Here is a 288,358-nt window from a genome sequence, read left to right as displayed (position 1 = left end):
CGCAGCACCTGACGACGGTGCTGGGAGTGATCTGCCCGCCCACCAGGTAAGAGCTCAGTACCTGACCCAGTGTTGGGAGGGGGCACGATCTGCTAGCCAACAGCCACTGGGAGCAGCACAGATGAGGGCGCCAACAGAGGGCCTCTGGAAACAGCAAGCTGAGTTCATGAAACAGGGCGAAGACACAAAGATCTCTCAATAAAATTAAGAGCACGCCATCTCCAGGAGAATTAGATAACTGATATCTAATTGATATCAGAGAGATAGGAGCAATATGAAGAAGCAGAGGAACCACCCCCAATTAAAAGATCAAGAGAAATCCCCTGAAAGGAAATAGACATTGAAGGCCTACTAGATCAAGATTTCAAAAAAGGAGTGATCAAAGTACTGAATGAACTAAAAGAAACAGTATTTAGAGATATAAAATATGTCAAAAATGAAATTGAAGCTATAAAGAAGAACCAAGTAGAATTAGTAAACTCATTTGCTGAGATGAGAGTTGACCTAAATGCTGAACAAAACTGTCTAGATAATGCAGAGAAACGAATAAGTGACCTAGAAGACAGGACAACAGAAAGCACCCAATCAGAACAGCTGAGAGAAAAACAAATGAAAAACAATGAAAACAATATAAGGGACCTATGGGATAATATAAATCATGCCAATCTACGCATAATAGGGGTTCCAGAAGGGGAAGAAAGATCAAAGGGGATTGAAAAGGTATTGGAAGAAATCATGACTGAAAACTTCCCATACCTAAAGGAATCAGATATTCAAGTACAGGAGGCTCAGAGGGTCCCAAAGAGGAAGAACCCAAACAGAACCACACTAAGACATATCATAATCATGATGGCCAGAATCAAGGATAAAAAAAGATCCTAAAGGCAGCAAGAGAAAAGCAAAGAGTGAGTTACAAGGGAACCCCCATAAGGCTCTCAGCTGATTTCTCTACACAAACACTACAGGCCAGAAGGGAATGGCAAGATATATTCAAAGTCTTGAATGAAAAAAAGATGCAGCCTAGGATACTCTATCCAGGAAGGCTATCCTTTAGAATAGAAGGAGAGATAAAGAACTTCACAGACAAGCAAAAACTAAAAGAGTTTAGCAACACTAAACCCATGCTGAAAGAAATATTGACAGGTCTAACCTAAATAGAAAAGAAGCAGGATGCTACAAAAATGAGAAACCCATAACTGGAAAGGAGATAACTGCCATGAATTAAAAAAGAAAAAAAAAAAACGAAATTGTAAAAGAAGACATTAGAATCATTAAGCCTGGGATAGGGAAGCAAGGAAAGCCACTGTGGAAAACAGTATGGAGATTCCCCCAAAAGACTAGGATTAGACTTACCATATGGCCCAGGAATCCTGCTCCTGGGCATATATCCAGAAGGAACCCTACTTCAAAGTGGCACCTGCACCCCAATGTTCATAGCAGCACTATTTACAACAGCGAAAACATAGAAACAGCTTAAATGTCCATCAACAGATGAGTGAATAAAGAAGCTGTGGTATATTTATACAATCAAATACTATTCAGCCATAAAAACCGACAACTTAACGCCTTTTTCATCAACATGGATGTTCCTGGAGAATGTCATTCTAAGTGAAGTAAGCCAGAAAGAGAGATAAAAATACCATATGAGATCGCTTATATGGGGAATATAAAAAACAAAACAAAACAAAACAAAACAAAACAAAACAATACAAAACATAAGTTCAAAACAGAAACAGATTCATAAACATAGAATACAAACTTGTGGTTGCCAAGGGGGCAGGGGGTTGGAAGGGACAGACTGGGATTTTAAAATGCAGAATAGATAAACAAGATTATACTGTATAGCACAGGGAAATATATACAAGATCTTGTGGTAGCTCATAGCAAAAAAAAAATGTGACAATGAAAATATATATGTTCATGTATAACTGAAAAATTGTACTCTACACTAGAATTCGACAGAATATTGTAAAGTGACTATTACTCAATAAAAAATGTTAAAAAAATTTATCTCTATGAAAGAATAATGCAATCTTGAGGTCTCCAGACTTCTCCAAGGAGACTGTATTCCATAATTGATTAAGTGAATGCATTGCTCCTCATTTTCCACACTACATAGTCTGACTCATAAGACAACTAGTCTATAAGACAGACATTTCATAATGGAACTTTTACTATGTTTGAGTTATAATTTGCCTCCTATTATATTACTAAGGTGAACTAAAATGTTAGATCATCCATGTATTTAATTTGGCTGAGGAGAAAATGCCTGTGGTAGTAAGAATAATACTTCCTGAAACATGTCCACATTTTAATTCCCAGAACCTGATCTCAGACTCCTACCCTGCTCTCTTGGTGAGTACTTCTGCATATTGGATGGGCCACATTTGTTCTTATAATTAAAGACAGTTATGATGAGCCACTGGGTTTGTGTGGTGGGATATGCAGCATCTGTGGTGAATGTAAAATGAATCTAGGGATCTGGACATGTTCCAATTAAAAAAAGGAACACTGCTCTGAGGGAAGTTGAGCGTGCAGTATGGAGTCACACCAATGCTCATACCTAGCCTGGCTCCCTCCTTGAGAAGCGCCCTGCATGAAGCTGGGCACAAGGTGAAAACATTTGCTTGTTCCATGTGTATGATATTTTGCTTGGAGAGTTCAAAGCAACTGGGACGATGAAGTCTAGTCTTTGAATCCACTAATCTCCATGCCTGATTTCAGTTTTAGGAAGCCAGTATCCAGGAATCTGTTCCAGAACTGCCTCTGGTCTGTCAGGTGCTGCTAGGGCTTATATTGGGCAAAAAATTTTACCCCAATATACTTTAGTATAACAATGTCCTTACCATGTACCTCTACTTTAATGTCTACCCAAATGCTTAAAATCAACTTTTGTCCTTATTCTCAGCTCATTTAGAATGTGCTTACTGTTAAAAATGTAGATCTGGAAGTAGAAGGCCCCACAAACTCATACAGTTATATCCCTTATCAACAAAAAATATCTAGGAGTATTGATCATTAGCTCATTGTACAAAAGGTTAAGTCTAAACCCAATGCAGTCACCCACTGACAGTGTACTCTGAAGAGAATTCAGGATGGGGAAAAAACTGGATGAAGCATTATTTGCTTTGAATACATAGGTCCTTAGCTAGTTAAGAAGCATGTGTAAGGAATAATTTAAATGACCCAAGATTTTTGAATACATAGAAAACACTAAAATCATTAACTTAAGATATCTGTTCTTTGTGATTTTCAGTAACCTTGTACCAAGATATACACTTGACTACATGTATTTCCTGGCTAAAAACTTCATATATATACTGGCTTCTCCTCTAATACTTTGGAGAACCCTCTTCAGAACTACTGAGAGGCTGTTTCCCAAGCTATGGTTTCAGTAAGTTCTCTGAACAATATTTAACTCACATCTTTCACATTGTGTGTTTTTCTTTGACTCCCTCAAACAACCACTAATTTAAAGATGTGGAAACTGAAATGGAGAGGAAGTTTATCTGCCCAGAATCACTTACTCTTAGGCCTTTGTCAATTGGAAAGCAGAGGGATACAGATGGGACTTTGGAAGGAGAGTCAAGGAGCCAGGAGAGAAGTAATAATTTTGACTATAGATTTGTACTGATGATCTTGGCCTGCATCCCCACCCACCACGTCCAGTGAGCTTTTATGGCACTCAGAATATGATTGAGTTGTGATATCATTTTAATTAAATTTAATTAACTCATTAACAAATTTATGATAATAGTGTAGCTAGAGGGCCAGAGGAGTAGCAGGTGATAATTGTTATGGCAATATCACAAATCTGGAAACATGAACTGAATTTCTCAACATTTCTAATCTCTAGCCACATTATATAGTACATTTTAGATCATGAAACAGTACTCACATTCACAAATATCAGAAACCAATGATTCAGTCTCATCCGAAGATGGGCAGAAGACCTAAACAAACATTTCTCCAATGAAGACATACAAATGGCCAATAAGCACATGAAAATATGCTCAGTATCACTAATTATCAGAGAAACGTAAATCAAAACTACAATGAGGTATCACTCCACACTGGTCAGACTGGCTATTATTAAAAACACCATGAATGACAAATGCTGGAGAGGGTGTGGAGATAAGGGAACTCTTCTACACTGTTGGTGGGAATATAGTTTGGCACAGCTATTATGGAAAACAGTATGGAGATTCCTCGAAACACTAAAAATAGACTTAGCCTATGATCCAGCAATCCAATTCCCATGCATATATATGGAGGAAACTCTAATTTGAAAAGGTATATGTATTCAAATGTCCATAGCAACATTATTTACAATAGCCAAGACATGGAAACAATCTAAATGTCCATCGACAGATGACTAAATAAACAAATTGTGGTATACACACACACACAAGCACACACACACACACAATGGAATGCTACTCAGCCATAAAAAAAGAATAAAATAATTCCACTTGCAGCAACGTGGACGGACATGAAGATCATTACACTAAGTAAGCCAGAAAGAGAAAAAAATACCATATGATAGCACTTATACATGGAATCTTAAAAAAAAAATAAGACACAAATGAACTTATTTACAAGATAGAGACAGACTCATAGACATAGAAAACAAACTATGGTTACCAAGGAGGAAAGGTGCAGGTGGGAAGGAATAAATTGGGAATAGATAGTAAGGACTATATATAAAATAGATAAACAACAAAGTCCTACTATATAGCACAGGGATCTGTATTCAATGTCTTGCAATGGCCTAATATAAAAAAGAACATGAAGAGAAATATATATGTGTACATATATATACATATACATATATATATATATATACAAATATATCACTATGTTTTACACCATAAAGTAACATATTGTAAGTCACCTATACTTCAGTTAAAAAAAATCAAAGATTCATTTTAAAAGACCTATTATCTCTATTTATCTTGTGCTCAGTACTGTTCTGAGTGTGTTAAATGCAATAACTCAATTCCTCAATACACACAATGAGCACTGTGCAATGGAAACTATAAAATTATATATATATATATATATATATATATATATATATATATATATATATATATATAAATTAAATTATAAATATAATATAAAGGGAATAGCAATTCCCTTTTGCAGCTGGGGAAACTGAATCACAGACAAGTCAAGTAATAAGTAATTGCCATGGCCTGAATTCACTACCAAGAAGTGAAGCTTCAGAGATCATGATACTGTGTTTTACTACCTTTCCTTACTTAGCCTCATTAGAAGTGAAGCAATCTGATATTCTATTGTGTTTCACATTTTCTTTTTTTTCAAGTCATTATTAGCTAAATTGATTTTTATTTATTTATTAAATTGATATACAGTTTGCCAACTGAAGATAAATGCACAACATAGAAGTTGCAAGTTAAGATCTCTTTGGGAGACTTACCGAGGACTGTAGCCCAGGAAACAGCCTCTCAGTTCTGAGGAGCTGGTCCAAAGGGCTAAGGGAGGAACCAGGATATATAGCACTTTCTGCTAAAAAATATTTAGTGGAACATCAAAAAATTACTGCTAACCACAGAAAGCCAACCTCTCAAGTTAATAATTTTAATGTTTTTCTATGTATGGGATGATGCCAGAGTCTGGGCTCATCGAAATTATTACTTTGATGTACATCTTCACTACCTTGGACCAGTATCCAGAGTGCAGAATATTTCATGTTTTTCTCCATCCTGAATCTCTCTCAGGGTGCACCAGTGCAAAGGATGGGGGTCAGTGGTTGCAGTGGTTAATGGCTTAATTGTGGGCAACATTTACTGTTTTGTTGTTTACTGAAATGGCAGACAACTTTTTTTTGTTTACTATAATGATAGGAAACATTCCTTTTCTACAGTTGACATGCAATTTTATGTTAGTTTCAGGTATGCTACATAATGATTTTACATTTGCATTTATTATTAAGTGATCATCACAATAGATGTTTCAGGTATTTTAGTACAGGTTTCCACCCAGTAAATTAATTGAGTAACCTACCAATGCATTCAACAAGCAGATCTACTCTCCAAGTGGAGGAAGGAAGCCTACAAAAGGCAAGGTCAGCCAAGAGATCCTACCCTAATTCACCTTTCACATACATCTTCCTTGATAATGTGGGCATGGACAATGCAGTTTAAATTGAAGAAATGCAGAGATTCAATAGTAACCACTAGGCAGGCCACTAAACTGTCTCTCTGTCTCTTCCGCAATTCCACAAAAGAAAAAAGTGTGACTTTGGGCTACTGATGGAAGTGTAAAGACAGGGTTAAATTGTACTTTACAGTGGAGCTAAGACTGTTGAATAGGGAGAAGAGGCTTGGTTGAGGAGGAGTGGTACCACTGACATCAGGGCCACTAACAATTTAGCTCTGTCTTGAATAGTGTCGTGTGATTTTTTTAACTTTTTTTTTAACATTTTTTATTGATTTATAATCATTTTACAATGTTGTGTCAAATTCCAGTGTTCAGCACAATTTTTCAGTCATTCATGGACATATACACACTCATTGTCACATTTTTTTCTCTGTCAGTTATCATAAAATTTTGTGTATATTTCCCTGTGCTATACAGTGTAGTCTATTCTACAATTTTGAAATACTAGTCTATCCCTTCCCACCCTCCACCCCACTGGTAACCACAAGTCTGTATTCTCTGTCTGTGAGTCTATATCTGTCCTTTATTTACGCTTTGTTTTTGTTTGTTTGTTTTTGTTTTTTAGATTCCACATATGAGCAATCTCATATGGTATTTTTCTTTCTCTTTCTCGCTTACTTCACTTAGAATGACATTCTCCAGGAACATCCATGTTGCTGGAAATGGCATTATGTTGTCGGTTTTTATGGCTGAGTAGTATTCCATTGTATAAATATACCACCACTTCTTTCTCCAGTCACCTGTTGATGGACATTTAGGCTGTTTCCACGTTTTGGCTATTGTAAATAGTGCTGCTATGAACATTGGGGTGCAGGTGTCATCCTGAAGTAGATTTCCTTCTGGATACAAGCCCAGGAGTGGGATTCCTGGGTCATATGGTAAGTCTATTCCTAGTCTTTGGAGGAATCTCCATACTGTTTTCCACAGTGGCTGCACCAAATTGTATTCCCACCAGCAGTGTAGGAGGGTTCCCCTTTCTCCACAGACTCTCCAGCATTTGTCATTTGTGGATTTTTGAATGACGGCCATTCTGACTGGTGTGAGGTGATACCTCATTGTAGTTTTGATTTGCATTTCTCTGATAATTAGTGATATTGAGCATTTTTTCATGTGCTTATTGATCATTTGTATGTATTCCTTGGAGAATTGCTTGTTTAGGTTTTCTGCCCATTTTTGGATTGGGTTGTTTATTTTTTTCTTATTAAGTCGTATGAGCTGCTTATATATTCTGGAGATCAAGCCTTTGTCGGTTTCACTTGCAAAAGTTTTCTCCCATTCCGTAGGTTTCCTTCTTGTTTTATTTCTGGTTTCCTTTGCTGTGCAGAAGCTTGTAAGTTTCATTAGGTCCCATTTGTTTATTCTTGCTTTTATTTTTTCTAGGAGAAAATTTTTGAAATGTATGTCAGATAATGTTTTGCCTATGTTTTCCTCTAGGAGGTTTATTGTATCTTGTCTTATGTTTAAGTCTTTAATCCATTTTGAGTTGATTTTTGTATATGGTGTAAGGGAGTGTTCTAGCTTCATTGTTTTACATGCTGCTGTCCAGTTTTCCCAACACCATTTGCTGAAGAGACTGTCTTTATTCCATTGTATATTCTTGCCTCCTTTGTCAAAGATGAGTTGACCAAAAGTTTGTGGGTTCATTTCTGGGCTCTCTATTCTGTTCCATTGGTCTATATGTCTGTTTTGGTACCAATACCATGCTGTCTTGATGATTGTAGCTCTATAGTATTGTCTGAAGAATGGGAGAGTAATTCCTCCAGCCTCTTTCTTTCTCTTCAGTAATGCTTTGGTAATTCTATGTCTTTGATGGTTCCATATGAATTTTATTATGATTTTTTCCTAGTTCTGTGAAATATGTCCTGGGTAATTGGATAGGGATTGCATTAAATCTGTAGATTGCCTTGGGCAGTGTGAACATTTTAACAATATTGATTCTTCCAATCCAAGAGCATGGAATATCTTTCCATTTTTTAAAGTCTTCTTTAATTTCCTTCATCAATGGTTTATAGTTTTCTGTGTATACTTCTTTCACCTCCTTGGTTAGATTTATTCCCTGGTATTTTATTAATTTGGGAGTATTTTAAAGGGGATTGTTTCTTTACTTTCTTCTTCTGTTGATTTATCGTTAGTGTAAAGAAATGCAACTGATTTTTGAACGTTAATTTTGTAACCTGTAACTTTGCTGAATTCTTTAATCAGCACTAGAAGATTTGTGTGGACCATTTAGGGCTTTCTATATATAGTAACTTGTCATCAGCATATAATGACACATTTACCTCTTCTTTTCCAATTTGGATACTTTTATTCTTTCTCTTCCCTGACTGCTGTGGCTAGGACTTCCAGGACTATGTTGAATAGGAGTGATGATAGTGGGCATCCTTGTCTTGTCCCAGATTTTAGTGGGAAGCTTTTGAGTTTTTCACCGTTCAGTACTATGCTGGCAGTAGGTTTGTCATATATAGCTTTTATTATGTTGAGATATGTTCCCTCTATACCCACTTAGGCGAGAGTTTTTATCATAAATGGGTGTTGAATTTTATCAAATGCTTTTTCTGCATTGATTGAGATGATCATGTGGTTTTTGTCCTTTCTCTTGTTGATGTGATGTATTACATTGATTGATTTGCATATGTTGAACCAGCCTTGTGTCCCTGGGATGAACCCCACTTGGTCATGATGTATAATCTTTTTTATGTGTTGTTGGATTCTATTTGCTAAAATTTTGGTGAGGATTTTGGCGTCTATGTTCATCAGTGATATGGGTCAAGAATTCTCTTTTTTTGTACTGTCTTTGCCTGATTTTGGTATCAGGGTGATGGTGGCATCATAGAATGAGTTTGGGAATATTCCCTCCTTTTCAATCATCTGGAAGAGTTTGAGAAGGACTGGTATGAGTTCTTCTTTGTATGTTTGGTAGAATTCCCCGGTGAAGCCGTCCGGTCCTGGACTTTTATTTGTAGGGAGGTTTTTAATTGCTATTTCTATTTCCTTTCTAGTGATCGGATTGTTCAAGTGTTCAGATTCTTCTTGATTCAGTTTTGGTGGACAGTATGTTTCCAGAAACTTGTCCGTCTCCTCTACGTTATCCAGTTTCATTCCATATAGTTTTTCATAATATTCTCGTATGATATTCTGTATTTCTATTTTGTTTGTTGTAATTTCTCCATTTTCCTTCCTTATTTTGCTAATTTGTGCTCTCTCTTTTTTCTTCTTTGTGAGTTTGGCCAGAGGTTTGTTGATTTTATTTACTTTTTCAAAAACCCAGCTTTTGGTTTGGTTGATTTTTTCTATTGTCTTGTTAATCTCTATTGTATTTAATTCCTCTCTGATCTTTATTATTTCCTTCCTTCTGCTGCTTTTTGGGGATTTTTGTTCTTCTTTTTCTAATTCCTTCAGTTGGTGGGTTAAATTGTTTATTTGAGATTGTTCTTCTTTTTTGAGGAAGGCCTGTATCGCTATAAACTTCCCTCTTTGCACTGCCTTTGCTGTGTCCCATAGGTTTTGAGTGGTTGTGCTTTCATTATCATTTGTCTCAAGGTATTTTTTAATTTCAGCTTTGATTTCCTCATTGATCCATTGTTTTTTCAATAACATATTGTTTAATCTCCATGCTTTCCTTTTGTGCTCCTTTGTTTCTCTGTTGTTGATTTCCAGTTCCATGGCATTGTGGTCAGTAAAGATGCTTGAGATAATTTCTAACTTCTTAAAATTGTTGAGGTTTCTTTTGTGCCCAAGTACATGATCGATCCTGGAAAATGTTCCATGTGCAGTTAAAAAGAATGTATATCCCATTTCCATTTTTTGGGGGTGAAATGCTCTGAAAATATCCATCAAATCTAGTTTTTCTAATGTAGTATTTAATTTCTCTGTTGCCTTGTTTTTTTTCTGTCTGGAAGATCTGTCTAGTGATGTTAATGCAGTGTTAAAATCTACAACTATGATTGTATTCCCATCAATATCCCCCTTTATCTCTGTTAGAAATTCTTCTATGTACTTAGGTGCTCCTATATTGGGTGCATATATATTAACGAGTGTAATATCCTCATCTTGTATCACTCCTTTAATCATTATAAAATGTCCTTCTTTATCTTTCCTTATGGCCTTTGTTTTAAAGTCTATTTTGTCTGAAATCAGTACTGCAACACCTGCTTTTTTGGCTTTTCCATTTGCATGGAATATCTTTTTCCATCCTTTCACTCTCAATCTATATGTGTCCTTCTCCCTAAAGTGGGTCTCTTGTACGCAGCATATTGAATTTCTTGCTTTATTATCCAGTCTGCCACTCTGTGTCTTTTGACTGGAGCATTTAGTCCATTAACATTTACAGTAATTAATGATAGATGTGTGTTTATTGCCATTTTGAACTTATCTTTGCAGTTGAATTGGTATATCCTCTTTGTTCCTTTCTCCTTCCTTTTGTGGTTTGGTAATTTTCCTTTGTATTTTCATGGATTTTATTTAATTTTTGTGACTCCATTGTAAATTTTTGGCTTGTGGTTATCCTTTTTTGTAAATCTATCAACCCATTACTATAACTGTATTTATTAAACTGATTGTAACATGAACTCAATCCCATCCTACTGTTAAAAAAATGTAAAAAAAAAGAAAAAAATATCCTATATTTCCCTGCCTCCCTCTCCCACTCTCAGTGATTTGTATGTCTTCTTTTATAATTTCGTGTTTACTTTATTTGTAATTCATGAGTTATCACCTTTCCAGTTGTGAGTTTCTCATTTCTGTAGCATCCTGATGCTTTTCTATTTAGAATATCCCTGTCAATATTTCTTTTAGCATGGGTTTAGTGTTGCTAACCTCCTGCAGTTTTTTTGTTTGTTTGGTTTTTTTGTTTGTTTGTTTTTTTGTCTGTGAATCTCTGTATTTCTCCTTCTATCCTTAAGGATAGCCTTGCTGGACAAAGGATCCTAGGCTGTATCTTTTTTTCATTCAGGGCTTTGAATATATCTTGTCACTCCCTTCTGGCCTGTAGTGTTTGTGTAGAGAAATCACCTGAGAGCCTTATGGCGGTTCCCTTGTAACTTACTCTTTGTTTTTCTCTTGCTGCCTTTAGAATCCTTTCTTTATCCTTGACTCTGGCCATCTTGATTATGATATGTCTTGGTGTGGGTCTATTTGGGTTCTTACTGTTTGGGACCCTCTGAGCTTCCTGTACTTGGATATCTGATTCCTTCTTTACGTTTGGGAAGTTTTCAGTCATTATTTCTTCAAAAACCTTTTCAATCCCCTTTGATGTTTCTTCTCCTTTTGGGAACCCTGTTATGTGAATATTGGGACGCTTTATATTATCCCATAGGTCCCTTATGCTATTTTCATTTGTATTTATTTGCTTATCTTGTTGTTCTTCTGAATGGGTGCTTTTATTGCCCTGTCTTCTAGATCACTATTTCGTTCCTCTGCATTATCTAGTCGGCTTTGCACAGGTATTAGATCATTCCTCATCTCTGTCAATGAGTTTACCCATTCTACTTGGCTCTTCTTTATAGCTTCAATTTCATTTTTGATATATTTTATATCTCTAAACACTATCTCTTTTAATTCCTTCAGCAATTCGATCAGTCCTTTTTTGAAATCTTGATCTAGTAGACTATCAATGTCTATTTTGTTGATCTTTCTTTCAGGGGATTTCTATTGTTCTTTTAATTGGGAAAGGTTTTTCTGCTTCTTCATCTTGCTCATACCTCTCTGGCACGGTGGTTTATGGCGTATCAGTTGTTTATTTTGGCCTTAAGGATTTTATCTATCTAATGCCTATTTAGGAATAGAACTTAGGAAAAAAAGAAAAAAAATAAGAGAGAGAGAGAAAGAATTTTAAAAGAAGGGAGAAAGAGGGTTTGAAAACAGTGTATAATGAATAATAGAAGAGTGAGTTGAAGCAGATTATTAATCGGGTTGAGACGTCCTTTTAAAACCTTTACAAAAAAAGGGGGGGAGATGAATAGATGTGTTTGAAACCTGTGTCTAATCAATAGCAGGACATCAAAACCCAAGAGAAATAGAAATGAATTAAGAAGTAAAAATTAAGAGAGCAATAGAAAATAGAACAGGTAAAAACAGATTTAAAAAATAAAAAGGGGGGGTTGTCGGTGTTCTCCTGGAGTCTGTGTGCTTTTACTGTGAAGTCTTTCTGTCTTCATCCTCTTTTGGAAGCGCAGCTTGCTGTTTTCAGAGGCCCTCCGTTGGCGCCCTCTTCTGTGCTGCTCCCCGCACCTGTCGGCAAGCAGATCGTGCCTCCTCCTAACACTGGGTCAGGTGCAGCTCTCCTCTGCTGTGCGTGGGCGGGTCGCTGCCCTCCGAATGCTGTAGTCAGATGTTGCAGACTGGCCAGGTAGGAGGGCGGGTCATGCCCTCTCCCAGCACCTCGGTCAGGGGCTGTGCTCCTGCCCAAAAGGCGGGGGGCTGCTCTCGCTCTACCTGCGCCACCGCCGGTAGCTCCGCTGCTCCGTGCGGCTGCGCACTCCGCCATTGTCGGCGCTCCGCAGGTGGGCTCGGGGAAGACCGAGGAACAGCCCTGTCCCTTCTCTGGGCCAGAACCCAGCTCCTTGTTTGTCTTTGTGGAGCAAGTTCTCTGAGGGACCAGGATGGAAGAATCCTATCTGCCCCGGGCTGCAGGCAAGTCTCAGTCTGGCATTTGAGGCTGCTAAGCCCTTCGGTGCGGATGCAGGTTTAGCCCCCGCCCCCGCCTGAGTGCTAAGCGCGGAGGATATGGGGGCTGTGCCTGAGCCCCGCCTCTCTTCCCCCGAAAACTTTCCGCGGGTTTTCAGAAATGGGGGTGTGCACCCTTCCCCCAAGAGCACATCAACCTTGCTGTTCTATGGAGGGCCCAGGTTGTTCTGCCCTGTGCACCCACAGCCACGGCGTGCAGCCCCTTGCGTTCCCCCGGCGCTGCCTCCATGCAGCCACTTCCGTCCTCTGCCCGGCTTGTGCAGGCTGGCCCTGCCCGCCGCTGCCGGCCCGCATCTCAGTCTGGGTGTCGGGGTACGTTCTGTGCCCATTTAACTTAGTTCTGTTATTCAAGGGCTGCTCTGTACAGATCCGAGCCTCGGAGGCTCCCCCTCCGTCCCGCTGGCCTCTCAGTTGGAGAGGGGAGACCCAGCGAGCGAGCCCCAGTCCTCCTTTGCCGCTCCCTCCCCGCGGGACCCGTCCTGCGCTGCTTTCCCTTTTGTTCTTTCTTTTTTCCTTTTCTCCTACCAGATTTTTGGCGTCTTTATCTTTTGGAGAGGGCGATGTTCTGTCGGAGTTCCACAGGTGCTCTGGTTGGCTGAGTGGGTCTGTAGATGTGGGTCTTGGTGTATTTGTGGGATAGGGTGACCTGCGAGCGTCCTTCTACTCCGCCATCTTCTCCGTCTATCTGTGTCATGTGATTTTGAGTCAAATTTTTCAAGTACATCTGCAAAGTTCAGCTCATCCCTCATAGGGCTTCTTGTATGAATAGGTTTGAGGATATTTTAAAACTTGTAGCCCTTCCAGAGGACCAAATTAGCATTGTTCCAAGGAAAACATACAGATGGTCAGTAAGCATATTAAAAGACATTCAGTGTCTCTAATTATCAGAGAAATTCCAATCAAAATCAAAATGCGATTTCACCTCACACTTGTTAGAATGGCTATTATCAGAAAAAAAAAAGAAGAAAAAGAAAAAAGAAAAATAAATAACAAGTGTTGAAGAGGATGCAAAGAAATGGGAACCTTCGTACAATGTTGGTGAGCATTTAATTTGTACAGTCACTATGGAAAAGAGTATGGAGTTTTCTAAAAAAATTAAAAATAGAACTGTCAGGCGCCTGGAGAACATGGTGGAGAAGAAGAATGCTAGTAGCTCACCCTCTCCACAAATGCACCAAGACTCACATCCACAGACCCACTCAGCCAACAAAAGCACCTGCAGTACACCAACAGAACATTGCCCTCTTAAAAGGTAGAGACACCAAAAATCTGGTAGGATAAAAGGAAAAAAGAAAGAAGAAAAGGCAAAGGAGAGTGGGACAGGTCCTGTGGGGATGGAGTGGCAAAAGAGGACTGGTGCTCGTTCACTGGGTCTCCCATCTCCAACTAAGAGGCCAGTAGGATGGAGGGGGAGCCTCCGAGGCTTGAATCTGTACAGACTAGCCCTTGACCGACAGAACTAAGTTAAAAGGGCACAGAGGGTACCCGCGACACCCAGTCCGAGATGTGGGCCAGCAGCTGGGGGCAGGGCCAGGCTGCTTGAGGCGGGCAGAGGATGGGGGTGGCTGCACTGAGGCAGCCCCGGGGGCCTGCAAGGGGCTGTATGCCATGGCTGTGGGTGCACAGGGCAGAACAAACTGGGCCCTGCAAAAAACAACATGGTTGATGTGCCCTGCGGGGAAGGGTGCATACTCCCATCTCTGAAAACCCACAAAAAGTTTTCGGGGGAAGAGAGGTGGGGCTCAGGCACAGCCGCCATATCCTCCAGTGCTTAGCATCCAGGCGGGGGTGGGGGAGAAACCTGCATCCACACCAAAGGGCTTAGCAGCCTCAAAGGCCAGACAGAGACTTGTCTACAGCCTGAGGCAGGTAGGATCCTTCCATCCTGGTCCCTCAGAGAACTTGCTCCGCCAAGAAAAACAAGGAGCTGGGTTCTGGCCCAGAGAAGGGACAGAGCTGTTCCTCGGTCTTCCCCGAGCCCACCTACAGAGTGCCAACCCGAGGCAGAGCATGCTGTGGCACAGAGCAGCTGAGCGACTGGCGTCAGCAGAGGGCGGGCAGCCCCCTGCCTTTCGGGCAGGAAAGCAACACCTGACCACAGTGTTGGCACGGGGTGTGACCTGCCCTCCTACCTGGCCAGTCTGCAACATTTGACTGTGGCATTGGGAGGGGCAGTGACCCACCCGCCCACAGCAAAGGAGAGATGCACCTGACCCAGTTTTGGGAGAAGGTGCGATCTGCTTGCAAACAGGCACTGGGAGGAGCTCAGACGAGGGCGCCAATGGAGGGACTCTGGAAAAAGAAGGCTGAGCTTCCAAAACAGGATGAAGGCAGAAAGACTTCACATTAAAACCACACAGTCTCCAGGAGAACACTGAGACCCCCCCCCTTTTTTAATCTGTTTTTACCTGTTCTATTTTCTATTACCCTGTTAATTTTTACTTCTTGATTCATTTCTATTTCCTATGGGTTTTGATGTCCTGTTATGGATTATACAGTTTTCAAATACATCTTTTCATTTTTTCTCCTTTTTTTAAAGGTTCTAAAAGGAGGTCTCAACCTGATTACTATTCTGCTTCAACTTGCTCTTGTATTATTCGTTATACACAGTTTTCAAACCTTTTTTCCTCCCTTCTTTTAAAATTCTTTCTCCCTCTTTTTGTTTTCTTATTTTCTATGTCTTATTCCTACATAGGCATTAGATAGATAAACTCCTTAAGGACCACAATAGATAACTGATACTCCATAAACCACAGTGCCAGAGCGGTATGAGCAAGATGAAGAAGCAAAGAAACCATTCCCAATTAAAAGAACAAGAGAAATCCCCTGAAAGAACAATCAATGAAATAGACATCGATAGTCTACTAGATCAAGATTTCAAAAAAGGAGTAATCAAAGTGCTGAAGGAACTAAGAGAGATAGTGTTTAGAGATATAAAATATGTCAAAAATGAAATTGAAGCTACAAAGAAGAGCCAAGCAGAATGGGTAAACTCATTGACTGAGACGAGGAATGATCTAAAAGCTGTGCAAAGCCAACTAGATAATGCAGAGGAACGAATTAGCGACCTAGAAGACAGGACAATAGAAAGCACCCAGTCAGAAGAGCTACAAGATAAACAAATAAAAACAAATGAAAATAGCATAAGGGACCTATGGGATAATATAAAGTGTGCCAATGTACGCACAATAGGGGTCCCAAAAGGGGAAGAAAGATCAAAGGGGATTGAAAAGGTTTTTGAAGAAATCATGGCTGAAAACTTCCCAAACTTAAAGAAGGAATCAGATATCCAACTACAGGAAGCTCAGAGGGTCCCAAACAGGAAGAACCCAAAGAGACCCACACCAAGACATATCATAATCAAGATGGCCAGAGACAGGGATAAAGAAATGATTCTAAAGGCAGCAAGAGAAAAGCAAAGAGTAAGTTCCAAGGAAACCCCCATAAGGCTCTCAGCTGATTTCTCTACACAAACACTATAGGCCAGAAGGGAGTGGCAAGATATATTCGAAGTCCTGAATGAAAACAAAAGTTGAATCCTAGGATACTTTATCCAGCAAGGCTATCCTTTAGGATAGAAGGAGAGATAAAGAATTTCACAGACAAGAAAAAGCTGCAAGAGATTAGCAACACTAAACCCATGCTAAAAGAAATATTGAAAGGGCTATTCTAAGTAGAAAAGCAGCAGGATGCTACAGAAATGAGAAACTCACAACTGGAAAGGTGATAACTCATGAATTACAAATAAAGTAAACACGAAATTATAAAAGAAGACATACAAATCACTGAGAGTGTGAGAGGGAGGCAGGGAAATATAGAATATATTTTATTCTTTCTTTTTAAAAATTTTTTAACAGTAGGATGCGTTTGAGATCATGTTACTATCAGTTAATAAAAACAGTTATAGTAATGGGCTAATAGATTTACAAAAAAGTGTAACCACAAGCCAAAAACTTACAAGGGAGTCACAAAAATTAAATAAAATCCATGAAAATACAAAGGAAAATTACCAAACCACAAAAGGAAAAAGAAAGGAACAAATAGGAAATACCAATTCAACTGCAAAGATAAGTTCAAAATGGCAATAAACACACATCTATCATTAATTACTGTAAATGTTAATGGACTAAATGCTCCAGTCAAAAGACATAGAGTGGCAGACTGGATAATAAAGCAAGAACCTTCAATATGCTGCATACAAGAGACCCACTTAAGGGAGAAGGACACATATAGATTGAGAGTGAATGGACGGAAAAGGATATTCCACGCAAATGGAAGAGCCAGACGAGCAGGTGTTGCAGTACTGATTTCAGACAAAATAGACTTTAAAACAAAGGCCATAAAGAAAGATAAAGAAGGACATTTTATAATGATTAAAGGAGTGATACAAGATGAGGATATTACACTCGTTAATATATATGCACCCAATTTAGGAGCACCTAAGTACATACAAGAATTACTAACAGAGATAAAGGGGGATATTGATAGGAATACAATCATAGTTGTAGATTTTAACACTGCATTAACATCACTAGACAGATCTTCCAGACAGGAAATAAACAAGGCAAAAGAGAATTTAAATAATACAATTGAAAAACTAGATTTGGTGGATATTTTCAGAGCATTACATCCCCCAAAAATAGGATATACATTCTTTTCAAGTGCACATGGAACATTTTCCAGGATTGATTATGTACTTGGGCACAAAAGAATCCTCAACAATTTTAAGAAGTTAGAAATTATCTCAAGCATCTTTACTGACCACAATGCCATGGAACTGGAAATCAACAACAGAGAAACAAAGGAGCACAAAAGGAAAGCATGGAGATTAAACAATATATTATTGAAAAAACAATGGATCAATGAGGAAATCAAAGCTGAAATTAAAAAATACCTTGAGACAAATGATAATGAAAGCACAACCACTCAAAACCTATGGGACACAGCAAAGGCAGTGCTAAGAGGGAAGTTTATAGCGATACAGGCCTTCCTCAAAAAAGAAGAACAGCCTCAAATAAACAATTTAACCCACCACCTGAATGAATTAGAAAAAGAATAACAAAAAGCCCCAAAAAGCAGCAGAAGGAAGGAAATAATAAAGATCAGAGAGGAATTAAATACAATAGAGATTAACAAGACCATAGAAAAAAATCAACCAAACCAAAAGCTGTTTTTTTGAAAAAGTAAATAAAATCAACAAACCTCTGGCCAAACTCACAAAGAAGAAAAAAGAGAGAGCACAAATTAGCAAAATAAGGAAGGAAAATGGAGAAATTACAACAAACAAAATAGAAATACAGAATATCATACGAGAATATTATGAAAAACTATATGGAATGAAACTGGATAACCTAGAGGAGACGGACAAGTTTCTGGAAACATACTGCCCACCAAAACTGAATCAAGAAGAATCTGAACACTTGAACAATCCGATCACTAGAAAGGAAATAGAAATAGCAATTAAAAACCTCCCTACAAATAAAAGTCCAGGACCGGACGGCTTCACCGGGGAATTCTACCAAACATACAAAGAAGAACTCATACCAGTCCTTCTCAAACTCTTCCAGAAGATTGAAAAGGAGGGAATACTCCCAAACTCATTCTATGAAGCCACCATCACCCTGATACCAAAACCAGGCAAAGACAGTACAAAGAAAGATAATTCTAGGCCAATATCACTGATGAACATAGACGCCAAAATCCTCACCAAAATTTTAGCAAATAGAATCCAACAACACATAGAAAAGATTATACATCATGACCAAGTGGGGTTCATCGCAGGGACACAAGGCTGGTTCAACATATGCAAATCAATCAATGTAATACATCACATCAACAAGAGAAAGGACAAAAACCACATGATCATCTCAATCGATGCAGAAAAAGCATTTGATAAAATTCAACACCCATTTATGATAAAAACTCTCGCCAAAGTGGGTATAGAGGGAACATATCTCAACATAATAAAAGCTATATATGTTGTTGTTGTTTCTTATTTTTGTTTTGTTTTGTTTTTAAATTGTGGTCAGGTTTTACTCTAGAACAATTAATCTAAAATCTCTAGGGATGAAATCTATGCATCAGTACTTCTAATACTCCCCAAGTGATTCCAGTATAAAGCCAAGTTTAAGAACAACTGCTACAGGAGTTTTTGACTAGAGTAGGAAGGTTCAATTAATGTTAGTAAGAAACACATCCCATACAAGACAGTGATAATGTGGAATCAAGAAGTGATTAAGTGATGGTCAACAACTAATTCTTCATGGAGATAGTCTGTAACCAGACTATCTGTCTTTTAATCTTTATCCATATGGGTTGTTCAGTATAATAAAATATTGTTCAATATTGTTACTGATGTACTATTTTAACCAAGAGATCTGGATTTACAGGTAGCATATTAATGAGAAGAAAAGTTCCCCATGATCTGTCTCTTTGTTGTTCTTACTTGTGGAAAACTTACTTTCTCAGATGCATCTGAAAGATCTGAAAATAATTCCTAGAGGCAAATTTAATTAATATTCAGTTAAAATGTTAGAGGACTTTAAAAAAGCTGATTCCAAAAAGGAATGGAAAACAGCAATAAAGCCCATAAGTTACAAAAATCAGACTTCTGTTATTTACTCAGTTGTCTTCCAGTCACCATTTCTGGTTATCTTGTCTGTCTTTCTTCTCCTTTGATATCGCCTGCTACTAAGGGTGATTCTATAGCAAAAGTCAGTCTTGTATGTTTATTGCACATCAGTGTGGGAAGGCTCTTAGAGATCACTGAATCCAATTTCCTTTGTGTGTCATGGGGGAAACTGAGGCCAAGAAAAGTACCCTTTTCTTACTCCAGCTAGGGGATGATGATGGTGAAATAAAAACTCAGATCTCCAGTGTGCTCTTTAAATGGCAACATTGTGGCCAAGGGGACAGCATTGTCAGTGTGGCCTTTCTGATTATATGGGAATGATTAATATACCATGAGCTGACATAACTATGTGATAGAGAATCCTAGGGAAACTCTCTGATGAAGCCTTCCAAGTGTGGAACTATGAGAGGTCCAGTGGGATAAATAGGATTCTCTTTCTTGGAATCTGTCTGAGGGAGGCAGCCGAGACATAGCGGGAAGTGTTTGTGCCTCAGAGTCAGACTGACTTAAGACTGGAATTCCAGCACATCATTTACTACCATATAACCACAGAAAATCTATTAAGCCTGTCTGACCTTCAGTTTCTTTTTTTTTCTTTTTTTTTTTTTTTTTTTTTTGTAAAATGAAGGTTATAAAGAGCTCCTGTCACCTGGAGACATCATGAAAATTGAATGAGACAAAATATGAAAGTGAGAAAGCACATGAGAGATAATCGCTAAACACTGCTTTCCCCTTCCCTTTCACTGAAATATTCCTCAGAAAGAGGATATTAAGGAGAGGATTTTGCTGGCACTAGAAACCACAAGGAAACAAAAGGCTTTAGGGATGACAGCCATGTGACTAGGCAGCTATTCTCACTGGGGATCCATTTTGCCCAAGAAAGCAGCATCTGAACCACTAACACACATTTTCTAACACACAATTTCTAAGGCCTTTAAAGACTAATTGCTCGGTGCACAGAAATTTGCCAATTATGTTGTGAACATAAAATGAAAGCACATCACACCAGCCCAGAAATATGCAAGTGTTCCTAGACCCTAACAAAAGGGTTATTAACAATCACCTAAGAATCCCCTATTTCACAGTTTGATGACTTGTTTGCTACTTTAATCCATCTGTTCACAAAGCTCTGATCTCCCCCCATGTCCTTCTTAGGTAAGGAGTAGAAGTTCACTGCCATATACTGGTACAAGCACACACTGATATCAACTCTGACAGACAAGTGCTAACCCTTCCTATGCTTTAATCACCATCCATAAATTAGAGAATTAAATTTCTCCCACTGTATCAACATTCAAAATTTTATTAAGAATGAGAGACTGGTTGGGCCAAATGGTCTTTTTTTTGACACAGCGGCAGGACAGATTCACCATAATTCATGGCTTCTTACCTGCCAGGTAACTCCCAGTTACTCCTCCCTCACTCTGTGTTGGCTCCCCTAAAAAACTCCTCTGTAGCCCATGATGGTATCTTCCAATACCTCTTTTCCTATACTCACTCCTGAAGCTATAGTGGTTTCCTTTGTTATTCCTCCTTTGGTTTTGAATTATACTTCCTGTTTTTGTCCTATAAGTTCCTTCTATATGCATCCTTTCTCTTTCCTTCAGACTATGCAGAGAGCTCAAAATGAAGAGGACTGAAGAGGACTCTCTGTTTCTGTCTCTTTCTTTTGTCCTAATTGAGTAACTGGCTCGTGTGTGTGTGTGTGTGTGTGTGTGTGTGTGTGTGTGAGAGAGAGAGAGAGAGAGAGAGAGAGAGAGAGAGAGAGACTGTCTGTCTTAGAGAGAGAGAGAGAGGTTGACTGAGATAGAGATTGTTTCTGGCAATGCAGGTGTTTGGAAAATAATTAAATTGTTAAATCAACACAAGTCTACTCAGATCAGTGATAATAAAATATTTTTAAAGATAGTTTTATTGAGGTATATTTTACGTATTATAAAATGCATCCATTTCAAGTGTACATTTCAACAATTTTTATACACTTTACTAAGTGTTGCAGCCATCATCATAACTCAATTTTAGAACATTTTCATCCCCTTCATGCCTATTTACATTTATAGATCTTCCTCAACTTACAGTCAGGTTATGTGCTGATAAATATATCATAAGTTGAAAATGCATTTAATACACCTAAGCTACCAACTATCATAGCATAGACTAGCCTACCTTAAATGTGCTCAGAACACTTAAACATTAACCTACAGTTGGGGAAAATCATCTAACACAAAGCTTATTTTATATTAAATTGTTGAATATCTCATGTAATTTATTGAATACTGTACTGAATGTGAAAAACAGAATGGTTGTATGGGTACAGAATGGCTGTGAGTATATCAGTGGTTACCTTCAGGATTTCATGGGTGACTGGGGGCTGTAGCTCACTGCTGCTGCCCAGAATCACAAGAGGGTATTATAGTGCATGTTGCTAGCCCAGGAAAAGATCATAATTCAAAACTTGAAGTATTGTTCCTACTGAATGGTTATTGTCTTCACCCCATCATAAAGTCAAGAAGTTCTAAGTTGAACCATCATAAAGTAGGGACCATCTATAATCCCTTTTCTCACCCCCAGCCCCAGGCAACCACAAATATACATTCTGTCTCTATTAGTTTGTCTATATGGATATTTTATATAAATGAAATCATGTAATATGTGATCTCCTGTGTCTGGCTTTTACACTTGGCTTGTTTTGAGGTTCATTTATGACATATTGTGTGTCAGCTCAATCCTTTTTATTACTAAATATTCCATTATATGTATATATGACAATTTGCTTATCCATTCATTAGTTGATAGACATCTAGGTTATTTCTACTTTTTTGATATTATAAATAATGTTTCTATGAATATTTGTGTAAAAGTTTTATGTGCACATATGTGTTTAATTATCTTGGGGTATATATATATGGTGGAATTATTGGATCATATGGTAATTCTAATTTTAACTTTTAGAGGAACAACCAGACTGTTTTCAAAAGTGGGTGCACCATTTTACAATCCCACTAGCAATGTATGAGCGTTCCCATTTATCCATATCTTTGTCAACATGTGTTGTTGTCAGGATCACAGAATATTAAAGATGAGAGGAACTTGATTTCTCTAGCTCTTAAATAAGATGATAGTAAAGCACAGCATTCAAAGCTAAGTAGTATCTCTTTAGGCAGTTCCTTGAATCCAATGAGATGGTAGACACAAACACAGACTCCGAAATGGCCAGTTAGTACTCTTAAAAGATAATCATCTAGATGGTCTAGACATAATATGCTTATTTTAAAAAAAATATGATTAAAATGAAAACACACACACAAACTCTTAGAGATTTTAAAGACCTCAAAGACATGCACAGTCCTCTTAGGGCCATGAAACCCTGTTTATGAAGTATTAATTTAGAACACAAGATTTTCTAGTAGATCTGTAGCCCAGACAAAAAGATAAATGTCATAAACAATTCAAAAAATATAGAGGGAGAGCTTGGACTATAACCCAGATCTCCTAGGTGACAAGTCAGTGGATTCCAATACCTCTGGTGCTGGATTAATTGATAAGAAACACATTTCCTTTCTGTACTCACTGAGCAAAGCCACATCAGCCAAATGAGATACTTTAGTTCTTTGAAAGTAGAGGAATAAACAAGGTATTGGGCTGTATTTGTCTTTATTGGCTAATATGACATATTTTCAGATCATCAGAAGTAACAATTCTGCCAGTAGCCATACATACATATGGCTCAAGATTTAACAAAATCTCTATAAATAACCAATTTAGGAAGGAATAGCAGTTAAAATTTATCTACATTAAATGCAAAACACCAGAGACCTTGGTAGTGAGGTGAGCAGGGGGTTGGGGCATGAGAGATTATTTTCCCAGTATAGTAGGGCTGTGTGTTGGGGAGAGGGTGCTGCAGTATTCACACTTTTAGCTAGCCTGGGTCTGAGAACCTTGGAGGAGAAAGCTGCTTTCTTAGACTCCTCTCTGTCAAAATCCAAATCCAGGTGTACAGAGAAGATACTGAATCAAAAAACCAATCACATCCCCAGCAAACACTTCCCCTCTGTTATAAATAATGACAACTTTCTTTTGCTAGTTCAAATATAGACAACTCAACTATTATCTAGTCTTCTGGGCATGTTGAAAACATTTCTATCAAGTGTCATTTGTGCTTCCACTGACCAATAACCCCTAAATAGAAAAGATACATGAAAGCAAGGCCCTCAAAGATGCTTGCTCTTTAAAAGCAATGAGAAGGAAATCTTTAAAAACATCTGCCATGGAACAAACACTTCAGTGTGATATTTGCCATGGCTAACCACAATTATAAAGAAGAAAAGCATGCTTCACCACACCTCTACCCAAGACCTTAAAAAGCAAAGTAAAACTTCATTTCCTTATTCTAATTGCTAACTACAATTTTTGAACTTCAGAATGAAAATTAGAACCAAGGTGATTCTGGGTATGACTTGGGATGGTCAGATAATGTTCTCACCATGAGGACCCTGCTCCTGGCTGGCACATCTGTGCACTGAGGTAGTCCCAGTAACCAAAGCTAGTGTCTTAATTGCTACAGAAAAGGTCAGTGCTAAGAAGTTATTCTGGGCTGTGTATTCTAGCCAGGAAGTTTGTTGCCTTGAGTGGGGCTTACAATGAGCTTTGTCATGATTATTTGTGGATATACTACTGGGGAATTTAGCTACATGGCTGCTGGTTTTTCTTCAGTGTTGCCCCCAGTGCCACTATGGTAACTGCACCATCTTAAAGCAGTTGTTAAAGAGAAGCCATGAAATGGGAGAGAAAGTGCTGGTCTGGGGATCAGGAGACTTGAACCAGACTGCTGGCCTGACAAGCCACGTATCTAATATGAGCTGGTTTTCTCATCTTTAAAGAGGATATAATAACACCCTATTCAGGAGCTTGTGAGGATTAAATGAGACTATAAAAGTAAAAGAGCTTTGTAAATTATAAGTCTAGAGCAGGCACAGTGAAGAGGGCTGGCTGTAACATTTTATCATTATATTATTGTTATTATAACTGTGATATATCACTATCTTTCCCATAGATGCAGTAGCATTAGACTTGGGCTTGAACCACTGCCAGGCACATGGTGACCTTTGAACACCTACAGCCTGCTCAAGCTGAATCACCTTTTGTTTGGGTAACTAGTTCTTGCCCTACCAGAAGCTGTAGATATGACTAATTAGAGCCAGTGAGATAAGAATAAACTGTCCCAGAAAGAAAAATACAAAGAACCTAAAAATCAAGGTCTAAACCCTTGGCTCACACATATTTATTAACACTTATGTGAGGCCAGGCTGCCTGGTGCAGGCTTGTAATTCAACTGCTTCTAATTCTCAGTCCAGTACAATGGGGCCTTTTTCCCAAGTGCTTTTAGCACCCTGACTTATGGGTTGCCTTAGGGGGGCCTTAATCAGTGTTCGTAGATAAACTATCCCCAAAGATGTATTTAATAAAATCCTGAAAGCAGAGGTCTTCTTGTAAGGAACATTCATTTGCCAGGGCTAGGACTTGGTGATGAAGTGTACATGTTACCTAATATACTTAATTAACTACAGAGTACTTGTGGGACAGGAACTAGCTGTGCAGGCCTCAGAAAGATAATCAGATAATAAAGAAGAATACAGCCTCCAAGGAGCTTGTTCCTCTCTAATCATGAGATTTCTAAGTAGGAATTAAAGCAAAAACACACTTCTGAAAGAATTGAATGGGAAGGGGTGGTGAGAAAACTGGGATCCAATAGACATGTCAATAGAAAGAGGCAGTGGGGCTCCTTTCCTCTTCCTACTCAGCTGCCCCTAAATATATTGGGAAATATCTTTGGGGGAATGATGGGAGGGAGTTTGGGGAAATCAGGCTCCAAACTAGGCTTAGAAATTTTCTGTAAGGTTCCAAGAGGGCAAATTCCAGCCCTGCTGCCTGCTGGAGGTGGAGATTTATAGCATTTCAAATAAATTGTGAGGCCCAGGAGATCCATGGGGATGCCCTGCCCTATGCTGCAACACAGAACTTTTGCTCTTCAAATATGTGTAAGAACTTTCAGCTGACCCAGGGAATGCAGTGAGTCTAGAGGGACCTGTAAGAAGGGGAAACTTTGTAGGCCATAGAAGGTAAGAGCTTCAGATAGAGTAAAGCCAAAAGAAAAATAAATAAATAAGTAAATAAATAAGTAAATAAATAAATAAATAAATAAATAAATAAATAAATAAATAAACCATCACCGTCCCGGGTGCAGATGAAGTCATGTGCTATTTTTCAATGTTAGATTATACTGCTGTCTCAGCAGCACTTAGACTATGGGACCAGTTGCTTTTTCTGGTGATGGAGATGAACTGCCTTAATCAATCTCCTAAGTCTCTTCCCTATGCTCCTTAATGATCTTTTAAGGGTTATTTGAGCAGTGTCTAGTGGAGAGAAATAACCAGTGCCCTCCAACAGCCCTGTCTATCCCTCTGACACAGCCAAGAGTAGTGTCTTCTCTATCTGCCCTTCCCTAGCCTCTATTCTCAGCCATGGGATCCACACCTGGGTCTGGGGGTGGGCATGTGGAGCAGGTTGTCTTTCCCAAGTACAAATTGCTTTGGGTAAGCTACTACTCCTGTCAAGGGCTCAGGTTCTTCATCTTTAAAATAGGCATAATGTAGGAATGAACTTTTTTAGACTATACAGCACTAAAGTGTTATAATTGACAGATTTGCTCAAATATCTGCAATCTACCTGCAGCAGGCTTTTAAATATGGAGTATTTGTCCCCCTCCCACTGCTAAATAGTCTCAAGTCATTGCCTAAACGAAGAACAGAGACTCTTAAATTGAACAGAGGAATGCAGCAGGGAGGGCAAGTAGAATGGATGCTCCTACTGGCTCCAGCCATTATCTCTTCCCTTTACACCGCAGGGGCAAAAGAGGTAAGATACAAAGACTCTTGTCTGATCTAGTAGCTATTCTCATTTTCTGACCTCTTGAGGGACAGGGCTGAATGGAAATCCTCTTAACTTTGCACTGGTGTGAGATCTGGCAGAGAGTATACATCCAGGATGTCTGAAGGGTAGGGGTAGGGGAGCTGGCAAGAAGGGGAGAGAATAGGCTTAGTATGGTGGGCAAGGACATTACCTCATTCACATTCAGACATAAGAGTCTTGTTTGTCTCTCCACTCTTTTTTCTTCCAAAAAGAGTTGTTTACCGCAACAGATATGCCAGAAAGCCAAAATCTTTTTGCTTTAAAACACTGTCTTCCAGAAAATGAAGATTTCAAGATAGGGAGTGGTCCTAGCCTTGATATTCACCCTTGCACCACTGAGTGTCCCTTCAAAGACCAAAGCTCTGAGATCTGAGTTTGGCTCTGGGGATCTAAAGAAAGCCTTGGGCTTAAAAAGACCAGGCACCAGGAAGGGACAAAAGAGGCAAAACAAAAGATAAATAAAAGGGACTTCAGGAAATATCATTTTAAATATTAAAAACACACTGATTTGGATCCCCACTAAAGAAAATAAGAAACCTTATGTAGGAAGGAAGACTCTAGGGGGCAAATGAACTAGCTCCATGGTTGTCACAGCCACAGCAGTCCAAGAGATATATGGGGGATAAAGGGGTCAGGCCTCCCCTAGGATGTGTGTAGGTGTGTGTGTGTGTATGTGTGTGTACTGGGGAGGCGTGTCTGTACAGAGGACTTAAAGTGGGAAGACTTTGATTTTGTCCCTAAAGTGCTAGATAGGTGTATCAACAGAGTACTGAGAGGCTCTTTCTTCAGGTTCATCTGTCCAAAGATGCAGGCAGTAAAACTCTGCCCCATTCACTGTTGTACTCCTCCCTCTTCTCTATAATCAAGCTGAGCTATGAACATGTCTAGTAGTCCCATGGCTGGGGAAGCTGGCTTTCCAGGCTAGCTAGAATAGGAAAGCAAGAAATGCTGCTGCTCAGTCTTCAGAAAATGGTGAAGAATCAGTCCTCTAGTAGTATGGGATAGGATGTGTCCCATCCGTAGATTATAGGCTGTTGTGGATACCACATCCCACACCCCTGCTGCTGTTGTGGTATTGGAACAAGGCAGGAGAGTCCGAGGAGAATGACTGGACTGCCAGGAGCCCAAGAGACCTAGGGAGGGAGCAGAGCGAGTTAGAAATCTATGACGTGATCTCACTAGTTCATTCCTCTCCCCATCCCTCAAAAAACAAACAAGCAAACAAACACGGTTTAAGCCAGCGGTTAGGGTGCAACAGCAGAAATGCATCATTTATCTAGGGCAATGACATGATGACAGTTCTACCCTACTCTATACTGGTGACATTATTTCCCAGAAAACTGGGTTCAGTTTTAAGACTCCATACTTTAAAGGAACCCAAAGTGGTACTTTCTAGAGAGGAGGTGGTAGCTTTAGACTTCTTCAGGGCTATCATGAAATGCAGAAGCAGATGAGGTCTGTGAGGCCCAAGGAAGAGAGCCCAAGGGCCCATGGGTGGTTACTACAGGGAGACAGAAAGTTTTCTTTACATTGAGCTCAATTCCACCAGTCATAGCTGCAATGCACATTGGGCAGTTGTGAGCTCTCTGACACTGAAAGCATGTGAGCAAAGATGACACAAATACTGTGTGGGGTTATTATAAAAGGGAATCAAACATGGATTGGAGGACTTGGACGGGAGGTTGGACTAGATGACCTTGAAGGTATCTAGCCTGAGGTTTAGTAGCAGTCTTGGCTTTTACCTACATATTTTTCATGTTTCCTTAGGTAAGAATTAGAGAGTGGGAGTCACTGGGGGACCTGGACAATATCATAGCTGGGGAAATATGGAAATGGGTGGTGAAAATAGCTGGTTAGTTGAAAAATAGGAATCTACCCTCATGCCTCATACTGCCCCATGCTACTTAAGCTTTTGAGAAAGTAACATTGGTTATGGAATAGTCACATTGATAGAATTGGACAAGCTCTGAATTGGGGCTCCAAAACCTGGGCTATAGCCCAGTTCAGCCACTAAAATGCTCTGTAACTTTGAGCAAGTCACTTTCCCCCTCTGTGTCTCAGTTCCTGCCTTTATAAAATGAGGCTAACAAACTCTGAACTGCTTACCACAAAGGGATGTTATGAAGACTAGATGAGTGTAGCATATATGAAGGCATGTATAAATTGTGACTGGGGGTGAGGGAAGGAAAGAAAAACTAACATGGTTTAAACAACTCTAATTCATTAAACACTGTAAAAAGCACTAGCATGTGCATTTCTCATTCAACCCTCACAACATAAGTTAAGTAGTATCTCCTACTTTTCACAAATTAAGGATCTGAGGCTCAGAGATGTGAAGGAATTTACACAAATTTCACATAGCATTAAGGAATGGATGTAGATTTGAAATATAGGGCTGCCAGATGCCAAGGCTTTTATATTTTCCACTGTGCCTTGGTGCTTGTACACATGATGGGAGATAACTGAATCTGACTATTAAACAGTGGGGCCCTGAGAGAGCTTGCACAAGGCCAGGATAAAGAAACTGATGTCATGTCAACCTGGCCAGTTCCTTGACAACTGTAGTCCCAGATACATGATGTCTGAGTGACTGGCTCAAAAGATTAGCGTTACCACTGTTGTCCCTCCATCAACCAATGTTCCTAATTTGCTGGCTCTTCACTCCTAGCCCCACTGAACAACAGTCCTCTAGAGGAGAATTCTGTGGGGATGGTCCCCAATTTCTGGTCTTCCTGCCCTAACTTTCCAGCTCACCTCAGTAGAGTTAAGGGCTGGGGACTTCAAAGGACACAGTGAGCTCCAGCCTGTCTCCAGAGTTTTCAGCTGTGTTCACCCCCAAGGTCTCAGCTCCAGTATAGGAAGCAGAGCTGGAAAACTTTTGCAGGTCCAGCTCTGTGCATTCGATGGGAGTATGGACCCAGTGGGAATGGCTCTCTGAGGCACAGGAGGCCAAGATAAAAGACTCCTGTGTGGGGAAGCCATGAGTCAAGCTGCAGTCATCTTCCAGGATGGGGTTAAGTGGCTTGGTCTCAAAGATGTTTTCACTCAGTGGGGACTCAGGACTGGTCTCCTGGCCAGGTAGCACGGGGAAGAGAGATTCCTCCTCTGCTGCTTCGTCAGCCTCATACTGCAGCGAACCTCCTGCAACTTGAAGCAGAAAGCCATGGGGTCATCCAAAGGCAGGGAGGGGCTCCTCTCAGCAGGGCATCTGGTCCTGAGCACAACATGGGGAGAGATCTAGGAACTAGTGCTCCTCTTTCCCTCCCTGGGGACCCAGGGACTGAAGTACCTAGCACCAGGCTGATGTGATACAGTTGAGAAACACATTTACATTGGGGTATCAGATTGAGGCTACCTGGTAGTGGATCAGAAAAAAAAAAGAATCAATTTCTTCAGAGAAAGAGCAACCCTTTGTGGGAAGCAGGATTTTTAAGACTGCCATCCCCTCCAACCCCACACCCTGGCCATGATCTTCATTCCTTGGTGTTATGCCTGTGTATATGCTGTGTTATATGACAAAAGGTACCTTACAGATGGAATTAAGATTATGGGCTTTAAAATCCAGGAGATTATCCTGGATTACCCAGGTGGGACCAATGTAATCACACGTGTCTTTAAAAGTAGAAGAGGGGGGCAGAAGAGTCAGAGAGAGTATCAGATATGTGAAATGAAAAGGACTTGATCACCACTGCTAGTTTTGAAAATGGAAAGGGGTCATGAGCCAAAGAATGTGTTTGGTCTCTAGAAACTGGGAATGGCTCTTAGATGACAGTCAGCAAGGAAATGAGACCTCTGCCCTATAACTGCAAGGAACTGAATTCTTCCATCTTTGTGAATGATCAAGGAAATGGATTCTCCCCTAGAGCTTTCAGAAGGGAATGCATTCATGTATAACTGAAAAATTGTGCTCTGCACTGGAATTTGTCACAACATTGTAAAACGACTATAACTCAATAAAAAATGTTTAAAAGAAAAGTACTAGGGATGTAATGCACAGCACAATAAATATAACTAACACTGCTATATTTCATATGTGAAAGTTGTTAAGAGAGTAAATTCTAAGAGTTCTCATCACAAGGAAAAAAATTCTACTTAATTTTGTATCTATGTGAGATGATGGATGTTCATTAAACTTGTGTTGTACAACTTGAAAAAAAAAAAAAAAAAGAAAGGAATGCAGCCCTGGCAAACATCCTGATTTCTGCCTAGTGAGATTCAAGGTAAAGATCCAGCCAAGCCTACAAAGCTTCTGATCTATGGAAATAGATAATAATTAGGTGTTGTTTTAAGTCATTAAATGTGTGGCAATTTGTTATTACAGTGATAGACATGCATAAGTCTGATTCACTATCAGGTTACAAACTGAGAGACTATGGAATGCATGTTGGTTTGATCCCCATATTGTGGTTGTGTTTTTTTAATTAAAACCCATTGTCAGAGCTCAATATTATTTCATACAAAAATCCAGATTTTTGGCCTCTCTTGAAAATTCAGAAGATCTTGAAACATTCAATATTCCCACATGGCAACAAAAAGCTGAAGCTTAGTAGTAGATTCCCCTTTTAGAGAGGATGAACTATTCAGTTTGCCACAGTCCCTATTCCTCTCTATTGGCCTTTATACTGGATCTAATTCACATATTAATCTCACCTGTACAACCACAGTATGCATGTAAGTCAGTGACTCCTGATAAACACCTTCCCTAAATGAAAAAATGTCTAATCCTATTTCTCCTACGGAGACCCTGAGGGAGCTGCCTGCCCTTGTATTCCCAGAGAAGGGTACTGCAATATTATCTTGAGGACAGAGGAGGAGCAGAGAAGGATTACCCATTTCTCCCCTCCTGAGGCAGGAGGAAGGAGATGGGCATCTCACAGATGTTGCCTCATCTTCTTCTTTCTGGGCCCTGGGGCCCAAATGGTTCATTTCCCATGTTTCATGCCCATGCCCAGGGAATGGGCAATAGCTCTTATCTGAGAAACTAGCCTCTAAAGTAAGAGACAGGATGGTCCACCCTGGGCCACAATATTCCAGGCCAAAGAGTAGAGGAGAGAGAAGTAGAGTTTGAGAAGGGTCATAAAGGGCAAAGAGTGTTCCCCTTGTGCTGTCCATTCCCTGAAATCCTAGATTCACCTCTACTTAAGCCAAACATATCTGCTAGGCTTTTTGAAGATCATCTGGCAGGCACTAGAGCCAAACTGGCCAAGGCAGGCCTACTTAATAAGGATTTTCCCACACAAACAGAGGTTGAAAAAAATTGTGTTGCTTTGGGTCAAGTATCCAGTGGGCTGAAGAGGAGTTCTAAGTACCTGCATATCCAGTAAAATGTATCCTCCTTCTTCCTTACTAGACCAACTCCACTTACTAGCCTTGGTTCTTATTTTGGTGTCTCTGCCTAGTTCTCAGTTCCTGTGATGGCAATGAAGCTGCACTGAGCCTCAGTATTCTGATTAGATATTTAGACTAAATATCTAAACCCTTGTCTGATCCTGGCCAGCCAGCATCCCACCTTCCCCATCTTTCCCCTCAGTGATCTGGAGTTTCTGTCCCACATTCTTGGCTAATGGCTACAGTTGGTGCTGAAAACAGATCCTGATATTACTCCGGACTTTAAATATATGACCTTCCATCTAAGATTTCACATGGCCATCTCCTATGGGCTGGCCCAGACCTCTCTGGGTATCATTATTGTCTGAGGATAAATGTCTAAGCTTGCCAACTCTTGTGGACACTGGACTCTCAGTTACCTACATTTCGGTTGTTACTATACTGATAACTGTTGCCTTAGACCTCATCCATATTTATTAGAGTCGTGTCTCATTTCAGCCAGCCTTCCTCCATTCCTGACATGCTCCAGAATCTATAGCTATTAGTAGAAATGAAGACTTGTAAAAGGACTCAGAAATCAACTTTCTCTCTCATTTTAAAGATTAAGGAGAAAGAGGCTTAAAGAAGCTAGATGATCTATCCAAAGTTACACAATGATTTAGAAGTGGATTCAGAATTTAGGTCTCCAGATTCCTTTCCCAAGGGTTTTCCCATAATGTTGTATTCCTTTATGAACCCCTACACCTTAATGAATCAGGTCCTATAAACTCACAGGGTCAGCCTCAATCATCTCTGAAGTCTCATGCTTTCTGTTGCCACCCCCTAAAGAGTCCATCCTTGGGGTTTCCCAGGCTTTCGGGAAGCCTCATTAACTCTCAGCCCCAGAAAATGTCTCTCTTCTGCTAGTCAGAGCCTTTATCCTGATTCAGGTAATACATGAAGCAGCTACCCTTACCACGCTGGCAATGTCTGTTGAAGAATTGCTTGCAGTAGAGGAAGAAGAGCCCCAGGAAGGCCAGGGTAAACACCATGAGCAGACTGCTCACCAGTGCAACAAGTGTGGCCTCCTGAGGGGACACTGTGGGTACATCTGCCTTCACTAAGCTCAACTGGAAGGCACCTGTGAGACAAGAAAGTGGGAGAGGTCAGTTATTGTAGGTAGTCAACAGTCACCCTGACACTGGACCTGTACTTCCTCAGACCAACATCCTCTCCCTAGTGTCTTCTTCAATTAGGACTGCTAAACTAGTTTTACTTCTTTGTGGCAAAAGTATAAATAATAAAGTAGAGAAACTTTCATATAATGCTAGTATGGTATAAATTAGTACAGTTATTTGAAGATGCACATATCCTATGATCTTTCCATGTCACATCTAGTTATATAACCTAGGAAAATAGAAACAAACTAAAATACTCATCAGTAGGGCACATGATAAATAAATCATGATATAATTCTGTAATGTAATATATAATAATATCATATAGATGATAATATGATTATATAGCATTTAAAATAAAAGACCTGTATGGATGAATATAACTGATCCAGAGGGGAAAAGCAAATTGGAGAAAGAAAGTATATAGCTTGATATTTGTATCAAGTACTTATATAAAACATAAAATATAAATAATAGCAGATATTGCCTATGGATATATACGTATATCACAAAAGAATACAAGTATCAAAACATAGGTAGAGAGTATGGCAGAGGCATAGTGCTCACCAATTATCCACATGCTTCCCTGCATTTCCCAAACGCCCTTGTAGTAAGGCCATCTGAGTACTTCTGGCCAATGGGCTATGAGTAGAAGTAATGTGTGCCACATACAGACTGCAGTAGTTAAGATGCAGTATGTCTCCTCCAACTTTTACCCTGTCCCATCAACCTGGAAGCCACATGGTCTGATGGTACAGTTAGAAGATGGAGTAAGAATTTTTCATAGTGAAAAATAAACTTTTATTGCCTTAAATTACTGAGATTTGGGGGTTTGTTACTGCAGCATAGCCTACCAACAAGAGACATACAGTTTCATGATAGTGGTTGCTTCTGGGGAGGTCAGGAGAGAATGGAACTCAGAAAGGATCAAAAAGGGAATGCCACTAAGCTTGTGGAATATCCATTTTTTTTAATCTGAAGAAAATATGCAAAATTTTAAGATTTATTAATTCTTGATGTCATGTAACTGGGCATTTTTATTTTTGTATTTTTCTGCATTTAAAATATTTCTACATATTTGAAATATTTCATGTTTTAAAAATATATCAATCATTTAAAAAATAAGTGGTTAGACATATACATGGTAGATAGACAAAAATGATAGACTTATAAATGGATAGTGATATGGGCATAGACTAGATCCTAGTACTTCATTCAGCCTTTTATTAGTCTTAAGCACTAGGGACTACTATAAACCTCATATAATAACAATAATAATAATCCACAAGTATATAAATGTTATAATTTATAAAGTTTTTTTAAATTTATAATTTCATTAGAACTAGATAACATCTCATAAGATATTAAGAAAAATGATTATCATGAGTTTTTTTTTCAGATGAGGGAAATGAAGTTCAATGAGTTTCAATGATTTGCACAGGGTTACACAGGTTGGAAACTAAGGTTCAAATCTAACCAATTCCCTTGCCAATCTACCCTACAGAAAGGAGTACAAGGGGGTCACCCAGCAGATTGAGGAGGAAAGGAGAGAAGAGAATCAGATACACACACTGAACCTCAGAGGTGGGGGTCTGCTTTGTGCACGGGATACACTCTTGATCCTGCAGGCCTCCAATACGTGTCTTTTGGTAGAATCTGTGGTCAGAGCAATAAAAAATGGCAAGGTGATCAAATAAGCAATATATTTGTACTAATTCTTCCTGAAACATAGGCAGCTTCTAAGAGTCTTGCCTTCCAGGTTAGAAGTTAGCACCCACCTCAGCCTTGCGTGACTTCTATGCCTCTATGTCTGACTCAAAGTCCCAGACACTCCACCTCTTCCCCCATTCACCAAACTCTATAGCCAAAAGAAGAACCAGTCTCACAAGAGAGGGGAGCACTGCTTTGACACCAAGTGCATCCTAATCTCTTTTAGGTCTACAGTGAGATTTACCTTGAAACTTGGACCTGTAAAACACTGTTTAGTAATCATCTGTGATGGACTGTATGCTAGGCACTCTATAGGGGGATCTTTGGAAGATATTGCTTCTCTCTCTCAGGGGAGCATAAACTCATCATGATATGGACAGTTAGAATACTTCAACTAGGCTCTGAGAAGCAAGGTTGAGAGAAACGTAAAAGGGCTAGAGAAGGCCTGAATAGATTGGGCTTATATAGCAGGCTCACCTGGGCAGACAGTTCCCACAGACAGCATTAGAGGTAGCCGTACAGTTGGCCTTCTGGATACGATTAATGACAGCACAGGTGATACAACTCTGACATCTATGGTGGCCCCAGCTGCTTTTGTATCTGCGGGGAGGGCAGACTGTGCAGTATGCATCTCCACCTTCTCCATAACCACAATCCTGCAGAGAAATGGGAGTCACAAACATTACTGTAAAAAAAAAAAAAAACCTGGAGAGAGGATTAGCTATGGGACAAGTGGACACTGTATATAGTAAGATTTTGCAAACTGTAAGTTGCAACCCATTACTGAGACATGAAATCAATTTAGTAGATTGCAACTATCATTGAAAACTGAAATAGGACAAAATAAAATGATACCAAATATCAGAATACAGATCATGTACTAAAACTAGGTATTTATATCAGTCAGCATTGGAGAGGTTATGCATGGTGAAAAGCAAACTGCAAATATCAGTGTCTTAAAAGGGCAAAAATTTATTTCTCACTCTCACTATTTGCCTATTAGAGAGTTCCTGGGGATTCTTCTTTACATTATACTCACTGTGCTGTCATGATTGAAGCATCAGGGAAAATAGAATATTGTGAACTGTGCATTGGCTTTTAAAGATTCCCCCCTGAAATGACCCATTTCATTTTGCTCACATGTCCTTGACCATATACATCACCTGATCATTAATAACTACGAAAGCAAAATAAAGTGTAATTCTACAATGTGCCAGAAGATGGGGAGCTGGAAATATTTGACATACAGCTCTAATCACTACCTATCTAGTATTGTTTTGTAAAACTTTTACAGGTGAAATATGTTAAGTATGTATTGGGTTGTGATGAAAAATTTATTTCTTACATTTTATTGAAGAATAATTGACTCATAACATTATATTACTTTTAGGTGTACAACAGTGATTCAATATTTTAATAGATTATACACCATACAAAGTTATAATCTTATTGACTATAATCCCTGTGACATACTTATTTTACAACCGGTAGTTTGTACCTCTTAATCCTCTTCACCTATTTTGCCCTTATCCCTACCCCTTTCCCACCTAGAAATCACTAGTTTGTTCTCTATATATGTGATTCTGTCTTTGTTTCATTATATTTATTTGTTTGTTTTGTATCTTTGGATTCTACATATAAGTGAAAACATATGGTATTTGTCTTTCTCTGTCTGACTTATTTCACTTAGCATAATACCATCTAGCTCCAACCATGTCATTGCAAATGACAAAGTTTCCTTCTTTTTTATGGCTGAGTATATTCCATTTTATATATATACACAATACATCTTCTTTATCTATTCATCTGTTGATGAACACTTAGGTTGCTTCCGTGTCTTGGCTATTATACATAACACTGCAATGAGCATTGGGTGCATATATCTTTTTGAATTAATATTTTCATTTTCTTCAGATAAATACCAAGGAGTAGAATTTGCAGATTCAAGGGGTAGTTTTATTTTCACTTTTTTGAGGAATATCCATACTGTTTTCCATAATGGTTTTAGCAATTTACATTCCTATCAACAGTGCACAAGGGTTCCCTTTTCTCCACATCCTCACCAACACTTGTTATTTCTTTTCTTTTTGATGATAACCATTCTGACAGGTGTGAGATAATATCTCATTGTGGTTTTTATTTGCATTTACCTGATAATTAGTGGTGTTGAACACCTTTTCATGTGCCTGTTATCCATCTACATGTCTTCTTTGGAAGAATATCTATTCAGGTGCTCTGCCCATTTTTTGATGGGGTTATTATTTTTTTTTTTTTGATGTTGAGTTGTAAGAGTTCTTTGAATATTTTGGATGTTTACCTATTATTAGGTATAGCATTTGCAAATGTATTCTCCCATTCAGTAGGTTGCCTTTTTGTTTAGTTAACATGCTTTGCTGTGTAAGTTACAGACAATATCATAGAAATACAAATAATCATAAGATTATACTGTGAACAATTATACGGTATCAATTGGACAACCTAGAAAAATGGATAAAGTCCTTGAAATATACAATCTTGCAAGACTGAATCTTACTCTTGGAAATTCTCAAAAATGTCTGCATGCAGATGGTATAGAGAATAGGTAAGTGGTCCAGCTGGCTCTTGTCTCAGGTCAGGTATTGACAGTGTGACTCTGGCCAGCCCTTCTCTACTTTGAGCATCAGAGCCCCCAACATCTGAGGATACTGAAATAGATGGTCTCTAAATATTCTTCCAGCTCTGACATTCTGACCTAGGACAAGGCTCCTACCTGATAAGTCACAGCTCTTTGTCACAGACAGAACTCTAGTTAAAAATATATGTTAGATATTTGCTAGTTGTAGCAGAAGTTGGCTGGTTGTTCACTAAACTCATTCTCCTTTCCTCCTGGGAATACCACTGGTCAATATTCCCTAACCCCACTGCAGTTTTATAAGACCATGTGTCTAATTTCTAGCCAATGGAATATGGATAAAATGATGTATGCCTCTCTCAGGCTTGGCCCAACAAAAAACTGCCTTTTTTTTTCTTTATACTTATTTTATAATTAAAATCTCTTCAATTTTATTTATGCTTTGATTTTCTGATGCACAGAGACACACAGGGAGATGCTGAAATCAATGTATTAAAAACAACAGATGATATGAGGAAAATGGAGAATGCAATATCCCCTAGCTTTCATTCCCTCACAGAAACATAGAAAAACAAATAGAAACCGTCAGGATCAATGTTGTCAGAAATTTGGGGAACAGTCAAACGCACATTTACAGCAATGAAGCAAATTCTGAATCAAGAAAAATCATCTTGAAAATGACAGGAAAGCTTTGTGCCATTTTCACTTACCTTACTGTACCCCTCTCCCCAGCAACAGGTCTAGTATGAGACTGTCATCCCTAGTTCCAGACTGAGCTAAGAAAAACTTATTCACCAATTACTGCATATGTCCATTCTAACCTGTTATCTGAAGGACAAATAGAAGGTAATTATCCCTGTTTCACTCAGTTCAGAATACAGGCTGGAAAATGAGTGGGCATTTATTAAAAATATTGCAAAGCAAACTGAGAAACTACAGGTGCCTGAGGCAAGAAACTATGGATGGAGACATACAATAGACTGCCTAAGTCTGGAAACAAAATTTGGGGAAGAATTTTTGGGAAATTAGGACATTCAAAAACATCCATACATATGGGGGAATTTAGAAAGGCACATGCATAACCAGGAAGAGACACATGCTTAGAAAAATATGGAGAAGACCCTAAGTTTACACACTAGGCTGATCCATAGGCTAAGTGCCAATTTGCCTAACTGTTGAAGGAGTGCTTCAGCACAGAGCCAAATTGCAAAGAATCAGAGATGTGTGGGGGTTTTTGGTTGTCATTGTTGCTGTTGTTGTTGTTGTTTTAACTCTTGGCACTTATGGAAATCCTTGTCAAAATAATAGCTAAATATTATCTAAATGAATACACACTTCAGTGATCACATATGACTAGGAATACAAAGGAATATAGCCTTTGCACAAGTATTTTAGCTTAAAAACCTAAACAACCTTGTGGTATATTTATACAACAGAATACTATTCAGCTGTAAACAATGACAAAATAATGCAACTTGCAGCAACATGGATGGCGCTGGAGAATGTCATTCTAAGTGAATTAAGCCAGAAAGAGAAAGCAAAATACCATATGATATCACTCATATGTGGAATCTGAAAAAAAAAAAAGAGAGAAAGAGAGAAGATGAACCTAAATATAAAACAGAAACAGACTCACAGACATAAAATACAAACTTGTGGCTGCCAGGGTGGAGGTGGGTGGGAAGGGACAGACTGGGAGTTTGAGATTGTAGATACTGACAGGTATATATAGAATAGATAAACAAGTTTATACTGTATAGCACACGAAATCTTGTGGTAGCTCATGGGGAAAAATGAAAATGAATATATGTATATTCATGTATGACTGAAAAATTGTGTTGTACACCAGAATTGACACAGAATTGTAAACTATTACTCAATAAAAAATAAATAAAAACCTAAACAATGGACTTCTATAGCCTGCATCAAATGAAGTAACAACAACAACAACAAAATCTTCATATGGAGAAGGAAGAGGATCTGATTTCCAGAACCATCACATTATAATGAAAACAATGACCAATTTTTAAAAACAACAACAAAAAAATCACAAGGCATAAAAATAAACAGAAATGTATGGCTCTTTTAAAGTAACAAATAAAATTGACTGAAACTGTTCCTGAGAAATCCAGACATCAGACTTACTAGACAAAGACAAAAATGTACTGTCTTAAATATGTCCAAAGAAAAACATGGACAAGGAACTAAAGGATATAAGGAAATAAATGTATGAACAAAATGGGAATATCAATTAAAAATTATAAAAATGTAACCAAGCAGAAACACTAGAACTGAAACTAAAATAACTGAAATGAAAACATTTGCTAGAAATGTTCAACAGCAGATTTGAGCAAGTAGAAAAAAGAATGACAAACTTGGAATATGACAGATGAAATAATCAAATCTAAGGAGGAGAAATTTAAAAAGAATGAAGAAAGCAAACAAAACCTAAGAGATATCATCAAGTGGACTAACATACACATAATGGGAGTCCCAGAAGTAAAAGAGAGAGAGAGATAAAGGAGCAGAAAGAACATTTGAATAAATAATGGCTGAAATTTCCCAAATTTGACAAAAAACATGAATAACACATCCACAGTGCTCAACAAATTTCAAGTAAGAAAAACTCAAAGAGAAACATACTGAGACATAAACAAAATATGGTTAGCCAAAAACAAAGTAAAACTCTTGAGGCAGCAGGAGAGAAAAAATTCTGTCAAGTGCAAGGGATTCTCAATGAGATTAAAACTTGATTTCTCTTCAGTAACTGTGGAAGCTGGAAGGCAATAAGATGGTATCTTTAAGAATCTAAAAAATAAACTATTAACCAATAATTCTATACCCAGTGAGAAAAAACCTTCAAAAATTAGGAAGAAATGAAAATATTCCTAGATTAAAAAAGCTAAGTAGATTTGATACTACTACACCTGTACTTCAATAAATGCTAATGGGAGTTCTTCAGGTTAAAATGAAAGGACACTGGATAGTAACTCAAATCCATAAAAAGAAATCAATATCTCTGGTAAAGGTAAACACATGGGCAAATGCAAAGGCAGAACTACTTAATTTTTGGTTTGGAACTCTGCCTTTTATTTCCTATACGATTTTAAACAAAAATTAACCATGATAAAAATAAATCTATGTTATTGGATACACAATGATTAAGATAAAAACTAGAATGAAAATGGTAACATAAAGGGAGGTGATACAAAGCTGTAAAAGAATAGAATTTTGTATGCTATTGAAGTTAAGTTATTATCAATTCAAACTGTTAAAATTTAGTATGTTAAAGGGAATCAACATAGTAAACACAAAGAAAATATACAAAACTAAACATTAAAGAAATAGTGGAATTAAAACTTCTCACTACAAAAAATCAACTAGCATAAAATAGACACTGAAGTAGAAAATGATAAACAAAAATGGTACAAGACATACATAAAACAAATAATAAAATTTCGTAAGAACTATCTTATCAGTATTAAACTTTCTATAAAATTTTAATTGAAGTATAGTTGATTTACAGTGTTGTGTTAGTTTGAGGTGTACAACAAAGTGATTTGATTATGTATATATATTTCCAATTTTTTTCTCATAGTATATTGAATACATTCCCTGTGTTATACACTAAATCTTTTTTGTTTATGTATTTTATTTATAGTAGTGTGTCTGTTAATACCATAATCCTAATTTATCTCTCCCCACTTTCCCTTGGATAACCATAAGTTTGTTTTCTATGTTTGTGAGTCTATTTGTTTTGCAAATAAGTTTATTTGCAATATTTTTTAGATTCTTCATATAAATAATATCATATAATATTAGTCTTTCTGTTTGACTTACTTCACTTAGCATGATAATCTATAGGTCCATCCACTTTTCTACAAATAGCATAATTTCATTCTTTTTATGGCTGAATAATAGTTCATTGTGTGTGTGTATATATATAAAATATCATCTTTAATCATCTTTGTCCGTTCATCCATAGATGGACACTTAGGTTCCACCTATGTCTTGGGTACTGTAAATAGTGTTGCTATAAATATTGGGGTGCATGTATCTTTTTGAATTAGAGTTTTCATCTTTTCTGGATATATGCTCAGGGGTGGAATTGCTGGATCATATGGTAACTCTATTTTTAGTTTTGTAAGAAACTTCCGTACTATTTTCCATAGTGGTTGCACCAATTTATATTCCCACCAACAGTGTAGGAGGATTACCTTTTCCCCACACTCTTTCCAGCATTTATAGACTTTTTGATGATGGCCAGCCTGTCTGGTGTGAGGTGATACCTCATTGTAATTTTGATTTGCATCTCTCTAATAATTAGCGACATTGAGCATCTTTTCATGTGCTTGTTGGCCATCTGTATGTCTTCTTTGGAGAAATGTTTATTTAGGTCTTCTGCCATTTTTTGATTGGATCACTTGTTTTTTTGATATTGAGTTGTATGAGATGTTTGTGTATTTTGAAAGTTAATCCCTTGTCAGTCACATCATTTGCAGATATTTTCTCCTAGTCTATAGGTTGTATTTTTGTTTATGATTTCCTTTGCTGTGCAAAAGTGTATAAGTTAGAGTAGGTCCCATGGTTTATTCTTGCTTTTATTTCTTTTGCCTTGGTAGGCTAATCTAAGAAAACCTTGCTATGATTTATATCATAGAATATCTTGCCTATGTTCTCTTCTCAAGTTTTATGGTGTCATGTCTTATATTTAAGTCTTTAAGCCATTTTGATTTTTTTATATATGATGTGAGGCAGTGCTATAACTTAATTGATCTATAGGTGTCTTTCCAGTTTTCCCAATGCCACTTCCTGAAGAGACTGTCTTTTCTCCAATGTATATTCTTGCCTCCTTTGTTGAAGATTGACTGTAAGTGTGTGTATATTTCTGGGCTCCCTATTCTGTTCCATTAATATACATGTCTGTTTTTGTGCCAATCCCATGCTATTTTGATTACTGTAGCTTTGTAGTATTATCTGAAGTTTGGAAGGATTTTGCTCCAACTTTGTCTTTTTTCCTCAGGATTGCTTTGGCAATTCTAAGTCTTCTGTTGTTCCACATAAATTTTAAGATGATTTGTTCTAATTCTGTGAAAAATACCATGGATAATTTGATAGGGATTACATTAAATCTATAGATCTATTTGGGTAGTATGGCCATAACTATATCAATTCTTCTAATCCAAGAGTATGAGATATCTTTCCATTTCCTTGAATCAGCTCTGATTTCCTTTATCAATGTTTTATAGTTCTTAGCATATAAGTCTTTCACTTCCTTGGTGAATCTATTGTATGTTTTTGATTTGTGGTTACTCTGGTTTTCAAGCATGTTAACCCATAACTATATCTACTTGCTTTAGACTGGTAGTCATATAAGCTCAAACACATTCTAAATTATCTACATTTTTGTACACTTGAAATTAACACAACATTATTAATCAACTATACTTCAATTAAAAATAATATTAAAATATCCCCATTTTATACTTCCCTCCCCTATACTTTGTAATTTTGATGTCCAATTCACATCTTCATGTTTATCCTTTTGCTGTTCATTGCAGCTCTAATCACTTTCACATTTTTTTTAATCTTTGTACTGACTTATTTAAGTGATCTTCAATCCTTTTGTATATTTATCTTTCCTACTGTGATTTTCACTTTTTTATAGATCCTTGATTCTTTCCTATTTAGAGAAGATATTTCAACATTACTTTTGGATAGGTTTAGTATTGCTGTATTCTTTTAGTTTTTGCTTGTCTGAGAAATTCCTTATCTCTCTTTCTGTTCTAAATTATAATCTTGCTGGTTAGAGTATCCTAGGTTATAGGTTTCTCCCTTTTAGGACTTGGAACATATTGTGCCTTCCCTTCTGGGCTGCAATGTCTCTAGAGAAATCAGCTGATAGCCTTAAGGGAATTCCTTTGTAACTGACTCTTTGTTTTCTCTTGCTAACTTTAGAATCCTCTCTTTATCTTTAACTTTTACCATTTTAATTGTGATACATCTTGGTGTAGCTCTGTTGGGGTTCATCTTGTTTGGGAACCTCTGTGCTTCCTGTACTTGGATATCTGTTTCACTCTTTAGATTTGGGAAGTTTTTAGCCATAATTTCTTCTAATATATTTTTGATCCCCTTTTCTTTTCCTTTCTCTTGTGAGATTTCTACTATGTGTAGATTGGCACACTTTAAGCTAGGTTTTCATCTAGGCAATGGAGTTGCCTAACTTCAATTGGCTCCTATTTATAGTTTCTAGTTCCTTTTTACAGTGATCTTCATTTGTATTGATAGTCTTTGTCAATTCCTATATATTTATATTAATAAAAATTAAAAGTTTTATTCCTTCCTTTTTCAACTCCAGCTCTGGTAGACTGGAGATGTTTATTTTATTGTTTGTCTTTCAAGTAATTTCTCTTGTTCTTTTAATTGGTGTTAATTCCTCTGCTTTTCAATTTTATTTATATTTCTCTGATTCTATGAATTTAGGAGAAACATTTATCTACTATGGTCTTGATGAGCTGTTTTTATGTGAGAACAACCTGGTGTGGACAGTATGAGTCCAATATCTTTGGTGTGAGGGATGTTTTTGGTATGGATGCTTGCCATTTCTTTCCACAGGGTGTGTTGGACCCTGTCTCCTTTACAGGAGGCATGTTTGGTGTTGTGGTGACCAAAGCCTACACTGGATGTTGGGTTGGGCTTCCTATTTGCTCTGTGGTTGTCACAACTCTGTCAGGGGTAGATTCTGTTCCTCAGTTGCTGGAGTAGAAGCTCACAGACTTGGTTCTAAGAAGTGGTATGAGGTAGGTGTGACTTGAGAGCTCTCTCTCAGAAAGGAGTTGCTGTTCTTCCCCAGGAGCTGTCTGCTGGGATGTGTGACTCAGTGACTCATCCTGCAACCAGATGTGCATGTCATGAAGATCACTGTTACTGGCACTGCCTTTGTAGGCCACTATGGGAGCACCAGTAATTGGCTTAGAGATCCCTTAAGTGTGTATGTGCTCACAAAGATGCAGTAAGAAGAATCTGGCAACACTGCAGTCCCTGCACCCACTTTGGGATAATTGATAATTGGCTTATATTCAGCCTCACTGTGGGAGCATTGTTAACTGGCTTGCTCCACCCTCAGGCATGTGTGCTCAGTCCTGGTCTCAAAATTCAGCAGTGTGAGAACCTGCTAGAGCTGCACCCATTTTTGGAGTACTGGTAATTGCTTCAGATTTCATCCCAACCTCCACATGCACATGCACATGCCCACAAATTTCACAAAACCCTCAGTGACTGAAGCTGTGCTTGACTGTGAGAATGTTGATAATAAGGGTACTATGGCAGACACATGCTCCTCTTTTCCAGTGTTGACAATGGGGTTCCAGTGACAGACCCGTGATCTGTCTTTTGTGCACCCCCAGTTGCAGCTTAGGCCACATTCCAGGCTCTTTGTGCTGTCTCCACACAGCCAAACCAAGTCCTCTCCCCAGGTCTATCCACTGAAGCCTGAGTTTCAGCACCCAGTCACTGCAAACACCAGCAGGTGTATGTCTTGGGCTGGGAAAAGTGATGCTGTGTCAAAGACTGTCTGTGATGGTGTATCTATCATGCAGGGCTGCAGGCCAGGTCCTGTACTCTCCTCTCCAGCCTCTAAAGCTCCCTATCTATCCTGGTAGACCTCTCAGCTGGTGAAGGAAGTTCCTAGGGTTAGGAAACCTTTCTTCTTTCACAGTTGCCAACCATGGGCACAGGCCCCATCCTGATTCTTCTTCATTTTCCTTCATCCTACCTGGAAATGTGGGGATCATTCTTTCACCTTTAGTTTATGAGATCTTCTGCAAGCTTTTATTAGGTATTCTGTGAGAAAAGTTCCACATGTAAATGTATTTTTATGTATTTGTGGGAGGAGCTGAGCTTCACATTCCTCTACTCTGCCATCTTGATCTGTTTCTCCTTCCTTATCAGTACCAATCTTAATGTATATGAATTAAACTCTCCAAAGGCACAGATTGGCAGATTAGATAAAAAGAACATGATCCACCAACATGCTGTCTACCAGAGATTCAGTTTAGATCCAAAGACAGAGATAGTTTGACAGGAAAAGAAAGATATTCCATGCAGATAGTACCAAAAAGAGAACTGAGATGTCTATACTGATATCAGACAAAATAGACTTTAAGTAAAAACTTCTACAAAAGAAAAGACATTATATATTAATAAAGGTTCAATACATCAAGAAGATATAATTATTGTGAACATATATACACTAAAAAACAAAGCTCCTGAAAAATCTATGAATCAAGCACTAAAGAAAATTTAAGTAAGAAATAGTGATTCCACAAAAATAGTTGCAAATTGCAATACTGTACTTTAATAATGGATTGAATATCTAGAAAGAAGATCAATATTGATATAGAGGGATTTCACAACACTATAAAACAACTACAGCAAACTGATATATATGGAAAACTATAACCAACATAAGAAAAGTATACATTTTTCTCAATGGCATATGGACCATTCTGTAAGTTAGACCATATGTTAGGTTACAAAACAAGTTTCAATGAATTTTAAAAGACTGCAATCATACACAGTGTCTTTTCTGACCACAAGAGTATGATGCTATAAATTAACAACAGAAAGAAAACTGCAAAATACACAAATATGTGGAAATTAAATATCACATTCTTAAACAACTAATGGGTCAAACAAAAAATCCTAAGGGTAACTATAAATTATTTAAAGATGAATACAAGTAAAAACACTACACAACAAAATCTATGGGATACAGAAAGGCAGTAGTACTCTGAGGGAAATTTATACTTGTAAATGCCTGCATTAAAAAAGAAATGAGGTCTCAAATCAATAACCAAACTTTAAACCATAAGGATCTAGAAAAAAAAAGAGGAAACTAAACTTGAAGTTAGCAAAAGGAATGAAGTAAGATTAGAGTAGAGGTAAATAAAATAGACTGTAGAAAATCAGAATAATCAATTAAATGAAAAATAGATTCTTTGAAAAGATCAACAAAATCATAATCCTTTAGCTACACTGACAAAGAAAAAAGAGAGATGATGCAAATGACAAAATCAGAAATAAAAGTGGGACTATTACTAACAATCTTACAGAAATAAAACAATTATTAAAATATTATGAACCCTTATACAGCAACAAATTATATAATCTAGATAAAGTAGACAAACTCTTAGAAATCCACAAATTACCTAAGCTGATTTAAGAAGAAATAGACAATATTAATGGATGTTTAACAAGGAAAGAGATTGAATCAGTAATAATAAATGTCTCAATGAAGAAAAATCCAGGACTAGATGTCTTCATTGGTGAATTCTAGCAAACATTAAAAGAATTACCCATAATCTTTCTCAAGGTTTTCCTAAAAATTAAATTAATTAAATTCCTAACTCATTTTATGAGGCCAGCATTACCTTAATAAAATACTGGATAAAAAACACATCACAAAAAAAAAACACATCACAAGAAAAAGAAATTACATATCAATATCCCTTACAAACAGTCATGTAAAAATCTTCAACACAATATTAGTACAGTGAATTCTATAGCATAGTAAAAGGATTGCACACCAAGTGTGGTCTATCATAGGAATGCAAGGAGGATTTAACATAAGAAAATGTATATTAATATAGGTCACTAATAGAATAAAGAAAAAAAAACACAATATCATCTCAATTGCCAAAGAAAATCAGTAATAACAGGAAACTTACTCAACATGATAAAAGACATATATGAAAAATCCATAGCTAACATCCTAGTCAATGATAAAAGACTGAGATCTTTACCCCTATTATCAGAAATAAGAAAAGCATGGCAATTTTTAACACTGCAACTCAACATCTTACTGGATGTCAACATCTTACTGGATGTCCTAGCCAGAACTATTACAGAAGGAAAATAAATACAATGGACCCAAATTAGATATAAAGAAGTAAAACCATATTTGTAGATCCTAAGCATAGAAAAATCTAATTACTCCATACAAAAGTTAGTAAAGATAATAAATTGTTATGGGCTGAATTGTGTCCCACCTCCCAAATCATATGTTGAAGTCATAAATCCTGGTACCTAAGAATGTGATTGTATTTTGGAGAAAGGACCTTTAAAGAGATAATTAAATTAAAATGGGGTGGTTAGGGTGGGCCCTAATTCAATATGACTAGTGTCCTTACAAGAAGAAGAGATTAAGACATAGAGAAAGGGACAGACCAGACTCACACATATACATGCACCAAAAGACAAACATGTGAATACACAGAAAGAAGGCAGATATCTTCAAGCCAAGGAGCAAGGACCTTAGAAGAAACAGAAACCAGTCTACAGCTTGATCGCAGTATTCTAATCTCAGAAACTCTGAAAAATAAAATTTCCCAATATATTATATATAATTTTTGTTATAGCAGCCCTAGCAAAGTAACATATAAATGAATTCAGTAAAGTTGCAAGATAAAAGGTAAACACACAAAAATATATGCATTTCAATACACCAGCAAGAAAGAATCTAAAAGGGAAATTAAAAGGCAATTACATTTTATAATATCTAAATGAATAAAAAAAATCTCAAAATAAATTTAACTGAAGAGGAAATTGGTTAAGATGGCAAAATAGGAAGAAACTGACCTCACCTCATTCCATGAGCACAACAATATTACAACTATTTACAGAGCAACTATTAATGAGAGAGCCTGGAAGGTTAGAATAAAAGATCTTCTACAACTAAAAATACAAAGAAGGAACTATAATAACCAGGTAGGAGGGGCAGAAATGCAGTATATTGAATACCTATACCTCCAGATGGGTAATCCACAAAAGGGAGGATGATTATAATTACAAAGTTTCTACCCAAGAAGTGAGGGGACTGAGCCCACATTGGGGTCCCCAGCTTGGAGGTCCGAAACCCCCAGAACTTTGCACTTTGAAGGCTAGTGGGAGTTACTTTCTGTTGAGCCGAGGACTGTGGGAAATAGACTCCACTCTTAAAGAGTGAACACAAAATCTCACATGCTCCAGGACCCAGGGCAGAAGCATTAATTTGAAAGGAGCCTGGGTCAGACCTACCTGCTGATCTTGAATAGCCTCTTGGATAGGCCAGAGGCAAATGGAGTTCACACTTGGGACACAGACACCACTGGCAGCAATCTTTGTGAGATGGTTTTACTACGAGGACATTGGTGCTGAAAAACACCATTTTCAAATCCTGCCTCTAGCTTAAGTGCAGGGATCAGGCCCTGCCTGCCAGTCTGTCAGCATGAGTACTGTGACAACTACAGCCAAGTAACTAGCTGTCAGGTAGAGATACAGCCCTATCAATGAGCAGGATGGCTACCTTAATACCTCTGAGACCATAGCAACCCTGGGACTAAGCTCAGTCCACCAGAGGGCCCAGGACCCCAGCCTACACATTAGTCAGCTCTAGACACAGGAACCAAGGGACTTGCAGCCAGAGATGCGGGGATCCAGCTATGTTTATCACTGGATCATCACTAGCTCTGAGACCAGCCTCACCAACCAGTTGGTAGGAATACCCAGGATCCCCTGGTCCTGGACCTGAACATCAGCAGTCCAACACATCAACTCTGGGGACCCCCAGGACACTGCAGCCAGAGAATCTGGGACCAACTCTATCCACCAGTGAGCTGGTAGTAGCCCTAAGAGCCCCTGGTCCTCAGTCTTGCATGCCAGTCAGCCAACATCAGCTTCGGGACAGCTAGGTCCTGCACCCAGAGGCCCCAGGAACTGGTTCTGCCCACAAGTGGGCCAGCACTAGCCCCGGACATGACTTCACCCACCAGAATGGGGTCAACAGTCAGGAAATACTTTGGACTCCTGAGCCAGCTGCCCTGTAATATAGATATACTCACTGGTGTGACAGCACCAACTTTGGGGTACCCCAGACCCAACACTCAGCCATGTCAGAAAAGAGCCCTGCCCACCAGCAGGCTGACACTAGATCTGGGAACTCCAGACCTGCAGTCACCCAACCCAGAACCTAGCTCTGCCTATCTGGTGGTCAGCACTAGCCCTGGGAAATGACAGCACTAGCCCTGGGAAATGATAGGACTCTGCAGCCTGCCACCTCATGACCTGGCTCTACCAATCAGCAGCACACAGCCTCCTCATAAGGAAAGGCTTAGCAACCAACCAGACTGGAGGAAAGACACACCTACCAGATAGCCCACAATAGTCATCCTGCAACTACAGAAGGACCCACACAGCCCACACAGGGGGCACCCCTATCTCTAGTGACCAGAAAGGAGTGCAATGATGGGGTTCATAGGACATATCCCACAAAATTTGTCTCCTCCAAGTCCAATCTATGTAACCAACTTACCAAATGTAACCAACCTACCAAATACATAGAAATGAAAGCGGCAAATTAGGCACAATGAGGCAAAATGACAATGATCCAAATGAAGGAATAAGATAAAGCTGCAGAAGAATAAAGTGAAGTGGAGATAGGCAATCTATCTGATAATGAGTTCAAGGTAATGATCATAAATGTATTCATAGAACTCAGGATCAGATTGGATACACAGAGTGAGAAGTTTAAAAGTTTTTAACAAAGAGTTAGAAAATACAGAAAACAAAAAAGGTGAAAATATAACCATGAAAATCACTGAAGTTGAACACAAAAAAGATAAAGTAATTTTGAAAAATAAGGACAGTTTAAGAGACCTCTGGGACAACAAGTGTGCTAACCTTCACATGACAGGGATCCTAGCAGGAGAAGAAAAGAAGTCAGAGAATATATCTAAAAATAAAATAACAGGAAACTTCCCTAACCTGAGAAAGGAAACAGAAAACTAGCTCCAGGAAGAACAGAGTCCCAAATAGGTTCAACACAAAGAGGACCACACCAAGGTATGCTATAATCAAAATGGCAAAAAATAAAGATACAGAGAGATTAAAAGCAGCAAGGGAAATCAACAGGTTGCATACAAGGCTGTCCCATAAGGTTGCCTCTTCACAGGAAACTCTGCAGGCCAGAAGGGAGTGGCATGATATATTTTAAATGATGAAAGGGAAAAACCTACAACCAAGAACGTTCTACCCAGCAAGGACTTAACTCACATTTGATGGGGATACCATAGTTTAACAGACAAGCAAAAGTTAAAAGTTAAGCCACACCAAACCAGCTTTATAATAAATGTTAAAGGGAATTTTCCACATGAAAAAAGGCCATAACTAGAAATATGAAAATTAGGAACAGAAAAATCTCATTGGCAAAGGCAAATATACTGTAGGTAGCAGTAAATTAACAATACATAAGTTAGCAGAAAGATTAAAAGACAACTAGTAAAATAAGTTAATTTCACAACAAGTAGTTAAGAGACATACTCACAGAAAAGATGTAAAGTATGATGTGAGAAACAGTAAATGTGTTGGTGGTAAGGAAGTATAATGTAATGCTGCTAAAAAGTGTTTGAAATTAAGAGATCAGCAAGTTAAAATAATCATGTATATATAGAGATTGTGTTCTATTAACCTCATGGCAACCACACACACAAAAATCTATAATACACACAAGTAAAAGAGAAAGGAATCCAAACATAACACTAGAGATGGTCATCGAATCACAAGAGAAGAGAACGAAAGAAGAAAGGGGTGAAGAAACACAAAAACATCAAATCGATTAACAAAATGGCAATAAGTACATACCTGTCAATAATTACTTAAGATGTAAGTAGAATAAATGCTCCAATCAAAAGACACAGAGTATCAAGATGGCAGAGTGGTAAGACCATGAACTTGCCTCTCCTTGCAACTACAACTAAACCACAACTGAATACTAAACAATCATTAAAAAAAGGACTGGAACCTAGCAAAAAAGATCTTCTGCAACTGTAAACTTAAAAAGGGAGCCACAGAAGGACAGTCGGAGGGGCGTGCTCGTGATATACTTCAGTCCCACATCCCCTGGGTAGGTGACCCACAAACTGAAGATTTGATAAGTTGCAGAGGCCCTCCCAAGGAGTGAGAGCTCTAAGCCCCAAGTCAGACTCCCCAGCTCAGGTTCTGACATTGGGAAGAGAAGGAGACTACAGGATATCTGGTTTTGAAGGCCAAGGGGGCTTGGCTCTGGGAGCCTCATGGGACTGGGGGAGACGGAGACTCTATTTGTTTCAGAGGTGTACACAGAAACTCACATGCACCAGGTACAAGGATAGAGGAAGTGATTTCATAGGGACCTGGGCCAGGTCTGCCTGCTGGATTTGGAGGGTCTCCTGGGGACATGGGGCTCACTCAGGGGACATAAAAGCTGATGGTGGACTTTCTGCGAGTGTTAATTTACATGAGCTTTCCTGGAGGCTGACATCTTGACTGGATCACTAGCATCAAGACCTAGACCCACCCAACAGCCTGTAGGGAAGCCTCAGGCCAAAGAACATACAGGGTGGGAACACAGCCACACCTATCAGCAGACTTCCTAAGCCACAACTGCCTCTAGACACAGCCCTTACCCACCAGAGGTCCAGGACCAAGCTTCACCCAGGAGTGAGCAGGCACTGGCTCCTCTCGCCAGGAAACCTGCATATGCCTCTACTCCAGCTTCATCCACCAGGGGCAGACACTAGAAATAAGAAAACAATAATCCCAAAACCTGTGGAAGGAATCCACAAACATAGAAAGATAGACAATGTGAGGCGGCAAAGGAATATCTCCCAGGCCAAGGCACAAAATAAAATTCCAGAAGAAATAAGTGATGAGGAGATAGGCAATTTATATGAGAAGGAGTTTAAAGTAATGATGGCCAAGATGTTCAGAGAATGCAAGAGGAGTATAGATGCACAGAGTGAAGTTTTTAGCAAAGAGTTGGAAAATATAAAGAATACCCAAACAGAGTTGAAGAATAAAGTCACTGAAGTGAACAATACACTAGAAGGAACCAAGAATATACTAAATGAGGCAAAATAATGGATCAGTGAGCTAGAAGACAGATCAATGGAAATCACTACTTCAGAACAGATAAAAGAAAAAAGAATAAAAAGAAATGAGAATAGTTTAAGAGAACTCTAGGACAACATGAAGTACTCTAATATTCACATTTCAGGGGTCCCAGAAATAGAAGAGAGAGAGAAAGGACCTGAGAAAATTTTGGGAGAGATAATAACTGAAAAATTCCCCAGCTTGGGAAAGGAAACAGTCACCCAAGTCCTGGAAGCTCAGAGAGTACCACACAGGATCAACCCAAAGAGGAACACATCAAGGCACATAGTTATCAAATTGACAAAAATTAAGGCTAAGGAGAAAATATTACAATTAGCAAGAGAAAAGCAACAAATAAAATATAAGAGAACTCCCATAAGGTTATCAGCTGATTTTTCAGCAGAAACTCTGCAGGCCAAAAGACAGTAGCATAATATATTTAAAGTGATGCAAGGGGCAAACTTACAACCAAGAATACTCTATCCAGCAAGGCTCTCGTTCAGATTTGATGGAGAAATCAAAAGCTTCACAAATAAATAAAAGCTAAAAGACTTCAGCACCACAAAACCAGCTTTACAACAAATGTTAAAGGACCTTCTCTAGTTATCAAACCATAAGAAAAGAGAACAAAAAAAAAGAGAAAATTAATAAAGACCTACAAAAGATTGCTTTGGCTGCTTGGGGTCCTTTGTGGTTCCTTATAAATTTTGCAATTGTTTGTTCTAGTTTTGTGAGGAATGTCATGAGTATTTTGATGGGAGTTGCTTTGGATCTGTGGACTGCTTTGGGTAGTGTGGCCATTTTGATAATGTTGATTCTTCCACTCCAAAAGCACAAGAAATCTTTTCATTTCTTTGTGTCATTTCGATTTTCAGAGTATAGGTAACTTCCTTGGTTAAGTTTATTCCTAGGTATTTTGTTGATTTTGATGTATTGGAAATACCTCTGCCAGTTATAAAATTCTGGTTTTTGAAGTGAAAACAAAAATAAGCAAATAAAAGGCCGCAAATGGCAAAATAGCCTTCTTTCTTATGGGTGAGCTGTATTCCATTATATATATATAATATATATATATTATATATATATAGCATTTCTATTATCATTTCACCTGCTGATATACACTTAGGAAGCTTCCATATCCTGGCAATTATAAATAACAATGCTGTTAATAGCAGGGTGTATGTATGTTTTTGAGTTAATTCTTATTTTGTGGTTGGCTTTATTCCTTTGATAACTATGTAAGTTTAAAAAGCTAAAGCTTTAAATGTTCTTTAAAAACAATGAATAGTACATCTATGTAAATTAAAAAATATATGTGCAGTAAAAAGATTAAAAAAATAAAATGCTGTTTCAGCTACAACCAGTGATCAATTTGTTGTACAACTAATGAAGATTCTGATTCTGGATATTTCATTTGCATTGGTCCTTTCCCCATGTTATTCAATTTTGGAGGGGCTGAAGGCTTTTCCAGGATATGACTGTAGGGATACTTTTTGTGCCACAGACCCCTTTGGTTGTTTGGTGAAGTCTATTGACCCATTTTAAAATAATAATTTTTAAATGCTTAGTGTAAAACACATAGGATTACAAATTAAACTAATTATATATTCATCATAGTATTGGAAGTCCTAGACACAGCAATCAGAAAAGAGAAAAAAAAAGAATCCAAACTGTAATAGGTGTAAAACTGTCACTGTATATGAATGGCATGATATTATATACACATAAAAAAATCTTAAAGATCCCACCAAAAAACTACTAGAGCTCATCAGTAAATTCAGTAAAGTTGCAGGACACAAAATTAATATACAGATATCTATTATATTTATATACACTGACAATAAACTATCAGAAAGAGAAATTAAGAAAACAATCCCATTTACAATCATATCAGAAAACGTCTAGGAATAAATCTAAATAAGGAAAGTAAATGATCTGTACTGGAAAACTGTAAGATACTCATAAAATAAATTGAAGACTATACAAACAGATGGAAAGATATACCATATTCATGGACTGGAAGGATTAATATTAAAATGATCATACTATCCAAAATAATCTCCAGATTCAATGCAACTCATATCAATGTATCAATGGCATTTTTCAAAGTACTAAAATAAATAAGCCTAAAATTTGTCCTGGGCAACAAGAGACCCTGAATAGCCCATGAAATCTTGGGAAAAGTATAGATCTCGAAATATCACACTCCCTAAATTAAGACTATAATACCAAGCTAGAGTAATCAAAACAGTATGTTACTGGCACAAAAACAGATACATAAATCAGTGGAAAAGAATATAGAGCCCAGAAATGTACTTACAGTTAAATGGGTAATTAATCTGTGACAAAGAAAACAAGAATATACTATGGAAAAATACAGCTACTTCAGTAAGTGATATTAGCAAAACTGGACAGCTACGTGCAAAAGAATCAAACTTGAGTACTCTCTCACACTATGCACAAAAATAAATTCAAAATGTATGAAAGACTTTAAATGTAAGACATTAAACCATAAAGCTTCCAGAAGAATACATAGGCATTATGATTTTTACACAAGTCTAAGTAATATATTTTTGGATCTGTGTCTCCAGGAAAGGAAAACAAAAGCAAAAATAAATAAATGGGACTATGTGAAACTAAAAAAACTTTTCACAAAAAAGGAAAATACCAATAAAACAAAAAGGTCACCTACTCAGTGGGAGAATATTTGCAAATGATATATTAGATAAAGGGGTAATATCCAAATAGACAACTCAAAAAAATAAATAAATAAACAGACAATTTGATTTAAAAATGGGCAGAGGAACTGAGTAAACATTTTTCCAAGGAAAGTATAAAGATGGTCAACAGTCACATGTAAAGATTTTCAGCATCACTAATCATCAGGAAAATGAAAATCAAAGTCAAAATGAGATATCACCTCACACATGCCAGAATGGGTATTAACAATAAGACAACAAATAACAAATGTTGGTGAAGAGGTAGTAAAAGGGAACCTGCATGTACTGTTTGTGGAAGTATAATTTGGTGCAACCACTATGGAAATCAGTACTGAAATCCTCAAAAAATGAAAAAAATAGAATCAACTTATTATCAAGCAATTCCACTCCAGAGTGTCCAAAGAAAATAAATACACTAATAGAAAAAAAAATCTGAACGCCTATGTTCACTGAAGTATTATTTACAGTAGCCAAGACAAAGAAGTAACCTAAGTGCTCATCAATAGCTGAGTGAATAAAGGAGATGTGGTATGTGTGTATGTGCGTGTATGTGTGTGTATATATATATATATAAATTTCCCCAAGGAGGTGTTTGAATGATTATACACTGAAAACTATAAAATTTCTCTGAAAGAAATTAAATATGACCCCAATAAATTGAAAGACATCCTGTGTTCATGTATAAAAAGAGTTAATATTGCTAAGATGCCATCACTACTGAAAGTGGTGTATAGACTTCACAAAATCCCTGTCAAAATTCCATCAGTTTTTTTCCTGCAAAAGTTGAAAATTGGATCATAAATTTGATATAGAATTGTAAGAAGTCAAAATGAGGCACAACAATCTTGAAAAATATGGAAAAAATGGAGGAGGCACACTTCCTTATTTCAAAGCTTACTACAAATTTACATTAATCAAAATTCAGGTATCAGTATATTGGACATATACAATAGAATTGAGAGTCTGAGAATAAACACATACATCTATGACTAATTATTTTTTGGTAAGGGTTCCAAGACCATTCAATGAGAAAAGAGCAGTATTTCTGACAAATGGTGCTAGGACAACTGGTTTACTACATGAAAAAGTATGAAGTCAAGATGAATAAATGTTCTAACTATAGGAGTTAAAAACATAAAATGCTTAGAATAAAACATAGGTGTAAATCTTCATGACCTCAGATTTGGCAATGGATTCTTAGAGATGACATCAAAAAAGAAAATACCAAGAAACAGTAGAAAAAATAGATATATTGGACTTCATCAAAAATGAAAACATTTGTGCTTCAAAGGACAACATCAAGATTGAAAAGAAAATCCACAGAATGGTATAAAATATTTGCAAATCATGTACCTTATAACAGTTTAATATCCACAATATATAAAGATCTCCCAAAACTCAAAACCAAAAGGACAAAAAATCCAATTGCAAAATGGACAGAGTTGAATAGACATTTCTCCAAAGAAGATATACAAATGGCAAAAAAACAGATGAAAATATGTTCAATATCATTAGTTATTAGGGAAATGCAAAACAAAAATACAGTGAGATACCAATTTGCACCAACTAGGATGGCTTATAGGATGGCTTTTAAGAACCAAAACAAAACATAAAATAGCAAGTGTTGACAAGAATGTGAGTAAATTGGAATCCTTACACATTGTTGCTAGGAATGTAAAATGGTGCACCTGTTAAGGGAAACAGTCTTGCCATTCCTCAAAAAGCTAAACATAGAATTATCATATAACCCAGCAATTTCACCCCCTACTTAAACACTCAAAATAACTTAAGGCAGCAATTCAAACAGGTACGTGTGCATCAATGTACACTGCAGCATTGTTCACAATAGCCAAAAGATGGAAACAATCTAAGTATCCACCAACAAATAAATGGATACACAAAATGTGGTATATACATTCAATGGAATATGATTCAACAATAAGAAGGAATAAAGTTCTGATACATGCTACAACATGAATAATCATTGAAAACATTATGGTAAGTGTAATAAACCAGGCATAAATATTATGTAATTTCACTTATATGAAATACCTAGATTAAGAAAATTCATAGACACAGAAAGCAGAGTAGAGATTAACAGAAGCTGGGGGTAGGAGTGATTGGGGAATTTATTGCTTTATGGGTAGAAACTTTCTATTTGGGGTAATAAAAATGTCTTGGAACTAGATAGTGGAGGTGACTGTACAACACTGAAAATATAATTAATGACACTGAATTGCACATTTAAAATATTGCAATTTTATATTTTCTATTTTACTACAATATTAAAAATTAATAGTTCAAGGTCCCAAAACCCATTGAATTGTATATTTTAAATGGGTGAATTATATGATATGTGAACTATAGTTGAATAAAACTGTTAAGAAAATAACAAACCCTCCATAAGTTGGTTCCCAGAATGATCAAGAAGAATCCTCCCACTCCACACCACATATTGTAGTTTACTAGAGTCAGAAATAAACCACTAATCTTTTATACCACTAAAATTTTAGTATTTATCTGTTACAGGAATTAACTGAAGCAATACCAGATAAGACAGACTTTACAAGGCACTGGAAAAAGAGCACCAACCAACTATTAAATACCCCTGACATTCTGTCCTTTTATTTGCCCATTTTGGCTTGTGAAAATTAAAAACATAAACTTCATTTCAAGTGGGATCAGGAAGCCAGAAGAAGGAGCTCTCAAACACTACCACTCAACATCGATTAGAGGCCTAACAGGAAGAAAGTTTCCTTTGCAACTCTAAAAGGAAGAAGGTTACTACTTTACTACCAAGCAGGAGGAAGAATTTCTCCTTGCCCAGCAAAAGCCCAGCAAATGAGAGACTGTCAAACTCAGCCAATAAAAAGCCTCTACACTTCAAATTCCCAGTTTCCTCCAAAGGACTGTTTATAACAGCTCCTCTGAACTGTGTGCCCTAAACTGCAATTATTTTTTGTTCCTAAATAAACCCATTTGGCTGGCAAAATAATCAGCTATTCCATTGTTTTAGGTTACATTACTTGGTGTCATAAATGGGATCCAGAGACGACCCAGCTCTCATGACCACACACATTAACTCCTAGGCTGATGAGAAAACAGATGCTGGTAGCCCATTTAGCTCACTGCTTTCTTGCCAACCCTGAGTCTGAGGGCAAGTTTTCACCTGTATTTGAGCTCTTCTCTTTCTGCATTAAAAAAGATATATTCAGTTTTGTAGTTCTCCATGTATCAGTCTTTCACCCATTTGGTTAGATTTATTCCTAGGTATTTTATCACTTTGGGTGCTATTTTATTTTTTTAACATTTTTTATTGATTTATAATCATTTTACAACGCTGTGTCAAATTCCAGTGTTCAGCACAATTTTTCAGTCATTCATGGACATATACACACTCATTGTCACATTTTTTTCTCTGTGAGTTATCATAACATTTTGTGTATATTTCCCTGTGCTATACAGTGTAATCTTGTTTATCTATTCTACAATTTTGAAATCCCAGTCTATCCCTTCCCACCCTCCACCCCCCTGGTAACCACAAGTCTGTATTCTCTGTCTGTGAGTCTATTTCTGTCCTTTATTTGCGCTTTGTTTTTGTTTGTTTGTTTTTGTTTTTGTTTTTTAGATTCCACATATGAGCGATCTCATATGGTATTTTTCTTTCTCCTTCTGGCTTACTTCACTTAGAATGACATTCTCGAGGAGCATCCATGTTGCTGCAAATGGCATTATGTTGTTGGTTTTTATGGCTGAGTAGTATTCCATTGTATAAATATACCACATCTTCTTTATCCAGTCACCTGTTGATGCTTAAAATGGACTGTTTCTTTAAATTCTTTTCCTCTTGATTCATCCATAGTGTAAAGAAATGCAGCTGATTTTTGCACATTAATCTTGTATCCTGCTACCTTGCTGAATTCTTTTACTAGTTCCAGTAGTTTTTGTGTGGAACTTTTAGTGTTCTCTATATATAGTATCATGTCATCTGCATATAGTGACAATTTTACCTCTTCTTACCAATTTGGATCCATTTCATTTATTTTTCTTGCTGATTGCTGTGGCTAGGACTTCCAAGACTATGTTGAATAGGAGTAGTGAGAGTGGACAACCTTCTCTTGTCCCAGATTTTAGTGGGAAGGTTTTCAGTTTTTCACCATTGAGTACTATGCTGGCTGTAGGTTTGTGATAAATAGTTTTTTATTATGTTGAGATATGTTCCCTCTATACCCACTTTGGTAAGACTTTCTATCACAAATGGATGTTGAATTTTATCAAATGCTTTTCCTCCATCTGTTGAGATGATCATGTGTGTGTGGTTTTTTTTCCCTTTCTCTTGTTGATGTGGTGTGTTACATTGATTTATTTGTGTATGTTGAAACATCATCGTGTTCCTGGGATGAACCCAATTTGATCATGGTGTATGATCATTTTTATGTGCTATTGGATTCTGTTTGCTAATATTTTGTTGAAGATTTTTGCATCTATGTTCACCAGTGATATTGGTCTGTAATTATCTTTTTTGGTAGTGTTTTTGTGTCTGGTTTTGGTATCAGGGTGATGGTAGCTTCATAGAATGAGTTTGAGAGTACTCCCCCTATTTCAATCTTCTGGAACAGTTTAAGAAGGACCAGTATGAGTTTTTCTTTGTATGTTTGGTAGAATTCACCAGTGAAGCCATCCAGTCCTGGATTTTTATTTGTAGGGAGGTGTTTAAATTGCTAATTCGATTTAATTTCTAGTGATTGGTTTATTCGAGTGGTCAATTTCTTCTTGATTCAGTCTTGGTGGACTATATGTTTCCAGAAACTTATCCATTTCTTCTACATTATCCATTTTGTTTCCATAGAGTTGTTCATAGTATTCTCATATGGTATTTTGTATTTCTGTGGAATTGGTTGTAATTTCTCCATTTTCCTTTCTTCTTTTTTTTATTTGTGTTCTCTCTTCTCTTTTCTTCATGAGTTTGGCCAGAGGCTTGTCAATTTTGTTTACTCTTTCAAAAAAATAGCTCCTGGTTTGACTGATTTTTTCTATTTTTAAAATTTCTGTCTTATTTATTTCCTCCCTGATCTTTATTATTTCTTTCCTTCTACTGACTTTTTTTTTCATCTTTTTCTAATACTTTTAGCTGGTAGGTTAAATTGTTTATTTGAGCTTGTTCTTTTTTGAGGAAGTCCTGTCTCACTATAAACTTCCCTCTTAGCACTGCCATTGCTACATCCAATAGATTATGTATGGTTGTGTTTTTATTGTCCTTTGTCTCAAAGTAATTTTTTTTTAATTTCCTCTTTGATTTCATCATTGACCCTTTAGTTTTTCAGTAGAATGTTGTTTAATCTCCATGCTGTCATTTTTCTGTAGTTGATTTCTAGTTTCATGGCATTGTGGTGAGAAAAGATGCTTGAAATAAGTTCTATCTTCTTAAGATTGTTGGGTCTTCTTTTGTGCCTGATTACATGATCTATCCTAGAAAAGGTTCCATGTGCACTTGAAAAAATGTATATTCTATTTTGGGGGAATGTAATGTTCTGAAATATCAATGAAGTCTAGATGCTCTATTTTACCATTTAATTTCTCTTTTGCCTTATTTATTTTCTGTCTGGAAGATCTATCCAGTGATGTTAATGGGGTGATAACGTCCCCTACATTGATTGTATTCTCATCAATTTCTCCCTTTATATCTGTTAGTATTTGCTTTTTGTATTCTGATTCTACTATATTGTGTGCATATATATTAATGAGTGTAATATCCTCACCTTGTATTACTCCTTTAATCATTATTAAATGCCCTTCTTTATCTTTATGGCCTTTGTTTTAAAGTCTTTCTTTTTTTTTTTTCTGAAATCACTATTGCTACTTCTACTACCTTGTCATTTCCATTAGTGTGGAATATCTTTTTCCATCCTCTCACCCTCAGTTTATTTGTGTCCTTCTCCCTAAAGTGGGTCTCTGGTATGCAGCATATTGAAGGTTCTTGTTTTATTATCCAGTCTGCCACTGTATGTGTTTTGATTGAAGAATTTAGCCCATTGACATTTACAGTAATTAATGATGTGTGTTTCTTGTCATTTTGAACTTAGTTTTGCAGTTGATTTTTATTTCCTCTTTGTTCCTTTCTTTTTCTTTTTGCGGTATGATAATATTCCTTTGTATTATCTTAGAATTTTTTTCTTTCTCTTTTTTTTTTTTTTAGTTTTTGTGACTCTATTGTAAGTTTTTGACTTGTGGTTACCTTGTTTTGTACATATATGAACTCATTACTATAACTGTTATTTTAAACAGATAGCAATACAAGGTCAAACCTATCCTACCGAGAACAAAATATTTACAAAAGAAAAATAAAACTATATTTTCTTGCTCTCTTCTCCCATCCTTAATGAATTTGATATCATCTTTTACAAGTTCATGTTTATTCTGTTGTAATTCATGGAAGTTTTGGTCTTTCCAATTACAGTTCTCTCCTCTCTGTGGCATCCTGCTTCTTTTCTATTTAGTGTAGACCTTTCATTATTTCTTTTAGCATAGGTTTACTGTTGCTAAATTCTTTTAGTTTTTGCTTGTCTGTGAAGTTCTTTATCTCTCCTTCTATTTAAAGGATAGCCTTGCTGGATAAAGTATCCTAGGTTGCATCTTTTTTGCGTTCAGGACTTTGAATATATCTTGCCACTTCCATCTAGCCTGTGTTGTTTGTGTAGAGAAATCAGCTGAAAACTTTATGGGGGTTCCCTTGTAACCTACTCTTTGTTTTTCTCTTGCTGCCTTTAGAATCATTTCTTTATCCTTAACATGACCATCCTGATTATAATATGCCTTTGTGTGGGTCTGTTTGGGTTCTTGTTTGGGATCCTGTGTGCTTCCTGTACTTGGATGTCTGATTCCTTCTTTAGGTTTGGGAAGTTTTCAGTCATGATATTTTCAAATACCTTTTCAATCCCTTTTGCTCTTTCTTCTCCTTCTAGGACCCCTATTATGTGTAGGTTGGCATGCATTATATTATCCCATAGGTCCCTTATATTGTTTTCATTGGTTATTTGTTTTTCTCTCAGCTATTCTGATTGGGTGATTTCTGTTATACTGTCTTCTAAGTCACTTATTTGTTCCTCTGCATTATCTAGCCTACTTTTAACAGCCTTTAGCTCAGCTCTCATCTCAGCAAATGAGCTTTCCAATTTTAATTGGCTCCTCTTTATTATTTCAATTTCCTTTTGACATAGTCTCTGTTTCTAAATGCAGTCTCTTTTGGTTCCTTCAATACTTTGATCACAGCTTTTTTGAAATCATGATCTAGTAGACTATCAATGTGCATTTCATTAATATTTCTTTCAGCAGATTTCTCTTGTTCTTTTAATTGGGAGTGGTTCCTCTGCTTCTTCATTTTGCTTATATCTCTCTGGCATTATGGATTATGGAGTATCAGTTATCTACTGTGATACTTAAAGTGTTTATTTATTTATTTATCTAAAGTGAATGCAGAAATAAAACTAAAACAAAAAGAAATATAAAAGAAGAGAAAAAGGTTTGAAAACAGCATATAATCAATAACATAAGAACAAATTAAAGAAAAATAAAAATCTAGTTGAGTTGAATTTTAAAAATCTTAGAACAACAAAAACTAAAAATTGAAAAGTGAGTAAAATCAATAAGAGAAGACCAAAACAAAGAGAATTGAAAATCAAATTGAGGCAAATTTAAATAAAAATAATAAAAAACATTTTAAAAGAAAATTTTAAAGGGATTAAAAATAAAAACAAAAAATTAAAGTATAAGTTAAAAAAGTAAAAGAAAATCAAATGGAAAATAAAAAAGTGGATGTGTTCCTATGGAGAGTGTTTGCTCTTAATAATACTGTTGAGAAGTCCTTCTTAAGTATGGGTGGTTGACAAGTCTTACTTCCATGCCTTTTGCCTGTTACCCTTCTGGTTAGGGATGTGGCTGTTAACTTGGTAGTCAGAGCCTGCCCTTGCTATTGAATGGGGCCTCCTTTTTGTTTTGTGGTTTCTGTCTCTCCTGCCCTTGCCCTACTGGAAGAACTCAGCTTGCTGGTTCCAGAGGCCCTCTCCTTGCACTCCGTGTCTGTGCTACTCCCAGTGTTGGTTGGCGGGTGGGTTGCTCCCCCTCCTGACACCACTGTTGGGTGCTGTGCTTGTGCACATTAGGTGGGTGGGTTGCACCTCTTCCCGATGTAAGGTCCAGGAGCCCTGCTCCTGCATGGTAGGTGGGTGGGTAGCACCTCCTCCCGAAGCTGCAGTCCAGTACCCTACTAGTGCATGGTAGGCTGGCAGTTCACTCCCCTGCTCTGTGCAGCTCCCTGCTCTGTTTTGGGTCCACACTCTGTAGGCAGGCTCCTAGAAAATGGCTGACAAGCCCTCGCCCCTGTTCTGTGCCAGAACGCCTCTCCTTGTTCATTTGTCTTAGAGGTGCAAGTTCACAGAGTCAGCAGGGCAGGACAATCCTATCTGCCTGGAGCTGTTAACAAGTCTCAGTCCCACCTATGAGGTTGCAGAGCCTCTATGTATGGATTCAGGTTTTGACCCTGCCTCTGCCTGGGCACTGTGCACCAGAGGATATGGTGGCTGTGGTTGACCCCCACCTCTCTTCTCCCAAGAAGACATCAGTAATGGTTCCACGGGTCTCTGGAGACAAAGGATTCAGCACCCCTTCCCCCAGGGCACACCAGGATTGTTGCTTTGTTCTTTTTTTCCCCATATTTTGTGGGGTTCCTAGGTTGTTCTGTTTTATATACCCTCCCAGCAACAGCACACAGCACACTGAAGTCATCCGAGTTTGCCTCCGTACAGCTGGCTGGAGTTCTATACCTGGCTTGGGCAGCCTGCTTAATCCCCTACCTGCCGGTTTGCCTCTAGAGCTGGGGGTTATGGGGACCCTTTGTACCCATTTATCTTAGTTCTGACAGTCAAGCACTATTCCATACAGATCTAAACTTTGGAGGTTCCCCTTCTGTCCTGCTGACCTCTGTTGGAGAGGGGGAGATCCAGTGAACAAGCACTATTCCTCCTTTGCCACTCCCTCCCTGCAGGACTGGTCCCACACTGTTTTGCTTTTTCTTCCTTCTTTTTTCCTTTTCTCCTACCAAATTTGTGGCATATTTTGTCTTTTGAAGAAGGTTATGTTCTGTCAAAGTTCAGCAGGTGTTCTGATTGGCTGGGTGGGTCCATGGATGTCAGTCTTGGTTTATCTGTGGAAGATGGTGAGCTACGAATGTCCTTCTACTCCGCCATCTTGACCCTTCCCCTCTTTCTGCATTTTGAAATTCTCCAGGCTTTATTCAGAAACTTCTTTTCTTTCTGTATTTTATTTGGAAAAGTTTCATTTTGTTCTATTAAAGGCTTTGGCCTTTCTGTTAGTACTTGTTTGGCACTTTGGCATCTTTTGAATTTATGCTGTCCCTACTGTAGCTTTGCTAGCCTTTGTTCTTATTCCTTTTGGAACCAGGCTGTATCTGTTAGAACTTTGCTGTTAAGCCTTTGGTCTCATTCCTTTGGAACTCAGATCTTCCTATTGGAACTGTGGTATTTAGGATTTTTTTTCCTTTGCTCTAGAGAAAACTCTTTAAGAAATGTAATCTCAGTCATCTAAATGCTTTGAGAATTCCCCTACTTTAGGGATCCTGGCCAGTTTTATGTTTACAAATTCTAGTTCCTCTTTATGTGCATTTCTCACTAAATGGACCAACTTAATTTACAACACTGATAGACATTACTGAGAATTTTTGAACTCCCAAACATACTTTTCTTAAGACTGAATTGAGCATTCATGGCTCTAAAATTGTCAAAACTGAATAGCACACCTATTTTAATTGGTATTTTGAAGCTTCCAAGTGTTATCACAGGAGTCTAAAATTGCCTCGTTGTAAAATACAATGTTTAAAATAACCGAGGCAAACAATTGAAGAAAGACAAAAATGGCTTCTGATGCCTCTCTGTACCCTCTCCCATCTTCTTTGTCCCTGGACATACAGTAGCCACCTTGTGTCCAGTCCCCACCTCTGGTGTCATCTTCCTCCTTCCCTTATAGACCACCTCCACCTCCTCTGCACCCTCAGATTCCCCTTTATAATTCTCTTGCCAAACTTCCCCTTTTCCTTAAATCTCTCCCTGCTCCTTCCTCCTCTGAACCTATTAGAAACTGCCCCTTTAAAGTTAAGTCTCCTGAAGATCCAAACAAACTCCAAGTTTCTTTTGTTTCCTAGACCAAAGCTGAATTGAAAGCCATAGTTGAAGAGTTTTCTAAAGTCATTGAGGACCCCCTAGGTTGCTGATGAATTTAACATAGCCATTCCAACTTATTAACCTGCTTTTCTGGATCTATATCAGTTAGTTCACATGCTTGTGAGGATCAAGACAAACATTGAATAAAACTTGCCTGATGGGAAAATCCTGAAAGGGATTTATAAAAACAATCCCATAACTTTTGAAAGAGGCTACAGCACTTGCTGGAGAACTTCCTGAGCAATTACAGTAGCTTTCCCTAAGCCTACTGATTGAAACAAAATTCAGGCTTGCACACAAAAATCTGGTGAACCTGTTGATGACTATTATAATTGACTTAAGTTTATTTTCTAAGTAGACTCTGGCCAACCTTCAGATGTTAAATCCAAAATTAAGTAGCCTTCAACCCTATGTTTATTAATGGGATGAAACAGGAACTTTCTCTTTTAGTTAAAAAGACCAAGGTGGAATGTGAAACTATGTCCACACTAGATTTATTTAATGTGGCAAATCAGCTTACTTGCACCTCAAATGAGTCACCTAATAGAAAAAAAAATGCTAAAATTCTTAATTTTCAACTCTGATAAATGAAGGCCCCTACATGAAACAGAAAACCTCTTAGTTTTTGCTATTATTGCAAAGAGCCAGGACATTGGCAAAACGATTGTCACAAACATAAGCACTTTAGGTACCTTCAGGATTCTAAGACTTTCCAATGTCCTCCCATTTCTCAACAATGGTGCTCCAAGGAATAATAGGGGATCTTCCCAATCCTCCCTTTTAATCAGCTTGAAGAAACAACTGTCCAGATTGGGAGTGAATTTCTTTCTGTCCTTATTGACACCAGAGTCATACTGTCAGAGTTCAATCCCACTGCTGTAAAGTAGCTCCTGTCTTTTAATACTAAAACAGTTCAAATAGTGAGAGTTTCCAATGATCCTCAGCAGGCTCCTGTCTCTGAACCTATTACTTCTTGTTTAGGCCCTTTGAGAGATACCCAAATTTTTCCCCTTAGTTCTTCTACCCCTGGCCATTTATTAGGCTGAGACTTCTTAGAAAAGTATTGTGCTGGAATTTCTTTCTTCGAGAAGGGGGAAATAATTTTAGAATTTGACAGTAACAGTTAAAATAGCCAACCAGATGAACTAAATGACCCTTCAACATTTCTTTTCTGTCTCTGATGGTACTGAAGGTGATTCTGGAGACACATCATTTTTACTTATTGAATCAGCTCCCATCCTTCTTATAGGACAAAAATCTCCAACTGATATTGCTAAAATCCACAGAGTATCTTCCATCAAGATTCAAATAGATCTCTCAAAACCTCTCTCCAGAATTAATCAATACCCTATAAGTAAAGAAGCCCTTCAAGTTGTAAAACTCATAATAGAAGATTGCAAAGCTGAGGGCCTCATTATCTCTTGCATTAGTACCTATAGTACTCATATTTTACTTTTGAGAAAACCCAAGGGCTGAGGACGAAAGTTTGCCCAGGACCTATGAGCAATAAACAACATTGTTAGCTCTCAATACCTTGTTGTTCCTAACACCTACACACTGCTAACATCCATTCCCACAGAAAGAAAACTTCTCGCCATAATTTATCTATACAGTGCATTCATCAGTTTTCCAGTTGATAAGGCTAGCCAATATCTTCCTGCCTTCACCTGGAAAGGATGACAAATACATCTGGAAGGTAATGCCCCAGAGTTTCCCAGAAAGTCCCCCTTAATTTTCACAAATCTTGAGAGTTGATTTGGATGATATAAAGTTTTCCACAGGTTCAACTTTTTACAATATTTAGATTATTTGCTTCTGCACTCTCCTGTCCAAACCTCTTCATATGAAGATAGCACCATCTATTAGAAGTTATGGCCCTAAGGAGACATAAAGACTCCAAATAAAAACAGCAGTTTGCTCGAACTCAGATTGGATATTTAGGCTGTGTGATCTCCAAAGGACTACATTTGGATCCAGGTAGGCTTCATGGAATCCTGAACTTCCCTAAACCTAAACTAAGTGTCAATTATAAAGTTTTATTTGCCTACTTGGCTACTGTAAAAATTGGGTTCAAAATTTCTTTCCTATCATTGAGCCCTTACATGCTTAAAAAAAAAAAAAAAAAAGAAACCTGTCCACATTATCTAGGGAGATCAAGATGACACAGAGTTTTTGGAGCCTTAAAGAAAATCTAATTGAGTAATTTGATAGGGATTGCATTAAATCTGTAGTTTGCTTTGGGTAGTGTGGCCATTTTAACAATAGTAATTCTTCCAATCCAAGAAAATGGGCTATCTTTCTATTTCTATAAGTCCTCTTTAATTTCCTTAGTCAGCATTTTGTAGTTCTACATCTATAAATCTTTAACTTCCTTGATCGGATTTATTACTAAGTACTTTATTTTTGGATGCAATTTTAAAAGGATTATTTCTTTACTTTCCTATTCTTATATTTCATTGTTAGTGTAAAGAAATGCAACTGATTTCTGTATGTTGATCTTGTATCCTGATACTTTGACAAATTCTTTTATCAGCTCTAGTAGTTTTTGTGTGGAACCTTTAGGGTTTTCAATATACAGTATTATGTCATCCACACATAATGACAATTTTACCTCTTCTCTTCCAATGTGGATCCCTTTTATTTCTTTTTCTTGTCTAATTGTCATGGCTAGGACTTCCAATACTATGTTGAATAGCAGTGGTGAGAGTGGACATCCTTGTCTTGTTCCAGATTTTAGGGGGAAGCTTTTGAGTTTTTCACTGTTGAGTACTATGCTGGCTGTAGGTTTGGCATATATAGCTTTTACTATGTTGAGATATATTCCCTCTATATCCACTTTGGTGAGAATTTTTTATCATAAATGGGTGTTGAATTGCATCAAATGCTTTTCCTGCATCTATTGAGGTGATCCTGCGATTTTTGTTGTTTCTCTTGTTAATGGGGTGTATCACATTGATTGATTTGTGTATATTGAACCATCTTTGTATAACTGAGATGAACTCAACTTGATCATGGTGTATGATCTTTTTTATGTGTTGTTGGATTCTGTTTGCTAATATTTTTGTGAGAAATTTTGCATCTATGTTAATCACTGATATTAGCCTATACCTTTCTTATTTGGTAGTGGCTTTGATTTTGCTATCAGGGTGATTGTGGCTTCATAGAGTGAGTTTGGGAGTATTCCCTCATCTTTAATCTTTTGGAAGAGTTTGAGAAGGATTGGTATTAGCTATTCTTAGTATGTTTGATATAATTCCACGGTGAAAAGTCTGGTCCTGGAATTTTGTTTGCAGGGAGGTTTTTTATTGCTGATTTTGTTTCACTTCTAGTGATTGGTTTGTTCAAGTGATCTATGTCTTCTTGATTCAGTTTTGATGGACTTTATGTTTCTAGAAACAAGTACATTTCTTCAAAGTTGTCAAATTTATTGCTATGTAGTTGTTCACAGTATTCTCTTATGTATTTTTTGATTTCTGTGCTGTTAGTTGTAATCTCTCCATTTTCATTTCTTATTTTGTTTATTTGTGCTCTCTCTCTTTTCTTCTTGGTGAGCCTGGCCAGAGGTTTGTCAACTTTGTTTACTGTTTCTACAAAACAGATCTTGCTTTGACTGATTTTTTCCTACTATTTTTTAATCTCTATTTTATTTATTTCCCCCCTGATTTTTATTATTTTTTTCCTTCTGCTGACTTTGGGTTTTATTTGATCTTCTTTTTCTAATTATTCTAGGTGGTAAGTTAGGTATTTATTTTTAATTTTTATTTTTTGAGGAAGGCCTATATTGCTATGAACTTCCCTCTTAAGACTGATTTTGCTACAACTCATAGGTTTTGTTTGGTTGTGTTTTCATTGTCATTGGTCTCAAAGTATTTTTTAACTTCTCCTTTGATTTCATTATTGACCCATTGGCTTACTAATAGTGTGTTGCTGGGGGAGGAGGCCAAGATGGTAGAGTAGTAGGATGCTCATAGCTCACCCTCTAACAAATACACCAAGACTCACATCCATGGACCCACTCAGCCAACCAGAGAACCTGTGGAACTCTGACAGAACATCATCCTCTTCAAAAGACAAAGATGCCAAAAATCTGGTAGGAGAAAAGGAAAACAGAAAGAAGAAAAGGCAAAACAGTACAGGACTGGTCCTGCAGGGAGGAAGTGGCAAAGGAGGACTAGTGCTCATTTGCTGTGTCTCCCCCTCTCCAATGGAGAGACCAGTGGGAAAGACGGGTAGCCTCCGAGGCTTGGATCTGTATGAGCAGCCCTTGACTGACAGAACTAACATAAATGGACACAGAGGGTCCCTGTGACACCCAGCCCGAGATGCGAGCCAGCAGCTGGGGGCTGGGACAGGCTGCCAGAGCTGGGTGGAGGACTGGGGCACCTACACTGAGGCAGCCCCGGGGGACTGCAGGGTGCTGTGTGCTGTGGCTGAGTGGGTGCACAGGGCAGAAAAAACTGGGCCCTCCATCAAACAATGCAGCTGTTGTGCCCTGGGGAAAAGGTGCATACCCCCATCTCTGAAAACCCGCAGAAGGTTTTCGGATGAAGAGAGGCGGGGCTCAGGCACTGCCACCATATCCTCCGGTGCTGAGCACCCAAGCAGGGGTGGAGTTGAAATCTGAATCCACACCTAAGGGCATAGCTGGCTCAAAGGCCAGACAGTGACTTGTTTACAGCCCGAGGCAGATAGGATCCTTCCTCTCTAGTACCTCAGAGAACTCACAATGCCAAGACAAACAAGGAGCTGAGTTTGGGCATGGAGCAGGGGTGGGGCTTTTCCCCTGTCTTCCCAAAGCCCACCTATGGAGAGCTGATCCGAGGCAGAGAAGGCAGCAGCACAAAGCGGTGGAGTGACAGTCGCCAAGAGACAGTGGGTGACCCCCCCACCTTTATGGCAGGAGCACAGCACCTGACTGTGGTGATGGGAGGGGTCATGATCTGCCCACCTACTTGGCTAGTCTGCAACATCTGACCATGGCATTGGGAGGGGCAGTGACCCACCTGCCCACAGGGAAGGAGAGCTGCACCTAACCCAATGTTGGGAGGGGGTGTGATCTGCTTGCCAACAGGCACTGGGAGCAGCACAGGTGAGGGCACCAGTGGACGGCCTCTGGAAACAGCAAGCTGAGTTTGTGAAACAGGGTGAAGACTGAAAGACTTCTCATTAAGAGCACAGTTTCCAGAACAACCCATTTTTTTAAAATCTGTTTTTACCTGTTCTATTTACTATTACCTTTTAAATTTTTACTTTATAAACAATTACATATGCTCTTAGTTTTCATTCCTTTTCAATTTTTCTTTTAAAATATTTTTATTAGTATTATTTTTAAAAAATCCACGTCATTTCATTTTTATTTCTCTTGGTTTGGAGCTCCTGTTATTGATTATACACAGGTTTCAAATGTATATTTTTTCCCTCATTTCTCCTTTTTTAAAGGTTTTTTAAAGACGTCTCAACCCAAATGCTATTCTGCTTAAACTTACTCTTCTATTACTCATTATACACTGTTTTCAAACCCTTTTTCCCTCCCTTTTTTTAATTATCTCTTTATCTTTTTTATCTGTTCTATTTTCTATTACCTTTTCAATTTTTATTTTCTAAACATTTGCATATGCTTCTAGTTTTAATTATTTTTAATTTTTTTCTTTTAAAGTACTTATATTAGTTTTATTTTTAAAAATCCATGTGATTTCATTTTCATTTCTTTTGGTTTTGATCTGTTATTGATTAAACAGAGGTTTAAAATAGTTTTTGTTTAATCTTTTTTCCTTCTTGTTAAGGGTTTTTAAAAAGACGTCTCAACTCTATTGCTAGTCTGATTCAACTTGCTCTTCTATTATTGATTATACACAGTTTTCAAAACTTTATTTCTACCTTCTTTTAAAGTTCCCTCTCTCTCTCTTTTTAAAGTTTTATTCCTACATAGGCATCAGATAGACAAAGAAATAAACATCTTAAGGACCACAATAGATAACTAACACTCCAAAAGCCACAGTGCCAGAGAGATATGAGCAAGACGCAGGAGAGGAACCACTCGCAATTAAAAGAATAAGAGAAATTCCCTGAAAGAATGATCAATGAAATAGACTTTGATAGCCTACTAGATCAAGATTTGAAAAAAGAAGTGATCTAAGTACTGAAAGAACTAAAAGAGATAATGTTTAGAGATACAAAATATGCCAAAAATTAAATTGAAGCTATAAAAAACAGCCAAGTAGAATTGGTAAACTCATTGGCTGAGATGAGAACTGATCTAAAGGCTGTGTAAAGCAGACTAGATGATGTAGAGGAATGAATTAGTGACTTAAAACACAGGACAACAGAAAGCACCCAGTCAGAAGAACTGAGAGATAAACAAATAAAAACAAATGAAAACAACATAAGGGACCTATAGGATAATAAAAAGTATGCTGATTTTCACATAATAAGGATACTAGAAGGAGAAGAAAGATCAAAGTGGATTCAAAAGGTATTGGAAGAAATCATGACTGAAAACTTCCAAAACTTAAAGATGGAATCAGATATCTAAGTACAGGAAGCTCAGAGGGTCCCAAACAGGAAGAACACAAAAAGACCCACACCAAGACATATTATAATCAAGATGGCCACAGTCAAGGATAAAGAAATGACCCTAAAGACAGCAAGAGAAAAGCAAAGAGTGAGTTATAAGGGAATCCCGATAAGGCTCTCAGCTGATTTCTCTACACAAACACTACAGGCCAGAAGGGAGTGGCAAGATATATTCGAAGACCTGAGTGAAAAAAAGATGCAGCCTAGGAGACTTTATCCAGTAAGGCTATAATTTAGAATAGAAGGAGCAGTAAAGAATTTTACAGAAAAGAAAAGAAACTAAAAGAGTTTATCAACACTAGACGCATGCTAAAAGAAATATTGAAAGGTCTACTCTAAATAGAAAAGCAGCAGGATGCTATGGAAATGAGAAACTCATAACTGGAAAGGTGATAACTCATAAATTACAAATAAAATAAACACAAAATTGTAAAGGAAGACATCTAAAACATTAAGAGCGGGAGGGGGAAACAAAAAAATGGAGTATTTTTTCTTTCTTTTTTAAATTTTTTGTTCTTTGTAGGATGGGTTTGAGATTATGTTACTATCAGTTATAGTAATGGGCTAATAGATTTATGAAAAAGGGTAACCACAAGCCAAAAACTTACAAGGGAGTCACAAAAACTAAATAAAATCCATGATAACACAAAGGAAAATTACCAAACCACAAAAGGAAGAAGAAAGGAACAAAGAGGAAATACCAATTCAACTGCAAAGGTAAGTTCAAAATGGCAATAAACACACATCTATCATTAATAACTTTAAATCTTAATGGACTAAATGCTCCAGTCAAAAGACATAGAGTGGCCCCCTGGATAATAAAGCAAGAACATTCAATACGCTGCATACAAAAGACACACTTTAGGGAGAAGGACACATATTGGTTGAGAGTGAAAGGATAGAAAAGGATATTCCATGCAAATGTAAAAGCAAAAAAGCAGGTGTAGCAGTATTGATTTCAGACAAAATAGACTTTAAAACAAAGGCCATCAGGAAAGATAAATAAGAACATTTTATAATGATTAAAGGAGTAATACAAGATCAGGATATTAAACTTGTTAATATATATGCACCCAAAATAGGAGCACTAAGTACATAAAACAATTACTAACAGAGGTAAAGGGGGATATTGATGGGAATACAACCATAGTTGGAGATTCACCACCACATTAACATCCCTAGACAGATCTTCCACACAGAAACTAAATGAGGCAACAGAGAAATTAAATAATTCAATAGAAAAATTAGGCTTGGTGGGTATTTTCAGAACATCACAACCCCCCCAAAATAGGATACACATTATTTTCAAGTGCACATGGAACATTTACTAGGACTGATCATGTACTTGGGCACAATAGAAGCCTCAACAATTTTAAGAAGATAGAAATTATCTAAAGCATTTTACTGACCACAATGCCAAAAAACAAGAAAAAAATTACAGAGAAACAAAGAAGAAAAAAGGAAAGCATGAAGAGTAAACAACATGGTATTAAAAAAACAATGCTTCAATGATGAACTCAAAGTTGAAATTTAAAAAAATACCTTGAGACAAATGATAATGAAAACACAACCACACAAAATTTAGACACAGCAAAGGCAGTGCTAAGAGGGAAGTTTATAGTGATACAGGCCTTCCTCAAAAAAGAAGAACAATCTCAAACAATCTAACCCACCAGATAAAGGAATTAGAAAAATAAGAGGAAAAAAACCCAAAAGGCAGCAGAAAGAAGGAAATAATAAAGATCAGGGAGGAGATACATAAAATGGAGATTTTAAAAAAATAGAAAAAATCCATGAAACCAAAAGCTGTTTTTTTTTTCTGAAAAAGTAAATAAAATCGACAAACCACTCACCAAACTCACACAGAGGAAAAAAGATAGAGGACAAATTAACAAAATAAGAAAAGATAATGGAGAAATTACAACAAATAAAATAGAAAAACAGAATATTATACAAGAACATTATGAAAAACTTTATGGAACCAAAATGGATAACCTAGAGGAGACAGACAAATTTCTGGAAACTTACAATCCATAAGACTAAACCAAGAAGAAACTGACCACTTGAACAAACCAATCATTACAAGTGAAATCGAATTAGCAATAAAAAACCACTCTACAAATAAAAGTCCAGGACCGGATTGCTTCACCAGGGAATTTTACCAAATATAAAAAGAAGAACTCATACCAGTACTTCTCAAACTTTTCCAGAAGATTGAAAAGGAGAGAATACTTCCAAATTCATTCTATGAAGCCACTGTCACCCTCATATCAAAACCAGGCAAAGACACTACCAAAAAATAGAATTATACCTCAAAAACATTTATGAACATAGATGCCAAGATCCCTACCAAAATATTAGCAAATACAATCCAACAACACATAAAAAAGATTATACATTATGACCAAGTGGGGTTCATCCCAGTGACACAAGGGTGGTTTAACATACACAAATCAGTCAATGTAATACATCATCAACAAGAGAAAGGACAAAAAACCACATGATCATCTCAATCAATGCAGAAAAAGCATTTGATAAAATTCAACACCCATTTATGATAAAAACTCTCACCAACGTGGGTATAGAGGGAACATATTTCAACATCATAAAAGCTATATATGACAAACCTACAGTCAGCATAGTACTCAACGGTGAAAAACTCAAAAGCTTCCCACTAAAATCTGGGACAAGTCAAGGATGCCCACCATCACCACTGCTATTCAACATAGTCTTGGAAGTCCTAGCCAAAGCAATCAGGTGAGAAAGAGAAATAAAAAGGATCCAAATTGGAAAAGAAGAGTTAAAAGTGTCGCTATATGCTGATGATAGGTTACTATATATAGAAAAGTCTAAAAGGTTTACACAAAAACTACCAGAACTGATTGAAGAATTCAGGAAGGTAGCAGGTTACAAGATTAATGTTAAAAAATCAGTGGCATTTCTTTACAGTAATGATGACTCAACAGAAAAAGAAAGTAAAGAAACAATCCCCTTTAAAATAGCGCCCAAAGTACTAAAATACCTTGGAATAAATCTAACCAAGGAGGTGAAAGAATTATACACAGAAAACTATAAACCATTGATGAAGGAAATTAAAGAAGACTTTAAAAAATGGAAGATATCCCATGCTCTTGGATTGGAAGAATCAATATTGTTAAAATGGTCACACTGCCCAAGGCAATCTACAGGTTTAATGCAATCCCTATCAAATTACCCAGGACATATTTCACAGAACTACAACAAATCAGAATAAAATTTATATGGAACCATCAAACACCTAGAATTGCCAAAGTATTACTGAAAAGAAAGAATGAGGCCGGAGGAATATCACCCCCAGACTTCAGACAATACTATAGAGCTACAGTCATCAAGACAGCATGGTATTGATACAATAACAGACATATAGACCAATGGAACAGAATAGAGAGCCCAGAAATGAACCCACAAACTTTTGGTCAACTAATCTTCGACGAAGGAGGCAAAAATATACAATGGAATAAAGACAGTCTCTTCAGCAAATGATGTTGGAAAAACTGGACAGCCACATGTAAAGCAATGAAGCTAGAACACTCCCTGACACCGTATACAACAATCAACTCAAGATGGATCAAAGACTTAAATATAAGACAAGATACAATAAACCTCCTAGAGGAAAACATAGGCAAAACATTATCTGATATACATCTCAAAAAATTATCTCTTGGAAGACATAAAAGCAAGAATAAACAAATGGCACAGCACAACATTGTAAAATGATTATAAATCAATAAAAAATGTTTTAAAAAATAAACAAATGGGACCTAATGAAACTCAGAAGCTTCTGCACAGCAAAGGAAACCATAATTAAAAGATAAAGACAACCTACAGAACGGGAAAAATTTTTGCAAATGAAACCGATAAAGGCTTGATCTCCAGAATATATAAGCAGCTCATACGACTCAATAAGAAGAAAATAAACAACCCAATCCAAAAATGGGCAGGCTAAACAAGCAATTCTCCAAGGAAAACATAGAAATGATCAATTGGCACATGAAAAAATGCTCAATATCACTAATTATCAGAGAAATGCACATCAAAACTACAATGAGGTATCACCTCACACCAGTCAGAATGGTCATCAATCAAAAGTCCACAAATGACAAATACTGGAGAGGCTGTGGAAAAAAGGGAACCCTCCTACACTGCTGGTGAGAGTGTAGTTTGGTTTAACCACCACGGAAAACTGTATGGAGATTCCTCAAAAGACTAGGAATACACTTACCATATGACCCTGGAATCCCACTCCTGGGCATATATCCAGAAGGAAACCTACTTCAGGATGACACCTGTACCCCAATGTTCATAGCAGCACTATTTACAATAACCAAGACATGGAAACAGCCTAAATGTCCATCAACAGATGAATGGATAAAGAAGATATGATATATTTATACAATGGAATACTATTCAGCCATAAATTATGACAACATAACATATTTGCAGCAACACGGCTGCTGCTGGAAAATGTTATTCTAAGTGAAGTAAGTCAGAAAGAAGAAGAAAAATACCATATGATATTGCTCATATGTGGAATCTAAAAAAAAAAATGAATAGAAAACAGAAACAGACTGTTGGACATAGAATACAAACTCGTGGTTGCCCAGGGGGTGGGGAGTTGAAAGGGATAGAGTGGGATTTCAAAATGTAGACTAGATAAAGAGTATTATACTGTATAGCACAGGGAAATATATACAAGATCTTATGGTAGCTTACAGAGAATAAAATGTGACAATGAATATATATATATGTTCATGTATAACTGAAAAAATTGTGTTCTACACTGCAATTTGAAACAACATTGTAAAATGATTATAAATCAGTAAAAAATGCTTAAAAGAAGTGTGTTTTTTATTCTCCATGTTGTCATTTTTTCTCATTTGTTTTTCTGTGGTTGATTTCTAGTTTCATGCTACTGTGGTCAGAGAAGATCCTTGGAATAATTTCTATCCTATTAAATTTGTTGGGGCTTGTTTTGTGTCTTAGTATGTGGTCTATACTAGATAGTGTTCCATGAGCACTTTAAAATAATGTATATTCTGAAAATATCAACCAGTTCACATGTTCTATCATGTCATTTAGTATCTCTATTGCCTTATTTATTTTCCATCTGGAAGACCTGTCCAATGATATTAATGGGGTGTTAAAGTTTCCAGGACATTTTTTACAGAAATAGAACAAATTATAACAAAATTTATATGGAATCACAAAAGACCCAGAATTGCCAAGGCATTAATGTAGGAAAAGAATGAAGCTGGAGGAATAGCACTCCAAGACTTCAAACAATACTAGAGAGCAACTATAATCAAAACAGCATAGTATTGGTACAAAAAAAGACATGTGGATCAGTGGAACACAATAGAGAGCCCAGAAATGAACTCACAAACTTTTGGCCAATTAATCTTTGACAAAGAAGGCAAGAACATACAATGAAATAAAGACAATCTCTTTGGCCAGTGGTGTTGGGAAAACTGGACAGTAGCATGTAAATCAATGAAGCTAGAACACCACCTTATACCATATACAAAAATAAACTCAAAATGGATTAAAGACTTAAACATGAGACAAGACACAATAAATCTCCAAGAATAAAACATAGGCAAAACATTATCTCACAGACATCTCATCAATGTTCTCCTAGGGCAGTCTACCCAAGCAATAGAAATAAAAGCAAAAATAAACAAATGGGACCTAATTAGACTTACAAGCTTTTGCACATGAAAGGAATCCATAAGCAAAACAAAATGACAACCTAGAGAATGAGAGAAAATTTTTGCAAAAGATGAAACTGTCACGGGCTGAATCTCCAGAATATATAAAGAGCTCATACAATGTAATAAGAAAGTACCAAACAACCCAATCCAAAAATAGGAAGAAGAACTAAGCAAGCAATTCTCCAATGAACACAAATGGCCAATAGGCACATGCAAAAATGCTCAATATCACTAATTATCAGAGAAATGCAAATCAAAACTACAATGAGGTATCATCTCACACCAGTAAGAAAGGCTATCATTCCAAAGTCCACAAACAATAAATGTTGGTGAGGCTTTGGAGAAAAGGGAACCCTCCTGCACTGCTGGTGGAAATGCAGTTTGGTGCAGCCATTGTGGAAAACAGTACGGAAATTCCTCAAAAGGCTAAGAATAGACTTACCGTATGACCCAGGAATCCTTCTCCTGGGCATATATCCTGAAGGAACTGTACTTCACAATGACATCTGCACCCCAATGTTCATAGCAGCACTATTTACAGTAGCCAAGACATGGAAACAGCCTCAATATCCATCAACAGATGACTGGATAAAGAAGCAGTGGTATATTTATACAATAGAATACTATTCAGCCATAAAAATGACAACATAACTCCATTTTCAGCAAGATGGGTGTTCCTGGAGAATGTCATTCTAAGTGAAGTAAGCCAGAAGAGAAAGAAAAATACCATATGATATTGCTCATATGTGGAATCTATAAAAAAAAAAACATAAATAGAAAACAGAAACAGACTCATAGACATAGAATACAAACTTGTATTTGCCAGGGGGGATAGGGTGGGAAGGGACAGACTGAGAATTCGAAATTTCTAGAAACTGACAGGCATATGTACAATAGTTAAACAAGATTATACTGTATAGCACAGGAAATATATATAAGATCTTGTGGTAGCTCACAGCAAAAAAGAGTGTGACAATGAATATATATGTATGTTCATGTTGAACTGAAAAAGTATGCTCTATGTTGGAAATTGATACAACATTGTAAACTAACTATAAGTCAATAAAACATAGTAAGAAGAATAATGAAAAGAAAAACTAAAAATAAATTTACCATATGATCCAGCAATCTCACTCCTGGGTATATATCCAGAAGGAACCTAAATTCAAAAAGATACATGCACCCCAATGTTCATAGCAACACTATTTATAAAAGCCAAGATATGGCAAGAACCTAACTATCCACTGAGAGTTGACCAGATAAAAATGTTGTGGTATATTTATACAATGGAATACTACTCAGTCATATATAGTAATATAATGGCATTTTTAGCAACATGAATGAACCTGGAGACTATCATTCTAAGGGAAGTAATCCAGAAAGAGAAAGAAAAATACCATATAATATCACTCATATGTGGATTCTAAAAAAAAAAAAAAAAGACTAATGAACTTATTTACAAAACAGAAACAGACTCACAGACATGGAAATCAAAGTTATGGTTACCAGGGGTGAAGGAGGTGGGGAGGGATATATTGGGAGTTTGAGATTTGCAGATACTGACTGGTATATATATATATAATAGATTAAAAAGTTTATAATGTATAGCACAGGGAACTATATTTGATATCATAGTAGCTTATGGTGAAAAATATTATGAAAATGAATATACATATATTCATGTATGACTGAAGCATTATGCTGTACAGCAGAAATTGACACAACATTGTAAGCTGGCTATACTTCAATAAAAAAAAGAAAAAGAATAAAAAACAGAAAAGCTAATTGAGACTACCTTTACTTAACCTAATTATCAGCTTCCCTTTTCTTTTCTTTTCTTTTCTTTTTTTGTATTTAAGAAGGAAGGGAATGCCCTAGTGGTACTCATTCAAAAACATAGGAACTGTCATCAACCCATTAGGCTATTATAGCCAACAGCTGGACCTGTGGCACAGGGATATCCCCTTTGCCTCAGAGCCTTTCCTTCCACTGCCCTTCTGGTTAATGCTATGGAATAAATAGCCATGGTACCCTATGCAGTAGACGCCTTCCTGAATTTTCATCACATTCATCACTTTTTAGTCAATCACCTTACCTCTTTGAAATTGCTAAGTGCAAAAGAATTTTGCAGTTAGCTCATTGCACAACTCTTTCACATTATAATAACCTTAACCCTGCTATTCTTCTTCCCTCCTTCAATGACAAAACCCCTTAGGATTGCTTAACACTGACAGATTACTATTTGACTCCCAGTAATAATTTATAGGAGATTCCTCTACCCAATGTAGATTTTTCATGGTTTACTATTTAAAAGATGAAAATGGTAGACATCATGTTGTGTATGTTATTACAACTCCTCTTGAAACTGTTGAGGCAGCATTTTTACCTGTGGCTACTTAGGCCCAGCAGGCTGAATTATACACTCTTACTTGGGCTCATGCTTTAGCCAAGGGTAAAACATGCATTTGGGGTAACCCATGACTTTGGGATGGTGTGGAACCAGTGATATTTCCTTATCTCTACTGTGTGAAAGATTAAAAATGGCTCATATCCAAAATCTATTATTTTAATGCCATACTCTTGCCAGCTGCTTTAGGTATTACTAAGATCCCTGGGCATTCCAAGCTTGACTCCCTAGAGGCTAGAAGAAAGTGTCTCACTGATATTTCACCAAAGATACTGCTGTCAAAGGAACTAATGGCCAAGCCTCTGTCATGGTTTAAAAGGATGCTCCCCAAGACAACAATCTAGAAAAAAAATGAGTAGAATTTCCCTATGACCCAGAAAAGGAAAAAAAAAATCTATATTGGAAATCTAGGAAATGTTGGTTCAATAGACAGAATTCTGGTTTCAGCTAAATAACAAATCAGTCCTATCAGAAATTCTAAGATTCTCACTCCTTACCACTGTACATTCTTTAAACCATTGGTCCACTGATAAACGATAGCTTTCATGAACCAACACTGGTGGGGAAACATTAATAAGGCCACAAAAAGTGCCTACCTCATTTGACCCACCTATCCAAAATACAAGCCTGGGAAACCTGTTCACAATGTTCCTGGACATTCTGAATTGCTTAATGGGCCATTTGAGGTTTGATAAATGAATTTCACACAGCTGCTCCCATCTCATATATATAAATATGTTTTAATCATGGTCTGTATCTTTTCTCACTGGACTGAAACTTTCCTTTCTAGACAGGCTACTGCTTCTTCTGTGGCTAGAATTTTGTTGGTCAAAATTATTTCTACCTAGGGAACCCCTCTTAAACTTCATAGTGATCAAGGAATCTATCTTACTGGTCAGATACTTCAACAAGTCTGTGCTGTTTGGCAATTTTTACAACACTTTCACTGTGCTTACCATCCTTAATTCTCAGGGTTAGTCAAACATACAATGGCACCATTAATACTTAGTAGGCAAGATTTGTAGAGGTCCTCCAAATGTCTTGGCCTAAAGCACAAAGCATTGCTATTGGTCCTTCCAAATCTAAGATCTACTCTACTTGGAACTCATAAATTCTTACCCTTTGAGATAGAGGATGCTCAAAGCACCTGCCCCCTGCAGCTTTTGTCTGTAGCTCATAAAAGGAGATATGTTTCAATATTATAAAGGCCTAATTGTTTCTGTTAAAAATAATCATGCTCTTGTAAAGCAATCTTTGCACAATGTTCTCCTTAAGCATCACACCTTGCAACCTGGAGATTTTGTCTATTGCAAAACGCACCTCCAGAAGAACTATCTTCAATTTCACTGGAAATCCTCTAACAGGTACTGCCAATAAACCCTTATGCTGCCAAATTCCAGGGAATTCACATGCTACAGCTAAAGAAAGCACCAAATCATGACTGGAGCTGAACACCATGTGGTGACCTGAAGGTGAAAAATTTCCCAGAATTGGAGATGACAACATCTGATGAGACAGTTTTCCCTAGGTGCTTGGATGAGGCCTATTAGAAGATTTAGAATTCACAGAAGTCTCTCTCTTTCACCTGGACTATTAACTGAGTCTGGATTCTTATGCAAATTTGTGATATCTAAATTTGCAAACTATAGGCTGTGTTATTGATAAAACACTTGGTTACAAATAGTTATTTTGAGATAACAATACTGAAAACACTGGGTTTTTTTGAAACAAAGTCTTTGAAGTTTTGCTGTTTTTGCAAATGTTCATCAGCTATTGCTTCATGTTTATTCCTCGACAGTCTTCCCAAAGTGCCTGTTTAATTCTTTCAGTGTTGAGTATGCTCTTGCTGTCTTCATTATTCTAAGATATAGACTTTAGATGAAAAATGTCTGAGAAATACTTCTCCTAGTTACTTGAATGTGACCTCAACAGGTTTCCAATCTGTGTACTTTCCCTTTGATATGGGATGTGACACTCAGGAAAGGTCCTTTCTGGTACCAAGGGACAAAAGGTCACTGAATCCAGGAAAAAACCTGATTCCTAGTCAGTGATGCTTTCAGAGAAAGATCTTAATCAAAAGGAGAAAATAAAAATTAATAAACAGAAATCTCATTTTAAATAGAGTTGGGAGGCCAGAAAGGGGAGATCTTAAACCTTAGCATTCAATATCAATTGCAGACCTAACAGGAAGACTATATATATATATATATATACACACACACACACACACACACACACATATTTACATCTCCAACAGGAAGAAGGTTAATACTTTACTATCTAGAAATAGGAAGGAAGTATTTCTCCAGGTCTGGCAACAGACTAGTCAGTGAAAGACTGACACAACTCGGCCAATGAAAAGCCACTACACTTCAAACTTCCTCCAATGGACATATTGTTTATAACAGCCCATCCCAACTACCCCTTCTTCTCTATGAAAGAACATTTCTTTCTTTTTTCTCCAGACTTCCCTGTGGTTCACCATAGCTTTTATATACTGAATTGTATTTATTTTGCTGTTCCTGAATATAAAACAATTTTGCTTATAAAATAATTGTTTGTTTTATTGTTTCAGGTCAAAAGACCTTAGCTAATACCTTATAGCCTAACTTGCAAAAACCTCTTCCACTAAAACTCAGCTCTCTGCTGGATACCAGGGATTTGACAGACCACATGGAGCATTAATCCTGGCCATTCTGTTTAAAATTTGGGTTTATGGGGAAGGCAAAGGGCTTCTTAGAGCCTCTGCTACCTTAGATGAAGCACTGGAATAGTGATGGATGCCATATCTGTTCTAGAGGGTGAACTTAGGATCAAAGTAATAGAAAATACAGTGTAGTGAAATACTGCTGTTTCCAGGGTGAAGGAGGCTTAGCTTTAAATCTCATCTCTACCACTGACCAAATCATGTGACCTCAGGCAAGTCACTGGGCCTGAATTTCTTGTCAATTAAATCAGAGATAATGTTACCTAACTCATAGGTTTTTTATGATTAAATGAGCTGAGCAAATAAACAAAAGGAGCAGCTTGAATCAATGGGGAAAAGCTGGCCTTCTTAATATGTCATTTTGAATAAGCATATAGCTATGTGATAAACAGTAAAATTTGATCCATATCTCACAATACATACCGGAATTAATTCCAAATGGATCAAAGATTTTAAATATAAAAAATGAAGACCTGCAAGTATTGAAAGAAAGCATAAGTGAAACACTCTTTAATCTAGGAATTCAGAAATATTTTTAACTGTAATTCAAAGTCCAGAAGCAATAATGGAAAGATATATGAATTTAATTTACTCACATAAAATTTTTTAAAAAGTGTTTCAGGGTAAAAGATTCATAAGTAAAATCAAAAGACAAGTGACAAACTAGGGAAAAATATACATCTTATATAACAAACTAAAGATTAATATCCTTAATATATAGAACTGGTAAAAATAAGAAAACCACAATCCTGCAGAAAACTAAACATACACTTCACAAAAAAAGAAATAAATGGTTCTTACCCAGATGAAAAATGTTCCACCTCACTTACAGGAATGAGGGAAGTGAAAAATAAAACTATGTTGAAATACCATTTTTTTACCTATTAGATTGAAAAAAAATCCAACAATTTGACAACATGGCCTGTTGGTAGGCTGTTGGGAAATAAGCATATTAATGGTGGTGATGCAAATGGCACAGCCCATATGGAGGAGAATTAGGCATTCCAACATCTGTTTCATCTAAGCTAGAATTTGTTGAGAATCAACCATGTGTCAGGCATGACTCTTTATTTTATTCATCACTTCAGAAAAAATATATTTATTGAGCAACTACTATGTGTCAGGATGTTATCTTGGATGTTGTGATTAAACTGAATCAATCAGACAAAAAGTCTTGCCCTCATGGCCTTATTTTTTGTTTATTCTCCACAAAATTCTGTAAGGTGTGCATTATTCATCTATGTTTCACAAATAAGCAGACTTGGAATCATAATGGTGTGTCACAGCAAGTGACTCATCCTGGGAAGCCTCTTCACTGTGGCCCTGAAACTCCACATCTACAACCAAAGGCACCAGGCTGTAGTGGGTACAAGGGGGATCCCAAAACAACAAGTATCCAGTCCAAGAAGCCTCTTTATTCTGTGGGTTGGAGACTCTTCTCCCCCATCTAAAGACAGGTTGCCACAGTGCACTGCAATGATATCCTACCACAAGCAGTGGTCTTGCCTGGGAAGTGCTCTTTCTCCCCACAGTTCGGAAACTTCCTTCCTCCAATCTAGATGTACCAGTGACCTGACCCAGGGAAATTTCTTTCACCCCTCAAGCAGCACCAGGACCGAGTAGTGAGACCCACAGCAGCACCAGATAAATACAGACAAAAATTACAACCACAAAGACCCTGAAAATTAAATTGTCATTAGATTCACACTAACAAAAGTAGGCTAGGACCTATGAGATAAACCTACACAGGTGACTGCCTGCTAAAATAAAATATTTAAATAAGACCCTGAGCCTCCTAATATAATTTACAAATTGTTCAAAATATGAAAAAAAAATCTCCTGCCATAGCAAGAACCAGGAAAATACAACATGAATAAGAAAAAGCAATCAATTGAGACCAATGCTTAGATGAAACAGATGTTGGAATGATCTGACAAGAATTTTAAGGCAGATATCACAAATTATCTTGAAACAAAAGAAAAAAATTAGAAAATCTCAACAAATAAATAGGAATTATAAAAATTTGTAATTTTAGACAAATTATAAGAATAAAAATAGAAATAAAAATCTCACTGTATAAGCTCAATAGTAGAGAAGAGATGACAAACGACATAACTTGAGAACAGAAAAATAGAATGTATGAAATCTGAACAACAGGGAGAAAATAGACTGAAAATAAAGTGAAAAAGCCTCATGGACCTGTAGGACAGTAATGAAGGATCAGACAATTGTGTCAACAGAGTTTCATGAAAACAAAAGGAAATATGTGTCTGAAAATATTTTCAAAGAGATAAAAATTAAATATGTCAGAAATTTGGCAAAAGACCTACAGATTCAAGAGAATGAGTGATTACTAAATAGAATAAATTCAAAGAAAAGTACAGAAATACAGATTATAATGAAATTTATGAAAACTAAATACAAAGAGAAATAGCTATATCTTGTAAGTAGCTATAAATAAATGAGTTACCTAAAGACAATACCAATAGGAATGATAATGGGTTTATATCTGAAAGCCATGGAGACCTGGAGGAAGTGGTCAATATTTTTCAAGTGCTGAAAGAAAAGAATTGTCACAATTGCAAATTCTATATCTAGTGAAACATTTTTTCAGGAATTAAGGGAAAATAAAGACATTCTAAGGCAAAGGAAAACTAAAAGAATTTGTTACTAGTAGGTCTACCCTTAAAGAATGGCTAAAGGGGAATCTTCAAACAGACAGTAAATTTCAAACAGGAAATTATAAAATGATAGAGGAAGGAATTTTGAAGTATTAGGAAGGAAAAAGAAGAACATTGGAAGAACAAAAATATGGGTATATACAATAAACTGTCCTCATGAGATTTATAAATCATGTTTAATGATTAAAGGAAAAAAATCACAAAATTATCTGATACTCAAAGCAATGATATTTGAAAGTGGGGAAAATAATCTAAGTAGAAATAATGCTTTCATACTGTACTCAAAATGGAAAGATGTTGATGCCAGTGGAGAATGTTAAGCTACATCTGCATACTGTAACACCCAGAATGACTTCGAGGAAAACTATACAAAAATACTACAAATAAATCAAGATGTAATCCTAAAAAAAAGTCCAACTGACCCACAGGAAAGCAAGAAAAGACAAACGGAAGAACAAGAAACAGAAAAAAATAAAATAAAATGACAGACTTTATGTCTAACATATCAATAATTACCTTAAATATAAATGGTCTAAAGACACCAATTAAAAGCAGAGATTGTCATAACATTATCCAATTTTCCATGATAATAATTTCTTGACTATAAATGGATGATACTTTTCTTAAGAAGTTAAAAAGGAAGAAATTATCATGAAAAAATTATATTGAAAAGTTTCTTTCCTAATGATGAAGCAGAGAAACTTCTTTCAAATGATCAAAATATTTTGCTACTAATCAGTTTTATAACCAGAAAAACACTGATCTTCTTAATTAATTTTACTAAGCTAGCACTGCTCTGATATAAATTTTGATGCTGATAATGCTATGAGTATTTATTTATTATAAATAAAATGTTAATTTATAAAACAGAAGAAGGCATTTAACCCCAAATCACAATAAAAATGGCTTATCATGAGGATGCAAGATATTTTAATTTTTGGTACTTATTAATATATGTCATCCAATTAATATCAGAGAGAAAATATATGAAATAGTCAAGGGATGAAGATGAAATAAAATTCAAAATCATTTCTGATTTTTTAAAATATTACACACTATATAAAACAGTTAAAAAATACTCCATATTCTACTATGTTTGTCTACTCAGGTGCCTTACATGAGTAAAGAATAAACAATAAACAATGAATAGAACAGGAAAACAAGCAATCAGAAACAGTTCACAAAATTGGAAATAGACAAAACATAAAAAAGGTGATATCTTCCCCTATCAAATAGGAAAAAAAAAGTAAATAAATTATCATAAAGTCCTCACAAAATTGTAATTTAATGTTATAAACAAAGACATAAAATAATAGATAATAGAAACATGAATTATTTATGGGTGGTAAGGCTTCTGAGATATAAGAATCCCATGCACTGTTAAAAGTGAATGTAATTGTAATAAAAATTAGTAAAAAAAAGTTCACAAATGCTAATATATTACAGGAATATTAAAATTGTATACTTTTTTAGCTTGATAATTATACTTATAAAAATATGTCCCAAGGATATAGTGCTGATTTTCTCTAAAGATTTACAGTGGTGTTTACAATTCACATGAGTGAACTTTGAAACTAAATTAAAAAAAACTTATAAAAACAAGACTGTTTCAGATGTTGTTAGCTGCTTATCCAAAAATCATTGTCCATTTTCTTTCTTACTAACATAATACTGATTTTATCCTGGGTGGCAAGGTGACCAGCCTCAAAACTTGATTCTTGATTGATCTTAGTCAGTTATGACAATCCCATTCTTGTTTGACAGGTACTCATATCCTAGCATTCCTTGGCAGTTTAGAGATACTTATAATACCCAGTTCGGCCCCTAAGATATAAAGGGAAATCTGCAGGGGAGCTTCTAGGTAAAAGAACTTCTTCCCTGATAAAAATTAAGCTACTTTGTCCCTGCCCCTTCTTCCTGACTATGATGTGAAGATGTAATGCTTTGAGTTATGGCATGCAAGAGGCCATAAGCATGAGGACAAAATAGCAAGATGCCCAAGATGTAGGATAAAAAAAGCCTAGGGTCCTTAACAACATTGCTGATCTGCGCAATCAACCACAAGTCTCTCTGCCTCCAGACTTCATTACATAAATAAATGTGTTTATGGTTCAAGTCATTGTTAAGTCTTATGTTACTTTTAACTTAGTACACCCTAATTGAGTCAGAGATTAACTACTTTGCCCACAGCAAAGCTGGGAGTCAAACCCATGTGTATTTGGCTCATGTTTATTTTTACCAAACCATTGTGACTTTGAACAAGTCACATATCCTCTTTGAGTCTTAGTTTCATCATATAAAATGGGGCTTACAATATTTTCTTGGTGGAACTGAAAGCCGAATGAGATAATGCACATGAAAGCTCTTTACAAAGTACAGAATGCTATACAAGTACAGGCTGTTTATATATAAAGCTGTTGCAGGAGCACAATATTGTAATTCATTCATTTTCTCTGAGCTTTCTAGTGGTGCCAAAATAAACAGCAACTAGAGCGGTGTTTAGACAAATGTACATTTCATCATGGGCCACTTTTTGAGAGTTTGGTTAACAGTAGTTTGACAGAAAGACCTATTTTTCTCCCTTGGAGAAGCTCAGGTTTGTAAATATGGATTATTTTAAAGGTAAAGGCCATGTACATGGCAGGAACATTTCTAAGATATTGTTCTTATGGGAGTGCAGAGACTTGATCATGAAAATCAATGTGATATTTAAAATAGATATTTTTCCCAAGCCAAGCAGCTTATTCTAGTGGGTGCATCCTAACATCCAGCCTGATCTGATCTCTGATGAACTTTTTAGTCTTGGGATCCTTTATTAACTATGTGGGCACCCCACTGTTGTACAGAATATTACATGTAAAGAGTTAAAATTTTAGTGCTTGCTTGTTGATATCCCTGGGCCTCAGCCTCTTCATTTGTGAAATTGGGAGGTAGGAAGGAGGTGGGATAAATAACTGCAGTATTTTCTTTCAGTCAGACGATTGTGTCGCTCTCCTACCTAAAACCCTCCAAAGTGTTCCTGGTGCATTTAGGAAAAAATGAAAATTTCTCATCGTAAACTTCAAGACTCCCCATGATTTGACCCATACCTCCCTCTGTGAACTCATTATGTACCACTCTGCCCTCACTCTCCAATCATCAGCTATGCTTACCTTCTTATTCCTTGAATGTGCTTTGCTCATTCCTACCTTGGAACTCTGCACTAGCATCCTCTCCCCAGAAGGCACCTCCTTAGAGAGGCCTTCCCATGCTACCTGATATAAGTAGCCACCCAGTCACCTTGTATCAGATCACTGGAATTTAATTCTTGTCATACCTCTATATATAAATTCTTCATTTGTCTATGTATGTATCTCACTCATTGTTTGCTTCACTAATTAAAAGGTAGGTTCATGAGGGCAAAGATTTTTGTTTTGCCATAGCCACAGTGCCTACAACCAGGTCTGCCACTTTGTAGGTGTTCAATAAGTGATTGCTAAATTGATGAACAGCTGCATAAAATAAGATGTAAATTTGGGGAAAAAATCTGCTGGCTGTCTTCTCCCAGCCTTTGTGGCCCCAGTTGCACCCTAAATTTAACACCACCTCCAGGCTCTGGGACTAATAGGGACCTGAAACAGGAACAATTAATAAGTTCCAGCTTTGCAAACCAGGGCTGAGTATAAAATGCCTGCCTTGTGGGTTGTTTTGTTCTGACCCTTATTGCTAATTGGGATTCTAGACCCTCCCTAGTTGTGCATCCGTTAATGCTCTCTTGCACAGCTTCTTCAGTGGCCCAGTCCCTCTAGGGCAGAGGCTACATTTCAGCCTTCTCAGTTCTTCTCTCTTTCCCATTCCCAAGACTTGGTACCTGACTGCTGAACCCCAAATGGGTGGGCCCTATTTTATTTGACAATGTCTCTAATACCAAACAGTTTTCTTAAGTCTCTGCATTTCACATCTCTTGATATACCCTATTATCTCGTGGAAACTTCCCATGACCATGATGCTGCCAGATTGACTTCTTAATGGAGCTGTGACTGCTATCGTCATAATTTTTGGATTCCGTGTTTTGTCTGCTAAACTGGATTAGCCACAAATGGGGCTGACTGTCCTAATCCTGGACCCTCTCGGTTTCCAGACAGATTCTTAAGATGTGACAGAAATAAGTGTCCTGACCAGGCAGACTTACCTTGGAGAGCTCTTGTCCAGGCCCACACAATTGGCAAGTAACACACCGTCCCCATTGGTCCCAGTATTCATTTTCTTGGCAATCCATGATGGGAAGGCTGTGGGTATAGAACATAAAAACTAGGGAGCTAATGGAAAGGGATTGCAAAGTAAGCAGTGGCTTCCATGTCACTTGGTTTATGGGTCCTCTTAATCTAGTCTCTGGTTCTGGGTTATAGAGATTGAGGAAGCCAACCCAAAACTGCTGGTTCATATATAGCACTGATCATGTGCCAGGATCACTTAGATGGTTTATGTGTAATAATTCATTCAATCATTAAAACAATTGCATCAAAAATTATTATTAGCCCAATTTTTGCATATAAGAAAAATGAGACCCAGAGTCCAAGGAATTCACCAAAGTTCACACAGTTAGTGGCTGTACCACTTGCTTAACTGGAAAGAGAATGATAATACAAGGAACTGGCTTCTGTCTAGGGGGTAGAGAATAACCACAGTCTCTCACATGTGACCAGCTATTAACAGTTTAGAAAGCACTTTCACACCCATTATATTTGATCCACACAACATCCATGTGAGGTAAGTAATATAGAGATTATCATCATTCTTTTGTGGATGAGAAAGCTAAAGCATGGTTCTCCTTTGCCAAAACTTTCTTAAGTACCTTTGAGGACAACTAGCTACAATTGCTTCTTTCCTTGGAAGAGTGGGAGGAGAGGAGGGTGACCTAGCATGAAGAAATGTGATGATGCACTAAGGTGTAGAGAAGGGGAAACACTACTCAGATAATAGTCCTCGTAATACAGATGGCATAGGGCAGTGGTACTAGCATTTGGTCTGAGAGTTAGGAGATATGGGTTCTATCCTGTCTATAGGCAAACCAAGCATCCAGGACTTGCTTAGGACTGAGAAGCCTCCTCAGGATATAGGATTTTCAGTGTTAAAACTGGGACAGCCTCAGGCAAACTGGGATGGTTGGTCAACTTATTTGGCTCTTCTTCTTTCTAACCTATGAGCTTGGAAGAGTCACTTTATCTTTTCTGGCCTCAGTTACTTAATCTGAAAAATGGGGACAGTATGTTCCTTATCCATATTATACAGCTCTTGGGAGGGTTAAACGAGCTAAGGTCTACCAAATCATTTTAAAGGATTAGAAAAGCTATACAAAATATGACAGAGTTAAGGATGCAAAGAGACAGTTTTCTACAAAAATGAATTTTAATGTAAGTAACTGATATATATGGGGCTTGCACTACTCAAAAAGAAGGCAGAGTAAGATTATTTTTCTCACTCCTTAACCTCACACCGAGGTGAACTTCAGGTGGCTTCTCAAAGTACAGAAAGTCCTAAGTGTCTGTTTCCAGTCAGAAGAGAGAAGAATGTGTATATGTACCTCAAGAGATCATCACTCCTCCCCTCAAAAGTCCCCAGTAGCAATAGGGTAAGTCATCCTGGGTGACATCCTTGCTTGAATGCACCTTTCCCCACCATCAACTGGGCCATTCTTTCCCATTTGTTCATTCAAATGAAAGTAGGTTACAAAATCAATTTTTGCACAAGCTGAAGATGCCCCTGATGCTGTTTTGATTACTGGTCCGTAATGTCAGCCTCAGTAGGCATGTTCCCCTCCCTACCCACCCTTCTCATTAAGGACAAAAACTAGCAGTGTCCTCATAGCCCTGATGACAAGGGAATTAAATGTCATGGGCACAGGGCCAGCATACTGGTCTGGACAACTCCCCTGTATCCTTTCCTAGCCCACAAAAACAGAAAAGTATTGGCAGGAGCCAAAGAGCAGCCTTGCCCTTGAGATAAGATCCTGATATAGGCATCTGAAATCTCCATGGCAGCTGGTTCTTGCCTTTGGGTGTATGAGACACCCTATTCTGTTTGGTATCCAGAGCCCCTTCCATCTAATAAATGTCATGTGACATGAATCTTAACATGTCCTTCTAACCTTGCTTTGAAACTCATGTCTATGTGAGGTAGTCTTATTGCCAAATCCCCATATAAGTCCTCAGGGGATGAACACAGGACTTTTTTTTCTTCTCTCTTTTGTCAAACTGTTTATCTAAAACACACAAATTAAATTGTCTTTTATTATAAGTTTAACAAGTTACCTTTTTTTAAAGAGAAGAAAACCACATAGAATTTGGTCTGTTCTGCAGAAATCAGGTTATATGGGTAAAGTTGTCTAATAATGGTTAAATGTAATTATCCAGGGACAAACTCAGACCTTATGCCAAATTCTTCCCTCTGTTCAGCAGTGTCCTGTGGCACATGTAACTGGCTTTTTATTTTAAGAGAAGGTGAGAGAATAGTTAGGTTTTGAGAAAATCAGAGCTCTCTGAGGTGTCCTATAACTGCGGCTAGATACATTTTTAAAGTATCACAGAAGATGTGTCTGAATCCTCCAAACTGCCGCAATATAGACAGGCTTATAAAATTTTGACCTATGTATATACTCAAACACTATCCAGATAAAGATACAGAACTTTTGCATTGCCTCATCAGGCTCTTTCATGTCCTTTCCCAGTCAATGCCACTCCCTTCTCCCAAGTAATTTCTATTTTGGCCTCTATCACCATTATTAGTTTTACCAGTCCTTGAACTTCATAAAAATTGGGTTCACATAAGACCAGTCTCCTGTTTCTGATTTTCTTTGCTCAATGTAATGTCTGTGAGATTTATCCATTATGTTGTGTGTACCAACTTTCATTCCTTACCATTGCTGTGTAGTATACCATTGTATGGACATGCTACTGTTTATTTATACCTTTTTTTTTTTGGTTAATGGACATTGGGCTGTTTCTAATTTGTGGCCATTATAATAAAGTTGCTATCCTATGGTCAACTGATTTTCCAAAAGAGTGCCAAGAAAATTAAATGGGAAAGGAACAGGCTTTTCAAAAAAAGGTGTTGTGACAACTAGGTATCCACATGAAAAAGAATCAAATCATTCCCTTACCTCAAACCATATATGAAATTAACTCAAAATGGACTAAAGACCTAAATGAATGATATAAAACTCTTAAAAGAGTTTTTTTTAATAAGAAAACAAAATTTTATGATAAAAATTCTTTCTTATAAGAAAAATGTAGGTGTAAATCTTCAGGAACTTGGATTAGACAATGGTTTCTTAGATATAACACCAGAAAGAAAGCAACAAAATGGAAAAAAATAGATAAATTGTACTTAATCAAAATTTAAACTCTTGTGCTTCAAGGATGCTATCGAGAAAATAAAAAGATAACCCACATAATGAGGGAAAAAAACTGTAAATACTGAGATCTGATAAGATATATATAGAACATAAAGAGAAATCTTACAACTCAACAATAAAAAGAAAAATAATCTACTTAAAATGGGCAAAGAATTTGAATATGCATTGCTCCAAGAAAATATAAAAATGGACAAGGACATGAAAAGATACTCAACATCATTATCAATTAGAGGAATGCAAATCAAAATCACCATGAAATCCCACTTCACACTTACTAGGGTGGGTGTAATTTAAAAAAGGGGACAATTAAATGTTGACAAGGATGTGGCTAAATTGGTACCCTTGTATATTTCTGGTGGGAAAGGAAAGTGGTATAGTCTGAAAATGGCTTTGCAGTTCCTCAAAATGTTAAACATAAAGTTACTATGTGACCTAGCATTTCCAATCTTAGGTAATATACCCTCCAAAACTGAAAATGTACATCCACACAAAAATTTGTACATTAATGTTCCTAATAGCATTATTCATAAAATCCAAAATAGTAGAAACAACTAAAATGTACATAAACTGATAAATAGATAAACAAAATGTGGTCTATCCACACAACTAAATGTTATTCTGACAGAAAAAGAAATGAAGTACTTGATACATACTACAGCATGGATGTACCTTGAAAACATCACGCTAAGTGAAAGAAGTCACACAAAAGGAAAAATATTACATGATTCCATTTATATGAAATGTCCAGAATGGGCAATTAATAGAGATAGAAAGTAGGCCAGTAGTTGTCAGGGGCTGGGGGAAGGAGAGAATGGGAAATAACTACCCACTGGGTGTGAGTTTCACTTTGGGGTGATGAAATGGTCTGGAACTAGATAGTAATGATGGTTGTACAATTTGGTGAATATGCTAAAAAACAGCAAATTGTACACTTTAAAAAAGGTGAATTTTGTGGTATGTGAATTATGTTTCAATTTTTTAAAAAGCTGGTTCTTCAATTTTTTATTTAACACTGTGATACCCTGTATCATTCTAATAGATATTGCCTAAGCTATTCTCCAAATTAAAATTTTAAAAGGCTACTATGAATATTCTTATATATGCCTCCAAATGTGAATTTTTCACCCAAATTTATCTAGTAAGTGCTGATTGGGTTTAACCAGGGGAGCTGACAAATGGCATGATGACTAGAATGTCTCCTTATTTTGTCTGTCTCTGTCATGTTGCTGCTCACCCTGTCCATCCCCCTGTCCTGATTACCTCCCTGAAAAATAACCTAGAAGAATAAAAATGCAAGTTGACAGCGAAAAGGAGAAACAATGAGTCTTACATTAATTATAAGCCCCACATTACCTCATTTTTCCCTGAAAAATTGATGTTGGCCAAGTTTCTGCTGAATGTTAGGTACTCAAACTGCTGCCAGTGCAGCTGCCTCTGGCTGTAGCTTGCGATTGCTGCTCTTCTCAACTTGCACATGCCTGTGGGGTGAAACATGCTCTCTCAATCTAGGATGGGTAGGCAGAACAGGATGATAGGTCTAAATTAAGAACTCAGGACTTCATGGAAGATATTTGTTTTGCCTGGGCAGTGCAGGAGGTGTGGGATTAAAGAGGATGAGGAAGACAGCAGCTGGTCCATGCCCTACCCAGTCCTCTCCTTATGAGCCTACCATGTCATCCACATACAGAGGACTGGCAAAAATCAAAGCAGTTGCTCAGCCTGGCCATGAGAACACTACTTTCTTTGAAAATCAAGCTTCTAATCTGTGCAATGCCCTCATCATTTTCAGATCTTTGGCCTATAATCCAGATGTTGCTTTATCAATTTGGTGCTGTCTCTCAGCCTTCTCTTTCCTGGCCTGGTCCAGAGCCACTCCTATCCCAGCTTTCTCTTGCCCATAACCTGCTTCCAAACCATTAAGCATCGTATCTTTCTCCTGCCCCGGTATTTGTGAATTTTGCATTCCTCAGTATGGTGAGAGGTCCCAGGCCCAACTCTACCATCAGAAGCATGTTCCTCCCTAGTGCCGGACTCATGGTCCCCAGTCGTACCATTGAAGGTGTGGCCAATTTCTTTGACTAGTGGTTCTCAGTCTAGGATACACCTTGGGAGCTTCAAGAAACACTTATACTTGGGGCTCATTCCTGAGATTCTGCTGTATTTGGAATTTTTAAAATTCACCAGGTGATTCTTTTGTGCTGCCAACTTTGAAAATCACTGTTTTAAGGGGTCTTTTTGGCTCTTCTCTGTTTTGCCAGAATACAAGATGTAGTCAGAAAAAAGTTTTTTCTGTTCCCCCACATTCAGAGGGAACTTGGAGAGGAAGTAACCTGGGGCCTTCCCAATTTTTTTTTTCTGGAAAGAATGTGCAATAGAGTTAAAAGGGCTGAAGATGGAGTGGTTCTTTTAAAACATGTTAGATCATGTTACTTCCGACCTCAAAATCCATCAATGGCTCTCCACCACACTCAATAAAACTAAAGTCCTTATAATGGCCAATGAGGCCACAGATGATCAGCCTACCTCCCCATTACCTCTTTGCCCCATGATCTACTACTCTTCCTCTATACTCTTAAGTACAGTCATGCCATCCCACTTGTTATTCCTTGAACTGACCTCGAATGCTTCCACCTTAAGGCCTTCATAGTCATTGTTCCCTTGGTTAAGCATGTTTTTCACCACATACCACATGGCTACCCTCCTTTTCTTCAGTTGTTTGATCTTATAACATCTTCTTAGCGAGGCTTCTCTGACCACTCTTTTAAAACTGCAACTTCCCTCCATATTCCTCCATATTTCCTACCCCCTTTTCCTGTTTCATTGTCCTCAACAGCCCTTATGACCACCTGACATACTTTATATCTTACTTATTTATTGCCTGTTTCTCCCCCAACCAGAATGTAAGCACCATGAGATCATGATCCTTTTGTGTTCACTACTTCATCCCCCATGCTTAGAACAGTGCCTGGCACATAGTAGGCACTAAATAAATATTTGTTGGATGAGTGAATGGTAAACATCTACAGAATAATGGTAATAATCTTCACAGTTTGAAAGGATTTCACATCAGTTAGCTCACAATTTCCTTCCAATAACCCTGGGAGTAAGTCATGGATTATTATTACCAATTAATAGATTAAAAACTAGAGGCTCAAAAAGAAAAAAATAATACCTTTAAATGTATTTAACTAGTAAGAAATAAAGCCAGAACTCACAAGTAATTTAAGACCCATGAGTTTGGCATGCTTTCCAAGGCAGTATTGAATTCTAAAATAGGGAATGGAAGTTCTCCCAGGCTGTCACTTAAATTTAATATTATATCAATAATATTTTAGGTTGGCAAAAAGGTATTTTCTAAACATTAATCTGTTCTTTAAAGAATGGCTAGACAGGGTTCCTGCTCAAGCCCTAGAAGATAAGGGCCAGGACAAAGATGGTAGCAACAGGAACAAAAATGAAGTGATGGTGGGAGACATAGCTCTTACAAAGAAAGTCAATAGGACCTTATAATTATATAGACATGAGAGCCAAGAGAAAGACATGAGTCAGAGAAGATTCTGAGGGTTTCTACCTAGAAAACCAGGAGAACCTCAGGGTCATAGAGAGTGTGAAATGGGACTTGCTTGTTAGAAAAAAAGAATTCACTCAATTTTTCAAAGTAAGTATGGACAGATGGAAGAGAGAGAGGAACATGTCAGTGGTAGTGCTCAGCAGGCAATTAAAATAGGTAGAACATAGCTTGGGGAGAGAGATAGGTCAAGTGCATAAAAAAAACCTGATTCTGATGGATGCAAATCAGAATCATCTGGGGTACCTTAAAAATACCTATGTCCTATAACAAATAAATTAAAACTTCTGTGAGGTTGAGAACCATTGGCCTAGGTAAGTCATGGCAGAGGCTTGGTTGAGTAAAGAAAAATGCCAAGAATAAAACATTAAGGAACATCCATACATGAAGCTGGAAGAACAGCCAGAAGCAATCAAGAAGTGGCATCCAGGGAAGAAAGAATAGACCCTGGATGGGATAGTACAGGACAAAGTTTTCAGAAGTAAAAGGTGAACAACAGTGTCAGCTGTTGGTACAAGGAGGTGAAGGAGTATCAGGACTGGAGATGCAGTATTTTGTGGGTATGTGAACACAGTAAATTGCCTTTTAATGTTTGAGTATATTATAATAGGTGCATGGAATTGAAATAATTCAGATATCACAGGTGGTTGTTACAGTTTTTAGCAAGCTTCTCTTTCCATTTCCAAAGAGGCTGAAGAATTTCAACTTAGTGATAGCAATGTCTGGTCCAATAACGTCAGGATTAGTACAGTAACAGAAGAGAATGAAGGAAGCTGTGAAAAACTAAAGAAGCCACATCTATTTGCCTTGTACCACACATATTTACTTTACTCCAGTGTACAGAACAACAAATAATGCCTCAGCAAGAATAAAGATGCTGGGGTAGAAAAAGAAAAGAAAATTTTATTAATAGCAATTGTCACTGTACAGATAGAATTAATAACCAGCTGAACTTGACTATTTCAATTCAGCCAAAAGCAAATGTTAACCATGTGAGTTAAAATGTTTCCCTTTCAAAACATGTGGAAGCACATATATTCACAAGAAAAAAGCATGAACCTAAAAAGACAAACATAAATTAAAAGACTGCAAATTTACGAGGAGAAGACCTAAAAAATATATAAATATTTGGTTAGTGTCTGACAACTGCTGAAAAAAAATGTTAAAGGGAGGAGAGAAAAGAATTATGCAGCCAAGAATATAGTGATATAATTAATAAAAGAAATGGGATGAAATTAAGGCCAGAAATCTTTGGTCTGATTATGAGGGGGAAAATATCATTTTAATGATTGCTGAAATAGTCTTCCCAAGTGGGAGCAAAGGTACAGAAACTATTCTGGATGATGTTCAAGGGAAAGATGAGATAATGTATGTGTGAGTGCTCTGGAAACTCCAAACTGTGCTACACATGTGAAGGGTTGCTATGACTATTGTTTCTATTCCACCCAAATTTGGGGCGAAAAGGGCATTGGAGACAAGCCATAGGCCAGATGAACAACCAATACCCAAAGCCCCTGTTTTGTTCCATAGTGTTCCTAGCTAAAGTGAGTCATATTCATCTGCTGATCACCACAAGATACCATGAAATTATGGTACCACCAAAAATTAGTTACACTACCAGCAGTGCTGGGGAGTGGATATTCATTGGCTTCCCAAGGAGGATATACTTTTGGCTAAGTTCCTGCAGCTGAAAATTGGATTCACAGTATGATTTCTTTGCAGGGCTAGAAACTAGATAAAACTCAGTCAAATGCTCTTTTTTTCATTTCTTTCTTTTTCTTTTTCTTTTTTTTTTTGAGGAAATGTGCTTTTAATTGAAGTATAGTCAGTTTACAATGTTGTGTCAATTTCTGGTATACAGCATAATGTTTCAGTCATACATACAGTGTTTTTATTTCCTATTTTTATTAATGATTTTTTTGGTCTTGCCCCACATTCTCTCCACTCTGTCCAAGTTACCAAACAATCTGGAATAGCTATCTCTCTGAAGTTGTCAATAAGAACAGTGCCTTTTCTCCCACAACAATCTAAATTTTATCATGTGTACCATCCCTTCCTCATAGGCCATGGAATGAAATATTCTAAAGAAGCAGACATACAAACTGATGGCCATTTGCAAGTATATCTCAGGACTATTTATCTTTCCAATAGGAATTGGAGAATCCCACAGAATGAAGCCTGTCTGTACAGGATGAGATATTGATGCCAAAATATTTCCTACTTAAGAAAGGTGGTGGGGCAGCAGGGGAAAGGTGAAACTGATATAACAAGAAGCCTATGATCTCACATATAAATGCACATTTTATAAGACAGTTTTCAGAATCACACAATCTTAAAATTAGATGGGAGCTTAAAACTCATTTTAGTCCCATCTTTCTGTTGCCCAGAAATACTATCCATATCTACTTGAACTCCTTTAGTAACAGGCACTTCAGTACTCACAAGACAGCACAATGTATTATAGCTTATTTTTTCTCCTCTTTGGTAACTGGTTAAAACTTCAAACCATCAGCTAATTGAACACATACTGTCATGGAATTCCAAAAAGATTCTTCAAGACAATCTAACCTCATTCCTTTGATGATCCAGATGGGGAGACTGAGGCTCACAGAAGTGATAGAATTTCCCCAAAGTCATGTAGTTGGTTAGTGGCAGAGCTGGGACTAGAATCCAAGTGTTCATTTTCAGGGCCCAGTGGCTTGTCTATTTCCCATAATTAAAGAGAGGGGTGGGCCCAGGTTTAGGACTGACTGATTACTCAGTAGGTATATTACCAAGACTCTACCTTCTCTTCCCCACTACACACACTCCCAGAGCCTAATCTTGGCTCCTTTTACCCTCAAAGGAATATTTTTAAAGGGTGAGTTGGGTCAAGGAGAAGTGGCTCATGGAAAGGAAGTGATGCTGCCCACTCCCTTTGGCTTATCCACAAGGGTAACTAACAACCTCTTGGAAGTGAAGATATTTTACTCTTTGGTTCTACCATATATGTTACATGACAATTTATTTCTGAGACTGCCATGATATCTTTTGGGGTACTTAAATGATATCATACCTGTAGTCACATTGACATGGGAAGCATGAATTTCTGGTCACTCAAAAAACACCTGACAAATACCTTCTATGTCAGGCATTCTGTTAGGACTTAGTGATGACAGGAAAATCCAGAGGTAAATGAAGTATCTTCTCTACCTTTAGGAAATCATAGTCTTGTGAGGAACATAGAAAACATATACAGTTAACTCTAATCCAAGACAAACTATAGTCATCCTTTTATCTCCCATGAACACAGAATAATAATTCTTTCTATTTTACAGACTGATTGTGAAACTGGTTCACATCCCTCTGTTAAGTGTCCAAGGGAGAAATGATGGATGGAGCTAGTCTCCAGAAAGAAAACAGAGAAAAATAGGTTCTGCTTCAATATCAATGATCAGCTCTGAAGAATGTCTCCAAAAGATGCCTTAATCTATGTAGGAGGCATTCAAGTGGAGTAGGCCAAGAAGATATCTAAATAAGGGTTTTGTGGCCTACCTTGGGTCCTCAGGTAGAGGTATTGCTTACCTCCCCTCTGGGACTAGGGACTTTTGTCCCCCTTAAAGAGCTTCTTTAAATGAGGACCTTCAAAGAAGGAATAATTAGTAAAGATCATTAGAGAATAAATTCTTCTCTTGTCTCCTTCTGCCAAAGTTGGCCTAATTTCCCAGCCTATATCTTAAACTCAAATAGCTGTGGACAAAATGAAAAAAAAAAACATTTACCATAGAGTATGAAAAATCTGGGTTCCAGTTTTGGTTCAGACACTTACTAACTAAATGATCCCTGGCAAGTTTCATTTTTGGGGGGCCTGCCTATTTGGCCACTTGCACAATTAAGACAAGAAGACCTAGAATTTCCTTAGTTGGGGTGAGGAGTCAGGGGGATGATGGATTTGAAAGTACTCGGCACATAGTGGGTACTTAAGAAATAATAAATTACAAAGGAACTCCTCACATTCACCCATCCTGTTCTTTTTTCAGTGTTTCCCATCACTTTGATGGTACCACCATCACCCCAATTTATATAGCTCAAAACCTGAGTCTTATTTGATTTGACACCATACTGTATGAGGAATGATGGAAGAGCTGGGCTGTTTGACCTGGGAATGGTAGATGCAGAGGTATCTGGTATTTGGTCTTCAGATTTCTAAGGAACTATCATGGAAGAGAACAAGCAGACTACTCTGAGTGTCCCCACGGAGAATGACTAGAACCCCTGGAAGCCATGGGGATACTGAGTTCAGCTTAATGAAAGAAGAACTTTTGAAGAGGTAAGGCTTTATATGAAGGGAATGGACTCCCTCAGAGATCAGTAAGTACATACCCTTTGAAAGGATTCAGGCAGAGACTAGCCAGAATTTTACAAGGTGAATTCAATTGGGGTGAAAGAAAATTATGATTCATGAAAACCTACTATGTGCCAGATATTGTGCTAGATACTTTGCAGGAATTATTTATTTTAATCCTCCCAAAAAAACTATGACATGGATACTAATCTCCCTCCAAACTGAGGATTGGAGAAGTTCAATATTTCTCACTGGGCTTAGAGGAATGATGCTTTGCTGTATCAAACTGGTTGGCACTAAGTGCAGTAGTACCTCATTCTTTGTGTAAACACACACACACACACACACACACACACACTCCCCACACATATTTCTAAATACCCTATGAATATCATACTGATCTTGATGGGGAATGGTGGATAAATAATATGCTTAGGATCACAAACAGCAGGTAAGTAGCAGACCCAGGACTTGAACAAGCTGTGTCTAACTCAGGAAGTAGATATCCTTTCTACAGAAGTACATGGAATTGGGATTGGAATATACAACCTTTTTAAAGTCTAAACTAATCCCAAGAGATACTGATTCTCTCATCCCTCTTTTTCCAGTCTCATATAAATCATCAACTTCTAAGTTCTACAGATTCAACTTTTGTGATGTCTTGTTAAACTCATTTCCTCTTTTCTATTCCCATGGCCAACACCTCAGTTCCAGGGTATCATTCCCTCTCTGCATCTGGTTTATCCACCTCTCATGTTTTCTTATTCCAATTCAGTGAACTCATGTTTGCCAGATTATTCTTCTTGAAACACATATTTGGCTTTTTCCTTTAGGTTAAAAACTTTCAAAGGCTGGCTTTCCACCATATGCCAAATCAAACAGAAAAGTCTAGCATCCAAAATTCTTCCATAGTTTGCCACCAATCTACCATGGCAACTTGAACTTCCACTTTTTCCCTAATTTGTACTCTAAAATCCAGTTCAGCCAGTGTTCTTTTCACATGCCTCGAGCTTCCCTGCCTCCAAACAGTTGTTCCTGTTTTTCTCTCTGCTTAGACTGCCTTCTCTCCTATCTCCACCTGTTGAAATCCTAGCTGTGCGTCATGGTCCATCTTAAATAATAGTAATAGTTAACATTTATTGAGTTCTTATTTTGGTCCAGCCACTGTGCTAAGTGTGTACTAGAATTTTACATGGATTTTCTAGTTTAATCCTCATAAAAACTTGATAAAATAAACTATTATTATCCCCATTTTAACCTAGTTTAAACCTGAATTCAGAGAGTAGGAAGTAATTCTGCTTGTCCAATGTCATACAAGTTAATAAATGGTAGGGAAGGGATTTAAACTCAAATAGTCTGGCTCTGGAGCCCTGAAAGGAATTACAATGTCAAAAAACAATTAAAAAAAAACCTTTCTGCTTTTTCCTTGGCTCAACTTGATGTGATCCTTACTTGACAACATAGAAGCATTCTGACTGAACTTTTAAGCTATCTTGTGTTATATTTCTTTGTTCTTATACCCATGATGAGATCTTCAGGTCCCAATGGGCACATCCACAGTCTTAGCCAACTGTCTGTCTCATGCAGTAGTGGCACAGAATAGGTGCTCAGTAAGTCTGTTATGTTGAATTGAAGGCATGTTGGGGTGACGGAGGAGATAGGAGAGTCATGAGGGAAAGATTCCTCCCACTCTTCTGTCTTAGCCACCCTGCATGACATAACACTGGCCAATGCTGCCAACACCTGTCCAAATCAGATTTTGCAGTCTCTGCTTCCCTAGCCCGGTTTCTGGCGAGTCTCTTCTTGTCCCCCAGTTCTCACAGCTGACTTGGCCTTGGCCAGTGTTTGGAGTAAGGCAGGATCAAAATATCACTGTCCTGGGCTCAGTTTCCAGGAGTGAGGGATCAAGTGAAACCCAGCCGGGTGGGTGAGGGTGCAGACTGAAAGCCCCCAAATAGAGCCTGAAAGCTCTTTATACAAGCCCTAACTTGCCCAGGGGCCACGTGGGTAGTCCAGAGGCTCAACTTCCCTCAGGATGCTTCACAAACTTGATCCAACCCCTCCCTCCCCTAAGCTCCTTAAACCTCCTTCTCTTCCTTATCTCACAACCCCAGATACTCAGGGTGGTTGGACATGTCCAGGCATGTTCCCAGAGGCCATCTGGGTCCAGTAAAAGCCTACCTCAGGAAAAATGGCTCACCAGGGTATTAGGTCAGGTCCCTGGCACCTTAGACAGTACACCCTGGATACAGATGGATGGGCAGACAGACAGCCACAGAAAACCTTTCTAGCCATTCTGACTTTGTAGCACCTTAACAGTGTCATCCTAACCTGATCTATGTCCCACAGGTCTAAGACACTTTGCCATGTTAGAGGGTATTTCCGCACTTACCCTATAAATGGATGTATGTTGCTCCAGCAAAGGAATTCCTGGACAAATGTACCTCAGCACAGGCCAGACATCCCACCAAGCCCGCACCTCTCAGCCCCCAGCCTGCATACCACACTCACAATAGATGAAATCCGTTGCAATCAAAGATCTGCTCTGATTCATTTCACATCCACGTGTAGCAAAAACAGCCAGAACTCATTCTCCTTTTCTTTCAAGCTTTGCCTACTTCTCCACCCCCGTGAGGCAGCTATTGGACTACTCGAGTGTCTAGGCGTGGCTACACAAAGAAGCCCCACCCCTGAGAGGGACACAGGGTGGAGGGGTTGGGGAGGTGAGAGGAGGGGTTGGGGAAGGGTGGATAAACCAGGACCAAGCCACTTCTATAGAAGGAACTGAAAAGCTCTAGGGACTGAAGCAGGGTGAGAGGGAACGAAAGCAGGAGAGACTATGGAGCTGAAGTTAAGATCTGTGGTGCCAAGGGAGGATTTGAATCTTCATGGCAGGGTGTCATTTCCTCACATAAGCCTCACTCGCCCAGTCCTCTGGCACGCTGCACTCTGTTTATTCCCTTATTGGCACTGAATTATAATCTGTAATAATTTAATTAGTTAATTTGCTTATTTGTTTTATGTCTGTACTTTTCCTTCCACTAACTGGTAAGCATAATGAGCTAATAGTTAATAACTAACACTTATAGAACACTTGCTATCTGCCAGGCACTATTCTCAATATTTTACATATATTAACTAATTTTTAACTCTTATAACTAGCCTTCCTTATTCATAATTTAGAGATAAGAAAACTGAGGCATAGACTGACTTGCCCTGTGTTAACTAGTGAGTGACAGGGCTGGGAAGGAGTCTGGTACACGGCAGCAGGAATAAACAAATTAATGAGAAGACCAAGTATAAAGGACAAAATGGGAGAGGTCAGAAGAACTCTGAATTTGTTGCACTTGAGTAGTTAAAGAACTCCACAGCTGAAAAAATGTGAGCTGGGAGCAAGAGGACCCTTTAACCTGGGGGTACTCTCCCATCTGATACAACCATGCTGCCTTTATTATTTTTTTTTAAAGTCCTTTCCAGCTGAGATGGGAAACATCCTTCAGGGTCAGGATTAGGGGCCTTTCAACAACCCCAGCCAGCTTCAAGAGCTCACTCAACCTTTGTGCTCTCAGATAAACTTTTCTAACTCATTTGATTGTGCTCAGCAAACTAAATGCAAGGCCACTGGCATGAGTGAACTGAATTGGAAGGACATTTGCTGGTGCGTTGGCTAGTAGACAGCATTATCAGAATTCTTCTTTGAAGAGAAGATGAGAAGAAACAACATTTACTGAACATTTATAAATCATGCAAATGTGCCCCTTAATAGCGTACAACAGTCCTATGAGATAAGGATTACTACCCTTATCTTATGAATGGGGCATTCATCTTATGACTGAGATGAAGAGGCTCCTTGTATTCCATGATGCTTCCTGGAGGAGAAGAGGAAGCCTGAGATAAAGGTAATATCAGGGAAACTTCAGGGTCCACAGGCTGTTGGTTTATTATTTGGAAAATGACCTTAAGCTGCAAATATGAAACTACTGCTCTCCACCATAACTAGTTCAATAAAAATATAATAGTGGCTTATTATCACCGAGCACTTGCAAGGCACTGTTTCAAGTGTTTTATATGGACTGATTTATCTCATCACAAAAAGCCTATGAAGCCCAAAACGTTAAAATCATCCTTGTCTCTTCTTTTTCTACAATTCATCAGCATAAGAATCAGATCTGCCTTCAAAATATGCTATGAATTCCACAACTTTTTAGCACATTATTGCAAATGCTTTGTTGCAAGCCACCATCACCTTCCACCTGGACTATTGCCATAGCTTCCAATGGGCCTCCGTGCTCTTGTCCTTGCTCCACTCCAGTCATTTCTCAGTGCAGCAGCCAGAGTGATCCTCTGAAAATGTAATTCAGCCCATTTTCCAAACCATTCCAATGACTGACTTCTTATTCAGAGTAAAAGCCAAAGTCTTTAACAATGGTCTGCAATAGTCTACATTATGTCCTACTCCATCTCACTCCAGTACCCTACTCCTTTATTGCTAATCTTGTCTCCTACAACTGCTCCCTGACCACCATATCCACACCACACTGACTTTCTTGATGTTTTTTCCAACACTCAAATCACACTCTACACTCAGTCTTTGCACTTACTGTTCCCTCAACCTAGGAAACTCTTCCCCCAGATATCTGCATGGTTTCTTCCTTCACTTCCTCCAGGTCTCTGCTCAAATTTCACTTTCCCAGAGACTTTCCTAAACACTATATCTGATGTAGGATAATAAGATTGTCAGGGCATTTTGGACTTTTCCCCTGCACCAGCTCTAAGGACAGAGGTGCAATGTAGGGGTTGGTAGAGTTAAGGCTCTCAGCTCCACCCTCTATGGGAGAGCCATTCTGGCCCGATATACCTGGGCAGTAGAATTGAGGTTGGCCAGCTCATTTCTTGGGGGTTCTCTCCATTCCCTCCTCTTAACATGGGCAAGACTCACTTTATGAATTCAAACCAAGTAATCCCAGGTAAAGAGTTTCTTTGATTACACTCCACTACTGGGATCAGCCTGCTCTAACATCAGGATAGACAGGGCCAGCCTCCCCTCTGCCTATCTATGGGGCCAGAGATGTTCTTCTGGGGCCCAGTGAGCAATTCAGGTCTCCCTGATGCCACCCCTGACTCTCTCTCAGAGGTTATCTAGGGTCATTCAGGGGAATATTGGCCTTGGCTGTGTCTTAGAGAAGCCTGAACAGCCTCTAATTCCAGGGTTCAATGCAGCAGAGTATACTCTCATGGGAGAGCCTCATGATTATCCAGGAAAACTATGGTCCATAAAGCCCCTCTGGAGGCTGGAAACAGAGCAGAAGCAGAGATTGAAGGCACTAGGAGATACTAAGGCTTGTGTGGCAGTCCCTGTGGACTCTGGCATCTCTAGGGATGTCCCTGAATACCAAGATCAGCTCCCAATACCCTTTAGTCAGCCTGTAGGATGTGTTGTAGATAACCTTGGTCACAGATGTCTCAGGTAATGGCATCCAGAGGCTTGCATCTTCTGGTTTAGAAAGCTACGGTATAAGAAAGTATTACTCCCAGCTTTGGGATTTTTCTAACTTAAGCTGGGTCCTATCTTATTTCAACAGTCTTTTCTCTCATCCTTAATCATCTTCATTTACACCTACCCAAAATGGAAACTCACTTCTCTTATTCAACTGCCCAATACTAATACAACCTATTCTAAACTCCTCATAGATGACTTCACCTCCATTTTCACTGAGGCCATAAAAGAGCACCGGGCTAGAACTCTCTAGACAACTTCTGATCTCCACTTTCAAGCTTATCTTTATCTCTTATCTTAGAGCTTTCGCTGGTCCCAGACTAATCTCTGTGTCCTCTCTTCCTGTATGCTCTGCTTTTTTTTTTTTTTTGTCTTGTATCTTCACAACCTCTTTCCCTCCAGCTTTTTCCCATAAATTCTGTCTTTCCATCCTGATCCAATATTCTGGAACAGGTTTTCCATAGTCCTTAACCTCCATCTCTTCATTTCTGAACTTATCACATTCTGCTTTCTTCAGGGTTACCGATCAATTCCTTACTATCAAACCCATGAATCTATCCTATCTTCTTATATGAATTCTCTGAAACAATGAAAAGTGTTTGGTTCCTTTCCTTACTGGCTCTCTTCTCTTGACTTTCATGGAAACCATGTCTCCTGGCTTCACTCCTTTCTCTTTAACTTTTCTCAGATCCTTCTCCACTTGCCCCTAAAATGTTGGAGTTTTCCAGAGTTATCAGTCATTTCAATGATTAATTCCTACCTGCAAAACAGTACCTAAAGCATACTAGTGCCCAATAGAGCTTTGCTGAATAAATGAGTGAATAAATAGCTGAATGAGTGGGCCCAAGGAGGAACATGCTTATCTTTGAATTCATCCTTCTTTAATGAGTTCCCTGACCCCAGGTGAGCCACCACACAAAGAAGATAGCCAAAAATAACACTGATGCCTACACTCAAAATAATAATAACAGCCAATACTTAATCAGCACTAGATCAACTCTATGTCAGGCCCTGTGTTAAATGTTCTACATGCAACATCTCATTTAATCTTTACAATAATCCTATGAGGTATATACCATGGTATCATTTCTGTCTTATAGATGAAGAAATTGAGGCACAGAAATGAGAGGTAATAACCTCTCATGGAGCCATAACCAATAAGTGACAATTGACCCAAGACTCTCAAGAATAGCTGAGGTCTGAATTATTCACCGTCATACTCAAAGGTATAATTATTTCTTTCCTTCCCAGTCAGAGACTCTTCCCATTCCCTGGACAGCTATTCTAAACCTCAACCTTTTTCCCTCAAGTCCCTACTATGGTACCTAATTCTTAGTTGAGAAAATGGACCCCAGTCATCTTTATCAAGAAAAAAGATGTTGTTAGGCATGATGTCCCTCTGCCTCCTTCCCGATGTCTGCAAGTTTCTCTCTCTTTTGACCCATTCTGGCTTCTCCTCTGAGAGGAGAGGAAGAGAGAGTATTTCCTCCCTCCCCTGCCCCCTATGAACCATGCTTCATTTTTAAACTCCTCTCTTGCTGGTATCTTTGTTATTTACCTTCCCTCTTGTGCTCAATCCTTCTACCCACAAACATATTTGACTTCTTCCTACCCTAAAGTAAAATAAAATCTTCCACACTGCCTCCTCCTCAAATAACAGCCTCATCTCTCTTCCTTTCTCAGCCAAATTTCTGGCCAGAGTACTCTCCATTCACTGTTTCCATGTCTTCACTCTTCATTAGCTTCACAATCTGTTATAATCTGGCTTCTAGCCCAATGCTCTCCCCCTGAGGTCGCAAGTGACATTTTTACTGCTACATTTTAGGGAACATTTTCAATCATTTTCTTATTTATTTGCAGTTTTTTTTGTTTCCAGTGCTGGGCACTCTTTTCTTTGGGAAACATTCTTTCTTGCATTGGAAAACATCACTGTCTTCTGGGTTCCCTCTATTTCTCTAATGCCTCTTTCTCAGATTGTATTACTGGGTATACTCCTATTTCTCACTCCATAATGTTGGTAATGCTGGGGCCCTCACAACACTTTATACTTATAACCTCATTTATCCCACAGAACAACTCTTTAAAGTACCATTTTCCTTATTTTACACATGTGGCATTTCAGGATCAGACGAGTTAACTGAATTGCCCAAGGACACACAGCAAGTACAAGCTTAATTCAGAACGATAGCCAGAAGCTGAATCTAAACATGCTACATCACACTGTCTTGCTCCAGTCAGTAAGGACATGGCACATCTGTCACTTAAAATTTGCATCTTATGTCATCTTGGGCAAGTAGTTTAACCTCTCAGAGATTCAGTTTCCCTATCTAAAAAGATATAGAAAGAAATGAGGTTGCTGTGAAGATTAAAGAGGAACATTTATAGACTCCCTAACCTAGTTCAGGACAAAGGAACTCAATAGTTGAGATCGCTTAGGATGATAGTGATAATTATGACTATAGTTATTGATCTTTTGCCCACCAACTTATTTTCCTACCCTTTGTCTAATCTTATTAGTTTACCTTCTTGTCACTAGTTCCTATTTTTATTTGTTTTTGCCTGACTCAGTCCTCCTCTGAGAATGTACTTTCAACTGAGGCAAGTAGCCAAACCCCTTTGTCTTCTCTACACACTATCTCTGCAGGCCTAGTATTCAGGCTCAGCACACACTGACCAGAAGGCTGTGCAACTCTGACTCTTCTACACATGCATTTGTTAACAAAATTGCTTTAAAACAACAGGAAGCATAGCCCTATAGAGTTCTTTACACATGTATCACATTCAATTTTTATAATCACAGGAAGGAAAGTGTTATTACTATTATTATGCCAGTTTACTAATTGGAAAGGGCAGAAATGCAGACACTGTGATAGGTAATTTATATGTTATTTCACTAACCCTTCTAGAGCATTTCTATGATCTGGGGATTATTAGCTCCATTTTAAAAATGAAAAAAAATAGATATATAAAACATTAGGTGACATCCAAATGAACACAGAATTGCTAAGCAGAGGTGTTAAGATTTGAATTCGAATTTTCTAAGGCCAACCTTTTGACTACACCATGTTGCTGCTCACCTTAAGGGAATAAAAAACTATCACTGCGGATGCAAAAAAAGATTTAAATGCTTCACTCTAAAACTGTACTTACAGACTGAGGGCCATAGGGCTTTACAGCAGCATTTTTGCGAAATATTAGACTCGTTTAGCCCACTTCAATTTCAAAAGGAATGTGCAACATGATATGCTTGGCACAAAAATAAATAACAAATTAAGAAATACATAAATGGGTGAAAGAAAGAATAAAAGTTATCATGGTAAGTGGTAACATTAAGGGATACATAATCATGTAAAATATTCATAATCATATGAGATTTATCTAGTGTCCAGAGGGCAGGTTCCAAAATTGTATTCTCCTTAGTGTTGGTGAAATATCCAGTCACCCATTGCACTGCTACCCCTCTACCACTGCGTTTAGTTTGAGAAGACTCAGGAGGACTTGGTCACTTTCTGCCACTATCTGAAGGGCTGTCACAGGGTAGAAAGAAACAGATGAGATTTGTATCTTAAGGGGGCAAAGTGAGGACATATGGGTACAATACACAGGCAGACAAATTTATACTCAGTTTAAGGAACGGTTTTCTAACAGTCACAGTGAAGGGTCAGGTCAGTCTGCAGGGCTCCAGATAATAGTCTCTCCCATTTATCTTCACTAATATAATGTTACCAGCCTGGAGTCGGGCAGCTAGGGTCATTCTCCTCAGTGTCTGCCTCCAGCCTGTTTGCATGCAGAGTGATTCCTCCAGGGGAGAGTTTAGACCTAAGAGCCCCCTCTAGCCACCTCTCAAGACCTCTCCCCAGGAGGGCTTTGGCTGTGCCTCCACTCAGAGAGATACAAGTTGGTCCCTCATGGGAAAGCTCAATGTTAACCAGGCAGGCTGGAGCTCTCACAGCTTGCTTTGGAGCAATTCTAATGGATCTAAGGAAGAAGTGGATGCAGGCTTAAGTATAGAATCTACAGGCAAAGTTGCCACTGAGCCTCAGAGAGCAGGTCTCTCCAGAGATATCCCTAGAAACAAGTAAGTACCAAGGAGTGGGGTGAAGGCAGTTTTAGGGCCTGGACTTAGAGACAGGGGTAGAACAGAGAGGAGGGGTTGCCAGAAAAAAGTGACTGCCCAGTCTTGGATTTCCAACTATTCTTGAGTCCTCCATATTGCTGCCAAGTCACCATCAGGTTCTGTTCTAAGTGCTTTATGTGTCTTAACTGATTTAATTTTCACAACCACCTTATGAGATACACACTGTGATTATCATCCTTATCCTTCAGATGAGAAACCAAGATACAGAGAGAACAAGGAGCTTGTTCATGGTCATACAGCCAGAAAACAGTAATAAATTCAAGAACTCTCACTCAGGTCTCTAGCCAGCAGAATCATGATTACCTGGAAACTAGCTTGAAATGTAAATTCTCTAGTCCCAACCCAGACCTAATGAATCAGAAATTTCCAGGGTTAGGCCCAGAAATCTGTGTTTTAACAAGCCACTTCAGGTGATTCTGATGCCCACTCAAATTTTGAATACAACTCTTTAAAAGCACTAAGTGAAATAATTTCTCTCCTTAGTTAGAGGCTCTTCCCATCCTCCCTGCACAGCTGTTCTAAACTACCTTTTCCCTAAAGTCCCTGCTTTGGCACCTAGTTATAAAAATGGACCCCTCTCCTTATCATTAAGAAAACAGATGCTATTAGGCATGAAGTCATTGCACTTCTTTCCCTTATGCCATTAGCTTTCTCTCTCCATCTATTCTGGCCTTTCTTCTTGATGGAAAGGAAGAGAACATGAGCCTCTTCCTCCTCTCTTACCCACTATGGACCATGGTTTATTTTTAACCCCCTTCTCACTGGTACCTTTATTATTCACCTTTCCTCTTATGTCCAGCCACTCAACCCACAAACATATTCAAATTCCTCCCACATGTGGTGGTGAGATCCTTCCCTCTTGATTTCTTCATGAATTACTGTGCCTCTGGGTTTATTTCAAGGGACTTCATTCTCCAGCAATAACCCCATGCATAACTCCACCCAACCACTTCCCTCCACTTTCCTCTGACAAGCTCATCTCCCTCACCCTAGCCTTCCACCTATGGAAAACTAGCCTCACTATGGGCAAAAGTCCCTCCACCTAACCTACCTAGAAACCATTCTTCAATACCAAAAGATCATTAGTTGTCATGTCACCCCTTCTGGGGAGCCTCTACACTTAAGAACTGAGAAGAAGCATTCCTTCATCACCACTTCCTTCATCATCACTATTCCCAAGAACCTGCATGATGGTTTCCCACTGCATCTGGCATAACTCTGAAGTCTTTTAATGTATTATTCTGATAAGAGCAATCGCTATACTTTTGAGCATCAAGTGCCTAGGACTATGTTAAGTACTTTATCTGAATTATCTGAGCCTCAAGAGAATCTTGACATACACCTATTCCAAGTCCAATTAAAAATAATCCAATCGGGACTCAGAGCTTAAATGACTTAACTAGATATGCAGTTAGGCAGTAGCAACATTGAGATTTAAACAAAGCCTCTGTTCTAACAACAAACTCCTTAATAACAACCATTAAATTACTGTACAATATGTACTATGTATTATGCCAGGTACATTTTGAAAATAGTAGTATGACTAGTAGTAGTCCATTTATCAAGGGCTTAATATGTGCCCTGTGCTATGTTAAACCCTTTCTAAGCATTATATCCTTGCCTCATGGGTGATGCAACTAAAATGAAAAATGGTAGTTTTAAGGTCATTAAGCTAAAAAGTGCATAAAACTGGGTTTGGAATCAGGTGTTTCTGACTGAACATTCTTTGCTCTTTCAAGTACAGCATCTGGCTCTTATCAATCAATAATGAAGTGGGATTAGAGTTTAGTAGAAAGGGCACAGGCTTTGGTAAGAAGAGTTTTGAGTTCAAACCCTGAATTGTGATTTTGATCAAGTTTCTTCATCTGAAATATGTTAGAAATAACATGTTTCTAGAGTTGTTGGGATAGTCAAATGTTTGTAAGTGCTCAATAATTGTGAATATCTATCAATCTATCATCTTTCTACCTCATATCTTTTTATTGGATGAAGTGAAGTCTCTTCTTTTAGATCTCTTAGGGATGCTCCTCGCCACCTTATATATGAGCTATTTGGTGGGAGTGGTGTTTGGGTAGAGATTACTCAAAACTTGGTTAGTTGTTTCCTTACAGCAGCTGGCCCACATGCCCTTCCACAGTTGGACATACTCAGTGGTGATGCCACATAATGCTCCTGAGTATGGTCTGAATGCCATCTCTTATAAAACAACCTTCACCTGCAAAACCTCCTGCACCACCCATTTCCCCTGACCAAACGTACACTTGACATTGAAGGAGGTAAATGCACTGGATTACACAGAGTTCAGAAAGGCTACAGTGTGCTTTTATTAAACAACTTTCTAGTTTTCTTGCACCACTCAGTGGGAGGAAGCCTTGCCATGTAGGTCTTCAAGTACTTAACCAAGCAGGTGCTCTTCTTCCTATTTTTTTTAACATTTTATATTGAGTTATAGTCATTTTACAATGTTGTGCCATATTCCAGTGTAGAGCACAATTTTTCAGTTATACATGAACATACATATATTCATTGTCACATTTTTTTCGCTGTGAACTACCATAAGATCTTCTGTATATTTCCCTGTGCTATACAGTATAATCTTCTTTATCTATTCTATATATGCCTGTTAGTATCCACAAATTTTGAACTCCCAGTCTGTCCCTACCCACTCCCTATCCCCTTGGCAACCACAAGTTTGTATTCAATGTCTATAAGTCTGTTTCTCTTTTGTATTTATATTCCTTTCTTTTTTAGAATCCACATATGAGTGATCTCATATGGTATTTTTCTTTCTCTTTCTGGCTTACTTCACTTAGAATGACATTTTCTAGGCACATCCATGTTGCTGCAAATGGCATTGTGTTGTCATTTTTATGGCTGAATAGTATTCCATTGTATAAAAATATCACATCTTCTTTATCCAGTCATCTGTTCGTGGACATTTAGGCTGTTTCCATGTCTTGGCTACTGTATATAGTGCTGCTATGAACATTGGGGTGCAGGTGTCTTTTTGAAGTAGGGTTCCTTCTGGATATATGCCCAGGAGTGGGATTACTGGGTCATATGATAAGCCTATTCCTAGTCTTTAGAGGAATCTCCATACTGTTTTCCACAGTGGCTGCACCAACCTGCATTCCCACCAGGAGTGCAGGAGGGGTCCCTTTTCTCCACAGCCTCTCCAGCATTTGTTATTTGTGGACATTTGAATGATGGCCATTCTGACTGGTGTGAGGTGATACCTCATTGTAGTTTTCATGTGCATTTCTCTGATAATTAGTGATACTGAGCATTTTTCCTGTGCCTATTGATCATTTGTACTTCTTCCTTGGAGAATTGCTTGTTTAGGTCTTCTGCCCAATTTTGGATTGGGTTGTTTGTTTTTTTCTTATTATGTCATATGAGCTCCATATATATTCTGGAGATCAGGCCTTTGATGGTTTCATCGTTTGCAAAAATTTTCTCCTATTCTGTAGGTTGTCATTTTGTTTTGTTTATGGTTTCCTTTGCTGTGCAGAAACTTGTAAGTTTCATTAGGTCCCATTTGTTTATTCTTGCTTTTATTTCTAATGCTTGGGTAGACTGCCCTAGGAGAACATTTTTGGATATATGTGAAATAAGGTTTTGCCTATATTTTCCTCTAGAAGGTTATTGTATCTTGTCTTATGTTTAAGTCTTTGATCCATTTTGAGTTTATTTTTGTGTATGGTGTAAGGGAGTGTTCTAGCTTCATTGATTTACATGCTGCTATCCAGTTTTCCCAACACCATTTTCTGAAGAGACTGTCTTTATTCCATTGTATATTCTTGCCTCCTTTGTGGAAGATTAGTTGACCAAAGGTTTGTGGGTTCTATTCTGTTCCATTGATCCATATATCTGTTTTTGTACCAATACCTTGCTGTCTTGATGACCGTAGCTCTATAGTATTGTCTGAAGTTTGGGAGGGATATTCCTCCAGCCTCTTTCTTTTTATTCAGTAATGTTTTGGCAATTCTAGGTCTTTTGTGATTCCATATAAATTTTATTATGATTTGTTTAACTTCTGTGAAATAAATCCTGGGTAATTTGATAGGGATTGCATTAAACCTGTAGATTGCCTTGGGCAGTGTGACCATTTTAACAATATTGATTCTTCCAATCCAAGAGCATGGGATATCTTTCCATTTTTTTAAGTCTTCTTTAATTTCCTTCATCAATGGTTTATAGTTTTCCATGTATAAGTCTTTCACCTCCATGGTTAGATTTATTCCTAGGTATTTAATTCCTTTTGGTGCTATTTTAAAGGGGATTGTTTCTTTACTTTCCTTTTCTGTTGATTCATCATTAGTGTAAAGAAATGCAACTGATTTTTGTATGTTAATCTTGTAACCTGCTACCTTACTGAATTCTTCCATTAGTTCTAGTAGTTTTTGTGTGGACCATTTAGGGTTTTCTATCTTTCTTTCTTGCCTGATTGCTGTGGCTAGGACTTCAAAGACTATATTGAATGGGAGTGGTGATAGTGGACAGCCTTGTCTTGTCCCAGAGTTTAGTGGGAAGCTTTTGAGTTTTTTATCATTGAGGACTATTCCGGCTGTAGGTCTGTCATATATAGCTTTTATTATGTGAGATATGCTCCATCTATACCCACATTGGTGAGAGATTTTATTATAAATGGGTGTTGAATTTTATCAAATGCTTTTTCTGCATCGATTGAAATGATCATGTGGTTTTTGCCCTTTCTCTTGTTGATGTGATGTATGTACATTGATTGATTTGCATATGTTGAACCACCCTTGTGTCCCTGGGATGAACCCCACTTGATCATGATGTATAATATTTTTATGTGCTGTTGGATTTTATTTGCTAATATTTTGGTGAGGATTTTGGCATCTATGTTCATCAGTGATATTAGTCTGTAATTATCTTTTTTGGTAGTGTCTTTGCCTGGTTTTGGTATCAGTTGCTCCTCTTCTGACAGGACTTTCTCCCCAGTCTATGTTTTCCTATTGCTCTTAGAGCCCTCTTTGTCAATATCCTTAGCTCTGGTGTCCCACCCTCTCTATATCTCCTTATCTTGTTTTGTTTTGAAAATTCGAGTACCTAAGACTTTGCTGGTTAATAATGAAAGCTATTTTCTTCCTTATGCCTACCCTAAAAGAAAAGGGGTGGGATCTGGTCATTTGTGGTGGTGAGTATTTTGATTCCAATTTATATACACCACCAGAGAAAGCCATGGATAGTTTCATCATCAGTTACCTAAGAAGTAAACCTATCTTACCAAACAGAACATTACATTTTCCCAGGACAGAATCTAGTCCCACATGAAGGAAGAATGTATTCTTTGTTAACATTATTTTGTCCCTCAAAGTTCTGAAGAATGAAAGTCTTGTAATTGTGCTCTCTGAGCTTACCTTACATTATAAGAGTTGTGAAGATCTCTATTTCAGACAACTTAATGTGTAACATTGGTTTCAAATAGATTTTTTTTCTGTTCCCTAAACCTTTCCTTTAATACAAGATAAAACAGTGGAAACTAATCTCATCTTGAGCTCTGTCATATATCTATGACAGAGGAAACAGTGAACAAATGATACCTATTATTATCATGAATAGAGACAAAAATAAACAAATGACAAACATACAATATAATCTTAAGTACAATCTTAAGTATTGATAAGCACTAGGAAGAAAAATAAAATATAGGAAAGGAATGGATGATGGGGAGTAAGTTGTTATACACAGGATTGTCAGGGAAGGCTTCTCTGAATCTCTATTTGAGCAGTGACTTGAGTGATTTGGGAAATCAAACCATGAAAAGGTCTGAGGGAAGAGTGTTCCAGGCTGACTGAAAAGCAAAGGCAAAGGCTTAGAGGTGGGATGTTCAAAGAATAATAAGAATGCCAGTCTTAGAACCAGAAGTCAGAAATTGGCAGGTGGCAGATCATGTAGGAGTTTGGATTTTATTTTAAGTATTATATGAAACAATTGTTATCTGAATTCCATTTTAAAAGGACTCTGGTTTCTCTGTGGACAATGGACCTTATGGGGCAAGAGTGGATATGAGGAGATAAGCTAAGCAGCCATAGCCATAGCCCAAGCAACAGATAATGTTGGTTTGGACTTGGATTAAAGTGTTAAGAAATAGCTGGAATCTACACTGCTGGTGAGAGTGTAGTTTGGTGCAACCATTATGGAAAACATTATGGATATTTCTTAAAAAAACTAAATCCTGCTCCTGGGAGTATATCCAGAAGGAACCCTACTTCAGGATGACACCTGCACCCCAATGTTCTTAGCAGCATTATTTACAATAGCCAAGACATGAAGACAGCCTAAATGTCCATCAACAGATGATTGGATAAAGAAGATGTGGTATATTTATACAATGGAATACTATTCAGCCATAAAAACCGACAACATCACACCATTTGCAGCAACATGGATGCTTCTGGAGAATGTTATTCTAAGTGAAGTAAGCCAGAAAGAGAAAGAAAAATACCATATGAGATCGCTCATGTGTGGAATCTAAAAAAAAACCAAAAACAAAAACAAACAAAGCATAAATACAAAACAGAAACAGACTCACAGACATAGAAAATAAACTTGTGGTTGCCAAGGCGGTGGGGGGGTGGGAAAGGATAGATGGGATTTAAAAATTGTAGAATAGATAAACAAGATTATACTGTATAGCACAAGGAAATATACACAAGATCGTATGGTAGCACACAGAGAAAAAAATGTGACAATGAATATATATATGTTCATGTATAACTGAAAAATTGTGCTCTACACTGGAATTTGACATAACATTATAAAATGATTATAAATCAATAAAAAATGTTATATTGTTAAAAATAAATAAATAAATAAATAAATAAATAAATAAATAAATAAATAAATAAATGCTGCAAAAAAAAAAAAACTAAAAATATACTTACCATATGACCCATCAATCCCATTTCTGGGCATATAACCTGAGGAAACTCTAATCTGAAAAGATACATGCACCCCAACGTTCATAGCAGTACTATTTACAATAGCCAAGACACAGAAACAATCTAAATGTCCATTGACAGATGACTGGATATGGAAGTTGTGGTATATTTATACAATGGAATGCTATTCAGCCATATAAAAGAATAAAATAATGCCACTTGCAGCAACATGGATGGACCTGGAGATCATCATTCTAAGTGAAGTAAGCCAGAAAGAGAAAGACAAATACCATGTGATATCACTTATGTGTGTAATCTAAAAAAAAAAAAAAATGGCACCAGTGAACTTATTTACAAAACAGAAACAGACTCACACAGAGAACAACCTTATGATTACCAAGGGGGAAAAGGGGTGGTGGTGGGATAAATTGAGAGTTTAAGCTTTGTCGGTATTAATTACTATATATAAAATAGATAGAAAACAAGGTCCTACTGTATAGCACAGGCAACTATACTCAATACCTTATAATAGCTTATAATAAAAAAGTATATGAAAAGGAATATATAGATATAACTGAACCACTATGCTGTACATCAGAAACCAACACAAAATTGTAAACTGACTATACTTAAATTAAAAAAAAGAAATAATTGGATTCTGTATTTGTTTTGGAGGTAAGACTTAGATGATTTGCTATTGGATTGGGTATGGGGAGTGAGGAAAAAATAGAAATAATGACTCCTAGGTTTTAGGCCTGTACAAGTGGATGAATGGTGATATCATTTACTCAGATGAGAAGACTCGGGGAGAAGCAAGTTTTATGGTGATAGGGAACAAGTGTGTAGTTTTGCATATATTAAATTTTAATCTGCTTATTAAATTTCCCAGAGGTTCAGCACACATTGATTTAGAAGCTGTATCCACTGACTAAGTAACTGGGGTCAGGCAGCAGCAGGGGTCAGAGAAATGAGACCCCTCAAATAATCAGAAGTTGACTGATATGGTTATTCTTATATAGGAAATTAGTAAGAAAAAAAGAATAAAAGGGTACTAGAACAGCAAATGTTAGAACCATCAAGTCAGGATGTTACAGCTAGAAGCAAACTTAGTCCATCTAATACCATGTGCCATCTGATGCTAGACATCCATCTACACCATCTCACCAAATTCAGCCTCTTCTTAATCATTTCCAGAGATGAGGATAAATTCATTCCAGGCTTTGAAGTTACCCATTTTCATCACCTGAAGAACAACTTCACTGCATTCAGATAGTAGCCCCTTACTACTCTGTTCCCATTAGATGTGTCTTCCCCTTTGCCTGCATCATTCCCTTCCGTTAGCCCTGTGCTTTCTCCAACTTAGAGCTCTGGGATATCAGTAATATCTGCCTGTCTTAATTACCATGGTAGAAAGAGAAATCAATGTCAATACTTAGTAATAACATATCCAAAGCATCCCCAACTCCCCCTATCTTCCTAATTAGAGTTGCATCAAATATGGAATGCCATACCTTGATAGTTCTATCAACACATTAGAGTATATCACAAGATGAAAGTCCCACTTGGGGAAAAGACCTGAATTCATGTCCTAATAGGAATCACCATAGTAATCAGGAATATTCAGCCTGTAGAAGAGAAAACTTGAGAGGCAAATGGTATAAGAAACAAATTGATTGCTATCTTCAGATACTTGGGGATCTATTATGAGGAATGGGGACAATCAGATTTGTTCAGTGTTGCCTCTGGTAAAGGAATGAGGACCTATGTTTAAAACTTATAAAGTCAGGTTACCCACATGGTCTCCAGTGGCAATGCAGTAGGGAAGGGCATGGAGATGCACTACCACCTGAGAGTGGTGAAAGTCTAGGATCTCCACCTGGCCATCTTTAAAGCATACCCATAGTGGGAGGGGGTTTGGGGGTACCTCATTATAGCTTGGCAAGGATAGAAGTCTAGTCTCCGTATTAACCCTTTGCTGGCAAAGGTGAGTATAGTCTCATGGTTTGTTGTTTGTCTTTTTGTTTGTTTCTGTGGTGTTTGGTTGAAGTAGAGCTGTTATTGTTTTAAATGTTTCTGTCTTGCTCAGCTGCTCTTTTCCTGATCCTTGGGTAGAAGAGAGCAGGCTTTTTCTGCGCTCTTTGGCATTTCTGGGTTTCCAGCTTCTCCAGTATCCAGCCTGGAATATGTGAGACAAAAAGAAAACTTAGTGAACTCATCACCATATCATTTCTCAGGTCCCAAAGGACCTAGCCAGTCTTCTTGTGCTTTTTTTTTTAAGTACATTGTCCAAGGGTTTTAGTTGTATTTAGCAGGAGCAACAGGGAAAAGAACATCTATTCTAAGTATTTCACAAAACTGTCCACAGATGAAATGGGCAGCCAGGAGGTGTAACAAATTCCCTTTTCTTGGAAGTGTTCAAGCAAAGTTGGGAATAATGAACTTGGATGGTAATATTATTGACATAAAGTAAGCACTGGATGGGGAGTGGAACTAAAATTCCTTCAAGTTTCAAGTCTCTTTCCAACCATAGTTTCTACACTACTGTGATTTTATAGGTATTTCATGTCTTTAATCAACAGGTACTTATTAAGTGCCTTCAATACGCAAGCTCTGTGCTTGGCACTGAGGATGCAACAGTACATAAGACAATAATAAGAAGGGATGCAGGCAAATAAGCAAATAAATATTATTAGGATAATTTCAACATAAGTGAGGAGTGTGTGGTGCAAAGAGGCCATACTAGATAGGGTGAGCCACAGAGGCTTCTTCCAGGAAGTAATGCTTGCACTGATATTTGAATAAAAAGGAACCAGTCATGTGAAAATTTGCAAAGGTGGGAAAAAGTGATTGGGTTAAATGAACATAAGAAAGCCAATGTGATTGTAGTACTGCAGATAAGGCACTGAGAAATCATGTTTGGCCTTGTCTAACAACACATTCCTTAGATTTTAGTTTTATTTTGAATGAAGCAAAAAACATTTGGAGGGTTTTAAGAAAGTGACATGATCTGATTTATGCATAACAGATTCGTTCAACAGGGCCACTCAACAGAGCACTAGTATGAAATAGTTTTGCTCTTTTTCGATACCTTTTTGTGCTATGTCAAATTCTCTTTCTCTGCTGAGTAGCAAGTCTCTTAGGGACATCTGGGGCAGATTCCATAAGTACTTGGGCACATTTCTTATTAGAAGTCTACCTAATCTAAAATTGTAATTTCATATCACATTCAAAGTTTTCTCTTCTGCATCATAGGCCAGGTTTGTAGCTTGAGGGGCTTAAACTGTGAAGATGATCCAGAATTTTCTTCCTCCTCCTCCTTCCTCTTCAGCACTTTGGAGCGGGGGCAGGGTGAGTTCTGGAGATACTTTCTCCACTTCCCTTTTCGAGATCCAACTACTCTGGTCTTGGAGGAACAGGGAAGTAAGGGCAAACATCTCTAAACTGCTCACACTTTTGGTCCTCTGTGCTGGTTTTATTGGCTTCTCTGGATAATATTGACCGAATACTGATGCCTTCTGAGTTCAAGAGATTCACCTATGAGTTATTAGGGGCTTTCCTACTGATTAGTTTTCTAATGTATAAGATCTAGCCACAGTTCATCTTCTTTCAACCTCAGCTGCCACTCCCACCTGTAAACCCCAAAGACTCTGCTGCTGGGGAGCCCTTGCCTTGTAACAAGCCCTCTTGGGTAGGGACCTAGCAAAATATGTCAAATTTAGCTATCCTCTGGAGTGACCACTCAATGCACGCAAAACTCATTTTTCCTTATAGACAGGATCAAAATGTTAGTTTTCCCATTTTGAAGGCTCCCCCAGTTGCTTTGAGTGATTCTCTTATCCTGAAGCACTCTCTCACTTGGCTCAAGGGTCAGAACACTCCCATAATGAACCCATGAAAGTGAAAAAAAAGCCACCATACTATTCATTAGTTCAATGAGGCATGAATCTGATAGTCCTTTCACCTACTCTTTATATGCTGGATACTGATGGAAGTACCGGGGTTGACTGTGGCAAGGTCAGTGTTGCCACCTCCGAGAAAGCCCTCAAGAGCAAACCTGGCTTCAGCTGTTGGCAATGTTCTTTAGAATGAGATACTTCTCCTATGTCTCATTCTTTCTCTTCTTCCTCTTTTCTTTGTTTTCCTTCTTTTCTGGTTCCTTCTTCAGGCCCTAATTACAAAATCAGGACAACAGAAAAATTCACACTTATCACCTTGTTTTATATATATATATATAATATTGACCTGGTTTCTGCATAGTGAATGGATTATAGAGGCAAAAGTGGAAGTAGGGATATTTGTTAGGAGGTTGTTGCAGTAATCAAGATTAAAGGTAACAGAAGCTTAGACCAAGTTGATAGCAGTGGTGGTGAATAGTTATTAGTAGCTCAATTCAGAAGACACTATATTTTGGAGGTAATCTGATATGACAATTGAATTCACGTGGTAATACACAAATCAAAGTTGACTGCCAGGTTTTTTGGCTGGAGAAACTGGTTGGAAGGTGGTGCCAATGACTAAGATGAGTAGATGAGAGAAGGACTGGTTTGGGTAAGAATTGTGTTTTGGCTATGCTAAGTTCAAGATGCATATTAACCACCCAGGGGAAATATCTAAATGAAAAGAGCCAAGTGAAAATAAATTCTGGTGTCACTGACTTGGCCACAGCATCAACTTTATAGGCATTTGGATCATCCGTAATGAGACAACTATGGGGCACCTAGGTCAGCCACAAGCCAGAAGTTCAGTCTTTCCAGGGACCTATTCAATAATGTCATGTTTTCCTTCACAAATGCAACCACTCTGGCTCATCATCATCTACCAAAGAAAGGTCTTCTGTGCAATAGTTAATACCAATACACTGAGCAAGAGGCCCTTACAGATCTTTAGCATAAGGACATATTTGAGAATGGCATTACTTAATATAGACCACCATTCTTTTTAACTGTCCTGCCTCCCACATTATAGGACTTGGCTCAGCTACAGAAAAACAAAGGCATGAGAATAATCACTGGGGACAGCTAGAAACATGGCAACCTACATAGTGGTCCTAGATAGACACTGCTTGCCAAAGAAACTCCTGTTGGGAGTGTGGGAGTCTAATAGTTCTAAAATTGTCTTCCCTATGACTCCCTTATAATTAGTCCTGGTTCCAAATCTCTTCTAGGATTTCAGTCTCAGATATGCCCTTCAATATGCTCATCAAGTACATACTACTGGAGTCCTTTGACAACATTTTCAATTCAGGAGGCCAGAAGAGAAATAGTAAATACCAATACACTGAGCAAGAGGCCCTTATAGATCTCAGACAATGAAGGACTTCCTCTGATAAACATTTTCGCTTTAACTTTCTTCCTGCTTATAGTGTGTTGAAAGGTGGTCTTCAAAAAGTTATGTACATGTCCTAACCTCCAGAACCTGTGAATGGGACCTTATTTGAAAAAATGTTTTGCAGATATTAAGAATCTTAACATGAAATCATTCTGGATTATCCAAGTGGGATCTAAATCCAAAGACAAGTATCCTTATGAGAGACACACATAGGAGAGACATACAAGGGGAAATGGCCATGTGAAGGTGGAGGCAGAGACTAGAGTTATGCATCCACAAGCTACAGAACACTTGCAGCCACCATAAGCTAGAAGAGGCAAGATAGGAGTCTTTCTTAGAGCTTTCAAAGGGACTGCAACCTTACTGACACCTTAATTTCAAACATCCAGCCTCTGGAACTATGGAAAAATGAATTTCTGTTGTTTTAATCTGCCAAGTTTATGGTAATTTGTTATGGTAGCCCTAGCAAATGAATACATGTCTCATTTATCTTTCATTATTAGAGAATAACAAGTCAACATATAAAAAACACCACCACCATCACCCTAGAAGTTCCCCTTGTAGCCTGTTCTAGTCATTACACAACTCCAAAGTAGCCAACATCAGGACTTCTCACAGTATAGATTAATTCTGATTGTTTTTGTGATTTATATTAATTAAACCTACAGTTTGTATGTGTTTGTTTCTGGCTTCCTCTGCTTGATTGAGAGGTTCATCCACATTGTTACATGTAACTGCAGAAGTTTCATTTGTATTGCTATAAAATATTCCTTGTATGGGATTCATTTTATCCATTCTACTGTTGCTGTGCATATGGTAAGTTTCCTAGATTGCACTATTTCAAACAGTGCTGATATGAACATCCTTGAACATGTCTTTTGATGAGCGTATGTACCCATTTCTGCTGGTTATATACCTAGGTATAGAGTATGCCTTGGTTCAATTTTAGCAACAGTTTTTCCAAGTATTTGTATCAATTTACATTCCCATCAATAGTATATGAGAGTTTCAGCTGCTCCACATCATCACAAAAACTTTGCATTTTCCATCTTTGTTATTTGAGTCATTCTGGTGAGTGTTTTGGTGTTTAGCATGGTTTCAATTTATATTTCACTGATGACTAATAAAACTGAGAACTTAGTATGCTTTTGGGGAATTTGGATATCATTTTTTTGTTGTTGTTGTTAAGTGTCTTTAAGTATTTTGCCTGTTTTTCTAACAGATTGTTTGTCTTTTTTTTGTATTAATTTGTAGAAATTCTTTATATATTCTGGCTATGAGCCCTTTGTTAGATGCATTGCTAATATATTCTCCAGCTCTGTGAGTTGTCTTTTATTTTCTCTTGATATGGCATCTTTTAATGGAAAGAAACTCCTAATTTTAATTTAGTACATGTTATGAATTTCACCTTTATGGATAGGGCTTTTGTTTCATGTTTGAGAAATCTTTAGATTAGAAATATCTTGTGATATTTTAGATAGAATCTTAGAAATATATTGTGTTAAATTAATATATTTAGTTTGGGGAGAACTGACATCTTTATAATATTGAGTTTTCCAATTCATGAGTGTGCTGTATCTCTCCATTTATTTAGGCCTTCTTCAGTTCCTCTCAATAATGTTTTGTTGTTTCAATATTATACAGTCTAGCAGTTTTTCATTAGATTTGTTCCTAGGTATTTGATAGTCTTGATACTAATGTAAATTACATCTTTTCAAATTTAAATTTCTCTATAATGCTAGTATACAGAAATATATGCTGTCATTGCATCCAGAGACCTTGCTAAATTTACTTATTAATTCTAATAATGTTTAGAATTTTGGATTTTATACATATGTAAATATGTCATCTGAGAATAATAGTTTTATATCTTCCTTTCTAATCCTTATGGCTTTTATTTCTTTTTCTTATTCTATTGCACTGGCTAGAACTCCAACATAATTTTGAATAGAAATGGTGACAGCAGGCAATCTTGACTTATCCCTGATCTCAGGAAGAACACTTCAATATTTCACTAACTATGATGTTTTCTCTAGGTATCCATAGGTATTCTTTACCAGATTAAGAAGGCTCTTTTCTATTCCTACTCTGCTAAGAGTTTTTATCATGTATAGGTGCTGAATTTTTTCAAATGTTTTTCTGCGTCTCTAAGATGATCATATGATTTTCTTTTCTTTTTTTCCTGTTAATGATTTAGAATGTTAAACCATGTTTGCATTCCTAGAACAAACCCCATTTGCTTGTGATGTGTTTTCCTTTATATAATGCTGGGTTCAATTTAATAATACTTTAGTATTTTTTGCATCCATTTCATGAGAGACTGGTCTATACTTTTTTTTTTTTTGCTTGGTTTCTGTACTTTTATTATTAAATTAAAAAACTGAAGTATAGTTGATTTACAATGTTGAGTTAGTTTCAGGTGTACAGCAAAGTGATCCTATTCAATTACACATACACACACATACATAATATTTTTTAGGTTCCTTTCCATTATAGGTTAATACAAGATACTGAATGTAGTTCCCTGTGCTATACAGTAGGTCTTTGTTGTTTATCTTCTTTTTTAACATTTTTATTGATTTATTGTCAGTTTACAATGTTGTGTCAAATTCCAGTGTAGAGCACAACTTTTCAGTTATACATGAACATATATATATTCATTGTCACATTTTTTTTCTCTGTGAGCTACCATAAGATCTTGTATATATTTCCCTGTGCTATACAGTATAGTCTTGTTTATCTATTCTACAATTTAGAAATCCCAGTCTATTTCTTCCCGCCCTCGGCCCTCTTGGCAACCACAAGTTTGTATTCTATGTCTGTGAGTCTATTTCTCTTTTGTATTTATGCTTTGTTTGTTTTTTGTTTTTGGTTTTTTTTTTTTAGATTCCACATATGGGCGATCTCATATGGTATTTTTCTTTCTCTTTCTGGCGTACTTCACTTAGAATGACATTCTCCAGGAGCATCCATGTTGCTGCAAATGGCGTTATGTTGTCGGTTTTTATGGCTGAGTAGCATTCCATTGTATAAATATACCACATCTTCTTTATCCAGTCATTTGTTGATAGAAATTTAGGCTGTTTCCATGTCTTGGCTATTTTAAATAGTGCTGCTATGAGCATTGGGATGCAGGTGTCTTTTTGAAGTAGGGTTCCTTCTGGATATATCCCCAGGAGCGGGGTTCCTGGGTCATATGATAAGCCTATTCCTAGTCTTTTGAGGAATCTCCATACTGTTTTCCACAGTGGCTGCACCAAATTGCATTTCCACCAGCAGTGAAGGAGGGTTCCCTTTTCTCCACAGCCTCTCCAGCATTTGTCATTTGTGGACTTTTGAATGATGGCCATTCTGACTGGTGTGAGGTGATACCTCATTGTAGTTTTGATGTGCATTTCTCTGATAATTAGTGATATTGAGCATTTTTTTCCTGTGTCTATTGATCATTTGTATGTTTTCCTTGGAGAACTGCTTGTTTAGGTCTTCTGCTCATTTTTGGATTGGGTTGTATACAGCTACAGTCATCAAGATAGCATGGTATTGGTACAAAAACAGACATATAGACCAATGGAACAGAACAGAGAACCCAGAAATGAACTCACAAACTTTTGGTCAAATAATCTTCAACAAAGGAGGCAAGAATATACAATGGAACAAAGACAGTCTATTCAGCAAATGGTGCTGGGAAAACTGGACAGCAGCATGTAAAGCAATGAAGCTAGAACACTCCCTTACACCACACACAAAAAGAAACTCAAAATGGATCAAAGACTTAAACATAAGACAAGATACAATAAACCTCCTAGAGGAAAATATAGGCAAAACATTATCTGACATACATCTCAAAAGTGTTCTCCTAGAACAGTCCACTGAAGCAATAGAAATAAAAGCAAGAATAAACAAATGGGACCTAATGAAACTCAAAAGCTTCTGCACAGCAAAGGAAACCGTTAGGTAAAACAAAAAGACAACCTATGGAATGGGAAAAAAATTTTTGCAAATGGAACCGACAAAGGCTTGATCTCCAGAATATATAAGCAGCTTATATGACTTAATAAGAAAGAAATAGTTTTGTTTTCTTTTAACATCCTTCCTGCTTAGCTTCTATGTTGATCCAATGGCACAAATAACTAACTCAATGAATCATATTTCAAAGAAGCTTTCCTCATTCCTTGGGATGTTAGAAAGACCTTAATCAATAAGGATCCTTGTGCACCCATATTATCTGCTTCAAGGTCAGCAATTTGACCAGGAGAAGGTCTTGCCTTTCTTCTTGGTCACTTCTTCTCCCCATCACTTATTACATTACTGGTGATGCTAGGTCCTGCTGGATTCTCCTGGTTAGTTATGCTCTCCAGTAGAAATCAGGGGAGAGTGAAAGGACTACTATTATTTGTTTTGTATCCTATGTAAGGGAGCTCATCTTATTTTTGTTGGCAGGATTGAGGCTGGGTCCACTTACCCATGTGGATCCCCCACCCATACTCCCCTCATAGCTGGCAGAAGTCCAATCTTCAGGTTCTAGACAAGTAATCTAAGGTAAAGGGTTTCTCTGACCTTCCCTTCACCAAAAGGGAGCCTGACCTGAAAGCAGGAAAGACAATTTCAGTTCCCTTCTGATGTATGAGATCTAACTTGGGGGCAAGCAAGAAACCTGAGGCTCCTGCTTACAATCCCTCCAATCATTGTTGCCAGAAGTGGGATATTTTATTTGGCCAGGCTCAGATAAAATGCTCACCCAGTTTGGGGAGAATCTGTTACTAGGGGAAGAGGGATAAGAACAATAGGGCTGATAAAAAAATTTTAAAAAGTAACTCCCACAGACAAGCCACTGCATGTGCTTTTCCCACTATATTAGTGTGTAGTGCAGGGTTAGGCAAACATTCTTTTCTTTCTTTCTTTTTTTTCTTTTTTCTTTTTTTTTTTTTTTTTTTTTTTTTTTTTGTCAAGGACGAAATAGCCAGTATTTGTAGGCTTTGTAGGCCATATGTTGTCTCTTTTACTTCTTCCTCTTTTTCTTCTTATTATAACTCTTTAAACATGTGAAAACCATTTTTAGCTCATGGGCCTGGCTGGTCATAGTTCGCTGAGTCCTAATTAAGTGACTCTAAAGAAGGATCCAGGCCCAGGTCATTTTGAAAGTAAACATGCTATAATATCTTAGGATCTACTCACCCGCATGCTGGAAGTAGTCAACTCTGCAGCTAACTTCATTCACAGAAATGGGGTAGATGCTTTAGTGAGCAAGGTAAGAAGGAAATAATATTAGAGTACTTAATTCGTATGAAGTGCCGTGCTAATTTTATATAACATCTCATTTAGTCCTCACAAAAACTTTATAAGATAGGTACTATTATTATCTCTATTTGAGAAATGAGAAAACTGAGACTTACAGAGATGAAGTAACTTGTCAAGTTCACTCAGTTAGAACATGACATAGGGTTCAAACACAAGTCTTTCTGGCAACCAACTGCAGTGGTGGTGTGGGTTCAGTACAGCAAGCATAGCAGTGGCAACAGCTGATACATCCCTAGGGTCACAAAAGTAAAGTAGTCATAATTATCTTCTGGGCATTATATCTGCATGAATGGAGTCAGCAGGTATTTTTACAGTTTCATATATCACACCATCCTTCAATAACCAGCATAGGAGTACTTTTCTGCCAGGCAATTTTAGCCAAAGAAGGTAAGTTATTTTAAAATATACCAAAGGCTGCTTGCTTCAGTGTTAGTAGTGCTGTATGTCTTTAAGCTTCTATGCTTGTGTTCTACATTGACTTAGAGGTAGAGATAATTAACCCAAACTAAGTTTTGAAGCTACAAAATATTATTTTAATGAAGGTTGATAGCCAGGTAGACCTCCTCTCTCTGTTTCTCTGTTCCCGTATACAACAGAGAGCATGAAGTAGATGGCAGATTGATGTGTTTTCAGTAGTGTCTTCTTTTGACAATGATAAATTTGTAGATTTTGAAGCACATCCTTCCAAAAATAAACTAGCATATATCCTCTCAATTCATCTGGCACTGAGTTTTCTGCTTTACCTCCTGAGGTCTGGCTGAGGCTACAAAATAAAGGAAATGAAAGAAACATTTATTTAATGTGCACCTCCTGTGTGCCAGGCTCTTACCTAAAACAACTCTGTAAGTTAAATAGTATTATCTCCCTATTTAAATTGTATTGGTTTGTATGTATGTGTTAAGCTCATCATTATTCCCATTTCTGAGGAAGGTGAGACTTAGAGAGAGGAAGTGACTTGCTCAATGTCATACAGCTTGGCCAGAGTCAAGATATAACATAAAGTCAGTCAGACACCCAAACTCTGTTTTTAAAATTCCATGCTCATCAGTAATTGTTCTGTGGTCTCTACAACTTCTGGGCAAGAGGAAGGAATAGTTTATGTTTATGAAGTTTTAACATCTACATTTTAGCCCCTTTAGAGTCCCTGAAATTTTGGGTGGTATGGAGTACAGTGAGCCATGAGGCTTTTTTTTTTCCATGTGATGTACCCCTTTCGAAGACCCACTTGTTCCTTGTGAGCTCACTGTTTTACCCATAACTGGGCCATGTGTGGTAACTGCCCCAGCTTACCTCTACCATATTTTGGCCCTCTTACAGTCGTCATGCCTGGACCTATGATGTGGTGTACCCCAAGGCAGAATCTGTAAAATTCCTCTCAGGAAAGTCCAGGCCCTTCCTTAGGACATAGAAGAGTAAAAGAATTAAGATATATAACACTTAAAGAAAAGAGACAAGGAGAGAGGGAGAAAGGAAGGGAGGGAAGGAATGAGTGAGTAAGAGAGGGAGGGAATATAAATGAGAATATACAATAATAAATAATAGTTTCATTTATTTTCTTTCTATATAAACACTATAGTTTTGCCTGCTTTTAAATTTTATATGAATAGAATCATATACTATGTTGTCTTTTGTATCTTGCTTCTTTCACACAATATTATGAATGTGAGATTCAGTCAAGATATTGGATATAGAATTATTCATTCATTCTTGTTGCCAGGCATCATTTTCTTGTACAAATATTCAAAACATAGTATAATCTATGAATTTATATGTTTCTTTTATTTAGAGTCATGCTAATCATCTATCTAATACCCCTATTTTAGTTTATGTGCTGTGGAAGTGAGTATGAGCCTTAATTTCTTCATCAGTAAAGTAGAGATAACAGAAGTAGCTAACTAAGCAGTTTGTTGTGAGAATTAAGTTAAGGCAGAGATAAGTTTAGCATGCACAGAGCCTGCCTGGATGGTGCTCTGTTTCCTCCACAATGAGGAGTTTTAATGCACAGAACATGTGGCTTTGGAACCAGATATTTGGCATTAATTTCTATTTCCATTGTCTCTCTTGCTTTTTTCAAGTCTCAATTTGCTCATCTGTAAGATGGAGATTAATAATATTCCCCAATCTTCACAATATATACAAATATTGAATCATGATATACACATGAAACTAATATAATGTGATATGTCAATTATATCTCAATAAAAAATCTCCCAATCAAGTTTTGTTATGGAATTCTTATTAAAATACCTGGCATATGGTGAGCATTTGGCAGAGTTGATTTTATTTAGACATTCTAGGCTGTGATGTTTAGAAACCACCCCATACCTATGGTGAGAGAGTACCAATCTTGCAGCTTAGCACAGAGAGGTAGCACTGAGACTCTGTGTGTGTGTGTTGAGGGGGAGAGGGATGTGTGGGAATGAAACAGAAAGAAATAGGCTATTTTCCTGTGGCCTTATCTAACCTTGCCTAGAAACAGGGAGAGAGGACCCTTTCAGAAGTGGAGTCTGAAAAAAAAAAAGGCTAACCCAAGACTTTTTTTTCTCTGAATAGGGGATTCTAATGAGTCAGTGATCTAAAGAAAATGTTTTTACTGTTACATTTGTCTTAGTGTGACAACCAGAAGCGAACTGCACAGCACTGAATCTTGGAGAGTTGTATGCTGGTCAATCAGAAACAGTTTTGCCAGATGTTATTATTGCATAAAACCTCTTTCTTCCTCCTCAGGAAATTGACTCAACCTGTCAGTACTTTCTGTTTGCCTGACTGATAAGGAGGGTGAGGCCTGGATTACTTTTATTCCCTCCCCACTAAATGATTTTTATCCTAGTGGGGTGAGTTATGTTTTACTTTTTCCATGTCTTAGAAGCCAGAGCCTGGACATTCTCCACTGAACTGGTCATCCTTAACAAATATCAAATCCTAAAGATAGTTCTGGCTTTTTCTCAACATTCTTCCTTCTCCATAGTTTCCCACCTGGCTGTACTCCACCCTGATCTATCCCCTAGACATGAATAAAACAGCTGTTCAGAAACTGTGATGTTGCAGAGTATTAAATACCAATTTATGGTCAAAGAGAGGCCTCAAGAAAGGCTCTGGCTTGCCAGAGATTCAAGAGGCTTGACTCTTCCATTAGCTCACCTTTGATAAGTCACTCCCTTTTTCTGGTCCTCAGCTTCTCCATTTCTCAAATGGAAATAATAATCCTTTCCTGGCTCTCAGAGCATTGCTGATAGCTGTAAAAAAACTTCTTCAAAATGACAGCCTTCTGAACGTATAAGGTATAATAACAACAATCAACATTTATTAAGTGACTTATTAAGTGTTTACTATAAACTAGGCACTCTGAAGAGCTCTTTATACATAATATCTTATTTATCCCTCACAACATGAGGGAAAAAAGATTACTATACTAAATGTATTAAAGAAGTAGTTGAGGCTCAGAGAGGTGAAGTTACTTGCCCCAAATCATATGGCTAGTAAATAGGAGAACCAGGTTTAAAGCAAGAAAGTTGGACTATAGAGTCTACACTCTTAATCACTTGCTGCACTGCCTCTTTGATGTTGTTAATACATTACTCATTCATTGCCATTTGCTAAAGTCCAGCTCAAGTCCATATGTTCCAGAAAGCCTGTCTAACCAATCCAGCCATTAGTATATACTCCCTCTACTGAGTTGTTATTTATGGTATATGATTAATTTGATGTCTAGCCCTATTGCCTTATCACCTCTATATTATTGTTACTCTAATTTCCTCACATATATATTAAACTCCCTTGAACACACTTCATATCTTATACCTTGGTATCCCCCACAGTATCAGGGACAAGGTAGAATCACAAACTCTTGGAAGAGGAAAGGATTTGAAAGATCTTTTAACCAGGGCTCTTTTTTCAGTAGTTGTCCAACTAAGGTAAATAATTTTAAAAAGTAATAAAACCAGGAAGTTAATCTTTCATCCTCCTAGAGATGCATATTTTTTAAAGTTAATACAGCTCATGAGTTGTTTGTCCATTTGTGCATTCATTTATTTGACCAACAATGCTGTGGTATCAGATGCTATGATAAGCAGTAAATTGAAACAGTCAAAACACAGATGAATCAAAACAAAGTCCTTGCCCTCAGGGAAGTTACAACTTAATAGAGGAAAGTAGATGTGTATGTTAATATGTGATCAACATATTTAAGAAACTGTTTCAGAATTTAAAGAAATGTTCATAGGTAGAGGTGGGAGAATACAAGAAGGATACATCAGTTCTAACTGGGACAAAGGGTAACACAGTCATGGAAATCTTCCTTGAGGAGGTGAGCTGTCGAGTACATGCTTATTAGAAGGTCAAGGTGAGGGAGCATTTCCAGTAAAGAAAGTAGCACAAGCTATTTGACATGGAAATGTGAAATCATTGAAGAACTGTTACTCCACACTAAATAATTTGGACTTTATCCTATAAACATTAGGGATCCACTAGAGGATCATTCTAGCACCAGTTTAGAGACTAGGCTAAAGTCCGGGAACATGGCTGCAGGAGGCAAGGAGATCAATTAAAAGACCCTGTAGATGAAGGGAGAACCAATTAAAAGACTACATAGATGAAAGTCTATGGCAGCATAAACTAGCTAAGGCAGCAGCAAGGTAGAGGGCACAGACAGGACAAATATTAACAAGAGAGAATAAGTAGGGCTTAGTTGCTAGTTAGACATACAGGGAGTGAGCAAAAGAGAGGAATCTAAAATTATGCATGTACAGGTTGATGTTGCTGCTTGGGTGACTGGATAAGTGATGGTGTCATTTAGTGAATGAATAACAAAGGATGAAAGGGCAAAATTGGAGGAAACAATTATAAGGGCATGTTTGGACACAGTAAGTTTGAGACTGAAGTCAGGACAAAATGCTGGGCTGTGAACTTGGAATTGTTATTTCTAATACTTATCAAGTACCTATTATGTGCCCAGCACTTCACAAGCATTATCTTATTTAATCTTCACAAAGATCTTATGATTTAGGAAGCACTGCAGTCCTCTTTTTACTGAGGAGAAACCAAGGCTTATGAGAGTTTAAGTAAGTCACACAACAAGTAAGTGGCAGAGCCAGGATTTAAATCCTGGTCAGTCTGGCTTTAGTGCCTGCATTTTCATCACCGCTGTGAATGAAGTATTGGCATTGTGTTGGCATTGTATTGGCTTATCCAAGGTACACATGTAGACTGAGAAAAGAGGAAGGCCAAGGAGTGAAATCTCCAGGACCAAGAACCTTTCAGGTGCATGAAAAACAAAAGCCTACAGAGGGGACTGAGAAGGAATAATCGGAGAGACAGGAGGAGAAGCAGGCATGAAAGATATGGCAGAAGCCAAGAGAGTACAGAACTTCATGAGATAAGGTGGATGCCAGAGTTAAAAGATACAGGGCAGGGGGTCAAGTAAACAAGATTGCTGCAAAGAGATCTCTGGATCCAACTTACCCAGCTATAAGGACGAGGTTGTTGGTGACCTGTATCAGAGCACTCTTAGATAGAGGAGTGGGGAGAGTGGGAGGTGGCATGCAGTGTGGGTTGTAGAGTGAGGAAATTTAGAGACTGAGGTGAGACTCCTTTGTTGAGGTACTCATCTATAAAGGGAAGGGGAGAGACAGGATTACAGTTTGAGAGAGATTCAGTGTAAAGAGATTTTTCTTCCAATTAGAGTTGGATAAATAGTTTGAGGAGTCAGTGAAGATATGGAATACCTGATGTGGGGAATGGGAAGGGGGCTTGACCAGGGACATTTTAAAAAGACTGCCAAGTGTAGCACTGAGAGCCCAGCTAAGGATGGAGTGCACAGATTTGTAGGACCCTAATATACCTTGCTGCATGGTATCCATAGCTTCACAACTATACTGTGAGAAAGGAGCACACAGCAAGGGTTCTCAAAGTTTCCCCACCCCAACACTCCTGAATAGTGTGACAGGAACAATAATTAACAATTTCTAAGTACTTATCATCTTCCAGGCACTATTTTAAATGCTTTACATATAAAGCATTTAGTTAATTCATTTAACACTTGCAACAACTCTAGGGTTTAAGAATCTATTTTATTCTCATTTTACAGATAAAGAAACTAAAATGCAGAGGTTATCTACACTGCTAGCAAACTGAGGAACCAGGATTCAAGCACAGGTTGTCTGAATATGAGTCCACACTTGTAACTACAACACTACCACTGTGGCTTATTATAGGGCAGAGATTATCAATCCAGGCTACGGTGGATGTGAAACAAAATCTCTGGGAAGGATTTATACTGACTTTGAACATTCTTTCTTCATTTAACCTTACTCCTCTGGTTCCACCATCCTGGATATTCTGAGACAGCCCTTGGCTGAGAATCATTTATCATAATGAGTGTATGTAAAATACAAGGGGACTACATCATTGTTAGGGTTAATATGATGTATTGTGGGGTCTAGGCTGTATAGGGAAAGAGGTAGAACCATACAGGATTAATTGATTACGTAGAACTACCAGGGTAATCAGACTGATGTTAAAGAGAAAGAAAATACATTGGGTAGGAACCAAGGAGAAAGCTAAAAGGACATAAAGTTGTGGTCCAAGTAAGAAAATGTTATTTAAGATTCTGTAAGTGGATCAATTCCAGGTGATGACAAGATCCAGGGTTACCCTGAAATCAAGATGATATTCATTTTTTTTAGTAGCCAAATCACACTCCTTATTCATACAGAGTTTTTTGACAGCAAAGACTCCTAAATTAAAAAGTTTACACACACATACTGGGCTATGCCATGCCTCTTTCAATCTGAACTTAGATAACTGTATTTTTGTATTCATATGAAGAATTTTACTTTATAATCATTACTATATTTGTCTTAATTAGATCAGCTTGTGAACATATTTTTTAGACCATCCCCCCTGTCATCAAGCTTGTTTGCTCCTCCTTCCAGCTACATAACATGACCACACTGGACAAACACACCTTCCAGATTTGCCTCCAAGTAGGAATTAAATAAATAATATTAATTGAGCAAGTCAATTAAAGAAAAAAATTTCTCAGTACCCTCACGTGCAAAGTCCTATATTAGATGCTACTGAAAGGGTACAAAATAAAGAAGTATTCAGTCCACCAATTAACAAATGTCATGATAAGATTCACTCTGGGAGAAATGCTAAGAGATGAGGCATTGGCATTATTAAGCGCCTACAATATGCTAGGCAGTAAACTAGGCAAGTTGCCTATGGTGGCTCATTTAATTGTCACAATAACTATGTGTGACATATATGGAAACTAAGTCTCACAGGTAATAAACATTTTAAAGTCACCAAGAGACCTAAGGCATAGAATTGAAACTAGTTCTTTCTGGTCCTAAAGTTCATCTTTACATTACAGCACAGGAAGGAAAATAAAATGCCTGCATTTGGGCAGCTCAGAGCCTAATTGGAAAAATAATTGTTCTCTAATTATTTCATATAAAAGTTTTAAGGGATAAATTGTCTCTTCCCAAAGGAAGTGACAACCATCTTTGCCAAACTAGGAGTTAAGTGTAGTAATTAAAAACGCTGATTACAGAGTCAGACAACACTGGATTCATCTATGAGACATAAGTTAAGTTCTTACTATGCAATGGGGACAATATACATAGATATAAACAGATATATGAAATCCCTGTTTTGATGGTGCTTACAGTCTGGTAGAGGAGAAAGGCAATAAATAAGTCAACCAATTAAGACACTTTCAAAATGATATCAACTATAGGAAAGAAAGAAGTGAAGGAAGGAAGGATGGAAGGAAAGAAGAAGGAAGGATGACAGAAAGAAAGAAGGAAAGAAAGGAAGGAAGAAAGAAAGAAAGGAGGAAGGAAGGAAGGAAAGGAAGGCAGGAAGGAAGAAAAGGAAAGAAAGAAAAAGAAAGAAGGAAATAGAAAGAAAGAAGCAGAGTCAGGAAAAATAGAGTGACAGAGGTGTGTGTATATGTATGCTATTTCACATATTTAGAGAAAAAGAAAGCCTCAAAGTGACATCTGAATTGAGATTTGAATAATGTGAAGGAGTCAGCCATGAGACTCAATCTGGGGGAATAGAGTTCCTTGCAGACATTATAGCAGGTGTAAAGACTATGAGGTGGGAACGAATTTGAACTATCTGAGGAACAGCAAGAAATATTATATTGAGCAAGTTAATTAAATCTTGTTCTCGGCATCATTTGTTTGTTAAATTCATGGCTCTCTACTGTGACTTTAGCAAGAAAGCTAATGGGCTGGAGCAGGCTGAAGGAGGGGAGGAATAGTGCTAGATGAGATTTGTGATATTGGCAAGAGTTTATTTTTCCTCTTCTGTAAAATGGGAATAACAATAGTACTTAAAAAGGCTAGAGTAAGGAAAAATAAGATAATGCATGTTAAAAGCTTGACACAATCTGGCAGATGGTAAGTGCTCAAAAACTGATAAATGCCATCATTGTTATTATTATCAGGCTGACTATGCCTATTTTGCCACACAAGTGGCAAGGTTTGAATTAGAGGCATGACTCAGGCAGGCAGCCTTCTTGTGAAGCAGGCAGAGACCAGAGCATTAGCAAGATGAGGCAGCCAGAAATAGGAAGTAACATCTGCATCCTTCAATGGCACAAACAGACTAGACTGGTGTCATACAGAGTGACCCATATTCAGGATGGGGAAGAAAGACTGAGACACTGTCAACAGGATTGAAGACCACTACACTATGATGGTTCATGGGATGGATAGCACTTGCCTGAGAGTTAGGAGGCTTTATCTTCTCTTCTGTAAAATGGAATAACAACTACTTCACTTAATTCATAAGATTAATGAAAGCACTTAGTGCACACTTGACATGTAACAGGGACTGAAAACATTTTTTGTTGTTGTTTTCTTCCTGCTTCCTTCCATCTTCAGGTTGGAAAACAAAAGCCACTTATCTACTGTAAGAACTGGTTGTGCATGAAGGGGCATTGTGGGCTATAGAACTCTGTTGTTATACCATATATGCCACATAGATACAAATCACAATTGCTAGATGACATTTAGGACAATTGCTCATACTTCCTCTGTTTTCATCCTCACTTGTTTGTTAAATGCATGGCTCTTTATGCTGACTCCAGCCCACTGGCTATGATCCTGCCAGAATTAAGAATTCTTCCATATTTTCTCCTTCCTGCATTTGTCCCCTGACTTGCCTACAGTTTGGTTTTCCAAGACTCTCTGGTCCTCTGTGTTTCCTTATTGTTTAAAGGGAGGATGAGAATTTCCAGGCCCCAAAGAATCTACCCTTATTCTTCCTTCCATACTGGGGCAGGGAAGCAAGAGAATGGATTGTGAGCATCTGTCTATATAGGGTCCCCACCATCAAAACAGGGCCGCATTTTTCATTGCATGAATGTTCACTGTCCCTGGATCCATCTAACAGGGAAGGTGACTCAATACTAAGCCTACTCATCTCACCACCCCCCAAACACACACATAGATTTATTTATTTATTTTTACTTAAGAGGTAAGTGGGTATAAGGGAAAAGACATCTTTGGTACTTCTTGCTTGAAGCCAGAATTGGTCTGCACTATAGGGAAGAGATCATTTTAAATTTGGAGAAATTAGTGCCAGCTATTACCAAAGTTAAGAAAGCAGAGCCAGGAGGAATGATGCAAGAGGATACACATAATTATGACTACTTTCTGAAGCAATATTAGGTATAAATAAGAAATTAGAATGTATTTTGAATCAGGAGATTTAGTTTGTGTCCAACTACTAGCTGAACCTCCTTTCTGTCCTCCAGTCCAGAGGTAAACAACCTTGGCTTGAAATCCCTGGAAAAATAAATTAACCATCTGGGTCACTGGTGCTTGGGAATGTATTTTGACATAAACCAGAATATTAAAGAAAAGTATATCAACCACATTATTCTAGGTGGATGGCAGTTTGTGGTTTGATAGCTTTATGCAAACAGTAGCCAGTAGACTTTGGGCTCCAATAAACAGATCCCCAGTCCACTAAACAGCACTGAGGAAACTACAGCATTTTGAGTCTGAATAAGGAAAAGACTTTCTGTAAATGCATTTGTTTTATTTTTCTGTACCTCACTTAGGCTGTTTATGTACAGGGTTTATGTGTAACTGTGGCTTGCTAAGATTGTTGCAAGTGTGTATAAGCAGTTTACTTTGATATGGAACTCAAATCAATATGATGACAAAGAGTCTGCTATATATCATCTTGTGAAAAGAGTCAGAAATGGAAGTTCAGGAAAAACATGAAATGAACTGGATCCTTAGAAAAGAGGTAAAATGGGATTGTAAATCATCAATTTTAAATTCCAGTAAGAAATAGGAACTGGCTGAAGCTCAGAATATACTGGAAATTAACCAGCAGGTTTTGGGGGATTACATATAAACTAAGTTGTCTGACAACTTCAAAAAGCAACTATTTCTGGTATAATAAAGAGATAGTGTTTTAGGCATTTCACTGTTGTTACAAGGCAATGGTGCTGGTATCAACTTTCTAGAAGGCAATTTTGCAACATGTAATAAAATATGTTAGAAACATTCATGGGCTTTGATCTAGTAATCCCCATTCTGAGAATCCATTCTAAGGAACCATAAAAAAGCTATAGACATACCTGTATGCATAAAGATGTTCATTATAATAGTAACATATTGCAAACAATCTCACCGTCCAATGAATCTTTTCAGGTTTAAGTAAATCATAGCATGATGGGGTATTATGCAGCTATTCAAATTATGTTTACATGGAGCTTTAAAATCAAGATTAGACTACATTTCTCATATAAAGTTACATAAAAATCATACAACTATAGATATAATTTGATTGCAACTATGTAAACATATATATATATATATATATATATATATATATATATAAGGAAACATACCTAAACATTAATGATAATTATCATTGTTCAGTAAGACTATGGATTTTTATTTCCTCCTTTAATTTTTATATTTTTTGAATTGTCTATGGTGAGCATATATTGATGAGACAATCGGGAAAAAAAGGCTATCTATATGAGTTTTAATGAAAACAATGGCTCCTTGAAAGTTTTATTTTTTTAAGTTGGAATATGTTGGGATGGAAAAGGGAGTTCCTAGGAAAGAGAGTCTGAAGTGGAACTAGTTAGCTGCTGTCCAATCTCTCCCTATAAATAGAGAACTGAGTCTTCCAGAGTCACATACAGTGACCTGAAAATATGGACACAAGTTGTATACATACCACTTCAGCTTCTCCCAAGTTCCTTGTGAAGTTTGAAGAAGACATCATTCAACTCATTGGTCATCTAATCTAGCTAATCATGAACATGCATTAGAGGACTTTTGTGTCATTCAAAGTAAACTCAGGTATCTGACCTGGATTAAATTACTCAGGGATCTTGAGCAGCATGAGCAATTGAGTTTTCTCACATGTCCTAGAGCAGAACCTAGTATCTGTAGCCTAAAGAGACCTAATTCTATGGTCCACTATTAGACTGAATGAACTGGAAAAAATATTTTATCTTGGTCAAGTATTACATTTGGTGAAAACGTCAGTTGTCCATGTGTTATAATCAGAATAACCACTTCCATAGGTCCTTTCTGCCAATCAGCCCATGGTTGGGTGAAATAATGTGGTCAGCTTGTGGGGAAAATCTTAGCCAGCTCAATCCACTGACTCTGTAGTCAATTTCTTTCTGCTCTTGAATCCTGTGGCTATTGCTCAAAAATCAAGGTAAAAGATTACCACTGCCTGTGTAAGCCTTTGTAGACTCTTGCCACTAAGAGAACATTATTGACCAGACCCTGATCATATGGGAGTATCTTGCCACCTGTTCTAAAATGGATGTAGTAACAACAAATAATAATAACGGTTAGACAACCACCTCCTGACAGCTGGATCTATTAACAAAAGATCCCATTCCCTTAAAATATGAGTGGGAAAACATATGGAGATGTTCATTTTAAAATCACACACTTAGAATAAGAAGAGAAAGGAAAGCTTTTAAAAAAAAGGATACCACTACCATATACAGAAGAAATAATAGATTAGAAATCAGAAGGAAAGAAAAATTTAAGAGCTAACTAGAAAGTAAAAATGGAGAGGGAGATCAAGATGGTGGAGTACAGGACTTTGAGCTCACCTTCCCTCACAAGCACATCAAAAATACATCTACAGGTGGAGCAACTCTCTCTGAAAACAAACTGGAGATTGGCAGAAGAGCTCTTTTACAACTGAGATTGTAAAGAAGATCCATACAGAGACAGGAAGCAAGGGAGAAGTGATCAGGTAGGGAATCAAAGCCCCTAGCAGAGGACAAAGATGAGGCGGGGAATATCATGAGATTAAGGTTCTTCCCTGGGGTGAGAGGGGTTCAATCCACATATAGGGTACTCCAGGCTTGAGGTCCAACACTGGGAAGATCAGTCCCCTTAACTGGTATGAAAACTAGTGGGACTTACCAGAGGGCTGTAAGAAACCAAGATTTTGTTCATAAAGAATGCATGCACACACTTGCTCAGTCCCAGGAACAACGTGGAGGAAGCAGACTGAAAATGTCTGGGGCTATAGCTGCTTTCCCATGACTGCCTCAGAAAACACCCCAGTTTTTGCACTGGGTGCCTGCTCCAGCTCCCCTTGCTCCCTCGTAGTTCTCCACTAAGAAGAAGGCTGTCATTGCCAAGGAGAGTTCACACACTTAGAAAGAACACAACCAGCTTTGACATCATCCTGACTCTGAACAGGGTGAAGGCAACCATTACCAGCACAAATGTAGAGGCAGCAGGTAGAAAACTGCCTGGATCTCTGACTGACTAGCCAGGATCATTCCACTGTAGGCCCCAGCCTGCACTGGGTGCTGCTTCCAGCCCCTCTTGCTCTGGCATCGCTCTTCATTGGGGTGGAAGTGCCATTGCCAAGGAGAATGCATTCAGATCTGGCCCTGCCAGATCACATGTGAAGGCAGCAGTTTGAGAATCCCTGGGGCTCTGACTGGCTTGTAAAGATTGCCCTAGTGTATGCCCCACCCACACAAGGCACCCACTCTGTCCCTTACTGCTCCAGCACTGCTCCCCACTGGGGTAGAGGTGCCATTTCAGGTGTTGGGGAGTGCACACACTTGAAGGAAGTGGAGCCAGCTTGGACTTGACTCTGGCTCTGAATGGGGAAAGGTTGGCTCTTGCTAGCCCATGGAAACAGTAGACTGGAAACTGCCTGGGGCTTTCACTTGTTTGCCAGGACTGTCCCAGCATACACCCAGGGTGCACTGGGTACCTGCTTCAGCCCCTCTTACTCCAGTGCTGCTCTACAAGGTGGGGTGCTGTTTCAGGGGGGTAGAGAGGGGAGAGTCTATACTTAGAGGGAATGGAACCAGCTTCGACTGGACCCTCAGGGCTACTTCTCCAGAACCTTAGGCCACAACCCTGCCCTATCAAGGATAGTGACTGCCACTGAGCGTAGAAGAATCCCCAGGTCACACCTGGCTCTGAATCTAGTCTTTCCATCTCCAGCCCTACCTCCCTCCAAGGGAGTAGCTGTCAGCACACCCTGGGGGAAGACTTGACCCATGCTTACTTCAGATCCAGCTATCCAACAAAGCCAGTGGGCACACCTAGACTGCCTAGGGACACTCTTAGACAAGGACACATCTTCAAAACCAATATAGGTAACTATTTCACTTAATTTCATAGAGACAGAGAAAGCTAAGCAAAATGGGAAGACAGATAAGTCTGTTTCAAACCAAAAAAAAAAAAAGGGGGGGGAATGTGAAAAACCCTAATAAAATAAGAGCTAAATAATTTACCAGATAAATATTTCAAAGTATCAATAATAAGAATGCTAACTGAACTTGGGAAAAGAATTGATGAACACAGTGAGAATTTTAGCAAGGAACTAGTAAATACAAAAAAAAAAAAAAACAAAAACAAAAAACAAAAAACAAACCAGAGCTGAAAAATACAATACCTGAAAAGAAAAAAAAGTACATCAGAAGGAATTAACAGTAGACTAAGTGATACAGAAGAACCTATAAGCACTCTATAACACTGAATAATGGAAATCACCCAATCAAAACAGAAGGAAGAAAACTGTTTTAAACTGAGGATAGTTGAAGGGACCTCTGGGACAATATCAAGCATCCTAACATTCACATTTTGGGGATCCAAGAGAAAGAGAAACAAAGACAGAAAATGTATTTGATAAATTATGCTTAAAAACTTCATAAACATGAACAAGGAAAAAGATATCTAAGTATAGGAAGCACCGAGAGATCCAAACAAGATGAACCCAAAGAGAACCACACCAAGACATATCATAATTAAAGCAGAAAGTTAAAGAAAGATAAAGACACTTCTAAAGGCAACAAGAGAAAAACAGAGTCAAATAAAAGGGACCCTTATAAAGCTATCACCTGATTTTTCTGCAGAAACTTTGCAGGCCAGAAGGAAGTAGCATGATATATTTAAAATACTGAAAGGGAAAATCCTACAGCCTAGGATACTCTAACCAGTAAACTTACAATTCAGAATTGAAGGAGACATTGATGAACTTCTCAATCATCAAAAACTAAAAGAATTCAACAACAATAAACCTACCATAAAAGAGTTGTTAAAGGGTCTTCTCTAAGTGGAAAAGAGAAGGCTACAACAGTAAGTAAGAAATGATAGGAAAGGAAAAGTCCCATTACCAAAGGCAAATATATAGTAAAGGCTATGGATCAACTACTTAAGCAAATTAGTTTGAATATTAAAAGACAAAGCTGTAAAATCAGCTATAACTACTATAAACAGTTAAGAGATAAACATGAAGATGTAAGTACAGCATCAGAAACACAAACTATGGGAGAGGGGAGTAAAAATGTAGAACTTTTAGATTGTGTATGAACTTAAATAACTATCAGTTTAAAACATGTAGATAAAGTTATAAGACAATTTACACAAACCCCATGGTAATTAAAAAATCAAAAACCTATGATATATATACAAAGACTAGAAAGAAAGGAATGCAAGCATACCATTAGAGAAAATCACCATCTCATAAGGGAAGAACCTAAAAAAAGAGAAAAAGAACAGAGAAGAACTACAAAAACAAGTAAAAAAAAAAAACAGCAATAAGTACATATTTATCAATAATTACTTTAAATTGAAAAGGACTAAGTGTTCCAATCAAAAGAAATATAATGGGTGAATGGATACAAACACAAGAACTATAAAGATGCTGCCTATAATAGATTCACTTCAGAGATGAACATACACAAAAACTTAGTCAGAGGATAGAAAAAGATATTCCATGCAAATGGAAGTGACAAGAAATACTCATATTATACAAAGTAGACTTTAAGAAAAAAGTCTATAACAAAAGACAAAGAAGGGCATTATACAATGATAAAGGATTTATCAATAAGAGAGGAGGATATAGCATTCAGTAGCATACATGCACATAATATAGAAACATCTAAATATATAAAGCAAATATTAACAGACATAAAGGGAGAAATTGACAATGATACAGTTAACAGCTGGGGATTTTGACACTCAACTGACATCAATAGACATATCATCCAGACAGAAAATCAATAATGAAACAGTGGCCTTAAATGAAACATTAGACCAATTGGAATTTCTATAGGACATTCCATCTAAAAACAGACAAATGCACATTTTTTTCCAAGTATACATGGAACATTCTCCAAGATAGGTCACACACTAGACCACAAAACAAGTCTCAAAAATTTTAAAAGAATAGAAATTATACCAAGGAAATTTTACAACCACAACATTATAAAACCAATAATCAATTACAAAAAGAAAAATGGAAAAAACAAACATATGGAAACTAAACAGCAGGCTGCAGAAAACAATGGGTCAATGAAGAAATAAAAGAGGAAATCAGAAATTACCTTGAGACAAATAAAAATAAAAACACTTTCCAAAATCTATGGGATTGCAGTAAAAGCACTTCTAGGAGGGAAGTTTATAGCAATACAAGCCTACCTCAAGAAATGAGAAAAATTTCAAATGAACAACCTAACCCACTATGTAAAAGAATTAGAAAAAGAAGAATAAAGCACAGAGTCAGCAGAAGGAAGGAATAAATATCAGAGAGGAAGCAAATTATTTAATAGAGACAAAAAACAATAGAAAAGATCAATGAAACTAAGAGCTGTTATTTTTTTAAAGATAAACAAAGTAGATAAGCCTTAATCCAGGCTCATTTTAAAAAAGAGGACCCATATAAACAAAATAAGAAATGAAAGAGGAAAAATAATAACCATTATCAAAGGTATACATCATAAGAGAATACTAAAAACAGGTATATGCCAACATGGGTAACCTAGAAGAAATGGATAAGTTCCTAAAAACATACAAACATTAAAAACTGAATCAGGAAGAAATAATCTGAATAGACTAGTCACTAGTAGTAAAATTGAGTCAGCAGTCAAAACACTCCCAATAGAGATCGGCCAAGATGGTGGAGTAGAAGGACACTCGTATCTCACCCTCTCCCGCAAATACACCAAAACTCACATCCTCGGACCCACCCAGCCAACCAGAGCACCTGTTGAGCTCTGACAGAACATCACCTTCTTCAAAAGACAAAGACACCATGAATCCAGTAGGAGAAAAGGAAAAGAAGAAAGAAGAAAAAGCAAAACAGTGTGGGACCCGTACCACAGGGAGGGAGCAGCAAAGGAGGAATAACACTTGTTTGCTGGGTCTCCCCCTCTCCAATGAAGAGATCAATGGGATGGAGGGGGAAATTCCGAGGCTCGAATATGTACTGAACAGCACTTGACCAACAGAACTAAATTAAAAGGGCACAGAGGGTGTCCACAACCCCCAGCCCTAGAGACAAAGCGGCAGGTAGGGGATGGGATAGGCTGCCCAAGCCAGCTGGAGAACTGGGGTAGGTGGCAGAGAGGCAACCCCAGGGGACTGGAGGGTGCTGTGCACCATGGCTGGGAGGGTGTACAAAGCAGAACAACCTGGGTCCTCCATAAAATATGAAAAAAAAAAGCAACTTGGCTGGTGTGCCCTGGGGAGAAGGGTGCCATACCCTCACCTCTGAAAACCCCAAGAACCAGTTTTCAGGAGAAGAGAGGCAGGGCTCAGCCACAGCCACCATATCCTCCAGAGCTTAGCTCCCAGGCAGAGGGTTGGGTCAAAACCTGAATTCATACCTAGGGGCTTAGCAACCTCATAGGTGAGACAGAGACTTGTTTACAGCTGGAGGCAGATAGGATTATTCAGCCCAGGCACCTCTGAGAACTCGTGCCTCCAAGACAAACAAGGAGCTGAGTTCTGACATGGAGCAGGGTGAGTGCTGTTCTGCCATCATCCCTGAGCCCTCCTACAGAGCATGGACCTGAGGTGGAGTGGGCAGCCAGGAGACATTGGGACCCAGCGGGACCCACTCACCTACTGTGAAGGAGTGCAGCACCTGACCACGGTGCTGGTAGGGGTAGTGACCTGCAAGCCTAACTTGTACAAGTGCAGCATCTGACCCCAGTGTTGGGGGGTACAATCTCATTGCCAACAGGCACTGGGAGCAGCACAGACCAGGGGTGCCAACAGAGGGCCTCTGGAAGGAGTGAGCTGAGTTTTCACGTAGAGACAGAAAGACCTATCAATTAAATCATTAAGAGCACAGTCTCCATGAGAACACATCCACATATTTTTTCTTTTTTCTTTATTTCTCAGTTCTATTTTCTTTTACTTTTTAAATTTTTACTTTTAAAACAATTGAATATGTCTCTGTTTTTAATCCCTTACAAATTTTTAAAATATTTTTATTCTTACTATTTTGTTAAACTCTCCTCAATTTCATTTTTATTTCTCTTGGTTTTGTTCTCATTGATTATTATCAGTTTTCAATTTTTGTTGGTCTTTTCTCTGCTTTTAAAGATTTTAAAATACGTCACAACTTGATTTTTAGTTTGCTTCAACTTGATCTTCTGTTATTGATTATATGCTGTTTTCAAACCATTTTTCTCTATTCTTTCAAAATTCTCTCTTTTTTTAGGTTTTATTTCTGCATATGCCTTAGATAAATAAATAAATACACTTTTTAAGCACCACAATAGGTAACTGATACTCCAAAAGTGACAGTGCCAGAGAGATATGAGCAAGATGAAGAAGCAGAGGAACCACTAAAAATTAAAAGAACAGGAGAAATCCCCTGAAAGAATGATCAATGAAATACACATTTCTAGCCTACTAGATAAAGATTTCACAAAAGGAGTGATCAAAGTACTGAAGGAACTAAAAGAGATAGTGTTTAAAGATATAAAATATGTCAAAAATGAAATTGAAGCTATAAAGAAGAGCCAAGAAAAATTGGCAAACTCATTTGCTGAGATGAGAGCTGATCTAAAGGCTGTACAAAGCAGGCTAGATAATGCAAAGGAATGAACAAGTGACCTAAAAGACAGGACAACAGAAAGAACAAAATCAGAACAGCTGAGAGAAAAACAAATTAAAAACCAATGAAAACAATATAACGGACCTATAGGATAATATAAAGCATGCTAACCTATGCATAATGGGGGGGGGTCACAGAAGGATAAGAAACAGCAAAGGGGATTGAAAAGTTATTTAAAGAAATCATGACTGAAAATTTCCCAAATCTAAATAAGGAATCAGATATCCAAATACAGGAAACACAGAGAGTCCCAAACAGGAAGAACCCAAACAGATCCACACCAAGAAATATAATCAAGATGGCCAGGGTTAAGGATAAAGAAATGATCCTAAAGGCAGCAAGACAAAAACAAAGAATGAGTTACAAGGGAACCCCTATAAGGATCTCAGCTGATTTCTCTATACAACCACTACAGGCCAGAAGGGAGTGGCAAGATATATTCAACGTTCTGAATGAAAAAGAAAAATGCAGCCTAGGATACTTTATCCAGCAAGGTTATCCTTTAGAATAGAATGAGAGATAAAGAACTTCACAGACAAGCAAAAACTAGAAGAGTTTAGCAACACTAAACACATGTTAAAAGGAATATTGAAAGGTTTACCCCCCACCCCCCAAAAAAAGAAGAAGAAGAAGCAGGATGCTACAGAAATGAGAAAACTGTAACGGGAAAGGTGATAACTCCCATGAATTACAAATAGAATAAATATAAAATTGTAAAAGAAGACATCTAAATCATTAAAGATGGGAGAGAGAAGCAAGAAAATATAGAACTTTCTTTTTTCTTTTTTAAATTTTTTGTTCTCAGTAGGATGAGTTTAAGCTTACATTACTATCTGTTTAATACAAACAGTTATAGTAATGGGTTCATAGACTTACAAAAAAGGGTAACCATAAGCCAAAAACTTACAAGTGAGTTACAAAAATGAAATACAATCCAACATAATACAAAGGTAAATGATTAAACCACAAATGGAAGAAGAAAGGAACAAAGAGGAAAAACCAAACCAACTACAAAAATAAGTTTAAAATGGCAATAAACACACATCCATCATTAATTACTGTAAATGTCAATGGACTAAATGCTCCAATCAAAAGGCATAGAGTGGCAGACTGGATAATAAAGCAAGAACCTTCAATATGCTGCATACAAGAGACCCACTTTAGGGAGAAGGATACATTAAGATTGAGAGTGAAAGGATGGAAAAGGATATTCCATGCAAATGGAAATGACAAGGTAGCAGGTGTAGCAATACTGACTTCAGACAAAATAAACTTTTAAATAAAGATCATAAAGAAAGATGAAGAAGGACATTTTTAATGATTGAGTAACACAAGATGAGGATATTACACTCATTAATAGATATGCACCCTATATAGGAGCACCTAAGTACATAGAGCATTTACTAAGAGATAAAGGGGGAAATTGATGTGAATACAATCATTGTCAGAGAATTTAACACCACATTAAAATCACTAGACAGATCTTCCAGACAGAAAATAAATGAGGCAACAAAGAAATTAAATGATACAATAGAAAATTAGATTTGGTGGATAATTTCACAAAATAGAATATACATTCATTTCAAGTGCACATGGAACATTTTCTAGTATTGATCATGTACTTGGGCACAAAAGAAGCCTCAACAATTTTAAGAAGATAGAAATTATCTCAAGCATCTTTTCTGACCACAATGCCATGAAACTAGAAATCAACTACAGAAAAACAAAGGAGAAAAAAAGGAAAGCATGGAGATTAAACAACATCCCACTCCTGGGCATATATTCAGAAGGAACCCTAATTCAAAAAGACACCTGCACCCTAATGTTCATAGCAGCACTATTTACAATAGCCAAGACATGGAAACAGCCTAAATGTCCATCAACTGATGACTGCATAAAGAAGTAGCGGTATATGTATACAATGGAATATTACTCATCCTTAAAAAAGACAACATAACGCCATTTGCAGCAACATGGATGTCCCAGTAGAGTGTCATTCTAAGTGAAGTAAGCCAGAGAGAGAAAGAAAATTACCATATGATATCGCTCATATGTGGAATTTAGAAAAAAACGAAGAAAAGAAAAAAAAATGAACATAAATATAAAAAGAAACAGACTCATAGACATAAGAAACAAACTTTTCGTTGCCCAGTGGTGAGGGTGGTGGGAAGGGACAGACTGGGACTTAGAAATTTGTAGATACTGATAGGTACATATATAGATAAACAAGATTATACTGTATTGCACAGGGAAATATATACAAGATCTTATGGTAACTCACAGTGAAAAAGTATCCAAAAATGAATATATGTATGTTCACGTACAGCTGAAAAATTGTGTTCTACACTGGAAATCGACACAACATTGTACACTGACTATAAGTCAATCAAATAAAATTTAAAAAAAAAAACTCCCTGTAAACAAAAGTTCAGGATAAGACAGCTTCACAAGGGAATTCTACCAAACATGTAAGCAGCTAATATCCATCCTTCTCAAACTATTACAAAAAACATAAAAGGAGGAAAAACTCAAAAATGCATTCTATGAGGCCACTGTTACCCTGATTCAAAAACAAAAACACTAAAACAAGAGAAAATTATGGGCCAACATCCCTGATGAATATTACCACAAAAATTGTCAGTAAAATATGAGGAGACTTAATTCAACAATATATAAAAAAGGCTTATATACCATGGTCAAGTGGGTTTTATCCCAGGGATGCAAAGATGTTTTTTTATCCACAAGGCAATCAATGTGATCTACCACATTAACAAAAAGAAGGATAAAAATCACATGATCATCCCAATAGATGGAGTAAAAGCATTTGACAAAATTCTACATACATTCATTATAAAAAAAAAAATTCTCAGCAAATGTGCCAGAAAGGGAACACATCCCAACACAGTAAAAACCATTTATAACAAAAACACATCTTATATCATACCCACTGAGGAAAAGCTGAAAGTTTTTCCTCTAAAATCAAGTAAAAGACAAGGGTGCACACCCTCACCACTTCTATTTAACATAGTACTGGAAGTACTAACCACAACAATCAGGCAAGAAAAATAAATTACATCCAAATTGGAAGATAAGAAGTAAAACTGTCCCTGTCTGTAGGTGTCATAATATTATATATAAAAAACCCTATGTCTCCACAAAAAAAAAAAGCCTATTAGAACTAATAAATGAATTCAGTAAAATTGCAAGATATAAGATCAATATATAGAAATATATTGCTTTTCTATACACTAATATGGATTACCAGAAATAGAAAGCAATAAAACAACTCCATTTAAGATTGAATCAAAATAATAAATTACCTATGAATAAATTTAACTGGAAAGTTGGAAAAACCCATATTACGATAACTATAAAGTTATGACGAAGGAAATTGAAGATGATACAAAGAAACAGAAAGGTATCCCATGTTCATGGATTGGAAGAACTGATATTGTTAAAATGTCCATACTACTCAAAGCAATCTACAGATTTAAGGAAATTCCTATCAAAATACCTATGATATTTTTCATAGAACTAGAACAAAGAATCATAAAATTTATATGGAACCACAAAAGACCCCACATAGCCATAGTAATCTTGAGAAAAAAGAAAATTTGAGGTATCATGCTTCCTGAATTCAGACAATACTACAAAGCTACAGTAATCAAAATAGGATGATATTGGTAAAAAAACAGACATATAGATCAATGGAAATAGAGAGCCCAGAAATAAACCCATGTATTATGGTCAATTAGTCTACAACAAAGGAGGCAAAAATATAAAATGGGAAAAAGACAGTCTCTTCAATAAGTGGCACTGAGAAAATTAGACAGCTACATATAAAAGAATAAAATTAGAACATTTTATCATATGATACACAAATTCAAACTCAAAATGGATTAAACCTATAAATATATGACAGGAAAACATAAAACTCCTGGAAGAAAACATAGGCAGAACACTGACAAAATACATAGCAATATTTTTTTTTTAAATCTGTCTCCTCAGAAAAAGAAAAAGAGCAAAAATAAACAAATAGGACCTAATTAAACTTAAAAGCCTTCGCTCAGCAAAGGAAACTATTGACAAAACAAAAAGACAACCTATTGAATGAGAAAAAAATATTTGCAAATGATAAGACCAATATGGGGTTAATATCCACAGGATAAAAAATAGGTCATACAACTTAGCATCAAAAAAACCCAATTGACCTGATTTTAAAATGGGCAGAAGACCTGAATAAACATTTTTTCCAAAGAAGACATACAGATGAGCAACAGGCACACAAAAAGATGCTCAACATCACTAATCATCAGGGAAATGCATATTAAAACCACAATAAGATACAACCTCACACCTGTCAGAATGACAATCATCAAAAAAGACCACAAATAACAAATGTTGGCAAGGATGTAGATAAAAAGATGTCCTCCTACCCTTTTAGTAGGAATATAAATTGGTCAGCCACTAAGGAAAACATTATGAAGTTTCCTCAAAAAACTGAAAATAGAACTACCTTATGATCCAACAATTCCACTTTTCAGTATATATCTGAAGAACATGAAAACATTAATTTGAAAAGATATATGAACCCCAATGTTCACAGTAGCATTATTTACATTACCCAGTATATGGAAGCAACCTCAGTGTCCATCAAGAGATGAATGGATAAAGAAGATGTGGTGTATATATACAATGGAATATTACTCTGCTACAAAAAAAAAATGAAATTTTGCCATTTGCAACAACATGGATGGGCCTGGAGGGTATTAAGCTTAGTGAAATAAGGCAGGCAGAGAAAGAAAAATACTGTATATTATCACTTATATGTGGAATCTAAAAAGTAAAACAAATGAATAAACAAAATAGAAACAAATTCACAGATATAGAGAACAAAATTAGTGGTTACCACTGGGGAGAGAGAAAATGGGAGAGGTAAGAAAGTGGTAGGGGACTAAGAGATACAAATTGCTATGTAGAAAATAAATAAGATACAAGGATATATTGTACAGCACAGAGAATATAGCCAATATTTTACAATAACTTTAAATAAGTATAATCTATAAAAAATATTGAATCACTATGTTGTACACCTATAACTAATATAATAATTTGTAATTCAACTATGCTTTAATAACAATAATGAATGAATTAATTAGTTTTTTTAAAGGATAGTAAAAATGAGATTCCACATGCTCTTCCAGATACTTTCCCATTTTTCTCTCCTTTTCATAGCTGAATTCTTAAAAGAGCTGTTTGCATTAACTGGTAACACTCCCCACCTTTCATGTACTTCTCCACCTATTCTAACCTGCCCTCTTCCTACATAGCACCACGCAACTTCAGTTCTTGCAAGGTGCCATGTGATCTCCATGTCAATAAAGGCAATAGACCTGTCTCAGGCTTCACCTTATTTGACCCTCTTTCACCTCAAAATTGTCCTAAGTGGCATCCCCAATCTTCAGATTTGCTATTCAGCAGGCAGAGTGATCTTGTCAAAACTCAAATTTGACATCACTTCCCTGATGAAAACCTTTCAGTAGCTTCTCATTAGTTACAAGAAAAAGTTCAAATTTTTTCTGTGGCTTATAAAGCTCCTTCCTACCTCTCCACCTTTGTTTCATACTACTGTGTCCTGTGTTCCTCTATGTGCTAACCACATACTGGCCTTCTTTCTGATTCTCAAATACATCACTCTACTCATTGCCTCAGGACTTTGTACACAAGTCTCTCCTCTACCCAGACTCCTTCCCTTCCCTTTATCTAAGTAATCCCTATACATTCCTCAGCCCTCAACTCAAACATCACATCCCCAGGGAAGTTTTACATGACCCTGGATTATGTGCTCTTATAGTATACTACTCTTCTCATTTTCAGAATTTAAAATTTTAATTAATTTAGTGTGAATCACATATTAATATTGAGCTTGGTACTGAAATGAAAGTTGCATGAAGGCAGGGGCTGTGCTAGGGACTAAGATATGTACTGTATTCTCAGTACCCAGTGTAATGCTGGAAACAAGGTTGGTGCTCAGTTAGCATCTGTTAAATGAATGGATAAATTGATGGGATATAAGAGTTATGGTAGAAAGAGGAATCAGATTATAGCCAGGTTTCTGGCTTTGGTGACTAAGTTGCATGATAGCACTTCGGAACTGATGCAAGGGTAAAATGATTAACTTGTTTTTAGAAGAAATAGTTGGAGTTGCTTGTGAAATATATGGTAGGCAGTTTGATATATGAGCCTGGAGTTTGGAAAAGCAGCCTGGGCCATGGACATAAATTTAATAGCCATTAGCTCCAGGTGTTGGTTGAAACTGAGTGAGGGGATAAGATTATCCAGGGAATGAGTGTAACATAAGAAGGCGAGAAGGTCAATGATCTATCTTTGTAGATAAGAAGTAGGCAGAGGAAAATAAACCATAGAAGAATAAAAATGGATAAGGAAAGGACAGAAAAGCTAAAGAAAAAAATGAGAACAGTATGGTACCTTACAGGTCAACAGGTTTAAAAGTAACACATGGGTCAGAACAGTAGCTTTGCCAACAAGTGGGGCACTGATAAAATGCTTAGGGAAGTAAGTTGATAGGTGAAACAGAAGTGAAGGCATTGAAACCCTGAATAAACAGTCCTCTTCCTTGAAGCCTGCTGTTAAAAGGAGAGAAAGAAGGTGATAGCTGGAGAGAGACCAGTGCCAAGGAAAGCTTTTATTTTCCCTTTAACACATGAGAAACCTGGACAAGTTTGAATGTTAGTAGGTCACATTATAATAAAGTTATCCTTCTATAAATGCGATTGGGTTGCCCAATATGCAATTTGCTCCATGGCACATATGTTCAAGCCCAGGCTGGGTACAGAACCACCTGAAGATTTCTTTTCTCAACTTATAAAATGAGAGTCAAAGTTAGAGGCTTTAACTCAAGTTTCCATAAGGTCCTTTGCTAAAGTCTATCATGGCATAATGAAAAGAGCACTAGGCCAAGAATCTGGCAGACCTGGTTCTAGAATCCCAACTCAGTCGCTGATCAGAACAACCTCACATAAGTTATTTAACCTGTCTGTGTCTCAGTTTTCCTTATGTGTAAACCAATGTCACAAAATCATAAGGAGGATCAAAAGAGAATGGATGTTGAGAGTGTAACAACATATATATACACACACACACACACACACACACACACACATACACACACATATACATACATATGATATATTATATACACATTGACACTATAATGCTGCCAAGGGTCACTAATACTAAACTCTTGGGGAAGCCATTAAATTATTTTTAGTTAATGAATACTTATTATAATAAATTTTAGTTAATAAACTCATTTTATAACAACCCTGAGAGGTGGGCACTGCTATTATCCCCATTATACAGATGAGGAGCTGAAGCACAGACAGATTAAGATGCCTGCTTAAGGTCACACAGCTAGGGATCTTAGTAAAGATGTGAAATCAGAGAGTCTGGCTCTGAAGTTTTGCATAATCATTATGGTATGGTATTTTTGGAAAAATCTGCTGAAAGCTAAGGACCCTCTCTCCCCTAAAATGCACAGAAATTCACAAATGTATGTTTTTATATACTATTTCAAGGAGTTCACTCACTGACCTTTACCACTGCCATAAATCCCTGCCATGTAGTTTACCTAGGTATCTCAGATTAGTACTCCTTATTGTACAGTCTAAACTCCACCAATCTTAAACTCAGCTTCAAATCTTGTCATAATAGCCCAGTTCTAGAAACAAATAGGGAAGAGCTGCAGCCTTCATGCTACACTCTACCGCTGCCTACTGGACTGTCTGCAGTAATGACAACAACATCACCATACCTGTGTCTTAGAGACCTCTTTAGAGTTCCCGAATCGCTTTCACAAGAAGGTGCTGTCACAGCTCGAAGTTCCAAAATCCCAAACCCAGGAGCCAGCACCTGTGGCCCATCCTCTGCCATTGCTGCCTAATCTTTCCCGTCATCCTCCACAGCATACTCACGCGCGAGCCAGGGCATCGCGGCCATTTTAGCTTCTCGGACTGTCTGTGTCACCAAGAACTAGGGAGACAGCTTTTAGGATTCAGCAGAGGGCGCTGGAATACATCTTTCGTGTTGGATGCTGTGTTTATCCAAACAGGCGGAAATCTCAACTTTGTGACCTGTTTTTAAGGGATTGGACTGCAAGTTTTCTTCACAGACTGGATAAACTGCTTAGCATGCACCCACGCAAACACTCTTACCATTAACCATTCTTGACTTTCTGACCGACGAATGCTCTTGTGTTTGTTTTTAGTAGTAAAGTTTACAAAACTCTGGAGTTATAAATGGAAAAAAAACAAAGGGCTCCGTTCGCCAGACCCCAGTTTAAGACCCCCTCTTCTAATCTCTCATTTTCTTGCTTTTCTCACTTGCTGTCCTCATCCCTGTAGTCGTTTTTTGCTGACCATACTCAGCTCCAAAAAAGGGAGTGGTAATCAGAGTACTGGACAGAGAATCAGGGCAGACCTTTAGATTTAAGCTTTCCCACTTTATTAGCTGTGTGACCAGTCACTTGACCTCTCTGGGATCTCAGTCTATAAAACAGAAAGAGGTTGATTAATATTGGAGGATCTCTATGGGCCTTTTCTGACCTTCTAGGATAAGAGTCTTATCTCTTCTTTACACTTCCAAACTAGTCCACACCTACCTTAATTCCCAGAATGACATCTGTAAAATTGGATTGCACACTCTTGCTGAAATCCCCTAATGCTTCCTTTTTGCCCACAAAAAAGCTCAAACCCCATACTGTGACATTGAAGACCTTCACAGTCTTGTTTCTTCTTCCCTCCCTGACCTCCACCTTTGCTATTTTACTTCCAACACCAGAGTTTAGGTGACATGGATCCCACTGTAAAACAAACTGAATTAGATGCTGATTTAATCTTCATCCCAGCATTGTCAAAATGTACCATAATAATCTATTTAGTTGTCTTTCCCCTCCAGTCTCGGCTGTGAGCTCCTTGAAGGCAGGAACCACTGCTGAATCTCCAGCTCCTAGAATGATGCATGACACTTTGTGATTGTTCAATAAATATTTGTTGAATGAATGAGTGATTATATGTTGTTGCATCCCCAGTGCCTATCACCATGCCAGGCATATAGTAGATGTTCATTGGATATTGAGTGACTAAACAAATACATTTGCAAAACCTCATCAGCCTCCCCAATATCTCTTTCATCTCTTCTTCCTTCTTTAGTACCTTGTCAGGCGCTAACCATCTCTTCCTGGATTATGGGAAGCTTCTTAACTAGTTTTCCACACTTAGTCTTTCTTCATTAAGAGAATTTTCTTTAAAATACAATTTTGCAATACTATTATTTGTTCCAAAGTCTTCCAGGACTTATTGCCTGCAGGATCAAGTCTGAACCCTTTCACCAGGCAATCAAGACCTTTCTCCAAACTGATTCCTCATTAGCCTGGTGCTCCAAGCAAACAAGATTACTTCCTATTCCTCAACTCATATTCTATTTGTCCCAATACTTATACTGTAAGACCAGATAAGGAATAATGACCTAAATAAGGTCTCAGGATGTGAAGATGAAGAATAAGAAATGGATTTGAAGAGATGCACACTTAAAAGTTAAATTTCCCTGAGTTCAGTCTCTCTCCTTCCCTTCACAGGCACTGCCTAACTTCATTAAGGAAATCTTAGTCTGGAAATAATACAAGCCAACATTTATTGGGAGGTTTTTGTGTGCCAAACATTACTATAAGTGCTCTGTATGCATTAATGCATTTAGTCTTCAGTAGGGTTTAGGGTAGATACTACTGTTGTCCTCTCTTTACATTAAAGACTCAGAAGCAGATTTAGGATTCAGTTACCTGATCAGTGTCTTGTAACCAATGAAAATAGCAGATCTGGGACTTAACTGAGGTAGACTTACCCTGGGTTTGTGGTCTGAACTACTACACCAGACACTTCTGTTGGCTATCATGATACTGCCTATTTCTAATTCTCTGTTTCCTTTTGCGATAGCATGACTTTCCTTTTCTATTGGTTATTGCCATTTCCAAACATAGAAATCTCACAAAGCTCTGTTCTTAACTCTCCTTTATATGTTCAAATAGGTAGCATTTATTGAGCATATTGTGTATCAGAGACAGCTTTAGCATACTTATACGCTTTATCTCATTGACTCCTTCAGCAGCCTTCTCAGGTATGTGTTATCATTATCTTTATTTCACAGGTGAGGAAACAAGGCACAGATAAGTGATATAAGTTGACCATTTTCATGCAGCTGGCAAATGTCAGGGCTTTAATTGAAATGCAGGCAGTCTGATTCCAGAGGCCACACCTGTGTGGGCCATACATTTGTGTTGTTTTGTTTTGTAATTAAGAGCCAGAATATATAGCTCAACTGCTGGGTTCAGATCCCCACTTCACCATTTTATAGCTGTATGATCTTGAGCAAGTGACTTCACTTCTCTGAGCCTGTTTCCTCATTTTTGAATTGGGAGAATTATAGTAAGGCTGATGTGAAGATTGAATGATCTCATTTATGAAAAACACTTAGATTAGTGTCTAACACAGATAAGCAGTATGAATATATTACCTATAGTTACTTTATTTCTATCACTGTGGACTTTTAATATTTATATAGATTACATCTTTTCCCCCAGCTTCATTGAGATAATTATTGACATATAACACATGTAAATATAATGTGTAAAAAGTGATGGTTTGACACTCCAATATTTTGTGAAATGATTACCATAATAAGTTTAGTTAACACATAATTGCCTTTTTTTGGTAGTGATACACTTAAGCATACATACAATCTACTCTCTTAACACTTTCAAGTATATAATACAGTACTGCTAATTAATTATAGTCACAGTGATTTATGTTTGAATTCCAGAACTTATTCATCTCACTGCATGAATTTGTACTCTTTGAGCAATATCTTCCCATTTCTCCCACCTTACAGCTTCTGACAATCACCATTCTATTTCCTACTTCTATGAATTCAGCTTTTTTGGATTCCACATAATAGTGAGAGAATACAGTAGTTGACTTCTTCTGTCTTATTTCATTTAGCATAATGCACTCAAGTTCTGTACATGTTGACACAAAAGGCAGAATTTCTTCTTAATGCCTGAATAATATTCAAATATATATATATATATAACATTTATATATATATGTATATATATACACATTATATATATGTATATGTGTGTGTGTGTATGTGTATGTATATATATATATATATATATATATATATATATATATATATATATATATATATATATATATATATATATATATATATATATATATATATATAATGTTTTCTTCATTCATTCATTAATGGGCACAGGTTGTTTCCATGTATTGGCTATTGTAAATAATACTACATGGAGGTGCAGTTATCACTTTGAGGTAGTAATTCCATTTCCTTTGGTTGTATACCCCAAAATGGGATTAATGGATCATAGTAGTTCTATTTTTAAATTTTTTCTGAGGAACTTCCATACTCTTTTACATAGTAACTGTTCTAATTTACATTCCCATCAACAGTGCACCAGGATTGCCCTTTCTCCACAGCCACAGCAACACTTGTTGCCTCTTCTCTTTTTGATGATAGCCATTCCAACAGGTGTGAGGTGATATCTCATGGTTTTGATTTGCATTTCCCTAATGATTAATAATGCTGAACAATTTTTCATATACTTTTTGGCTATATGGATGTTTTATTTGGAAAAATGTCTATTCAAGTCCTTTGCCCATTTTTAACTGAATTGTTTGTTTGTTTGTTTTTTGCTATTGAGTTGCACGTATTTCTTTTTTTTTTAACATTTTTTATTGATTTAGAATCATTTTACAATGTTGTGTCAAATTCCAGTGTAGAGCACAACTTTTCAGTTATACATGAACATATATATATATTCATTGTCACATTTTTTTCTCTGTGTGCTACCATAAGACCTTGTGTATAGTTCCCTGTGCTTTACAGTATAATCTTGTTTATCTATCCTACAATTTTGAAATCCCGTCTATCCCTTCCCACCCTCCGCCCCCTTGGCAACCACAAGTTTGCATTCTATGTCTATGAGTCTGTTTCTATTTTGAATTTATGCTTTGATTTTTTTTTAGATTCCACATATGAGTGATCTCATATGGTAGTTTTCTTCTCTTTCTGGCTTACTTCACTTAGAATGACATTCTCCTGGGGCATCCATGTTGCTGCAAATATGTTATGTTCTTGGTTTTTATGGCTGAGTAGTATTCCATTGTATAAATATACCACTTCTTCTTTATCCAGTCACCTGTCGATGGACATTTAGGCTGTTTCCAGGTCCTGGCTATTGTAAATAGTGCTGCTATGAACATTGGGGTGCAGGTGTCATCCTGAAGTAGGGTTCCTTCTGGATATAAGCCCAGGAGTGGGATTCCTGGGTCATATAGTAAGTCTATTCCTAGTCTCTTGAGGAATCTCCATACTGTTTTCCACAGTGGCTGCACCAAACTGCATTCCCACCAGCAGTGTAGGAGGGTTCCCCTTTCTCCACAGCCTCTCCAGCATTTGTCATTTGTAGAGTTTTGCATGACAGCCATTCTGACTGGTGTGAGGGGATACCTCATTGTAGTTTTGATTTGCATTTCTCTGATAATTAGTGATATTGAGCATTTTTTCATGTGCCTCTTGATCATTTGTATGTCTTCCTTGGAGAATTGCTTGTTTAGGTCTTCTGCCCATTTTTGGATTGGGTTGTTTGGTTGTTTCTTATTAAGTTGTATGAGCTGCTTGTATATTCTGGAGATTAAGCCTTTGTCGCTTCCATTTGCAAAAATTTTCTCCCATTCCATAGGTTGTCATTTTGTTTTGTTTATGGTTTCCTTTGCTGCGCAGAAGCTTGTAAGTTTCATTAGGTCCCATTTGCTTATTCTTGCTTTTATTTCTATTGCTTGAGTAGCCTGCTCTAGGAGAATATTTTTTAAATGTACATCAGATAATATTTTGCCTATATTTTCCTCTAGAAGGTTTATTGTGTCTTGTCTTATGTATAAGTCTTTGATCCATTTTGAGTTTCTTTTTGTGTATGGTATAAGGGAGTGTTCTAGCTTCATTGCTTTACATGCTGCTGTCCAGTTTTCCCAACACCATTTTCTGAAGAGACTGTCTTTAGTCCATTGTATATTCTTGCCTCCTTTGTCATAGATTAGTTGATCAAAAGTTTGTGGGTGCATTTCTGGACTCTCCATTCTGTTCCATTGGTCTATATGTCTGTTTTTGTACCAATCCCTATCAAATTACCCAGGACATATTTCACAGAACTTGAACAAATCATAGTAAAATTATATGAAAGCATCAAAGACCTAGAATTGCCAAAGCATTACTGAAGAGAAAGAAAGAGGCTGGAGGAATAACTCTCCCAGACTTCAGACAGTACTATAGAGCTACAGACATCAAGACAGCATGGTATTTGTGCATGTATTTCTTACATATTTTGCATATTACCCCTTATCAAATAGATGTTTTTTTAAATATCTTCTACCATTTCATAGATTGTCTTTTCATTTTGCTGATTGTTTTTGTTTGTTTGTTGGTTAGTTGGTTGTTTTATTTTGTTTTGCTATGAAAAAGCAGTTTAGTTTAATGTATTCTTTTGGGTTTATATTCGCTTTTGTTACTTGAACTTTTGGTGTCATTTTTTTTAAAAAATTTGAAGACCAATGTCAGTGATCTTTTCCACTATGTTTTCTTTTATAAGTCTTATACTTTCAGGTCTTATATCAAGTCTTTAATTCATTGCAAGTTAATGTTTCTAAGTGGAGTAAGATATGGGTCCAATTTCATTATTTTGCATGTGAATATTCAATTTCCAAAACAGCATTTACTGAAGAGACTACTTTTTCCCTACTGAGTAATCTTGACTCCTTTGTCAAGTATAGTTGTGTGTATATGCATGGGTTTATTTTTGGACTCTCATTTCTGTTCCATTAATCTATGGTGTCTGTTGTCATGCTAGTGTCATACTATTTTGATTACCATAGCTGTAATAAAGTTTGAAATTAGGAATTGTGATCCCTGTAGTTTTGTTCTTATTTCTCAGGACAGCTTTGGCTAGTCAGGGTCTCTTGCAGTTCTATACAAATTTTAGGATTTTTAAAAATATTTATGTGAAAAATGACATTGCATTTTTGATAGAGATTTCAGTGAAGCTACAGATAGCTTTGGTTAGTATGAACACTTTAATAATATTAATTATTCTGATTCATTAACCTGGGGTTTCCTTCCATTTATTTATCTCTTCTTCAATTTATTTCAGCAATGTCTTATATTTTTCAGTGTACAGATTTTTCATCTCCTCGCTTAAATTTATTCCTAAGTATTACATTATTTTCAGTGAGATTGTATCTGTGATTGTTTTCTTTATTTCTTTTTTAGATAGTTCATTGATAGTGTATACAAGTGCAAATATTTTTTGCATGTTAGTTTTTTATCCTGAAATTTACTGAATTTGTTTAAATCTAACAGTTTTTTGGTGGAATCTTTAGGTTTTCTATATATAATAGCATGCCATCTGAAAACACAAATAATTTTACTATTTTCTTTTCAATTTGGAAAGCTAATATTCATTTTCTCACTTAGTTACAGTGGCTAAGACCTCCAGTAATATGGTGAGTAAGCCTGGTAAGAATGGGAACCCTTGTCTGGTTTGTGATCTTAGTGGGAAAGCTTTCAACCGTTCACCATTGAGTATAATGTTAGCTGTGGGCATGCCATACCTGCCCTTTATTATGTTGGGTATGTTCCTTCTAAACCCAGCTTGTTGAGAGTTTTTACATGAAATTATGTTGAATTTTGTCAAATGATTTTTCTGCATCTATTGAGATGATCATATAATTTTTACTTTTCTTTCTGTTAAAGTGGTGTACCACATTTATTGGTTTGCATATGTTGAACCATCCTTGCACTGCAGGCATAAAACCCACCTCACCATAGTGTATGATACATTTAATGTGCTATTGAATTTTATTTGCTTTTATTTTTGTGGAGAATTTGTGCATCTATATTCATCAGGGATAGAGGTCTGTATTTTTTTTTCTTGTTATGTCTTTATCTGGATTTGGTATCAATATAATACTGGCCTTGTAAAATATGTTTAGGAGTGTTCCTTCCTTTTCAAATTTTTGGAGGAATTGATAAAGAGTGCTGTTAATTCTTCTTTAAAGGTTTGGTAGAATTTATTAGTGAAACCATCTGCTGGGGCTTTTCTTTATTGGGAGATTTTTGATAACTGTTTCAATTTGTTTACTCATTATAGGTCTTTCCACATTTTCTGTTTCTTCCTGATTCAGACTTGCTAGGTTATATATTTCTAGAAATGTATCCACTTTTTTTTAGGTTATCCAATTTGTTGGTGTATAATTGTTGATAATAATTTCTTATGATTTGTTGCATTTCTGTGATGTTAGTTATGTGATTCTCTTTCATTTCTGATTTTCTTTGAATTGTCTCCCTTTTTTCTTAGTGCAGGTGAGGTTTGTCAATTTTGTTTATCTTTAAAAAACATACTTAGTTTGTTGATCTCTTCTATTGTTTTTATCTGGACTGTAATTTATTTCCACTCTGATTTGTGTTTTTTTTTTTTCTTCTGCTAACTGTATCTTTATCCATTCTTCTATTGATGGACACTTAATTTGCTTCCATATGTTGGCTATCATAAATAATGCTGCACTGAACATAGGGGTAATAAACATTTATTTTTTAATTAGTATTTGTATATTCTTCAGATAAATACCTAGGGGTGAAATTGTAGGATCATATGGTAGTTATATTTTTAATTTGTGGAGGAAAGGAGGAAACTTCATACTGTTTTCCAAAGTGACTTCATGAATTTACATTCCTAACAGTGTTGAGGGTTTCCTTTTCTCTACATCCTCTCCAAAACTTATTTCTTGTGTTTTTGATGATAGCCATTCTGATAGGTGTGAGGTGATATCTCATTGTGGTTTTCATTAGCACTTCACTGAATATTAATGTTGAGCATCTTTTCATGTGTCTGTTGCCCAAATGTATATCTTTGGAAAAATGTCTACACAGGTAATCTGACTATTTTTTTTTAAATCAGATTGGTTCTTTTATTTTGTTTTTAATGTATGAGTTCTTTGTATATTTTGGATATTCACCACTTATCAGATGTATAGTTTGCAAATATCTTCTCCCTTTCAATAGGTAGCCTTTTAGTTTTGTTGATAGTTACCTTCACTATGCAAAAACATTTTAGTTTGATGTAGTTCAATTTGTTTATTTTTGCTTTGGTTCTCCTTCCCTGAGAAGACATATAAAAAAAAGTATTTCTAAGAGTGATGTCAAAGGGTGTACTGCCTATTTTTCCCTAGACATTTTAATATTTCAGGTCATATATTTAAGTTTTTAATCCATTTCAAGTTAATGTTTGTATATGGTGTGAGAAAGTGGTTCACTTTCAAGTTTTTATATGTGGCCTTCCAGTTTCCCCAGCACCGCTTGTAGAATAGACTGCCTTTTCCTCATTATATATTCTTGCCTACTTTTTCATAGATTACTTGAACATGTGAGTATGGGTTTATTTCTGGGGTCTCTATTCTGTTTCATTAATCTATGTGTCTGTTTTTGTGCCAGTACCATTTTCTGCCTGTAGTGTTATAATTCCTATAGCTTTCTGGTATAGTTTCAAATCAGGGATTGTGATACCTTCAGCTTTGTTCTTCTTAAAATTGTTTTGTTTTGTTTTGTTTTTCATTTGGGGTCTTCTGTGATAGGAATTGCATAGAATCTGTGGATTGCCTTGGGTAGTATGGTCATTTTACAATATTTACTTTTAATACATGAGCAAGGTATATATTTTCATCTGTTAGTGCTGTCTTCAATTACATTCATTGTCTTACAGTTTTCTGAATCTTTTACCTCCTTGGTTAGATTTATTCCTAAGTATTTTGTTCTTTTAATGAAATCAAAAATGGGGTAGTTTTCTTAATTAATCTTTCTATAGTTCATTGTTAATGTATAGAAATGCAAAATATTCCTGTATATTAATTTTGTATCCTGAAACTTTACTGAATTTATTGCTGAGTTGTAATATTTTTTTTGCAGCATCTTTAGGTCTTTTTATGTACAGTATCATGACATCTAAAAACAGTGACAGCTACTGTCAATACTATATTTAATAAAATTGGTGATGGTGGAAATTCTTACCCTTTACCTGATCTTAGAGGAATTGCTTTCAGATTTTCACCATATAGTATCATGTTGACTGTACATTTGTCATATATGGCCTTTATTATGTTGACCTAGGTTCCCTCTCATCACACTTTCTGGAGAGTTCTTTTCTATTAATCATGAATGGATTTTGAATTTTATAAAAACCCTTTTATGCACCTATTGAGATAATCAAATGATTATTATTATTTTTTTAATTTCTCAAAGTGCTGTATCACACTGATTCATTTGCAGATATTGAAACATCCTTGAATCCTTCAGACAAATCTCATTTGATTGAGGTGTATGATCTTTTTAATGTATTATTGAATTCAGTTTGTTAATATTTTGTCAAGAATTTTTGCATCTATGCTAATCAGAGATATTTGCCTGTAATCTTCTTCTTTTGTTTCTTCTTCTTCTTCTTCTTCTTCTTCTTCTTCTTCTTCTTCTTCTTCTTCTTCTTCTTCTTCTTCTTCTGCTTCTGCTTCTTCTGCTTCTTCTGCTTCTTCTTCTTCTTCTTCCGTCTGCTTCTTCTGCTTGTGCTTCTGCTTCTCCTCCTCCTCCCTCCTTCCTCATTCCTCCTTCCCCTCTTCCTCTTCCTCCTTCTTTTTCTTCTTCTTCTTTTTGTGGTGTCTTTGGTTTTGGTATCAGGGTGATGCTGTACTCATAGAAGAGTTTAGAAGTGTTCCTTCCTCCAAAAACACTTGAAATACCTGAGAAGGATAGATTTCAATTGTTCTTTAAATGTTTGATAAGATTCACTTTGAAGCTGTCTGGTCCTGACTTTTGTTTGTTGGAAGGTTTCTGTTTGTTTGTTTGTTTTACTGATTCAATTTTGTTACTGATAATTGGTCTGTCAATATTTTCTATTTCTTCCGGTTTTAGTCTTGGGAGATAGTGCATTTTTAGGAGTTTGTCCATTTCTTGTAGGTTGTCCATTTTATTGACATATAATTTTTCATAATAATCTCATTGATTCTTTGTATTTCTGGTGTGTAAGTTGTAACTTCTCCTTTTCTATTTCTGAATTTAATGATTTGAGCTCGCTCTCTTTTTTTACTTAATGAGTTTGGCTAAAGATTTATCATTTCTGTTTAGCTTTTCTTAGAAACAACTCTTAGTTTCATTGAATTTTCTATTATTTTTTTCATCTATCATTTATCTCTGCTCTTATCTTTATTATTTCTTTCCTTCTACTAACTTCAGGGGATTTTGTTATTCTTTTTCTAGTTCTATTAGGTGTAATTTAGGTTGTCTATTTAAGTTTTTCTTATTTCCTGAGGTAGGCTTGTATTACTATCAACTTCCCTCTTAGAACTGCTTTTGCTGTGTCTCACAGATTTTTGATCATTGTGCAATCATTTTCACTTTCTCCAGGTATTTAAAATTTTCCTCCTTGATTTCTTCAGAGATTCATTTTTTTTTCTTTAGTAGCATAGTGTTTAGACTCCATGTGTTTGTGTTTTTGTATTTTTTTCTTGTAGTTGATTCCTTGTCTCATACCCTTGTGGTTGAAAAAGATGCTTGACATGATTTTAGTTTTCTTAAGTTTATTGAGACTTCTTTTATGCCTATCCTGGAGAATGTTCAAAGTGCACTAGAAAAGAATGTGTATGCAATGTTCCATATATACCTATTAAGTACATGTAGTCTAATCTGTCTATAAAGTCAGTGTTTTCTTACTGATTTTCTGTCTGGATAGTCTTGTTTGTAAGTGGAGTGTTAAAGGCTCCTACTATTATTATGTTGCTGTCAATTTTCCTCCTTTTGTTTTTTAATATTTGCTTTTTAAATTTTATTTTACTTATTTTATTTCTAGGGGGAGGGAGGTAATTAGATTTGTTTGTTTGTTTGTTTATTTATTTATTTATTTATTCTTGGAGGAGGTACTGATGATTGCTACCACCAGTAGCTATATCCTCCCCACTTTGCTTTATGTTTTTAGGTACTTCTACACTGGTGCATCTATATTACAATCATGTCTTCTTTTTGAACTGATTCCTTGATTATTATATAATATCCTTCTTTGTTGCCTGTGATATTGTTGTTTGAAAGAATGTTTTGTCTGACATTAATATTGCTACTCCAGCCTTTTTTTCATTTCCATTTGCATTGAATACCTTTTTCCATTACCTTACTTTCTTTGTGTGTCTTTAGATATAATGTGTGTCTCTTGTAGGCAGTATATTTATGAGTCTTCTTTGTATCCATTCAGACACTCAGTGTCTTCTGATTGGAACATTTAGTCCATTCACATTTAAATTAATGATTAACAGGTATGTACTTATCACCTTTTTGTGAATTATTTTCTGGCTGTTTTGTAGTTCTTTTTTGTTACTTTCTTCTTCTTTTGCCCTTTTCCTTTTGGTTTGATGACCATCTTTAGTGTTATATTTGGACTCCTGTTTTATGTGTATGTATCTGTTATAGAATTTTGGTATGTGGTTACCATGAGGTTTATATATAGTAATGTATATATTACTTTACTGCTTTTTGTCTTTTATCCTTCGTATTAGCTTTATATGTGGTTGATGTAATACTTTTACTGTATATTTGCTATTACCAATGATATTTTTCTTTCATAATGAAATTTTCTATTTGTAGCCTTTATTTTTCAATTAAGAAGTCCCTTTGACATTTCTTATAAAGCAGGTTTCATGGTACTCAACCCTTTGCTTTTGGTTGTCTGTAAAACTTTTTATCTCTTCTTCAAATCTGAAAAATAAACTTGCCATTTAGAGTACTCTTAGCTGAATATTTTTCCCTTTCATCACTTTAAATACACTGCATCACTTCTTTCTGACCTGCAGATTTTCTGCTCAAATGTCACCTGATAGCCTTACAGGAATTCCATTCATCATAACTTGTTGCTTTTCCCTTCCTATTTTTAATATTGTCATTTCATCTTTAATTTCTGTCATTTTAATCACACTGTGTCTTTTTGTGGTCTTCTTTGGTTTGATCTTATTTGGGACTATCTTTGCATCCTGGATCTGTATATCTATATCCTTTTCCATGTTATGGAAGTTTTCAGAGATTGTGTTTTCAAATAAGTTCCCTGTCGCTTCCTCCCTCTCTCTTTTCCTTCTGAAATCTGTATAATGCAAATGTTAATGCACTTGATGTTGTCTCAGAGGTCTATTAAACTGTCCTCATTCACTTTGTTAAAATTATTTTCTGTACAGGTTATATGATTTCCACTAATAACTCTTATAGTTTGCTAATCCACTTCTCTGAATCATCTAATCTACCCTGAATTCCTTGCAGTGTATTTTCTATTTAAGTTCTTGTATTGTTCAGCTTTCTTTGATTCTTCATTGTATTTTCTAAATTTTGTTAATCTTTTCACTGTGTTCATTAATTCTTCTCCTAAGGTCTTGAGCATGTTTATGGTCATTATCTTGAACTTTATTTTTTAATAGCTTAAACAGCTAGCTAGTTATTTATTTATTTATTATATTTTTTTATTGAGTTGTAGTAATTTTACAATGTTGTGTCAAATTGCAGTGTAGAGAACAATTTTTCAGTTATACATGAGCATAAATATATTCATTGTCATATTTTTTTTGCTGTGAGCTACAAGAAGATCTTGTATATATTTCCCTGTGCTATACAGTATAATATTCTTTATCTACTCTACATTTTGAAATCCCAGTCTGACCCTTCTAACTCCCTGCCCCCTTGGCAACCACAAGTTTGTATTCTAGGTCTATGAGTTTGTTTCTGTTTTGTATTTATGTTTCTACTTATTTATCTTTAGATTTCATAAATGAGGGATCTCATATGGTATTTTTCTTTCTCTTTCTGGCTTACTTCACTTAGAATGACATTCTCCTGGAGCATCCATGTTGCTGCAAATGGCGTTATGTTGTCAGATTTTATCACCGAATACTATTCCATTGTATGAATAAATAACATCTTCTTTACCAGTCATCTGTCAATGGACAATTCGTCTGTTTCTATATCTTGGCTATTGTAAATAGTGCTGCTATGAACATTGGGGTGCAGGTGTCATCCTGAAGTACGGTTCCTTCTGGATTTATGCCCAGTAGAGGGATTCCTGGGTCATATGGTAAGTCTATTCTTAGTCTTTTGAGGAATCTCCATACTGTTTTCCACAGTGGCTGTACCAAACTGCATTCCCACCAGCAGGGTAGGAGTGTTCCCTTTTCTCCACAGCATCTCTAGCATTTGTCATTTGTGGAGTTTTGAATGATGGCCATTCTGACTGGTGTGAGGTGATACTTCATCATAGTTTTGATTTGTATTTCTCTGATAATTAGTGATATTGAGCATTTTATAATGTGCCTATTGATCATTTGTATGTCTTTCTTGGAGAATTGCTTGTTTAGGTCTTCTGCCCATTTTTGGATTGGGTTGTTTGTTTTTCTCTTATTAAGTCATATGAGCTATTTATATATTCTGGGGATCAAGCCTTTGTTGGTTTCATTTGCAAAAATTTTCTCCCATTCTGTAGGTTGTCTTTTTGTTTTATTTATAGTTTCCTTTGCTGTGTAGAAGCTTGCAAGTTTAATTATATCCCATTTGTTTATTATTGCTTTTATTTCTTTTGCTTGAGTAGACTGCTCTAGGAGAATATTTTTGAAATGTATGTCAGATAATGTTTTGCCTATATTTTCTTCTAGGAGGTTTATTGTATGTTGTCTAAGGTTTAAGATTTTGAACAATTTTGAGTTTATTTTTGTGTATGGTGTAAGGGAGTGTTCTAGCTTCATTGATTTATATCCTGCTGTCCAGTTTTCCCAACACAATTTGCTGAAGAGACTGTCTTTATTTCATTGTATATTTTTGTCTCTTTTGTCGATGATTAGTTGACTAAAAGTTTGTGGGTTCATTTCTGGACTCTCTATTCTGTTCCATTGGTCAATATGTCTGTTTTTGTACCAATACCATGCCATTTTAATGACTGTGCCTCTATAGTTTTGTCTGAAGACTGGGAGAGTTATTCCTCTAGCCTCATTCTTTTTCTTCAGTAATGCTTTGGAAATTGTAGGTCTTTTCTGATTTCATATAAATTTTACAACGATTTGTTCTATTTCTTTGAAATATGTCCTGGGTCATTTGATAGGGAATGCATTAAATCTGTAGATTGCCTTGGGCAGTGTGACTATTTTAACAATATTGATTCTTCCAATCCAAAAGCATGGGATCTCTTTCCCTTTTTTAAACTCTTCTTTAATTTCCTTCATCAATGGTTTATAGTTTTCTGTGTATAATTCTTTCACCTCCTTGGTTAGATTTATTCCCAGATATTTTATTGCTTTGGGTGCTATTTTAAAGGGGATTGTTTCTTTACTTTCTTCTTCTGTTGATTTATCGTTAGTGTAAAGAAATGCAACTGATTTTTGAACGTTAATTTTGGAAACTGCTACCTTGCTGAGTTCTTTGATCAGCTTTAGCAGTTTTTGTGTGACCTTTTAGGGTTTTCTATATATAGTATCAGGTCATCTGCATATAGTGACACTTTTACCTCTTCTTTTCCAATTTGGATTCCCTTTATTTCTCTCTCTTGCCTGATTGCTGTGGCTAGGACTTCCACAACTATATTGAATGAGAATGGTGATAGTGGGCAGCCTTGTCTTGTCCCAGATTTTAGTGGGAAGCTTTTGAGTTTTTCACCGTTGAGTACTATGCTGGCTGTAGGTTTGTCATATATAGATTTAATTATTTTGAAATATGTTCCCTCTATACCCACTTTGGTGAGAGAGTTTTTATCATTAATTGGTGTTGAACTTTATTAAATGCTTTATCTGCATCTATTGAGAAGATCATGTGGTTTTTGTCCTTTCTCTTGTTGATGTGATGTATTACGTTGATTGATTTGCATATATTGAACCACCATTGTGTCCCTGGGATGATCCCCACTTGATCATGATGTATGATATTTTTTATGTGCTGTTGGATTCTATTTGCTAATATTTTGGTAAGGATTTTGGCTACTATGTTCATCACTGACATTGGTCTGTAATTGTCTTTTTTGATAGTGTGTTTGTCTGCTTCTGGTATGAAGGTGATGGTGGCTTCACAGAATGAGTTTGAGAGTATTCCCTCCTTTTCAATTTTCTGGAAGAGTTTAAGAAGTACTGGTATGAGTTCTTCTTTGTGTGTTTGGTAGAATTACCCTGTGAAGTCATCCAGTCCTGGACTTTTATTTTCAGGGAGGTTTTTTATTGCTAGTGAAAGGTTTGTTCTGTGGTCAGTTTCTTCTTGATTCAGCCCTGATGGACTGTATGTCTCCAGAAACTTGTCCATCTCCTCTAGGTTATCTAGTGTGGTTCCACATAGTTTTCCATAATATTCTCATATTACATTCTATGTTTCTATGTTATTTGATGTAATTTCTCCATTTTCCTTTCTTAGTTTGCTTATTTGTGCTCTCTCTTTTTTCTTGTTTGTGAGTTTCTCCAGATGATTTTCGATTTTATTTACTCTTTCGAAAAACCAGTTTTTGGTTTTATTGATTGTTTTCTGTTGTTTTTTTAATCCCTATTGTATTTATTTTCTCCCTGATCTTTATTATTTCCTTCATTCTGCTGCCTATTTTTTTTTTTTTTTGGCTCTTCTTTTTCTAATTCTTTTACGTGGTGGGTTAGATTGTTATTTACAATTGTTCTTCTTTTTTGAGGAAGGCCTGTATTGCTATAAACTTCCTTGTTAGCACTGCCTTTGCTGCATCCGATAAGTTTTGTGTGTTTGTGTTTTCATTTTCATTTGTCTCAAGGCATTTTTCAATTTCAACTTTGATTTCTTCATTGACCGTTTGGTTTTTTAATATCATGTTGTTTATTCTACATGCTTTCTTTTATTTTTTTTTTCTCCTTTGTTTCTATGTAGTTGAATTCTTCTTTCATGGCATTGTGGTCAGTAAAGATGCTTCATATAATTCCTATTTTCTTAAAATTTTTGAGGCTTCTTTTGTGCCCAAGTACATGATCAATCCTATAAAATATTCCATGTGCACTGGAAGAGAATATATATTTTAATTTTGGTGGGTGTAATGCTCTGAAAATATCCACCAAATCTATTTTTTCTATTGTATCATTCAATTTCTGTTGCTTTATTTATTTTCTCTCTGGAAGATCTGTTTAGTGATGTTAATGCTGTGTTAAAATCTCTGAAAATGATTGTATTCTGATCAATTTCTCCTTTTATCTCTGTTAGTAATTGTTTTATGAATTTAGGTGCTCCTATATAGGGTGCATATATATTAATGAGTGTAATATCCTCATTTTTTATTAGTCCTTTAATCATTATAAAATGTCCTTCTTTATCTTTCTTTATGGTCTTTGTTTTAAAGTCTATTTTGTCTGAGATCAGTACTGCTACACCTGCTTTTCTGGCTTTTCCATTTGCATGGACTATCCTTTTCTATCCTTTCACTTTCAATCTATTTGTGTCTTTCTCCATAAAGTGGGTCTCTTGTATGCAGCATATTGAAGGTTCTTGCTTTATTACCCAGTCTGCCTCTCTGTGTCTTTTGATTGGAGTATTTAGTCTATTAACGTTTACAGTAATTAATGTTAGATGTCCGTTTATTGACACTTTGAACTTATTTTTGCAGTTGATTTGGTATTTCCTCTTTGTTCCTTTCCTCTTCCTTTTGTGGTTTGGTAATTTTCCTTTGTATTATAATGGATTTTATTTTATTTTTGTGACTCCCTTGTAAGTTTTTGGCTTGTGGTTACCCTTTTTTTTTTTTTTTTTTGTAAGTCTATTAACCCATTAATATCACTGTTTGCATTAAGCAGATAGTAATATAATCTCAAAACCATCCTACTGAGAACACAAAATTTTAAAATAAAAATAAAAGAAACTCTATATTACCTTGCTTCCTTCTCCCACTCTTAATGATTTAGATGTCTTCTTTTACAATTTTACATTTCTTTTATTTGTAATTCGTGATAGTTATCACCTTTCTATTTATGAGTTTCTTATTTTTGTAGCATCCTGCTTCTTTTCTGTTTAGAGTAGACCTGTCAATATTTCTTTTAGTATGGGTTTAGTGTTGCTAAACTCTTCGAGTTTTTGCTTGTCTGTGAAATTCTTTATCTCTCCTTCTATTCTAAATGAAAGCCTTGCTGAATAGTGTATCTTAGTCTGCATCTTTTTTTCATTCAGGGCTTTGAATATATCTTGCCACTCCCTTCTAGCTTGTAGTGTTTGTGTAGAGAAATCACCTGAGGTCCTTATGGGGGTTACCTTGAAACTCACTCTTTGTTTTTCTCTTTCTATGTTTAGGATAGTTTCTTTATCCTTGACTTTGGCCATCTTGATTATGCTATGTCTTGGTCTGTTTGGATTGTTTCTGTTTGGGACCCTGTGAGCTTCCTGTGCTTGGATATCTGATTCCTTCTTTAGATTGGGGAAGTGTTTAGTCATGATTTATTCCAATCCCTTTTCAATCGCCTTTATTCTTCCCCTCCTGGAACCCCTCTTATGCAGATTGGCTTGCTTTATATTATCTCATAGGTCCATTTTTGTTTTCATTGTTTTTTATTTGTTTTTCTCCCAGCCATTCTGATTGTGTGCTTTCTGTTGTCCTGTCTTCTAGGTCACTTATTCGTTGCTCTGCATTATCTAGTCTGCTTTGCACAGCCTTTAGATCAGCTCTCATGTCAGCAAATGTGTTTATCAATTCTACTTGACTCTTCTTTATAGCTTCTATTTCATTTTTGACATATTTTATATGTCTAAACACTATCTCTTTTAGTCCCTTAAGTACTTTGATGACTTCTTTTTTGAAATCTTGATCTAGTAGGCCATCAATGTCTATTTCATTGATCACGCTTTCAGGGGATTTCTCTTGCTCTTTTAATTGTGAGTGGTTGCTGTGAGTCTTCATATGGTTCATACCTCTCTGGCACTGTGGCTTAAGGAGCATAAGTTATCTATTGTGGTCCTTAAAGAGTTTATTTATTTATCTATCTAAAGCCTATGCAGGAATAAAACTTAAAAAAAGAGAGAATTTTAAAGAATGGAGAACAAAAGTTTGAAAACAGTGTATAATCATTAATTGAAGAGCAAGTTGAAGCAGAATAGCAATTGAGTTTAGACGTCTTTTACAAACCTTAAAAAAAGGAGAAAAGGTTATAAAGCAATATTTGAAACCTATATATAATCAATAACAGGAGATAAAAACCAAGGGAAATAAAAATGAAATGAGGTGGATTTTTAAAAAATAATACAAATAAAACCGACAACATAATGCCATTTGCAGCAACATGGATGCTCCTGGAGAATGTCATTCTAAGTGAAGTAAGCCAGAAAGAGAAAGAAAAATACCATATGAGATCGTTCATATGTGGAATCTAAAAAACAAAAACAAACAAACAAAAGCGAAGCATAAATACAGGACAGAAATAGACTCACAGACAGAGAATATAGACTTGTGGTTACCATGGGGGTGGAGGGTGGGAAGGGATAGACTGGGATTTCAAAACTGTAGAATAGATAAACAAGATTACACTGTATAGCACAGGGAAATATACACAAAATGTTATGATAACTCACAGAGAAAAAAATGTGACAATGAGTGTGTATATGTCCATGAATGACTGAATAATTGTGCTGAACACTGGAATTTGACAGAACATTGTAAAATGATTATAAATCAATAAAAAATGTTAAAAAATAATACAAATAAAAATATTTTAAAAGAAATATTTTAATGGGATTAAAACTGGAGACATATACAATTGTTTAAAATGTAATATTTTAAAGGGTAAGAGAAAAGAGAAGAGATTTTAAAAAAGGTAAAACAAGAGAAAATTTAAAAAGAAGGGAGAAAAAAAGGTTTGAAAACAGTGTATAATCAATAATATAAGAGCAAGTTGGAGCAGAATAGCAATCGGGTTGAGATGTCTTTTAAAAACCTTAAAAGAAGGAGAAAAAATCAAAAACAATATTTGAAACCTGTGTATAATCAATAACAGAAGTTCAAAACAAAGAGAATGAAAAATGAAATGAGGTGGATTTTTTAAAATAATAATAATAAAATGATTTTAAAAGAAAATTTAAAAGATATTAAAACTGTAGACATTTACACCTGTTTAAAAAGTAAAAATTAAAAAAGATAATAGAAAATAGAACAGATAAAAAATGATAAAAAAGGGATATGTTCTCCTGGAGACGGTGTACTCTTAGTAATGTTATCGAGAGGTATTTCTGTCTTCACCCTGTTTCGGGAACTAAGCTTGCTTTTTCCAGAGGCCCTCCACTGGCACCTTCATCTATGCTTCTCCCACGGACTGTTGGCAAGCAGATCACGCCCCCTCCAGAAAGTTTGTCAGATACTGTGCTCATTCATGGACAGGTCACTCCCCCTTCCAATGCCGCAGGGTGAAGTGAGCGGGTAGATCGTGCCCCCTCCCAACACTGCGGTCAGCTGCTGAGTTCCTGCCAATTTTCATATACTTTTTGGCTATATGGATGTCTTCTTTGGAAAAATGTCTATTCAAGTCCTTTGCCCATTTTTAATTGAAATGTTTGTTTGATTTTTTTTTTTTGCTATTGAGTTGCATGTATTTCTTTTTTTTTTTAACATTTTTTTATTGATTTATAATCATTTTACAATGTTGTGTCAAATTCCAGGGTAGAGCACAATTTTTCAGTTATACATGAACATATAAATATATTCATTGTCATATTTTTTCTCTGTGAGCTACCATAAGACCTTGTATATATTTCCCTGTGCTATATGGTATAATCTTGTTTATCTATTCTACAATTTTGAAATCTGGACTATCCCTTTCCGCCCTCCACCCCCTTGGCAACCACAAGTTTGTATTCTATCTCTATGAGTCTATTTCTGTTTCGTATTTATGCTTTCTTTTTTGTTTTTGTTTTTTAGATTCCACATATGAGCGATCTCATATGGTATTTTTCTTTCTCTTTCTGGCTTACTTCACTTAGAATGACATTCTCCTGGAGCATCCATGTTGCTGCAAATGGTGTTATGTTGTTGGTTTTTATGTCTGAATAGTATTCCATTGTATAAATATACCACTTCTTTATCCAGTCATCTGTTGATGGACATTTAGGCTGCTTCTGTGTCTTGGTTATTGTAAATATTGCTGCTATGAAAATTGGGGTTCAGGTGTCATTGTGAAGTAGGGTTCCTTCTGGATATAAGCTCAGGAGTGAATTTCCTGGGTCATATAGTAAGTCTATTCCTAGTCTTCTGAGGAATCTCCATACAGTTTTCCACAGTGGCTGCACCAAACTGCATTCCCACCAGAAGTGTAGGAGGGTTCGCCTTTCTCCACAGTCTCTCCAGCATTTGTCATTTGTGGATTTTTGAATGATGGCCATTCTGACTGGTGTGAGGTGATATCACATTGTAGTTTTGATTTGCATTTCTCTGATAGTTAGTGATATTGAGCATTTTTTCATGTGCTTATTGATCATTTGTATGTCTTCCTTGGAGAATTGCTTGTTTAGGTCTTTTGCCCATCTTTGGATTGGGTTGTTTGGTTGTTTCTTATTAAGTCGTATGAGCTGCTTAAATATTCTGGGGATCAAGCCTTTGTCTCTTTCATTTGCAAAAATTTTTTCCCATTCCATAGGTTGTTATTTTGTCTTGCTTATGGTTTCCTTTGCTGTGCAGATGTCTGTAAGTTTCATTAGGTCCAATTTGTTTATTCTTGCTTTTATTTCTTCTAGGAGAAACTTTTTGAGATGTATGTCAAATAATGTTTTGCCTATATTTTCCTCTAGGAGGCTTATTGTATCTTGTCTTATGTTTAAGTTTTTATCCATCTTGAATTTATTTTTGTGTATGGTGCAATAGAGTGTTCTAGCTTCATTGTTTTACATGCTGTTGTCCAGTTTACCCAAAACCAGTTGTTGAAGAGACTGTCTTTATTCCATTGTATATTCTTGCCTCCTTTGTTGGAGATTAGTTTACCAAAAGTTTGTGGGCTCATTTCTGGGCTCTCTATTCTGTTCCATTGGACTATATGTCTGTTTTTTTACCAATACTATGCTGTCTTGATGACTGTAGCTCTATAGTATTGTCTGAAGACTGGGAGAGTTATTCCTCCCGCCTCTTTCTTTCTCTTCAGTAATTCTTTAGCAATTCTAGGTGTTTTGTGGTTCCATACAAATTTTATTATGATTTGTTCTAGGTCTGTGAAATATGTCCTGGGTCATTTGATAGGGATTGCATTAAATCTGTAGACTGCCTTGGGCAGTGTGACCATTTTAACAATATTGATTCTTCCAATCCAAGAGCATGGGATATCTTTCCATTTTTTTAAGCCTTCTTTAATTTCCTTCATCAAGGATTTATAGTTTTCTTTGTAAAATTCTTTCACCTCCTTGATTAGATTTATTCCTAGATATTTTATTACTTTGGGTGCTTTTTTTTTTAACATTTTTTATTGATTTATAATCATTTTACACTGATGTGACAAATTCTAGTGTTCAGCACAATTTTTCAGTCATACATGGACATATACACACTCATTATCACATGTTTTCCTCTGTGATTCCCTGTGCAATACAGTATAATCTTGTTAATCTATTCTACAATTTTGAAATCCCATTCTATCTCTTCCCACCCTCCGCCCCCTGGCAACCACAAGTCTGTATTCTATGTCTATGAGTCTATTTCTGTCCTGTATTTATGCTTTTTTTGTTGTTGTTTGTTTGTTTGTTTTTTAGATTCCACATATGAGCGATCTCATATGGTATTTTTCTTTCTCCTTATGGCTTATCTAACTTAGAAAAACATTCTCCAGGAGCATCCATGTTGCTGCAAATGGCGTTACATTGTCGGTATTTATGGCTGAGTAGTATTCCATTGCATAAATATATGCTATTTTTAAAGGGGATTGTTACTTTAGTTTCTTTTTCTGTTGATTCATTGTTAGTGTAAAGAAATGCCACTGTTTAACGTTAATCTTGTAACCTTCTAGCTTGCTGAATTTTTCAGTCAGCTCTAGTAGTTTTTGTGTGGACTTTTTAAGGTTTTCTATATATAGTAACATGTCGTCTGCATATAGTGACACTTTCACCTCTTCGTTTCCAACTTGAATCCCTTTTATTTCTCTCTCTTGCCTGATTGCTGTGGCTGGAACTTCCAAGAGTATGTTGAATAGGAGTTGTGATATTGGACATCCTTGTCTTGTCCCAGATTTTACTGGGAAGCTTTTGAGTTTTTCACTGTTTAGTGTTATGCTGTCTGTAGGTTTCTCATATATAGCTTTTATGATGTTGAGATATGTTCCCTCTATACCCATTTTGGTGAGAGTTTTTATCATAAATGGGTGTTGAATTTTATCAAATGCTTTTTCTGCATCTATTGAGAAGATCATGTGTTTTTTGTCCTTTCTCTTTTTGATGTGACATTTTACATTGTTTGACTTGCTTATGTTGAACCACCCTTGTGTCACTGGGATGTACCCCACTTGGTCATGATGTATAATCTTTTATATGTGTTGTTGGATTCTATTTGCTAATATTTTGTTGAGGATTTTGACGTCTATGTTCATCAGTGATATTGGCCTGTAATTCTCTTTTTTGGTAGTGTCTTTGCCTGGTTTTGGTATCAGGGTGATGGTGGTTTCATAGAATAAGTTTGGGAGTATTCCCTCCTTTCAATCTTCTGGAAGAGTTTAAGAAGGACTGATATGAATCCTCCTCTGTATGTTTGGTAAAATTCCTCGGTAAATCTGTCTGGTCCTTGACTTTTATTTGTAGGGAGTTTTTTTTATTGCTATTTCAATTTCATGTATAGTGATCTGTTTGTTCAAGTGGTCAGTTTCTTCTTGATCCAGTCTTGGTGGATAGTATGTTTCCAAAAACTTGTGTGTGTCCTCTAGGTTATCCAGTTTGGTTCCATATAGTTTTTCATAATATTCTTTTGTTATTCTGTATTTCTATTTTATTTGCTGTAATTTCTCCATTGTGCTTTCTTATTTCGCTAATTTTTGCTCTCCCTTTTTTCTTCTTTGTTAGTTTGGCCAGAGATTTACCAATTTTATTTACTTTTTCAAAAACCAGCTTTTGTTTTGAATGATTTTTTCTATGGTCTTTTTTATGCTGTATTTTATTTATTTACTCCCTAATCTTTGTAATTTCCTTCCTTCTGCTGCTTTTTGGTTTTGTTTTTTTTTTCTTCTTATTTTTCTAATTCATTCAGCTGGTAGGTTAAATTGTTTATTTGAGATTGTTCTTCCTTTTTGAGGTAGGCCTGTATCACTATAAACTTCCCTCTAAACACTGCCTTTGCTGTGTCCCATAAATTTTGTGTGGTTGTGCTTTCATTTTCATTTGTCTCAAGGTATTTCTTTTTTAATTTCAACTTTGATTTCATCATTGACCCATTGTTTTTTATAATAACATATTGTTTAATCTCCATGCTTTCCTTTTCTTTTCATTTGTTTCTCTGTTGTTGCTTTCTACTTTCATGGCATTGTGGTCAGTAAAGATGCTTGAGATAATTTCTATCTTCTTAAAATTGCTGAGGTTTCTTTTGTGCCCAAGTACATGATCAATCCTGCAAAATGTTCTAGGTGCACTTGAGAAGAATATTTATACTATTTTTGGGGGTTGTAATGCTCTGAAAATATCCACCAAATCTAATTTTTCTATTGTATTATTTAATTTCTCTGTTGCCTTATTTATTTTCTGTCTGGAAGATCTGTCTAGTGATGTTAATGCAGTGTTAAAATCTCCAACTATGATTTTATTCCCTTCAGTATCCCCTTTTATCTCTGTTAGTAATTGTTTTATGCTCTTAGGTGCTCCTATATTGGGTGCATATATATTAACTAGTGTACTATCCTCATCTTGTAACAGTCCTTTAATCGTTATAAAATGTCCTTCTTTATCTTTCTTTATGGCCTTTGTTTTAAAGTCTATTTTGTCTGAAATCAGTACGGCAACACCTGCTTTTTCGGCTTTTTCATTTGCATGGAATATCCTTTTCCATCCTTTCACTCTCGATCTATATGTTTCTTTCTCCCTTAAGTGGGTCTCTTGTATGCAGCATATTGAAGGTTCTTGCTTTATTATCCAGTCTGCCACTCTATGTCTATTGACTGGAGCATTTAGTCCATTAACATTTACAGTAATTAATGATAGATGTGTGTTTATTGCCATTTTGAACTTATCTTTGCAGTTGAATTGGTATTTCCTCTTTGTTCCTTTCTTCTTCGTTTTGTGATTTGGTAATCTTCCTTTGTATTATAATGGATTATATTTAGTTTTTGTGACTCTCTATGGAGGATTTTTATTGCCGATTTTATTTAATTTCTAGTGATTGGTCTGTTCAAGTGGTCTATTTCTTCTTGATTCAGTCTTAGTGGACTCTATGTTTCTAGAAACTTCTCCATTTCTTCTAGGTTGTCAGATTTATTGCCATATAGTTGTTCATAGTATTGTTTTATGTTTGTTTGTTTCTTTGTTTGTTTTGTATTTCTGTGGTATTGGTTGTAATTTCTCCAATTTCCTTTCTTATTGTGTTTATGTTCTCTCTTTTCTTCTTTGGGAGCCTGACCTGAGGTTTGTCAATTTTGTTTACCCTTTAAAAAAAAAACAGCTTTTGTTTTGATTGATTTTTTAAACCTCTATTTCATTTATTTTCTCCCTAATCTTTCTTATTTCCTTCCTTCTGCTGACTTTAGGTTTTGTTTGTTCTTCTTTTTCTAATTCTTTTAGGTCATAGGTTAGGTTGTTTACTTCATATTGTTCTTATATTTTGAGGAAAGCCTGTATTGCTCTAATCTTCCCTCTTAAGACTGCTTTTGCTGAATCCCCTAGATTTTGTACGGTTGTGTTTTCATTGTCATCTGTCTCAAAGTATTTTTTAATTTCTACTTTGGTTTCATCAACTCTGGTTTTTTAGTACCATGTTGTTTAATATCCATGCTGTCATTTTTCTCTCCTTTGTTTTTCTGTGTTTGATTTCTAGTTTTATCTCATTGTGGTCAGAAAAGATGCTTGAAATAATTTCTATCCTCTTATTTGTTGACTGTGGTTTTTTAATAACATGTTGTTTAATATCCATGCTGTCATTTTTTTTCCTTTGTTTTTCTGTGGTTGATTTCTAGTTTTACCTCATTGTGGTCAGAAATGATGTTTGAAATAATTTCTATCCTCGTATTTGTTGAGTCCTCTTTTGTACCCGAGTATATGATCTATTCTAGAGAATGTTCCATGTGTCCTTGAAAAGAAAGTATATTCTATTTGAGGGGAATATAATGTTCTGAAAATATCAATGAAGTCCAATTACTCTGTTGTGTAATTTAGTAGCTTCATTCCCTCTGATTTTCTATCTGGAAGATCTGTCCAATGATGTTAATGGGGTGTTAAATTCTCCTACTATGATTGTGTTCTCATCAGTTTCTCCCTTTACATCTGTTAGTATTTGCTTTATGTGTTTAGGTGCTTGTATGTTGGGTGCATATATGTTGAGTGTAATATCCTCATCTTGTATTTCTCCTTTGATCATTATGCAATAAGCTTTTTTATCTTTTTTTGTGGCTTTTGTTTTAAAGTCTGGTCTGTAATCAGTAATGTTATTCCTTATTTCTTGTCATTTCCATTTGCATGAAATATCTTTTTCCATCTTCTCACTTTCAGTCTATGTGTCCTTCACTGTAAAGTGGGTCTCTTGTATGCAGCATACTGTAGGTTCTTGTTTTATTATCAGATTTACCACTCCATGTGTTTTGATTGGAGCATTTAGTCCATTGACATGGTAATTATTGATATATGTGTGTTTATTGCCATTTTAAACAGTTTTTGAGTTGATTTGGTATTTCCTCTTTGTTCTTTTGTTTTTCTTTTTGTGGTTTGAAAATTTTCTTTTGTATTATCTTGGGTTCTTTTTGGTTTTCATGACACTATTTTATGCTTTTGATTTGTGGTTACCCTGGTTTTCAAGTATATTAACCCATTACTATATCTGTTTGCTTTCAACTGATAGTAATAAAAGCTCAAGCATCCTAAAAAGAACGAAAAAAAAAGAGACAAATATCTATATTTTCTTGCTCCCTCCTCCCACTCTTAATTATTTTCATGTCCTTTTTTTACATCCTCATGTTTATTCTGTAACAACCCATTGTAGCTATCGCATTTTCAGTGATGGCTTTCTCCTTTCTATAGCATCCTGCTTTTTTTTCTATGTAGAGTAGGACTTTCAATATTTCTTTTCGCATAGTTTTAATATTGCTGAATTCTTTTAGTTTTTGCTTGTCTGTGAAATTCTTTATCTCCTCTTCTATTCAAAAGGATAACCTTCCTGGATAGAGTATCCTATTTTCCAGCTTTTTCTCATTCAGAACTTTGAATATATCCTGCCACTATCTTCTGGCCTGCAATGTTTGTATTGAGAAATCAGCTGAAATCCGTATAGGGGTTCCCTTGCAACTATTTGTTTTTCTCTTGCTGCCTTTAGAATCATTTCTTTATCTTTAACCTTGGTCATCTTAATTATGTCTTGGTGTAGGTCTAGTTGATTCTTCTTGTTGGAGACCCTCTGTACTTCTTATAATTGAATATCTGATTCCTCCTTTAGGTTTGGAAAATTTTTAGTCATGGTTTCTTCAAATACCTTTTCTAGGCCCCTTTTCCCTTTCTTCTTCTTGGATCCCTATTATGCATTTGTTAGGATGTTTTATGTCATCCCAAATTTCCTTTATATTGCTTTCATTAGTTTCACTTGGTTTTCTGTTTTTCTGATTGGGTGACTTCTGTTATCCTGTCTTCTAAGTCACTTACTTATCCATCTGCATTGTCTAACCTGCTTTTGACTGCCTTTATCTCTACTCTTATCTCAACCATTTAATTTTATGTTTTTAATTGGCTCCTCTTTATAGTTTCTATTTCCTTTTTATAGTATTCTGCATGTTTATTTATAGTCTCTCTTATTTCCTTCAGTACTTTTATCACTCCCTTTTTGAAGTCATGATCTAGTAGGCTATAGAGTTCTATTTCATTGACTGTTCTTTCAGGGGACTTCTCTTGTTCTTTTAATTGGGAGTAGTTCCTCTGTTTCTTCCTTTTACTTATATCTCTCTGACACTATGTATTATGGAGTATCAGTTATCTACTGTGGCCTTGAATGAATTCTTTTTTTAAAGAGGATGCTTTCCTGTGTAGACTGTGTTCCACTAATAATTTTATTATGAGTTCTGTTTTTATTATGGATCATTGTTATTTCCTTCTTCCATTTGTGTTGGCTTTTATCCCTATGATCAGGGTGTGGCCAGTGATGTGATGATCAAGCCTGCACTGGATGTTGTGTGCAGCCTCATTTTTGTTCTGTGATTGTCACAGCCCTGACAAGGGCTGGGTCTGCTCCTCTTTTTTGGGGGTGGAGGTTTCCAGACCAATTTCTGATCTGTGGTACATGGTAGGCATGTTGGAGCACTTCACATATTCTTTGTTGACACTGCCCTTGTCTCATCTTTAGCTGTGGGAATGCCAGTGCTCTGCTGTAGTGTCCCCCATGTTCTCTGCTGTCAGAGCTACCAGTGTAGTTCCACCGACTTCTGGGTTGCATGCCTGGATCATAGCTTGCTTTTGGGTCAGTGCTGTCCCCGTGCCAAATGCTGCTCCTTCCCTTACCCCACTGTGTGAGCTCCATTCGTTCCTCTTAGAAGTCTGTGCTCACAGAGCCCCCAAACATGCAGTGATTATACAGTCTTTCTACCAGGTCAGCACCATCCCCAGCACCATGTACTTGTATGGTAGGCTGGCCTTTTACAAATGCTGCACCAGCCCTCAACCTTGTTTTGTGCCAGAGCTCCATTCCTTGCTAGTTTGTTTTAGAGGTGCTTGTCCACAAATTCACCCTCGGAGCAAATTGATCCTCTCTGCCTGAGGCTGTAAATAATTCTCAGTCCCACCTATGAAGTTCCAGGGCCCCTGGGTATGGATTCAGGTTTCAATCTCACCTCTGTCAGGGAGCTGTGCATCAGGGAATATGATGTCTGTGGCTGAGCCCCACCTGTCTTCTCCACAGTATGCTCCAGCAATGGTGCTGTTGGCCTGTGGAAACAAAGGCTATGGCCCAGCTGCATTGCACCCCCCAAGGCACACCACCAATGATTTTTTTAAATGGGTGACCCAGGCTTTTCTGTTCTCTATACACTTCCAGCCATGATGCACAGTACACTCCAGCTCCTGAGGCTGCCTCTGTGCAGTCAGCCCCAGCCCTCCATCTGGCTTAGGTAGCCAGTCCCAGTCCACCCCCAATGTCTCTCATCTAAGGATGGGGATTGCAGGGACCCTTTCTGCTGGTTTCTCTCAGTTTTGTCAGCCAGGGTGCTGTTGTACAGTTCTCTGAGCCTCAGAGGTTCCCCCTCCATCCCTGCTGAACTCTCCATTGGAGAGGGTCATCCCAGTGTAAAACCTCTATTCCTCCTTTGCTGCTCCCTCCCTGTGAGACAGGTCATGCACTAATTTCATTTTCTTTTTTCTTTTTTTTTTCTCCTACCAGATTTGTGAAAAATTTTTTTTTTTTGAAGATGGCAATGTTCTGTCAAAGCTCAGCAGGTGTTCTTAGTGAATGGGTGGGTCCATGGATGTCTCTTTTGGTGTATTCATGGGAGAAGGTGAGCTAAGAGTGTCCTTCTACTCCACCATCTTGGCCAGTTCCTCCTGCCTTGGCTCTTGAAGTGTATGAGATCTTGTGTTTGTCCTTTAAGACCAGAGTCTCTGTTTCCCAGAGCCCTCTGGTTCTCCCTTAAGCAATCCCTGCTAGCTTTAAAAGCCAAATGCTCTACAGGCTCATTTTCCTGTTGTATTACCCCATGTCTGGGGAGGATGCTGTGAGGCTCAGGCCCCTCATTCCTTGGATAGAACCTCTGTTATTGTATTGTTATTATTCTTTTGTGTGTTGCCTACTTGTGGGTGTTGGCATTGACTAAAGTATGTTGCCAACCCTCTTACCTGTCTCATTGCAGTTACTCCATTAAATATTTAGTTGTAGAAGGCCTTTTCTGCTATTATTCAGGTTGTTCTTGTTGATAGTTTCTCTGTAAATAGTTATAATTTTGGTGCTCCCATGGCAGGAGGTGAGCTCAGAATCTTCCTAGCCCACCATCTTGACTACTCCCTGTCTTCATTTTCTTAATGTAGGCATTTATTGCTGTAAAATTCTGTCTCAAAATTATATTTTCTGTATTCCATACATTTTGGTATGTTGTGTTTACATTTTAGTTTTTTCAAGACATTTTTTGATTTTTATTTTTGTTTTCTTTTTTGGCCAATTGTTTGTTCAAGTGTGTGATTATTAATTTCTACATATTTGTGATTTTTCTTGTTTTCTTTCTGTTATGGATTTCATACCATTTTGACTGGAAAAGACTCGATATAATTTCAATTTGATATTATTTGCTAAAGCTTGTTATATGACTGAACATGATTCATCCTGGAGAATTTTTATGTGTGTGCTAGAGAAGAATGTGTATTTTGGTGCTGTTTGGTGGAATATTCTGTATTTGTCTGTCATGTCCATTTGAACTAAGGTCTAGTTTAGTATTTCTTTGTTGGTTTTCTTTCTGGATCATCTATCCATTGTTGAAAATTGAATTTTAAAGTCACCTACTATTATTTACTATTTCTCCATTTTTCCTTTCAAATATGGTATTATTTGCTATATATATATATATATATATATATATATATATATATATATATATTTCAATGCTGAGTGCATTTTTATTTACAATTGTTATAGCCTGTTGCCTCTTGATGGCTTGATCCCCTTCATTGTATAGTGACCTTTGTCTCTTGTTAGTTTTTGACTTAAAGTCTATTTTGTCTTATATGATTACCACTGATCTCTTGGTTTCATAGAAAGTCTTTTTCTACCCCTTAGTTTTGAGCTATTGTGTGTCCTTAAATTTTAATTGAAATTTCTTATAGGCTGTATAGAATTGGGTCTTATTTTTTAATCCATTCAGTTACTCTATGTTTTTTGCTGGGAAAATTTTATCCATAGAAATAATTATTAACAGATAAGGAGTTACTAATGTTACCTTTTTTGTTTTCTGGCTGTTATGTAGTTTCCCTGTACCTTTATCCCTCTTTTGCTGTCTTTGTGAGTTGTTAATTTTTTGGAGTTGTTTGCTTTGATTCTTTTCTGTATCTTTTGTGTATCTTCTATAGGTTTCTACTTTGTGGTTACCATGAGGTGTACATAAAACATTTTATAGTTATGATGCTATTTTAAGATGATGACAACTTAACTTTTATTGCATGCAAATACATTACCCTTTTGTACCTCTCCCATATTTTATGTTTTTCTTGTCATAATTTACCTTGTTTTATACTGTGATTTCATGTACAAATTATTGTAGGTATAATTATTTTAAACATTTTATTCTATATCCCTTTATACTAAAATTGTCAAAACACTACCATATTACAATATTAGAGTATTCTAAATTTGACTATATTTATCTGTATTTTTTTGTATTTTCATATAGTCCATGTTACTAATTAGTGTCCTTTTATTTCAGTTTGAAGAACTCCTTTAAAAATTTATTGTAAAACCGGTCTGGTGGTGATGAACTCCCTCAACTTCTGTTTGTTTGAGGAAGTCTGTATCTCTCCTTCATTCCTGAAAGACATCTTTATCAGGGAATATATTCTTAGTTGGTAGTTTTATTCTTATAGCATTTTGAATATATTATCTCACTCTCTTCTGGACTGCAAGTTTTCTGCTAAGAAATACACTGATAGGTTTGGGAGGTTTCCTAATATGTAAGAAATTCCATTCCCTTACTACTTTTAAAATAATCTATTTGTCTTTGATTTTGGGCTGTCTTATTATAATGTGTCTTCGAGAAGATAATTTTGAGTTGAAATATTTGAGTGACCAATTAGCATCATGAATGTGGATGTCCATATCTCTCCCCAGATTTAGGAAGTTGTAAACAATTATTTCTTTAAATAAGATTTCTGTTCATTTCTCTCTTTCTCTACTTCTGGGATTCTAATGATGTGAAGATTGCTTCTTTTAGTGCTACCAAATAGTTTATGTAGGCTTTTTTTTTTTTACATTTTTATTGAGTTATAGTCATTTTACAATGTTGTGTTAAATTCCAGTGTAGAGCACAATTTTTCAGTTATACATGAACATACATATATTCATTGACACTTTTTTTTTCTCTGTGAGCAACCATAAGATCTTGGATATATTTCCCTGTGCTATACAGTATAATATTTTTATCTTTTCTACATTTTGAAATCTCAGTCTGTCCCTTCCCACCCCCTGCCCCCTTGGCAACCACAAGTTTGTATTCTATGTCTATGAGTCCATTTCTGTTTTGTATTTATGTTTTGTTTTTCTTTAAATTCCACATATGAGTGATCTCATATGATATTTTTCTTTATCTTTCTGGCTTACTTCACTTAGAATGACATTTTCCAAGAGCATCCATGTTGCTGCAAATAGCATTATGTTGTTGGGTTTTATGGCTGAATAGTATTCCATTGTATAAATGTACCACATCTTCTTTATCCAGTCATCTGTTGATGGACATTTAAGCTATTTCCATGTCTTGGGAAAACTGGACAGCAGCATGTAAATCAATGATGCTAGAACACTCCATTACACCATACACAAAAATAAACTCAAAATGGATCAAAGACAAGATACAATAAACTTCCTAGAAGAAAATATAGGCAAAACATTATCTCACATACATCTCAAAAATGTTCTCCTTGAGCAGTCTACCCAAGCAATAGAAACAAAAGCAAGAATAAACAAAAGGGACCTAATTAAACTTACAAGCACAGCAAAGGAAACCATAATTAAAACAAAACAACAACCTACAGAATGGGAGAAAATTTTTGCAAATGAAACTGACAAAGGCTTGATCTCCAGAGTATATAAGCAGCACATATGACTTAATAAGAATAAAATAAACAACCCAATCCAAAAATGGGCAAAAGTCCTAAGCATGCAATTCTCCAAGGAAGACATACAAATGATCAATAGGCACATGAAAAAATGCTCAATATCACTAATTATCAGAGAAATGCAAATCAAAACTACAATGAGGTATCACCTCACACCAGTCAGAATGGCCTTCATTCAAAAGTCCAGAAATGACAAGTGCTGGAGAGGCTGTGGAGAAAAGGGAACCCAGCCCTCCTACACTGTTGGTGGGAATGCAGTTTGGTGCAGCCACTGTGGATAACAGTGTGGAGATTCCTCAAAAGACTAGGAATAGACTTACCATATGATCCAGGAATCCCATTCCTGGGCATATTTCCAGAAGGAAGCCTACTTCAAAATGACACCTGCACCCCAGTGTCCATAGCAGTTCTATTTACAATGGACAAGACTTGTAGGCTTTCTGTATTTTTTAAATTGTTTTTTCCATTTGTTCCTCTAACTTGAAGATTTCAAATCACTTGTCTTCAGTTTATGAATTCATTCACCTGATTGATTGAGTCTGTTTCTCAAGCTTTCTTTTGAATTTTAGTTATTCAATGTATTCTGTAACTCTAGAATGTCTGCTTATTGTTTTTTAATTTTTCCTCTCTTTGTTGAACTTCTTATTTTTTTCATACATTTCTCCCTACATTCATTTGGTTGTTTATCTGTGATTTCACTGAATTTCCTTAAAAGTTTTGTTCTGAATTCTTTGTCAGGTAGTTCATACATCCCCATTTCTTTAAGATGTAATTAAATTTCATTGTTTTCCATTGGTTGAATCATATTTCCTTGATTATTCATGATTTTTATTGTCTTACAAAAATCATGTAATCATGTTCATGAACTTTTGAGAAAGTATTAACTGCTTTCTGTCTTTATAGAATGACTTCAGCAGACAAAGCTCTTCAACAATCACAGATTCTGGGTGGGCCATCTTGTGATATCCAAGAGTATGCTTGCTGCTTGAGTTCTTCGCTGGGCAGTTCTAGTGTCTGGTAAGTAGGTGGGAAGAACTAGTTTTTGGTTGCACTGACCAGCCTGTTTCCTAGGTTCATGGAGGCAAGCCTGGACCCTGGGTTCACTAGAGCAGGTCTGATGCTTTAGTATGTTTTGATGGATCTGGGACCTGATTCTGCATGGGTAAGCCTGGATCCTGGGTAACCAGGCACCAGTGACCACTAGAGTGGGCCTAGTATCTCGGTCTGTGGAGGCTAGCTTGGTACTGGTGAGTGCTGGGAACCAGGCTCTGTAGGAGCCAGCCTTGAGGCTCAGTCCATGGGGCCCAGCCTGGCAGTGAAGTATGCTAGGTTGGCCAGGAATCTGAGTTCACAGTTATCCATTTGGAACCTGAATTTGTGGGAGCCCACTGGGAGCCTGGTGCAATGGGAGTCAGTTGTTACCATGGTGAGCCAGGAGCCTGGTATCATGGGAGTCCATCAGGAGCCTGGGGCCACAGTAACTTCTTGGGATCAGTAGAACTGGCAGATGCAAGGGTGTATCTTGGAGCCTGAAGCTGATGAAACCACCTGAATCTTCTGGAGACATCTGGAGCAGTTGAAGCTAAGTAGGCACATGGGAGAACTGAGGGAACCTGGATTCATAGCCTGCCCAGAACCTGGTGTCTTGGGGGCCTTTTGAGTCCTCTGGAGCCTCCAGGGGCCACTAAAGTTGAAAGGAACTATGGTGAGCCAGGGGCCTACATTCATGGATATTTGGCATCAGTGACACTGCTTGGGATTACTGGAGCCAGAAGGCATTAAGATATGCTGAGTTCCCAGATTCTCAGAAGCCTGCCAGAAATCTGACGTCAAGGATGCTTCCTAGGTCCACAGAAAATACCTGGATCAGGGTGAGCCAAGAGCCTGGTTTGTGGACGACCACAAGGAGCCATCTAAGGCTACAAGGGTTCAGCCTGGTGCTGGGGCAGGTCAGTTATGGGCCTACAGTGAAGTCAAGCACTAATTTCACACTTTTCCCACAGGGAGGGTGTCTCTCTCCCCATTGGATTGCCTGGGATTATGGGAGGGTTGATAGGCATATTGTGACTCTATCTTTCCTACCCTTTTCAGTGCATCTTTTCTTATTTCTGTGTTTCACCCATTGCTATAACCCCTAATCTGCAATCCTTGGCTCTTGTGAAAGTGTTTCCATGCACAGGTAGTTGTTAAAATAGATATTTATGAGGGAGGAACAAACATGAAAAGTTTCTATGCTGCCATTTTGCTTATTACTTTCTACATAAAATCACTCCTGTTCACCTTACCAGGCAAAGTTGGTGGGAAATCCAAACACAGTTCCCTTTTTGCCACTTTTTCAGATTACATAGAATTATAGAGATTAAGTAGTCAAGAAAATATGAGTCTTGTGGTCTTCAGCAATCCCTCATGGGTGTTCTCTGATATTCCTTGGTCCAGTACCAAGTAATATTTTCCAGAGCCTTGTTATCCTGCCTCAGATGCATGCCTCCAAACAGGAACTCACACTCTGATTTATGATGCTATACTGCCCTCTTCTGTGGATTATAGCTAATGAAATTGATATGGAATTTATAGGCAGAGTTTCACACATGTCTAATGAGTGGTAGTGATATTATTTTACCAGCTTCTTTTCCCACTTCTATGAGTATGACTCCCAACCCTTACTATCACCTTGAGGAACGTGAACTAGAGGGAATAAATATGTCAATAAAGGGCACAATAGGTAATAAGTATGGAAGTCTGGATTTGAATTCAAGCCTAGATCACTTTCATATTGCCTACCTTTTCCTTTTATTTTATATGTTTCTTTTCTATCTGTCCTGAATACACTAAGCAATGATGACTTTCTACTGCCTACTCTAAAATCTGTTTCTGCTTTAGGAAGCTTTTATGTGTTGTATTTCTATGGTGAGTATCCCCACATTGTTTATGAAGGCATGTGTTATCCTCCCTACTATTTTTTTTTAGTGTAGTTGCATATAGGGAATAGGTTTTCTAATTCATTGTTGAATTGATTTATATAGGAATGGTACTAATTATTTACTTGATATCTACTAAAATGTAAGGAAAGAAGAGCGGGAAACAGCACCAAGATAAATGATGCATAGACCCTGGTAAAAAAAAAAAAAGTACTTTACAATAATAGGTGTTTAGAAAGTGAACATTTTCAGAGCAGGATCTATTTCTTGTAAAAACATGGCATGTCTTACAACCAAGATCAATGCATGACTTATGATAAGGACTCTGCAAATATTTGTGGAATTACTAGTTAGAGTTTGCTGATGGGCTTCCGTGAGTCTTTAATCAAGTAATAATATACTTCCCCTGTAGTTCCAGAAAAGGAAATGTTCTAATAAGTTATATGAAATATTTAAGCATTTAAGTGTCAAACAGTATTTTAATATTTTAATGAGAATCATTGCAAATTTCCTGACTTTAGCATACTGAAATACATGATGGCTTGTCTTGATAAACTGGGGACCAACTATAAGAATATTCATTATTGTAAATTTTTTGAGACAGCTAAAATGTATATATAATTGTGTGTGTCACAACACTATCAAATAACGAGCCTGAGACATATAATGTGTTTCCTTTTTTATTTTTTGCTTTCTTCTCTACAATTGGAATGAGGAAGATGTGGTTAAATACAATCCAGGACAAGGTAACATGATTACTTTTTTTGAAGCTTAATGAGTAAATCAAAAGCCAAAGCAGCTGCCTACAAATAACTTCACCTTTTATAAAAGTCACACCAGGATTGGCTTCAACATAGTGGAAAAGGAGGACATGGAACTTACCCTCTTTCACAAATACATGAAAAGTACATCTACATGTGGAACAGAGGATACCTACTGAACTCTTGCAAAAGATCCTATATAAGTGAAACTACAAGGAAAGTCATCACAAAACTGTGTGGGAAAAAAAAGAAAAAGGAAATCAAGATGGAGCACGCCCCTCAGAGAAGGAACAGCAAAATAGGAAAAGTGTCCTCACTATGGGAAGCCCCCTCTCCAGCAGGGAGGTTAGCTGGAGAGAAGGGAAACTTCAGAGATTTGGAGGAGAGCACAGGAGCTATTTTGTGGCAGACAGAATGGAGAGAAAATGGTGCAGAGTGTCAGTGTATCCTCTAGCCTGTGGCACAAGTGTGTGCCAGGACAGGGTACTGGAACTTGGGCTCCAGAGGATGGACCTGGGGAGAAAACTGAAGTTGATTACTCAGAGGCAACCTCAGGGGACTGGACAGTGGTATAGGCTGAGGGGGGAGTGTGCACAAAAGATCCTGGGCCAGCCATAGAATATTCCACTGTTGGTGAACACAAACTGAGAGGTGCAACACTGCCCACAGGGTTTGGCTTGGCTGTAAAGTCTCCATTGTTAATACGGCCTTGCCAAATGAAGGGAGGGACATTGTCATGGAATCTCCATTGCTGTGAGCCTACAGAATGTACCTTGGCCATTAGGGACATTGCCATAACACCTGCTTTAACCACAAACCCTCAGGGCCATTCTCTGGCTGAAAAGCCCTCATTGATAAGGAGATCTGTGAGCCCCCATAACAGGTGATAAATGACACCACAGAGGGCATTTCCCAGTGGATATATGTGGAGGAATATCCAGCAGTTTCTCTTCCAGCAGAAATGCTCTAATCCTGCCTACCATGCAGAGCAAATCAGAAATGGATCTTCAGGCTTCTACTCCAACAACTGTGGAGCAGGCTTGGCCCCTGATAGTGCTGTGACAACAACAAAGCAAAGAGGAGGCCCCTTCCCACACTCAATACAAGCTCTGGACAACACAACACCAACCAAACCCTCAATGAAGGGGATAACAGCCAGCACACACAGAAGAAAGATGTGGCAGCAATCCATAGTAAAAATAGCCCTCACAAGAGAAATATTAGATGCACACATTCTACACAGGGACACTCCCACATAAAAACAGCCCTTCAAGACCACAGTAGATAACTGTTACTGCTAAATTCATAGATAAATGTAAATAAAATGAACAAATGGAGGAACCAATCTCAATTAAAAGAAGAGAAATTCTCTGAAAGAGCAAACAATGAAATAGAACTCTGCAGTCTGCAATAACTTCAGTTCAAAAAACAGCTGATAAAAGCACTGAAAGAAATAAGAGACTATTGATAAAAATGCAGAATATTATAAAAAGGAGATAGAAACCATAAAGAGGAACCAATTAAAATCAGAAAACTCTCTTGCCAAGATAGAAGCAGAGCTAAAGGCAATGAATAGCAGACTAAATAATACAGAAGAGTGAAGAAGTGATTTAGAAGATAGAGTAATGGAAATCACCCAAACAGAAAAACAGACAGAATGATAAATGAAAAAATAAAAATAAAGCAATATAATGGACCTACAGAATAATATAAATCATGCCAATCTATGCATAATAAGGGTCCCAGAAGGAGAAGAAAGAGAAAAGGGGATCAAAAATATATTTTGAAGAAATTATGACTGAAAATTTCCCAAATCTAAAGAAGGAAACAGGTATCCAAGTACAGGAAGCACAGATGTCCTAAATAAGATGAACCAAAACAAACCTACATCAAGACATATTGTAATTAAGATGGCCAAAGTTAAAGATAAAGAAAGGATCTAAAGGCAGCAAGAGAAAAACAAAGAGCTAGTTACAATGGAACCCCCATAAGGCTTTCAGCTGATTTCCTGATACAAACACTGCTGGCCAGAAGGGGGTGGCAAGATATATTCAAAGTCCTGGAAGTGAAAAGTCTGAAACCTAGATACTCTACCCAGCAAGACTATCATTTAGAATAGAAGGAAAGACAAATAATTTCCCAGAAAAGCAAAATTAAAGAATAGAGCAATACTAAACCAATCCTAAAAGAAATATTGAAAAGTATTTTCTAAATATAAACAAGTAGAAAACTGTAGAAAAGAGAAAATCACAATTGGAAATGTGATAACTGCAATGAACAGCAAAAGAATAAACATGAAGATGTAAAAGAGACCATCAAAATAATAAAATGTGGGAGAGGGGAATAAGAAAAATGCAGAACTTTTATTTATTTTTTTAGGCTGTGTTTTTGAGCCTGTTTGATTACTAATCTAAAGCAAATAGATACAATAATGAGTTAACATACTTGAAAAATCACAAAATCAAAAGCATAAAATAGTCACAAAATCAAAAAGAAAATAAATCAAGCTAATAAAAAAGAAAATTATCAAACCACAAAAGGAAAAACAAAAAGAAAAAGGAAAAGAGAGAAAGTACAAAATCAACTGGACAACAAGGTTTACAATGGCAATAATCACAAATCTGTCAATAATTACTGTAAATTTCAATGGATTGGTGCTCCAATCAAAAGACATAGAGTGGCATATTGGATGATAAAACAAGAGCCTACAATATGCTGCCTATAAGAGACCCACTTTAGAGTGAAGGACACATATAGATTGTAAGAAAGAGGATAAGAGAAGATATTTCATGCCAATGGAAATGGCAGGAAAGCAGGAGTAGCAATACTCCTTTCAGACAAAATATACTTTAAAAATGGTCATAAATAAAGATAAGAAGGATGTTATATAATGATAAAATGGGCAATATAAGAAGAGGATATTATAATTGTTAACATATACATACACTCAATATAGGAACACCTCAATAGATAAAACAAATATTAAGAGATATTAAGGAAAAAATTGATGGGAATACAATAATAGTAGGATATTTTAATACCCAACTAACATCATTGGACATATTTTCCAGACAGAAAATAAATATGGCAATGGAGATACTAATTGACATAATAGAACAGTTACTTTTAATTGATATTTTCAGGATGTAGCATCCAAAAAAAATCCCAGAATATATATTGTTTTCAAGTGCACAAGGAACATTCTCTAGGATAGACCAAGTACTCAAACACAAAACAATCCTCAACAAATGTAAGAGGATAGAAAATTTTCCAAGTATCTTTATGACCACAATGGCATGAAACTAGGAATCAACCACAGAAAGAAAAATGAGGGGAAAAAAATGACTGTATGGAGACTAGACAACATACTAGTAAAAAATCCATTTGGTCAATGATGAAATCAAAGAACAAATTTTAAAAAAATACCTTGAGACAAATGATAATGAAAATGCAACCACACAAAATCTATGAGATATACAGCAAAAGCAGACCTAAGAGGAAAGCTCATAGGCCATCCTTAAAATACAAGAACAATCTCAACAACCTAATATACCAACTAGAAGAATAAGAAAAAGAACAAACAAAATTTCTGTTAGGATAAGGAAATAAATAATAAAGATCAGGGAGGAAGTAAATAAAATAGAGACTGAAAAAATCAATGGAAAAAAATCAACCAGTCCAAGAGCTGGTTTCTTGAGAGTAAAAACTGACAAACCTCTGGCCAGGCTCACCAAGAAGAAAAGAGAGAGGACAGAAATAAACAAAACATGAAATGAAAGAGGAAAACTTACAACCAACACTGCAGAAATGAAAAAATCATAAGATAATACAATAAACAATTATATGGCAACAAATTGGACAACCTAGAAGAAATGGACAAGTTTGTAAAAAAATATAATCCACCAAAACTGAATCAAGAAGAAATAGATAATTTTAACTGGTTGATCCCTAGAATTGAAGTAGAATCAGTCATAATAATAAATAAAACCTCACTGCAAACAAAAGTCCCAGGCCAGCTGGCTCCACAGGGGAATTCTACCAAACATACAAAGAACTTATACATAACGTTCTTAAATTCTTCCAAAATATTGAAGAGGAGGGAACACTCCCAAATCCATTCTATGAAGCCACCATCATCCTGATGCCAAAGCCAGACTAAGACACTAAGAAAAAAGAAATTACAGGCCAATATATTTGATGAATATAATGCAAAAACTCTCAACAAAGTATTAGCAAACATAATTCAATAACACATATTAAAAATCATATAGTATGATCAAATTGGGTTCATGCCAGAAACACAAGAATGGTTCAACATACACAAATTAATATATGTAATACACCTCATCAACAAAAGAAAGGACAGTACTCACATGATCATCTCAATAGGTGTAGAAAAGCATTTGATAAAATTCAACATCCATTTATGATAAAAACTCTTACCCAAGTGGGTATAAAGGGAACATATCTCAATATAATAAAAGCTATTTATGACAAATCTACAGCCAGCATAATACTCAATGGTGAAAATTTGAAAGCCTTCCTTCTAAAATCTGGAATGTGACAAGGATGCCCAATCTCACCACTCCTATTGAACATAGTATTGGAAGCCCTAGCCATAGCAATCTGACAAGAGAAAGAAATAAAAAGGATCCAAACTGGAAGAGAAGAGGTAAAATTGTCACTGTATGCAGATGACATGATAGTATATATAGAAAACCCTAAAAGCACCACACAAAAACTACTAGAGATGATAAAAGAATTTGGCAAGGTAGCAGGACACAAGATTAACATACAGAAATCAGTGGCATTTATTTACACTAACAATGAAATATCAGGAAATAACGTAAAGAAACAATCCCTTTCAAAATCACATTCAAAACAATAAAATACTTAGTAATAAATCTGACCAAGGAGGTGAAAGACTTATACATGGAGAACTACAAAACATTGATTGAGGTAATTAAAGATTACTTAAAGAAATGGAAAGATATCCTATGCTCTTGGATATGCAGAATCAATATTGTCAAAATGGGCATACTGCCCAAGGCAATCTACATATTTAATGTGATCCTTATCAAATTACCCAAGACATTTTTCACAGAACTATAACAAATAATCCTAAAATTTATAAGGGATTACAAAAGACCCAGGATTACCAAAGAAACGGTGAAGAAAAAGAACAAAGCTGGAGGAATAACCTTTTCAGATTTCAGAGAATAGTGCAAAGCTAAAGTGAAGAAAACAGCACAGTATTTTCACAAAAATAGACATAAGGATCAATGGATCAGAATATAGGGCCCAGAAATAAACCCACATATCTATAGTCAATTAATCTTCAACAAAGGAGGCAAGAATATACAATGGAGAAAAGACAGTCTCTTCAGAATGTGGTGTTGGGAAAGGTGGACAGCCACATGTAAATCAGTGAAATTAGAACACTCCCACACATCATATACAAAAACAAACTCAAAATGACTTAAAGACTTAAACATAAGACAAGACATCTTAAATCTCATAGAAGAAAACATAGGCAAAACATTTTCTGACATAAATCTTAGCAATGTTCTCCTCAGACAGTTTACCAAGAGAATAGAAATAAAAGCAAAAATAAACCAATGTGACCTAATTAAACTTATAAGATTTTGTGCAGTAAAGGAAACCATCAACAAAATGAAAAGACAACTTATAGAATAGGAGAAAATATTTGCAAATAATGCAACTGACAAGGGCTTGATTTTCTGAATATATAAACAGCTTATACAAATCAATAACAAAAAAATCCTATCCAAAAAATGGACAGAAGACCTAAACAAACTTTTCTCCAATAAAGACATACAAATGGCAAATAGACACGTGTGAAAATGCTTAATATTCCTACTTATCAGAGAAACGAAAATAAAAACTACAGTGAGATATCACCTCACATTGGTCAGAATGGCCATCATTAAATGTTCACAAATGATAAATCCTGGAGAGGGTATGGGGATAAGGGAACCCTCCTACCCTGTTGTTGGGGATGTAGTTTGGTGCAGCCATTATGGAAAACATATAGGTGTACTTAAAAAACTAAAAATAGACTTACTCTATGATCCAACAGTCTTAATCCTGGGTATATATCTGGGGGAAACTCTAACTAGGAAAGATACATACAATGCAATTTTTATATATATAATGTGTATGTGTATATGTATATATACTACTCAGTCATAAAAAAAAATAAAATAATGCCATTTGCACCAACATGGATGGACCTGAGGTTGTCATACTAAGGGAATTAAATCAGAAAGAGAAAGAAAAATGTCATATGGTATCACTTATATGTGGAATTAAAAAAATTACAGTAATAAACTTATTTACAAAACAGACTCACAGACATAGAAAACAAACTTATGGTTACCAGAGCAGAAAGAGGGTGGGTGGAGGGATAAATTGGGAGTCCAGGATTTGCAGATACTAGCTAGTATATATAAAATAGATAAACAACAAGTTTATACCATATAGAACAAGGATCTATATTCAATATGTTGTAGTAATCTATAATGAAAAAGAATATAAAAGGCAATATATGTGTATATGTATATAACTAAATCACTTTTCTGCACACAAGAAATTAACATAACATTGTTAATCAACTATACTTCAATGAAAATAATTACCAAAAAGTCCACATCAGTATCAGACACAAAGTAATATAATGAAAAGACTTGGGAGGAAAGACACTCCAAGCTGATAGAACAGTATATACAAAGGAATGTTTGCAGGGGAGGATATTCTCAACTGTAAGGTTCCTGAAGAAGAGTGGTGGGATATGAAGCTGAAGCATTAGGAAGGGAAAATGACCTCATAAATCACACTAAGTTTTAATATTTTATCTTTAAAGTAATGGCACTATTTACAATAGCCAAAACATGGAAACAGCCTAAATGTCCATCAACAGGTGACTGGATAAAGAAGATGTGGTATATTTATACAATGGAATACTACTCAGCCATAAAAACCGACAACATAATGTCATTTGCAGCAACAGGGATGCTCCTGGAGAATGTCATTCTAAGTGAAGTAAGCCAGAAAGAGAAAGAAAAATACCATATGAGATCGTTCATATGTGGAATCTAAAAAACAAAAACAAAAACAAACAAACAAACAAAAACAAAGCATAAATACAGGACAGAAATAGACTCATAGACAGAGAATACAGACTTGTGGTTGCCAGGGTGGTGGAGGGTGGGAAGGGATAGACTGGGATTTCAAAATTGTAGAATAGATAAACAAGATCACACGGTATATCACAGGGAAATATACACAAAATGTTATGATAACTCACAGAGAAAAAAATGTGACAATGAGTGTGTATATGTCCATGAATGACTGAAAAATTTTGCTGAACACTGGAATTTGACACAACATTGTAAAATGATTATAAATCAATAAAAAATGTTAAAAAAAAGTAATGGGGAATCACTGAAGAGTTTTGAGTGATTAATGTGCTAACAAATATTACTGGATGGTTTGTAGAGATCAATTTGGGGGAAGTTGAGAGCATAGGCAGGGAAACAAGATAGAAGGCAGCTGCAGTAGCCCAGGCAAGAGATGACAATGGCCTATACTAATAAAGTGTCAGTAGGGATGGTAGAACTGATCAGACTTGCCAACAGTTCATATGTGGGGGCAACTCCCAAGTTTATGCTTTCAGTACCATGTCTTTTAGTAAGCAATCATCAATTTCATGCATATTATCTCTAACTGTGCTTCATGTATCTTGGCCAAGATAATAGAATTAGCATCTTGAATTAGCAGGTTTAACATTAAGCACTGGAGTATTTTAGGTGGTTTCTGTATTGACCATACATCAGGCTTTTGTTTTTTTTCCTACTCAGCGTAATTTCCTGGAAATTCATCACCATTGTTTCATGTATCAATAGTTTAATCCTTTTTATTGCTGAGTAGTATTTTGTGGAATGTATGCCCCATATATATTTTTTTAACCATTAACCCCTTGAAGGAAATTTTGGCTGTTTCCAGTTTGAGATGATTACAAATGAAGCTGCTATGAACATAGAGAGGTTTTTGTTTGGACAGTTTTTGTTTATCTGGAATAAATACCCAGGATTGTGACTGTTTCATCATAAGGTAAGTGTATGTTTAGGTCTTTTTCTTTTTACTGCCAAATAGTTTTTCAGGAAGAGTTTATCATTTTGAATTTCCGCAATCAAAATATTGAACCATTCATATTGTCTGTATCCTTGCCAGCATCTGGTATCAATTCTATTATTTAAATTTAGCCTTTCACTTAGGTGTGTAGTGATATCAAATTGTGGTTTTATTTTGTATTTACCTGCTATCCAGTCATACAAAAAATCTTTTCATTTGTTCATTTCCATCTGTATATCCTCTTCAGTGAAACATCTCTTTATGATATTTGCCCATTTTCTAATTGGATTGTTTATGTTGAGGGTTTTTATTTAATTTATTTATCTTAGTTTACTGGATATAATTAATATACATCGCTATATAAGCTTGAAGTGTACAGAGTATGCCTTGGATTACATATATTATGAAATGATTAAGACAAAAGTTTAGTCAATATCCATTAACTCATATAAATACAAATAAATAATGGAAACATTTGGGATGAACTCTCTCATCAACTTTCAAATATACCATACAGCAGCATTAACTATAATCTTAATGTTGTACATCACAATCTGAGATCCCCAGTACATATTAATCTTACAAATGAAAGTTTGTACTTTTTGACCATCTTCATCCAATCCCCCCATAACACATATCTTGTCCCTGGTTCCCACAAATCTGATCTCTTTATGAATGAGTTTCATCTATGTTGTCACAAATAGCAGGATTTCTTTTTTAATGGCTAAACAATATTTCATTATATATATTATATATGACCTCACATTTTATTTATTTATTCATCTATTTATGAGTATTAAAGTTATTTCCATGTCTCGGCTGTTGCAAATAATGCTTCAGTGGACATGAGGGTACAGGTTACTCTTCAGCAGGGTAATTTCATTTCCTTTGGATATATACCTAGAAGTGGAATTGTTGGATCATATGGTAATTCTATTCTTAATTTTTAGAGTAACTTTCATACTGTTTCTCATAAGGGCTATACCAATATACAGTACCACCAATGGTGCACAGGCGTTCCTTTTCTCTATCTCCTCACCAGCATTTGTTATCTCTTGTCTTTTGATGATAGCTATTCTACCAAATGTGAGGCTTTGACTGTGATTTTGATTTGCATTTCCCTGATGAATAGTGATGTTGGATACCCTTCATGTACCTGTTTTCCACTTGTATATCCTTATTCAAAATTTTCTATTCAGGACTTTTGCCAGTTTTTAATAGAGTTTATTTTTTTATATTAAGTTATGTGGGTTCTTTATAAATTTTGAATATTAACCTGGTGTCAGATACATGGTTTGAAAATATTTTCTGCCATTCTATAGACTCCCTTTTCATTTTATTGACCATTTCTTTTGCTGTGCAGGATCATTTTAGTTTAAAGTAATATCACTTTTATTCACTTATTTTTAATTTTATTACTTCTGCTTTAGTTATTGTATCCAAAAAAGCCTTTGTCAGGACCCATGCCAAGATTTTTTCTTCTGTTTTCTCCCATGAGTTTTATGGTTTCTGGCCCTAAATTTAAATCTTTAATCTATTTCAAGATAATTTTTGTGGGTGGTGTAATATAAGGGTCTTTTTAAAATTTTTTATGTGTGAATATCCTGTTTTTTCAACACTATTCATTGAAGAGACTGTCTTTTCTCCATTGAGTATTCATGGCTCTTTTATCAAAAATTAGTTGGCTTTATATAAATTGATTTATTTCTAGGCTCCCAATTCTGTTTCATTGGTATATATGTCTGTTTTTATACCAGTACCATACAATTTTCATAATATAGCTTAATATTATAGCTTGAAATTGGTAAATGTAATGCCTCTCACTTTGTTCTTTTTCTCAGAATTACTTTGACTTTTCAGTCTTATGAGGTTCAATATAAATATTGTTTTATTTTCTTCTGTAAAAAATACCATTGGATAATTCATAGGAATTACATTTAACCTATAGATAGGTTTGGGTAGTATGGATATTTTAACAATATTAAAACTTCCAATTCATGCGTACAGGGTAATTTTTTCATTTATTTCTGCCTTCTTCAGTTTCTTTCATCAGTGTTTTGTAGTCTTCCATGTAGAGACCATTCAATTCCTTGGTTAAATTCATTCCTAAGTGTTTTAATGTTTTTGATGCTATTGTAAATGGGATTGTTTCAATTCTTTTTCATTCTTAGTGTATAGAAATGCCACTGATTTTTGTATGTAATTTTATATCTGGAAACTACTGAATTTGTTGACTAGATCTGGTTTTTGAAGGAGTCTAGGATTTTGAAAATATAAAGTCTTGTCATTTGCAAATACAGATGATTTTACTTCTTCATTTACAATTCAGAACCTTTTTATTTCTTTTCCTTGCCTAATTGCTTTGGCTAGAACTTCTAGTACTTTGTTGAATGGGAGTGGTAAGAGTTGGCATCATTGTCTAACTCCTGATCTTAGAAAAAAGTTTTCAATCTTCCACTGTTGAGTATGATGTTAGTTGTGGGCTTGTCATGTATGAACTTTATTATTTTAAGGTGCATTTCTTCTATACTTAATTTGTTAAGTTTTTTTTTTATTAAACAGATATTAGATTTTATCAAATGCTTTTCTCTGCATCTATTGAGATGATCATATGGTTTTTATTTTCATTCAATTAATGTGATATAATACAGTTATTGATTTGAGTATGCTGTACTTGCATCCCTGGGATAAATTCCACTTGGTCATGATGAGTGATCCTTTTTAATGTGCTTCTGAATTTAGTTTGCCAATATTTTATTGAAAAATGTATATGTATACACATTATAGTTATTGGCCTGTAGTTTTCTTGTAGTGTTATTTTCTGGCTTTAGTATTAGCATAATTTTGGCCTCATAAAATGACTCTGGGGTTTTTTCTACCCTCTTCCCTTAAATTTTTGGAATATTTTGTGAAGGATTGACATTAACTCTACTTAAATTATGGGTATAATTCACCAGTGAAGCCATCTGATTCTTTGCTTTTATTTCTTGGAAGTTTTTTTCTTTTAATTGAAGTTTAGTTGATTTACAATGTGTTCATTCCTAGTGTACAGCATCCTGATTCAGCTAAGTGAAATAAGTCAGATAGAGAACAACAAATACTGTAGATATCACTTATTTGTGGAATTTTAAAAATCCAAACTAATAGAAACAGAGTAGAAGAGTGAGTAGTTGCCTGCTGCTGAGGGTTGGGAGAATGTGGAAATGTTGGTCAAAGAGTACAAAGGTCCAGCTAAAAGATAAATAATATCTTGGTATCTAACATACTGCATGATGACAATAGTCAAAAATATTGTGCCATATATTTGAAAGTTGCTAAGAGAGTAAATCTTAAAATGTTTCACCACAAAAAAATAAAGATAATTATGTGAAGCAATGAAGGTGTTAACTAGTCTATTGTGGTAATAATTTCACAATATTTATGCATATCAAATCAGCAGGTTGCACACCTTAAACTTATGCAATGTTACATCAATTATATCTCAATAAAATTAAGTGGATACTACAAGTTATTGAATATAGTTCCCTGTGCTATAATGAAAAATAATATAAAAACAAATATATGTATGTATATGTATGACTGAAACATTATGCTGTACACCATAGATTGGCACATTGTTATCAATTATACTTCAATAAAAAGTAAAAATTAAAAAAATCTCATTAAAAATCTAATCAGATTGGAATAAACTAAACTGAAAAGGTGAAAAAACTATATGCTAAAAACTGTAAAACATTGGTAAAAGAAATTAAAGATTAAAAAAATGGAAAGATACTTCATGCTCTTGGATTGGAATAATCCATATTGATAAAATATCCATACTACCCAAAGTAGTCTATAGATCTAATTTAATCTTTATCAAAATATCCATGCCATTTTTCACAGAATTAGAACAAATAATACTAAAATTTATATGGAACCACAAAAGACCCAGAATTGCCAATGCGGTTTTGAAAAAAAAGAACAAAGCTTGAAGTGTAACCTTTCCAGACTTCAAACTATACTACAGAGCTACAGTAATAAAAACAGTTTGGTGTTGGCACAGAAGCAAATATATAGATCAATGGAACAGAATAGAAAACACAGAAATAAAACCACGCACCTACAGTCAATTAATCTATGACAAAGAAGGCAAGAATATACAACGGAGGAAAGGCACTCTCTTCAACAAGTGGTGCTAGGAAAAGTGGATAGGTACATGTAAAACAATGAGTTAAAACATATAATCACACCATATACAAAAATAAACTGAAAATGGCTTAAAGACATAAATGTAAAGCATGAACCATAAATTTCTTTGATTAGAACATAGGCAGAACACTTTTTGATATAAATCATGGCAATATTTTCTTGGACTAGTTTCCTAATGCAAAAGAAATAAAAGAAAAAATAAATAAATGGGACCTAATTAAACTTAAAATTAAACTTAAAAGCTTTTGCACAGCAAAGGAAACCATCAACAAAGTGAAAATACAAACTACAGAATAATATAAAATATTTGAAACAGTGTGAATGACAAGGGCTTAATTTCTAACATATACAAGCAGTTCATACACCTCAATATAAAAAAAAAAGCACAATCAAAAATGGGCAGGTCTAAATACACATTTTTCCAAAACTGACATACAGATGACTAACCAACACATGAAAAGATGGTCAACATTGTTAATTATTAGAGACATGCAAATCAAAACTATAATGAGATATCCCTTCACACCAGTCAAAATGGCCATCAACGAAAAATAATAAATGCTGGAGAGGATTTGGAGAAAAGGGAGTCTTTGTACACTGTTGATGGGAATGTAAATTTATGCAGCCACTATATAAAATGGTACAATGTTCCCTTAAAAAAGGTAAAATATAGAACTAGTATATGATCCAGCAATTCTGCACCTGGGTATATATCTGGAAAAGTGAAAGCTCTAATTTGGAAACATACAGCACCCCAATGTTCATAGCAGCACTATATACAATAGCCAAGACATGGAAGCAACCTAATTTCCCATCAACAGATGATTGGCTTAAGAAGAAGTGATACATATATAACATTACTCAGCCATAAAAAAATCAAAATATTGTCTTTTGCAGCAATATGAATGGACTTAGAGAATATTATGCTTAGTGAAATAAGTCAGACAGAGAAAGGTGAAAACTATGTTATTACTTTAAAGGAATCTAAAAATAATACAAATGAATCTATATACAAAATACAAACTTACAGGTGTAAAAAATAAACTTATGGTTACCATATGGGACAGCGAAGAGGGAGGGTCAAATTATGAGTATGGGATTAACAGATACAAAGTACCATACATTAAATAAGCAAAAAGAATTTACTGTATAACACAGGATATTATACCAAATATCTTGTAATAATGTTTAATGGTATATAATATGCAAACATTTATAATTATGCTGTAGATTTAAAACTAATGCAATATTGTAAATCAACTGTTCTTCAATTAAAAAAAATAGAAGCAAGGAAATAGCAAAAATCATAGAAGAAATAAGTGAAGTAGAGACCAAGAGGATAAAACAAAGGTTGGTGAATCTCAGAATGTTTTTTACTCAAAAGAAAAATTATACTTTTTCTAGGCTCACCAAGAAAGAAAGAGAGGGCTCAAATCACCAAAAGAAATGAAAAAGGAGAAGTTACAGTGATACCATAGAAATATAAAGTTTCATTAGAGAGTATTATAAATAAATATATGCTGGCAAATTGGACAACCTAGAAGAAATAGGTACATTCCTAGAAACATAGAACCTAGCAGGACTGAATCATGAAGAAGCAAAACATCTGAACAAACTAATAAGGATATTGAAACAATAACTGAAAACTTTCCAACAATCAAAAGTCCAGGAGCAAATAAATTAACTGGTGATTTCTTTCCAACATTTAAAGCAGAATTAATGGCAATAATTAAGAACAAAAATAGGAAAAGATGGAACACTTCTGATGTCCTATTACCCTGATTAAAAAAAAAAAAAACATACAAGGACGCCACACAAAATAAAAATTTCAGGATAATATCCCTGATGAAGATAGATGAAAAACTCCTGAACAAAATATTAGCAAACCAAATTTAACAAAACATTGAAAGAGTCATACTCCATGATCATGTTGGATATATTTTCACAGATGCAGTTATGGTTCAACATCTGCAAGTAAATTTGATACACCACATTAACAAATTTTAAGATAAAAATCATCAGTACTCATTTATGATAAACACTCTTACCAAAGTGGGTATAGAAGGAACATATCTCAACATAATAACAGCTATATATGACAAAACTACAGCCAGCATAGTACTCAATGGTGAAAAACTCAAAAGCTTCCCACTAAAATCTGGGACAAGACAAGGATGCCCACTATCACCACCCCTGTTCAACATAGTCTTGGAAATCCTAGCCACAGCAATTAGGCAAGAGAGAGAAATAAAAGGGATCCAAATTGGAAAAGAAGAGGTAAAAGTGTCACTATATGCCGATGACATGTTACTATATATAGAAAACCCTAAAAGGTCCACACAAAAACTACTAGAGCTGATCGAAGAATTCAGCAAGGTAACAGGTTACAAGGTTAACGTTCAAAAATCAGTTGCATTTCTTTACACTAACGATGAATCAACAGAAAAAAAAGTAAAGGAACAATCCCCTTCAAAAAAGCACCCAAAGTACTAAAATACATAGGAATAAATCTAATCAAGGAGGTGAAAGAATTATACACAGAAAACTATAAACCATTGTTGAAGGAAATTAAAGAAGACTTTAAAAAATGGAAAGATATCCCATGCTCTTGGATTGGAAGAATCAATATTGTGAAAATGGTCACACTGCCCAAGGCAATCTACAGATTTAATGCAATCCCTATCAAATGACCCAGGTCATATTTCACAGACCTAGAACAAATCATAATAAAATTTATATGGAATCACAAAACACCTAGAATTGCCAAAGCATTACTGAAGAGAAAGAGGCGGGAGGAATAGTTCTCCCAGACTTCAGACAATACTATAGGGCTACAGTCATCAAGACAGCATGGTATTGATACAAAAACAGACATATAGACCAATGGAACAGAATAGAGAGCCCAGAAATGAACCCACAAACTTTTGATCAACTAATCTTTGACAAAGGAAGCAAGAATAGACAATGGAATAAAGACAGTCTCTTCAGCAAATGATGTTGGGAAAACTGGACAGCAGCATGTAAAGCAATGAAGCTAGAACACTCCCTTACACCATACACAAAAAAGAAACTCAAAATGGATCAAAGACTTAAACATAAGACAACATACAATAAACCTCCTAGAAGAAAATGTAGGCAAAACTTTATCTCATATATATCTGAAAAAGGTTCTCCTAGAACAGTCTACTCATGCAATAGAAATAAAAGCAAGAATAAATAAAGGGGACCTAATTAAACTTACAAGATTCCACACAGCAAAGGAAACCATAAGTAATACAAAAAGAACCTACAGAAAGGGAGAAAATTTTTGCAAATGAAACCGACAAAGGCTTGATCTCCAGATTATATAAGCAGCTCATACTATTTAATAAGAAACAACCAAACAACCCAATCCAAAAATGGGCAGAAGACCTAAACAAGCAATTCTCCAAGGAAGACATACAAATGATCAAGAGGCACATGAAAAATGTTCAATATCACTAATTATCAGAGAAATGTAAATCAAAACTACAGTGAGGTATCACCTCACACCAGCCAGAATGGCCATCATTCAAAAATCCACAAATGACAAGTGCTGGAGAGGCTGCGGATAAAGGGGGACCCTCCTTCCCTGCTGGTGGGAATGTAGTTTGGTGCAGTCCTTGTGGAAAACAGTATGGAGATTCCTCAAAAGACTAGGAATACACTTACCATATGACCCAGGAATCCTGCTCCTGGGCTTATACCCAGAAGGAACCCTACTTCAGGATGACACCTGCACCCCAACCTTCATAGCAGCACTGTTTACAATAGCCAAGACATGGAAACAACCTAAATGTCCATCAATGGATGACTGCATAAAGGAGAAGTGGTATATTTATACAATGGAATACTACTCAGCCATAAAAACCGACAACATAACGCCATTTGCAGGAACATGGAAACTCCTGGAGAATGTCATTCTAAGTGAAGTAAGCCAGAAAGAGAAAGAAAAATACCATATGAGATCACTCATGTGTGAAATCTAAAAAAAAAAAAATAGAAAGCATAAATACAAAACAGAAATAGACTCACAGACATAGAATACAAACTTGTGGTTGCCAAAGGGGCGGGGGGTGGGAAGAGATAGAGTGGGATTTCAAAATTGTAAAATAGATTAGAAAGATTATACTGTATAGCACAGGGAAATATATATAAGATCTTATGGTAGCACGCAGAGAAAAATAGGTGACAATGAATATATATATACGTTCATGTATAACTGAAAAATTGTGCTGTACACTGGAATTTGACACAACATTGTAAAATGATTATAAATAAATAATAAATGTGAAAAAATGATAAAGATCATGTGATCATCTCAATAAATGCTGAATGTTTGCCAAAATTAAAATTCCATTAACAATGAAAATTTTCAATAAAATGGGTATATAGGAAATGTACCTAAATGATAAAGACCATATAATACAAACCAACAGTTAACATCATAGTCAATGGTGAAAAGCCAAAAGCTTTTTCTCTAAGATCAGGAAGAAGGTAAGGATACACACTCCTGCCACTTTTATTCAATAAACTATTGGAAGTCCTATGTAGAACAATTAGTAAGAAGAAGAAATTTGTACTATCCAATTTAGATAGAAAGAAGTAAAATTTCATTATTTGCAAATGACATGGTTTTATACACAGAAAGCCCTATAGACCCCACCAAAATGTTGTTAGAACTAAAAATCAAATTCAGTAAAAGATACAAAATCAATGTATACAAAATTTTTTCTATACACTAATAACAAACTCTTAGAAAGAGATGAAGCTGTGGGATTTTTAAATGCCCTTTATCAAATTGAGGAAGTTTTCTTCTTATTTTGTTGAGTGTTTTGGTCATTTTATAGTGTTGGATTTTGTCAAGTGCTTTTTTTACAATTGCTGTGAGGATCATGTTATTTTTATTCTTTATTCTATTTTTGTGGTGTATTACATTAAATGATTTTAAGATGTTAAGATAACCTTGAATTCCTGGGATTAAATGCCACTTGACTATGCTGTATAATCCTTTTAATACATTTCTGTGTACTATGATTCAATGCAGTATGATTTTGTTGAGTATTTTTGCTTCTATATTTATAAAACTTATTGGTCTATAATTTCTTTTCTTGTAATGTCTTTATCTAGTTTTGGTATTTGGGTAATACTAGCTTCATTGAACTGGTTGTGAAGTTTTCTCAAGTTGAGATTTTCCGTGTTCTTGGTATAACAAGTGATCTTTTCACTGTATCCTGAAATATTGGCTACTATGTTGTGAGAGTTTGAATTCTATGTAATCATCTTTTTTTCTCCCCAGAAATTCATCTTTTTTTTATGTATAATGCACAGGTCCAGGTGCAAGTGGATGGTCAGCTTTCTGTTGTACTCACTGCTATTGTCCTGGCAAATGCAGAACTTGGGCTCCCACCACCTTTTCTTGTCTCATTGTCAGCAGGTGGTTGTTGATGTTCAATCTCCTTCTTGGCCCTGCTTATATCTCCCAGCAAAAACAGAGCACTGACTCATAGTACTCATTTCCGTGTGAGAGTTGGAAGTTCAGTTCCCAATTAAGCCTCACCAACATTGGGGGGAGGACAGAGGATTACCTTGAAGGAAAACAAGGTTCTATCATCTACCGTCACCTTGCACTGCTTCTTTCTGCCCCAATGCCAGTGGTTCCAAATGGAATATCAGATCTGTGTTTGGCCCTACTGTGACTGGGAAGGGTGGGCAGGAAGTTGAATACAGACATTCACTTCCTATCACCACATTACTCTGCCTTGTTGCCAGGTGGAGGTGAAATTTTAGCTACCCTTTGGACCCTGCTGACATGGGGCTGGGAGGAAGAAGAGTGTCAATGAGTACCACCTCTCTCTACTTCACATTTCCTTATTCTGTCCTGTTGCTGCCTGGTAAATGTGGAAGTTCAATATCCCCCTGGGTCCTGCTTATACTGGGGTAGGAGTGGGGAGTAATTGCTGACTAGAACTTGCCCACTCCACTTTACTACATTTAATTGTTGTTTAGTGTAGATTGAAATTCAGCATCACTACCCAACACATCCTACTGACATCACCTCTGCAAAAACAGAATGCTGACTTAAACACTATCTTGCACTAAACTGAGGTGGAATTTCAGCTTGCAGCTAGGTCCTACTCATGCTACATTATCAGGAATAGTGTAGTGCTGGTTAGAACTGTCTTGTACCAACTTTGTTCTGATTTATTGACACTGGATGGGTTCAGGAGTTCAGCTCCCTGATTAGTCTTGCTGACAATGGATGGGGAGCAGTGGGTGGAGGAAGTTTTTCTGTTGGTGTTTGACTGGAGTAGGGCAGATAGCATATTTTAAAACAAGTTTTCTGTTCTTCCTGTGCCACATTTATTGAATATTTTGGATACAGGGAGCAGGGTTTCTTGCAGCTTTTTTCATATGTGCCTATTGTATGTTCCAGGTAGTACACTTCTCACAGTGTCCCATAGGGTTAAACGAGAGCCTAAAAGGAAAGCCAGGGAGCTTCTCACTACATTGTTCCTCAAGTCCTGAAGTCTCTAGGTACTTTGTGTTATTATTTCTACTTGTGGGTCTTTCTATATTTGTTATATTGTGTTCAGATATTTTAGTTGTAAAAGGGAGTACTAGTGAGTAACTCAGTGATTGCTTTGTCTTGACTGGAATGGGAAGTCAGAAATCTGCTTTAACAAGTACTCTAGGTGATTCTGAGGTATGCTCAAGTTTGAGAACCACTGCTTGGCATAGACTCTCAAACTCTTCCTCCCCACATGATGACAATTTCACTTTGATTTGGAAACATGGAATCTCAGTGTTGGATGAAAATGTCAAGAACTCCTTCCCTAACCCAAACATCCTATTCTTGGAACCCTAACAAGTGTTCCTGAGTACTCAGCTTAGATACATCCAATGATGAGCAGCTCACTTGCTATCAAGAGGCCAGCTCTTTTAGAAAGTTCTCCTTTGTTCCAAGGTGAAAATTTTTTATCTTTCTGTAGCTTATATCCACACATTCCAGCTTGGACTCTCATTGAGGAGTCATGCTGTCATGCCTTTAGAGCTCAGAAGACAGAAACCAAATGCCTCTGAGTCTTCTCCAAGCCAACAAGCCCCCAGAACAAGGGAACTGGTTTTCTGATCTTCTCACAGCCCAGTGACCTCCGTGTAGATATATTCTCACCTATCTGTTTTCCCCTTAAGATATCTGGCATAGATAATCTGAAAAGTTGGAGTACTACATTTGTAGTTCTGGAAAAATATACCATGAAGTACGTTTTGTTGAACACTGGGCACATATACTCTGCAGAGAAAATTTTATATGGTCAAATAAATTTAAGAAGCACTGCATCTATAATTCCCTCATGAAGATTCACAATGCATATTACAGAAATGAGGTGTCTATCAGGAAAGAAAGCTTTTAAAGTTTTCTTTAGCTTAGATATTTCCAAATGTACTTACATATAAAGGTTTTCTTTTAATATTAACTACTTTTCTAAACATTTTTTATTCAGATATAGTCATTTTACAATGTTGTGTCAAATTCCAGTGTAGAGCACAATTTTTCAGTTATACATGAAAAATATATGTATACATAGATAAATTGTCACATTTTTTTCGCTGTGAGCTACTAAAATATCTTGTATGCATTTCCCTGAGCTATACAGTATAATCTTATTTATCTATTCTGCATAAGCCTGTCAGTACCTAAAAATTTTGAACTCCCAGTCTATCCCTTCTCACCCTCCTCCACCTTGGCAACCACAAGTTTGTATTCTCTGTCTATGAGACTGTTTCTGTTTGTATTTAAGTACTTTTTTATTATATTTTCAATTTTTTAATTTATTTTTTATTTTGTTATTTCTTACATTTTTTATTGAATTATAGACATTTTACAATTTTGTGACAAATTCCAGAGAAGAGCACAATGTTTCAGTTATACATGAACATACATATATTCATTGTCACAATTTTTTTTTGCTGTGAGGTAACACAAGACATTGTATATATTTCCCTGTACTATACAGTATAATTTTGTTGATATACCCTGCATATGCCTGTCAGTATCTACAAATTTTGAAATCCCAGTCTGTCCCTTCCCATCCCCCACACCCTTGGCAACCACAAGTTTGTATTCTATGTCTATGAGTCTGTTTCTGTTTTGTATTTTTTAACATATTTTATTGATTTATAATCATTTTACAATGTTGTGTCAAATTCCAGTGTTCAGCACAATTTTTCAGTTATAAGTGAACATATATATATTCATTGTTACATTTTTTTCTCTGTGAGCTACCATAAGATCTTGTGTATATTTTCCTGTGCTATACAGTATAATCTTGTTTATCTTTTCTACAATTTTGAAGTCCCGTCTATCCCTTCCCACCCTCCACCCCCTTGGAAACCACAAGTTTTGTATTTATGTTCATTTTTTTTTTAAGATTTCAAATATGAGCGATCTCATATGGTATTTTTCTTTCTCTTTCTGGCTTACTTCACTTAGAATGACATTCTCCAGGAGCTTCCATATTGCTGCAAATGGCGTTATGTTGTCATTTCTTGGGGGAAAAGTATTCCATTGTATAAATATACCGCTTCTTCTTTATCCAGTCATTTATTGATGGACATTTAGGCTATTTCCATGTCTTGGGTATTGTAAATAGTGCTGCTATGGACATACGGGTGCAGGTGTCATTTAGAAGTAGGGTTCCTTCTGGATGTATGTGCAGGAGGGGGATTACTGGGTCCTATGGTAAGTGTATTCCTACTCTTTTGAGGAATCTCCATACTGTTTTTCACTGTGGCTGCACCAAACTGCATTCCTACCAGCAGTGTTTTGTGGTTCCATATAAATTTTATTATTATTATTTGTTCTAGGTCTGTGAAATATGTCCTGGGTCATTTGATAGGGATTGCATTAAATCTGTAGATTGCCTTGGGCAGTGTGACCATTTTCACAATATTGATTCTTCCAATCCAAGAGCATGGGATATCTTTCCATTTTTTAAAGTCTTCTTTAATTTCCTTCAACAATGGTTTATAGTTTTCTGTGTATAATTCTTTCACCTCCTTGATTAGATTTATTCCTATGTATTTTAGTACTTTGGGTGCTTTTTTGAAGGGGATTGTTCCTTTACTTTTTTTTCTGTTGATTCATCGTTAGTGTAAAGAAATGCAACTGATTTTTGAACGTTAATCTTGTAACCTGTTACCTTGCTGAATTCTTCGATCAGCTCTAGTAGTTTTTGTGTGGACCTTTTAGGGTTTTCTATATATAGTAACATGTCATCGGCATATAGTGACACTTTTACCTCTTCTTTTCCAATTTGGATCCCTTTTATTTCTCTCTCTTGCCTAATTGCTGTGGCTAGGATTTCCAAGACTATGTTGAACAGGGGTGGTGATAGTGGGCATCCTTGTCTTGTCCCAGATTTTAGTGGGAAACTTTTGAGTTTTTCACCATTGAGTACTATGCTGGCTGTAATTTTGTCATATATAGCTTTTATTATGTTGAGATATGTTCCCCCCATACCCTCTTTGGTGAGATTTTTTATCATAAATGGGTGTTGAATTTTATCAAATGCTTTTTCTGCATCTATTGAAAAGATCATGTGGATTTTGTCCTTTCTCTTGTTGATGTGATATATTACATTGATTGATTTGTGTATGTTGAACCACCCTTGTATCCCTGGGATGAACCCCACTTGGTCATGATGTACAATCTTTTTTATATGTTGTTGGATTCTATTTTCTAATATTTGGTAAGGATTTTTGCACCCTTGTTCATTAGTGATATTAGTCTATAATTCTTTTTTGATAGTGTGTTTCCCTGGTTTTGGTATGAATGTGATGGTGGCTTCATAGAATAAGTATGGGAATTTTCCCTCCTTTTCAATATTCTGGAAAACTTTAAGAAGGACTTGTATGAGTTCTTGTTTGTACATTTTGTAGAATTCCTTGTGAAGCCGTGCAGTCCTAGAGTTTTATTTGTAGGGAAGTTTTTATTGCTAATTTGATTTCAAATGTATTGATCGATTTGTTCAAGTGGATAGTTTCTTCTTAGTTTCATCTTGGTGGACTTTATGTTTCCAGAAACTTGTCTATCTCCTCTGGGTTATCCATTTTGTGTCCATATAGTTTTTCATAATATTCCTGTATGATTTTCTGTATTTCTATGTTATTTGTTGTAATTTCTCCATTTTCCTTACTTGTTTTGCTTATTTGTGTTCTCTCTTTTTCCTTTTTCGTGAGTTTGGCCAGAGGTTTGTTGATTTTATTTACTGTTTTAAATACCCAGCTTTTGATTTGATTGATTTTTTCTATTGTTTTTTTTTTCTCTATTTTATTTATTTCCTCCTTGATCCTTATAATTTCCTTCCTTCTGCTGCCTTTTGGGTGTTTTTGCTTTCTTTTTCTAATTCTTTAAGCTGGTAGGTTAGATTGTTTATTTTAGATTGTTCTTTTTTGAGGAAGACCTGTATCGCTATACATTTCTGTCTTAGCACTGCCTTTCCTTCAATCACTTATTTTGTGTGGTTGTGGTTTCATTTTCATTTGTCTCATGGTATTTTTTAATTTTAACTTTGATTTCATCATTGACCTTTTTAATAACATGTTGTTTAATGTCCATGCTTTCCTTATTTTCTCCTTTGTTTCTGTGTAGTTGATTTCTCATTTCATGTCATTTTGATTAGTAAAAATGCTTGAGATAATTTCTATCTTCTTATATGTTGAGGCTTCTTTTCTGCCCAAGTACATATTCTATCTTAGAAAATGTTCCATGTGCACTTGAAACAAATGTATATCCTACTTTTGGGGGGTATAATGCTCTGCAATTATCCACCAAATCTAAGTTTTCTATTGTATCATTTAGTTTTTCTGTTGCCTTATTTATTTTCTGTCTGGAAGATCTGTCTAGTGATGTTAATTTGGCGTTAAAATCTCCGACTATGATTGCATTCCCATCAGTATCCCCCTTTATCTCTGTTAGTAATTGTTTTATGTACTTATGTGCTCCTATATAGGGTGCATATATATTAATGTTTATAATATCCTCATCTTGTATTACTCTTTTAATCAGTAAAAAATGTCCTTCTTTATGGCCTTTGTTTTAAAGTCTATTTTGTCTGATATCAGTACTGCTAAACCTGCTTTTTTTGCTTTTCCATTTGGATGGATTATCCTTTTCCGTCCTTTCCCTGTCAATCTATCTGTGTTCTTCTCCCTAAAGTACGTCTCGTGTATACAGCATATTGAATGTTCTTTCTTTATTATTCAGTCTGCAACTGTATGTCTTTTGATTGGAGTATTAAGTCCATTAACTTTTACAGTAATTAATGATAGATGTGTGTTTATTGCAATTTTGAACTTATTTTTGCAGTTAATTTGGTATTTCCTCTTTTTTCCTTTCTTCTTCCTTTTGTGTTTTGATAATATTTGTTTGTATTATGTTGGATTGTATTTAGTTTTTGTTACCCACTTGTAAGTTTTTGGCTTGTGTAACCCTTTTTTGTAAGTCTATTAACCCATTACTATAACTGTTTGTATTAAACAGATAGTAATATAATCTCAAACCCAACCTACCGAGAACACAAAATTCAAAAACTCCCCCCAAAAAAAACTCTGTATTTTTTTGTTTCCCTCTCCCACTCTCAGTGATTTAGATGTCTTCTCTTATAATTTTGTGTTTTTTCTATTTGTAATTCATGGTAGTTATCACCTCTCCAGTTATGAGTTTCTCATTTCTGTAGCATCCTGCTGCTTTTCAATTTAGAGTAGACCTGTCAATATTTCTTTTAGCATGGGTTTAGTATTGCTAAACTCTTCTAGTTTTTGCTTGTCTGTGAAGTTCTTTATCTCTCCTTCTATTCTAAAGGATAGCCTTGCTGGATAAAGTATCCTAGGCTGCATCTTTTTTTCATTCAGGACTTTGAATATATATTGCCACTCCCTTCTGGCCTGAAGTGTTTGTGTAGAGAAATTTGCTGAGAGCCTTATGGGTGTTCCCTTTTAACTCACTCTTTGTTTTTCTCTTACTGCCTTTAGGATCATTTCTTTATAATTGACTCTGGACATCTTGATTATGATATCTTGCTGTGGGTCCATTTGGATTCTTCCTGTTTGGGACCCTATGACTTTTACTATACCTGGATACCTGATTCCTTCTTTAAGCTTTGGAAATTTTCAGTCATAATTTTTTCAAATATATTTTCATTCCCCTTTGTTCTTTCTTCCCCTTCTTGAGCCCTTTTAGTCATAGATTGACATGCTTTGTATTATCCTATAGGTCCCTTATGTTGTTTTCACTTTTTTTCTCAGCTGTTCTGATTCTGTGCCTTCTGTTCTTTGGTCTTCTAGGTCACTTATCCGTTTCTCTGCATTATCTAATCTGCTTTGTACAGCCTTTAGATCAACTCTCATCTCAGCTAATGAGTTTATGAGTTCTACTTGGCTTTTCTTTATAGCTTCAATTTCATTTTTGACATATTTTATATCTCTAAATGGTATCTGTTTTAGTTCCCTCAGTACTATGTTCACTTCTTTTTGGAATCTTGATCTAATAAGCTGTCAATGTCTATTTCATTGATCATTCTTTTAGGGGATTTCTCTTGCTCTTTAAATTGGGAGTGGTTCCTTTGCTTCTTCATCTTGCTTGTATCTCTCTGACATTGTGGCTTATGGAGTATCAGTTATCTATTTTGGTCTTTAAGGAGTTTACTTATTAATCTACCTAATGTCTATTCAGGAATAAAACTTAAAGTGAAAGATACTTTTAAAAGAGGGGAAACAATGTTGGAAAGCAGTTTATAGTCAATAATAGAAGAGCAATTTGAATCAGACTATCAATCGAGTTGTGATTTCTTTTAGAAACCCTAAAGAAATAAGAGAAAAGAGCAAAAAACAATATTTGAAACCTGTGTATAATCAATAACAAGAGATCAAAATGAAGAGAAATGAAAATTAAATTGGGTGGATTTTTTAAAATAATAATAATAAAAATATTTCAAAAGAAAAATTTAAAAGGGATTAAAACTGGAAGCATATGCAAGTTTAAATAGTAAAAATTAAAAAGGTAATAGAAAATAGAACAGACAAAATAGATAAATAAAAAGCAAGAATTTTAAAAGAATGGAGGAAAAATGCTTCAAAACAGTGTATACTCAATTATAGAATAGCAAGTTGAAGCAGAATTGCTATCGGGTTGAGATGTCTTTTAAAAACCTTCAGAAAAGGAGAAATGAGAAAAAAATATTTGAAATCTGTGTATAATCAATAACAGGAGATCAAAACCAAGAGAAATAAAAATGAAATGAGGTGGATTTTTAAAAATAATAATAAATATATTTTAATAGAATAATTTAAAATGATTTAAAACCTGAAGCATATACAAGTGTTTAAAAAGTAAAAACTAAAAAGGTAATAGAGAATAGAACAGATTATAAAAATGAGGGGTATGTGTTCTCCTGGAGACTGTGCACTCAATTATTTTATTGGAAAATCTTTCTGTCTTTTCCCTGTTTTACGAACTCAGCTTTCTGCTTCTAGAGGCCATCTATTGGCATACTTCTTCTGTGCTGCTCCTAGGGCCTGTTGGCAAGCCAATCACGCCCCCCCAACACTGTGGTCAGATGCTGAGCTCCGTGAGGTAGGAGGGCAGATTGTGCCCCCTCCCAGCACTGTAGTCAAGTGCTCCTACTGCCAGGAAGGCAGGTGGTCATCTGCCCTCTCACAGCACTGGTCACTTCCTTGCTCTGTGAAGCTGCCCACTCCACCCTGGGTCTGGGCTCCATAGGCATGCTCAGGGAAGATGGCAGAACAGCCCTGCCCCTGCTCCATGCCAAACTCAGCTCCTTGTTTGTCTTGGCGGGGCAAGTTCTCTGAAGTTCCAGGACACAAAGATCCTATCTGCATTGGGATGCAAACAAGTCTCCATCTGGCCTTTGAGTCTGCTAAGCCCTTAAGTATGGATTCAGGTTTTGACCCCCACCTCCGCTTGGGTGCTAAGCGGAGGATATGGCGGCTGTGGCTGAGCCCCGTCTCTGTTCTGAAAACCTTCAGCAGGTTTTAAAAGATGGGAATATGGCACCTTTCTCACCAGGCCACATCACCCGTGTTGTTTTATGGAGGGCCCAGGTTGTTTTTCCCTGTGTACCCACTCACCCATAGCATGAAGCACCCTGAAGTCCCCTGGGGGTGCCTCTGTGCAGCTGTCCCAGTCCTCCTCCCAGCTCGGGCAGCCTGTGCTATCCCCCACCTGCCGCTTTGCCTCTAAGGCTGGGAGTTCCCAGAGTCCTTCTATGACCATTTAACTTAGCTCTGTTGGTCAAGGGCTGCTCTGTACAGAACCGAGCCTTGGAGACTACCCCTCTGTCCCACTGACCTCTTCATTGGAGAGGGGGAGATTCAGTGAACAAGTACTATTCCTCCTTTACCACATCGTCCCTGTGGGACCAGTCCCACACTGTTTTGTTTTTTCTTCTTTCTTTAATTTTTCTCCTACCAGATTATTGACATCTTTGTCTTTTGAAGAGGTGATGTTCTTTCAAAATTTGGCAGGTGCTCTGGTTGGCTGTGTGGGTCCGTGGATGTGAGTCTTAGTGTATTTTTAGGAGAGGGTGATCTACCAGCGTCCTTCTACTCCACCATCTTGGCTCCACAAGAAAGTATATTCTGATGGTTCTGGATGGAATGTTCTCTTTATATATATTTATTTACTTCATCTGGTCTATCATATCATTTAAGTCCAATGTTTCTTTATGATTGGCTGTCTAGATCACCTGTCCATTGATGTAAGTGAACTGTTAAAGTCCCCTACTATTAATATGTTATTGTAAATTTCTCCCTTTATGTTTTCTAACATTTGCTTTATGCATTTAGATATTACTGTCGGTGGCATATACATATACTATTGTTATATCTTCTTTATCATTATATAATCTCCTTCTTTGTCTTTTGTGGAAGTCTTTTTTGAAAGCCTATTTTGTCTGATATTGAGTATTGCTACTCCAGCTTTCTTTTTGTTTCCATTTAATATATGTTTCCACCCTATTGCTTTTAGTCTGGTTGTGTCTTTAGATATGAAGTGAGTCTTTTGTCTGCAGCATATATTGGTCTTGATTTTGTATCCATTCTACCACTTCACATGTTTTGATTTCAGTATTTAGTTCATTTATATTTAAAATAATTATTGATAGGTATTTACTTACTGCCATTCTGTTAACATGGGGACATTATTTTTATAGTTCTTTTTTCCTTCTTTCTTCTTTTGCTTTCTTTCCTTGTGATTTAATGATTACATTTACTATTATGCTTTGAATCCTTTCCTATTGTATGAGTGTATCTTTTATAGAATTTTGGTTTGTGGTTACCATGTCATTCATATATATATTAATATATATGTATATATAGGTTATTTAAAGCTGCTGAACTCTTTAGTTTGAATGCATTCTATAAAATGATCAATTTTTTAATTCCTCCCCAACTTTTAATGTTTATGACATTTATTTTACATATTTTTATTATGTGTATTCCTTAACTACTTATTGCTAATAGATGATTTTACTACTTTTGAGTTTTAACCTTCCTATTATCTTTATAAGTGGTTGATCTACTAACTTTACTGTATGTTTAGCTTTACCCTTGGGATTTTTTTCTTCCACTGTTTTCATATTTCTATTTTTTTTTTTTCTGCTTGGAGTAGTCTCTTTAAAATTTCTTGTAAGGCTGGTTTAGGGGTGCTGATATCTTTTATCTTTTGCTTACCTCTAAAATCTTTATTTCTCCTCCAAATATAAATGATAGCCTTGTTGAGTACTGTGATCTTAATTTTAGATTTTTTTTTTTCATTCAGCACTTTCAATATATAATGGCACGTTTTTCTGGAATTCAAAATTTGTGTTGAAAAATCAGCTGCTACTCTTATGGGGTTTCTCTTCCATGTAATTAGTTTATTTTCCATGCTAATTTTATTTATTTACATTTATTTATTTATTTTTATTAATAGACTTTAGTTTTTGGACCATTTTCTGGTTCACAGCAGAACTGAGCAGAATATACAGAAAGTTCACACATAGCCCTCCCCACCCACACATATATACTCCTCTACCCTCAAAGTCACTCATCAGTGGGGTATATCTGTTACAAGAGGTGAACCAACATGGACACATTATTATCAACCAAAGTCCATTGTTTACATTAGGGTTCACGCTTGATCTACATTCTATGGGTTTTGAGAAATGCATAATGACATGTAGCCACCACTATAGTATCATACAGAGTAATTTCATTGCCCTAAAATTACCTTGTGCTCCATCTATTTATTCCTCCCTGCTTCCCTTTCCTCAAACCCCTGAAAATCACAATTTTTTAAATTATTTCTGTAGCTTTGCCTTTTCCAAAATATCATTTGGTTGGAATCACACTGTTTGCAGCCTTTTCAGAATGGCTTCTTTCATTTAATTATACATCTTTTAAATTTCTTCCATTTCTTTCATGGCTTGATAGCTCATTTATTTTTTACTGCACAAATATATTTTTATATTTACATATATGTATTGTTCATTATTTCTAAGAGTGTTTAGAGTTTTAGCTTTATATTTTATTTTATTTTATTTTTTTATTGAGGTATAGTCAGTTTAAAATGTTGTGCCAGTTTCTGGTGTACAGCACAATTCTTCAGTCATACATGAATATACAAATATTCATTTTCTTGTTATTTTTCACCATGAGCTACTACAATGTACTGAATATATTTCCATGGGCTATATAGTATAAAGTTGTTTATTTTATACATACCATTCAGTATTTGCAGATCTGGAGCTCCCAGTTTATCCATTGCCACCCTCCTCCCCCCAGCAACCACAAGTCTGCATTCTAAGTCTGTGAGTCAGTTTCTGTTCTATATATAAGTTTATTTGTCTTATTATTTTCAGATTCCACATATGAGTGATATCATATTATATTTTTCTTTCTCTTTCCACCTTATTTCACTTACAATGACATTCTCCATGGCCATCCATGTTGCTACAAATGGCATTATTTTTTCATTTTTAATAACTGAGTAGTGTTCCATTGTATAAATATACCTCAACTTTTTTTTAATTGAGTTATATTCAGTTTACAATGTCTCAATCTCTGGTGTACAGTAAAATTTTTCAGTCATACATGAATATACATATACTCATTTTCATATTCTTATTCACCATGAGCTACTACAAGATCTTAAATATATTTCCCTGTGTTATACAGTATAAACCTGTTTATCTATTTTATACATATTATTCAGTATTTGCAGATCTCAAGCTCCCAGTCTGTCCCTTCCCACCACTCTCCCCCCTGGCAACCACAAATTTGTATTCTATGTCTGTGAGTCAGTTTCTGCTTTATATTGAAGTTCATTTGTCTTCTTTTTTTTTTTTTAACAGATTCCACATATGAGTGATATCATATGGTATTTTTCTTTCTCTTTCTAGCTTACTTCACTTAGAATGACATTCTCCAGGGACATCCATGTTGCTTCAAATGGCAGTAGGTTGTCATTTTTATGGCTAAATAGTATTCCACTGTATAAATATACCAACATTTCTTTATCCAGTCGTCTGTTGATGAACTTTTAGGTTGTTTCCATGTCTTGGCTACCCTAAAGAGTGCTGCTATGAACATTGGGTTGCAGGTGTCTGAATTGAATTAAGGTTTCCTCTGGATATATGCCGAGGAGTGGGATTACTGTGTCAAATGATAAGTCTGTTTTTAGTCTCTTGAGGAATCTCCATACTGTTTCTGATAATGGCTTCACCAAACTGCATTCCTACCAAAAGCATAAGAGGGATCCCTTTTATCCACACCATCTCCAGCATTTATCATTTGTAAACTTTTGAATGATGGCCATTCTGGCTGGTGTGAGCTAAAACCTCATTGTAGTTTTGATTTGCAATTCTTTGATAATTAGTGATATTGAGCATTTTTTCATGTGCTTATTGATCATTCATATGTGTTCATTGGATAATTGCTTGTTTAGGTCTTCTGCCCATTTTTGGATTGGTTTGTTTTTTTTTTTCTCATTAAGTTTTATGAACTGTTTATATATTCTGGAGATCAAGCCTTTGTCTGTATCATCATTTGCAAATATTTTCTCCCATTCCATAGGTTATCAAATTGTTTTGCTTATGGTTTCCTTTGATGTGCAGAAGCTTCTAAGTTTAATAAGGTCCCATTTGTTTACTTTTGGTTATTTCTATTGCTTGGGTAGACTGCCCTAGGAGAACATTGCTGAGATGTATGTGAGATAATGTTTTCCCTATGTTTTATTCTAGGATATTTATTGTGTCTTGTCTCATGTTTAAATCTTTAAGCCATTTTGAGTTTATTTTTGTGTATAGTGTGAGGGAGTGCTCTAATTTCAATGATTTACATGCTGCTGTCCACTTTTCCCAACATCAATTGCTGAAGAGATTGTCTTTATTCCATTGTATGTTCTTGATTATTTTGCAAAAGATTAATTGACCAAAAATTTGTGAGTTCATTTCTGGGCTCTCTATTCTGTTCCATTGATCCATATGTCTTTTTTTGTACCAATACCATTTTTTTTTTAATTACTGTAGCTCTGTAGTATTGTCTGAAGTCTGGGAGGGTTATTCCTCTAGCCTCATTCTTTATCTTCACAATGCTTTGGCAATTCTGGGTCTTTTGTGATCCCATATAAATTTTAATGTGATTTGTTCTGGTTCTGTGAAATATGTCCTGGGTAATTTGATAGGAATTGCATTAAATGTGTAGATTGCCTTGGGCAGTATGACCACTTTAAATATATTGATTCTTCTAATCCAAGAGCATGGGATATCTTTCTATTTCTTTGTGTCTTCTTTAATTTCCTTAATCAATGTAGCTTTTGAAGTTCTTCACGTGTAGGTCTTTCACCTCCTTGGTAGGATTTATTCCTAGGTATTTTGTCACTTTGGGTGCTATTTTAAAATGGATTTTTTTCTTTACTATCTTTTTCTTTTGATTCATCATTAATGTCTGGAGATGGAACTGATTTTTGTACATTAATCTTATAGCCTGCTACCTTGCTGAATTTTTTTTTTATTAGTCCTAGTCATTTTTGTATGGAGCTTTTAATATTTCCTATATATAGTAACATGTCATCAGCATATAGTGACACTTTTACCTCTTCTTTTCCAATTTGGATCCCTTTTATTTCTCTCTCTTGCCTGATTGCTGTGGCTAGGACTTCCAAGACTATGTTGAATAGGAGTGGTGATAGTGGGCATCCTTCTCTTCTCCTAGATTTTAGTGGGAAGCTTTTGAGTTTTTCACCATTGAGTACTATGCTGGCTGTGGTTTTGTCATCAATAGCTTTCATGATGTTGAGATATGTTCCCTGTATACCCACTTAGGTAAGTGTTTTTATCATAAATGGGTGTTGAATTTTATCAAATTATTTTTCTGCATCTATTGAGATGTTCATGTGGTTTTTGTCCTTTCTCTTATTGATGTGGTGTATTACATTAATTGATTTGCGTAGTTGAACCATACTTGTGTTCCTGGGATGAATCAAACTTGATCATGGTGTATGATCATTTTAAGTGCTTTTGGATTTTGTTTGGTAAAATTTGGGGGGGGATGTTTGCATCTATGTTTGTCAGTGATATTGGTCTGTAATTATCCATTTTGCTAGTGTCTTTGTCTGGTTTTGGTATCATGGTGATGGCGGCTTCATAGAATGGGTTTGGTTGAAGTCTCTCCTTTTCAATCTTCTGGAAGAGTTTGAGATGGACCAACATGTGTTCTCAATGTTTGTTTGTAGGGAAGTGTTTTTTTGTTTTTTGTTTTTTGTTTTTTGTTTTTTTTTTTGCTAATTCTATTTCATTTCTAGTAATGAGTTTGTTCAATTGGTCAATTTCTTCTTGATTTTGTCTTGGTGAACTGTATGTTTCCAGAAACTTCTCCATTTCTTCCAGGTTATTCATTTTGTTTTCATATAGTTGTTCACAGTATTCTCATATGATATTTTGTATTTCTGTGGTATTGGTTGCAATTTCTCCATTTTCCTTTTTTTTTTTTTTTTTTTTGTGCTCTCTCTTTTCACTTCTTCACTTCATGGCCAGAGGTTTGTAAATTCTGTCTACTATTTTAGAAAAGAGCTCTTGGTTTGATTATTTTTTCTATTTTTTTACCCTCTATTTTATTTATTTCCTCCCTGATCTTTATTATTTCCTTCCTTCTGCTGACTTTTCACTTTGTCTCCTCTTGGTTTTCTAATTCTTTTAGCTGGCAGTTTAGATTGTTTATTTGATGGAGCATTATCTTTTTAAACCTACATAGTTATCAAAGGAATAAAGCCAATCACAAAATAAGAAATAATTCATAAAGATACATGCACCCTGCTATTAACAGCAACATTATTTATAATTCCAAGATATGTAAGCATCCTAGGTGCACATCAACAATTGAATAGTTAATGAAGATGTAATATATATATATAATGGAATACAATTCACCAATAATAAAGAAGGATATTTTGCCACTTGCAGCCCTTCATTTACTTATTTTATCACTTCAAAAACTAGAATTTTATAACTGGCATAAACAGTTCCGTTGTATCAAAAACAACAAAATACTTAAAAATTAACTTAACCAAGGAGGTTACCTAAACTCTAAAAGCCAAAATGACACAAAGAAATAGAAATATTTCTTGTTCTCTTGGATTGGAAGACTTAAAACTATCAAAATGGCCCCACTACCCAAAGCAATCCACAGATCCATTGCAACCCTTATCAAAATATTCACAACATTCCTCAGAGAACTAGAACAAACTATTCCAAAATTCTAAGGAACCACAAAAGATCCTGAATAGCCAAAGCAATCTTTTGTTAGTCTTTTTGTTTTCTCTTTCTTCTTTTTGTTCTCTTTTCTTATGATTTGATAACTAGAGAAGGTCCTTTAACATTTGTTGTAAAGCTGATTTTGTGGTGCTGAAATCTTTTAGCCTTTGTTTAACTGTGAAGCTTTTGATTTCTCCATCAAGTCTGAAGAAGAGCCTTGCTGGATAGAGTATACTTGGTTGTAAGTTTTCCCCTTGCATCACTTTAAATATATTGTGCCCCTGCCTTCTGGCCTGCAGAGTTTCTGCTGAAAAATCATCTGATAACATTATGGGAGTTCCCTTGTATGTTATTTGTTGCTTGTCTCTTGCTAATTTTAATATTGTCTCCTTATCTTTAATTGTTGTCAATTTGATGACAATGTGCCTTGGTGTGTTCCTCTTTGGGTTGATCCTGTGTGGTACTCTCTCAGCTTCCAGTACTTGGGTGACTGTTTCCTTTCCCAAGTTGGGGAAGTGTTCAGTGATTATCTCTCCAAAATTTTTCTCAGGTACTTTCTCTCTCTATTCTCTTTTTGGGCCACCTTATAATGTGAATATTAATGTTGTTCATATTGTTCCAGAGTTCTTTTAAACTATCTTCATTTCTTTTCATTCTTTTTTTCTTTTATCTGTTCTTCAGTAGTGTTTTCCACTAATGTGTTTTCTAGTTCACTGATCCATTCTTCTACATCATTTAGTCTATTCTTGCTTCCTTTTAGTGTACTATTCATTTCAGTGATTTTGTTCTTCAACACTGAGTATTCTTCTGGATACAAGCCCAGGAGTGGGATTCCTGGGTCATATGGTAAGTCTATTCCTAGTCTTTTGAGGAATCTCCACACTCTTTTCCATAGTGGCTGCACCAAACTGCATTCCCACCAGCAGTGTAGGAGGGTTCCCCTTTCTCCACAGCCTCTCCAGCATTTGTTATTTGTAGATTTTTGAATGACGGCCATTCTGACTGGTGTGAGGTGATACCTCATTGTAGTTTTGATTTGCATTTCTCTGATAATTAGTGATATTGAGCATTTTTTCATGTGCCTCTTGATCATTTGTACGTCTTCCTTGGAGAATTGCTTGTTTAGGTCTTCTGCCCATTTTTGGATTGGGTTGTTTATTTTTTTCTTATTGAGTCATATGAGCTGCTTATATATTCTGGAGATCAAGCCTTTGTCGGTTTCACTTGCAAAAATTTACTCCCATTCCATAGGTTTTCTTCTTGTTTTACTTCTGGTTTCCTTTGCTGTGCAGAAGCTTGTAAGTTTCATTAGGTCCCATTTGTTTATTCTTGCTTTTATTTCTTCTAGGAGAAAATTTTTGAAATGTATGTCAGATAATGTTTTGCCTATGTTTTCCTCTAGGAGGTTTATTGTATCTTGTCTTATGTTTAAGTCTTTAATCCATTTTGAGTTGATTTTTGTATATGGTTTAAAGGAGTGTTCTAGAGGATGACACCTGCACCCCAATGTTCATAGCAGCACTATTTACAATAGCCAAAACATGGAAACAGCCTAAATGTCCATCAACAGGTGACTGGATAAAGAAGAGGTGGTATATTTATACAATGGAATACTATTCAGCCATAAAAACTGACAACATAATGCCATTTGCAGCAACAGGGATGCTCCTGGAGAATGTCATTCTAAGTGAAGTAAGCCAGAAAGAGAAAGAAAAATACCATATGAGATCGCTCATTTGTGGAATCTAAAAAACAAAAACAAACAAAGACAAAGCGTAAATACAGGACAGAAATAGACTCACAGATGGAGAATACAGACTTGTGGTTACCGGGGGGTTGAGGGTGGGAAGGGATAGACTGGGATTTCAAAATTGTAGAATAGATAAACAAGATTACACTGTATAGCACAGGGAAATATACACAAAATGTTATGATAACTCACAGAGAAAAAAATGTGACAATGAGTGTGTATATGTCCATGAATGTCTGAAAAATTGTGCTGAACACTGGAATTTGACAGAACATTGTAAAATGATTATAAATCAGTAAAAAAAATGTTAAAAAAAGGCATACACAGAAAAAAAACCACTCAGTATTCTTTATATTTTCCAACTCTTTGCTAAAAACTTCCCTCTGTGCATCTGTATTCCTCTTGAGTTCTCTGAACATCTTGGCCATCATTGCTTTAAACTCTTCCTCAAATAAATTTCCTATCTCCTCATCACATATTTCTTCTGGGATTTTATCTTGTGCCTTGTCCTGGAAGATATCCTTCACCACCTCATATCATCTCTCTTTCTATTTTTATTTTTAGATAAGTTAGTTAAGCTTCTTGACCTAGGAGAGATGGCCCTCTACAGGAGATGTCCTATGTATCTTAGCAGTACACTCCTCTCTTGTCACGCAAGGGTCAGGGTCCAGCCAGTCACAGTGTAAAGTCTAGCCTGTGTTTGTGGATTTCTTTCACAGGCTTTGGGATTATTGTTTTCTTATTTCTAGTGTCTGCCTCTTGTGAATGAGGCTGGAGTATACCTTAAGTAGGATTCTTGGCAGAAGGAGCCAGTGCCTGCCTACTGCTGGGTGGAGCTTGTTTTTGGACCTCTGGTGAGTGGGGCCTTGTCTAGAAGCCTTTGTGGCTTAGGAAGTCTGCTAATGGGTGGGGCTGTGTTCCCACTCTGCATGTTGTTTGGCCTGAGGCTCCCCTGCCGGCTGTTGGTTGGGGCTATGTCTTGGTACTAATGATCCAATCTAGATGTCAGCCTCCAGGATATTCATGTACATGAACACTCCTGGAAATGTCAGCTACTAGCTTTTATGTAATCTGGGTTAACCAGTTTTCCCCTATGTCCCCAGGAGATCTTCCAAACCAGCAAGAAGGCCTGGACCAGGTTCCTATGAAATCACTGCCTCTGCCCTTGGACTTGGTTCTCATGAGTTTCCATGTACACTTCCTAAGCAAATGAAGTCTCTGTTTCCCCCTATCACATGGGGCTCCTGTAGCCAAGCCCCATTGGCCTTCAAAACCAGTTATCCTAGGATCTCCTTCTCCTCCCAATGCCAGACCTCTGGCTTGGGAGACTGACATGGGGCTTAGAACTCTCACTCCTATGAGAGAGCCTCTGTGACTTAATTATTCTTCAGCTTGTGGGTCACCCACCGAGAGTGTATTGGGCCCAATTATATCACAAGCATGCCCCTCTTACCATCTTACTATGATTCCCTCTATATTTTTCCAGTTGCAGATGATCTTTTTTGCCAGGTTCCAGTCTTGTTTTTTTTTTTTTTTTTTTTGATGTTTGTTTAGCATTCATTTGTGGTTTCATTTTAGTCACAAGGAGAGGCAAGCTCAGGGTCCTACCACTCTGCCATCTTGATTGGAAATCCTATTTTTCTTTCTTTTTTAAATTGAAGTAGAGTTGATTTACAGTATCTCATTAGTTTCAGATGTAAAATGTAGTGATTTGATATTTTTATAGATTGTACTCCACCTAAAACTATTATCAAAATACTGGCTATGTTTATTTGTGCTGTACAGTATATCCTTGTTGCTTATTTATTTAATAAATAATAATGTGTGTCTTAATCACATACAGCCATCTTGATCCTTCTCACTTCCCTTTTCACACTGGTATCAACTCGTTGGTTATTTATGCCTATGAGTCTGCTTCTGTTTTCTTACATATATTTGTTTGTTTCATTTTTAAGATTTCACATACAGGTGACATCATACCATATTTTTCTTCTTCTGTCTGAAATATTTCAATAGCATGATGCTCTCTAAATACATCCGTGTTGCTGCAATTGGCAGTATTTCATTCTCTTTATGGCTGAGTAATATTCCATTGTGTATATACATATCTCATCTTAATTCAATTGTCTGTTGATGGGTACTTCTTTTGCTTCCATATCTTGACTGTTGTAAACAGTGTTGCTCTAAACCTTGGGGTGAATTTATCTTTTTCAATTAGTGCTTTTGTTTTTTTCTGGGTACATACCCAGGAATGCAATTGTTGGATCATATGATAAATTTATCTTTAGTATTTTAAAGAACATTCTGTTTTCCATAGTGGCTGTATCAATTTACTTTCCCCCCAACAGTGTAAAAGCATTCCCCTTTCTACACATCTTAGCCAATGTTTGCTATTTGTGGTCTTTTTAATGATAGCCATTCAGACGCTTGTGAGGTGACATCTCACTGTGGTTTTCAATTGCATTCCTCAGATGTTTTGTGATATTGAGCATATTTGTATGTGCCTTTTAGCCATCTGTATATCTTCTTTGTAAAAATGTCTAAACATGTCTTCTATCCATTTTTTGATTGAGTTTTTTTTTGATATTGAGTTGTATCAGCTATTTATATACTTTGGATATTAACCCCTTGTTGATCGTAACATTTGCAAATATTGTTTTCCCATTCAGTAGGTTGTCTTTTCATTCTGTCAACTATTTCCTGTGGTATGCAAAAGTTATTAAGTATAATTAAATTCCATTGGGTTATTTTGCTTTTTATTTTTTTCCTTAGGAGACACATCCCAAAAATAATTCTACAATTAATGTTGAAGTGTGTTTTGCCTCTTCTCTTCTTGTGTTTTATGGTTTCAGGTCTTACATTTAGGTTTTTAATCCATTTGGAGTTATTTTTGTATATGCTGTTAGTTTATGTTCTAATATCGTTCTTTTACAGGTAGCTGTCCAGTTTCCTCAAGACCATTCATTGAAGATACTGTCTTTCTCCACTGTATATTCTTGCCTACTTTGTCATGGATTAGTTGACCATAGTGTGTGGATTTGTTTCTTGGTTTTCTATTGTGTTACATTGATCTATGTGTCTATTGTTGTGCCAGTACTGTTCTGTTTTGATTGCTGTAACTTAGTAGAATATTCTGAAGTCAAGGAGAGTGATTCTTCAAGCTTTCTGCTTTCTCAAATTTGCTCTGGCTATTCGGGGTCTTTTGTGGTTCCATATGTATTTTAAGATTTTTTTTTGGTTTTGTAACATGTAATGGACATTTGATAGAGATTATATTAAATCTGTAGATTGCTTTGATTAGTATGGATCTTTTAACAGAATTAATTCTTCCAATTCAGAAACATGGAATTTCCTTTCATATCTTTGTATCTTTTTCAAATTTCTTAATCGTTGTTTATAGTCTTCAGAGTATATATTTTTCATTTCCTTAGTTAAGCATATTCCTAGCTATTTTATTTCTTTTGATGTGATTGTAAATGGGATTGTTTCCTTAATTGCTCTTTCTGGCAGATCATTATTAGAGTATAGAAATGCAAACAGTTTCTGTATATTAGTTTTGTATCCTACAACTTTACTGAATTTGTTTATAACTTCTAATCATTTCTTGGGAGAAATTTTACAATTTTATATATAAAATATCATATTGTTTGCAAATATTGACAGTTTTAACTCTTACCTTCTAATTTGAATGACTTTAATTTTTCTCTTGTCTCATTGCTGCAGCTAGGAATTCTAATACTATGTTAAGTAGAAGTGGTGAAAGTGATCATCCTGTCTTGTTCCTGAGTTTAGTGGAAATCTCTCATATTTTCACCATTGAGTATGATGTTTGCTGTGTTTTTTCCACACATGGCCTTTATTATGTTAAATTTTGTTCCTTCTGTATCCACTTTGATGAGAGTTTTTGTTATGAATGGATGTTGAATTTTGTCAAGTGCTCTTTCTGTAACTATTAAGATGATTATGTGATTTTTAGCCTTCCTTTTGTTAATGTGGTGTATCACACTGATTGATTTGCAAATGTTGAACCATCCTTGTATTCCTGGAATAAACTCAACTTCATCATAGTATATCATCCTTTATATATATTGACAGATTAGGTTTACTAATATTTTGTTGAGAATTTTTGCATTTATATTCATGTAAGATATAGGCCTGTAATTTTTTGTGTAATGTCTTTGGTTTTGGTATCACAGTAATGATGGCTTTGTAGAATGAATTTGAGAGTCTTAAATCCTCTCCAATTTTGTGTAAAAGTTCAAAAAGAATACATATTAGCTCTTCCTTTTATGTTTGATAGAATTCCCCTGTGAAACCATTTGGTTCTGGACTTATGTTTGTTGGGAATTTTATTCCAAATTATATTTCACTACTAGTGATCACTTTGTTCATATTCTCTCTTTCTTCCTGATTCTGTCTTGACAGGTTGTATGTTTCTTGCCTTTTGTCGTTTCTTCTAAGTTGTCCAATTTTTTTGGTATATAACTTTTCATAGTATTCTATTCTATTTTTATCTCTTTGGTATCAGTGGTTATTTATCCTCTTTCATTTTGTTTATTTGAGTCTTTTTCCTTTTCTTCTTGATAAGCCTGGCTAAAGATTTGTCAATTTTATTTATTTTTTTCATAAAACCAGTCTTTGGCTTCATTGAGCTTTTCTATTTTTTTTTGTATTTTATTAACTTTCTCTCTGATCTTTATTGGTTTGTTTCCTTCTACTCACTTTTTTTTCTTTCTTTTTTTCATTTCTAAGTCTTCTAGTTGGATAGCTAAATTGTTTATTTCAGATTTTTCTTGAGGGTTTTTTTTTTTCTTGAGGTCTTCTTGTACTGTTATAAACTTCCCTCTCAGAACTGCTTTTGCTGTATCTCATAGATTTTGGAAAATTTTGTTTCCATTTTTCATTTGTCTCGAGGTATTTTCTGATTTATTCTTTGATTTTTTATTAAATCATTGTTTTTTAAGTAGCATATTTTTTCTCCATATTTGTTCTTTTCCCATTTTTTATTTTTATTTCTGTTATTGTATTCTTCATTTCTGAGTTTTTGAAAAAATATTTTATAGTCCTCTGTTAAAATTCTTACTGTATTTATCTATTCTTTTCCCCTAATTCAGTTAGCATTCTTATTACTAATGCTTTGAACTCCTTATCTAGTAAGTTGTTTACTTTCTGTTCTTTAGTTGTTGTTGTTTTTTTCAGAGGTTTTCTCTTGCTCTTTAAATTGAGACAAATTCCTCTGTCTTCTCATTTTCCCTGTCTTTCTCTGTATCTTTCAAATTAGGTGAAACTGTTATCTATGTTTGTCTTGGAAGTGTGTCCTTATGTGGGAGCATCCCTATACAGTCTGTATTTGCCCACTGGCTCTGGTGGTATAGCTGAATTTGGTGTGAATATAAGTTATGTCTTTCCCCAGGGTAGAGATGGCAGCTATCATCTTAGTTGGAGGTGGGCTAGAGATGGAGAGGCACAGGCTGTTGCCCAGTGTGAGATGGGACTTTCCCTCTTCTCAGTGGTTGTCACTGACTTACTGGGAGTTGGGTCAGGTCCCATGTTGGTGGAACAAAAGCTCTGATAGTTACATCTGAGCTGTCTCAATTCCCATTGTGTGCCCTTCCTCCTCTCAGCACTGGCACCCTTTCCCCAGAGGGTAACAGTGCTGGAGCAAGAGAAGGTGGTGTATGTATTCAGTGAGACATTCTGCCTAGTGTCTGATATCTGGACTGACTCTGATGTGCCACCTGTGCAGTTGCCAGTAATGGCAGCCCCCTCCATACTCAGATGCTGCTTAGGGTAAGCCACCAGTGTCTGACAGTCAAGCTTTTTCTTCTGTTATGGCAGCCTTTGCTCCAGGGTGGCACTCCAATGCTAGGCAAATGGTGCTGGAGTATTCACTTGACTTGAGCTGAAGTGGTCAGAGGAAACCAGTAAGTCAGTTGCATGATTTTAATCCACTCTCTCCACCCTGCCTCAGAAGCAAGCAAGCATTGACATGCTTCTCACAAGTGAAGTGCAAGCTTCTCACAGCCCTCATGTAGTCTCATTGACCATGCAGCTGGCCAAGGGGGTCATGTTCCCTTATTAGACTCCAGAGATGAGACACCCACTGCATGGCTCTAATAACTCATTTCCCAGGGAGGCGCTCCATCCATGTAATCTCCCTTTTCCTCTGAGTTTCCTCCCAGGGGCACAGGTCTCAACCTGATCACTTATCTTCCCTTTATAGCTGATTCTGTGTGGATCTTTCTTACAGCCTTGGTTGTACAAGCCTTTCTGTCAGTTTCCAGTTAATTTTCAGTAACAATTGTTCCACATGTAGATGTATTTTTGATGTGTTCAGGGCAGAAGGTGAATTCCATGTCCTCCTACTCTGACATCTTGTCTCAAGTTCTCTCCCTTACTGCTTTTAAAATGTTTCTTGGTGTGAACCTGTTTGGGTAGATTTTATTGGGACTTGCTGTGTTTCTGGACCATGATGCCTGTTTCCATTCCAAGTTTATGGAAGTTTTCATCTATTATTTCTTAAAATGTGTTCTCTGCCCCTTTCTCTCTCTCTCTCTTCTCCTTCTATAATCTCTATATTTTAGATGCTAGTATGCTTGATATTGTCCCAGATGTCTCTTAAACCATTTTCATTTTTTAAACTTTTTTTTTCTTTTTGTCTCGGGGGATTTTCATTTCTCTGTCTTTCTGTTCACTGATCCATTGTTCTATTTATCTAAATCTATTGTTTCTTCCTTTAAAAAATATGTTATTGAATTCTTCAGCTTTGATGCCTCTTCATATTTTCTAACTCTTGGTTAAAATTATTTTTGTTTTCATCCATTCTTCTCTTGAGTCTGTTGAATATCTTTATGATAATTACCTTGAACTTTTTCATTGGATACATTGCTTATCTCCACTTCACTTAGTTCTTTTATGTCTTTTTTTCCCTTTTTTGGAACATATTCTTTTGTCTCTTCATTTTCCCAAACACTCTGTGTTTATTTCTATGTATTAAGTAAGTTAGTTATATCTCCCCATATTGGAGAAGTGACCTTATGTGAAAGATGTCCTATGGGGCTCAGAAGCACACAACTTTAAGGTCACCAGATCTGTATGCTTTAGTGGTGCTCCCTATGTGGGCTGTGTAGGCCTTTCTGTTGCAGTGGGGCCTTCTACTGTTGGTGGGCTGGTAGGTGGAGCTGGACCCACCCAGTTGTCCTCCAGGCTCTGCCTCTTGCTGTGTCTCTGGTCCACTGGTGGGCATGGTCAAGTCTCATTGTAGGTGTCTTTAGGCCCAAGGGGTCTAAGTCTGTTACCAGCCCACTGGTGGGCAGTTCCAGGTGCTGGGGCAGCTGGCTTCATGCCCCACTGTGTCCTGCAACTTATGCTAGCCTGCTATTGGGCAGGTGAGCCCCTGTTGCTATAAGCTAGAGGGAGAACTCCAAAATGTCCCTAGCCAACACCAGTGTCCTTGTGGTAGAATAAGCTCCCTATAATGTCTGCCATCAGTGTCTGTATCCTCAGGAGAGTGACAGTTGCCTCCTGCCTCTCTGGGAGGCTCTGCAAGATCAGCAAATTTGTCTGACCTAGGCTTCTTTCAAATGAAAGATCCTAGTCTGGGATTTGGAGTATGTGACATTTTTTACATACCTTGTAAGAGGAGAATCTCCATTTCATACACCCCTCCAGCTCTCTTGTACAGAAGCCCAGCTATCTTCAAAGTCAGATGTGGCTGCTTGTCTTCTGGGTTTAGTGCCTCTGGACTGAGGAACCCAATAAGGGGCTTAGATCCCTTATTCATTGGGGAGAACTTCTGCCTTTGTGAAAATCCTCTCATTTGTGGATGTCCAACTCTGGGAATGTAGGTCTTGAATATACTGCATCTCTGCCTCTCCTTCTCATCTCGTTGTTTCTTATTTATATCTTTAGTTGTGGAAAACATTTTCTGTTAATCTTCAGGTCATTCTCATAGATAGTTGTTCTGTAAATAGTTAAAATTTTTAGGTGCTCATGGGAAGAGGGGCGCTCAGAATCTCCCTACTCTGCCATCATAGCTACTACCACATTAAGAGGATTTTGAATTTTAAAAATACACATTTATTTAACAATTAGAACAAATATTTTGGATATATTTAAATTCTATATTAGCACCAATTAAAGGAGAATATAAAAGAAAGACAAAGTAGAGTAAGTGGGGAAGATATGAGAGAAGAGTAAAATAAATTGGACTAGAGATACAGATAAGTAACTAAATAAATGTCTACTTTAATAACCATGCCACATTTTGTTCTGCTTTGCCCAGGGCAGTTTTGTTTTTCTAAGAATAGCTTCCTTGGCTGAAGCCTCCTTTTGGGAACAGTGGTCTAAAATATTTCACCATAGTTTGCTTTCACAAAATCCTGACGTCATGATCACAGTTAATTAGATCCAGAATTGGAGCCATCTGAGGAAAAGGCAATTATTCATGTGCTATTCATGGCCAATGACATAGCCTGACAGGAGAACTCTAATTCAGGTATTGGAAACATGATTTATAATTTCCAAGCTACTGATATCCTATTCTTTGGAATTTCTGAACCCAAGACACAGGGAAGTTAGGCAACAGCACCAAGATCAGTAGAAGTAGAAACAGGGAATCATTGTGTCACAAAATACAAGATCAGGAACAAGATCTACCTGCTTTGGAAAGGTCAAAAGTATACATCACTGAATCATTTTCTATTCTGAATAACCCAGTGGTTTCTATTCTACTTTACTTCTTCATATGGCCTTAAAATAACTTTCCATTACATGAAGTAAAACAAGCTTATCTCTATTCCTTGCTAACTTAAGAAAAAACTCTAAAACATTCATTAGAGTTTTAAAATAGACAACATGATGTTTAAAGTGAAATATGGCATTTTTAACTTGAACTTTTGTGAGGTAGAAATATGACTTTCATTATTTGTTTCCTGAAAATGTAATGGATCTCAATTAGAAAAAAATATTTTATGCTTTATGTATGTAATATGCCATATACTAATATTTTCCAAAAGTTATCTCCATGCAGCACCTCTTCACTGAACTTCAGGATTGCATATAAAACCAACTACTTTATAACTAAACTTAGCTATGCAATAAACATCTCTAACTCACTATACTCTAAATTGAACTCCAAATCTTCTCCACTCAAATTACCCCAATTTTCTCCATCTAAGTCAATGGGAACTATATCTCTCTAGTTGCTCAGAACAAAACCCTTGAAGTCATGACTCTTCTTATACCACCACATCACATCTACTAACAAGTTCTACTTACTTTTCTTCCAGAATATATCTAGAATTCTGACCTCTTCTCACCACATCCAGTGATACCACCTTGGTCCAAGCTCCCATTATATTCCAGCTGAATTTATGTAATAGCTTTCTTATTTATCTCTGTTCTACACTGGTTCTTTTATACTTTCATTATTTCAACAGCATCCAGAAGACAAGATGTTTTGGGCCAATTTTCCTTGATCCTCTCAGTTAAGTACAATTTTCAACTCTGGAAATAATGGAAGAGGCAACAAAAAGAGAACTATGAAAAGTGGAAAGAGAAAGGAAAACTGGTCAGAAAGCTTAAGACCAAAGGAACATTATAACAGCATAATATCTTATCACTCTCCTATTATCCAAAAGAATAAGGCAACCCAGGCCAAATGTTTCCCAACCCCAATATAACAGCAAATGGCAGCTCAGGTAAGCTTATTTATCCCTCAGGTCAAACAGAAGTCCACCAATAATGTTTGGGAGAACCAGGCAACACGAGCACTAGAGATTGATCAGGACCCCCAATGGCAATAAGTGGACAGAGGAAAAACTTTCCTTCTGTGCTGGGTCTGAAATTCCCCTTCTGCCACTAAGCAACAGGAAGGCATTGTCAAAGCGTGTCTCACCACAAGTGGTTCAGCCTAGAAAATTCTCTTCTTTCCTGCAGGCAAGAGATTTTCTTCTCTCAACTTAGATGTAGTAGGTGACTTGGTTTGAGTAAACATCTTCCATATTTCAGACAGCAGCAACATAAATTATTGGGGACTTCAGAAGCATTAGATAAATCAAGTACACCAAGATAACACCACAAAGGCCCTAAAAATTAAATTGTCACTAGAACCAGAGCCACAAAAACAGGCCAGGACCTACCTGCTAAACCGAATTAGAATGACAACTTGCTAAAATTAAAAAAAAAAAAGGATGGAAAGTTTCCTAATGTAATAGCCAAAATCTACAGGATACAATAAAAAAAAAATCACTTGCTATAATAAGAACCAGAAAATCATAGTTTGAATGAGAAAAGAATCAACTGACATCAGTACCAAATTTAATCAAATATGAGAATTATGCATCAATGATTTTAAAGCAGATGTCATAAAAATGCTTCAACAATCAATTGCAAAAATTGCTGAGATGTATCTTCTAACTTTTTTTATTTAGTAATAGTCATTTTACAATGTTGTCAAATTATAGTCTAGAGCACAATTTTTCAGTTATACATGAACATATATATAATCATTGTCACTTTTTTTTCCCTCTATGAGCTAACACAAGATCTTGTTTATATTTCCCCGTGCTATACAGTATAATCTTGTTTATCTATTTTGCATTTTAAAAGGCCAATCTCTCTCTTCCCACCCCCTGCCCCCTTGGCAACCACTAGTTTTTATTCTATGTCTATGTGTATGTTTCTGTTTTGTATTCATGTTTTGTTTTGTTTTGTTTTTAGATTCCTCATATAAGCGATCTCAAATGGTATTTTTCTTTTTATTTCTGGCTCACTTCACTTAGAGTGACATTCTCCAGGAACATCCATGTTGCTGCAAATGGCGTTATGTTGTCGGTTTTTATGGCTGAGTAGTAATCCATTGTATAAATATACCACTTCTTCTTTATTCAGTCATCTGTTGGTGGACATTTAAGCTGTTTCCATGTCTTGTCTATTGTAAATAGTGCTGCTATGAACATTGGGGTGCGGGTGTCACTTTGAAGTAGGGTTCCTTCTGGATTTATGCCCAGGAGCAGGATTCCTGTGTCATATGGTAAGTCTATTCCTAGTCTTTTGAGGAAACTCCATACTGTTTTCCACAATGGCTTTCCTTGCTTCCCTCTCCCACTTTTAATGATTTAGATGTCTTCTTTTACAATTTTGTGTTTATTCTTTTTGTAATTCATGGCAGTTATCTCCTTTCCAGTTATGAGTTTCTCATTTTTGTAGCATCCTGCTTCTTTTCTATTTAGAGTAGACCTGTCAATATTTCTTTTAGCATGGGTTTAGTGTGGCTAAACTCTTCTAGTTTTTGCTTGTCTGTGAATTTCTTTATCTCTCCTTCTATTCTAAAGGATAGCCTTGCTGGATAGAGAATCCTAGGCTGCATATTTTTTTCATTCAGGACTTTGAAAATTTCTTGCCACTCCCTTCTGGCCTGTAGTGTTTGTGTAGAGAAATCAGCTGAGAGCCTTATGGGGGTTACCTTGTAACTCATTGTTTTTCTCTTGCTGCCTTTAGGATCATTTCTTTATTCTTGACTCTGGCCATCTTGATTATGATATGTCTTGGTGTGGGTCTATTTGGGTTCTTCCAGTTTGAGACCCTCTGAGCTTCCTGTACTTGGATATCTGATTCCTTCTTTAAGTTTGGGAAGTTTTCAGTCATGATTTCTTCCAATACCTTTTCAATCCCCTTTGATATTTCTTCCCCTTCTAGGACCCATATTATGCATAGATTGGCATGCTTTGTATTATCCCAGAGGTCCCTTATATTGTTTTCATTGTTTTTTATTTGCTTTTCTCTCAGCTGTTCAGATTATGTGCTTTCTGTTGTCCTGTCTTCTAGTTCACTTATTCGTTCTTCCGCATTATCTAGCCTGCTTTGTACAGCCTTTAGGTCAGCTCTCATCTCAGCAAATGAGTTTACTAATTCTACTTGGTTCTTCTTTATAGCTTCTATATCATTTTTGACATATTTTATATCTCTAAACACTTTCTCTTTTAGTTCCTTCAGTATTTTGGTCACTCCTTTTTAGAATCTTGATCTAGTAGGCCATCGATGTCTATCTCCTTGATCATGCTTTCAGGGGATTTCTCTTGATATTTTAATTGGGAGTGGTTCCTCTGCTTCTTCATATTGCTCATATCTCTCTGGCACTGTGGCTTAAGGAGTATCAGTTATCTAGTTCTCCTAGAGACGGTATGCTCTTAATGACTTTATTGAGAGATCTGTGTCTTCGCCCTGTTTTGCAAACTCAGCTTGCTGTTTCCAGAGGCCCTCTTTGGTGCCCTCGTCTATGCTGCTCCCAGTGGCTGTCGGCTAGCAGATCGCACCCCCTCCCAACACTGGGTCAGGTACTGAGCTCTTATTTGGTGGGTGGGCGGGTCACTCCCCCTCCTGATGCTGCAGTCAGATGCTGTGATCGGGGGAGGCAGGTGGGCAGATTGTGCCCCTTCCCGGCACTGTGGTCAGGTGCTGCGTTCCTGCCAGGAAAGCAGGTTGCTGGCCACCCTTTCCCAGTGCCAGTCACTCGACTGCTCTGTGCAGCTGGCCTCTCCACCTCGGGTCAGCACTCCAAAGGCAGGCTCGGGGAAAGCCGCAGAACAGCCCTGCCTCTGCTCTGTGTCAAATCTCAGCTCCTTGTTTGTCTTGGCTGCAAGAGTTCTCTCAGGTGAGGGCAGAAAAATCCTATCTGCCTCCAGCTGTAAACAAGTCTCAGTCCTACCTAGGAGGTTGCAGAGCCCCTGGGTGTGGATTTAGGTCTCGGCCCCACCCCTGCCTGGGCGTTGCACACAGGAGAATATGGCGGCTGTGGCTGTGCCCTGCCTCTCTTCTCAGGAGAAGTGCCAATAATGGAGGCGCAGGTCTGAGGAGACAAAGGCTATTGTGCCCCTCCCACCCCGGGTACACTAGCCGTGTTGCTTGCTTTTTTTCACAATTTATGAGGGACGTAGGTTGTTCTGCTCCATATCCCCTCCCAGTCACGGCGTGCAGCACCCTGCAGTCCCCTGGGGCTGCCTCAGTGCAGCCGCCCCAGTCCTCCGCCCAGCTTGGGCCGCCTGCCCTGACCCCAGTTGTTGGCTCGCATCTCGGGCTGGTTACTTCAGGGACCCTTCATGCCCATTTAACTCAGTTATGTCGGTCAAGGGGTGCTCGGGGAAGATCTGAGCCTCAGAGGTTCCCCCTCCGTCCCTCTGACCTCTCTGTTGGAGAGGGGAGACTCAGCAAATGAGCGCCAGTCCTCCTTTGCTGCTCCTTCCCCACAGGATTGGTCCTGCACTGTTTTGCTTTTTCTTCTTTTTTCCTACCAGATTTTTGGCGTCTTTGTCTTTCAAAGAGGGTGATGTTCTGTCGGAGTTCGGCAGGTGCTCTGGTTGGCTGAGTGGGTCTGTAGATGTGAGTTTTGGTGTATTTGTGGGAGAGGGTGAGCTATAAGCATCCTTCTACTCCACCATCTTGCTTCTCCCCACTGGCCATAAATTTATTCTTAATCCCACCTGTTCCATATTTCTTTTCTTTTCTTCTTTCAAAATTAGTGAAAATTGTTTCTATAATCCTTCTTCTTTTCTATTAGAAAAGTTTTTTGTCATGATTGCCTTAGGAATAACAATATGTATCCTCGACTTATAAAAATTTAGAGTTGCTTGGTAGTTCCTTTTTTTATTTTTTTGCCTCCTGAAATGTATTAAAAATAAAAAATCTCAACAATGAAATAAAAATTATAAAAATAAAATGAAAATTGTAGAATGAAAAGATATAATAACAGAAATTAAAAACTCATTGCATGGGCTCATGGTAAAATGATAATAGTGAATAGAATCAGTAAACTTGAGAGCATATGAATATCAATAGGATTTGTCTATTCTGTAGCAAATATTAGAGATTCATATCTTTCAATGAATGAATGAATTCATTAGAAAATCCAACACTATTCTCTCTGGGAACACTGAGAATTACTTAATGCCACATTTAGAACAGATTGCATACCTCCCCTTTTCCTAGGCTGAGAGAGAAATCATAGAGATTATAAAACCCAAGAAGATATCTGGAGAGCATTTAAAATATAAATATTTATAAATTCATGAACATCTTTATCCTGATTTCACCACCTCCTATTTATTGAGCACCTAATATATGTTGGCCTTTATATAACAAAGAGGAAATGCAGATGACTGACAGCACAAGAAAAACATGCTTAACATCACTAATCATCAGGGAAATGCAAATCAAAAACCACAATGAGATATTACCTCACACCAGTCAGTATGGCTATCATCAAAAAGAACACAAATAACAAGTGTTGGCAAGGATGTGGAGAAAAGGGAACACTTGTACACTGTTGGTTGGAATATAAATTGGTGAAGTCACTGTAGAAAACAGTATGGATGTTTCTAAAAAAACTAAAAATAGAACTACCATATAACCCAGCAATCCCACTTCTAGGTATATATATGAAAAACCCTGTAATTTGGAAAGATATATACACCCCAATGTGCATAGTGGCATTATTTACAATTGCCAAGATTTGAAAGTAACCTAAGTGTCCATCAGTTGATGAATGGATTAAGATGTGGTATATATATAAAATGGAATACTACCCAGCCATAAAAATAATGAAATTTTGCCATTTGCAGCAATATGGTCGGACTTGGGGGGTATTTTGCCAAGTGAAATAAATCAGAGAAATACAAATACTGTATGATATCACTTATATGTGGAATCTAAAAAATACAACAAACTAGTGAATATAACAAAAAAGAAGCGGGCTCACAGAGAAGAAACTAGTGCTTTCCACTGGGTGGGGAGGAGCAATGTAGTTGCGGGGAAGTGGGAGATACAAAATATTGAATGTAAGGTAGGCTCAAGTATCTATTGCACAACACAGGGAACATAGCAAGATTTTTTAATAACTGTAAGTGGAAAGTAACATTTAAAAATTTATAAAAATTAAAAAAAATAAAAAGCAGGAAGGCGGGAAGAAAGGACAGACTCCCAAAGTAAATATGCATATAGACTGTAGGATGCTTTCCAATTTCAGAAGCTATTAAATATTCTAACATTGAAACAATATGTTATTAGCTCCCTTTCACAGATGAATAAACTGAAGTTCAGAGAGGTTAAGTAACTTGCTTTGAGTCACAAAGTAAAATAAATAAAATAATTAAAATACAAAGCTACCTGATCCCAAAGCCTGTGCTGTATCCACTACAGTTTCCTGCTTTCTAATAGGTTTTCCCAGTGGTTCTCAACCAATGTTCTTATCACCCCATAAAAGACATTTAGAAATGGGGGAGTTGATGCACTAATAACTTAGAATATCTCTGTCATTTAGCAAATGGGGGTCAGTGAGTCTAAATAGTCTTACTATTCATGGGAAAGTTTTATCCAACAAATAATTATCCCACCAAAATCACATGGTAGAATAATCAATGACACTTAGTGATAGCCCAATCTCTACCAGTGACGGGATGAGTTCTGGGGTACAAAGATGACTAAGACCTGGTTCTTATTCTCAGGAAGTTCATAGGCTAGAAGGAGACCCAAGCAAACAATCTTCTCTCATACAGCACAATAAGTAATGTATCAAAGTCGTGAACAAAGTAAGATGGGATTAAAGAAACTCTTACTGTTCCACAATCTTATTCTTATAGATTCAGAGAAAGAGTAAGGAGTAAGTTAGGAAGGCTCCAGTGAGGGGGTGGTCTTTGAGTTGAGTCTTGAAAAATAAGTGTGAACTTTTGATTTAGAGAAAGGGAGGTGGATATTTTCAGCAATAGGGGCTAACATATGTGAACGCACAAGGTGTTAAAGGATATGTCAGGAAATGCAATTATATGATGTATGGGATGAAACTTCAGCTCTAGGGCATAGCTGCATTCACATTTTGCCTTTGCCTCCCTGTGTTTCATTTTCCTCCTATATAAAATGTGGATAATAATAATATATCTCATAGAATTAGTGGCAGAGCAAAAGAGTTAATATATCGGAAATATTTAGAATTGTATCTGGCACATAATAATTATTCAATTAATATTAGGTACTTATTTTAAAAACAGATTTGTCTTATTGTTTATACTGTTTTCCACCAAGGATTTAATATACCAAAGCTTGATTTAGAGTGCATCAAAATGGAAAGGTAGAATCAAGTTCATCACATATATCACTATATTTATAACAATAACATGTGTTTAGATTTTACTCTATAGGAAATGGGGAACCATGGATGGAATTTAAGCAGAGCAGTGGCATGATCAGATTTATATCTAAGACTACTCTGACTCCAGTATGAAAGATGGGCTGGAGGGGAGAGGCTGAAGGCAGTGAGAACAAATAGGAAGCTGTTGAAGAAATACAGGAGAGAAATGATAATATCTAACCTCAGACAGTGGTAGAGTGTCAAAGAGGGCATGGAGTTTTTATGGAATCACAGTCCACGAGACTTGGTTTTTGATTGATTGGGCTTAAGTGGGGTTGGAGTAGTATGAAAGAAAATTGGAAGAATTCAGATCTGGAGTTCTCTTGACTCTCTTCCAATGCTCTTACCATTTCTCTAAGCTGTTTACTTTTCCCTGCTGCTGCTGTTAGCTTGTGCTGGACCTCTTCCATGGCACATGGGCTTGCTTTTTCAGTGGAATATCCTGTGTATTCTGCTTGTCTCTATTATTATACTAAGGGGCTCTAAGCTGGGAGTGCAACTTATCTTTTTCCTCTATGTTCAGAGATTCCTAGAGGTTAGTCATCCCTTATCCAGAAGCCCTCATGGCCTTTGGGTGGCCTGGGCACAAGCACAAGGATTGAGGAAGGTGCCTAGGGCTCTCTGCTGCCTAATGGCACAGTTCTATGGGATTCACTTCTGTGTCTTCGTGGGAAATCTCTGCAAATACTGTGTGATCCCAGCCACCCTGGAGGCTTTGCCCAAACAGAGAGTTCTCTTGGCTAAGCTGCTGCTCCTTCCATTTCTAAACTTTGTATATTTAAAGGGAAATCTGATCTGGACCCTTCTGATTCATTTACACTTAAATCATCCAAGGGCTCTGTTGTAAGAGTGGATTCAGATCCAAAAATGTCTTATAAGCTTTGGTTATAAAACTCCCTAAGATTTTGTGGGCTAGAATTTTTTTTTACCCCCTTTTCTTTGAAACAAGATGTTGTGACTTTGCCAAGAGTAAATGGATTTCCAACCTCAAAGAGGTCGTATTTGGTTCAAGAGTCAAAAATCATGATGCCCAAAGGCTCAAATGCATTCTTCAGGAAGTGGTAATAATGAACCACAGGGGGATGGGATAAATGATGGGATACATGATAAATGTAGGAGAGGCTGCAGATGAAAGGGTGACAGGGGCATACATTCTACCCTTTTGGCTCAGTACCCCAAAACCTCAAACTTTGGTCCCTTAACTGGGGAAACAGGGCCATGAGAGAGCACGCTCCTACAAGGCACCAGCAAAATTAGTCAGAGAAACAACTCTCATTTTGAACAAGTGTCTGACAGTTTACAGAGTTATTTTCACAGTTTTCCCTCTCATTGAATCCTCCAACATCTCTGTGGACTAGGGATAATCAACGCCACTTTCTAGAGGAACAGAATGAGGTCAGAGGAAGTGAAGTGACATATCCAAGGTCACAAAACTGATCTAAGCCAAGTCAGCAACTCCATTTAATTAACTTGAGACAGCAATAGACTGGGGAGAGAGAAGATGTAGTCACCTACCTTGGTGAGTTGACAACCAAGAAGACAAATATGACAGAATGGCTATCACACTAAAATTGTTCCTAAACAAAAATTGTATATTTATAGTGCCAATACAAATGATGTGCATATGTAGAGTGTGGGTGTTTTCTTACTTTCACACATGCTTAGAGATTTATCTCTACTCATTTGCTCCTGTTTCCTTACATTTGCCCTGCTTCCCTCAAACTAGCATAGTGGCTGGTACAAAGCAGGTATTTGGACAGTAATGAATAAATGAGCTAATGAAGGAATGCATAGAAGTTTGATAGGTCACAGTGACTGATTTAGTCTAGAACCATGTTTCTCAAACTTACCTTGTGATAAAAAATTACTTGGAGCAATAGTTAAATATGCAGATTACCACACCTTTTCCCTGGAAATTCTGATTTAGAAGTTTTGGGTTGAGATTCAGGAATCTGTATTTTAACAAGATCACCAGGTGATTCCCAACATCAGAAAAAGCTTGGAACACAAGTCTAGAAAATACTCAGCTTAAAATTTACCTAGGTGAGTTTAATTTTCCTGTCTCCAACACAGTGAAGATTGAGATAGGGGCTCAGAGAAAGCTACATGTTTAAAAACAACTATATGATTTCCGCTAATATGTATAGTTCCTCACAATTAACCAAAGACTTCTACATTGATGTCAGACAATTTTGGTACTATAGGCACTCATGAATATTAATGTTTTTATCTTTTATCCTGGGCATAAAGCTAGACTACATTTCCCAGCCTTCTTTGACCTTGGGTTCAGCCATATGACTGAGTTTGGTCATTAGAGTATGAGAAACAATGTGCATCATTTTGAATTTTAACCCTAACCAACTACCCTATGCAATCCTCCCTCACTCTACTTATCCACTACCTGAATGAAGAGTATTCCAAGTATTAAGTGGAGTGTAGAGCTACAAAATGGAATAAGTCTGGAGGCCTGAATGACTGTTTAGAGCAGATCATCCATTAACTTGTACTGGATTGTGAAATAAGTGGAATAAAAATGTATCATTGTTTTATTTTCAGCAACACATTTTTAAAAAAGCTATTGTAGATTCTTATTAGAGTAACTAACCTACTTGGACTAATACAGCATCCATCATCTCAAATGAATATTCATTATCTCAACTGAGTTTCATTATAGTCTTGTGACATAAGGACACCATCACAATTTTGTAGACAAGAAAACTGAGCCTTAGGGAGGTGGTATTTGCTTACCCAAAAGCACTTAGCTAGTAAATGATACAACTGGGACTAAATAACACTTTACCTGCCATATGTTTGGTTGCCTAGGCATATCATTCAGCTCCAACTTACCAAAAAAGGGGTGGAATAAGTGATGAAAACAAGAACAACTTATGAAATTCTATCTTTTCTTTAGAGTCATGGTCCAATGAGATCTCCTCTAAGAAGTTCTTCTTGATATCCTCTGCTAAGAGTTGTCTCTTGCTGCATTGGGGCCCTATGTGTAGTTTGTTTATAGATCTATAGAGCATGTTTAATATGTTTCCTTTGTTTACAGTTATTTGTATATTTACCTTGAAAACTTCGTACTCATTATTCTTCACACGTCCCCATTCTACAAGCATCTCAAAGTCTGAAATGTGCCTTACTCATCTTTCTGTCTAGTTTCTAGTTCAGTGCCAGGAATAAGATAGAGTCATTTCCCAATAAATGTTGAATAGATATTTTGTGTAGAGAGTGAGTATGTGAGCCTGTACAGGTATGCATGCATGTGTAGGTTGGTATGTGTTTGTGTGGGTGTAAAAATGAATGTGTTTTACAGATGTATAGACCGTGGTGGTGGGGGTGAGTATGTATCTGTGTGTGTCAGAAAACTAGAACTATGTGTATGTATGGCTGTCTGTATGTGTACTGGGAAGGTGTAATTTTATGAGTGTGCTTTGGGGTGAGGCCTGGATAATTTCTACCCTGGGACTGAATAAGAAGGAGATTTTGTGTTGGCTGAAATAATTTTTAACAAAACCAAAAGATTTCATGCCTGCTGCTCAGCCATGAAGTTGTAAAAAGCCAGGCTAAAGGCATTTCCAAAATCTCTGCTGGTGTTTTACCACAGGGAAATGGATCACAAAGCCAGGAATCAGAAATAATAAAGTCAGCAAAGTACACAATTGAAGCCCTTACTTACTCTTTCTGTGGCATTTTCTGTGCCCTCCTTCTCTACACGGAGCCCCTAGGGACTTCAAGTTGAGGCAGGCTTTCTCAAAATATATATCTGATAAGTAGGGTTGGGCATATAGAGACCCAAGGATTTCCTTCCAAAACTGAAGACTCTTAGATTCTTCTTGGCTGCTGCTAATTTCTTGCTGTCACCACCCATATGCTCCAGGAGCATCTAGAGATTTTCTAAAACCTCTGACCTTTGAGATATAAATAAATTGTGTTAGAAAGATAGAAGCCATCTGACAGAACCTTCTTTATTTTTGCATTCACTAAATCTGTAACTCTACAACTGGAACTACTATCCACTACTCTTCCTATTGCAATGAAGGAAGGATTTCTTACACAATCTAAGGCCAATTTTTCTACCTGTATTTTGGATCTTAGCCCTTCTTATGTTACCAAAGACTACTTATTCTTTAATATTTTTATTTAAGTATAGTCAATTAAATGTATCAATTTTTGGCGTACAGCAGAATACTTCAGCCATACAGCCATATATATCTAGATATATACGTAGATAGATTCATTTTAATAATCTTTTTAACTATAAGTTACTACAAGATATTAAATATATTAAATATATTAAATATAGTTCCCTCTGCTATGCATTATAAACTTGTCATTTATCTATTTTATATATAGTAGTTAGTGCCAGCAAATCTCAAACATCCAATTTATCCCTTCCCACAGCTTTCCATCCTTGGTAGCCATAAGCCTGTTTTCTATGTCTGTGAATCTGTTTCTGTTTTGTAAATAAGTTTGCTTTATATTTTTTAGATTCCATATAAGTGATATCATATGATATTTTTCTTTTTCTTTCTGGCTTACTTCAGTTAGAATGACATTCTCCAGATCCATCCATGTTGCTGTAAATATCATTATTTTATTATTTTTTATGTCTGGGTAGTATTCCACTGTATAAATATACCACAACTTCTTTATTCAGTCATCTGTTGATGGACACTTAGGTTGTTTCCATGGTTGGCTACTGTAAATAGTGCTGCTATGAACATTGGGGTACATATATCTTTTTGAATTAAGTTTCCCTCTGGATGTATGCACTGGAGTGGGATTGGATCATATGGTAGGTCTATTGTTAGTCTTTTGATGAATCTCCATGCTCTTTTCCATGATGGCTACACTAAATTACATTCCCACCAACAGTGTGGGAGGATTCCGTTTTCTCCAGTTTCTGCAGCATTTATCATTTGTGGACTTTTGAATGATGGCTATTCTGACAGGTGTGAGGTGAAACCTCATTGTAGCTTTGATTTGCATTTCTCTGATAATTACTGATATTGAGCATTTTTTCTTGTGCCTATTGATCATTTGTATGTCTTCCTTGGAGAACTGCTTATCAAAAATGTTCTCATTTGGCAGTCTACCCAAGCAATACAAATAACAGCAAGAATAAACAAATGGGACCTAATGAAAACTTACAATCTTCTGTACAGCAAAGGAAATCATAAGTAAAACAAAATGACAACCTACAGAGTGGGAGAAAACTTTTGCAAATGATGAAACTGACAGAGCCTTGATCTTCAGAATATAAAAGCAGTTCATATGACTTAATAAGAAAAAAACAAAAACTCAATCCAAAAATGGGCAGAAGACCTAAACAAGCAATTCTCCAAGGAAGACATACAAATGATCAATAGGCATATGAAAAATGCTCAATATCACTAATTATCAGATAGAAATGCAAATCAAAACAACAATGAGGTATAACCTCACACCAGCCAGAATGGTCATCATTCAAAAGCCCACAAATGACAAATGCTGGAAAGGCTGTGGAGAAAGGGGAACCCTCCTTCACTGCTGGTGGAAATGCAGTTTGGTGCAGCCACTGTGGAGAACTGTGGAGATTCCTCAAAAGACTAGGAATAGTCTTACCATATGACACAGTAATCCCACTCCTGGGCATATATCCAGAAGGAAGCCTAATTCAAAAAGACATCTTTACCCCTATGTTCACAGCATCACTATTTACAATAGCCAAGACATGGAAACAGCCTAAATGTCCATTGACAGACAACTGGATAAAGAAGAAGTGGTATATTTATACAATGGAATACTATTCAGCCATAAAAATGACAACATAATGCCATTTGCAGCAACATGGATGTCCCTGCAGAATGTTATTCTAAGGGAAGTAAGCCATAAATAGAAAGAAAAATACCATATGAGACAGCTTATATGAGGAATATAAAAAAAAGAACATAAATACAAAACAGAAACAGACTCATAGACATTGAATACAAACTTGTGGTTGCTAAGGGTGTGGGGAATGTGAAGGGACAGACTGGGATTTCAAAATTTGTAGATACTGACAGGCATACACAGAATAGATAAACAAGATTATACTGTATAACACGGGGAAATATATACAAGATCTTGTGGTAGCTCACGGTTAAAAAAATGTGAAAATAAATATATATATGTTCATGTATAATTGAAAAGTTATGTTCTACACTGGAATTTGACACAATGTTGTAAAATGGCTATAACTCGATAAAAAAAATGTTGAAAAAAGGAAAAATGGATTAATTTAAAAAATCCATACACCTCACTGTTAATAGTAATATTATTTATAATTGCCAAGATATGGAAGCATCATAAGATCACATCAATAGATGAATGGATAAAGAATGTGAAGCACACATGTGTAATGAAATACAACTCACCCATAAGAAAGAAGGATATTTTGCCAGCTGCAGCCCTTTATTCACTTTTATTTTCCTCTTCAAAAACTAGAATTTTATAACTGGCATAAACACTTCCATGGCATCAAAGTCCTTGGAAATATACTTAACCAAGGAGGTTGTCTATGCTCTGAAAAGTGTAAGACATTGATGAAGGAAATTGAAGACGATACAAAGAAATGGAAAGATATCTTGTCTGCTTAAATTTGAAGAATACACAGTATCAAAATGGCTGTACTACAAAATCAATCTATAGATTCAGTGCAACTCCTGTGCCAAAGTGCTCACAACATTTTTCACAGAAGTAGAACAAAAATTTCCAAAAATTATATGGAATCATAAAAGACCCCAAACTGCAAAAGTAATCTGTTTTTGTAGGTCTTTTATTTTTCTCTTTCTTGTTTTTGTTCTCTTTTCTTATGGTTTGATGACTAGAGAAGGTCCTTTAACATTTATTGTAAAGCTGATTTGATGGTGCTGAATTCTTTTAGATTTTGTTTATTTGTGAAGCTTTTAATTTCTCCATCAAATCTAAATGAAAGCATTGCTGGATAGATTATTCTTGGTTGTAGGTTCTTCCCTTTTATCACTTTAAATATATTGTGCTACTGCCGTCTGGCTTGTAGAATTTCTGCTGAAAAAATCAGCTGATAACCTTATGGGAATTCCCTTGTATGTTATTTGTTGTTTTTCTCGTGCTAATTTAAAATTTTTTCTCTTTATCCTTAATTTTTGTCCATTTAACGACTATATGCCATGGTGTGTTCTACTTTGGGTTGATTGTGTGTGGAACTCTCTGTGCTTCCTGGACTTGGGTGACTGTTTCCTTTCCCAAGTTGGGAGAGGTTTCTGTTATTACCTCTTCAAATATTTTCTCAGAACCTTGCTCTCTCTCTTCTTTTTCTGGGACCAGTATAATGTGGATGTTGTACACTTCAGATTGTCCCAGAGTTCTCTTAAACTATTCTCATTTCTTTTTATTCTTTTTTCTTTTATCTGTTCTGAAATAGTGATTTCCAATAATCTGCCTTCTGCCTCATTGATCCATTCTTCTGTCTCATTTAGTCTATTCTTTTTTTTTTAATTTTAGTGATTTATAATCATTTTACAATGTTGTGTCAAATTCCAGTGCAGAGCACAATTTTTCAGTCATACATGAACATACATATATTCATTGAGACATTTTATTCTCTGTGAGCTACCATAAGATCTTCTGTATATTTCCCTGTGCTATAGAGTATAATCTTGTTTACCTATTCTACAATTTTGAAATCCCAGTCTATCTCTTCCCAAACCCCGCCCCCTTGGCAACCATAAATTTATATTCTATGTCTGTGAGTCTATTTCTGTTTTGTATATATGCTTTGGTTTTTTTTTTTTTTTGACTTCACATATGAGCGATATATGGTATTTTTCTTTCTCTTCCTGGCTTACTTCACTTAGAATGACATTCTCCAAGAGCATCCATGTTGCTGCAAATGGCATAATGTTGTTGGTTTTTATGGCTGAGTAGTATTCCATTGTATAAATATACCACATCTTCTTTATCCACTCATCTGTTTTTTTAAACATACTTATTGATTTATAATCATTTTATAATGTTGTGTCAAATTCCAGAGTTCAGCACAATTTTTTCAGTTATACATGAAAATATATATATTCATTGTCACATTTTTTTCTCTGTGAACTACCATAAGAATTTGTGTATGTGTCCCTGTGCTATATAGTATAATCTTGTTTATCTATCCTACAATTCTGAAATCCCGTCTATCCCTTCCCACCCTCCGCCCCCTTGGCAACCACAAGTTTGTGTTCTATGTCTATGAGTGTTTCTTCTTTGTATTTACCCATTGTTTTTTTTTGTTTGTTTGTTTTTGTTTTTGTTTTTTAGTTTCCACATATGAGCGATCTCATATGGTATTTTTCTTTCTCTTTCTGGCTTACTTCACTTAGAATGACATTGTCCTGGAGCATCCATTTTGCTGCAAATGGCGTTATGTTGTCAGTTTTTATGGCTGAGTCGTATTCCATTGTATAAATATACCACTTCTTCTTTATCCAGTCACCTGTTGATGGACATTTAGGCTGTTTCCATGTTTTGGCTATTGTAAATAGTGCTACTATGAACATTGGGGTGCAGGTGTCAACCTGAAGTAGGATTCTTTCTGGTTATAAGCCCAGGTGTGGTATTCCTGGGTCATATGGTAAGTCTATTCCTAGTCTTTTGAGGAATCTCCACACAGTTTTCCACAGTGGCTGCAACAAACTGCATTCCCACAGCAGTGTAGGAGGGTTCCCTTTTCTCCACAGCCTCTCCAGCATTTGTCATTTGTGGAGATTTGAATGATGGCCATTCTGACTGGTGTGAGTTGATACTTCATTGTAGTTTTGATTTGCATTTCTATCTGATAATTAGTGATATTTAGCATTTGTTATGTGCTTTTTGATCATTTGTATGTCTTCCTTGGAGAATTGCTTGTTTAGGTCTTCTGCCCATTTTTGGATTGGGTTGTTTATTTTTTTTTCTTATTGAGTTGTATGAGCTGCTTATATATTCTGGAGATCAAGCCTTTGTCGGTTTCATTTGCAAAAATTTTCTCCCATTCCATAGGTTGTCTTTTTGTTTTACATATGGTTTCCTTTGCTGTGCAGAAGCTTGTAAATTTCTTTACTTCCAATTTGTTTATTCTTGTTTTTATTTCTTCTAGGAGAAAATTTTTAAGATGTATGTCAGATAATGTTTTGCCTATGTTTTCCTCTAGGAGGTTTATTGTATCCTGTTTTATGTTTAAGTCTTTGATCCATTTTGAGTTGATTTTTGTATATGGTGTAAGGGAGTGTTCTAGCTTCATTGTTTTACATGCTGCTGTCCAGTATTAACACCATTTGCTGAAGAGACTGTCTTTATTCCATTGCATACACTTACAAACTTTGTCGAAGGTTAGTTGACCAAAAGTTTGTGGGTTCATTTCTGGGCTCTGTATTCTGTTCCATTTGTCTATATGTCTGTTTTTGTACAAATACCATGCTGTCTTAATGACTGTAGCTCTATAGTATTGTCTGAATTCTGGGAGGGTTATTCCTCCAGCCTCTTACTTTCTCTTCAGTAATGCTTTGGCAATTCTAAGTCTTTGATGGTTCCATATAAATTTTATTATGATTTGTTCTAGTTCTGTGAAATTTGTCCTTGGTCATTTGATGGGGATTGCATTAAATCTTTAGATTGCCTTAGGCAGTGTGACTATTTTAACAATATTGATTCTTCCAATCCAAGAGCATGGGATATATTTCCATTTCTTTAAGTCTTCTTTAATTTCCTTCATAAATGGTTTATTGTTCTCTGTGTATAATTTTTCACCTCCTTGGTTAGATTTATTCCAAGATATTTTATTAATTTTGGTGCTATTTTAAATCGGGTTGTTTCTTTATTTTACTTTTCTGTTGATTCATCATTAGTGTAAAGAAATGAAACTGATTTTTGAACGTTAATCTTGTAACCTGCTACATTTTTGAATTCTTCAATCAGCTCTAGTAGTTATTGTGTGCACCTTTTAGCGTTTTCTACGTATAGTAACATGATGTCAAAATGTAGTGACACTTTTACCTCTTCTTTTCAAATTTGGATCCTATTTATTTCTCTCTCTTGCCTGATTGCTGTGGCTAGGACTTCCAGGGCTATGTTGAATAGGAGTGGTGATAGTGGACATCCTTGTCTTCTCCCAGATTTTAGTGGGAAGCTTTTGAGTTTTTCACCATTGAGTACTATTCTGGCTGTAGGTTTGTCATATATATCTTTTATTATGTTGAGATATGTTCCCTCATACCCACTTTGGTGAGATTTTTTATCATAAATTGGTGTTGAATTTTATCAAATAATTTTTCTGCATCTATTGAGATGATCATGTGATTTTTGTCCTTTCTCTTGTTGATGTGATGTATTACACTGATTGATTTGCGTATGTTGAAACACCCTTGTGTCCCTGGGATGAACCCCACTTGCTCATGATGTATAATCTTTTTTATGTGTTGTTGGATTCTATTTGCTTATATTTTGGTGAGGATTTTGGCGTCTATGTTCATCACTGATACTGGCCTATAATTCTCTTTTTTGGTAGTGTCTTTGCCTGGTTTTGGTATCAGGGCGATGGTGGCTTCAGAGAATGAGCTTGGGATTATTCTCTCCTTTTCAGTCGTCTGGAGGAGTTTGAGAAGGACTGGTATGAGTTCTTTTTTGTGTGTTTGATAGAATTCCCTGGGGAAGCCATCTAGTCATGGACTTTAAATTGTAGGGATTTTTAAATTGCTATTTCTATTTCATTTCTAGTGATCAGATTGTTCAAGTGGTCAGTTTCTTCTTGATTCAGTCTTGGTGGACAGTATGTTTCCAGAAACTTGTCCATTTCCTCTAGGTTATCCAGTTTGGTTCCATATAGTTTTTCATAATATTCTCATATGATATTCTGTATTTGTATTTTATTTGTTGTAATTTCTCCATTTTCCCTTCTTATTTTGCTAATTTGTGCTCTCTCTTTTTTCTTCTTTGTGAGTTTGGCCAGAGATTTCTCAATTTTATTTACTTTTTCAAAAAACCAGCTTTTGGTTTGGTTGATTTTTCTATTGTCTTGTTAATCTCTATTGTATTTATTTCCTCCCTAATCTTTATAATTTCCTTCCTTCTGCCCCCTTTTGGGTCTTTTTGTTCTTCATTTTCTAATTCATTCAGCTGGTGGGTTAAATTGTTTATTTGAGATTGTTCTTCTTTTTTGAGGAAGGCCTGTATCGCTAAAAAGTTCCCTCTTAAAACTGCCTTTGCTGTATCCCATAGATTTTGAGAGGTTGTGCTTTCATTCTCATTTTTCTGAAGGTATTTTTTTAATTTCAGCTTTGATTTCCTCATTGACCCATTGGTTTTTAATCACATATTGTTTAATCTCCATGCTTTCCTTTTCTTTTCCTTTGTTTCTCTATTGTTGATTTCTAGTTTCATGGCATTGTGTTGAGTAAAGATGTTTGAGATAATTTCTAACTTCTTAAAATTTTTGAGGTTTCTTTTGTGCCCACGTACATGATCAACCCTGGAAAATGTTCCATGTGCACTTGAAAAGAATGTATATCCTATTTTTGGGGGGTGTAATGCTCTGAAAATATCCACCAAATCTAATTTTTCTATTGTATTATTTAATTTCTCTGTTGCCTTATTTATTTTCTGTCTGGAAGATCTGTCTAGTGATGTTAATGCAGTGTTAAAATTTACAAATATGATTGTATTCCCATTAATATCCCCCTTTATCTCTGTTAGTAATTCTTGTATGTACTTAGGTGCTCCTATATTGGGTGCATATATATTAACAAATGTAATAGCCTCATCTTGTATCACTCCTCTAATCATTATAAAATGTCCTTCTTTATCTTTCTTTATGTCCTTTGTTTTAAAGTGCATTTTATCTGAGATCAGTACTGCAACACCTGCTTTTCTGGCTTTTCCATTTGCATGGAATATCCTTTTCCATCCTTTCAATCTCATTCTATATGTGTCCTTCTCCCTTAAGTGAGTCTCTTGTATGCAGCATATTGAAGGTTCTTGCTTTATTATGTAGTCTGCCACTCTATGTCTTTTGACTGGAGCATTTAGTCCATTAACATTTACAGTAATTAATGATAGATGCATGTTTATTGCCATTTTGAACTTCTCTTTGCAGTTGATTTGGTATTTCGTCTTTGTTCCTTTCTTCTTCCTTTTGTGGTTTAGTAATTTTCCTTTGTATTATAATGGATTTTATTTTATTTCTGTAACTCCCTTGTAAGTTTTTGGCTTGTGGTTACCCTTTTTCATAAATCCATTAGCCCATTACTATATCTTTTTATTAACTGATAGTAACATGATCTCAAACCCATCCTACCGAGAAAAAATATTTGAAAAAGAAAGAAAAAAATATATACTATATTTCCCTGCCTCCCTCTCCCAGTCTCAGAGACTTGTATGTCTTCTTTTATAATTTCGTGTTTATTTTATTTGTAATTCATGAGTTATCACCTTTCCAGTTGTGAGTTTCTCATTTCTGTAGCATCCTGCTGCTTTTCTACTTAGAATAGACCTTTCAATATTTCTTTTAGCATGGGTTTAGTGTTGCTAAACTCCTGCAGCTTTTTCTTGTCTGTGAAATTCTTTATTTCTCCTTCTATCCTAAAGGATAGCCTTGCTGGATAAAGTATCCTAGGCTGCATCTTTTTTTCATTCAGGACTTTGAATATATTTTGCCACTCCCTTCTGGCCTGTAGTGTTTGTGTAGAGAAATCAGCTGAGAACCTTATGGGGCTTCCCTTGTAACTTACTCTTTGCTTTTCTCTTGCTGTCTTTAAAATCATTTCTTTATCCTTGCCTCTGGCTGTCTTGATTATGATATGTCTTGGTGTGGGTCTATTTGGGTTCTTCCTGTTTGGGACCCTCTGAGCTTCCTGTACTTGGATATCTGATTCCTTCTTTAAGTTTGGGAAGTTTTCAGTCATGATTTCTTCAAAAACCTTTTCAATCCCCTTTGATCTTTCTTTCCCTTTTGGGATCCTTATTATGTGAAGATTGGCATGCTTTATATTATCCCATAGGTCCCTTATGCTATTTTAATTATTTTTTATTTGTTTCTGTTATAGCTTTTCTGATTGGGTGCTTTCTATTGTCCTGTCTTCTAGGTCGCTAATTTGTTCCTCTGCATTATCTAGTCGGCTTTGCACAGCTTTTAGATCATTCCTCATCTTAGTCAATGAGTTTACCCATTCTACTTCACTCTTCTTTATAGCTTCAATTTCATTTTTCACATATTTTATATCTCTAAACACTATCTCTCTTAGTTCCTTCAGCACTTTGATCACTCCTTTTTTGAAATCTTGATCTAGTTGGCTATCAATGTCTATTTCATTGATATTTCTTTCAGGGGATTTCTCTTGTTCTTTTAATTGGGAATCGTTTCTCTGCTTCTTCATCTTGCTCACACCTCTCTGGGAGTGTGGTTTATGGGGTTCCAGTTATCTATTGTGGTCCTTAAGGAGTTTATCTATCTAATGCCTATGTAGGAATAAGACGAAATAAAGAAAAAATAAGAGAGAGAGAAAGAATTTTACATGAAGAGAGAAAAAAGTTTTGAAAACAGTGTATAATGAATAATAGAAGAGCAAGTTGAAGTAGAATAGCAATCGGGTTGAGACGTCCTTTTAAGACTTTAAAAAAAAAGGGGAAAAGATGAAAAGATGTATTTGAAACCTGTGTCTAATCAATAACAGGACATCAAAACCCAAGAGAACTAAAAATGAATTAAGAAGTAAAAATTAAGAGGGTAATAGAAAATAGAACAGGTGAAAACAGATTTTTAAAAAAGGGGGGGTGGTCGGTGTTCTCCTGGAGTCCGTGTGCTTTTAAGGTGAAGTCTTTCTGTCTTTGTCTTGTTTTGGAAGCTCAGCTTGCTGTTTCCAGAGGCCCAACGTTGGCGCCTTCTTCTGTGCTGCTCCCAGTGCCTGTAGGCAAGCAGATCGCGCCTCCTCCCAACACTGGATCAGGTGCAGCTCTCCTTTGCTGTGGTTGGGCGATTCATTGCTTCTCCCGACGCCGCAGTCAGATGTTGCAGACTGGCCAGGTAGGAGGGCAAGTCGCGCCCCGTCCCAGCACCGCGTTCAGGGGTTGCCTTCCTGCCCGAAAGGCGGGGGGCTGCCCTCCCTCTTCCGGTGCTGGTCGCTCCGCTGCTCTGTGCCGCTGTGGGCTCCACCTCGGGCTGGTGCTTCGCAGGCTGGCTCGGGGAAGACCGAGGGACAGCCTTGTCCCTACTCCGGGCCAAAACCCAGCTCCTTGTTTGTCTTGGCGGAGCAAGTTCTCTGAGGGACCAGAATGGAAGGATCTTATCTGCCTCAGGCTGTAAACAAGTCTCCTTCTGGCCTTTGAAGCTGCTAAGCCCTTAGGTGGTCATGCAGGTTTCGCCCCCACCCCCGCCTGGATGCTAAGCTCTGGAGGATACGGCAGCTATGCCTGAGCCTGCCTCTCTTCCCCTGAAAACTTTCTGAAGGTTTTCAGAGATGGGGGTATGCACCCTTCCCCCCAGGGCACATCAACCATGTTGTTTTATGGAGGGCCCAGGTTGTTCTGCCCTGTGCACCCAGAGCCACAGTGTGCAGCCCCCTGCAGTCCCCTGGGGCTGCCTCATTGCAGCCTCCCCCGTCCTCCACCCGGCTCAGGCAGCCTGGCCCTGCCCCCAGCTGCCAGCCTGCGTCTCGCGCTGGGTGTCGCGGGGCTCTCTGTGCCAGTTTAACTTGGTTCTGTCAGTCAAGGGCTGCTCTGTACAGATCCGAGCCTCTGAGGCTCACTCTGTGACCTGCTGGCCTCTCATTTGGAGAGGGGAGATCCAGCGAACGAGTCCCAGTCCTCTTTTGCCACTGCCTACCGCTCTGCTTTGCCTTTTCTTCTTTCTTTTTTCCTTTTCTCCTACTAGATTTTTGGCGTCTCTATCTTTTGAAGAGGGCGATGTTCTGTCGGAATTCCGCAGGTGCTCTGGTTGGCCGAGTGGGTCTGTGGATATGAGTCTTGGTGCCTTTGTGGGAGAGGGTGAGCCACGAGTGTCTTTCTACTCCGCCATCTTCTCTCTTCCTCCACTCACCTGTTGATGGACATTTAGGCTATCCCTTTCCACCCTCCACCCCCTTGGCAACCACAGGTTTGTATTCTATGTCTATGAGTCTATTTCTGTTTTGTATTTATGCTTTGTTTTGTTGTTTTTGTTTTTTATTTATTTATTTTTTAGATTCCACATATGAGCGATCTCATATGGTATTTTTCTTTCTCTTTCTGGCTTACTTCACTTAGAGTATCATTCTAAGTGAAGTAAGCCATTTAGTCTATTCTTGATTCCTTTAAGTGTGTTACTCATTTCAATTATTTTATTCTTCAACTCTGGGTATTCTTTATATTTTCCATCTCTTTATTAACAGCTTCACTCTGTGCATCTATACTCCTTTTGAATTCTTTGAACATCTTGGCCATCATTATTTTAAACTCTTTCTCAGATAAATTGCCTATCTCCTCATCACTTATTTCTTTTTCTGAGATTGTATCTTTTGCCTTGGTCTGTGAGATATTCCTCTGCTGCTTCACATTATTTATGTTTATATTTGTATTTTTAGGTAGGTTAGTTATGTTTCTCAATTTTGAACTGGAGGCCTTCTGTGGGAGATGTCCTATGTGTCCCAGCAGTACAATCCTCTCTTGTCACCCAAGGGCTATTATCCAGTAGGTCCTAATGTAGAATCTGGCCTGTTTCTGTGGATTCCTTCCACAGTCTTTGGGATTATTGTTTTCTTATTTCTAGTATCTGCCCCTGGTGGATGAGGCTGGACCTGATTCTTACACAGGTTTTTGGCAGGAGGAGCCAGTACCTGCCCACTGCTGGTTGAAAGTTGGTCCTGGACTTTTGCTGGGTAGGGCCCTGACTAGAGGCTTTTGTGGCTTAGGAGGTCTGATGATGTGTGGGGCTCTCTTCCCACCCAGTATGCTTTTTGGCCTGAGGCTTCCCTACAGGCTGTTATGTGGGGCTAGGTCTGTTATGTGCTAATGATCCAGTCAAGATGTCAGCCTCTAGGAAAGCTCATGTTGATGAACCCTTCCTGAATGTCCCATAGGTGAGCCACATCCATCCCCTATGTTTCCAGGAAAGCCTCCAAAACCGGCAGGCAGGCTTGGCCCAGGTTCCTGTGAAATAACTGTTTCTACCTTTGGACCTGGTACACTCAAGATTCTATGTATCCTTTCCCTGAAAGCGAAGTTTCTGTTTCCCCCAGTCCCATGGGCCACCTGAAGTTAAGCTCTACTGGACTTCAAAATCAGATGTCCTTGTGTCTCCTCCTCCTCCTAATGCCAGAATCCCAGACTAGGGAATCTGACATGGGGCTTAGAGTTCTCACTCCTGTGGGAGGGCCTCTGCAACATAATTATTCTTCAGCTTGTAGTCGCCCACCTGGGGCATATGGGGAAACTTTATATCCTGAGTACACCACTCCTACTATCTTGCCATGGTTCCCTATTTATGTTTCCAGTTGAAGACTATCTTCTTTGCTATCTTACAGTCTTTTTCTTTTTGATGGTTGTCTAGCAGTCAGTTTGGTTTCTTTGTAGTCTCAAGGAGAGGTGAGCTCATGGTCCTACCACTCTGCCTTCTTGACTGGAAAATCCTCATTTGTTTTTCTGTGGTTGATTTCTAGCTTCATGTCATTGTGGTCAGAGAAGATGCTTGGAGTAATTTCTATCCTCTTAAATTTGTTGAGGTTTCTTTTGTCCCCAAATATATGGCCTATACTAGAGAATGTTCCATAAGCACTTGAAAAGAATGTATATTCTGTTTGGGGGGATGAAATGTCCTAAAAATATCAACCAAGTCCAATTGTTCTATTGTGCCATTTAGTACCTCCCTTGCCTTATTGATTTGCTGAGTGGAAGACCTTTCCAATCATGTTAGTGTGGTATTAAAATCTTCTACTATTATTGCTTCCCACCAATTTCTCCCTTTATGTCTGTTTGTAATTGTTTTATATATTTAGGTGCTCCTAATATTGGGTGCATATATGTTAATGAGTGTAATGTCTTCATCTTGTATTGCTTCTTTGATCACGATACAATGTTCTTCTTTTTCTCTCTCTATGGCCTTTGTTTTAAAGTCTATTTTGTCTGGTATGAGTGTTGTTCTTCCCATTTTCTTGTCATTTCAATTTGCATAAAATTTATTTTTCCATCCTCTCGCTTTCAATCTATGTGTATCCTTCACTCTATAGTGGGTCTCTTGCAGGCAGCATATTTTAGGCTTTTGTTTTATTATCCAGTATGCCACTCTATATTTTCTGATTTGAACACTTAGTCCGTTGACATTTATAGTACTTATTGATAGATGTGAGTTTACTGGCATTTTGAAGTTTGTTTTCCAGTTGATTTGATATTTAGTCTTTGTTTCTTTCTTTTCCTTTTTGTTTTTCTTTTTGTGGTTTGATAATTTTCGTTTGTATTACTTTTCTTTCTTTTTGGCTTTTGTGATGCTATCATATGCCTTTGATTTGTGGTTATCCTGTTTTTCAAGTATGTTAACCCCTTACTACATCTTTCTGATTTAGACTAATAGTCATGTAGTCTCAAACACATCCTAAAAAGGATGAAGATTATAAGGGAAAAAAAGTAAGAGAGAAAAAAAACCTATATTTTCATGCTCCCCTCTTCCACATTTTATGATGCCCATTTTATTATTTATTTATTTATTTATTTATTTATTTATTTATTTATTTATTTATTTACATCTTCAGGTTTATTCTCTTGTAATTCACTGTAGTTATCACATTTCTGGTTATGGTTTTCTCGTTTCTATGGCTTCCTGTTTCTTTTCAATTTAGAGTAGACCTTTCAATATTTATTTTAGGATAGGTTTAGTATTGCTGAGTTCTCATTCAGAACTTTGAATATATCTTTCCACTCCCTTCTGGCCAGCAGTGTTTGTGTAGAGAAATCAGCTGAATGCCTTATGGTGGCTCCCTTGTAACTATCTCTTTGTTTTTCTCTTTTTGACTTTAGAATCCTTTCTTTATCTTTAACTTTGGCCATCTTACTTATAATATATCTTGGTAGTAGGTCTGTTAAGATTCTTCTTGTTTGGGGCCCTCTGTGCCTCCTGTACTTAGATATCTGTTTCTTTCTTTAAGTTTGGAATGTTTTCAGTCATGATTTCTTCAAATATCTTTTCAATCCCCTTTTTCTATTTCTTCTCCTTCTGGGACCCCTATTATGTGTAGGTTGGCACATTTTATATTATCCCATTGATCCCTTACATTGCATTGATAGGTTTTTATTTGTTTTTCTGTCTGCTGTTCTGATTGGGTGACCTCTTTTATCCTTTCTTCTAAGTCATATATTCATTCATCTTTGTGATCTAGTCTGCTTTTGACTGTCTTTAGCATGGCTGTTATCTCAGCCACTGAGTTTTCTGTTTTTAATTGGTTCTTCTTTATAGTTTCAATTTCCTTTTTAAAATATTATCTGTCTCTGTTCACAGACTCTATTAGTTCCCTCAGTACAATCATCATTCCCTTTTTGAAGCCATTATTCAGTAGACTATCAAGGTCAATTTCATTGATCATTCTTTTAGGGGGTTTCTCTTGTTCTTTTAACTGGGAGTGGTTCCCCTGTTTCTTCATTTTACTTATATTTCTCTGGCTCTATTGATTTAGTCATATCAGTTTTCTACTGTGGTCTTGAAGGGCTGTTTTAATTTTTATTTGTTCATTTTTATTTAAAGTAGGAACTTTCCTCTTTGGACTGAGTGCATCTAATAGTTTTGTTGTGATGCCTCTTCTTCGTATGTATCTTTGCCATGTCTTTCTTTCATGAGTGTTGGATGTTATCCTTTTGATTTGGGGTATATGATTGGTGTTGTGGTCTTCAGATCCTGCCCTGAGTTTTGTTGAGCTGGGCCTCCTTTTTTGTTCTGTAGTTCTCACAGCCTTGACAGGGGCCTGGTGTGCTGTCCTGTTGCTGAAATAGAGGCTTCTAGACCTGTTTCTGAACTGTGGTATGTAGTAGGCAGGGTTCAAGGATTTCAACTGGGAAGTAGAGTAGGCAGGAGATGCCCACTTGGAAGTGCCCTCTGTGGTGTTGTCTGTCACTTGTTATGCAGGCTTACAAAGTACTCTTTGTTGATGCTGTCTTTATCCTTGCCTTAGCTGTGGGAATTTCAGCCACCTGTTCTGGTGTTCTGCAGATTCTGAGCTCCAGGAACCAGCAGTGCATATCTCCGATTGTCAGGTGCTAGAACCCACTGTAGCAAGCATGCAGACACAAACCCTAATCTGCGGTGCACCACAGGGTCAGTGCAGACCCCAGCCCCTCCTCCATGGGCTATCCGGTATGTTAGCCTGTTGTAAATGCCATACTCACACCTGCTGTGAGTCAGAACTCTGCTCACTGCCTGGTCATCCCAGAAACATGCATCCACAAAAGGTTCTGGGAGAGCAAACCCATCGTCTCTTCCTGGGGCTATAAACAAATGTCAGTCTTGCCTGTGAAGTTGCAGGGCCTCTATGTATGGATTCAGCTTTCAGCCCTGCCTCTGCACAACAATGATGGCTATGACTAAGCTCTACCTATCTTCTTGCAAGAACACACCAACAATGGAGCCAAGTGGAAAAAGAGTCTATGGAATGGCTGCATTATACACCTCCCCCCGTATACTGACTGGGCTCCTCACTGAACTCTAGCAGCCAGTCTCAGCTTGTCCATGCCAGCTCGACTCTATGGCTAGCAAATGCAGGAACCCTCCGTGTCAGTTTCCCTTAGTTCTGTCTGCCAAGTGTTTGACACTTTCTCCTCAGAGTCTTGGAAGCTCCACTTCTGTCCCAGTTGACCTCCCAAATGGAGAAGGGGCATCCCAGCATAAGGATGCCTTTCTTCCTATGCTGCTCTCTCCCTGCAGGACTGATCGTGCACCAATTTTCTTTCTTTATTTATTTCTTTTCTTTTCTTTTCTTTTTTGTTTTTCTCACTGGATTTTGTGAGAATCCTGCTGTATTTCAAAACAAGAGACACTCTGGCAGAGTTCAGTAGGTGTTCTGTGTGATTCAGTGGGTTTGTAGATGTAGTTCTTGGTGTATTTGTGGGAGAGGGTGAGCTGTGAGTCTCTCTACTCTGCCATCTTGGCTCAACCCCTAAGATTTTACTTATTCATTTTTCATTCATGCTCTTCTTTCATATTTCCTTCCTTACTGGATTATTTTCTTCATACAACAAACATGCTCTAGTGTCTTTCAGTAACAAAACCTTTTCCCTTGATCCCACATTCCCCTTTCACTGTCCTCTATAGCTATTTCTCTGTTCCACTTAACAGAAAGAATCCTCAAAAGAGTATATCACCAATGATCTCGATGTTGAAAAATCCAATGGATATTTTTCTATATTCAAATTATTAAGCTTCTCAACAACGTTTACATGTTGATCACTTCATCTTAAGTACTCGTTCTTTCAGCTTCCATGATACTACACTGCTATACTCTCTTGGCTTTTTATTTTACTCATTCTTTCCTGGGCTTCTCTGCTGGTTTATATTTGTTAAACATTGGGTTTCTGGGTTTCTTTAGGGCACTCATATGAATTTACTTCTCTCTTCACCCTCTCTTCATAGTTGATGTTTTCCAGTTCCATAATTTTAAACTCCAACTATGTTCACAGCTTTCCCCTTAAGTTCTAGATTCACATATCTAACTTCCTACCTGTTATGTAATTATAGATGTCTCATTCACATATCAAACAAAAACCTAGCCAAAATAGAATTCTTGATCCTTACCTTTAAACCTGTTCCTCATTGTCTTCCTCATCACAGTAAATGGTACCAGTATATCTACTCATTTTCTCAAGCCAAAAAAGTAAAAGCCATCCTTAATTACTCTTTTTTCCTCATCTCCCACATTCAGCCCATTAGTAAGTGCTGTCAATTTTGCCTCCAAATATAGAGTTCTAATCAGTCCACTTCTCTTTATATTCATTGCCATCATTTTCTCTCATCTGGATAATTTCTGTTTTTACTTTCCCACTGCCTCAACCAAATCTATTCTCAATAGAGTAGCTCTAATGTAGATGCAATCCTCTTGCTTAACACATTTCAAAAGCATCTCATTGTGTTCAACATAAAATCCGACCCCCTTGTCAAAGCCTATAGAGACCCTTATGACCTTGGCCCTGGCCTACTTTTCAAGCTTCTTCCTTTCCCACTCTCTCCTTTATTTACTATGCTCCAGCCAAACTGGTCTCCTGACTTTTCAGAATATTTTCTCCATCAAGGATTTTCCCTTGATGTTTCCTATACATGGAATTCACTTACTCCATATTTTAACATGATTGGCTCCTTTTTTATCCTACAAATCTTAATTTGTATGTTCCTCCTCAGAGTAAGACTTCCCTGGGAAGCCTATGTAAAATGTCAGGCCCAAATCCTCATTATTCTTATCTTATACATCACTCTTTATTTCCTTCATAGTGTTTATTATAATCTATGCATTTATTATCTTGCTTTTTAAAATATTTGTTTAATATCCCATTCTTCCTACTAGACTGGAAGCTCCACATGAGCAGGAAATTTTTCCCTTTCACTATTGTATCCCTAGAATTTAATACAGTATCTAGCACATAGTAAATTACTCAATAAGTATTTTTTTGAATAATGTCCAAAGTGCTGTCTTCAAAAGTATCTCAGTTCTTGGCAAAAGAACCCCGCACATAATAGGAATCACTTCTCTATAATAGTTAGGTTACTGGCCATTTCTTATTACCTCAAAATCATTAAATAAATAAAATATTTATTCCAAATGTATGCAGAAAAATTCTGGTGAAGGAAATTATCTTCAGTTCTTTATGTTTAGAACTTTCACTGCAATATGTTTAAAACTTGTCCAGGTATTTCTTTTGACATCATGCCAATTCATGACCCATCTTATGGCAACCTATTCTATTCTCCCACTCACAGATACCTCCTTGAAGAAGATTATCTACTTCAGAGAAATATGATACTGCATAAATGATCTCTAGATCCTCTATGGTTTCATATCCTTCCTAATTATACAAGTTCTATAGCACATCCTTCCACACTCACCCTGCTTTCTGGGAAGATACACTACTTACCAATTCCAATTTATAATGGATACTATTATTTTGTCCTTTCTGTTTTCTGGCCTCTTTCTGATCCTTTTCTTTGTCACATTATCCATAGGTGGGCATTTCTGAACCTGGTCTCACTGATGCATCAGCAAGGGGGCAGTAAGTGATAGGATGAGTTATTCAGTGGGAAAAACATGTTTGGCAGGGTGATGAGGGGTAACTTTCTCTGATAAGGCAGAGACTAGAGATGAATAAAAATATTAGAATGGGAGAAAAGCAGAGCAGGTTGTTGTTTTGTCCCTTGTTATATCCAAAGGCAGAGACTGGCCAAATAAGTTTCCATCAAGTATACATCAATCAGTCTCTACTTTGTTAACCAAGGAGTCAGAACAACTTAATAGTGGATTGGAAAAGATTACAGTTTGAATCGAGGAAGGGGAGAATTACTAGGCAGCAGGGTAACTATGGTAGTACATGGAAGAAAAGAGACTGCACATGGGAGAAATGTACATGTTTTGACACCTCTCATATATACAGATTTTTTCCCAAAAGCTCTCCCATCCATTAGCTTACTGATTCCTCCAAAACATCCTAGAAGAAGGTTGGAAAGGATGGCTGTTCTATTATGGAAAGATATGGCTGGAGTGCTCAAATTCTTCACCATCACATCCTGATCAGCCTTTGCATGAAACTAGGATAGAGGCATCCCCAGTGAATGACTGATCAGTGTAGGACAATAAGCTAATCAATTAGGGAAATATTTATGATTAGCTTCATTTCAAAGAAGCAAACAAATCTTGGAAATCTGATTTGATATGCTTCAGGATATTCCATTAGTTATTGATGAGACCTGACTTTCTCCTAGTACTCTCCCCTCTCCACATTGCAGCCTGTCTCTCTGGGCAGAATTAGCACCCAGAACATATTAAGAAGAGTAAAAAGGAAAATTACTACAAGAATGCCTGAGTGAGGAGAAAGTAGGACAAGGAATCAGGTAGAAAGATGTGTCCTTAACAGTAAAGGAGACTGACTTCACCAACTCTACCCCAAGCCACAGACCATATTTACTTTACACTTGAATTTAAATGGGAAATGAATCTAAAACTCAGAAACAAGCAACCCATTACCACACAGTGTTTGTTTGCTTCTAGAACTTGTGGTTTCCTCCTTTGTATTGCCTCTTTTTGATCCTTCCCCATCCCTCACTTGATTCCTGTACGTTCTGTCATTATAAATTTGTTTGCATTTTCTAAAATTTTGTATCAATAGAATTACTATGATTTGTACTTTTTTGATCTGGCTTCTTTCAGTCAGCATAATTATTTTGAGATTCACTTATGTAATAATGTGTATCAATAGGTCATTCCTTTTAATTGCTTAGTAGTGTTACATTATATGGATATACGATAATTTCTTTATACATTCACCTGTACATAGATATTTGTTTCCAGTTTGAGGCTGCCAAAAATATAGTGACTATGAATATCCATGTACAAGTCACTGTATGGGCACATGCTTTCACTTCTCTTGCTTAAATATTTTGGAGTAAAATGGTTGGCTTTTATGGTAGACCTATGATGAATTTTTTTAAGAAACTGATAAGTTCTTTTTTATTCACTTCTGTATCTTTAAAAAAAACCTTTCCATTAGGTACATTTTAGTTAATTAATTAATTAATTAATTTACTTGTTTATTTATTCTGTTTACATTTTTAAATATACATGTTTATTGAAGTATAGTCAGTTTACAATATTGTGTCAGTTTCTGGTGTACAGCATAATGCTTCAGTCATAAATGAATATACACATATTTATTTTTATATGATTTTTTACCATAAGTTACTACAAGATATTGAATACAGTTGACTGTGTTATACACTATGAACTATTTATTTATCTAGTATATATATATATATATATATATATATATATATATATATATATATATATATATATATATAGCTAGTTAGTTAGTTAGTTAGTTAGTATCTGCTAATCTCAAACTCAGTTTATCCCTTCCCACCCACTTTCTCCCCCATCTGGAAACCATAAGTTTGTTTTCTATGTCTGTTAATCTGTTTCTGGTTTGTAAATAAGTTCTTTTTTTTTTTTTTTTAGATTCCACATGTAACTGATATCATAAGATATTTTGGGGGTTTGATAAATTTCTTTTGTATTAGCTTGGTTTCTTTTTGGTTTTTGTGACTCTTTTGTATACTTTTGGTTTCTGGTTACCCTGTTTTTCAAGTATGTTATACCCTGACTATATCTGTTTGCTTAAGACTGATTGTCATGTAGGCTCAAAAACATCCCAAAAAGAATGCAGAAAAAGAAAAAAAATTAAAAAAGAGAGAGAGATAAAAAATCTATATTTTCATGCTCCTTTCTCCCACCTTTTAAGATTTTGATTTTTTTTTGTTTTTGTTTTTGTTTTTTGACATCTCATGTTTATTCTCTTGCAACTTATTGTAGTTACCACATTTAGAAGTATGGCTTTCTCATGTCTATGGCTTCCTGTTTCTTTTCAATTTAGTGTAGATGTTTCAATATTTCTTTTAGGATAGGTTTAGTATTGCTGATTTAATTTAGTTTTTCCTTGTTTGTGAGATTTTTTTTATCTCTCCTTCTGCTCTAAAGGATAGTCTTGCCAGATAGAGTATGCTATGTTGCAGCTTTTTCTCATTCAGGACTTTGAATATATCATGCCACTCCCTTCTGGCCAGCAGTGATTGTGTAGAGAAATCAGCTTAAGTCCTTGTAGGGGGTTCCCTTGTATCTGTCTCTTTGTTTTTCTCTTGCTTCCTTTAGAATCCTTTCTTTGTCTTTAACTTTGGCCATGTTACTTATAATATGTCTTGGTAGTAGGTCTGTTTGGATTCTTCTTGTTTGGGGCCCACTGTGCTTCCTGTAGTTGTATATTGGTTTCCTTCTTTAGGTTTGGAATGTTTTAAGTCATGATTTCTTCAAATACCTTTTCAAGTCTTTTTTAACTTTATTCTCCTTCTGGGTCCCCTATTATGCATAGATTAGCACACTTTATATTATCCCATTGATCCCTTATATTGATTTCATTTTTTTTTAAATATTCCTTTCTGTCTGCAGTTCTAACTGGGTGACTTTTGTTATCCTGTCTTGTAAGTCACTTATTCATTCCTCTACATTATTTGGTCTGCTTTTGACTGCCTTTCGCTTGCTCAAATCTCAGCCATTGATTTTTCTGTTTTTGACTGACTCCTCTATATAGTTTCTATTTATTTTTCATAGTATTCTCTGTCATTAGGTACATCTTAAAAACAAACATCAAGTAGATATATTGGCATAATTACACTCCCCCACTCACACATACTTATGGGGTTCAGAGGTCTAATGTAAGTTACACTGACAATTACTAATATTTTATTAACTTTGTTTCATACAGTCACCTATGTTTTTTGCTAGACTATTTTAAAGCAAATCCCAAGCATCATATCATTTCACCTTTAAATTTAAGTGCTTTTCCAGAGGTTTAAAAAATATGTATTTCAAAATAAGAATTCTATATATTTAGGGTATACAACATAATGATTTAGTATACATAGTAAAATTATGACTATAGTCAACCAAGTTAACATAATTATCACATAAAGTTAACATTTTTGTGTGTGTGTGATGAGTACACATGAAATCTACCTTTAGCATAATTCTAGTATTCAATATAGTATTATTAACTATAGTCGTCATGCCTGTACATTAGACCCCTAGGCTTATTCACACCTACATAATTCAACTTTGTACCCTTTAGTACATATCCTCATTTTCCCCACCCCCACCTCTAAGGTCCTTGATAACTAACATTCTACTCTCTGCTTCTATGTGTTCCACATTTGTTAGAGAATCCACATATAAGTGAGATCATACAGAATAAGTCTTTTTCTGTCCTCTTTATTTCACTTAACATAATGTTCTCCAGGTTCATCCATGTCACAAATGACAAGAATTCCTTCTTTCTAATGGTTTAATGATATTCCATTGTTTATATACAATAATTCTTCTTTATCCATTGATACATCAATGGAATTTTGGGTTGCATTCATATCTTGGCTACTGTAAATAATGCTGCAATGAACATGGGAATGTAGATACCTATCTGAGTTAGTCATTTAAATTCCTTTGAATATATACTCAGAAATGGGATTGCTGGATCACATGGTAGTTATATTTTCAATTTTTTGAGAAAATTTCATAAAGTTTTTCATAATACCTATATCAATTTATATTCCCATAAACATTGTACAAAGATTTCTTTTAATCCATACCCTCACAAACATTTGTTTCTTCGCTTTTTGATAACAGACATTCTAATTGATGTGAAGTTATATTATGGTGTCAGTTTGCATTTCTTGATGATTAGTAATGTTGAGCACCTTTTCATATATCTGTTGGCTATTTATATGTCTTCTTTTGAGAAATTCCTATTCAGATCCTTGGACCATTTTTCAGTCAGGTCTTTTTCTTGCTAATGGGTTGTTTGAGTTCCTTATACATCTGGATATTGACCCTTTACCAGATGTATACTTGGCATACATTTTCTCCCATTTCATATGTTTTCTCTTCACTCTGTTAATTGATTCCTGTGCTGTGAATAAGTTTTTAGTTTGATGCAATTCTATTTATCTATTTACATTTTTTTATCCAGTGGAATGGAGAGTCCAGAATTCACTCTTTCCAGATGCTATGAACAGATCCTAAAGGTGATGCTTTGTGGTCTTCAACTGAATCATGGGCTTAAAATAAATTTTATGGTTTGAGAACAGCACTTTTAAAATGAAATAGATGAGAGAAAGGGGTTCAAAATTGAGGTGTAGGAAAATCCTGAGCTTACTTCCTACCATGGACAAACCAAATCTATACCCACATATGGAACAACTCCTGATGAAGATCTGAGGACTTATTCAACAGCTACTGCACACAGAAGAACTACATGGAAATAAGTAGGAAAGACAGAGACATGGTATCCATGGGAACCCCACTGTTGACACAATTATCTGTAGTAGAAAGGGATATTGCTGAGGGGTCCAAACATCGACTTGGTCAATCTAAGACTCAGCAGAAAAACAGTGGCTTAAATGGTATCTAGATGATATGTGAAGGAGGTTCACTAACTAACACTACAGCTTCTGCAAAATAGACAAAAAAACTTCTGGAGCCCTCCCTAGAGTGAGAGGTGCTGGTGAACACTATTGTTTGAGTACCCATGGGACTCCCCTTTGCCCAAATCCACTCCAGATTCAGTTGCTCTGCCAAGGTGTCCTCAGGTGTGTTGCTCCCCAGGGAATGCCCTGGACTATACCTGCCCCAGCTTCAGCTAAAACAGCCAGACAAAACATTTACAACTGGCTACTCCTTCAAGACCAAGAGAGGTAGCTTTTTTACCTAATTCATAGAAAAAAAAAAGCAGAAAGTCAAACAATATGAAGAGACAGAGAAATATGTTCCAAATAAAAGAACAAATAAAATTCTGTAAAAAACACTAAAAAATTGAGATAAGTAATTTACCTAATAAAGAATTCAAAAATGGTCATAGTGATGCTCATCAAACTCAGAAGAGAAATGAGGAAACACAGTGAGAACTTCAACAAAGACTTAGAAAATATAAGAAAAAATGATCAGAGCTAAAGAACACAATAAACAAATTTAAAAAAATACATCAGAGGGAATCAATAGTAGATTACATGATACAAAAATAAGAAAGTGATCTGGAAGCTAGAGTAGTGGAAATCATCCAATTAAAACAGCAAAAATGAGAAAAAATTTTAATGAAAAAAGATTATAGGAAATATAGAACAACATAAAATAGACTAACATTCACATTATAGAGGTCTCAGACACAAAAAAGAGAAAGTGACAGAAAAATTATTTGAAGAAATTATGGCTAAAAACTTCCCTAATCTGGCTAAAGAAACAGACACCCATTTACAGAAAGCATAGAGAGTCCCAAACAAGATGATTCAAAAGAGATCCACACCAAGACATATTATAATTAAAATGGTAAATTTAATGATATAGAGAGAATCTTAAAGTCCACAAGAGAAAAACATAAGACTATCAGCTTATTATTGAGTAAAAACTCCATAAAACTATCAGCTTATTATTTGGTAGAAAACTTATAGGACAAAAGGGAATGTCAGGATATAGTTAAAATGCTGAAAGGAAATAATAACTTAGAATACTCTATCTGGTAAACTTATCATTCAGAATTGAAGGAGGCATAAAAAGCTTCCCAGGTAAGCAAAACCAAAGGAATTTATCATCACTAAACCAGTCTTACATGAAATATCAAAGGGTATCCTTTAAACAGAGAAGAAAAGGCCACAACTAGAAACAAGAAAATACATGAAATAAAAAATCTCACTGGTAAATGCAAATATATAGTAAAAGCAGTGTATCAGCTACTTAAAAAGCTAGTATGAAGGTTAAAAGACAAAAGTAGTACAATCAACTATAACTATAATAAGGAGATAAAGGATATATAAAATAAAAAAGTTGTAAAATATGACATTAAAAATATAAAATGTGGGAGAAGTAAAAATACAGTGCTTTTAGAATGCCTTTGAACTTAAGCGATCAGCTGCTTAAAGTAGATGGCTGTATAAACAGGTTGATTATATATATATATATATATGATATATAATATAATATAATATAATATAATATAATATAATATATATATAAAACACTTGTTAACCACGAACAAATTCCTGCAAGGGATACACAAAAAATAAAGACAAGAAATTCAAACATAACACTCAAGGAATCCATCAAATCACAATGGAAAAAAACAAAAAAAGAAAGAAGGGACAAATAAGAATTACAAAACCAATCAGAAAACAATTTAAAAATGGCATAAGAACATATCTGTCAGTAACTATTTAAAATGTAAATGGGCTAAATTCACCAATCAAAAGGCATAGAGTAGTGATCAATTGAAATAGTAGAATTGGAGGACTTTGAACTCACCTTCCTCCATGAACACATTAAAAATATTCTACATGTGGAACAATTGTCACTGAAAACTAACTGGAAATGGCAGAAAGACTCCCATAAAACCAAACCTTTAAGAAAGATCCACACATAATTGGATAGAAAGGAAAGAAAAGTGGTCAGGTTGGGACATGTGCCCTTGGGAGGGGACTGAGGAAAAAGGAGATTACACAGTTGGAGAAGCTCCCTGGGGAGTAAACAGTTCAAGCCACAGATTATGCACTCCAATCTTAGGGTCCTACACAGTGCAGCTGAACAACCTTATCTGGTTGGAGGAAAACTGGAACTAAAAGGAGGGCTCTGGGAAGCATGGACTCCGCTCATGAGGAGTACATGTGCTGGCTTGCCTCCAAGGCAGGGTGAGGAGTGCACATTGAAGACTCTTCTAGTGGCTGATGGTTGTCCCACAACTTCTTCCAGGGATACCCCAACCAGAGCCAAGCAAATGCTCAAGACCTCATTACTCCACTCCATAGCACAAAGTTGGATCTAAGGCTCCAATGCCCAGGTAGAATGTTCAGCTGTGGGATGCAAGAATGACTTGGTCTTGGAGCTCCATCTGGGTGGGGCACTGATCATCATTGTCATGTCCACAGTGCCTCAGAAGTATCCCCAAATCTGATGGAGGCTGGCTCACCATAGTTTATGCCCCAATATATGCTGAGTCCATGCAGGCCATGGATGCCCTGTGGTGTGGCTTGAAAGGAGAGTGGGGATGTAGGAGTCTTGGGGGAGTGATTGGCTGTAAGGGACAAAGGGGACTTGGACCCAAGGCAGCATCTGAGCAGAGCAAGGGAAACAATTGCTGGTGCCTACAATTGCAGCACATCAGAGACAACTTGGACCTCTGTCTGCCTCGGGTCTCTGTCTGTCTCGGACCTCTGCTCTGGCAAGAGTTGAGAGAACATACAGGCCAGACATTGATTCATCACTTCCTCTGGTAGGAGCAAGGGTCTAAGAGAAGGGAAAACACACGTTTAAAGGGACCAGAGCCAGCTTAGGCCTGATCTTCAGGGCTTCTGCTCCAAGAACTTGAGGTCAGGCATTGCCTCAGGTAAGTCAGGGGCAGCACTGAGGAGAGGAAAAGTTCCACCTCACACTTGGCTTAAGCTCTAGCCCCTCCATCTACAGCTCCATTCCCTACCAAGAAGATAGCTGCCAGCACACCCTTAGGAAAGATGTAACAACATTAAATTGAGCTCTCCCATCCAAAGGCATTGGACATACAAAATTGGTATAGGGATGCTGCCATATAAGGACATCAATTTGAGATAAAAGTAGGTAACTATTCCATCTAAATTCACAGAAGTAGATAAAGTTAAGCAAAATAAAAAGGCAGAGGAGCTACATTCAATTTAAAAAGCAAGAGAGGAAAAGCCCTGAAAAAATAAATAATGAAACATAAATAAACACTTTACTAGATAAAGAATTCAAGTCATTGGTAATAAGAATGATAAGTGAATTAGATAAAAGAATAGATGAACACAATAAGAATTTTAACAAAGAATGAGAAGATATTAAAAAGACCCAAACAGAAATGAAGAATTCAATAAATTAAAATAAACACACTAGAAAGGAATGAATGGCAGATTAAGAGACACAAAAGATCACATAAGTGGTCTGGAAGATAGAATAATGGAAATCTCCCAATCAGAATAGTGAAAAGAAAAAAACAAATTTGGAAAAAAATAGTTTAGAAGATTTCTGGGATAAAACTGTGCACTAACATTCACATTACAGGAGTCCCAGAAGAAGACAGAGAAAAGGGAACTGAAAATGTATTTGAATGGAATTATGGTTGAAAACTTCCTAAACATGAAGAAGGAAACAAATATCAAGTTATAGGATGGAGAGAGGATTGCAAACAAGATGTGCTTAAACAAATGCACACTAAGAGGTATCATAATTAAAATGGCTAAAGTTAAAAGGAGGATCCCAAAGGCAGCAAGAGAAAAATAAAGAGTCACATACACAGGAATCTCCATAATGTTATCAGCTGATTTCTTTGCAAAACTTTGCAGGCCAGAACAGGGTGGTGTGATATATTTCAAGTCCTGAGAGGGGAAAACCTGCAACCTAGGGTATTCTACCCAACAAGATTTTCATTTAGACTTGAAGGAAAGATAAAGAACTTCACAGATAAGCAAAATCTACAAGAGTTCATTAATACTAAACCTACCCTAAAAATGTTTAAGTGTCTTCTCTAAGTGGAAAATAAGTAAGAATATATGGGAAAAGGAAAATCTGATCAGGAAAAGCAAATATATAAGGGCTGAGGCTCAATCACTTTTTTAAAAAAGATAGCATGTTAATTAAAAGACAAAAATTGTAAGAGCAACTGTAACTACAATAAACAATGAAGGGACAAACATGAGAGTGTAAATTATGATATCAAAAGCACAAAATGTGTGATAGGGGAGTACAAAACATAGATCTTCTAGAATGTGTTAGAATTAAATGACTACTGGTTTAAAAGAGTAGATGTAGGTCAACAAATATGAACCCCATGATAACCAAAAATAAAAACCACCTACAATGGATACACAAAAAATAGAGAGAAAGAATCACAAGCATACTAGTAAAAGAAATAATCAAACCACAAGGGAAGAAACAATAAATGAAGAAATGAGCATAGAAGAACTACAAAAAGAACTTGAAAACAAATATTAAAATAACTAAGTACCATTAATAATTACATTTAATGTCAATAGACTAAATGCTCCAATCAAAAGGCATAGGGCCACCAACTGGATAAAAAAAAAAAGACACACTTATTTTCAGACTACAAGAGACTCACTTCAGAGCTAAGGACACACACAGACTGAAAGTGAGGGGATGGAAAAGATTTCTTGCAAAAGGAAATGAAAAGAAAGCAGTAGTCCTGGGAGGAGGAGGAGGAGAGCTCGGCCAGCAGGGAGCCAGGAGGCAGAAGGAAGGGGGTCTTGGAAAAAGGCCTGGCTCCAGAGAAGCCCTCTGCTCCAGAGAAGACATCAGTGCCTGAAAAGAGACCAGACTCCAAGATCTCCGAGAAGGCCCCCAGCCCCAACAAAGTGTCTGTGTCAGAGAAGATTGCAATGTTGGAAAAAAAAAAAAAAACTATCTCTGAAAGAGATCAGTTCTAGGGGAAAAAATGCAAAAAACAAAACAAAAAAACAGTTCTCAGAGAAGCTGCCAGCCCCAGAGAAGACATTAGGCTCGGAGAGGAGACTGGTGTCTGAGAAGGCAACAGTCTTTGAGAAGACCCCAGCCATATAGACACAGCTGGTCTCGTTTAAGGCAGCAGCCGCATGGCAGCCCCAGGACAGGGAGCAGCTGGCCATTGGGGAGAGCCCATCCACCACTGAGGGGCAGAGAAGGGCCAGCCCTGAGAAAGAGCCTCTGTTCTCAGCAGGGCTGTAAAAGCAAGGGACAGAGTCTCTGATTGTGGCTTGCCACCTCCCATCCACCACTCTCCAGATGAAAATCCCCAGCAAGGAGGATGAGGCAGACACCTCCTCACCCACCCAGTCCACCTACAGCACCTCCCTCCAGCACTCCAGCCCAAGGAACATCTTTCGGATAAGCCCCATGAGGGACAACTCCGAGACCACCTTAACCTGCAGCACCAGCATGAGGCTCCCTAACATCACCGTCAAGTTAAGCCAGAAGCTGGAGTGATACCACACAGCTATACAGAGATCAGAATCATTCAGGTCTCCTGGCTCCTCCTGCACTGAGTTCTTGGCGGCTCCCATGGGTGTGACCAGCAAGTAACACTTCTTTGAGAAGGAGCTGGTGGGTCAGAGCTGAGAGGACCCAGCCTCCAGCAGGAAAGAGAAGCTGAGGCTCTTGGGGGTTGTAAAATCAAGGCTCAAACTGGATCAGCAGGACCCAAGAGTCTGGAGATCAGGACCCCTAGGAAGTTAAGAAAGAGTCAGCACCACCAAGAGAACCCTGTGGTGGAAGAAAGCAGATGCCTCCCTGGATGCTGAGGGGTGAGGAGCCCTCCCCTTACAGACAAACAGGTGCTCTCAGGGCCCCTGTGCCACCCCTATATTGCCACCTTGCTTCCTTTCTGCCTGTGGCCCTGGGACCAGGAATGTTGGGGAGAATTGGCTGGCCAAGCTTCAGGGGCAGCAGTGCTGGCACCTAGTCCTGCTACAGGCATGGTGGTCCCTGGGCCCCAGAATTTGCTCCTGGCGGTCTGCACCACAGACCTCGGCTTCCATCCAAAGATGGTGACTCCTACTCTCTGCTCCCTTCAGTGTCAGGGAGGCACTGTCCCACAAGAACCCCAGGGCCTCCTGTGTGGTCTGCGCCCAGCAGGTATCTCCCATTGTGTGCCTCATTGAGCCAGCCCACACCCTCTGTCCTCATATGCACCATCCTCCACGTGCCCCATCCCTCATTGTCCACCCTCACATCCCACCCTGACCCCTGCTTGGTATGCTGTGCCTCGTTCTGAGGAAAGCACTGATAAACTCATTCACTCTCAGGTGTAAGTGGCTTAATGTAACTTAAAAACACTTCTTTCCTGGAGAAAAAAAAAAAAGAAAGCAGATATAACAATACTCATATCAGACAAAATAGGCTACAAAACAAAGGCTATAACTCTTCAGCAAATGGTGTTGGGAAAACTGGACAGCAGCATGTAAATCAATGAAGCTGTAACACACCCTTACAATATACACAAAAATAAACTCAAACTCAAAATGGATCAAAGACTTAAACATAAGACAGGATACAATAAACCCCCTAGAAGAAAATATAGGTAAAACATTATCAGACATACATCTCAAAAATGTTTTCCTAGGGCAGTCTACCCAAGCAATAGAAATAAAAGCAAGAACAAACAAATGGGACCAAATTAAACTTATCAATTTCTGCACAGCAAAGGAAACCATAAGTAAAACAAAACGAAAACCTACGGAATAGGAGAAAAATTCTGCAAATTAAACTGACAAAGGCTTAATCTCCAGAATATATAAGCAGCTCATACAACTTAAGAAGAAAAAAACAAACAACCCAGTCCAAAAATGGGCAGAAAACCTAAACAAGCAACTCTGTGAGGAAGAAATACAAATGATCATTAGGCACATGAGAAAAATGCTCAATATCACTAATTATCAGAGAAATGTAAATCAAAACTACAATGAGATATCACCTCACACCAGTCAGAATGGCCATCATTCAAAAGTCTGCAAATGACAAATGCTGGAGAGGCTGTGGAGAAAAGGGAACCTTCCTACACTGCTGATGGGAATGCAGTTTGGTGCAGCCACTGTGGAAAACAGTATGGAGATCCCTCAAAAGACTAGGAATAGATTTACCATATGACCCAGTAATCCCCCTCCTGGGCATATATCCAAAAGAAACCCTACTTCAAAATGACAACTACACCCCAATGTTCATAGCAGCACTATTTACAATAGCCAAGACATGGAAACAGCCTAAATGTCCATCAACAGATGACTGGATAAAGAAGTGGTGGTATATTTATACAATGGAATACTATTCAGCCACCAAACCTGACAACATAATGTCATTTTCAGCAACATGGATGTTCCTGGAGAATGTCATCCTAAGTGAAGTAAGCCAGAAAGAGAAAGAAAATTACCATAGGAGATCACTCATATGTGAAATCTAAAAAATAAATAATAAATACAAAACAGAAACAGACTCATAGACATAGCACACAAACTTGTGGTTGCCAAGGGGGCAGACGGTTGGAAGGGACAGACTGGGATTTCAAAATGTAGAATATATAAACAAGATTATACTGTATAGCACAGGGAAATATATACAAGATCTTGTGGTAGCTCACAGTGAAAAAAAAGTGTCAATGAATAATATGCATGTTTATGTATAACTGAAAAAATGCTCTGCACTGGAATTTGACACAACATAGTAAAATGAATATAACTCAATAAAAAATGTTAAAAACAAAACAGACAAAAAAGAGAAAGATGCCATGAATCTTGTAGGAGAAAAGGAAAAAAGAACGAAGGAAAAGCAAAACAGTGCAGGACCAGTCCTGCGGGAAGGGAGTGGCAAGGGAGGAATAGTGCTCATTCACTAAATCTTCCCCTCTCCAATGTAGAGGTCAGTGGGATGGAGGGGGATCCTCTGAGGCTCAGATCTGTATGGAGCACCCCTTGACCAACAGAACTAACTTAAACGGGCACAAAGTGTTCCTGTGGCACCTAGCTGGAGATGCAAGCCAGCAGCTGGGAGACGGGACAGGCTGCCCGAGCTGGGCAGAGGACTGGGGTAGCTGCACTGAGGCAACCCTGGGGGACTTCAGGGTGCTGTATGCCGTGGCTGGGTGGTGATACAGAGCAGAACAACCTGGGTCCCCCAGAAATTATGGAAAAATCATGCAAAGCAACAGTGATGGTGAGTCCTGGAGGAAGGGGCGCCATAGCCTTTGTCTTCTCAGACCCATGGTGCTTCTCAGGAGAAGAGAGGCAGGGCTCAGCCACAGCCGCCATATACTCCTGTGTGCAGCCCCAAGGCGAGGGAGAGGCCAAGACATGAATCTGTACCTGGGGGCTCCACAAACTCCTAGGCAGGACTGAGAGTATTTATAGCCCAAAGCAGATAGGAACTTTGTGCTGTGGTACCTCACAGAACTTGTGCCACCAAGACAGACAAGGACTGAGTTATGGCACAGAGCAGGGGCGGGGCTGTTCCATGGTCTTCCCCAAGCCCGCCTACTTAGCACAGACCTGAGGCAGAGCAGGTAGCTGTACAGAGCAACCAGCGCCCGGAGAGGGCGGATGGCCACCCACTTTCCTGGCAGGAGCACAGCACCTGACCTCTATGCTGGGAAGGGTCTTGATCCACCCACCTAACTCGCCCAAGAGCAGCATCTGACTGCTTGCCGACAGGCAATGGGAGCAGGACAGATGAGGGCGCCAATGGAAGGCCTCTGGAAACAGCAAGCAGAGTGCACAAAATGGCAAAGACAGAATGATCTCTCATTAAAATCATAAAGAGTGTGCAGTCTTCATGAGAACACATCCCCTTTTTTTAATCTGTTCTATTTTCTATTACATTTTTAATCTTTACTTTTTAAACAATTGTATATGTTTACAGTTTTAATCCCTTTAAAATTTTTCTTTTAAAATATTTTTATTATTATTATTTTTAAAAATCCACCTCATTTCATTTTATTTCTCTTGCTTTTGATCTCTTGTTATTAATTATACACAGGTTTCAAATATTGTTTTTTGATTTTTCTTTTATTTCTTTAAGGTTTATAAAAGACATCTCAACTCGATTGCTATTCTGATTCAAATTGCTCTAGTATTATTGAGTATACATGCTTTTCAAACATTTTTCTCCCTTATTTTAAAATTATCTCTATTTTTTAAAGTATTATTCCTGCATAGGGTATAGATAGATAAATATAATCCTTAAAGAACACAATAGATAACTGATATACCTTGAGCCACAGTACCACAGAGATAAGAGCATGATGCAGAAGCTGATGAATGACTCCCAATTAAAAGAGCAAGAAAAATCCCCTGAAAGAACGATCAATGAAAGAGACATCGATGGCTGACTGGATCAAGATTTCAAAAAAGGAGGGATCAAAGTACTGAGGGAACTAAAACAGATAGTGTTTAGAGATATAAAATATGTCAAAAATGAAACTGAAGCTATAAAGAAGAGCCAAGTAGAATTGGTAAACTCATTTGTTGGGATGAGAGCTGATCTAAAGGCTGAACAAAGCAGGCTAGATAATGCAGAGGAAAGAATAAGTGACCTAGAAGACAGGACAACAGAAAGCACCCAATCAGAACAGCTGATAGAGAAACAAATTAAAAACAATGAAAACATTATAAGGGACCTTTAGTATAATATAAAGCATGCCAATCTATGCATAATAAGGTTTCCAGAACGGGAAGAAAGAACAAAGGGGATTGAAAAGGTATTTGCAGAAATCATGACTGAAAACTTCCCAAACCTAAAGAAGGAATCATATATCCAAGTACAGGAAGATCAGAGAGTCCCAAACAGGAAGAATTCAAACAGACCCACACCAAGACATCATAATCAAGATGGCCAGAGTCAAGGATAAAGAAATGATCCTAAAGGCAGCAAGAGAAAAACAAAGAATGAGTTACAAGGGAACACCCAAAAGGCTCTCAGCTGATTTCTCTACATAAACACTACAGGCCAGAAGGGAGTGGCAAGATATACTCAAAGTCCTGGATGATAAAATGATGCAGCCTAAGATACTCTATCCAGCAAGGCTATCCTTTAGAATACAAGTAGAGATAAAGAAATTCACAGACAAGGAAAACTAGAAGAATTTAGCAATACTAAACCCATGCTAAAAGAAATATTGAAAGGTGTATTCTAAATTAAAAAGAAGCAAGATGCTACAGAAATGAGAAACTCAACTGGAGAGGTGATAACTACCATGAATTACAAATAGAAAAAACACAAAATTGTAAGAGAAGACATCTAAATCATTGAGAGTGGGAGAGTGAAGCAAGAAAATATAGTATTTTTTTCTTTCTTTTTTAAATTTTTTGTTCTCCGTAAGATGGGTTTGAGATTATATTACTATCTGTTTAATACAAACTATTATAGTAATGGGTTAATAGTCTTACAAAAAAGGGTAACCACAAGCCAAAAATTACAAGAGAATTACAAAAACTAAATAAAATCCATGATAACTCAAAGAAAAATTACCAAACCACAAAAGGAAGAAGAAAGGAACAAAGAAAAAATACCAAATCAGCTGCAAAAATAAGTTCAAAATGACAATAAACACACATCTATCATTAATTACAGTGAATATTAATGGACTAAATGCTCCAACCAAAAGACACAGAGTGGCAGACTGAATAATAAAGCAAGAACCTTCAACGTGCTGCATACCAGAGACCCACGTTAGGGAGAAGGACACATATGATTGAGAGTGAAAGGAAGGAAAAGGATATTCCATGCAAATAGAAGAACCCAAAAAGCAGGGGTAGGAGTACTGATTTCAGACAAAATAGCCTTTAAAACAAAGGCAATAAAGAAAGACAAAGAAGGACATTTTATAATGATTAAAGGAGTAATACAAGATGAGGGTATTACACTCATTAACATACATGCATCCAATATAAGAGCACCTAAGTAAATAAAACAATTACTAACAGAGATAAAGGGGAATACAATCATAGTTGGAGCTTTTAACACTGCATTAACACCACTAGACATATCTTCCAGACAGAAAATAAATAAGGCAACAGAGAAATTAAATGATACAATAGAAAAATTAGATTTGGTGGATATTTTCAGAATATTACACACCGCAAAAAAATAGGATATATATGCTTTTCAAGCCCACGTGGAACATTTTAAAGGATTGATCATGTACTTGGGCACATAAGAAGCCTCAACAATTTTAAGGAGATCGAAATCATCTCAAGCATCATTTCTGACCACAGTGCCATGAAACTAGAAATCAACTACAGAGGAAAAAAAGGAGAAAAAAGGAAAGCATGGAGATGAAAAAACATTGTTATTAAAAACCAATGGGTCAATCTGGAAATCAAAGTTGAAATTAAAAAATACCTTGAGACAAATGAAAATAAAAACACAATCACACAAAATTTATGGGACACAGCAATGACAGTGCTAAGAGGGAAATTTATATTGATACAGGCCTTCCTCAAAAAAGAAGAACAATCTCAAATAAACAATCTAACCCACCAGCTAAAAGAATTAGAAAAAGAAGAGCAAAAAAATCGCAGAAGTCAGCATATGAAAGGAAATAATAAAGACCAGGGAGGAAATAAATAAAATAGAGATTGGAAAAAACAATAGAAAAATTCAATCAAACCAAATTCTGGTTTTTGAAAAAGTAAGTAAAATCGAAAAACCTCTGGCAAAACTCACAAAGAAGAAAAAAGAGAGAGCACAAATTATCAAAATAAAAAATCATAATAGAGAAATTACAACAAATACTGCAGAAATACAGAGTATCATATGAGAATATTATGAAAAACTATATGGAACCAAACTGGATAACCGAGAGGAGATGGACAAGGTTCTGGAAACATACAGTCCACCAAGACTGAATCAAGAAGAAACTGACCACATGAAAAAACGGATCACTAGAAATGAAATCAAATTAGCAATAAAAAACTTCTCTACAAATACAAGTCCACGACCAGATGGATTCACTGTGGAATTCTACCAAACATACGAAGAAGAACTCATACCAGTCCTTCTCAAACTCTTTGAGAAGACTGAAAAGGAGGGAATCCTCCCAAATTCATTCTATGAAGCCACAAATACCCTGATGCCAAAACCAGGCAAAGACACCACCAAAAAAAGTATTACAGACCAATACCACTGATGAACATAAATGCAAAAATCTTTACCAAAATATTAGCAAATTGAATCCAGCAGCACATAAAAATGATTATACATCATGACCAAGTGGGAATCGTCCCAGGGACACAAGCGTGGTTCAACATATGGAAATCAATCAATGTAATACATCAACAAGAGAAAGGACAAAAAAACACATGATCATCTCAATAGATGCTGGAGAAGCATTTGATAAAATTCAACACCTGTTTATGATAAAAACCCTCACCAAAGTGGATATAGAGGGAACATATCTCAAAATAATAAAAGCTACATATGGCAAACCTACAACCAGCATAGTATTCAATGGTGAAAAACCCAAAACTTCCCACTAAACCTTGGGAAAAGACAAGGCTGCCCACTCTCACCACTCCTATATACTTGGAAGTCCTAGCCACAGCAATCAGGCTACAGAGAGGAATAAAAGAGATCCAAATTGGAAAAGAAGAGGTAAAAGTGTCACTATATGCCAATGACATGATACTATATATAGGAGACCCTAAAAGGTCCACATAAAAACTACCAGAACTAATCAAAGAATTCAGCAAGGCAGCATGTCACAAGATTAAGGTTCAAAAATAAATTGCATTTCTCTACACGAACAATGAATTAACAGAAAATGAAAGTGAAGGATCAATCCCCTTAAAAATACCACCTAAAATAATAAAATACCTAGGAATAAATCTAAACAAGGAAGTGAAAGATTTATACATGGAAGACTATAAAACACTGATGAAGGAAATTTAAGAAGGCTTAAAAAAAGGGAAATATATCCCATGATCCTAGGTTGGAAAAATCAATATTGTTTAGATGGTCACACTGCCCAAGGCAATCTACAGATTTAATGCAATACCTATCAAGTTATCCAGGACATACTTCACAGAACTGGAACAGATCATAACAAAATTTATATGAAACCACAGAAGGCCTAGAATTGCCAAAACATTGAAGAAAAAAAAAAGAGGCTGGAGGAATAACTCTCCCAGACTTCAGACAATACTAGAGAGCTACAGTCATCAAAACAGCATGGTATTCATACAAAAACAAACATATGGAGAAATGGAATAGAATAGAGGGCCCAGAAATTAACCCACACACTTTTGGTCAATCAATCTTTGACCAAGGAGCAGGAATATACAATGGAATAAAGATAGCCTCTTCAGCAAATGGTTTTGGGAAAACTGGACAGCAGGATGTAAATCAATGAAGCTAGAACACTCTCTTACTTCATGCACAAAAATAAACTCAAAATGGATGAAAGACTTAAACATAAGGCAAGATATAGTAAACCTCGTTGAAGAAAATATAGGCAAAACGCTTTCTGTTTTTTTTTTTTTCAAAATGTTTTCTGAAATACACGTCATAAATGTTCTCCCTAGGGTTGTCTGTACAAGCAATATAAATAAAAGCAAGAATAAACAAATGGGACCTAATGAAACTTACAAGTTACTGCACAACAAAGGAAACCATAAGTAAAACAAAACGACAACCTATGGAATTGTGAAAAGGTTTGCAAATGAAACCGACAAAAGCTTGATGGAGATCAAGAGTATATAAGCAAATCATCCAACTTAATAAGAATAAAACAAACAACCCAAACCAATTATAGGCCAAAGACCTAAACAAGCAATTCTCCAAGGAAGAAATACAAATGATCGATGGACACATGAAAAAAAAAATGCTCAATATAACTAATCATCAGAGAAATGCAAATCAAAACTATGATTAGGCTTCACCTTACACCAGCCAGAATGGCCATCATTCAAAAGTCCACAAATAAATTCTGGGGAGGCTATGGAGAAAAGGGAACCCTCCTACACTGCTGGTGGGAATGTAGTTTGGTACAGCCACTGTGGAAAACAGTATGGAGATTCCTTAAAAGACTAGGAATAGACTTACCATATGACCCAGGAATCCTGCTCCTGGACATATATTCAGAAGAAACCCTACTTCAGGATGACACCTGCACCCCAATGTTCATAGCAGCACTATTTACAATAGCCAAGACATTGAAACAGGCTAAATTTCCATCAACAAATGACTGGATAAAGAAGTGGTGTATTTATACAATGATTCAGCCATAAACCCGACAACATATCATCTTCAGCAACATGGATGTTACTGGAGAATATCATTCTAAGTGAAGTAAGCCAGAAGGAGAAAGCAACATACCATATGAGATCAGTCATATGTTTGATCTAAAAAAAAATAAACATAAAACAGAAACAGACTCATAGACTTATAAATATAGAATGCAAACTTGTGGCTGCCAAGGGAGCAGGGAGTTTGAAGGGTCAGAATGGGAATTCAAAATTTGTAGATACTGACAGGCATATGTAGAATAGATAAACAAGATTATACTATATAGCACAGGGAAATATATACAATATCTTGTGGTAGCTCACAGTGAAAAAAAGTAACAATGAATATATGTATGTTCATTTATAACTGAAAAAATGTGGTCTATATTCCAATTTGACACAACATGGTAAAATGACTATAACTCAATAAAAAATTTAGAAAGAAATAAAAGAATAGGAAAAGTAGAACAAAGAAAGCCCATACTCAGTGTAAGAAAATAAATAAAGTAGATATAAGAGAAATAAATAAACTAGAGTTGGAAAAACAATAGAAAATATAAATAATACAAAGAACTTTTTTGTTTTTGTGGAAATGATAAGTAAAATTGTAAAACTTTAGCCATGTTGATCATGAAGAAAAGAAAAAGGACTCAAACAAACAAAATAAGAAACAAGAAAGAGGCCAAATAACAAAAAACACCACAGAGATACAAAAAATATTTAGAGAATACAACAGTTATAAGCCAAAAAATTGTATAACCTAGAGGAAATGAACGATTTTCCACAAGCATACATCCTGCCAAGAATGAATCAAGAAGATACCACATACTGAACAGACTGATCATAAATAGTGGAATTAAAACTTATAATAAATATCCCTCCCAGCAGGCAAAATTTAGGACTAGACAGCTTCACAGGGTAATTCTACCAAAAATATAAAGAAGAGCTAATTTCTATCCTTCTCAAACTATTCCAAAAAAATTGAAGGGGAAGAAATCTTCTCAATTTCATTCTATGAGGCCACCTTTACCCTGATATCAAACCCACAGACCCTTCAAAAAAAAGATAATTAGATGTTAATATCTTTTAGGAATGTAGATGCAAAAATCCTGAACAAAATTTTCTCAAACAGAATCCAACAATATATAAAAAGGATCATACCCCATGATCAAGTTATGTTTATTCCAGTGATGAAAGGATGATTCAATATTCAGAAATCAATTAACACCATATTACCAAAATGAATGATAGAAATCACATGATCTTTTCAATAGTCACGGAAAAAGTAGTTGACAAAATTCAAAATCCATTCATGATTTTTAAAAATTTCATGAAAATTAGGATATACAGAACACATCTTAATATAATAAAGAGCATTTATGACAAACCCACATATAACATCATATGCAACAGTGAAAAACTGAAATTCTTTCCTCTAAATTCAGGAACAAGGCAAGGATGCCGACTCTGGCCACTTCTATTTAGCATAATATTGGAAGTAAGTCCTAGCCACAGAAATAAGTCAAGAAAAACCAATAAAATTATCCAAAGTGAAATGGAAGAAGTTAAACTTTCACTATTTGCAGATAACAAAATAGTCTACATAGAAATCTCTAAAATCTGAACCAAAAAATGTATTAGAACTAATAAATGAAGATAGTAAAGTTGCAGGATACAATATTAATATACATAAATCTGTTGTATTTATATACACTAATAATAATGATTTATCAGAAAGAGGAAGCAGAAAAAACAATCCTGTTTAAAATTACTTTAAAAAGTAAAATACTTAGGAATAAACTTAATCAAGGAAGTGAAAGACTTATACACTGAAAACTATAAAACATTGATAAAGGAAACTGAAAATTATTCAAAGAAATGGAAATATACCCCATATTCTTTGATTGGAAGAGTTAATATTGTTAAAATTTCCTTACTACCCAAAGCAATCTACAGATTTAATAAATCTCTATCAAAATACCAATTACTTTTTCATAGACCTAGAACAAATTATCCTAAAATTTATATAGAACCACAAAAGGCCCAGAATTGCCAATGAAATCTTGAAAAAATAAAGAACAAAACTCAATGTATCACCTACCCAGACTTCAGACTATGTTTCAAAGCTACAGTAATAAAAAATAACAGCCTGATAGTGGTACAAAAACAGACACATAGATCAATGGAACAGAATAAAGATCTTCTAGGCTCTGTTCCATCAAATAAACCCACACAGCTATGGCCAAGTAATCTATTAAAAAATCAATGAGAATATGCATTGAAGGAAATTGTCTCTTCAATAAGTGGTACTTTGAAAACCAGATTGCTACATATAAAAGAATAAGGTTAGAACATTTCTTTACACCATACACAAAAATAAACTCATATTAGATTAAAGACCTAAATGTAATACCTGAAACCATAAAACTCCTACAAGAAAACATAGGCAGAATACTCTTTTACATAAATATTAGCAATATTTTTTAATGTTTCTAAGGTAAAAGAAATAAAAGCAAAAATAAACAAATTGTATCTAATAAAGTATCTTTCCATAGATGAATGGGCAAAGAAGATTATATATATAATATTATGGGATATAATATATGGGATATGTGGGATATACATATATATCCCACACAGTGGAATATTATTGAGCTACATAGAAGAATGAAATATTGCCATTTTTGACAACATGATGTACCTGAGAGTATTATGTTAAATGAAATGTCAGACCAAGAAAATAAAATACCATATGATTTTACTTACAAATGGAATCTAAAATACAAAATACAAGAAAAAACAAAACACAGACTCATAGATACAAAGAACAAACTGGTGGTTGACAGAGGAGAGGAGTTGAGGGGGATTAATTAAAACAGGTAAAGGGAATTAAGAGGTACAAATTTCTAGCTATAAAATAAATGTCATAAGGATGTAATGTAAATATATGGAAAAATTAATAATATTGTAACAACTTTGTATGGTGCTGGAAGGTAACTGAACTAATTGTGGTGATCATTTAATAATCTATAAAATATTGAATCACTATTTTGCACACCTGAAACTAACATAATATTGTATGTTATTTGTAATTCAATAAAAAATATGAGAAAACTAAAAATAAACTGAAACAGTAGAGTGAAGTAGAAAATAAAATGTAAGAATGCAGTACACATAGGGTGGGTAGGTATGAAAGTTTTTCTTCAGTTATATGGGTGTGGGGTAAGTCAAATATAACATGTATTTTATATTTACAAAGTATAAAAGCTGAAGATTAGTTTTCTTGTGGGCCCTTTTGAACTCAGTTTGTAAACCATGTTTTAATACGTAAGTTAAGTGTGATATACAGCCAACTAGAATACAAAGTAGACAGACACAAGTATGAGAATGGAGGCCCAATTCTTGTCATTGACGTCAGGAGAGAGTCTTCCAGATGGTGCCAAGGGCTGGGGAGAATAGAAGCATAATTTCACCAGCAAGGGGAAGGATTTCAATCACAATGATGGGGTGGCTGCTTCACTTCAGCATTCTTGTGTAAATGTGGCCCTGTCAGGTAGAGAGGCTTGGCCACACTGGAATCTGTAGATGGAGATAGATTCCTGTGTCCTCTGGATGGGAAAGGCACTGCAGTGATCTGGAATACTTCAGGTTTGAGAACTCGGAGATCCAGACTCTAGGCTAATTGGAAGGGCACAGGTTTTGGAGTTGAACTCTGGCTAATTTACTTTCCCTTTCTGATCCTGAATTTTCTCAGCTGTACGTGAATATTAAGAGCTATAATTTATTGTATGCTTACTATGTTCCAGATACTGTTCTGAGTGTCTTTGACACATTTTCTCATTGAATCCACCCCAAATACATTTTATAAATGAGAAAATGGTGCCATTTTACCATCAAGGAAACTGGAGTTCAGTAACTTGGGCAAGATCACACAACTAGGAAATATAGAGCCAAGGTTTAAACCCAGGTGGGATAGAAATAGGTTGGATCTTAAATATTACTCTGGTTGCAGCTTCAGTCAAAATATATTATTCAAACACATTTAACCAATCTATAAAGTGCACCTGCTAGTAATTACTTTGTATAAAAGACAACACAAAGGAGCTTTCTGAATAAAAGGTCCATTCTAAGGAAAAAGTCATCTAAAAGACAGGTTTGACCCATTCACAAGACCTCAAGAGTCAAAGAGAGCAAGGGCTATAAGTACACTGGTAATTTGGCCCTGTGCCCCAAGTCAAGCCCTTCCTTGAAGACCTCAGCACAATATCACAGTGCCTAGAGAGAGAAGAAATTCCTAATAATGATGCATGGCTTTGAACACTACCCAGATGACCATACTAGCAACAGAGACAATCATGAGGTACTCTCAGATAGCAACTTGGGTGGTTAGATGACCCCACTAAATGGTGTTGAAATAGCAAAGGAGAAAAATGGTAGACCTCAGAAAACTAAGATATGAGGGAAACAGCTATTTATCAATTGGTATGGAAATATTTCATTCAGCATTTTGATGTGTATGTGAGGGGGGTGGAGAGTGTAGTGAAAAGACATGAGCTTAGGAGTCCAAATGATGCAGTCAATAGAGGTGACCTGGTAGGGAACACAGCAGAATATAGGAGGATACAGAGTGAATCTGGGAGAGCTAGTAGAGAACAACCAGCACAACTGGAATCAAGCTCCATTCATCCTTGGACTACTGATCTTTTTGATATGAGATGGAGAAATAGAGGGAAGCTAGTTTACTGGAGGCTTTAATGGGCTTCAAGTGGTGTGTATCACTTCCATATCATTCTTTGGGCCAAATCTCAGTCATGTGACTACACCTAACTGCAAAGGAGGCTGGAAAATATAGAATATCTGTGTGATCAGGAGGAAAGGGGAATGTTTTAAAAGCAGCTAGCCAGTCTCTGCCACAGCACAATCCTCAGCATTTTATATATAACATCTAATGTCATCATTTAATAACACTTTAAAGGTAATTACCATTATTATCCCTATTTTACGGAAGATGAAACTGAGAAGGCAGAGTCGTTTGCTCATAATCAGTCAGCTAGTACATGAAAAACTTGAGATTTAGATCTATTGCAATTTTGAAGAATAAGCCTGTCTATGTCTAAAAATAATTTTTGTTATGTCAAAAGGAATTTCATTAAACCTATAGATCAGTTTGGGGAAAAATGACATATTTACCATGTTAAGTCATCTAATCCATGAACACAGCATGTCTCTCTTTATTTATTTGTTTTCTTGATTTATCACCATTTTTCAATTTTTATTATACATATCCTGCATACATCTTGTTAAGTATATAGCAAAGTATTTTATTTTTTTTAAATGACTGTAAATTATTTTAATTTTGGTTTATCATTGTCATCCTTAGCATGAAGAAATGTCTTGATTTATGAGTTTTAATCTTGTATCCTGAAAACTTGCTGAAATCACTTATTACTTCTAGGAGTTATTTTTGCAGATTCGTTGAGATTTTCTACAAAAAAAAATCATACCATCTTTAAGTACGAGTAGTTTTATTTCTCCATTTCCAATCTATATGCCTTTCCTTTACTTGCTTTTTTCAGTGGCCAGAACTCCAAATTCTCTTTTGGATGAATGCTAAGAGAAGTCATCCCTGCCTTGTTCCCAATCATAAGAGAAAGCTCTCAGTCTTACACACAAATATGATATTAGCAGTAGTATTTTTGAGACAATCTTTATCAAGTTCTAATTATTCCTATGCTTAACATCTTGAGAGTTTTTTTTATCATGAATAGGTGTT

At 36.6% G+C, this 288,358-nt stretch overlaps 1 protein-coding gene and 1 pseudogene across 3 annotated transcripts; one reads left to right on the top strand and one right to left on the bottom strand.

The window, feature by feature from the left end:
- Positions 1-27,467: 27,467 nt before the first annotated feature.
- Positions 27,468-103,201, bottom strand: EDA2R (ectodysplasin A2 receptor). 3 transcript variants are annotated; one of them, XM_074359174.1, is made up of 8 exons: positions 102,970-103,168; positions 94,039-94,163; positions 89,464-89,560; positions 35,143-35,321; positions 34,526-34,611; positions 32,754-32,918; positions 29,225-29,617; positions 27,468-27,603 (listed from the first exon to the last, which is right to left on the bottom strand). In XM_074359174.1, exons 2-7 carry the CDS (start codon positions 94,041-94,043, stop codon positions 29,235-29,237), a joined length of 915 nt encoding a protein of 304 aa, XP_074215275.1. In that variant the 5' UTR covers positions 94,044-94,163; positions 102,970-103,168; the 3' UTR covers positions 27,468-27,603; positions 29,225-29,234. The 3 variants fall into 3 exon arrangements, with proteins under 3 accessions (XP_074215275.1, XP_074215277.1, XP_010971952.1); XM_074359176.1 differs by lacking the exon at positions 94,039-94,163 and having other exon boundaries at positions 103,089-103,201; XM_010973650.3 differs by lacking the exon at positions 94,039-94,163.
- Positions 103,202-145,083: 41,882 nt separating this feature from the next.
- On the top strand, positions 145,084-274,123 carry LOC105083737 (ladinin-1 pseudogene; annotated as a pseudogene).
- The last annotated feature ends 14,235 nt before the right edge of the window (positions 274,124-288,358 follow it).

The sequence above is a fragment of the Camelus bactrianus genome, chromosome X, assembly GCF_048773025.1.
Source record: "Camelus bactrianus isolate YW-2024 breed Bactrian camel chromosome X, ASM4877302v1, whole genome shotgun sequence".
Lineage (NCBI taxonomy): Eukaryota > Metazoa > Chordata > Mammalia > Artiodactyla > Camelidae > Camelus > Camelus bactrianus.
The sequence above is the reverse complement of the archived record's forward strand: the minus strand, read 5'-3'. Positions and strand labels throughout refer to the sequence as shown.

Bases quoted from the DNA above. Each gene is read 5' to 3' on its own strand.
- EDA2R (XM_074359174.1), bottom strand. The intron at 34,612-35,142 runs GTGAGCCTGCTA...CTCTGACCACAG, and splicing joins TGTGGGAACTGTCTGCCCAG to ATTCTACCAAAAGACACGTA. The intron at 29,618-32,753 runs GTAAGGGTAGCT...TTCTGCTTCAAG, and splicing joins CAACAGACATTGCCAGCGTG to TTGCAGGAGGTTCGCTGCAG.